At 47.0% G+C, this 261,829-nt stretch overlaps 5 protein-coding genes and 3 long non-coding RNA genes across 12 annotated transcripts; 4 read left to right on the top strand and 4 right to left on the bottom strand.

The window, feature by feature from the left end:
* Window positions 1-31,108: 31,108 nt before the first annotated feature.
* Window positions 31,109-102,810, top strand: LOC149353209 (guanine nucleotide-releasing factor 2-like). Of its 2 annotated transcripts, XM_089582418.1 has the most exons (21): window positions 31,109-31,353; window positions 40,433-40,638; window positions 41,747-41,919; window positions 45,613-45,757; window positions 50,045-50,145; window positions 58,771-58,989; window positions 68,351-68,603; window positions 69,502-69,621; window positions 70,587-70,745; window positions 73,110-73,296; window positions 74,609-74,838; window positions 78,666-78,748; window positions 80,588-80,693; window positions 82,986-83,064; window positions 89,663-89,840; window positions 90,588-90,903; window positions 94,419-94,513; window positions 96,263-96,443; window positions 96,541-96,638; window positions 98,061-98,192; window positions 98,633-102,810. In XM_089582418.1, the coding sequence occupies exons 1-21, from the start codon at window positions 31,329-31,331 to the stop codon at window positions 98,769-98,771; spliced, it is 3,225 nt and encodes a 1,074-aa protein (XP_089438544.1). In that variant the 5' UTR covers window positions 31,109-31,328; the 3' UTR covers window positions 98,772-102,810. The 2 variants fall into 2 exon arrangements, with proteins under 2 accessions (XP_089438544.1, XP_089438545.1); XM_089582419.1 differs by lacking the exon at window positions 58,771-58,989.
* A 2,973-nt stretch (window positions 102,811-105,783) lies between these two features.
* Window positions 105,784-115,603, bottom strand: LOC149353208 (dolichyldiphosphatase 1-like). Its single transcript, XM_089582417.1, has 8 exons — window positions 115,443-115,603; window positions 114,697-114,797; window positions 112,162-112,246; window positions 111,974-112,067; window positions 111,785-111,883; window positions 109,962-110,090; window positions 107,828-107,917; window positions 105,784-106,255 (listed from the first exon to the last, which is right to left on the bottom strand). Exons 1-8 carry the CDS (start codon window positions 115,543-115,545, stop codon window positions 106,216-106,218), a joined length of 741 nt encoding a protein of 246 aa, XP_089438543.1. The 5' UTR covers window positions 115,546-115,603; the 3' UTR covers window positions 105,784-106,215.
* Window positions 115,604-115,847: 244 nt separating this feature from the next.
* On the top strand, window positions 115,848-133,403 carry Tgt (tRNA-guanine transglycosylase). Of its 2 annotated transcripts, none has more exons than XM_089582415.1 (8): window positions 115,848-116,080; window positions 116,267-116,335; window positions 116,450-116,667; window positions 123,559-123,674; window positions 123,789-123,927; window positions 127,065-127,140; window positions 131,134-131,328; window positions 133,131-133,403. In XM_089582415.1, exons 1-8 carry the CDS (start codon window positions 115,856-115,858, stop codon window positions 133,281-133,283), a joined length of 1,191 nt encoding a protein of 396 aa, XP_089438541.1. In that variant the 5' UTR covers window positions 115,848-115,855; the 3' UTR covers window positions 133,284-133,403. The 2 variants fall into 2 exon arrangements, with proteins under 2 accessions (XP_089438541.1, XP_089438542.1); XM_089582416.1 differs by lacking the exon at window positions 133,131-133,403 and adding an exon at window positions 131,735-133,028.
* Window positions 133,404-135,909: 2,506 nt separating this feature from the next.
* Window positions 135,910-137,677, bottom strand: LOC149353206 (uncharacterized). Of its 2 annotated transcripts, none has more exons than XR_016290935.1 (5): window positions 136,602-137,677; window positions 136,398-136,459; window positions 136,259-136,333; window positions 136,143-136,197; window positions 135,910-136,030 (listed from the first exon to the last, which is right to left on the bottom strand). It is a non-coding gene; the product is annotated as an uncharacterized LOC149353206 (long non-coding RNA). The 2 variants fall into 2 exon arrangements; XR_016290934.1 differs by having other exon boundaries at window positions 137,051-137,677.
* Window positions 137,678-138,005: 328 nt separating this feature from the next.
* On the bottom strand, window positions 138,006-145,601 carry LOC149353205 (uncharacterized). Of its 2 annotated transcripts, none has more exons than XM_089582412.1 (11): window positions 145,438-145,601; window positions 141,902-142,091; window positions 141,565-141,741; window positions 140,945-141,064; window positions 140,829-140,882; window positions 140,377-140,439; window positions 140,202-140,258; window positions 140,028-140,063; window positions 139,267-139,466; window positions 138,531-138,690; window positions 138,006-138,135 (listed from the first exon to the last, which is right to left on the bottom strand). In XM_089582412.1, exons 2-11 carry the CDS (start codon window positions 142,089-142,091, stop codon window positions 138,020-138,022), a joined length of 1,173 nt encoding a protein of 390 aa, XP_089438538.1. In that variant the 5' UTR covers window positions 145,438-145,601; the 3' UTR covers window positions 138,006-138,019. The 2 variants fall into 2 exon arrangements, with proteins under 2 accessions (XP_089438538.1, XP_089438540.1); XM_089582414.1 differs by having other exon boundaries at window positions 140,945-141,061.
* A 1,084-nt stretch (window positions 145,602-146,685) lies between these two features.
* LOC149353204 (uncharacterized) lies at window positions 146,686-153,238 on the top strand. Its single transcript, XR_016290933.1, has 2 exons — window positions 146,686-146,977; window positions 153,111-153,238. It is a non-coding gene; the product is annotated as an uncharacterized LOC149353204 (long non-coding RNA).
* Window positions 153,239-153,423: 185 nt separating this feature from the next.
* N (neurogenic locus Notch protein) lies at window positions 153,424-226,658 on the bottom strand. Its single transcript, XM_089582411.1, has 20 exons — window positions 226,277-226,658; window positions 201,710-201,791; window positions 175,809-176,083; window positions 175,497-175,692; window positions 175,254-175,387; window positions 174,489-175,184; window positions 168,269-168,496; window positions 167,137-167,484; window positions 166,120-166,851; window positions 165,711-165,939; window positions 164,186-164,387; window positions 163,464-163,617; window positions 162,235-163,329; window positions 161,973-162,111; window positions 161,666-161,825; window positions 161,197-161,360; window positions 159,614-159,997; window positions 158,858-159,120; window positions 157,311-157,612; window positions 153,424-156,796 (listed from the first exon to the last, which is right to left on the bottom strand). Exons 1-20 carry the CDS (start codon window positions 226,353-226,355, stop codon window positions 155,483-155,485), a joined length of 7,176 nt encoding a protein of 2,391 aa, XP_089438537.1. The 5' UTR covers window positions 226,356-226,658; the 3' UTR covers window positions 153,424-155,482.
* On the top strand, window positions 159,348-174,037 carry LOC149353203 (uncharacterized). The gene is made up of 2 exons (XR_016290932.1): window positions 159,348-160,427; window positions 173,746-174,037. It is a non-coding gene; the product is annotated as an uncharacterized LOC149353203 (long non-coding RNA).
* Window positions 226,659-261,829: the final 35,171 nt, after the last annotated feature.

Below are 261,829 nucleotides of genomic sequence, written 5' to 3'. Positions count from 1 at the left end.
GGGCGATCGGCCTCTGCCATTGGCACCTGCCAGTAACCAGAGTGCAAGTCCAAATAAGAGAACTCAGCGTCCTGCAGGCAGTCTAGGGCGTCGTCGATACGAGGGAAAGGGTAAACGTCCTTGCGTGTAATCTTGTTCAGGCGACGGTAGTCAACGCAGAACCGGATGGAACCGTCTTTTTTCTTGACAAGGACCACCGGCGATGCCCATGGGCTTTGCAACGGCTGTATCACGTGGCGCTTGAGCATGTCGGTCACCTGGTCCTCTATGGTGCGGCGCTCAGCGGCTGGCACGCGGTATGGACGTTTGCGCAAAGGGGCATGTGCCAGTGTCAATACAGTGGGTAACGGTGGTTGCGCGGCCCAGTGAAGTTTTCTGGTAGTTAAACGAAGCTGCAAAACGGTGCAGGACGGCGACAAGTTGGGCCAGTTGGGTAGGCGTCAGGGCGGCGTCTACGGAACGGTGAAAAACATCGAGAGAAGTCGGATTGGTGATGGGAACAGTGCGCTGACGTGGAAGCCGGCCGTGCTATCGACGAGGGGGTATGCTGAGGCGGGATCGCGCACGGCAACACTACCAAGCGATTGGCCACGGAGCAAAGTGGTAGGGCAGGAGAACGGATTGGACACATAAATAGCGCTGGAGCCACGAATAATTATCAGCACGGCATGAGGCGGCAAAACAGATTTCTGGTCAGTGCATCGTAAAGTGGGCGTATACGTGACAGTTGCGTCGGAAACAGCAGCACAAGAAAGAGGCACGAGCACTGAAGAAAAAAGCGGAACGTCAGTGTCCTCTGGGACGACCACAGTAGCGGCAGAAACGTCGGGTGCGTCCAAGGGAGCGTCACTGAAGGGCGACAACTCAAGCTGAGCACGGGCGCAGTCAATAACAGCGTGGTGTGCGGAAAGGAAGTCCCAACCAAGGATGACGCCGTGAGATGAGCGGGCGAGGACGATGAACTCTATTGTGTAGGGGACGTTCTCGATAAGCAGGCGGGCGGTGCAGGCGGCTAATGGTCGAATGTCCTGAGCGCTGGCGGTGCGTAGAGAAACGGCAGGAAGAGGCGTCGTCACTTTTTTGAGTCTGCGACAGAGGGTGTGACTAAGAACGGGAACGGCTCCGCCAGTGTCAACAAGTGCTTCGACGGCGACTCCCTCAACGAACACAGTGATAATGTTGGCGGGCACGGAAACAGATCTTGAGCGAGTCGCTAGCGGCGCAGTTCTTGCCTCCGGAACTGCGGCCGTTAGTTTTCCGCTTGCGGGGCGGGTGGGCGGCGGAGCATCGGAGAACGGGAACGTCGGCCAGGAGACGGCGAGCGGTGGGAGCGGAAACGGTAACTAGGAGAAGAGGGATCCGGAGGCGGCTCATGTGACACAGACGAGGAGGACGGCGGAAGATCGTAGGTCAGCTCACGCCTATAAATGTACGGACGATGGTCGCGACTGCCGCACAAACGAGCCACGTGGCCAGCGACTGCGCAGGCGTAGCAAATAGGGCGATTGTCTTGCGTGCGCCAGGGGTTGAGAGGCTGCGGCTGCGATCGTGTGCGGGCAACCGGACGATAAGTGGTAGGTGCAAGTCGCTGGGGTTCTAACAGGTGGTGGGGAGGCCTGTAGACAGGAGCATCAGGTGAAGGCCGCGGTCGCGATCAGTGACCGCTGAGGAGGTGGAGGAGGAGAGGGCAGCACCTCGGAGTCCTGCTCCTGTACGACACTCTGGAGGTTGGGAGTGAGCGGCGGCGCAGGCGTATGTGGGCAGGTAGTCAAGCACAGCTTGCTGGCGACTTCCTCACGGACAAACTGCTGAATGTGCTGGAGGAGCGACGGGTGGTCGGGAGCACCGTCCCCGGAAAGAGCCAAGCTGGATATTATTGCGTTTTGAAAGCCGGCGCGCCGGGTGGAAAGGCGCTGCTTTCGCAGCTCATCGAAGCTCTGGCAGTAGCTGATGACATCGGACATAGATTGTGGATTTTTGGCGACGAGCATCTGGAAGGCGTCATCATCAATGCCTTTCATGATATTTCTTATCCTGTCAGCCTCACTCATGAAAGCGTTGGTGCGCTTGCAAAGGTCGACGACATCTTCTATGTAACTGGTAAAGTTTTCATCGCTTTGTTGTGCCCGGCTGCGCAAGCGTTGCTCGGCAAGAAGCTTACGCACAGCGGGACGGCCAAAGACCTCCGTGAGGCTGGTTTTAAGATCCGCCCAGCTGGAGATGTCCGCCTCGTGGATTCGGAACCATAGATTGGCAACGTCGCTTAGATAAAATACAACATTGATGAGCTTGACGGTGTCGTCCCATTTGTTATGCGCACTTACGCGTTCACAGGAGGCCAACCAATCCTCCCCACCCGTGTCATCCATGCCGCTGAAGAAAATCCAACCCAACAAAAATATCTTATTGAAAGTTAGGGAGAAGCCGTCGCATGAATGTCACACACCAGCCGAACACCGGTGACCAGCCTTAGGAGAAGGTGAGAATTGCAAGCTGTGCTAGTTGGTTCGACTTTGCTTATTTGTGACGGAACAGCGCAAAACACCGGGACAAGAGACAAGCGCTGACTTACAACTCTGACTAAGAGTTGTGAGTCAGCGCTTGTCTCTTGTCCCTGTGTTTTGCGCTGTTCCGTCACAAATGAATAACCAACATGCCCAAGCTGCTGTCCTGACTTTGCTTAGGGCGGCGAATATAGCGAAAACACACGGACAATGGGAGGCAGCGCATGTCGTGTGTTGTCTACCTTTGCTCTAGTGTTTTTTTTCGCTCTCTTCACCATCCAAATCAGGAGAGGCGTAGTTGTCGCCATACTGTAGCGGGGCTTTTTTCTCACAGTAGAATTTCGTCGTGATTGGTTCTTCAGACCTGCGGACAGAAGAGATCTTTGTTCAAGGAAACGAAAAGGTGAACCCATCACATCTCTTATTTTTCTCTTTGCTACACCAATTTCTTCGAGCGTTTTGCCAATTTGAGCGCCTTTTCCAGCCCGTTTTTACTTGTGTTGTATGCGCCTGCTTGCATGCAGTCAGCAGTTCACCTCTCGGGCTGCAGTCGGGAACGAGCCCGGGGCCGGGCGTCAGTTGGGCTTGGCGGTTCGGGCCTGAGCTCAGTAAAACAATTTTTTAGCGGGCCGGGGCTGGGCCCGGGTTTGAAGCCGCAGGCCAGGTCCAGGCTCGAGCTTTGAGCCTCAAGCCCGCGCCATGCCTAGGACTCCGAGTGTGGCCCGCGCAGTGCTCTATAGCTCGAAGGCATGGCGCGCAATGATTTCAAGCCGAAGCAATTGTGCAGGTCGTACAGAGGAGTACAGAGCACGCCCGACTGCTCATGGCTGCATGCTTATAGACTGCCAGGAAATTGAGCTTTTTCGAGATTTTCATGTGCCGATAAATTTTCTAGTCTCTTGTGCCTGCACCTCTTTTTTTTTTCGTCGTCAGGAACACATTCTGAAAAGCACGATGTAGCCAGGAGCATAAGCCCTTCGCCGCCTGGCTCTCCGTAGAACTGACTAACCCGCATGTTATCTTGGCTTTATTTCATCAATACGGATAAGAGTGAAAGCAATAGTGCCTGCCAGAGATAAATATGAGAGTATCGGTGGCAAATCACTTCACACGACGCTAGCATCTTTCTTCGGCGGCCGCCTTTGTCCACTACCACCTAGAGGTCAATACAGGTGGCACTGCTTCGCCATGATCGATGCCCCCAAGGGCAAAATAGCGACAGGCGTCCACATTCATGGTGGCCAACAGCTGTCGCTTGGCAGCAGTGACGCTGCCATTCATTCCCTAATACCGTCTTCAGTTTCCCTGTACTCGATTGCAAGCAGGGTGGGCGGCTGAACGGTGTAGGGTGGCTAGATGGTGACAAACAAGTGCCGCTGTTGCCGATCGATTTTCAGCGGGCCACAGCGAACGGAGCTATGGCAGCCGCGGTCGCACGCGCCGGTACGTTAATGGTAGGTGCCTCACTTCCTGCAGATCAAACACAACTGCCCTGGTCCATATATGTTTCTGTGCATTTTAGTGGCACCGTTCATTTTCACGCACTCACGCATAAACAGGCTTGTTAGTTTTCTGAAGGCTATAGAGGATGCTAAGATGAGGAAAGAAAGAAATTCTTGGTGTTGAAGCCTTCCTGAACATTATCCAATGACTCAAATGTTTTTCCGCCCTTTTGTAAAGCCAGCACAACGGTTTTCGAAGCAAAGCAGTAAGCGGGCATGCCTGATTTCTGTGGAGATAACCATCATTTGAATTTTTTATGTGCAAAATGATGTCGAAAGCAAGACTGGGAATTTTTACTAAGCTCAACTGGTATTTTAAGAATAGTAAGGCAAAGCAAAAAAAGTACCGCCTTTCTTAAAAGTTGAGCCCAGGGGAGTTTGCTTCTAAGCCTTGTAGGGGGGTTCGTTATGCATCCACAGCATTCCAAATCTCTGGAAGGTGAGAAGAACTTCCGTTCTTACCCCTTTAAAGGTTAGGACTTCCATGGATGCTACAAGAGCCCTACCACGCAGCTTAGAAGCGAATACCCCTGGATTCTTATATTTTGCAAAAGCTGTACATGGTATGTCCTTGAACGCTGGCACATTTAGTTCTGTGTGGCCTTCTTACCTCTGATTTCTTCGCTCCTGTGTGGTCACTTTAAAAGTTTTTGTTTGCTTTTGGCCCGGGGCTTAGAAAACATGCGTAAGGCTGTTTAGGACGTACTTTGACATGTCGGCTATACCGACAGCGACCCCTGTCATGCACGGCGTTCGAAACATCCCGACACTTGGTGCGCACACATGCAAGAGCCAGGTGATGAAAAAGCATTCTGTGCACCAAAATTCGCCCCCATCAGTTCTTTTTTGCCATGAAGTAAGTTTTCCAGTAACTAGCTCAGCGAGAGCTTCTTGAGGAGTACCTCCATGAGCAGACCCAAAATGCTAACTAGTTCTTTTACCTCGTCGTCTGGGAGCGCGCACCAAAGAATGCCTTCTTTAGAATGCGTATCTCTGAAATACCTCTTTAGACGCAGCTCTCACTTTCAGTGGCGGCACCATGGTCAGAGTTAACGTCCTGAAAGCATTTAGGATATCACAGGCGTGATGTGGGCCGTCGTCGAAAGTATACTTTCCTGGAACAGATGGTGAAGAGATCACAAAGGAAGCCACAGAAGCAAAGTGACAAGCAAAGAAGCGTAAAAGTTACACTGGTGCTGACAACATGGCTGGTTGCTACTAAATATGTGTTTCAGTTGCTGATTAATAGTGGGGAGAAACTACTGCCCACTGCCCAGGAACTGCTGCTGCTGTCCTTTCCCCCCTGAACACTCTTGCCTCTAAAGGTGAAGCAGTTTATTTCCTATGTGAATGCAAAGAGCCGCATGCCACAGGCAGCGCTTCTGCAAGGTACTCTCTAGCCTAGTTTACCGAGGAATATACGCAGCACACCCACATCTTCACTGAGGGTTGAACTACTCAAGAAACCTCTTCCTGTGGCCTTTATGTGCCCTCAACAAGTCATGTCCTTTCTTACCGGCTGCAGCGGAATACATCTTCTACGACAGCTGAGCTTCACGGCATTAAGGAGGCTGTTTCTTATATCCTGCACCGCACCCCCCACAGATGGGTTACGTTTACCGACTCCAAAGCCTCTCTGCAGATCATGTCCAGCCTGCTGAAGAACACCAGTCATCAGCCCATTTCCCTTGACATTGGGTATCTACATCATTTGGCTACTGCCGCAGGCCACTGCATAACATTTAAGTGGATACCAGCACACTGTGGCATTCCGACCAATGAAAAAACAGATCAAGCAGCCCGTGAAGATCGCCAACAGCGGAGACATATTCGGACTCTCTTCCCGAAACCTGATACGCCCCAAATGGCTAAAAGATTTGCTTTCGAATAATTATGTCAGCTCTGGAGCTTGCCGATATATCACTACCCATTTCTGTATACTCAGTCGACCCACATCTCATATCAAGACTCCCATCGAGAATTCCTGGCCATCTGGAACCACTTTATCACCTACTTCACCTGAACGATGCATTTTCAAACGGCCGGCGTTACCGTTTCGGTCAAATGAACAGTCCGCTTTGTGACAACTGCGGCTCGATCGAAACCGTGGAACCTACCCTGCTTGAGTGCCCTGCACATGCTGACGAGCGTGCGTACTGTGAATATTGCATGGAGAAGCTCTCCCCAGTGCCTCTAAAAATGGACAGTGTTTTAGGTCCCTTAGCCAGCCCTAGGCAACAGAGACGTGCAATGATGAACTTTTTGTTTGCTCATTTAAAGGACACTGGACATCTTGACAAGCTCTAATTTCACCTTGCATGTTCTCCTCAACCATTCTTCACGCAGTGAACTTTGTCAGCCCATTTGTCGGACTATGCACTTCATCATTTCATATGTAACATTACTGCTCGCCAATGCACCTTAGTACGCATTTAATCGCAGCATTTTATCTTCTCCCCTTTTTGTTCTATTTTATCTTTTCGCACCACTCTCCTTCCACTTTCTCTCCCAAATTTCCTTCCCCAAGCAGAGTAGCATGCCAGCGATTTTTAGACGCCAGCTAAATTTCCTGTTTTTTTTATAAGAGAGCTTCTCTCCCTATGCGTGCGTGCGTGCGTGCGTGTGCGTGTGCGTGCGTGCGTGTGTGTGTGTGTGTGTGTGTGTGTGTGTGTGTGTGTGTGTGTGCGCGTGTGCGTGTACGTGTGCGTGTGTGTGTGTGTGTGTGTGTGTGTGTGTGTGTGCGCGTGTGCGTGTGCGTGCGTGCGTGTGTGTGTGTGTGTGTGCGCGTGTGCGCGCGTGTGTGTGTGTGTGTGTGTGTGTGTGTGTGTGTGTGTGTGTGTGTGTGTGTGTGTGTGTGTGTGTGTGTGTGTGTGTGTGTGTGTGTGTGTGTGTGTGTGTGTGTGTGTGTGTGTGTGTGTGTGTGTGTGTGTGTGTGCGTGTGTGTGTGTGTGTGTGTGTGTGTGTGTGTGTTTCAGTTGCACTTTGTTTTCGAAACTTCAATTTGAAATTGCACCTTGTTTTCGAAACAAATTGAAGCAGACACGTTTTTGTTTTTGAGCTTGAAAGTCCAGAAATGTATTTTTTGTTACATTCGTCTTTATAGAAAAACAAGAAAAGATAGCAGGATGATTTTTTTGGAGCCTTATGTAAACAAAGACACAAAGCTACTGAACTGATTAGTGCATATTTATTCAGTAGTTACCGTTCTAAATAGTTTTATTCTGAAATAAAATAGCAAAAACAACTTGTTCGCGGAAAAAATGCCAAAACGGTGAACATTTGCTGCTTTGCCTTAGGCTTCTATGGAGTGGCCGCATTGTGCTTGTTTATTTGTAAGCATTTCATGCTTAAATGGCGGTACTTAAACCTGACGCCGTATTTTATTTTTTTTTCCCCTGCCGGAAAGCCAATGTCAAATTCTACTCCCATTCCTAAGTATACTAAAAAAAATCGAACTGTTTCGTCTGCAGTAGTTAGGGTATGTGGTTTTCGCGCTGATATTAATGCAATAGAAGAAAAAAGAAGTCAGCCGCAGACCAAAGGTTCGCGCATTCCATAGTTTAGTAGTCACCAAACGCACGGCTCTGGGAATGCCGCGAGAGCCACGTACGCTATATGAAACTCCCAAATACGTACAAAAGCATGCGCCGGAGCTCCGTCGCTGGGAGGTATACGGGTTGCGTCGTGCAGAGGCAGATCGTTTAACAGCGGCGCTACTTTCATAGGTGTACCCGCAGCTTTACAAACAAGAAAAAAGCGTTCGGTCCCGCAGTCAGCGCTCGCGTGTGCTCTATCCCTGATTATAGCATTGGTCGTTGAGGACGCCAGAATTTGCCTAAAGCAAACAATTCACGAGCATTATTGGGCACGTCACGACTATTCAGGGTGAGCCTAAAAGAAATGCACAGTTTCAGAGTTTTACAGAAAGAAGACTTTTGACAGCATGGCTGAAAGGCTACAGGGTTTGAAGAGTACGTCTTGGAGTTTACGTGGGTGCCATGTCTAGTTAAGTTATTCCTCCACACTGTTCTTTCCTGGAAAAAATAATAGTCCATACACTTACTCTAACTGTATACAACGCCAAAAAATAAAAAAAAAAACGTTGGGTTGAGGCGAGTCTCTCATATGCTCCATTACAGCTCTCGGGTTTTCTGCTCCGCATATACGAACGCTGTGTTTGTTCACTGTACCACTGATGTGAGAAGTTGATTCGTCACGAAAGAATAGCGGGTGAAAGAAATCATTTCTTTCTCCACTCCGTTGGTGCATGTGCATACAGAATACAGCTCAGGAGAGCATGCTGCCGGGCTGCAAAGAGTTGTTGAGCTGCGACTCAGCACGCTCCAAGGTGGTGAAAAGGGCTATAGCGTCCCTTTTCTTGGAATATGCACATCAAAAATGAGGCCGTCATAAAATGCAAGATAGTTTGAACAATAAGGTTTCCCGTCTCCTGAAAGCAGGCTTCCCTGGGCCGATCATATCAGCCTGCAAAAAAGTGGCTGGCATGCACCATGTGCCATTGGTGTTTTCAGCCCCCAGCCAGCTGTTAAAGCTTTTTCCTCGCATTTCTGGTTGCTGCGACGGAGGGTGTAAAAAGAAACACGGAAACGCCTACGCGAACTGCTCCTCAGAAGCAATGTTGACTATCGTCCTTACATGCGAGACAACATATACCGTATAGGCCAAACTGACCGCCGCATTAATGACCGGCTACAGGAGCACGGTAAAAATGTAGAAAACATGAACAAAAAAATCGGCAGAGACACTTAAGACTGCTTACGTGTGGGAATGCGAAAGCACTGCTATATCCCTGGGTGCATTGTTTACGCGTAATGTTTGTATAAAGTTCTTTTCTACGAGTTTACGTGTATGACACCACCTGGAACGCTGTACGACGAACGGTTGCATCGCAGTTTTGATATGAAAGTCTGGGAAGGCATACAATTGAAGGTGCATATGTCGTCGGTTCGAATCCCTATCGCAAGCTAGTCTTCAACTTAAGAAGCACATGAAAGCTGTATGCAACGAGAAATCGCATGACGCCACCCGGATCTCTGTACGACAAACGGTTTCATCAGAATTTTGATACGAAAGTCTGGGAAGGCATACAATTGAAGGTGCATATGTCGTCGGTTCGAATCCCTGCCGCAAGCTAGCATCCAACTTGACTAGCACATGTAAGCTACACGCAACGAGAAATCGTATGACACCCCCTGGAACGCTATACGACAGACGGTTGCGTCACAATTTTGTCACCACAATGGCTCCACATCGAAGTCGGCCCGTGAAGTATATTGTCACGTAGTGTTGACTGCAGTCCGGAAAGCAGGAAGACAGCGAAAATGGCTTCTAAACGAAACTGTTTATTTGGGCTGACCTGTGCCCGTAAAGAACTGAATGACTCGGCGGCGGCGTAGCAACAAGCGTGCTCGGCGGTCGTCGAACCGAATGCCCGCTGCTCTCGGCCGTGCTCAGTTTAAAGCTGATAGCGAACTTTCGAGATAAAGCGTGCCCCATTCTGGAACAACGTAGAACTGGCTCCGCCTGGATGCGATCAGTCGAGATAAATCTGGTCGCGTCTTGCATCGCAAACAAAGCGATAAAGTGGCGTGCCGGCAGCTTTGAAGAAAGACAAAACTCACACTACAAAGATTCGCGGCAATATAATCGAGCGGAATGTATAAGATTGTCTGAAGTGGCGGTGCTCGGCTTGCTGTGTGCGTCATGCGGCCGTTCGATGACTTCACCCTATTTGTCTTGCCACCGCTGGTATTTTCTTCACTACCGTCTGCGAGTAAACACACGCACACCGCCCCGACTTTTCTCGTAATGAGATTCGTAATGCTGTCGTATTAAAGAGCAAATATTGTGCTGCATTTGCTTCGTTCGTCGGCCCGTGTAGGGCAATATTTGAGAATACCAAGGGTCTGAGCAGGAGAGGGAATGATAAGGCTGGGCTTCTGCTAGAGGCTTATCAAATCAAAAATTTGGCTCATCGCTGCGTGAGTGATGCTCCTTTAAGCCTGTTTGGTTTATTGGGGTTTAACGTCCCAAAGCGACTGAGGCTCTGAGGGACACCGTAGTGAAGGGCTCCGGAAATTTCGACCACCTGGGGCTCTTTAACATGCACTGACATCGCACAGTACATGGGCCTCTGGAATTTCGCCTTCATCGAAATTCAGCCGCTGCGGCCGGGATCGAACCCGCGTCTTTCGGGTCAGCAGCCGAGCGCCGCCTTTAAGCCTGTGTTCTACTTAATGGGCATTTTTAATTTTTTTTTTGTTAAAAAACGCGGTTGCATGATACGTATGGCTCAACCGCTCCTCTCCGCATATGCTCGCCGCTCCGTATTACAACCTTTGCCCACGACTGTGCGTGGCTAGCATGTCAGCGATGCGTTAGCCCGTTGCCCAGATAGCACAAAAACATTACAATGTTGTATTTTTGTTTAGATCGAACATTAATTCAATGTTTTTAACGTCATTTTTTCTAACATTCTTGTATTGTTATTAATAAACGTTCGAATAATCTTCCCTAACACTAATTAAACATTTAAATAACATATGGGTAAAATTCTCGAAAATAGTGAAGCAGTCTTGCACGAGTGCGCGGACCCATCAGTTGTGACGGTACAAAACTTAACGCTTTGCAAGTACTAACACGGGTGCTACACTTGTGCTTCACAATACAGCACAACATGAGAGCTCATATTATACACTTACCTCTGAACCAAGCTTATATGCACCCGTTCTGAAAGTGTCCCATGAGTTATAGTGGCGATTGGGCAATAAGCAAAGTAACAAAATAATGGGAATGCAATCTATGGCTTGGATAAGCGAAGAGATTTGGTATCAATAAAGTACTGCTAAATGAAAAACATCTTTACTGTAAGAACAGTGGGAAGAGTTGGGGGTCACAGTGCTTGAAATATATCGGTAATGTCATTTTATAGTTAAGATTCAAACATTACAATAACGCTTAGGAGGCTATATTAAAACAGCGTTTATTTGGAACGTTACACTTATATATTTATGATGCAACGTATAACGTTACATGTGAACTTTTAACATTATAATAAGAATTAAAAGTCAGCATTGCAGTAAAGTTCACTTTTAATATGAGACTAATGTTTTCGATATAACATACAATGTTACATGCCAATTCTTAACGTTATTGTAACGTTTTAATGCAGCATATAACGCTACTGCAACTTACATAATATTTTATAACATTATTTTAATGTTAGATGCTGGCTGAGTAGTTTATGTGGATGGTACGCAGTCGCCTTCCGGTGGCTGGTTGCCCACCGTGATTAGAACTTCCGGTGCTGAATGCGCATCTGAAGCGCCAGTATGGCTCTTTCTCTGCGGAGACTGTTTCAGCAGTTTTTTTTTTTTAAGTTGGCAGGTATTTCTCGTGATTCTTGAACCATGTTCGTGCTGTGCCATCAAGACAGAAGCCGTATCGCAGTTTTATATGGTCACTCCACCTGTTGAGCATTGCCACACGATCAGATTGGTCCAACCATTCTTCCACGTCTCCATAGGGTAGACCGTGAAAAGTATAGGCGGCTCCCGGGGCTGTTGGAAGACAAGCAACAAGGTCTGTGCGGCAAGTTCCACCATCGAGAGCACGGCGAGATAAGGCGCAGAAAGCACTCACCGCAATCTCGACCTACGTAAAATCCGGTGCAGGGCTACAGTGATACCAGATAAGCCTGGTCGCATCTCGTGTCACAAAGCGGCAAAAGCCCCGTGCTTCGCGGCAATACTCCGCAGTCTTTTGTGGAACTTTATGTTCTAAACTTGCAGGTGTTGCTGACTTCTTCGGGCTGCGCGTGTAAATCCCATGAACACGAGTCACTGTTTAATCGGATGCAGGTGGTCTCCGAGGGCTTTTTCCTTGCAGAGACAACCAGCTTCCTTGAACTTCTGGCTCTAATTGTATATATACCCTTTTGGATGGTTGTTTACCATAAAGTGTTTTAAAAAGACGCTGCACCAAAATAACATAATTTGTTTAGAAAAACCACGCAGATAGCCTTGTCTGCTTGGCTGGCGGCCATACTACTATACTTACGTCGAAGGCACTCACGTGATGCTTACATCACAAAGACAAACAAAAAGCGGAGGTCGAACACACGAGGACTTACTGTACTCTACAGTTCCGACGAACTAAACGAAATTTTCATGACCTGTATCATCGCGGCTGCGCGCGTAGCTATTCCGCCATCCAATCATCAGGAGTATATAGTACGTCCAAATAACAAGGTCTTGTACACAAAATAATCTAGACAAGAAAAAAAAGAAAGAAAATAAAGCCTGGGGAGTTTCCAGAAGATGCTCAACACACGAAAATCTCCTAGATTTTAAAAACGCGGGAGCAGAAGCATGTCACATCCATCACAATGCTAAGAAAACTTTCTGGCAAAACTATGTATCATCCATAGACAGTTCAGTTACGTCCAGACAAATGTGGGAACAAGTTCGTAAACTTAATGGCAGCTTTTCTCCTTTCACAATTCATTTTGTGACACTTGTCTGGTACACAAACAAGTATTAGCGGACAGACATATTAGGGGAACATTTCTCCACTGTTTCTAGTTCCTCACGATATACAGTCATTTTTGAAGTACAAGAACGCAACTGAAACACAACGACTGCCGATAAGTGGCAGTACAAACGAACCTTACAACAATAATTACACTACAAGGAATCCATACAGTGCTGCCCACCGGCAAACCGATAGCACCCGGTCCTGATGAAATATATAATTAAATGCTTGCCCACCTTTCCGAAGCTGCTGTAGAGGCTCTTCTAAAATTCTTGAACAAAATCTGGTTTCTGGAAAAATGGAAGTGGCTTGGAAAAAGGCCGTGATAGCGCTATTCATGAAATCTGAAAAACCGCCAACCTCGGATGGTAGTTACAGGCCAATCTCTCTCACGAGTTGTCTTTCCAAATCTTTATAAAGTGGGCTTAATACTAAATTTACGTTTATTTTTGAACGCGTGAACTCCTTGATGCCCACCAATTTAGATTTTAAAAAAGCACGTTCTACAAATCACCACCTCGTCCTACTTTGAAAACACAGTCCATGAAGCGTTCGTACGCAAACACTGTCTGGCAGTATTTTTTTACATGGAAAAGAAGATTTGGGATTATTCGTGACCTGGCGTACCTGAGTATCCGTGGCCGGATGTTTACCTGCTTGAAATATATTCTGTCGGACCATTCATCTAAAGTAATTCCACAGGCCATTGTGTATTCCGTCGATGTCAATGACCGTCAAACTGCATGCACATCCTCCACCTTATCAACATGTTAGAGAGAGATACAACATACTTTAAACAAACTAGCGATCTGGGCAGACAGAAATGGATTCAAGTTTTCCCCACGAAAATCGGTCGCTTTTCTTTTCTCGCTCAAAAGGGGCTTGCAGATTGATCCCATTCTGCACCTAAATGGAACCGTACTTCCGGTAAAAGAACAAATTTTTAGGCGTTACTTTTGACAGAAAGCTCACATTCCTTCCTCACGTAAACACCCTCAAAAAGAAAGCTCCCAGATCCCTGGATATCGTCAGAGTACTCTCACGAAAGCTCTGGGGGTCCGACAAAATGTGCCTTTTGCATATCTACCACTCCGTAGTACTCTCTTCTTTTTCTTAGACTATGGATGCGTAGTGTATGGGTCTGCGAAATTATCACACCTTAAAAAACCAGATCCAGTACACAACCTAGGTTTGTGTCTCTCAACTGGCGCATACAGAACATCCCCAATAAATAGTTTTTCGTTTGAATGAACATTCCCTTCATGATAGGAGAACCATGCTTACGTGCACATATGTCCTGCAAATACGGTGCTCACCTTAACACCTGTGTTATCCCACAGTTACAAAGTGCAGCTCCAGAACACTGTTCAATAGTAAACCCCAGTGGGTCATAACTCTATTTCTCCGCTTCAAGGATAGTTGCCAAAACTTAAAAATATTGGACAGCGTTCCTGATGTCGCCTCAAGGCACGGCCCACTGCAGCCATGGTACAGCCTTCCCACTGAATATGACTTCACAGTGGCACACTTTCGTAAAAAAAACAAACGCCACATGACCGCATATTACAGGAATACCTTGCACTACAAGAAAAATATGGGAACCTCACAGAATTTTGCACTGTCGGCTCAAAAACAGCAGATTATGTCGGAAGAGCGGTAGTGCAAGGAAATTGACAAAAAATAGTAAGGCTGGCAAACTGTGCATCCATTTTTAGGGACGAATGTTATGCTGTCTCTCTAGTTGTAGGCAGAATGATAAATGACAGCACTGAAAACAGCATAATCTACACGGATTCACTTAGCCTGCTCACAGCACTACGTTCCAGAAATACAGGCGAACCCTTAGTAGGAAGCACAATACAGAACATAGAAAAAGTTCAGACACAGAGACATATGATAAAATTTTGTTGGGTGCCGAGCCATCTTGCAATAGATGGAAATGAAAGAGCCGACTTAGGTGCTGCACAAGCTTGCAGTCGTGAAATCAAAAAAGTCAACATGCCCCATACAAACTGCATGAAATTAATACATAGTTATTTTAACGCTAAATGGAAGACAACTTGGAATAACAAATTAAACAAGCTTCACTTTGTAAAGCCCCGTTCTGGGTGAATGGAAGACCTGTAGGCACCAGAGACATTTTATAGAGTAATTTTATGTCGTGCTCGCATTGGGCACACACACCTTACACACAGTTTCCTACCAACAAAACAAGACAAACCTGTTTATGAAAAATGTGGAGATTAACTCACAGTAAATTACATTTTATTCTCATGCGCGAAACTAAAAAAAAAATAAGAAAAAGTATTTTACTCAGTTTTATAATCAATGGATTCCTTTCCGGCCAACGCTGCTCTTAGGTAATGTTGACACGCCTTGCGTTTTTGCTTTTTAAGAGGAGCAGGTTTTTTTTTAGAAACTAAATTCTGACGCAGTGTTTCCCTTGATTTCATGATACGCCTCAGCCACTTTCTCATTCCTGAGGAGAAGGCTGAGGTCTTTAGTTGATTCGTTGGGAGCTTAGAGATCATTGCCTAGCCAAGGATGGTCGCTGATGTTATCCGACCTTCTTTAAAGCTTGTACAATTAGCCATTTCTAAAATTTCGTTTTATATGTCATCAATAGGTAGTACGAACTAATTTTTAGGCCCACTACACCACTGTTGTTTCTGTTCCATTCTTAAAAAATTCTGCAGAAAACAATTTTTATATACACCTTAAGCTTGGCGCACGATAGCCTTCAATGCTTATGTGCCCCTAAAGTCAACACAACACAAAAAATATAAATTCTTTCTGATGTAATCAGTAAGTTTTTATTCATAAAAATTCTAAACAGTCTATTTCATTTAGGCTAACCCCACATATTTGCTCTGGTTCTGCCGCCGTATGCATGTGCACGGAAAGAATTTATGTCGCATGTAACACTGTCAGGTTTGAGCTCGTGTACAATCTCAGACTCTCCAGCTTGCTGTTATAGGGCACTGAAGTGTTTTTCAAAACGATAGTGATAAAATTGCCATTTGATGTGTTTTGTGCCCAATAACACCAATATCATGCACCTACAAGCCGAAACTACGCGCAACAACCTTTAATTCTAGAGAAATTTGTGCCCTCAGCCTCGCCCACACAGTGGCCCGGGCTGACGCCTGCGATTGGCCACGTCTGTCTGTCTGTCTGTCTGTCTGTCTGTCTGTCTGTCTGTCCGTCCGTCCGTCCGTCCGTCCGTCCGTCCGTCCGTCCGTCCGTCCGTCCGTCCGAAGGAAGCAGCAATAGCTCTCACAATAGCTTCGACTGATGCCGACCTCGTCCTCGGCGATTCTAAAACAACCGTAAGCAACTTTCCGAAACGCCGAGTCTATCCCACTATATATGCATATAACCTCTCTATTCTCCGCACCATCCCTACCCCCATTCGCCCCATCACCCTGGATGAGTTCTGGTCACTCTTCCAACCCAGGCAATGAGGCCGCCCACAATTATGCCCGAGGATTCGTCAGCCAGGCTGTGGGCGACTCTAACTGTTGTCTGCGATGGATCGGTTGGTCTCATTCCATGATACCGCCCTATGCTGCAGCCTCGAGCGACAGCTCAAGCCCTGAGCCCACAAATCCCTAAGGCCCAGGCGACCGCCAGGCGCTGCCTTCAAACTCATTCGTTTCCTTCCCCTCTCATTTCCTCTCTCGCCTACCCTGGTCAATATTCCCCGAAATGTGCTCAAGGTCGCCGAGGACCCAGGGCTCCGGTCCACCCGCACGGACTCAATACCACTCGCACGTAACGGCTCCACAGAATGACGAAATATCAGTGTTGTCGGTAACGCGTTACAAGTAACGGCGTTACCGGTAATGCGTTACTTTTTTCGGTAACTTAGTAACGTACTCGTTACCATTACGGAACTGTAACGGGTAACGTACTTACGTTAACATTTTTCGGTAACTTGAGGTGTCACGTTACTAGTTACTTTTTTATTGCAATTGTCTCCCTCCGCCTCTTTTTCAAAAAAAAATGCCGAAAATGATGTAGCAAATAAACAAAATCTACCGGTGCTCTCGACGACCCTTGTTGCGGCTCGCATGCACACCAAAAAACACCTGCCTTTGACGACGCACTCAACTAAAAAAAAACACGAACACGCATTCACACACTTGTCTTCACCCCCAAACCACTCACACACACAACTCTCTAAAGAGTGGACGCGTGCCGAGCCACCAATGGACCATTTGTAGAAATCTGTAAGTCAGTTTCTGCGTAAGCTTGTTTTCCAACCAAAAGATCCCGTTCCCAGGCGGCACTCTCGCATTCATGGTGGAAGCAGTTCCCTCTTCTGAGCAAACTCAGGAACGTCTCCAGTTTACTCCAAGATGGCCCCAAGAGAGCCGTCGAAGGAGTACATTGGTACAGCACAGAAAAGGGGATTGCAGTCAACTGGCTGCTTCTATCTGCAACTGCGGCTACGTTTCTGGTTATTGAGTTCCTAAGCGAGCGAAGCTGACCTTGAACACCTTGACGTAAACACTCGCATTTTTGCGATAATTATGCAGGTTCAAGTAAAAAAAATTGTTTATGCGCGCAAATATATTTTTTTCAGAACTATGACATTTAAGCATTTCTTTATTGCCACACAATTTCCGCGTAATTTCGTAAGCAGAAGCACACCAAAATTACTGTAAATTTGTTGAGTTCAGCTATGTTTTCTTTGTGAAGTTGGAATTATATGAAGTATGAGCTTTATAAAATTGATATCTTGAGTTCTTACAACGAAGACGCACTGATTAAAATTTATGGCCATGGAGTAACGGCAAAGTAAGGTGCGATACTTTTTTTCGGTAACGGTAACGGTAAAGCGTTACCTTTTTTTGTCGGTAACGTAGGGCGGTAACGCGTTTTTTTTTTAAGTGTAACGAGTAACGTATTTAGTTACTTTTTTTCGGTAACGCCTACAACACTGCGAAATACATATGTTGTAGAGGAGCCGCGATGAAGAGAAAGAGGACATGTAGGAGAGAAGGACGAAGAAGACAAAGGTGATTAAAGTGGGAGCGTTCTTAGGAACGGCTGCTTATCCCCTTTGATCCGTTTATCTTCCTCGCCCTCCTTCATTTATCTTTTCCCCTTAGGAGCTCTACGTGAAGCAATAGTAATGATTATTGCCATCTTACACAGAATACATGACCCGCCGCCGTGGATCAGTAGCTGCAGCATATTCTGTTGCTCAGCATGAGTTATGGGCTCGATACCGGCAGCAGCGACCGTATATTTCTATAGAGATTAGATGTAAAAACTTCCCTTAACTGACACTTCGTGTTCTCTTTTCCGTGTTCTCTTCGCGACACTGCCTAATGGAGGCGGTTACGAGTTCATTTTTTGAGTGAAGCCTGATGGAATTGTAACCCTTGACACACGGGCAAGTCTAGTGTCAGAGACACTTGCTTTCAGTGTCATTCGCGCAGTGTCACACGAACACCAATGACATTCGCTGCAGAACGCACTCAGCCGAAGTAAGTTCGGCGAACTCACTACACGCGGCTTAAACATACTTAAAGGACTATAGACACCAAATTTTTTGTTATGTATTTACTTCTTTGTAATGATGCGTAAGACATATAGGTTCTTCGTTTTCGGGTTTTATATTTTTTTCAAATTCGGGGGTAAAAATCTTGCGCGATTTTTCAACTTGACAATAGGTAAGAAATCGGGTTTTTCATGTTAACATTCCGAATTTCGGGGGGTTTTTTCGGGTTAATTTTACTAACTGTAACAATTTATTCGATTTTTTTTAATCGGAGGGTAACAGTTAGGGCTAACAGTTAGGGTTCTAGGTTGGCAAGCGGGAAAAAATTAGAGTTCCCAAGAAAATATTCCGGAATTTGACATTTATTTGGTAATTACTAATTAGTGGCGGTAAAGACTGAATTAGTTTTGGGACATGAAACATTTTATTTGCGCAAGCTAGTCATCGACTTTTTACACGCCCTTGTTAACATACTAAAGCGCTCAGTATGAGCTACACCGCGCGAGCGCGTGTCCAAGCGCTTGGAAAATTTGTACAGTACGGCGCCGACCATGACGCGTTTCCGAGTCATCGGGAGAGAGTTTGGCTGTTCCGGCAAGCGCGCTGGAACCCCTCGGCCCCGTTTATCTCTAGGGCATTGCTGTCATTTCTTCTTGTTAATTTTGTTTTCGCTGAAGAAGAAACTGCAAGATGACACAGCATTTTTGCCACCGACCCGACATGGCGTGCGAAACGTATCAAGGAATGAGCGCTTCTTTCGTGCAAGAAAGGAAGCGCAAATGGATATACTAAATATCACCGATTGGGTGAATCGATACGGGCGCGAGCACGGAATTTGGCGTCATTCTATGGCTACCGTTATGAAGCTGGGAGATGCATCAAGGAAGGCGTGGATTCCCTGCCCCAGGAGGTGAAGAAAGGTAGCACGCGCCGTCTCTGTGCTGCAGTATCGGCCCTCAAAGACGCTGGCGTCAAGCTCCTTCAGTCGGACAAAAAGGGTGGTTTTGTCTTCGCGGCAAACGACCTCTAAAAGGACAAGGCTCAAGCTGCGGTCGCAGCCAACTTCAGAGAAGTGAAAACTGTCAAACCATCGAAAGTGCAAGAGTAGGAAGTACAGCTTTGTGAGCGTGATGGCCTTTCAAGACTGGCCTTTTCTGTCAAGGCGTCGAAGGCATCTAGCCTAACCATCTTCAGCGCCAAGACGCATAATGTAAGCTGCCCCTTCCGTGTCATTGTCTCCGAACGAGGAACGTGGCAGCGCGAGGTAGCGGGGTTCCTGCAGAAGTGCCTGTAGCACCTTGAGGTTGAAGATCCTTTCCTCATCAGAAAGCCTGAGACCGTGTCGGAATTCCTTCAAAGCGAGTGTCGTATACCCACGCTAGCGCATTTTCGGTAGATGTCAAGGACTTGTACTACCTCCTGCCGCAAAACGCGGTGATCGCAGAAATCAACAGTTGCATTGACCGTCACGGAGTCACGAAGTTCCAGAACTCTAGTGGTATGAATGTTAGCATGTTCCTAGAAATGCTCCGCTTTTATTTACAGTCCACGTTTGCTAGAGTTTAGGATAGTTTTTTCATCCAAAAACAAGGTGTTTGTATTGGATCCAGCCTCGCTCCCGTTCTCAGTGACCTGTTCTCAGCTTCGTGCGATAGATGACTTCAAGCCAAGCTTGACGGCACCGTGGTTAATATGCGTTGTGTAGATGACTTTTTAGTTTTTTATCGCAAAGGTGACGCCCAACAAACTGTTGCTCAGATTTTTGACGGGTTCAGTACTGAAGTTAACAACCTACACTCTGCCACTGAGCTACCTACTAACAACAAATTAAGGTTTTTAGACCTGCAACTTGTGCTATCGGACGAGCATGTATGTTGGATGCATTCCCCGCGCTCCCGGAGGAATCTTCTCCCCTTCCGGTCGGCCCACTTTAAGTTAATTAAGTGCGGAATAGGAAAAACATGCATGAAAGCCGCTCTGTTTAGATCATGTGTACATAAAACCCAAACCAGCTTTGACGCGCAGGTTACCTCTGCAGGCCACCCGACGAAGATCTTATCTAGCTTAGCAGAGTCGATACTAGCAGAATGCAGAATTCAGAAGGTCACGCACAAACTAGACATTAGGCACATCACGTGTATTCCGTATGTTCACCAAGCATCGCACAACCTGATGAAGGTTATTAACAAAGCCGGCGTGAAGCTCCTTTTCTCTGCCAGGAACAAGTTGGGAGGCCTGTGCAAGAGATTGAACCAGGAAAGTGGAAAGAAAGCTTGTCAGAAGAAACACCGAAACAAATTTGTCAACTGTTGCTGTGGTGTAGTCTACAAGGTCCTAGTGTCATGCGGCCGTTTTTACATCGGGGAGACCGGATGGTGCGTCAATGAACGGCTACGCGAACACACGAAAGATATTAAAAACCTTGCAGTCACGCCTAAATAACATTGTCGTTCATTCCGCAGATTGCAATGACTGTGAGGCGTTTCTGAACCAGACCACTATCATCGCCAAGTATAGAGATCACACCTCGCGCCTGATATCGGAGGCTTTTCACATTCACGTATTGGGAAACTCATGTGTTAGCCAACCATCGGTGGCTCTATTCCCGCAGGAGCTCACCTTTCTTAAGTGATGATTTCCCGTGTGTATGTCATGTCATGTTGGTCCCGCATTTGCTTCCCTTCTGTGTTTTATATTGCCCCCCTCTTTCGCAATAAACCATTTGGTTGTTAGTTCAGCGCATGAGGCTGTCTCTTCTTCCTCCGTCCCGTCCGTCAGAGCTGTTTCGTCGTACCATTCAGCATGACCAACCAGCCCGACTCAGCCCTTTCCTTGTACTTCTCTACCTTACATTTCTTTACTTAAAACTGCCTTGCCGTTCACGAAACTGGGAAATTATAGTGTCATCTTTCAATGCTTTTGACTGAGTCCACTAAGCTCTAAATATTCATTTCCTGTTTATTGTGCAGCTTTGGTTCACAACCGAAAGGCACCGAAGGAAAGAAGCACACCTGTTTTACCATCTGCACCCATCACAGAGGTGCCACAAGCAGCGCTGGATTAAGGGGGGGTCTAAGGGGGCTGCAGCCCAGGGCCTCACCTCCGACAGCAGGAGAAGGGGCCCATTTATTCTAACTTGCTTAGTATATGGAACCGCGGGCAGTGGAACTTTGAGCGACACGTATGAAGCGAGAAAACCAGAACGAGGAGAGCCCCCACCTTATGTAACTTCGTTTAGCCGGATCAGTTGGGGAGAGCTTGTCGAGCTGCAAAAACAGGAATCCCCTGCCACCCCGGAGGGGGCCCCCTTACTTACGAAGCGATATATGCGTTTGCTTACGGACTGTAGAAAGGTTTTCGTGGTTTTCTGTCAATCCCCCCGTCCAGTGGCGTCTGAAGGTGTAGTGTTGAAGGTGTATCGTATTTGAGAATCCTGGCGTCGGCATAACATCCGTTTTTAGAGAGCGGCGAGGCGGGCCTCCCGCCTCACTAATATGCAGTGCGGTGCTAAATATAAAAAATACTTGCTTTGCGCCCTCTGCATGGCTTACAAATATAAGGAAATGCAACGCTTTAGTGTCACAAGTGTGATTAGAGCAGGGTAGGCAAAAACGAAACAAAATTGCGCAGCGGAATTTGAAGCGGCGTCTACTTGTGCGAGTATCAATACAGACTGTTGAGGAAATAAACGCGCGCAGTAGAATGCTTCTCTGAGCTACACCAGTCAATTATTCGAGTTCGAATTTCGCACAGATATGACATTTTGTCGTGAGAATTGTTTTATTCAACACCGGGTTTTCTTCTTTAGCTTTACGAAACTGAAAAACAAATCAGGCTGTGCTCGCTTTTTGGAAGTCCCACAGTTTCACCTTGTGCTCCGGCGGCCACCAGGAAAGCGAAACACTCGTTTATCGCTTTATGTTTAGGTTTATAGGCTTCGATGTCCGAAATCAAGTCCGGCTATGCGGGATGCCATAGTGGCTCCGGATAATTTAGACCACCTCGGGTTCTTTAAAGTGCACTGACATCACATAGTGCACGGGCCTCCTAGCATTTCGCCTCCAGTGAAATGCGTCTGCCGCGGCCGTTCTTTTTTCTCGGGATTGGTTTTGTAGAGCCAGGGGAATTTTAATTTTTGAGGAAATAAAAGTCACAGTAACTGCCTAGCTCACTTCTAGGTGGACACCTCAACCACATGTTGAGGGGAGGGAGGAAGGTGTGAATGAAAGGAGAGAAAGAGCAGCTGTTGTGGAGGAATCGGCAATCATTTCGACCACCTGCGGATCTTTAACGTGCTCTGATATTGCAGAGCACACGGCCGCCTTTTTGCATTTCGCCTCCATCAAAACGCGGCCGCCGTGTGGCTGGGTTTGAAACCAAGTACTTGGCTCAGCGCTGAGCATGGTAACCACTTAACCAGGATTTAAATTCTGCTATTCAGATGTGCCCACGAGGGCAGTAGTAAACGTTCATCGTGTAATGAAATTAATTTTAATAACTTTTAATACTATCCTCTCGGGTCACTAATTAACGAGTGTTTCTATTTCCTAGTCGCTGCCGGAGTACCCAGCTCAACTGTAGGAAGCTAGCTCAGCCTGCTTTTATTTAACGCGTTAGCATTAGAACAATGCTGCGAAAGAAAAAAACCCGTCTGTCGGCTCGTGTACGGCGTCATTGAAGAGTAGAAGAGGTGGCGGGCGCTGCAATACAGCCCCGCAAGCTGTCAGTCGGCCCACGTGGCTCTTCCGTGGTTTTAGGAAAGGGAGAGGGGGGCCTACATGCGCATTAGCCCAGGGCCCCCATTTTTCTTAATCCGGCCTTGGCCACAAGGAGAACCGGATGTTTCTGCAGCTTTCGAGGTGTCTTCAGCACCGCACCTAAATTCTTTGTCAGTCCACTCTGTCAGAGGCACTCTGCAATGAGTCGCAAACGCAACAAGAACAAGTATGCAATCTGCATTCTTCCTCCAGTTCTTGTGCAGAGCTAAAAAAGCAACTAGACGATGCAAGACAAAGCTACATGCACCTCAATAAGTTCACAAGAAGGCTAGCGTGACTATTCAGTCCCTACGAAAGAAGGTGCGAACACTAGGAAGTAAAATAGAAACCTTCGAAAAGCTCCGAAACTTTAAGGCGCTCGTTTTAAGGCGGCCACGTTTCGATGGAAGCAAAACGCAAAATGCGGCTGTGTGCATGTGCGTTGACAACGAAAAATCCCCAGGTGGTCGAAATTATTCAGAAGCCCTTCACTACGGCACTTCTCTCTTTCCCTACTCTACTGCTTAACCACTGAGCCACTGCAGCGGGACGACTTTGAACAGCATTTTCATAACCAGCCAAAAAAAAAAGTTTGCTGGAAGCGCAGCAGTTAAAAACTCCCACTCGAACTAACAATTCCAGCCTATTGAGCTTACTTTGGCAAAAAGTTCGCGTCGCGTTAACTGAATATTTATTTTTCGTTATAGCAAACCACTTATGTAGAAATCACAGAAAGAATCCACAAAAAATATGGTGTAGTGATAAAAAGCTTTGCGACACCACTCCACAAATTTATTACAACAATATACGAAAAATAGGAAAATGCTATAGAAAAAAGTTATAAAAAGTACACACAAACTCTATGCACACAACCAAAATTGTGATGTCACTGTAAGTTGACTCCAGCACACGTTTTGCTTCTGCGGCCGTTGACTTCTTTCTTTTTTTTTTTTTTCAAGCTGACGCAGGTGAATGCGTAACCTCATTCGGGCATAGGTGGGGACGAGAGACGAGAGCCCTCACGTTGAACTTTACCATTTTGCTCAAGTACGTCCCAACAGCCTGTAAAGGAGATTGTACAGTAAGAAGGCTTTCGGTGCATTCCGTGATCCCCTTGATTAGTTCCTCGCCCGACTTTAGCATACTCATTACTTGAGCACTGGGGGCAATGTAGGTTGTCGCCGTTCCGGATGTATTCCTTTAGAAGAATGGCCTGAGGGGCGAGTTGGTGCATGATGAAATGAACGGCGGCGCAACAAGAAGAACACAACAAGAGAGGGGACACCACATGCGCACACTACCAACTGTTTATTGCATGGAAAGGTGGCGTATTTAAACACAGCTCAGGCATGACACTCATCGCATTATCGCAAAGACCCAACACGTGGAAAAGAAACAGCAACATCAGGATAAAAGACTAGAACCCTTAACCTCTGCAGAAAAACACTAAAATATTTTGATAACAGAACTTTGAGCAGGCCATCTCGTAGCAAAAGCAGAGTCAACAATCGTAGCAAAAGCAGAGTCAAACAAGAGAAGCAAAAGCAGTCAAAAAAAAAAAAAAAATACAATCGTAGCAAAGGCAGCGTCAAACGTATAAAGCAAAAGCAGTCAGAACCCGAGAAACAACAAAACGAGAAAAAAAAAAAAAAAAAAAAAAAAAAAAACCAGTAACAAAGTTAACAACCCGCCTAAAACAAACAACAGACGCCCGCTAGAAATGCAGGGCTGAAAAGATGCACAGCACATGGCGTTACAAAAAACTGTCAAGAAAGGACACTTCATTTCTACGGAGGGATACTGAGGAATCGCTAACACAAGTGCTTCCCTTCTTATTGATCATAAAGGCCTCAAGAATTTCGCGTGCCACCTGATCGCGACTCCTGCCGAGAATCCTTATTCCGTTAAGCACTGGCTCACACTTGCAATCTTTACAATGTAGGGGCAAATTCGACCCTCCTCCGTTTTCTAACGACTTTTCGTGTTCCCGTGTTCTGTCGTTAATGCAGCGACCTGTCTGGCCTATATAGACCCCCCCGCAGGACAGTGGGATTTCGTACACCACTCCGACGGCACAAGAAACGAAATGCTTGCCGTGCCTCTTTCCGCACATGGCTTTCTTCTCTTCGCTGATCCGCGAGCATAACCCGCTCAGCTTTCTTGGCGCAGAGAAAACGACAGGAACGTCGTACCGGCCAGCAACTTTCTTCAAGTTGTGCGCCACACGGTGTATATAAGGGACCACTTGTGGTCGCTTTGATCCCGGCTTAGCATGGAATTTCATTTCATCATGCACCAACTCGCCCCTCAGGCCATTCTTCTGAAGTACCTTTCTTGTACAGTGGGCCCTTTTATGTGTTCAAGTCCTTCCTATGCTCAAGTACATGCGCTTGTCGCTCACATCGCTGCTTCAACCTGCCGTGCAAGATTCATCTCATTTTGTCTCCGTAAGGGACTTGTTCCCTCCGAAGTGAATGCCTTTTTTGGTGTGATTAAGCCTTCCCTTGGGCACGTCAAACGGCTTTGCCGAATTCTGAAATCCGAACTGTGGAGACAAGTTCGATTGTTTTATGACTGGCTGCGCGTTTTGTGCTTCAATCTTAACCCTGTCTGGCTCGCTGAAAAGGAACTGGCTGCTCTAAGACTTCTCGCAGCGCAATCCACAGAGTTTTTATGGCAACGCTACCTTACTGTTCTTCCGCGGAAGCCTGAAAATAAGACGGTGAAGCCTAGGAGCCTGGTCCTCCTTGGGAATGCCTCCGTTCCAGAAGAAGTAGCCGCTACCCTAACGAAAGGGCCGAAGTACAGTTGTCCTCCAAGAATCCCAGCCTTCGAGCTACTGTCCCTGAACAGGAAGGTGGCAGATAAAGCCGGTGAGGACCGGGAAAGGTGCCTTTTGGATGGTGTTGACGGGATACTGAGGACAGCCCGGAAAAAGGACCTCTACCCAAAGGAGCGGACGCGACACGTCGTGTCGTTCTTCAAGGACAACGACCTAAGACTTCTTCAAGCAGACAAAGAAGGCGGTTTCGCGGTGGTTCCGGCTGGCGTATTCAAAGAAAAGGCGACGCAGGCCATTTTGAAGAACTTTGTTCAGGTGAAGAAGAGTGCCTGTAGAGTGAAAACGAAAGCCATCTCGTTGTGCAACCAGTTGCAGCTTTCCGGGCTGGCCAAGGGAATCAGCGACTGCAAGAAAGGGTCTCTTGATGTCTTTTTTACGGTGAAAACCCATAAGCCAGACATGCCTTTCAGATCTATTGTTAGTGAGCGGGATTCTTGGCAGCAAAAGGTGAGCAAATTTCTCCTGAAGCATTTGAAAGGACTGGAAGTAGACGATCCCTTCGCTACCAAGAATTCTGCAGATGTGACAGCTTTTTTAAAAGACCAGTCTTCTATTGGATACTTGTTTTCTGTTGATGTGGAAGATTTATTTTACTCAGTTCCTCATAGTGACCTTTTCAAATCCGTACGGGAGTGCATTGAATCTAATGGGGCCATCGCATTTCAGAACTCAGCTGGACTAAGTGTTGACAATTTTTTATCACTTCTAGAATTTTACCTAAGGTCTACGTTTGTTTCCTTTGAAACTGAAATGTACTTGCAGAGAAGAGGCATCTGCATCGGTTCCTGTGTCGCCCCTGCATTGTGTAATATATTTTTATCAACTATTGACCGTGCTTTAGCTTCTTCCCTTGACAGTGGCCCAGTCCTGCGAATTTTTAGATACGTGGACGACTTCTTGGTAATACTAAAAAGTACTAACTCTGCATTGACGCTCCCCAGCACAGTGGAAAGAATCTTATCTGTTTTCAGACAACAGGGAAAAGGGCTGGCTTTTACTCACGAACTTCCTGACAACAACAGCTTGCAGTTTTTAGATATTAATATCAAGTTTTTAGAAGGACGTGTTTGTTGGATGTATTCCCCACGAGCAAAAAAGGAGCTTCTTCCGTACGGATCAGCGCACTCTAAGACAGTAAAAAGGGCGATCGCTTCACTTTGCCTCGAGTCCGCATTGCTTAAGTCCTGTGCTCACATGGCTGAGGCTAGCTTTAACAATCAGATCGAAAGGCTTCAAATGGCTGGCTTCCCGTGTTCTGTTGTTTGTAGCGTAGCGGAGACCCTCCTTCAAAAAATGAAAGGAAAGAAGAAAAAATTCCATGCTAAGCCGGGATCAAAGCGACCACAAGTGGTCCCTTATATACACCGTGTGGCGCACAACTTGAAGAAAGTTGCTGGCCGGTACGACGTTCCTGTCGTTTTCTCTGCGCCAAGAAAGCTGAGCGGGTTATGCTCGCGGATCAGCGAAGAGAAGAAAGCCATGTGCGGAAAGAGGCACGGCAAGCATTTCGTTTCTTGTGCCGTCGGAGTGGTGTACGAAATCCCACTGTCCTGCGGGGGGGTCTATATAGGCCAGACAGGTCGCTGCATTAACGACAGAACACGGGAACACGAAAAGTCGTTAGAAAACGGAGGAGGGTCGAATTTGCCCCTACATTGTAAAGATTGCAAGTGTGAGCCAGTGCTTAACGGAATAAGGATTCTCGGCAGGAGTCGCGATCAGGTGGCACGCGAAATTCTTGAGGCCTTTATGATCAATAAGAAGGGAAGCACTTGTGTTAGCGATTCCTCAGTATCCCTCCGTAGAAATGAAGTGTCCTTTCTTGACAGTTTTTTGTAACGCCATGTGCTGTGCATCTTTTCAGCCCTGCATTTCTAGCGGCCGTCTGTTGTTTGTTTTAGGCGGGTTGTTAACTTTGTTACTGGTTTTTGTTTTTTTTTTTTTTTTTCTCGTTTTGTTGTTTCTCGGGTTCTGACTGCTTTTGCTTTATACGTTTGACGCTGCCTTTGCTACGATTGTATTTTTTTTTTTGACTGCTTTTGCTTCTCTTGTTTGACTCTGCTTTTGCTACGATTGTTGACTCTGCTTTTGCTACGAGATGGCCTGCTCAAAGTTCTGTTATCAAAATATTTTAGTGTTTTTCTGCAGAGGTTAAGGGTTCTAGTCTTTTATCCTGATGTTGCTGTTTCTTTTCCACGTGTTGGGTCTTTGCGATAATGCGATGAGTGTCATGCCTGAGCTGTGTTTAAATACGCCACCTTTCCATGCAATAAACAGTTGGTAGTGTGCGCATGTGGTGTCCCCTCTCTTGTTGTGTTCTTCTTGTTGCGCCGCCGTTCATTTCATCGTATTCCTTTAGCCTTGTCAGGTACGAATGCTGTCTGTCGAACCTAGCAGAGCAGCTTTGCACTGCTCGCAACTGCTTATCTCTTTGATAATGCCTTTCACGAAGAATCCGGCAATATGAAAGAGGGTGGTACATTCTGTAGATGTCAGCTCTTCAATGAAGAGATATCTCAGTCATCGATTTCAGATGGGTCTGGCTCAGCTAGCTCACGCTTGCCATGTGTCAGTAGACCGACCATCTGGAACCGGCTTCTTCAGGCGAACAACAGAGAAAAGGTTTTCCAAGCATTCTTGTAGTATTCTGCCAGTGAGAAAGAGAGTGTAACCTTCAGACCTCAAAAGAATGTCCTGGAGTTGAAGTACAGCAGTAGTGGTGATTAGAAGCCCTGCCTGTGATGGCTTCCACTGCCAGGTGCTGCCCATATTCATGCTTTTAAAAGAATTGATGGCCAGCTTGAGACAGACAGCTGCATAATGCTTCTTCATGTCTTGAAGACTAAGAGAAACGGGGAGATGACGCGATGACATCAGAGTATGCCACTTCGATACAAGTTCTAAAAACCATGCTGTGGTTTCGGCTTCTTGCTCCAGTATTTTTTCTTTCGCCAAGTACCGGATTGCAGCGGGCGTAGCCTTGGAGTTCCGATGGCTGGAAAACCCGAGATCGTGCCACATCGCCCGGTTTGATGCCCCCATATCCTACGTTACAACTCGGACTCTGAGCGAAATATCCGCACACAGGCGGACAAGGCATGCAAGGGTAAGGAATGCAGCCACAAGCCCCCTTTACACTCTCCTTGCATGTCTTTGTTCAATGATGCTTCAGCTTTATACAAGCACAGAGAAAAATTAACTACAGAATTAAAAGAAGCCTACCTCATTCACAAGAATTCTGGTACCTGCGTAAGCCCCCTTCGGCCACCGTTCATCCCCGTGAAATCGCATATCTGGACAAAGCTGCCTGATGTCAGTGATCTGATCTGCGAACATGCGCACTTCGTTGTCAGATTGTTATTTTATACATATGCATGTTACTCCAATAAATCATTCAGTTGATAGTCAGCGCTCGTGTCTTGTCACTTCTTTCCTGCCGCGGTGGCTCAGTGGTTACGGCGCTCGGCTGCTGGCCCGAAAGACACGGGTTTGATCCCGACCGCGGCGGCCGAATTTCGATGGAGGCGAAATTCTAGAGGCCCGTGTACTGTGCGATGTCAGCGCACCCCAGTCAAAAAAAAACCATTGGAACCAATTGGACATTCCCATTGCTTCCAATTGGACTTCCCAATTGGTTCCAGTTGTGTTTTTAGCCCCCGACCAGTTGGATCCAACTGGACTAGCCAATTGGACCCATTAGGCCAGGCAGTTATTTGACCCAGAAAATATTCACAAAATATGCTACGTTCATTGAAAAAGGTAGCTAAATGTTTGAATAATATGCGCTAGGATCTTGGATGAATATTTCTACAACTTAACATATTAAAATGTGCAAAAGGAAAACTGATATATGAGGACTGCAAGGAGACACTGTGCCTAGTACCAATCAACATTTTTCTACGGAATTGAAATTAACATGCTTTTATGGAAATCAAAGCCAACAGACACACATGCATCACACACAAGCAACACTGCACATTCAGGCACTAGTAGCATACATTAGCTCAATATGTACATCCAGAGAACACACTTCTGCTCCAACTTATATACCCAATTTATTAGGCTCTCATGCTGGGGCCGGTGGTGCTTGCCCACTGAGCGCAGATATTTAATTTAATTTCAGCTCCAGTGGTGGTATAGGTGATGAGTACAATTTATTAGGCTAAGCTGCTGATAGCTCTTATTGTAAGTACCATATTAGTTCTACCTTTTTCGTCAAACATGCAAACATTCATTGGATAAATTGGGTGCAGTTCGGCGGACCAATTGCATGCAATGGGTAAGACCAATTAGGCTCACCAATTGGAAACCCAAATGGTTCAATTGGTTAGTCCATTTGGACCACCCAATTGGAACGGTGTTCCAATTGGAAACCCAAATGGTTCAATTGGTTAGTCCATTTGGACCATCCAATTGGAACACCATTCCAATTGGAACCAATTGGAAACCCAAATGGTTCAATTGGAACCCATTGGAAATCCAATTGGTTCCAATGGTTTTTTTTGACTGGGACGTTAAAGAACCCCAGGTGGTCGAAATTTCCAGAGCCCTTCCCTACGGCGTCCCCATAGCCTTAGTCGCTTTGGGACGTTAAGCCCCATAAACCAAACCAAACCATCTTTTCTCTGTCCTCGTCCTGTGTGCGCTGTTCAATCCCACCTGGGGATCTTCAACGTGCGCTGACATCGCACAGCACACGGGTGCCTTTTACGTTCCGCCTCCATCGAAACGCGGCCGTCGCGGTCGGGTTTGAACCTGGGTACTCTGCAATTATGAAAAACTCGGACATTTGTGCTTTGCAAGGACGGCATTATGCGGAAGTATGTACGGAGCAAGTATTTGACCTCTTACGATCGCAACACCCCACAAAAACCACCCAAGGTAACTTTTGATTGCTCCACTGGGCGATTTCGTCCCTGCTTTCAAGATAATCCGCCACGTTGTGAAATTGGCTCCAGTGGCTTCAAGTGCCACTGGTCGCCTGAACGGGCACGCTCTTCCAGGTTTGTTGTGGTGCTGTGCCTGAACATAGAGGAGGCAATGGTCTGAACGACAACGTTCCCATGCAGCGAGGTTTGAGGCGGGAATCAAAAAATCAAAAATAGATTGGAAGAGTTCATAAATTAATCACGCCCTCAATTAATTTATATCTAAACCGAGCACTAAACACCTCAGATGAAAGCTGTCACGCTGCGACTACGCCAGCCGGCGGCCAATGGGTAGCAGAAAATAATGAGTGAACAATCTGTAGTTTACTCGCTTCGCAAGACAGCTGTAGCGCTGGTTTCTTAAACAAAATGAGCTGACACGCCCTAGAGGACCAATATTTTTATATCTTTATTAGGCAGCTAGCGGCAACTACGGCTATTCTAGCCTCTCTACTACGGCTACCGAGTGACCGAAAGCACGGAGCCGTCAGCCGCCGCTCGCGGATTGCGCCTCACAACAATGGGTTCTTTCGTCTGTGCGAGGAGGCGCTGGCGTGAGCCGAGGCTGTAGTAGCTGTAGTGTTGAAGTTGTTAAGGGCCGATAGTGGACGACGGAGAGTATGCTTATAGTTTTTAACACGATGGAAATTCTTGTTAGAAGAGGTTTTGTTATAGCTCTCCAAAGACTTTCATTGTGTTAAAATGCCGGTGAAGATTGGACTGGTGAGCCATGTCAAAGAAACCAGACAAGCATGGTGAGCATTACTGTTAGCGATATTCTTGTGAAACTAAAAGCTAGAGTGCATTTTACTGTACAAGTATTTTCTCCTGCTTTTGTGCTACTTGCTGTCGTATTTTGAAGCTACCAACGCGCGCGAAAGGTGGTATGCTGGCTTTAAGTGAAGTCTTGTGTGAACTTGGCTTCAGAGGACTTCGTCGATCGGATGCCTGTTACACCTTGTGTTTACATATTCGATCACACTGCGCGTTTCGTGATCATTTGTTGTGCGTATGCTTGATTACTTTTTGTAAAGCGTTCACGTTTTTCTCCCATTTTCGTACGTCTTGAACGTCGCGTAGCTCCACCCGTTTTTTTACATGCAACTCGAGAGCGTTCAGAGCGGATCTAACCCACGCAAAATTCACGTTCTACGGGAAGGTGAATCACAGCAAGAATGCTACCGAAGTGGCTGTGGTATTCATCTTGACGCTGCCGACGGGCGCCAGTTTCTGGTTTCATCTGCACGGGTAGCAAATTAAACGGTCTCGGCGATCTCATCTGCGTGCATGCCCTCGTTTTTCCGCATCTTGACGCCTGTAAGGCTATCACTGGCGAAAGCGGAAACTCGAGCAAGCTCTTGGCGCGAATTACTCATATTCGTGACAAGAACTTCCCGACGCTGTCAGCGCCTACCGAAGTCATCCTTTGTCGTTTCATGCATCTGCGTAAATAGTCGCACATACGTCAGCCTGCGAGCTAGCGACCTGATTAACTTAATTATAGTCCCGAGTCGGCGTGTGGCGACCGGTTGTTTCTTGACAGTTTAATTCGCGAAAGTGATCATAGAGATGCAGTTCACTGGATTTTGCCGCAAATAAATGCCAGTGCCGTGAATGTTTCACTCATCAGGCTACATGCCCATGCAGTGCTTCAAGTATTCGCAAGCCTATGTCGTTTGCGTCGGCCAACGGGACATGTATTAATGCTTCTCACGGCGGAATCACAGGCTTGTTCGCTTTCAGATTTTGCTTTGGTTTAGTTGGCGCAATGTAATATTAGTGAAAAGCATTCGCAGGTATCTGGCAGTGGTTCTTGAGTATGTGTTCTGGCTTAACGTCCTCACAAACACTTATCAGGTTGTTTTGTGGGAAAGATTAGGAGGAGAAAAAGAGAGTAGACACACCCTCATGATGTAAGAAGAGTATTGCAAAGGGTTAGATTTGCTATCATGCATCAAACGGAGGGCTAGAAATATCTTTTTATTTTTCTGAAGTACTAGATGTTTGAATAAAGTTGTAATTTCTTTGAGACATTTCCTGTTATGTGCCTAAAGACTTGTGGCAAATCTCCTAAGAGTAAGCTAAGGTGGAAAAGGAATGTGGTTGTCATAAATTGCTGTGAAAAGCAGGTTTACTATGACTATGACTCCACATTGTTTACAAGCAGTATAAAATTGAAACGAAGCACATTTTTCTGCTTTGTCAGCGATTCTCTGGGAACTGCTTTCGCTGTGAAATATCTTAAACATTGATTTGCTACGGCAGCCATGGATGTTGCTTTAAGCATTTTTCTTCACTGGATGTGTTGCAGATTTTGGCGAAGGTAGAATGTTCTGGGATGCTGCAGCAGGTGTTACCAGCATATTTATTTTGTTACATGAGTGCTAAGCTGCAGTTGCAAATTTTCGTGATAAAATTTTGCCTGTTGTCCCCATTACTACTTTTTAAGTTTAATCTGCATTTGTGATGTACAAAAGAGTCAGTTAAATTAGCTTCAGAAATTTGAATCAATAACATGTTTAAGTCAGGTGCTGCATGTAAGCTAGTAGATTGGTGCAAGAGGAGAGTTGCTTAGGCCAGTTGGTTTGGATCCATGGTATCGAGCAGTTGCAGTACAAAGAGACAAACACAAGAACAAAAGGAGCAAACAAGGCAACACCTCTCCTATCTTGTTTGTTCGTCCCGTTTTTATGTTTATCTTTCTTGCGTTGGGATGGCTTGATGCCACAAATAAAAAGATACACCTGGGCCATAGCTCTATACACTATATATTCAGCTCGTTTCATGCTACTTGAAGTTAAAGCATAGAGCAGTTAAGATTCAATGCAAGAGCCTGTCCTCAGAGTTTCATTCTGACCTCAAAAGTAGAAAACAAGAAAATCAGTTTTATTGAAGTGCTTGTGGTGCACACAGCTCGCATGTCTCGAACTGTCTGTGAATGTGATTTTCAAAGTGTGCTCATGGCGCTCAACAAGAACTCACAGGGGTATGGATCCATCACTTCTTGCTCTTTTCAATGCATGTGAGCACTGCTGCTGCAGAGAGTATAATAAAATGTACAAAAAAAGCAGATTTTGAATTACTGAAATTTGAGTGAAATTTTACTTTTGAAGCCAATTTTGGAGATTTTTGAACATGTAATTTCTGAAAATGTACTTCAGTTCAGTTTATGGGGTTTAATGTCCCAAAGCGACTCAGCTATGAGGGACGCCGTAATGGAGGGCTCCGGATAATTTCGGCCACCTGGGATTTTTTAACTTGCACTTACATCGCACACTACACGGGCCTCTACATTTCGCCACCATGGAAAATGCGTCTTTAAGGTCAGCAGCTGAGCGCTATAACCACTGAGTCACCACCGCAGCTGAAAAAAAAAAAAAAGATGTATTTCACGTTCCTGAAAATTGAAGTCAGTTTTTTTCAGTTTGTGTTTCTTCACTAAAATGCTTATCTAGGAAGACTATAATTTTAATTAGGGCAGTGAGGAAATTATTTTAATTAGAGCAGTGAAGAAATTCTTTGAGTCCACCTTCTTGACCAAAGTTATGCGAGAAATGTAGCTGTTTTATGTAATTTTTACTACATTTATCCTCAGAAACTCTAGCGTTTCTAACGTGCAGTCATGCAGCAGGAACTGACATCCTTTAAGGGAAAATTTACATAACCATGAACCAGCAAGTTCTTTTCACAGTTGAATAATAGAGGCCTTTCTAGAGATCTCTGTTACCTGAAATTGAAAAAATGAGTATTATTTTCAGAATCATGGTTTTCTTAAGCACACTAATTTTCCCATGCCAGCATTCATAACTTCCTTTAAAAAAGAAAAACAAGGCTTTGCTAAAGTGAATGTAGTGTTAATATACATCAACTCTGAAAATGTAATTCAAATTGAGCAAGTAGTTGAAATTTTTGTTCTAGCCTTGCATCATTCTCACTTTCAGTTAATTTTCAGAGTAAGCAAGAAAGGCCAAAGTGAAATCAGTTTTAGGTTTTCTTGAAAGGGTGAACCTGAAGTTGCGTTATATGCAAGTTGTTTATGTTAAAGAACCCTAGATCATCTAAATTAACTCTGAGCCCTCCACGTGGCGCCCATTTTGTCTCCTTTCACTAGTTCCTTCATCCCTACCCTTATAGCGTTATTCAAGTTGCCCACTGTGAGTGTAATAGTTACTGCACCTTTCCTTTCTTCTTAATTTGTATTTAAAGTTGGCTTGATAACAGTTCTTTACGAAAGTAACCGAGATCTTCATTCTAGCTTTATAGAGATTGCTTTGGGTGAGTGTAGCTGATGTGTGGTGTTTTTTGTTTTTTTTTAACAGGTTGTTAGTGTTACACACCAGGTGATCAATGCAGTCATTTTTGGTGATGGCAGAAAAGGAAGTCCCTGTCAAATTGCAACTGCTTTGAGCCGTTTATAAATTCTTGCCATGTAGGGCACAGTACTAATGACATCCTCGTTTCTACGCTGAGTTTTTGTATTCATTTCTTGAAAATGGTGTGCTGAACATCTTTGACGTATTAAATGAGTTTTTGTATTCATTTCTTGAAAATGGTGTGCTGAACATCTTTGACGTATTAAATAATATACTTCTTAATGTTTTTGCTATGCTTTATACATTCTCAGATTTCATTTCTGGGATAGAAAACCAATATGTCGTCAGAAATCACAAAAATGAAGCACTCGAGGGCAAAAAGTTACTTGTTCAAGAAGGCTTGCAGTTAGCAAATGTTTGAAATTTCTGTGAAAATCTTATCATTGCAGCTACTAAGCCTTGCTAATGTTGAATAATCTTGCTCGTAATAAACGTGGTACTGTAAATAACATTGATTAATGAAGGAAACAAGGCAAATTGGTGCAGGTTGATCACATAACAAGGGCTTGAAAAAATGCTGATGAAAAAACTGTGCTAGTTACACAAGAACAATGCTTGTCCTATCATCTGTGCTTTTGTTTACCATGCTGTTGTTGCATGATGAATAATGGTGTGTTAAATGCTAGTGTAAATTGCTGGCTGTTGTCATTTCATGCCTTGTTGGACAGCACATATTGACATATGAAAGATGTATGCAAATATAGCTTATTTTGGCTCACTCTAGTGTCTTGATTGAAGGGTTATGTCCAGAGCTTAAGAATGTGAGCAGTTTAAGGGCAGCTCGTGTAAATTGCTGTCTGTTGTCATTTCGTGCATTGTTGGACAGCGCCTATTGACATCTGAAAGATGTATGCAGATATAGCTTATTTTGGCCCACTCTAGTGTCTTGATTGAAGGGTTATGTTCCAGAGGTTAAGAACTGACTATGTGAGCAGTTTAGGTGGCAGTCCTTGCTATGCATTATTTGTAAAATGTTCTGCAGGTGCTACCAATAAAGTAGTAATTGTTCATTAGCTTCCACCCGAGTGCAGCCATGCCTTATGGCTACAGCAGAAAGCTAACAGGTTTCTCAGAAACTGAAGTGTTGAAGAGAAATTCATCCTCTCCTGAGGCCATTGAACACATTGGATTAAGTATTGAATATCTTAAGCCTTGAATTTCGCTTTTGCAATGGAGTTTGGTAGAGGGTTACTCGATTAAATGGTTTTATGTACCTGAGTATTATCTCAGCTTTGTTGCTATATTAAGTTACTTGATGCATCCCAGATGTACATCCTTTGTCAGAAATATATATCCCAATGGGTTTGCCTCTGCGCCATGAAGTGTGGCTTGTTTTTGCACCGCCAGAATCATGTATGTGTCAAGAGTGGGAGGAAGTCGGCCTCCAGAGCTTGGCACATCCAGGTGCACTAGAAAAAGCCCCATTACATGGTTTATAAGCAAACCCCACGGACTGTATATTTTCGGCAAAGGCTGGTTTATATTTGAGTAGTCTAAATGAGAGTCATGAGAAGAACTCTTTAAACTTAGTGAACGTAGTGAAATTTTGAGCATGCATTTTTGTAGTAAGGTGGGTTTATATGTTTTTGTTGTTGCAGGTTTGTATGTTTTTGTTATTGCATAGACATTGATAGTAACAGTAATAAGTTCTTTTCCTTGCTTTAATGTGGAAATTTTGTATGCTTTCACCAATGAATACACTTAAAAGCCTATTTCCTATTTCATTTTGAGGTTCGATAATAGGGCATTTTGGCAGCACACAATGCATGATGTACTGTCTCTAGACAGTAGTTGGCAGGTGTGCACTCGTCACAGTGCAGGCATTGGTAGCACCCCATGCAAATAGACCGCGTTATGGCCAAAGAGGCTGTTTCTTTCTCATGGAACAGCTCGAAATTAATTTAATAATTGCATGTGATGTCAAAATGAAGCAGATGTACAGGATAAACATCAGAGATGTCCATGTCAAGAGCAGAACATTAATTTCATGAGTTTAAACTTGTGAACATTAAGCTCATGAGTTCTTTTGTCATTTCAAATCACTTTGGTGTTAGCTTTTACAGCTTGTGAAAATGTTCCTTTGGTTTAAAACGTAAGACTGAAGGTCTTTAGTTTTAAGTTTTAGAGCGCAGCTCTTAGGCGCCTGTTCCTGCGTTCCGCGTAATCGTTGGTGTTGTCGGCATAGTCGGCAAAAACTGGTTGTCCAAGTAGCAGAGCTAAACGCCACCTGGTAGGTGGCTTCCACGGGGACATCGCGGAGTGTGGCTAGCAACGTAACTGCCACCTGCCAATATGCATCTTGTGTATTCAACGTAGTTGGCGTAACACGCCACCTGACAGGTCACAGGTCACCCTGTCACTTGTCACTTGAGGTGACAGGTGGCAGGTAGTAGCAGAGCAAAACACCACCTGCTAAGGCGAAAGCGGAGGAATAGACAGCTGGAAGGTGGTTGTCACAGGAAGGTCCCGAAGGGCGGCTAGCAGCATAACATGCCACCTGCCAACGGTGGCAGGTGGAGGTCTGTGCTCAAACTTCACATTACCAACTGCAATAATCGTCTGTCAATTTTTTTAACCATCTTTGGTCTATAGTGGGCTGCTGACCTAAATCTGTGAATTGCAAAGGTGCGGTTGCCTGGCACACATGTAGTGATAGATGCATTATGAGGAAATTTTATGTTTGTGAAGATGCTTGCAGCAGTTGGGCAACTCAGCTCAATGTTTTAGGTTTTCGCAGTCCATGTGGAATATATTGCACCGCAAGCTTCAAGCTTTTCTATCTCCCCATCTCCACCTGCATTATTTGCTTGACACTTGTGCTCCTTAAACTTTTCAGCTTAGGAATAACTTTTTGTTTGGTACACTTTTAAGTGTTTACATTACTGCAAGATTATCCTGGCCATGGATGTCCTTACAGAAAAGTACCATCATTCATATGTCAGCATTGATATGCACATAGTCACTGCTGTTTTAAATGTGTTTGTGGAGAATGTAAAGAAAGGAAGTGAAACTGTGACTAAAACCTTCACTGCATAGATAAGGTGTCTGGTGGAAAGAATTGCTAAATTGCATACGCTATTCTTCAAAATGACATGGTACGGTTTAAAATTGTTTTCTGTATTCAAGAACTGAATGTTGCGAACAGGTTGAAATGATTACGTCTAAGATTGGTTTTTTGATTGTTTGAGGGTTGGCATGGTACCATAAATAGTAATGGGGATTGCTACCTGATGATGAAGTGAGAAAACGGAGATGAAAGAAATAGCAACTGGCAAGGGCATGCCCTAGGTGATCAAAATTCCGGCATAAAGCCATGTTTTATTTATTGTTTTGTGAAATAAGGCATGCGTTATTTCTTTTGTGTTTTATTTTTTACACCAAACTGCATCCTCGATATGGCTATGCCTTATGGTTCGACTGATATCTCTGCTGTTGTTTTTATTCATGCTTGCTGTGAGCGTGCTGAGACAATCTCCATAAGCACCTAACGTAGCACAGTGATTCTAAATAAAAAGCCAAAATTTTGGGTGACAGGCACTGTGTCATTGGCTTAAGTAGGGGTGGGTGCTAGATAATGACAGTTTTTGAAAAACGGACAAGCTATTTCCGAATGAAACTACGCCTTGATGCTGGTGTGATGGGGTGCTGTAAAATGTCATTTTTTAGAATTCTATTTTGTTTTCTGGAGATGGAGATAGTCAGGCATCGTCCACTAACACACTAAATTCATTCCACTTGTTCCACGTACATCCTAGTAAACTGTGGCAATGTGCATTCCTTCCCACTCCAACTTACTCTTGGGAGAGGATGCAATAATAGACTTATCGTGAGTTGTTAGATTCCTAAAAGAAGGAAATGTTCTGTAACGCCTTAAAAACTAGTAGTCCATCAGCACAACAGTGCAGTCTTTCCAACTCTGTTTGGCGCATGATAGTCTCAGCTGCTTACGTGCTATAAAACCCAACACGCCAACCAACCAACTTTTGCTACACAAATAGGTTTTCTGTTTGTTGATATCTGTATGTTTTCATATTCAGATTTTCTTATCTTTTTATGCTTCTCACTGGCTCTCACTTAACCGTAACAATTGGCAGTGGCAACCTCATTTGAATGAAGTCTAAGGGACTTGCATTGCTGTGCTAAAGATCTCTCTATAACTTATCTGACTTCGGATGTGTGACTTTTGCTCATACGAAGTAAAATTAGTGGAATCAACCACCTCTCAAATAAGTTGTCCCACTTGGGATTGCTAAAAAATGTTGCAGTGAAATACCGTGCGCTTGAACAAACTTTTCACATGAACAAATTTTTGCAAAATCTTGTGCCAAAACAATGTTATGTCCAGTGCAAATGCGGTTCACTTGAATGAAGTTTATCGTGCTGCAACTTCTAGTTCACCGGACATGTTTGAAAGCACTTATCCAGGTCAGAATGCATCGTTTTGTCAAATGTGCAGTAATTTTCATCTATGAATCTGAGGATACTGTAGTTTCAAAACTATGCAGTTTGCGAATTTTTGTGGTGCCATGTTTTTGCTTGAGAAAGTGCAGGATTCCATATCATTTTTAAGATGATCTGGCTACGCAGCTGGCTTATAGCTGAGCAGTAGTCGTATGTATTGGCTTGCACACTTGCCTTAGTCATTTGTAGCTGTAGCCAGATAGCATTAGCATTTCATGGAGCAGCACAGCAGCTTTTGTATTTAGATTGGCATACTGTTTTAACTTTTTAATGCCTATATAGTATACCAAAGTTCAAGTGAAAATTTCTGTGTTTTATCCAAAGGGCTCACTACACAATAAATGAATGGGTTTTCAGTAGTGTGAAATAAATGCCTTTAGGAGCCATTTAAACGCTTGATGTTTGCTTCATTTGATCAAAATTAGCCGCTATATGCTCATTTCAGGTGAGCAATATTTCCCTTGAGTGAACATTTCTTTAAGGTCCCCTGAAGTTAGTTCACATAGTATTTCATTCTATATAACACTGCCAGAACCCTGTATGCTTTGTGTTCTCCAGTACTAGTTTGTGCATGCAACAGTTTCAGTGTGTATTGGAGACCCTTATGGGGTAACGCTACGGGCCTGTATTGTCTCACAGTACAGTTAGTGCATTTTTTGGTTTGGTCTGGTTTATGGGGTTTAACGTCCCAAAGCGATTCAGGCTATGAGGGATGCCATAGTCCCCTCCATTGAAATTCTAGAGGCCCGTGCATTGCAATTCAACTCCCTCAGCCGGGATCGAACCGTCTTTTGGGTCAGCAGCCAAGCGCCATAACGACTGAGCCATCGCAGTGGTCATAGTGCTTTTTTTTTTTTTGTGATATACCAACGTTTTGCCTCTTACCTTTTGATGAGCCATACCTTGCCAAGTCTCCTTCCTGCTCTGGAGATAGGTGTTTTTCTTTATTTTTCTGCTGTGGGGATATGAAAGCTTAAGCAGGACTGACTTTTGTATGCAGAGGTGGGCCGTGCCAAAGGGAGCCGGCTGGCACGCCGAGCACGCTCCTTCAAGGAAGACATCCTGGGGAAGATCCACCAAATGCGGACACCCAGTCGAGCCGCCTCCCCACAGCAGGCACATAAAGCCAGGCCTCGAGCACGGGATGCAGAGCAGCTGGATGCTCCAGCCACTGGCCCAGCAAGTCCTGCTGGCAGCCCAAGCAAGGCAAGCCTTGTCAAGAAAGCACTTGCCTTGTTCGCTTACGCAAAGATGGCAGTGCTGAACCACAGTGAAATCACAGTGGACCAATGCATTAGCTGAAGGGTCTGAATGCATGCAAGCTTTTAAATATGCTAACCGGAGTGATACTGTAAAACCATGGCATTAGCAATTCTTTAGTCTTCGAAGGAAAATAGAGCTGGCCCTCCTTAGGACTGCGATGCTGTCTCAGTATGAAATAAGAACATTGTTAGATCTTTCCTGTTGAGTTGTTCAGAATTGTTTCATTGAGCGTTTTACTGGCCGTTTTGTCGAAAGTTGGAAAGTAGTTTGATTATGAAGTAAGCTATGTAAATTGAACACTGCCATGCAGTTAGTGAAGTCAGTCAGTGCACACTTATTTATATGTCGCCCACAACTGACGTTTCTGTTATCTGCTTGGTTCCATCACAAATTAGTTTACAGCCGTTAAAGATGCTGTGGCTTTAAACCACAGATCAACACATGGTCTTCCATGAAATGGAAGTTCTTGTGTAGCTGCGTAGCAGCAGTCCAGCATGCTTAGGTCTCCAGTTTTAATATGCAGCAAGGTTAGGCCCACGCCAGAATAAGGCAGAGGTTCTTACAGTAGTCCTTGAGTTGAAGCTCAAATCATGCTTCACACGTAAGCTGAAAGTTGCTACTGCTGCTTGCTGCTGTCCAGTTGCTGCTTCGTCATCTTTAGATGTTTTCTCTAACTGTAAATTCTGTAATGTTTTGAGGATAGTTTGAAAGCACCCTGTCAACTATTATGCTCCCTAAAAAACAATGCATGTGTGTTAAAAAAAAAATAGAAGAGTCTGTGAAGGAATATTGACTATTTTCAACTTTACTGCTCTTTAAATTTTCTTTTTAGCTTGAACTATATTGCCTCATAATTCTTGAGTGCAGCCTAATTCCAGATGGAGATTTGATCACAGATGCGTGCTTTGGCAACTGTGGTAACATAGGTGCTGATAACACTTGAGAGTTGAAAATTAAGTGATTTGCAGATAAAGATTCTTTGCCATCTTTTAAAGGTTAAGGAAGTATTGCCTAACCCTGTGCTTTATTATATACATTCGTACTCCTACAGGGGGATTCACAAGTGAACAACGACATGAAGCAGATCTCAAATGCTTTGCGATACTTTCAAGATTCTGTTGAAAAGGACACTTTGGGGCATTTGCCTGGTTCAGCCAGCATTGTACTTGAGTATGTCTTGCACCTTATATCACTTCTCAAGAAAGACCTCATCAATGACCAGAGGTAAGCATCATTGTATGCAAGTTAGCTACAATGCTGTATTGTTATCTAATGTCATTTGAATCTGGGTGCAGGAGTTTGATTGTTTTTGGTTTTATAGGATTTAACGTCCCAAAGCAACTCCTGCTATGAGGGACATATTGCACGGGCCTCTAGCATTTCGCATCTGCTGAAATGTGACCGCCACTACCGGAATCAAACCTGCGTCTTTTGGGCTAGCAGCCTAGCATCATAATGACTGAGCCACTACGGCGGGTAGATGGCTAGAATTAGTCTTGCGGTCATTTTCACTCTTGCTGACCTAATTTCATGGGACTAAGCACCCTAATTCAGGTTTTCTATTTGTTTTTATTTTATTTTATTTTTGGGCACGTGGGTGTGCTGTGGACAGCATGAGGGCCACAGCAGTATAGACCTTTGTACGCCATGTTCAAATGTCAAGGCCTCTCAGGCTCTGGGTCGGGAGCTGTGGGGTCTCTTCTGTTCTTATCATATAAGTTCATTATACCTAGTGTCTCATTTGGGAGCCCTTTCTTTTATATTTGGCCCCAACATATTTGTCCATGTCATGAGGTAAAATAAGAAAAATAAAATGCCAGCGAGCTAGGGGCAAAAAGCTAGGGGCATAATATTTTATCGTGGGCGCAGTGTTCACCCGCAACACGTTAAGTGGCAGAAGTGTGGCATTCGACAGGTACTGCATTTTGGCAGCATTTGAACGCATATTGCATTATTATATTAAGACACAAAGTATAAATTAAGAAACCTTTCCTCAATAACTTTAGAAAGAAACTCCTGGACATGTTCATGGCAGTTGAGCCTACTGAATAAGGGCTGTCGGTCATTTATAAATAATGCTTATGTTTTGAATCGCCAAAATCATTTTTTCCAGGGCGTGGAATTCATGAACGGTTCCTCAAGCCATGTTTGCTTGCTTTTTTTGAGCAGACTGCTCTACCTAAAATTTCCTGCTGAAGTAATCACAGTGGATGGTATCAGTCTTGATAAACTATGCGAAGTGCCTTAGTTGAAAGCCAGAATGCTTACTGTGCTGGACAAGTTTCCCGATTACCAAGGCAAAATGTTAAAGCGCTCATTAGACATTGTCAGGTGCTGAGTTCACAGGCCAAAAAAAGTAATTATGCATCCATTATTACGACAGCCATTACGCTGAATTATGCTTGATTGAAAAAAAAAGAAAGGATGGAGCAGTTTCTCAAGCTTATAAGTTTGCACTTATGTTCACTTATATTTCTGTAGCTGTTTAGCACAAGATTAGTGATTATGTTTATGACATCGGTAATTCATCATCCTTGATAAATCATCACTGTATAGGAACAGAAAGATGTTTGCCGATGAAAATACGTAAAAATTAGGGGGACACGTAAGCTCCTTAAGTGTATGACGTGATAGCATTAATGAGTCCTATCAGCGGCGCCTCATGCCCACACAAACACGCGCACTGTTTCCTCTTTCACATTCACAATCATTATGTGAAAGACCATAGGACATGCATATAAAGCCCCGCTTCAGCCAAGCCGGTACAGACGTGCCTGCGTGGCCAAGGGCTAGCGTGTCTGACTCACAAACCAAGGGTCAGAGGTTCGACTCCCAGCTGATTACCCCAATTTTCATTTCAGAACAATTCATTTACTTTGTATACTTACATATCCTAATGTTGTTTGAGTCAGGTTGCAACCTTCTAGTCACCAGTTTTCCAATTTCTTAATCACTTTTCAATTTCACCGCTACAAATGTGACGTAGCCACCTTTTCAGCCAATCTGGAGTTTTTCGATACAGTACCGACAGTTTTGACCGAGTTTTCCACTGACTTGGACCCTAAATGCTGTGGCTTTAAAACCTCTATTACTCACTGCATTACTTGACCTGCTGGCAAAGTTTAAAGGTACCCTGAAACAATGCGTGAAGTTCTTAAAAGGCGTCTTTTTTTGGGGGCATAAAATCAAGTTCAAGTGCTGTGCGTAAGGCTTGTGTTTAATAACTTTTCAAGATTGCAACTCTTTGCTGACTAGGGCAACACTACTGCACGCATTTTGACCGATATCTGCCCCACTGACATCACTCGAAGGAACGCTGTGATAATGAGTGCAGTATAGTATGTGCCTTGATATTTTGCCCTCCTATTGAAACATAACTAGACTAAAAGAACCTAACTTTATTCTTCAATCAACGCAGTGCACTTCCAGTTGGAAGAAAAGTGTTTGCTCTCATTAAAATTATATTGGGATTAAAATGCTGAGGTATAAATTTTGTAGTTTATATTTGAACAAGAACATCTTTGACGGAAGTCAGTCTGGTTGGATTTGAAATAAAAGTTCAGACATACTCAAACCAACCAGTTGTTTTTTTTAAGCCCAGCGTTTCGAGACCAGCTCGGTCCCTTCTTCAGGGGTGACTGATCTCACTCCTGATTAGTCACCGCTTAAGAAGGGACCGAGTTGGTCTCGAAACGCTGGGCTTAAAAAAAATTATTGGTTGGTGTGAATACTTCTCAACTTTTGAGTTTATATTTAATTGTGAAGGGTGTATTGACCGTATCTGCTTTCCTGTGTTCACTGTAGTAGGAGGTGAACGTAATCTTTCTGTGCAGCAATGACTGGCACACTGCACTTGCTGTCTAAAAGCAGCACTGTTACGTAAGGCCCGTGAGCGCACTTTTTGTGAAGACCGCGATTTTTATTTGTAGCACTTTGTAATTTACTGTTTATAATGCAGCTGTCCTTTGATCCTCTAAAAACCAAAAACTTTTGAAGCATGAAATCAATCTGCACGTAGTGGTGTATTGTATGCTTTGCACATTTGAACTGCAAGAAGAACGTATGATTTTATGTGCGTTTTAAGGCTAAGCTTTGCTTTCGAATACTGGAGGAAAAGTTGTTTTGAGAAGAAAGTGAGAAAATGGCAAATACCTAACTCGCTCACTTGTAATTGATATAGTGCTCAAACATTGATAGTAAAGATGAGGAATGTGGAAGACTCTAAATTTTCACTTTGAGCTTTGAAAGTGCAATTTAAAAAAAATTAATTCTTTGCCAGAATATGCATTTCTTATGTAAAAGAGCTTGTTTACCACATGTTTTGTAATGTTGATGCATGTAACAGGATTACTGTGTACAGGGTTGGTCAAAAGTTCCCAGGCCACACAGGGTCTGCTTTTCAGTGACATATCCTGTCACTTATGATAGCAATAAAAGTATGAATATTCTCAGAGCTGAGAATGATTCTTCTCCTATCCCTATAGAGATTTTGGCCTTCAGGGGTGTCATTAACTGCCCGACTATAGCGCTCAAAAGCAGACCCTGTGGCCTGGGAACTTTTGACCGACCCTGTACATGTTACTGTGCAAGCTTCAATGCTTCTGAAGTTTTTAAATATTTATGCTGTCTCATTGAATTACAACTAGTGCTTGCAATCCTTTTTTGGGGGGAGGGTACAGTATAAATGTTAAGTACCTACATATCATGAGTGACGAGTTGTCAGCTATGTGAAAAATCATGTGGTTGGTGTTTAACTTTTGTTTATTACATAACATTCATATTGCCACTAAATTGTAATAATGCATTCCCATCTGGCAGCACTGGGTTATTGGTTTCAATTTTTATTTGTCTCTTGCTGAAGTGCAGAAAGCACTCAGTTCTCATTGCTGCTTTGCTGCTCTGTGCCCTCTTCTTTAGTTCTGTGCTCATCTCTACAACCAATCAAGTCTACCAGAGCTTATCAAGGTTCATCGAATGGGCAGATGATGTGATGCTGAACAGAGAAAGGGCAACCATGGAAGGGGTTAACCAGGTTGTCCAGTCCCTTCAGGATTCCCTCAAGGTAAGCTGGATACATACACACTGTTCTGTTTCTGTTCTCATAATTTATTTGCCTAGTGTGTTGTATGCATACAGTGTTTTATTGTGTCCTTTTCATGCTAAGCTTTTGTTGACTTCACAAACTCAGTTTTAGGAAACGTTAGGGAACAAAATTGTGGAGATGGGTTTTTAAAAAATGCATAGTGTAGTTTAGCATTTTTTTTTTTTTTCTGATTAGTCCTTTGGGCTGCAACTCTCAAAACAAGTGTGCATCTGAACTACTTTACAGCAAGCGCTCCTTCTCCACTTTTTCTTCATGTGATGCAAGAACTCTCTGACTTAGCTGAGTGTGAGTTCCATACTGAAAGTAAGTAGAAGCATCTCTGCTGTGATGTTGTCATGTTGCCATAGTGGAAATTTTTTTCTGTCACAGGCTTGACAGTTGTTATCCTCACATGGTTGCTGAAAAATACACGAATTTACACGATTGTAGGTCGACCTGTTTTTTTTTTTAATTTGAAAATCCTAAGTGTGGGGGGGGGGGGGTCGACTTAAGCGCTAACCGCATGAGGCGATAATTCGCGGCGACACGCCGCGCAATGGCATCGCGCGATGAGCTGAGGGCCGCCGCACCACTGTCGCTCATCGCGTCGCCCGGTTACTGGGTTTGCAGAAAATTTCGCCCATCGCCCGGAAGTGCCGCGCGAGACTAGCCAATGACGGTAGATCTTGCGGGTGCGCAACTTCCGAGCCGTTTTGCGCGCGAAAGTCGTTTCTTTTTTTTTTTTCACCGGAGCAGCAGCCAACGTACCCCTCACCACGGCCGGTCTCGACGCGCTCGCTGCTGAGCGCGCGCGTCGAGACGTCGAGACCGGCCAGGGGCTTTAGACCGGCCGTGCCCTCACCATGACAGGTTGTTGTGTACTGGTTTTTTTTTTTTGCATTGAATATGGAAGGTAAAAGAATTTTTCTACGCCGGCATCTGCTATCGCTGCTGGAAGCACCTGAGCTGGGGCAGCGGAAATAAAGGATAGCAGGCAGTGTGCAGGAGTGAAAAGAAAGAGGGGAGGGGATAATAGAAAGGACAGGCATTGCAAGTTTCCGTCGGCATTCCATGGCGGACAAAGACGCTGGGGAGGCCGGCAGCAGACGGAAAGAGCGCGCGCTCATGGAGGAAGGAAAAAATGCGTGCGCTATTCTATGTCTCGTGACTTTGCGTATTGGACAAAAATAAAATTATTGCCCGCATATATTTTTTTCAATGTTTTTATTGTGTTCTATCTTGTGTAGAGCCTTAGGAACGTTGTTCTACGCGTTAATTAACGCAAAATGACCGAACGCTGAAGTGGCAGCAGTCGAGCAACAGTGAAAACGCGCCGCTCCGACGCTGAGTCCTGTCGCTTCGTGCGGTTTGCGACAGCGGTGGGCGACGGCGTCGTCATCGCGCGACGCATCGCAAAAGAATATCGCCTCATGCGGTTACCGCTTTACAGTCGAACCACAGCATCATCATCATCATCAGCCTGACTCTGCCCACTGCAGGACAAAGGCCTCTCCCATGTCTCTCCAATTAACCCTGTCCTTTGCAAGCAGTGGCCACCGTATCCCCGCAAACTTCTTAATCTTATCCGCCCACCCAACTTCCTGCCGCCGCCTGCTACGCTTGCCTTCTCTTGGAATCCACTCTGTTATCAAAAAAGGCTTGCAGATTAATCTCACTGTGCACCTAAATGAAATTATACTTCCAGAAACAAGAACATAAATTTTTAGGTATAATATTTGACAAAAAACTCACATTCCTTCCACACGTAAACGCGCTAAAAAAGAAAGCCTCGCAATCTCTGAACATACTCACAGTGCTCTCAAGGAAGCATTGGGGTCTGATAGAACGTGCCAGCTGCATATTTATCACTTTTTGGTACGTTCATCCTTAGATTATGGGTGCTTTATGTATGGTTCAGCAAAACCGTCGTACCGAATAAAATTGGATCCAGTGAATAACTCAGGCCTTTGCCCCTCTTGTGTGGCACGTACAGAAGATCTCTTATAGTCAGCCTCTACCTAGAAATGAATGAAGCCCTGCTTGAAGTTTTAAGAACCGCTCTGACTTGTGCGTATACCCTTAAAATAAAATCTCTACCAAAACATATCTGCTATCTAGTTGTAATGAAGTGTCCTTCTGGAGTAATATTAAACAACAAACCTCAAGCTACCAGGCCACTGCTCTTGCGATTTGACGAGATGTGTCAGGATCTCGGCGTACTGGACATGTTATTTGGCGTTGCACAAAGAGGAGATTCACTACCTCCATGGTACAATTTTCTTGCAATATGTGATTTCACTCTTACACGTTCCATAAAAAACAAACTCCACAACAGCTCATCATACAAGGATTCCTTGCACTCGAGGAAAAATACAGTGGCTTCACGGATTTTTGTACTGATGGTTTGAAGACTGATGTTTTTGTTGGAAGCGTACTAGTACGAGGGAATTGGGAGAGAATAGTACAACTTCCACAGTGTGCATCCATCTTCACTGCCAAGTATTGGGCCGCTGTGTAGTCATAGACGAAATAGTTAACGAGAGCCTTACAAACAGTATCATTTACACAGACTCACTAAGCTTACTCACAACTCTTCATCCTAAAAATGCAATCACTCCGCTACATGGTGACATCATACACAACATAGCAGCAGCAACAGCTCAAGGGCAAAACGTAAAACTCTGCTGGGTCCCATGTCATGTGGGAATAAATGGCAACGAGAGAGCAGATTTGTGCACTCCTCAAACTCATGGCAAGCAAATTTAGAAAGTAAATATGTCCTTTAAAGTTTCTATGAACTTAGCACATTGTAAATTAAGAAAGTAATGGCAGTCCGCTTGGAACAACGAAGTGAAACTACTCTTGGTAAGCCAGTTTTAGGTTAATGGAAGTCTTGCACCTGCCAGGAACATTTCAAGGAAGTGATTATCTGCTGTCTTCATATAGGACACACACACCTCATACATAACTTCATACTGATGAAATTAGACAAGCCCCTATGTGAGTTATGCAGCGATGAGCTAACAGTAAAACATGTTATATTTTCATGCAGAAAACTGGAAACACTAAGAAAAAGGAATTTTGAAGTGTTTTACAATGATCACATGCCATTTCATCCAACACTGCTCTTAGGTAAAAATGGTCTTGTTGATTTTTCCTGTATTTTTTCAGGCTTTGAAAAAATTTGAAAAACAGTGGTCAAATAAATAAACAAACTGACTTTTACCCTCGTGTATGGCGCATGTTAGCCTTAGTTGCTTGTGCGCCATAAAACCCAACACAGCACAACACAATATTATTAGGAGGATTATAATCTAACCTCTAGTTGTTCATAACAGCCACAGCCAAGCACCCCCCCCCCCCCCCCCCCAAAGAAAAAAAAGAAACGCAGACTTATGGAAGCAGTGAAAACATTGAAGTTAAATTTAAGAGGCAGCGCTTCAAATGTGTACTACACCACTATTGAGCAAAGCCAAGCCTCCGATACTTTAAAGAGACCCTGAAATGATTTCGATGGGCATATTCAAGTGCAACAGATCTGTAGAGGTGATCTTTGCGAGTATTCGAGTCAAATTTGAAAGCTCTGCGTGGACCCTATATTTTATAAATAATTTTTAAAAATCGCTGCTCGCAATATCTCGCAACTGATTAGGGCAAAACGTCACCTCCGCGTCCCCCACCCTGATGACGTCAGTGGGCAGTCTGGGCAAGCCTTTAAAAATTATTTATAAATTATAGGTTTACACAGCTTTCAAATTTAGCTCGAATACCCACAAAGACCATCTCTACAGATCTGTTGCATTAGAATAGAATATGCCCATCGAAATGATTCCAGGGTCCCTTTAATGCATGCAGCCTCCTGCACCCATTTGCCTTTGTTTGCTTTCTGTACTCCATTCAACTCTTTCAGTGCCTTCTTTCTCAATGACCTGCACTGCCTTTTTTCTGTATCCATAGTCACAATCTCCTTTGAACTCGCTCACCTTGGTCCCAAATATTCTGGTGTATTCTGAAGTATTATTAGATGCCTCCCACAGAATATCAGTGATTCTTTCTCCTCATTTTGAGGAATTTAGTATTTTCCGCCGCAGAAAGTTAGGGAGGGGCCTTAGGCATTACCACTTCTAAATAGGCCAAATGGTCTCTGCGGGATGGCAAGGCCTAGCTGCATGCAGACGGAGAAGAGGGCCAAAAGATTTCCATGCACCACATTCACCAGGTGACATGCGTAATAAGTATTGATATTTTCTGCCTTTCTTTTTCCAGGCCTTGATTGAAGTTAGCCAGAAGCAGTCGCAAGGCAAAGATAAGAGCAAGCATGTGGGTACCACCACACCCAATGGCATCTACAGTTCTAAAGCAGACAAGTGAGTTTATAAACACCTTCCTGCAGGGCTCATGTGCAGTGTCAAGAACTTTATGTGCATTTGCAGCCAGAATATTACAGAGTATGCTTCGGTGTTCTAACTGTTGCCATGTGTTACATAGAGGAGGCAGGAAGGTTTCTTCCGTTTGTGCACAAGCGTAGCCATTTGCCAGCATATGTGTTAAGTGCCACCGAAATTTTTTGTAGATGCGTCATGAGAGGACTTGATCACAGAAGCATGCTCGATATTATTATGGCTGCGGCTAGACCTTTGTTGATGGTCGCTAATGATAATGATTCTATATCATAATATTTTCCGGTTAACCCACTTTCTCATGTCCTTGTAAGGGCACCGTTTTAAGTGTCCTCACATGCTGGTTGCCCTCACGTGCTATGACTCGAGGTCATTTTAAGGCTTATAATTATGCTTGCTTAATCCTCTTTTGCCATTCATGAAATGAAATGCCTCATGCAAAACAGCTGGAAATTATGGTTATAGTACTTCTCTCTTTCAACTCATTTTCGGGTCTCAAACTTTATGCAACTTTGATTGACACAAGTGCACAAAAAACACACAGACGAGGGAAGGCGACAGACAAGTGCTTCTCTATTGTCTTCACTTGTCCATATGTTTTGTGCGCCTTTATGTCAATCATGCTTTACCAACTAGCCCAGACCCACACCTTACTAAGCCTTATGTAGCTCTGCACAAGATCCTTATTTGCTTTTCTGTCGGCATTCCTTCTGTTTTTCAAGGGTGGTCATGCAGAAAGCTTCATGTAGAAACAGAAGTGAAGCTTATTCACTGACAATGTATAATGTTCATGTAAATCCTATGGTGTTGGTGTTCAGTAATACAGTTGAACCCCTTTAGAACAGACAGTAGAGAGCAGATTTTGTCTGTCATATAAGAGGTCTCTTGTCAGCAAGACTCTGTGCTTTTATCATTTGCAGATTTGTCGCTACTGTGATGTTGCCGCCTTATGAAAGACTTTCACAAAAAAGGCTACAAGCATGTTGAACTAGTTTATTACCTACAAAAGCAGCAGAGTAATTATATCTGCTTGACTTATGCTGTTCCTGAGAGCAGTTCATGACTTCCACTGCTCTGCAGCTGCAGATATGTTGCCAAACTTACTTATGTCAATTTTCTGGAAAGTACAGTTTGCCCACAGTTAAAAGTTGCAAAACCTGAGAAATATTTTGATAAAGGGTGTTTCAAGATAAGCGAAGTATCAAAAATTTCAGTGTACTGAGCATGATTTGTAAAAATTTAAGCCTTTTTTGTGGAGTTATTTTGCAGAGCAGACTTCGTTGCACAAATTAGGCACTTAATTATAACATAATAAACTGCACGGTAGCTTATTATACAGGGGATTATGAAGAGGCCCGTGCTGTGGGTGCGCAGTCACGTTGATAAGGTGTCCGCGGCCGCTGCTATCTGAAAAGGAGAGAGATGGTGGGGGCCCATGTCTTCTAAGTTTGCCCATGTTGCCTCGGGAAACAGACTCGCCACGTCTCCTGCCATAAATTAGCCGAGCTGCTAAGCCAGCTGCAGAGGCACCGCTCATCAGCTAAGAACGCAGTGCCGAAATCATACGCTACAGAGCGATGGCAAGGATGGCATTGCAAGCAAGGCAGCAATGGGGGCGCTTGTGCTGTGTGCCTCGTTTTGTTTTGTCATCTCTTTCCTAGTGTAGTGCATTTATTCCATCAAAATGGCATTGCACCAGGCTAGGAGATGTTTGCTTGTTAATTGCAGCACAACATGCAAGCTGCGCAGGCCGCAGGCTGGCAGTCCTTTTCTTTTAGTTTCTTGGTTGCAGGAGCGACACGGACAGGAAAACCTGCCGTGCAAGGCGCAACATGTTAACTCCTTACGCTACATGCTACTGCCACTCGTCCCCATACCCCCGTTAGTAGGTTGGAAGCTCTTTACACAGCACTTGCATTTTAAAAGACCCTCTCCGATGTTTTGCTGTTATCCGGCCTACTGTGTACTAGTTGCAGCTTTAATATCATGTGACTGATCATGTCTTGCCGTCTTTCTCAAGCACAGATGCCAGTGCGGTTGGCAAGTGATGGCAGCGCATCTGCGGAGTTGGGAGGAACTCCCACAATTTAATATGTCTGTTTGTTATAAGCAAGACTGTAGACAAAATTCGGAGGTAATTTGTCCTTTACAGTTGAGCCCACTTATAACGGCCGCAGTTATAACGAACGCTCGCTTATTACGAACGAGGGTGGGACTACTGTCAGAATGTGCGTACGAGCAATGCTACTTTGTCTCAGATACAACGACAACCATGACAGCACAACTCAGTTGGCGCGAGCGAGGAGGCGCCATAAATTTGGACCCACAGTCGAGATATGTGCGCTTCCCACCAGCATGTAGACCGAAAAGCATTTCCTTGCTTCTGCGACACCCCACCCTCCTTCCAAAACAGCGGAGTGACCCTCCCAAAAAGCAATAAAAAGTCGGTATTGAAACTGGGTGCCAAGTGCGCACCGGCGGGATTTAGTGTCAGTTGGGACTTGCACGTGTGCCTTTTGGTCTAAAGTGGAAGCAGAAGCATCCTGCACAGCAAACAGGAGCGGCGTTGAAAATGAAACAACTACTGGTAACCGTTGATCAACCGATGGCAGCTATCCAAGAATTTTGACTGCCAGTCACAAAGTATGCCTTCTGTCTCAGCTGGTTCTCCAACTTCCGTACTGTTGCCGGAGGAAGCAGCGCGCTTACCACAGGCAGCGGTACTGATACTTTCTGCTTGAAAATGCGCTACACAAGCTTCTTTGCTGCTTCTGTAGAAATTTGTCAATGGTTCGAGACGCAGAGGCTGACCCCACCACCAGTTGCCAGTTACGCTCATACTACAATCAGTAATATTGGGTCCCTAAAGCAGTTTGTTGGCAGCAATGATTTCGGTGAGAAGCACATGACCACTCCGAAGAGCTTGGAAGCACTGTTATAGGGCCTGCACGAAGACAGAGACCTGCATAACAGACCTTTGCGTGAAAGTCGTGCCACTTTTGCCTGACTTCACATTTGCCTGACTTCACATTTTTCGTGGCAGTTTAGCAAAGTCCACTTACTACAAACCTCGGATACAACAAACGAGATTCCAGGGACTGTCAGGTTCGTTATAAGTGGGCTCGACTGTATTACCGTATGTCTTCTATATGTGATGTCTGGCAGAAGAGAGGTTCACTGATGGGAGAAATAGGGCGGCCAACCAAGTAGGTGAAAAATGTCTCTTAGTCCCGATTGTCCGTTACAGTTGTGTGTCTTATAATGGGGTTCAACTGTAGAACCCACCTTCACAAGTTTTCAATGAGAGGCAAGCATTGCGGTCGTCACCATTGCAATGCGCATACTGCTATGCACTGTGATGGCTGTTACTTGCCCCATGGCTTTGAGGTCACTGCTTAAATCTACTTCCAGTATTTTTTTTTTACATGTTCAGTATTCCCAATTCTGTGTCTAGTTTTTCGTTTCTGTTTCAGTATTTTCACTTAATTGCTGTCATTTCATTTTGTTTCCAAAGCCCTCAAGTAACAGTCAGTTATGCAGTGTTCACAGCAAGCTTATGTTTTCGTTATGCTTTCATTCATGTTTTGCACATACTGACATTGTTGTATTAGCTGACTTACCGTGTTCATTCGCACACAGTGTGTTTATATCACATGCATGCATTGTGTTGGAAAACAAAAGTGCAGTTTGCAAGATGAGACAATATCACCATCAGTAAGGGGTGTGCCAAGGCTATGTGTGCCAGTAGCCATGCTGACGTGTGCCACAATGTACGAGCAGTTTAGGGGACAGGTAAAGTATACATTGTGGAAGCCTTTCATGTGCCTTGATTAAAGTTACTTTTCTACCACATAATGACCGACAATTTATGGCTAGGCATACTGCTGCAGCTGACAGCTTATGCCCTGTCATTAGTGTAATTTGGTGCTAATTAAAAAAAAAGAATATTGAAATATAACGGCAAAATGTTTTCCGCTCATAGTCGTGAAGGTAGGTTGTGTTGTTATAAACAGTCTGCACAGGGCTGAGTTTTGAAAGTTTATGCTTTGCCGATAACTAAAGCGGGTCTTTAGTTTTTAGTTACCATAGATATGCTGCTTGCGGGGCATAAATATTGTTTGTACTAGGAAAGTCTTCCATTTGTTAGCTATCGTTGTTATCTGTCATCTTTTTTTTTATTTGCCGTCCACACCATTCTGCACTGTTAAACTAGTGTTAAACCCTCTTGTGGCCAATCTTTATTTTTTTATTTTCTTTTGTATTGATAGTTCTTTTTGTTTATTTTATTTTACTAATAGTAATAATGATTATATTCTATTATTTTGTAGGGTAGCAAACCGATTATTCTTTCGGTTAACCTCCCTGCCTTTCCTCTTCTACCTCCTCTATTATTTTATTTTTTTGCTTAAGTCTGCATTAATAATGAAAAGTTCAGCTTAGAACTGCTTCTGGATTGCATCTTTTTTGAAGAAGTCAGAATTGTTTAAGTGCTTTTGAATTGCGGATGACAGTAAATTTGTGCACCTCACTCTCTGCGTTTCCCTCCACCTGTTGCTTTCTTGTCTTGGGCTTGTCCCCTCCCCCTTTCCACCTGCCACCTGATGTTCAGGGGCATGCGTTAAAGGTGCACTGAAGAGGAATCTGAACTCGTCTTTTTGCCGCGGGAACTCTATCCACACGTTCCCAGCATGCTTAGAAACTTCGATTTATTGCCCTGTGCGGCCAATTTCCCTAATTAAATCGGATGAACGTCCGGCTCCCGCCTTTTTTTTTTTAATTCCCCCATACAGTGGGAGGAGTCGACCAACGCATGGAGTGCCTTTCAAGCATTCGCGTGGTGACTTTGCTTTTGCTTTTATTTTGTTTTTTTTAGGTTTCCGTGAAAAAATAGGTCTAGTCAGAGACTACATAGCTGCAAATTAGGCCCACGGAAATAAAAATACGCTTGGACTCTTTGCTTTCGCCTATCACAACGTATCACTCCGCCGATGGCAAAGCAGCAAGCCGCCACGGTACTGGGTGAAAGGTTGGGCAACTCCTCCCACCGTTTGCGGGGAGTTCAAAAAAAAAAAAGGGCGGGAGCCCGATGTTAATCCGATTTAAATTAGGGAACTCGGCCACACAGGGCAATGATTCTAAGTTTCCAAGAATGCTCGGAACGCGTAGATCGAGTTCCAGCGGTAAAAATATGAGTTTCGATTCCTCTTCAGTGCACCTTTAAGCTAAGCATTTATGGTGTGGCTGGCATTCTTCTTTTTCTGATTTTTTTTTTTTGAGGAGGTGCGCTGTAAGGATGGAAGATTAATAACCAGGCCACACAGGCATCTGTTGTAAGTGCATAATGCCTCAAACTCACTAATGCCATCATTTTTTGAGCCAGTACCACACACACATTTAATGTTAAATGTCATGATAATGACAACACAGAGAAACCAGTTTGATAGCTTTATCGAAATGTGTAACATATAGAAACATGGTATAACAGCTATAAACAAGTTCATTACAAATACAGTGTAATGTAAAAGACATTTTGTGCCTGATAACATGAACATAAGTAAGCAAACAACTCAAGGTTGCTAACTCTGGAGGGATTGTCCTGGTTTTAGAAAGCATTCTTCGATCTATGCGGTGGATGTCATTAAAAATGCGTTCGTCCTTCCTTCTTGTCAAAGTTTTGCACCACTTGATGGCTTGCAGGAAAGACAGGAGCTTGACTGTCATTGATCAGGTATTTACAAACGACCGTGTACAGCAATACGTTAGTAACAGCATTGGACTTCTCTGGACACCCTGTAAACCCACTTCATGGCTGCTCAAGGACACCAAACGGATGTCATCGTTTTTCTCTCTTCCTCATGCACTTTGCATGGGGATTACATAACAGTATGTATGCCACGTGCAAATGGTGACTTTAGCGTGATGCCCCTCCTGGGCCAGATGCATGCCGCCAGTTCGAGGTATTCAGCACCTTCGATGTGCAGCACAGCTCTCATAGCTAAAAGTGGCTAAGAGCTAATAACAAACTCACTGAACCTTACCTGGAAATTTCCTTATTTTCACTGCCTGTTATGGGTCTGTTAATTGGCAGAAGTATGTCTCATGGAAAATAAATGCACCATCTCACAAGAGCACTGCAGCCAAGATTGTGCATTCTGTGCAACGGCGAGTTGCAGCAAACTCAGTAGCTGGCAAATGGCATTAAGGATAACTCTTTTAAATTTGTGTCTGTAGCAGAGCGTAAACATTATTGAAATGTGTCTAAGAGGGGCATAAAGGCTGTTTGACCTGGTATAACTGCACCGACAAAAATCTGGAGCTGTTGCATGAGCCGCATAACTATTGCTGTCAAGTACTATCAGCGTCAAATGAAACGCGAACAAAACACCTGAAACGCGAGCACAAAAAGTCAAGCATATTAGAGGCTGGAGATGAAATACAGCCGTGGCCTATTAACATTTCAGAAGAGCGGTCTTTCCGGCTTGGATGCGAAAATCAGCCGCTCATGTATTTTGCCTCCCTAGTATAATATCTTCGAGTTGTGCTGTTCACGTTTCAATTGGCTTGTTCGCGTTTCAATTGACGCTGATAGTACTTTCTCATGCCTGAGTGATTGTACCGATTTCGGGCTGTAAGGCACTCACTGGACACTTGAGCCGTGATAAATGTACAGTTGCGGCCAATTCACTGAAAATGGTTTAATAGGTGAAATGACTTGCTTTTATTAAAATAAAATGATCAGTTATGCGGGCTATGCACTACCTGAATAGCCTTTTTAATACTGGAAGTATGAAGGTCCACAAAACGCATGCTGCAGCAGCACCCACCAGTAAAGCCACAGCCTGTGGTGCACCCTGTGTTGATAGCTCTTGCCCTTCCCGAATTTGTTATGTGATGCACCACAATCGATTTCTCATTGGAGGCTGAAGCGATTGCAATGATTGCAACAACTGCAAGACGCTGCGACCAGCTTGTTGGAATCTTGTCATAAGGCGGTTGTGACTATAGCGGGGGCTGTTCTACTTGCAGTGCAACAGAAATTCAATAAGTGCTGCTGAAAATCGCGTCATGTGAAACAGCCTGTATAACACTCATTCTCACTGCACACAGATTGCTCAAAGTAATTTTTCCATCTTGTAAAAATTTGTTCTACCTTGCATGAAATGGGTGTTATAACAAATTGGAAGCAAAGCGTCTGCAACTTCTTTTATAAGCTTCTGAGTGCAGGAGCAAGGAAAGAAGCCAGTAATTTTTAAACTCTGGAATGTCCGTTTTTGTAAATGTCACTTGCAGTGTGCAGTGATTGGCACAGGGAGCAGGACCTGATGTATTTAAAGAAATTCGGGTTTGGGCATACTTTCTGTCGGGGCTGCTGTGGTGTTGTTACTTTTGAGTGCACTGAAAAGTGTCAGAGATTGGAGCAAGCATGTCTCTTTCGGGTTTCATTCACAGTAGTTGAATGACTACCTTTCTGTGAGTAATTTATGACTCCTGGTTAGCTTTCGATGGAAATTAATTGATGCTGTTATTGCTAGGAGTGTGGGATAGTACTATTTCCAAACTGAATTGGATACAAATCCAATTACGATTATTTGCGATCATTTGCTACTTGTGCAAATATTCGTAGAAAATGAGCTGTCATGCAAAATAGCAAAGCACTAGCAGTGGTGACTCAAAATTGATCTCCTTTAGGGGCGACACATAAATTAGTGTGGGCAGAGAAAAAGAAAGGAAAATAATGCTGCCCAGCCCGCAAGGGGGCAACACAGTCAGTATATAACTCTGTGACTGGCTAGTTATACGTATAGGAAATGTGACTGACTGGTTATACGTATAGTAAAATAACCTTTTGCTATTGATGGCAAGAAAGAAATAAACTAGCGCCATATCTCAGTACATGAGACTGGTGAGAGCTACATGTAAGCCATGGCCTCCGAGATGGGCACCAAGGCAGGATTTGCTGAACCGTCTGGAACCCTGCTGTTGCCTCAAGTCTTGGAGGCCATGTATAAGTATCATCGCCACATGAATGGACTGCTTCGCAACACTAGACCCTGCAGTAGGCCTTATTCGAACTTTGTGCCAGTTATTCAAAAAGTATTTGAGTGCTTTGTAACATATTCGATCCATTTCAAATAATTTTGAACTGCAGTGTTTGAATCAAAAAGGATGATATTCAACTCGCTGTTCTAAATTTTCAAGTAATCACAGAGCCCTGGTTATCGGCTTCAAGTGGAACTTGATGTATTTATATGAGTGCTTTGAGTATGTGGCGTTGGAGAGAACATGGTATCGGAAAGTTGGGAGCAGCAATGAGTGATATTTCACATTTCACTCCAGTGAAGCACTGCGTTGAATGTTGCATCACACAAAAGCAAAAGTATCACCTTAGACTAAATTTTCAAATATAGCCTATGGCCCAAGGTTCTTGCATAAGAAACAGGTAATAAGGTGGTGAAGAGCTGAAGTGGAGGATTTGAGTAGCGCAGGGATCAAGGATTGCACTAAGCGAAATGGGAGTGATAGTGGATGGCCTTAAAGTAACCTCAGTGAACAACACACGTGTGTGTGTGTGTGTCACGTGCTGGTTGACAGCAACAGCCACCGCAACTCCCTGCCGGAGCTGCCCCTGACCCCTCGTGAGCGGCAGATCCTGGAGTCCACGCGAATACCTGACAACGGGACCCCAGTGGTGGCAGCCCCTGCCAAAGGCCCTCTCTGCCACTCGGCTTCCTCCGACAGCATTCTGAGCTCGGCCCTGCGGCCAGACTTTCCACCCCCCAAGCCGCCCCTCCCGCACTTAACACCACCCAGGTAGGGGGCCCTGCATGCCGGCTGCTTGCTCTCATGCACCACTTTTTCTCTCTGCTTGGGGCCAACAGCTGGGCTTTTTGCAGCTTTCATTTTTTTTTTCCTTTTCTCAACTAGCTCACCTGTGTCCATTCAACTGTGTGGCAATCTCAGAATAGTAACCTGGGAGACTTGGGAAAAATGAAATACGTAATTTCAGTTAGATTATTTGGTTTAAAGTATGACAGCAGGGAGGCATGGAACTGTTGTTACGCAGCTGTCACCTTTCCCTTCAGCTATGCCTCTCTGTGTGTGCAGATATCGAGAGACAAACTTTGCTGCTTGAGATAGTTTTCGGCAGTATTTACCTTTGATTGTTAATTGCAGTGAGACAGTTCCCTTTGCAGTTTTAATTCTGGAAGCAGTATATCTTTCCTTGTTCTAGACTGAGGTGTCATGTCAAATTTTTAAGGCTGGCCTTCCACTCTTCTGCACATTCAGTGGACATTTAACTTCAGTGCATTGTGTGCAGCGAATTTTTATAATTTTGTACATTCCTAAAAATTTCAATGGTTGCACTATTTTGACATTGCTTTGTATGCAGTGGAGATTAAATTAAGCAACAGCGCTTGGATTAATAGTTGACCTGAAGTTAGTGGACTGGTGGACTGAACTTTTTTAAAGTCAAGGTTAATCAATAGGTGTAACAGTAACCATGAAGCTCCAGTGTTTTTTTTATGATTGGAGACAATGCAATTAAGCTTATCAGTCCCAAAAACATTAATAATGGTCATGTTTTTTGTATTCATGCCTCAAAGAGGAGTTTGCCAGCAGTGCAAGGCATTGTAGCATTCATCATATTCATATTACATCTGATTTAGTTTTTTTTTTTTTTTTGTGTGTGTGTGTGTGAGACAGTTGTGTTGTCGAATATACGAAGTCTGCAAGAAAAGGGTGCAGAGCGTGGGCTGTGTGCAAAACCAAAATTTTTTTCACACCCTTGTCTTTTTGCAAACTGCCTTGGTGTACTGCTTGCAACAGGCATACACACAATATATGTTGCAGAAAAATGCACACTACATAGTTCAGTGGATGCTACAGGGGTATTCACATTTGTCTTGGCTCCCAGGTTTCATAAATTGATGCAGTTAACAATGCACTAGTCAGAGATTTTAAATACACATCAAGGAGCATATTGTCCACATTTTGTGCTCTTGTGCATGCCACCTACAAATGGTGCATGGGTTTCTTAACAATGCTTGTGTATTGGTTCGCATATTTTCACTTGCTCTCGTTTTTTTATTTATTTTTTTTTTACGGCCATTTCAACAGCTGCTATGCATGCATTATATAATGTGAGCATGTGTTAATCCAAAATCGCGCTTTCACATTTTCTCTTTACATTTGCACTTGCTTGGCATTTTGTTTCTGAATCTATTGCTTGCTTTTTTACTAATTGTGTTCCCTACTAAAACCTACCTCAGGCTTCTTGTAGTTGAGTGCACTGATGGTGCTATCACTACTGAATTTTTAGGTAGTAAGCGACATATATTTTTAAAATTTTGTATTGTATTTTAGTTTTTTCCTGGCTGCTCATACAGATTAATCTTTATGTCCCGTTATCCAGTGACACAAACATGTGGCTACTTCATATATAATAGTGTTCTAAGCTGCCACTTTTTTATAGGTGCAACTGAACTTCAGGTGCTTTAGTGCATTTTGAGGAGAGCTGCAGATGCAAAGCCAGGGATCACATGGTTACCGAGTCCTCACTATGCTATCCACTTCAACTGCATGTAATTTGGACCTTAAGGAACAGACAGTATTGTTACAGTCTTGTGATATTGGCCATTTCTTACATTTGGATTAAAGTTCTGCAGTTGCCAAAGGTACCAGCATGCTTGAGAGCATGTGTAGTGTATGAGCAGTGTCATCAGCAAATAATGTTTCATTTTACTGAAAGCATGTGTAACTCATGCCATATGCCCGTATCATTTTAGAAGGCAGTACAGGGTTTGCCCAGCACTAATGCTTTCTGTTACTAGAGGAGCTAAACACTGTTTGGATATTGGAACATTGGGCAGATTATGCACTTCTTGACCTAATTTGTCTGTGCAGGAAATCATACTACATTATATATTACTTTCTAATGAAGTAGAATGGTGTAAATGCTGTGTTATCAATATGCATTAATATTCAAACCTTATATGCCCACTGGACTCCTGTTTGGTAAGATTTTGGGTACATGCTGTATTCTAAGTTGTTTGCAAACCAGCTATAATATCTTTAAACCCATTAAGTACTTTTTTCTTTTTATATTTATGTTCTCAGTTCTATACTTTGTACAGTCTATTTACTTTCTGTTGCATTCGTGTGGATATGGCTCAGCGCACACAGTGCTAATTATGGTGTTGCTGAGTTCATTAGACAAGGAGTTTATGTATTGGTACTGGAGCAGGCACTATAAGACCAGGACGTCATCTTTAGCTCAAAAGTCACTTAGTCTACAATAATGGAAACATGGTTTGGTGGCTTTCCATGCTGAACTACAAGGAAAGTGCATAAGGTGGAGGAACTAGTAACTTTGGCATGTGTTTTTAATCTCTAATTGTCTTCACAGCTGTAAAAAATTGCTCGCAAAAGTTGCCACAATTTGAGAATGTTCTTTCATTTTCTAAACTGGACAGCTGAGGACCTACTGGTGCGTCAGGTAGCCTTCTAATACTCTAAAATTGCTCTAATATGTACTCCCTGAAACCACTGTACTTGTTTCCTTAGCTATGGCCCCGTTTACTTGATGTTTTTTTGTTTGTTTTTTACACGACTTTAGCATAGAAGGCTGCATCTTTTAAAAACTTATTCTCCCTGAAATCATCCTTTGAGATCACATACACTTGCCGCAATGCACCCTTAAAAGTGATGGCCTTAAAGCTCCCGTTGAGCGGAAAAGGCAGCATCGGCGTTGTGTCGAGAAACCCATATCATATCCTCTTTGCTTGATGTGGCATGGTGGCGCCGCCATGTGGCGGCCACTGGAAAACCCCCAGAGTCTAACGTACGCTGCTGCCTGAATGCATGGCGTGCAAGCAGTATGAAGTTCTCTCAGTGCAGAATCTGCACCCGGGTGAAACGCTCCTTTGTGACCATGTGATTGTGTGTGTTGTGAAGCGAGTACTGATCAGTATATGTGTATAAAGCATCATGTATGTAAACAGCAGTGTGGAAGAGTTCAAAGACAAGAAGTGAGAACTCTGTTGTGATAAATGTTTGTATGCGAACAAGGAACAGTGACTTTGTGTGAAGAGAAACCGCTAATGGGAGCCGTAAACGCTATCGCTTGATACCCTTCAGGGCAGAGCCTGAGTGTCCCCCTAATTTTTAATGTCATGCAAGATGAGTTGTACAATACTAACACTATTGAATTTAGAATTAGGAGAGGGGGATGGGGCACCTGATGTCCAGGGATGGGGGCGGCGTTAGGTTAGCACCAAAAAGGAACTAGTGCATAAATGGCGTGCACCATGTGCACCATGGGCGTCCTTCCGGACGCCCATGGTGAGTTCAAAAAAAAAAAAGGTGGGAGCCGGGATGTGGAATTCGATTTAATAGGGAAATTGGCCGCACAGCACAATAATTCGAAGTTTCAAAGAATGGTGGGCGAGTTTAGATCGAATTCCCATGGTAAAAAGACAATTTCAGATTCCTCTTTAGTGCACCTTTAAGGCGTGAAAAATATTTTCACTAAGTAGCCTGCTTGGGCTTTTCTCTTTGATATGACCTTAACGCATGAACATTTTAAATTGTGCATGGTGCACAAAATGCATGGTGATGAGCTCGTTCTAATGCTTTATGAGCTGTTGTATCTGTCATTTTTTGTTCAGTGCTTTAGTCGCAGTTTTGCCTTTATGGTGGGTTATGCAGCCATTCTTTTTGTTTATTTTTGGCCTTTTTGGAATGTTTAGGACTGTGATGAAGTGTAAAGTGTGCATGTGTAGGAAAGCAGGTGTTTTGTCACTGCACTTTACACTCTAGTTTGTTTTCTTGTATGACACATGGAGGTTCTCAAATTCGCTAAACTGTGCAAGAACCAGCATTGCACATGCCTTACACACACTGCTTTCAAACATGTGAAGTATAGCTTCTCAGCTAAAATACCGTGACATCTGTGATGGCATTTTTCTGAAAGCCGCTTACATAAAAGGTAGCTGCTGTGGTCACACTGTTTTGACAAAAAAAAAGTGATTTGAGCTTAGTAAAAAGGCGAGGCTTTTGACTGAAGCGTGTGGGGTGCGTCAGTTGTGCATGAGTGGCTACGTCCGCCATGCATCACATATAAATATGAAATGTGCACACTCCTATATGTAGTAGTGTTTAACTTTTCAAACTGAATTTTAGGGGTGCTGAACTATGCAATAAATTTAACACTGTCAATGCAAGTTGTTAAACTGCAGGGTGTTTTATTTTGCTCCATACAGATTTTACCTTTAAAAGCCTGCAAATTCGATCAGTGCAATCTGTGCATGTGGATTGTGCAGCAAAGTGGACGTTTTGTCTATGACTGAGTGCGATTGAAAGGCAGCTAAATAACAGAAGATTCAGTAGCTTAATTTCTACATTTCACTTTTACTTTTTGTGACCAGACTATCTTGTGGATTTCAAAGGGATACTGAATAAAAATGAGGGAATATTAAGAAAGTGCCAGATTTTTTTTTCGTAATATACAATTAGCCAAGTATACACTCATCATTCCAGTTCTTTTTGAGTGGATGGCTGTATTTATGTTTTGTGAGTGACTGCTGGGCTGCACATAGCGCACGCCTGCCTATGAGCTAGCAGGCATGACGTCAAGCTTGCCCTTAGCAGGGCCGTAGACAAGCTGGCTTGGCAGTGAGCAGTTCAGGAAATCCCGTGCGTTCGTTTTTGTAGTGGGCACGAGATGGCACTACCAGTTCCGTCTCTGCCAAATGTTGCTTTTTTGGTTCGCCATCACTGCAGATGATGGGTATTTCTGATTAATTCTGACCAAATCAGGCAAGTAGTCACCCAAAGTATACAGCCTTGCGACAGGTAGGGTTGGCGTCACATCCCGTATTGTGGGAGCTTTCACAGGTGGCCGCTAGGTGTAGTGGTTTGAAAATTATTCATTAAAATAATTGCTTTCTGCTCATTTCGCATTCAAAACTGTGTTGTTTTGGTCATTCTCGGTGCCACAGCCATCATTTCGACCAGAAATCTTGCCTGCAGATTTTTTGTTCACTATCTCTTTATGGCTGTCGGCATTTAAGTCGAGCACATTTTTAATCTGAATCGGCATCATGGTTTGAGAGATCTATGGGAAAATTATGCTTATGAAACAACCTGATACCAAAGCTAAATGCGTGACATATGCTGGAAGCATAGCCCAGTCTTCCTTCCCTTACTCGTCCATGTTGCCGTTTTGCGCTCTGATGTCTTCTGTGTTGGTACATGTGTAATAGGGTTACTACCAACCAGAAAAGATGCACACACAATAGGGAATAGCGCAGGAGAACAGCTTTGGCTGATAGTAACCCTTTTGAATATGCATTACCAACAGGCCCACCATTCAGCCTTGCTTGTTGGTACATGTGCCACAAGAGTCTATTATGTGACTTGATCGGATTTACCATTTTCAGTGTGTTGTTCACTTTAACAAAATCACAGTTGCAAGTATAGCCTTTGTATGTCTGTTGCCTGTTTTTTCTGTGCCCATAATTGGTTGCTGTTGTCTTCAACATCAAGCTTGACCATTACCAACTTGGAAAGTCGATAACTGTTTATGCTGCATGTGGAGCGTCTGTGTCCATTCAAAGGCTGCCATCATTTTGAGCTAACCTTCTGGTCGCCACCATGTAGCTAACTGGGTATTCTTATTAGTGCTTCTAGCCTCCGTTCAGTATTGTTTCTGTAGCTGACCTGATAGCTGACAAAGATGATTAGTATTATAGTTTCGCAGGGATGAGAGTGGTGGCTATAAAGCATGAGTGGTAACACAAATGAGGAATAACGCTACAATTTAGGACCTGTCCTTTGTCTGCACTCCAGGGGTGTGCGAATATTTGATAGTTTTGAATATTCAGTCGATAAGTAAACTTTGGCATTTGAAATATCGAAGTATTCGTCTCAAGCAAATAACATTCCTGGAACGCTTGTTTTATGTAGTTTCGGTTCAGTATACCTTCTCCGGGATGGCACCACAGCATACATGCAGCCAAAGCCCCGACGTCACGGACACTTTCTAGGTGTACACGCCGCAAGCAGGCGCAAGTATGGCACCCAGATCTGTACCTGCTGACGTCTGTGCTCGTGCTTCCACTTGACGAGTCTGAGCTGACTGCCGCAGCCGCTCTTCTCACGTGAAATTTGCTAATGAAGCGCAGCGGCACAAGCACAAAGGGGAGCTAGAACGAGAATCATGGAAATGGGCGCCTCTTGGCGCATGGTGTGTTCGCCTAGCTGGTGTGATGGAGTCGCCACTTAAAAGCTACAGCTGCATAATGATGCAGCCGCATTTAAGAGCTGCTGTCGGAGGCCCCCACACGTAGGTCTCACACCACGCAAATGTGGCGGCACCACGTGTAGATCGACTACCCAATTTCCGATAGCAGTTTTTGCAGAAAGTCCACACAGCTTCAATGAGTTTAACAAAGCTTCAATGCACTCTCCTTTTTTTCATGTAATGGCCTTGCGCATTAAAACAATACGTGATTTTGAAAGCACTGGTTGTGCTGTTCAACCTTTTGTTGTGTGCTAGTATTCGAAATATTCGCTTCGAGATCATTCAAAGATAATTACTGTTGTTCAATTCAAATTCGCTTCAAACGAAAAAACCACTATGCATACACCCCCATTTCATTGCCTTGTTTGGCTTAGGCAGCCATGACAAATTCTTCAGTCAGATGTGCCTGACGAATACTCTACTTGTAAACCATTTGTACTAAAAGAATAGTTTTTATTCAGGACAAATGAAATGAGTAGAAAAAGGGCTGTTTTTCTGCTTGGTGGCTTCTAAGTCTGATTTTGACTGATCTTTTCATTCATGGCACTTTATATGTAAACTCTACCAGCCCCCAGCTGCATTGCTTCATTATACAGGGTTCTGATGTAAATGCAGGCTGAGGGCTTAAATAACATTTGTGCACATTGTGGGAATACATCTTAAACAGGATTGTTGGCAAGCACCTTGGGTAACAAAGAAGTATTTTTAATCCTTGCTAAATTAATCTGTTAGTTAACTAATGAATCAACTTAGAAACAATTAACAGATAGCAGAAAATTTCAACTACAAAGCTGTAGAGCATTAAAAGAAGCCACACGGGGAATTCTTTTCATGGTGGCTGTTTTATTGTTAGTGTTTTCTGTGCTTTGACTAACATGCGCTATACTGGGCGTCCCAGCTAAAAGTAACCCAGGTTTTTTTTTAAAAAGAGCATCCGGGGCAACTGGAATCAACTGAGTGCTTTTGAGAGTCGTGTAACCTAGCCTGCAGTAATTCTTTTGCTCAGCAAGGTTAATTAATTAGTAAATATCAAGTAGGTAACTTTTAAATATTGGGTTCAGGAGTAAAGTGTCAATTGGGAAGTTGTACATCACATTGAAAAACAGCCAGCTGAAAGGTTAGCAGCATGGTGCCATTTATGTAGCTTTTTTTGGTCTTGAAAGAAGTTTCGCGAAATAAGAAGAAACCTTCTACTTGACAGCTGTGCAGTTTGAGCATCTCAGGATGCGCTCTCAGGGAACAAAACCTGCTGATCTCTGGAGCTGTCCTTAACAGCGTTTTACATTTACGCTAGGCACAAGATATACAGCAGCGGCTGCTGACGCATCGACAAAAAGTATTAGTCTCCGTAAGGGTTGTTAGTAGTTATAAGGAAAGGAAAGATGCAGTAGCAATCTTACAGTGAGTGGACTAGTGGACTGTGCCACGAAGGAATTAAAGAAGGGTTGAAAGGGATAAAAAATTTTTAAAATGTACATATGCACACCACACACGGTGTAAAGCATGCCTAGGAGCTCCGTGTCTGTGTGGCTGGTGCTGATGCTGAACCACGCCATGAATCGGACGTCTGTATAGCTTGCGCACACCGCGATACAGGACGACACTATAATCAGGCATGCGTCTCTCACGCAGAAGTGTCTGATTGCACAGATGACTGATGGTGATGCTGTGCAACAAGTCGTTGTTATTGCTGAATTTTGCAGTTTACGCAACAAGACCATTGCAAACACAAAATCCCTTCGGGGACAGCACTCTGGAGATAAGTGGATTTCTTTATCTGAGAATGGCTTTTGGGATGCTCAAGCGGTACCGCTGTCACGTGGTAGGTTATGTATGTCACAGGCTTTCTTTTAGGCTGGCAGAAAAAAGTTGTGTAAATGGTATCTTGTTGCTAACATTTCACCCGGCTGTTTTTCAATGCGAAGTACAGCTTCCAAATCAATGCTTTATTCCGGAAGCTGATATTGAAAAAGTTAGCTAACTAATATTTCCCAATTAATTGCCTTTGTGGAATGAAAGAATTACTCCAGACTAGGACACGTGACTCTCGACAGTACTCAGTTGGTTTCACTTGCCTACAAAGACCTTCTTTTTTAAAAAAAAAAAATCTTGTTTAGCCTTGGCTTGGACACCTGGTGTATGGAATGTTCATGTTAGGAGCGCATGCTGTAAACATCTTGTTACTGGCATTGCTCTCCTACTGACCATTGCATGGCGCATCCAAGCTTGCCCAGTCGCAGCCATTAGTTAGCAGCACAAAGGATCACAGTCTGCTGCTTCTGTAGCTTCATGTACTTCATTCAAAGCATGAAAATTTTTCGAGGGTAACAATGTCTTTTCAGATATTGTGCCATTTGTGGTTTCTTTTGACACTCTACAACTCACTGATTGAAACCTTTTATGCACCTTGTAAAGTGTAAAAGTTCATTAACATATCAAGTACAAGTAGGTGTAAAGTTAGGGAATGGGTTTCAAGGGGAGAAAATGTTGCAGGGGACAACAGAGAGTCAGGTGGATAGACGAGATCAAGAAGTGTGAAGGGGTAGGGTGGCCGTAGCTAGAGCAGAACACGGTGGACACATTTATGCTGATGATGGTAATGATGGATAAGGTTAGTATGAATAACTAGATGCTGCCTCCATTGTAGCACTACTGTCTCGATTTCACTTCCACAACATATACCAATTTATCTGTTAACCTTTGACTCATGTGATGTGATACGTTCTACATTGCAGTAAGTCTGGCAGTACTAAACATTACAGTTCCATCATTGTGCTGTTCTAAAGCGTGTGAAGTGCCTCAGAAACGTTAAGCTGCTGGCATGTTCTGAAAAGGGCTTCTGATTAGTGCGATACTGTTACGATGCAGAAGCCAGATTGGAGGTCCCAGTTTGGATGCGGTGGCCCCTCCACTACCCCCGAAGAAGAAGTCTGGGGCTCTAAGCTCAAACTCCAATCTCCTGGAGCCTTTGTCAGCAGCGCTGCAGTCGCCTCTGTTTGGAGACTGGCAAGGGAGCAGCCCCCTCAGTGGGGCCAGTAGCTTTGAATCCTGCCTGCACCATTCAGCCGATGACCTCTTGGGCATATCTTCCCCAACCCCCTGGACTACCACTACACACAAGGTTTGCCACTTGACTGGTGCTTAGTGTTAACGGTCGTTATTAATATTGGTGTTGTCACTCCTAGTTCATGGCGAGCAGAAGTAGTCAACTTATCAGCCACATTTTGACTTTTATCAGCTTTGAATTTTTCTGCATTCTTTCTGCTCTCTGTATGGTTTTTGGACAAGATTAAAGGTGCACTGAAGAGGATTCTGAACTTGTATTTTTGCCGCGGGAACTCGATCTACACGTTCCTAGCATTCTTAGAAACTGCAACTTATTGCCCTGTATGGCCGATTTCCCTAATTAAATCGAATTAACGTCCGGCTCCCGCCCTTTTTTTTTTTAATTCTGCCTCGTACGATGGGCGGAGTCGGCCAACGCGTGAAGTTCCTTTCAGCCAGCTCCGTGAAGGCTTTGCTTTCGCTTTATTTTGTTTTTTAGGTTTCCATGAATAAATAGTTTCATTCGCAGATAATATAGCCGCAAAATAAGCCCACAGAAATAAAAATACGCGCGGACTATTTGCTACTACAGACTACTACGTATTACTCCGCCGATGGCAGAGCGGCAAGCCGCCACGGGACTGGGTGAAAGGCACTCCACGCGTTGGTCGACTCCGCCCACCGTACGAGGCAGAATTAAAAAAAAAGGGCGGGAGCCGGGCGTTAATTCGATTTAATTAGGGAAATTGGCCACACAGGGCAATAAGTCGCAGTTTCTAAGAATGCTAGGAACGTGTAGATCGAGTTCCCGCGGCAAGAAGACAAGTTCAGATTCCTCTTCAGTGCACCTTTAACCTTCGAGATCTGCTTTCTCTGTACAGTGGCTGGTACAATTATAGTTTCAGTGTAGCCTTTATTAGTGCCTTTTCACATATGTTTTGTGTTGGTACATAATGGTTTTTTTTATTTTTCAGACGAGCTATCAGAGTTTCAGCTACAACACTTGCACCACCACAGTCAGCAGCCGAAGTGACAGCGTGGACCAACTGCTCAGTCACTCTTCATCGTCAACACATATATCAGCTATGAAGCAGGTGTGCATGAGGACTCATGTATTGTTTGGTGTAGCTTTTGCCTCTGTGTCCTCAAGCTAGCAAGACAAAATGTTATTAGCTGGAGCTTTATAGATTTTTTGAATAATTAAATATTTGAGTATAACTTGTGAGCCACAATTTCAGATGGACAGAAAAAGTAATGAGTGTTCTCCCACAGTATGAATGTAAAACAGTGCAAAAGATTAAGACAGGTGGACACATAAGAGACATTAGAGCACTGTTACTTTATGTATCCTTTGTGTGCCTTTGTCTTTTGTGCCATTTTATATTCTTGTCCTAATGGACCAGCAAACACAGACCAGCGATCTCATCCCACGGAATATTAGTTTCCTTGACTGTGCTATGGTTGGTTTTCTTTGATTATTTTATGCAGCAGTTAAAGTTATCGAACCTCAGCAAGCTGTTAAAATTGCATGTGAACTGTCAGTACTGTTATGGCATATTTGTAAAACAGCAAGTGCTCCGGTAGACCTACGAATCGCTTATGCACGTCTTGTAAGCGGTTATATTGCGTGTCAAGTATGTCGGATTATATTAAGTATAGTCATTAGTGCCCACATAAAATGTGCAGAATTTATTGTCTATAATTTATTTACGAAAAATTCAAAAGTAAAATTTAATGTTTCGACACTTAGTATTCCAATTTCAACTGAGCCATTTACTGCAGTGGGCGTCACAGTTGAGATTGGCTTGTGAAAGCAATGTACATTACACTGAAATACCAGACCTACTTGCTTTAAAGCTCTTGTGTATTACCTTACCGTGCTTAAACCTTTAGTGAACTTGAATTCATGGTGGCATTTTTCTGAGTTATTTGCAACTTTTGGATTCACAGCTCAGTCATGCAATCGTGCACTTAATGTGCATGATTGGGCTCATTATACATTCAGTGTGCGCCACATTCTTTTAATGCATATCAAGTTTTTGCTTGTTCCCTCTTGCAGATGGACAAGACACTTGCATCTGTGAGCCATCAGTCATTCGAACTAAAAGGGTCTGCTTTTGGAACAAGCAATGATGACGTTAAACCGGCCCTTCCCATCAAGCAGCGTTCTGCCAGAACAAGGACTCCGTCTCAGTATGACAACGTTTCAGATGCTGAGGTGTGGCATTCATACATGTTGCATTTTTCTCCTTTTTTTTTCTTGTGTTTGTGCTTATACACTTCAGCATTTGTTCTGTGTGCACATATTACAGTAATACCCTTTTGACATAGTGGAGTATTCGTTGAAATTTGCAAGTTGGCACACATCCGTGTTCAAAATAATTCGGCACAAAGCAAAGCACATAACAGAAAGGAAGTGTATAAGGCTGACAGTAATGCAGACCTTCACTTGTATTAGTGAAAGTACTACTGATACATTGCAGGTAATATAATCACAAGTTACGAACCATGATATCAATTGCTGTCATATCATGGCATTGTTTATTGTCAGAAAACTTTGCGCTTAAACACAAGACGTTAGGAAAGCATAGCTCCCATTCAGAGATGAGCTGTCACATTTTAGCTAAAGCTGAAATTTCTGTTTAAAAGAAGCAGCGACATATGTGGCGACACATACTACATTAACACAACGGGGGAGGGCTTAAATAATTGTCATCGTCACCTTCTTCGGTCACCCTTCAAGTGCGATCATCCCACGTGTTCATGTGTTCGATGGTGGGGCTTGATTGAAAAGCCAGCAAGCATGCCCAAAACCTGGAACGCAACATGGTTTTAACTTTGGAGCATAGAGGCGAATGACTGTTTGGCAATGACTGCATCATGAAGCCACACACGAATGCAAGAAGGCAGTGAACGTGCCTCTAATGTCAAAGAAGAAAAAATGTGGATGTTGCCATGCCAGATATGCGTACAAGCTGACTGATTCAAAGATATTGGCTAGCAGCATCTATGACCTGTTTTGTGGGAAAAAAGAAAACTACATTGGAAACGAAACTTCGGTTCTCTGAGTACAAGCCAGACATGCCTGCCTGTTAGCAACATGGAAGGCTCTTGAGTCAAGCGGCGAAGTCGTCGTTAGGGGGCAACATGGTGGGCAATGAGTGCAGTACTGCGTCTCCACATCTTCACAGCACGTTAAAAAAGTGCCACCTCGCCGGGTAAAAGAAAACTACATCAGAAACGAAACTTTGGCTCTATGACTACAAGCCGAACGCATAGCGTGCCCGTGAGCAACACGGAAGGTTCCGAAATCAGTGATCGAAGTCGTCATTAGCGGACTAACGATGCGCAATGGGCGCAGTATACAGAAAAAGTCAAGCCCCACATTTTAATTTAATTTCTATGGGCCAACTTTATTTTGTTCTCAGTGTCCTTTTGTCTCAGTCTCCTTTTAAGATGAAGGCCGTCAGAACACAGGTTGTCATCATTGCATAAAGCAATGCCCCATGCTAGCTTTTGCTGCTTTAAAGCTATTGAGCATTTCGAATTGCAGCTGTGATGCTTGGTTTTCATAGTTAGGCCACGCCTGTCAGGTCTAGAGGGAGCACAACAGTGTTACGAATGCAAATGAATATTAAGTGGTGAAAAATTTGTTGATACAGGGTTAAATAGAAACTTGAATTTGTGAACATTTTCTGTTTGTAACCTAGGTTTTGTAGCTTGTTTGCTGAGATAATGGATTTTATTCCACAACAGAACAAGTGCTCGGGGTCACTTCTCTTTTCTCTGAAAAGAACCTGGAAAAAAAAATTTTTTTTTATATATAAGATTTCTACCTGACTTCTGACTCAAAATATAAAGCCTGATTTTTTACCCTTGGACTTTTAAGAAATGTAAAACCCAGAAATGAAGTGGTCTGTGTGTACCAAAGTGCATGCGGAAGTATGTTTTTTGTTAGAGCTGTGGCCAGCAGTAGCCCATGGAATGGTCGAGCTTTCAGTGCAGAGTGATGGAAAGTGCGTGCACTGCCTGTTGTAGTTTACAGAGATGATAACCCTGAAGAACCACTCAGGGCAGCTGGGCCTGTGCATGTACAGGTGCCCACAAAAATTTTCGGAACACGAAAATTACTACAAAATTTAATTTCTGTGCAATTTCAGCATGCAACCACTAACTGACGGATGAAATCCGTACTTTCCTCCACTAGCAGCATGATGCGCTTCTTGATGACTGGCTATGGCTCTATGTAGCGAGAAAATTCAGGCTTTTTGTGATGTCGGCATTCCGAAAACTTTTGTGTGCGCTTGTACATGATGGACCACGCTTAGCAGGAACGTGTGGGTGCGTGGCTCTGTGCTTTGAGCACTCTGCATACACAGCGGGGCATGGTGTAGACAGCGTCACGGGCACCTGTGGTATAAGATGTCTGCAGCTGGTGCTGTGTGAAGCACGGAGTCACATTCGCGCATATTCCCAGCAAGTGTGGTGCATCCCCCACGTAGGCTTGGCACCCTCCAGAATTTATCAGCACTTAGTAGGAAAGCTTGGTTTCAACAAGAGCTGTGGATATTGGTGCTTCCAGGATGTGGTAGATGGTGAGAGGTGGAAAACTGAGCATTGGCGTACCACAGACATGATGGGCTGCAAAGTAGTCAGCCACGAGCCATCGTGCCCACAATACGGCCAGCAGACGAGTGCTCCTTCGACAAACACCTCCTCTGCAGCTGAAGATGGCCGGCCTCCTCCCCTGCCTCCTAAGAAGAAAATGAGTATGTATCACTCTGCAGTGCCTCTCCTAACACGCGGTTCCATTCAGCTTAAGCAGGTACTCATTCCAAGAATTCTGAATCGCACAACACATTTGTTTTAATGGCATAGCTTGCATAGTCTACTCTGCATTTTGGTTTGAATTATGGCTGTTCCAGTGAAGTTGAATAAATTTAATACACATTACTTCATGTGTCATTGTTTGTACAGTTGCAAAAAAAAAATAGATCTGCTGCAACTTATTGAGGGCAAACTTAACATAGCAGTGTTACCAAAAGGTATCCTCCAGTCACCCTGAATGTTGTTCTGAGTAATTTTTTTGCATTGAAGAGTTTTTAATTGATCATGCATGGATAACAGGTATTTAATTTCACGTCACTGTTTCTGAGACTGGCTTGCTGCTTTATTGCGTTTGCTTTTTCCTCTGCTGTGAGGCTGTAAATAGTGGTTTCCATTCTTGGTAGCCCTTCTATGACATTTGTGCACATGCATGCAGTGTAAGAAAATTGCATTATAAATTCGAGTTTCTCATGCACTCATCTTGTCATGTAGTTGTGCTGATCGTGCAACACGTGTCACCATGATTACTCCATAATTATGTGACAAGCACAGTTTTTTCTATTCTCAAGCTATTTTTCTCTGCATGTATTATATTCAAAATTCATTTGCAGCTTTAGGGGACAAAATAACCAGAACATTTGCACTTTTGTGCAAATTGGCTGTTTTCCTTTCGTATTCAAAACACAGTTAATGCAGCAGAGCTGCCTTGTTGCCTGCCGAGCAGGCTTATCACATCCCTTAACTTGCAGGGTGCACAGTCACAGTCAGTATGAAAGGGATTGCATTTATATGAGCTGAAGGAGGTTAATAAACCTTTTCTTTTCTGATGGTCACTTTCTCTCCCTTGAAAGTGGCAGGGAAGGACAGATGACCCAAAGGGCCAGCCAGCTATGGTCATGAATCTTGTTTGGCCTTCATGCGGAGTAAACCTTGGTAGTGCACTTCATTCTATTAGTTTAAGTGATCACCTTCGTATTAATTCCGACTCTGTATTCATTTACACTCACCGAGTGAACAAGGGAGGAGAAAGCCTCATGGTGCTTGTCAGCATTGCTACAAGAGGACTTTACAATGTTCCCGTTTGCTTGCCGACGTTTTGACAAGAGGACTTGTCTTCTTGTCGAAACATTGTCAAGCACCCCGAGGCTTTTCCCTCCCTTGTTCACTTTGTGAGTGTCAAGAAACCATCTGCCTGCCCTCTCTCTACCATGGACTGTGTAATTATTGAGTTTTCTTTCCACATTTGTGCTGCAGTCCAGGAGTACATCCAGACATTTGGCAGCTACTCTCAACCTACAGAGCAGCAGGATTTCTTCAACAGTGGCCGTTTGTTCACGTACCAAGTGGCACACTATAAGCAAGTGCAGATGTCCTTTGCCAGCCTGGGGAGTGATGAATTCCTCGGCAGTTCCCTGCAAGATGCAACTTTGGCAGCGCCTTTTGAACTGAGTTCTCCGCCTGCTCTGCCGCCCAAGAAGAACCGGGTAAGCCTGCCATGTGGAGCGCCACGTAGTAGTAGTAGCTTTGGGAATGAGATGCACCTCATGTGTGGCCATGATAGCATTGTGCTGTCACCTGCCACATTGCCAGTGCAATGTTCAGGCTAATTTTGATTAAAACTGTGCACCATCCGTTTAAGTTGCACAGCTTGCTTTTAGCTTGGCATGCTAGCTTTAAGCAGGCATGGAAAATAAAAAAAGAAAGGAATGATTTTATACTACAGCCTCAGTTAAACTGAACCAAAAGCAAAAAGCTCTCTTTTGTACTTTCTATTTATTTCTCTAAAATTGAACTTTTTCAGTGAATTTCAATGGCATACTTTCCTCATAGTAATTTAACAACACACGCAATGGGAAAACCTGTTGGCTTACAGTGTACCATGCAAGCTTTACTCGCTTCTATCTTCTCACCTTATCCAAAATATCATTAACTGTAAATGTTTTTGTGAGCCACAGCAGGCATGAAGAGACAGCAGCAACTTTATCCTTTTCTAGTGTTTGCTGCTGCTTAACATATTAACTGCAGCAGCAATTTTTGGGGCCCTAACCGCTGTACATCATAGCTGACCGGTGGGCCACCCTTAGATTTTCTTGGGTGCGGCGTGACCCACCAGTGAGCCTCCGTCGAAGTCAGCTTATTGTAATTGACAACAGATTGCAGTAGCAACATGGCATGTGTGTGTTTTTTCCAAGCTCTTAAAAAAATCTGAGCTGTCGTATGGCTTCATACCGCCACTCAGTATTCTTGCTGCCCAGCGGGAATGCACAACGTGACCCACCTGTGATCCACAATGCAGTGAATGTGTTAATCTGTTAACTGCATTGTGGGTGGGTCACTGGTGGGTCACGTCACGGCAATGAAGAGATTTTTCAAAGAACCTACAAAAGGCATACATGCCAGGCCGCTATTATCTTCTGTTGGCAGTACCAACAAGCTAGCTTCATGTGTGGCTCACTGAGTGATCACACCACACCAAAGAAAATTTAATGGTGGCCCACTGGTGGGCCATGATGCACAGGGATTAGGGCTCCAAAAATCACTTTCGTAGTGAACATGTTAATTACAGTGTCTAATGGGAGCGTGCGAATGTTCTAAATTTTCAAATGGTGAATCGAACATCCTCCTGTACGATTGACTAAACAAATGATGTAGTGCAGGTTCTAAGTTATTCGGAACTTTTTGGTTCTCAAACAGTTTTTGAATACCGGTGTAAAGAAACGCAGCTGTTTTCCTCGACAAGTGATTCGAAAATAGTACCCATTCTGATGCCACACAGATGCTGCTGCGATAGATCTGCTCGGGAAGGAGTGTTCAGCACCGCAGCAGGGTCCATTTGTGCTGTGCTGATCAATGCATGGCCTCCATGGCTGAGCAGTGTTGCAGGATTTGGCCAGGTTTAGCAAACTTTGCCACAATGCCAGGTCTCGAAGGCCTGGAACACAACTCACACGTCTCGCATCTACCGAGATGTGTATTTGCTGTCATCATCAGTAGGAAAAGTTAATGCTATGATATACGATATTGTGTCTCCCTTGTGGAGATCAGTCTTGCATCTTTTCATAGTCATACCTATAGCTCCATCAGTTGTAGTGCCATACTACGGCACCAACACTAGCATTTTACTGTTTTCGTTAGTTAGCACACCACAAATAGCGAAAATTCAACTTGGTAGTAAAGCTATGCTATTCATTTTTTATTTGTTTTTTGAAAAAGTACTATTCGCACATCCCTGGTGTTTATGAATCACTACACATTCCCTTCTGTTTATCTTCAGCTTTTCCTATCTTTGTGTGTGGTAAATGTATAAACGCTGCTATTAGTCATATTCACTTTGATGTTAGCTACATGCATTAAAATTTTAATATATGTTGCATGTCAACAATATCCCCTAAATGCCGAGTGCCTAACTCAATGTTGTACTACTACAATACAATGGAATGTCACTTTCCTTTTAAATGCTGTAAATGTAAACTTATATTAGTGGAGCAGTCGCCCCTCTTTTTTCCAGAAACTTTCTCTGAAGAAATTTGTAGTGAGCTTCTGAATGCTGCATCTCTGAGAACTAGCTGTTACATTGCTTATATCACTGTTAATCTCAATGGACCCCTTTCATAACTGTTAAGCCAGCTTCCCCGCAGTATGAATTGTTGGGCCAGTTGGTACTTCATGCTTATTATATTCACAGAGTGCAACAATGAACACGAACAGGGAGACACCACAAAGCGCTGTGGTGTCTCCCTGTTCATGTCTCCCTGTTGTCCATGTTCGTTGTCGTGCTATACAAATGTTCACTTCAATGCAGCAGTTTCTACTAAATGTAGAACAGCAAATTCCTAAAATGGGCTATTGTAGCCTAGTTTGTGTGTTTTAGGTATTGGAATATGTCCATGTGGTTTCTGTGACAGCAGTGTGTGCACCTGTGAAGCAGCAACTTGCAAGTTTAGCACTTCATCCTTGTTTTACTGATGGCTAGCGATACCACGATTAGGGCAGTTGCCACGTGGGGAAGCCAACTCAACAAATTATGAAAGGGGTTCACACTTAGATAATGGTGCTGCATAGAAAATGGTACGGTAGAAGTTTTGTACCTACTAAGTCAGGTGCAGATGGACTACATATAAATATTGTACAGGTGCATCATGTACATACATAACTTCTAACTCTATTTTTTTTTAAGCTAGTATTGTAAACTTCAGATTCAGTGTATACAATAATGTAACCATTAAAAAAAAAAACATTTTTATATGTTTAAGGCTGAAATCAAAAGGTTACTTTCACCGTGCATTAAGTTTCCAAGTTCCCTCTTGAATGGAATAAATTTAATTCAGGTAAGTGCTGCAGTTGCCTAAAAAGAAAATGTTTGTGTTCCTATGCATTCAGATAGGCATGCTTGTCCAACTTGAGGCACTCACAGCTCTGTCATTAACAGTTCACAAAACTGTATTACCGTATTTACTCGCGTAATTTGCACCGTGCATAATTTGCGCACCACCAACTTTTTATCCGGATTTTAAAAAAAACTTTTACTTACATATTTCTCACTCCCTGCTGCGCAAGCACACAAGCATGCACGCGGGTGCGCGCAGGGCAGGCGTGGGGAGATTGGTGTGGCCGCGTGCGGCTGCAAAAGGTGAGCGAATGGTGTCAAAAATGTCGGGAATTCGTTTGTAAATTGGTTCCGGTGAGCAAAAGTCAACTGCACGCTGTTTACCTGGCCCGCTCGCGCCAGTGGTCACTTTCCTGTACGAACGGCTGTATAAGTCGCACCAGAATCCAAAACTACCGAACCATTGGCTATTGTTTGCCGTTACTCGGCCGGGCCGCATGCAAGGGCGCCATTTTATCACCCATGTATCTCCATTTGCCTCTTACTGCTGGCTTTGCGACTGTATCATTCCATGTTTATTGCTTTGAGCTACGCACTCACCGTCATGCCATCACGTGGGGGACTACATAACATGGACCTGGGTTGGAGGTGGGTAGGGTGGTATGTGTCGACTTATATTCGGAGTCAACTTTTTTTTGGCCAGCGAGGAGCGTGAGTTGCAGGGTCGACTATACATGGTAGTATACCGTATACATTGCACGTTATGACCTTTGTAGAGTTATTGAGGACATGTTCACGAAATCTCCGCATAATCTGCGCACCCCCTTTTTGAAGCCTTAATTTTAGGAAAAAAAGTGCTCAAATTACGCGAGTAAGTACGGTAAGTTGTGAGTTTGGTGAAATACAGCATATCTGTCTTGTTAACAGAATTCTTTGTGGCTGCTGAACCAAATTTTAAGTTGCATTTTGCTTTGGTGGTTATAGAGTAGTTCCCTGGGTATCCAAGATGGTCTCATGTTGCCTACACGCCAGTCCTATGCGTCTCTTGGCTCTGGGACCTGCTTAGAGTAAGTGTGTGTTTTAATCCCTTATCATCGGGCTTAGTTGTGAAGTGTATTGCTATAGCTGTTATCATATTTAGGCCAATGTTGTCTTGGGTGTACATAATATTTGACCCTGGACCACAGTATATGAGCCTGTCTAGTGTCAGCTGTGAATCCATGATTGTTACCACAGTAGTTTACCAGTTGTCAATGTTCAGAATGCCCAACATGTTTAGTGCTATAAACACGCGTGGTAGGATAGTGTATTGCTTATTTATGGTCATTTAATGATGGTTAAAGTGCATACTGGTAGTTAACAATCAAAAATGATGTTGCTTATTTGAAACTTTATACATACTCTAATAACTTATTTATTGCAAATGTACCAAATTTCATGAAGCAGAGATGATAGGCCCCTTCGCCCAAATTATTCGGTGGACTGATTTTTCGGGAGTCCTCGATGATTTGTGAAAAATGGGAAGTGAAAGTGAGGTGTTTGTGAAAATTAAGCTGTTTGCAGTATTTTATGCTTTACGAAGGGTATTATTCCTCGACAAAGTTGTTATTTCAGCATCAGACACCTGAGCAGATTTTTTTATTTCAAATTAGACTGATATCAAACATTCTATTTGAAGTTCTCCCACAGTGGTGCGTGTGAAGCTTATTTTATGCCTGCATTCTGTTGTCACTCAAGAACTGTGGGAAAGCCAGACCTTAGTCTTGTTTTTTACAATACCAGTGCACTGTTCGTGAGTTGTGCTCAGGGTCATTAACGTACCAGGCTGGTAGGAAAGCCCACCTGGTGAATATGATTTGTGCAGACCTTATGTAACAGAGCAGCTGTGCCTAGTTTGTATTTGTGCATCCTGAAAGAAAATGGTCCATTAAGACAAGTGAACAACAAAAGCAGAAAAATCACAGGACGAGTTTCAGCCTGTGATTCTCCTGCTCTTGTGGTTCATCTGTTTTTTAGCACCATTTTCTTTGAGGATATGCAGACCTCGCAACTGTTAGTAATAACACGTGAAGCACGTGGTCTTATTTTGGTACCAAAAAGAAGAATTAAAAATAAAGGAAATAAAAATTCTCCTATTTTTACAATATGATGTCTAACACCAAGTTAATCTCATATTTGCGCGATACTCTTTTTCCTCTCACTAATTTTTGCTCTATTAAGGGGTAAGAGGGTCTTAAAAATAAATTTTTAATAATGAAGTCACAACTACTAGGGAACATGCATTTTTGCGTGCCGATTCCAAACATGTAATTTAATTTTATATTTAACAAGACCTTGTGCACTTATGCAATATGTTACGTAACTTTTGCCGAGAGTTTGAAAGAAATTCTACTGCAGGGAACTTGTTAGATTGCATACAGTTGGTTTCTCTTGACATCAAGCTATGCAATAAGGGTAAAATTATCATCCTGTGTGTTATAGAAGGTCAGTTATGGGATTTTGAAATCATCAGTTTCTTGTCGTTCGTGAAGTTGCAAATTCAAAACCCTGTAACTCAACTTCTATGATAGGCAGGATAATCATTTTGCCCTTATTGCATAGTGTGATGTCAAGACAAGCCTATCGCATGCGTCCTAGCAAGTTTCCTGCAGCAAAATTTATTGAAAGCTCTCGGCAAGAAGTTGCATAACATATTATATAAGTGCACAAGGACTTGTTTTACATAAAATTAGATTACATGTTTGGAATCAGCATGCAAAAATACATGTTTCTTGAAAAATCCATTATTGTGACTTCATTAACAAAATTTTTTTTTCTAAGACCAGCTTCCCCCTTATTAAGTAAAATGTGACATGCTGTATGATGAAAGAACCTCATTGTAACAGTCCTGTGTTGTGTTTCTTTAGCACCCCTCAGCCATTAAAAGCAATTGAAGATGCCCTGCCTGATGAGAATGGTGAAAGCTTGATTGACCTGCAAGACGTCAGTGATCACTTGATCTTTGGGGATAATGTAAGCATTTTTTTTTTATCCTGATGTGTTTAATATATGCTATGTAGGTGCATTTTACCGTAATGATTAATTTGATTTGCGTTTGACCACATCAAAGATGAACTTTGGTCAAACAAGGTTTATGTACACTTTAATTGGAAACTCTCTTAATTTGCAAATTTTGTTGGATCAAGGTACTTTTGCTTCCGTAATGCACTATGCACCAGAGTTCATGTCCCATGTTTGAGAGGCACTTTCTTCGGTTAAGGCCTTGTAAATTACTTTTAGTAAATAAACTTCCAGTAGTAATTTTGATTGTGGTTATCCAACTAAAGTTCTCAGTTTTGTCATGCTACTAATTCCTAGTAATGTTTATTGTATCTTGGCTACCTCAGAGCATGTGAAACCTAAGAACACAGAGAATGAAATTGCGATTGAAACTTATAGGAGGGCCATGCATACTTGAAGCACATTGAGAACAGGAATTTGGGAAAGTTGGTTAGGATTCACTGCAGGGTCATGTCTTATCTTTATTTTTATCATTTGTTTTTAATGGTCTCTATATACAGTGAATTCAGCTGGAAATTTTAGTCTCAGTAATACAGAGTACATGCTTACTAAAAAGCCAATGAACTAAAATCACCATGCGCCGCCGCGGTGGCTCAGTGGTGCTCGGCTGCTGACCCGAAAGACGCGGGTTCGACCGCGGCAGTTGAATTTCTTTGGAGGAGAAATTCTAGAGGCCCGTGTACTGTGCGATGTCAGTGCACGTTAAAGAACCCCAGGTGGTCGAAATTTCCGGAGCCCTCCACTACGGCGTCTCTCATAGCCTTAGTCGCTTTGGGACGTTAAACCCCATAAACCAAACCAAACCAAACCTAAAACCACCGTGCAGCTGTGGTACATAGCCTCTGAGATTTACTCTGTAAGCAATGCACAGTGGATGCACTGGCAGCAGCTACTTGGTGCGTGTAGCTGCTGTCAATACTTTGTGTGGAGTAGGCATTGCTATTATAACCATTGCCTGCAAGTGCATCAAAGCTATGGTTGGTTTGTTTTCAGCTGTCGTGAGTCTATGGCTACTGTTCTGTTGGCTGTGGAGGTTGATCACATAAACACGCTTACTGTTAGCTGTTAATTTCTTAGAAGCATGCTTGTGCTGGATAATGCACCTCAGGATGTTTCTGCAGCCACGAAAGCTTGTGCTTTGACCAGCTGTAGTGCTACCAGCTAGATCACTAGTGCATTATAGCACAACTACCATATCTTGCTACTACCATATCTTGCAACTACCATATCTTGTGCCCAAAAATGTGCACGGATGAAAAAAACTAAGCCTGTCTTTCTCCTTTGTGTACTTTTGTTTATCAAGGATACTGCCAATGATTCCTTGAATCAGTGTATGTTTGTATAAAGGCTTCTTAAAATGAAAGCATCTGCAAGAGTTGCTTTGCTGTGTTGGCAGCTAAATAAAAAAATTCCTCTGCGCTGTATATTTTGCTAATCTGGAGTTTTGTTGTACTGCAATTCAACTGTGCAGCTTATGAAATAGGAGAATGTTCTTTGGATGCTTTGGATGCTTGTTGATGAAGCTTCAGTAACAAAAAGCATTTATGTGCAAAGCTGAAAATAATACATACCATGTGTATGTAAATTGAAATACTCTTGTAAGAACTTTCTAATGGGCTGCAGAAAGTACTTTCCTGGTTTTGCGACCTAGGCTTATGATACTGCTAGATGTGAGATTAAATGCACATGCAAATTATTGCGTTATTATCAGCAGCAAATGAAACGCGAACAAGATAGCTGAAACAGGAACCACAAGATAAGATCTTAGCCATGGGAAACTCAATGCTAGGGTACGTTAATTTCACTTCAAAGGTGCAAAGACTGTTCTTTAGAAGTGTTAATCTACCTTGCTTGTACTTCCTCTCCAGGAGCTAATATGCTTGTGTTTTTCTGTTGGCATTTCAGTTCTTTTGTCCACATTTCATTTGTCGCTGATAGTACATATTGTTGAAAAGGTGAAACTCGCATTATGATAAGTCCAGAGCAGCTGACAAACTGCAGTGCAGTAAGGATAACGTCTTCAACATTTTATAATTTGGCGTTATTGTGCTGTGACCTACTTTTGCCTTTTGCTAGCTTTATACGTATCTTCATAAAAGCTTAGCTTAGATGGCATCAAAGCACATTAAATTTGTTTTGGAAGAAATACTCGGTGAATGTTAGATATGCCCCAATGGGAGTAAATTTTGCATGTTGCTGTGCTTTGTGCACATATATGACTCTCTTACCCTTTCCTCCCAACAGCCAAACGATGTAAGAGGACTGAAAGGAGGGCCAGCCGATGCCCTCATAATTCATGCAACTGCAGTACCGGAAAACAGTGGCAAGTTTTGTTTTTACTTCTTTAAAATGTGCTGACTAAGGCATTCGTGCAAAAATTTTCTCCCCTTTTTTTCTGTTCTTCTGGTTCTTGTTCTCTGTCTTTAGTTTGCTCAGGTGTTTTTAGTGTTGTTGCACTGCTAAGGTACTGCCATGTGCCTAATATTTGTTTTCTTTTGCTGTAATTGCAAAGTTACATTTGGTATGCTTTTGGCACACTTGCACAATCCACTTGCTTTATCACGGTGATGGTTGCAGCATTTTCTTAAACTGTCACAGTTAGAGGTAAGGCAACCTAAGTGTGCGGTGACACCCTGTAAACATCATCTCAATGTTAGCAGTGGAATTCTGTTGACTGTTGCCCGCCTTATCTGCTAGCTGATTTACTACTTACCTTATTTTCCGGTGTATAAGACGCATCCTTGTATAAGACGCAGCCGCCATATATGCAGGCTGTCATCGAAAAAGTTGTTATATAAGACGCACCCTAATTTACCCAGTTAGGCTAGCGAGGCTTAATTAAACACGCTTGCGCGACCATCGCGAAATCCACCGTACCTGAGAAGTTCTTAAGCAACGCTAAGTGATCGAAAAGGCAACACTCGCGCCATACCCGCCCACATTTTAGCAGAAAAGAAAGAAAAACAAAAGAACTCGCCTTATGTCCATAACAACATTTTATGTTTACTTAAAACCTTCGAAGTCTTCATCTTCGGATGCGCTATCAAAAAGTTCGCCCATTTCTGGAGGCAACGCGGCAAACAAAGTTGCGAAGCGTGACTAAAAAAGAACGCTGGCCTGTCTTGGCTTGTGTTGACTATGGCGAGAAGCACGATTGTCGCCATCTTTTGGCATTTCAGGGCCGCCGCGGTGGCTCAGTGGCTATGGTGCTCGGCTGCTGGCCCAAAAGACGCGGGTTCGATCCCGGCCGCGGCGGCTAGAATTTCTTTGGAGGAGAAATTCTAGAGGCCCGTGTACTGTGCGATGTCAGTGCACGTTAAAGAACCCCAGGTGGTCGAAATTTCCGGAGCCCTCCACTACGGCGTCTCTCATAGCCTTAGTCGCTTTGGGACGTTAAACCCCATAAACCAACCATAAACCAACCTTTTGGCATTTCACATTACTTTTGCTTGAGGCCTCCGAAACGGCCGCGTGTTTGTGATCCTGGAAGTCATCATCCCCGCTGTTTCATGATAAAGTTAACCTAAAATGTTGCGCATGGCGGTCCCGGTATTGAAGTGTTAACTGTGTCACAACCGCATTATTGGTAGTGATATTTTTTCTGTGAAAAAACCTTGAACATATGCCCGAGTAATATCTGAACTCGCAAAAAAAAAAAACGAAACATTTACGTATAAGACGCACCCTTGTATAGGACGCATCAGCAAGATTTTTCGAAAAAAGCCGCGTCTTATACAGCGGAAAATACGGTAGATCCTTTGTTCCTTTTGTGAGTGCATATTTACCACAGAAACAGTGTGCTGTTTGTGTTCTTTTAGTATCTACAATCTGTATGTAGTCAACATAATAGGATGCTGTTTTTAGAAGTGATGGTATATCAAAAGTGGTCTGATGAAGTTTACTTTTGGCAGTGGTAGCTGTCCGAGGGACTTTCTTCAGAATGAAACGATTTCATAGTGTGTTTTTACTGAAAACTACCTAGTGCATTCACCTGCTACCCAAACAACAGTGTCTTCCCAACTGTTCCTCGGCCATAAGGGACAGGTGGTCCAGGGAGTGGGCACTGTCAGGAACATGCCTCCTGTAGCCGTGTGGTTCAGGTGGGACCTGCTGGCAGTAGGTGCACTCATGGGAGAAGGGTTTGGACAATACAGCTCTCACTGTGAGCTCTTTGCCCCAAGGGAGGGCAGTATGCCCAGAGTTTTTTTTTTTTAATGAACCTTGTAAATGTCAACTGTTCATCACTTTAGCTATAGTTTAACCTTGGTACAACCTATTTCTGTATAAAAATAATATTTCCATTCAAGGAAAATTTCAGCTTTCCTTCTGCCTTTCATTGAGGACAATGTATTTTTCTCTTTGGTCTAGTGGAGTATGCAGTTTGCATTTAACAGACATTTATATGTACAAGGGGTGTCCTTTAAGTTCACTGAGGGCCTCCTGGCCTGCAGCAATAAAATAAAATGATGTAATTTTGAAAGAAGTTACATTCAGATCAAGTTTTTGGACTGTCCTTTTCCGGAAGTACATCATTTTTCAGTGTGGTTTCCACTAGCAGCAAGTGCACCTCCATCACTCATGCTCGAGTCTCTGCATGCCATTGTACAGCTGCCATGCCCCACGCACGTTACAGTCAGGACATAGTGCTATCAGTTTGCTCACTGTTTCTCAAGACGAAGCAGCATCTGAAGGGTGTGCTGTTCACGCCCAGAGAGGTCACCAGTGTAGTGTCCCATTGGTGTCATCAATTGGTGCCCTCATTCTTTGACAACATGCACCGGTGACTGGTGCACTGGTACATTGCTGCTTGTAGGAACTCTGTCAACAAGTCATGTGCTACTAGAAAAGAAGATATCCTAAATTTTTATTTTAATTCCACATCTTTAAATTCTGTTCTTTTATATAAGGAGGTAAAACTTGTTGAGCACACCTCAAACCAGCAGCCTCTGAAAAGCCACAAAGTATCTTTGGCTATTGCAGGTAATTGTTTATCTGTAAATTATAGTTGAAAAAGACCTGTAGGTCATGGGAGCCGCAAGGTAAGTGCATCACCATGCTGTTGATAGCATCCTCTTGAGGCTCACACCAGATTTGTTCTGTGCTGACAAGAATACCCAAGAATGTGCTAGCTAGAACAGACATAGGCTTCTGTGACTTGGTGACAGCAGCCAAGCTGAACTGTGTTTGTCTGGCTGCTTTTATAGTCAACAGTGATCAGAGTCTAAGGTGTCTTCGTGTATATCTTCGTGTGGCTCTAAGAATTGCTATTCACACTATCACAATCACAAAAGCTTATAAGCTGTTGTGGTTATGATAGTGTGAACAGCAATTCTCAAAGCCAGGGCATCTGCATTACAGCAGTGCTGAGGTTTTGCTCTACAAGCTTACCTGCCTGCATCCTTGCAGTTTTGATCAGGCACGGCTCTCATAACTTTTTGCTAGCAATGTCAGAGAAACTCAGTCATGCTGTTATTATATCTGAAATCTCAGCTTATGTAGTATAAGTCTTCAGTCACAGAATTTCACTCAGAGAGGTGTTTGGGAAATTTTGAGGGTTTTTTTTCACTGCTTGAAGTGTCAAAACAGTCGTGATGAAAATCTTGATGTAGTAAACTTGGGTTGAAAGCATGACTGCTATATCAAGGCTCATACGTGGCATCAATAAATTGTTCAATCATATAATTTTTTCTGAAGACAAGAATGGGGCAATCACAGAAAGCTGCTCTGAATCCGCTTGTTACAGCGGCTACTCGTACACGCGACAATCGTAAGCATGACATCTTAATCGGCAGTGGTACAGTTGTATAGTGGAACACAGTTCTACTACAAAATGCTTTTATCGTCAACCTTGTGGAATTTAGCAGACATTCTGTGCCAGTGGTCTAAGCACCACATGAGTTCGCTAACAATACCATACCTCTGAATTTTCAATGCTTCAGATACCATCGATCAATTTGTTTATTCATGTAAAAATGTTAGACTACAGAGCCATGTTTTGGTTACTTTTGAGATGACTGGTACATGCAGTACAAAAATGCAATTTGTGTATAACTACACAGATAATTGTTTTGCTGAGTGTGCAATAGAAACAATAGGGAAGAATAAAATTTTCATGCTTGTTAATGCAGCCGGAAACATATCTGTGGAAAACAGTAACGACAAAAATACACAGTAGTGTCCAAAAATGTTGATTCAATAAAGTTTCTTTAACAATGTGTACAACCAAAAAGTAAATGATTGTTATTCGAACATCTTATGCTAACAAAGTAACATAACCGAGACCTGGCATAAAAGAATGCAAGCTTTTTCTGAATGGGCAGCATAAACCTGTTCCAGCATTTCACAGTTAGTTTCACAGCTTGTTAGAAGGTTACAAGCATGTGATTGTAAGGCGTTATTATGTCAAGGATGAGGAGTACACCTCTTGTCTGTGAAAGGAAAGATATAATGGTGTTGTTTCTTAATGTCAGGCTTATTTCTCTGATATTGCTTTGCAAAGCAGGCATTATCTTTCATAGCAGACAAGAGTGCACAAGTTGCACCCTTGTGAAATGCTTGCTGCACTATCATTATCATGTGGCTTGAAGAGCGCGGAGCTTCACTCAGTCCTTGTTGCTGTAGCCCGCAGCTGAATATAGAAGGGATAAAAAGTTAAGAGGGGAAGGTTTGTTTTTCTTCTGCCGTAGATGGTGGAGCTTGCTTATGATTCGCGTCTCCAGTGTCGCATCTTTTCCTGTGCTCTCGGAGCTTGAAAGTGTGAAGTTGGACGTGCTCACCAGGGGATGTGATCAGATTTTAGTGCTGCCCTTGAAGCTTATTGAGACCCACTCCTTCCAACATGCCACACCCCCTTTATCAAGAACTTGCATCACTGGCCTTTCCTTTCATATTGCTGCTTTCATTCCTTAAGGGGGGACCCTGGTCTTTAAAAGGAAATTTTATTAAACTAGGTATAGTAATGAAATTTTCAGGCCACATGTATTTTTGTGCACTGATTCTAGATATGTCATTTAATTTTGTGTAAAACAATTCCTTGAGCACTTGTGCAATTTTTATGCAAGTATTTTGGGAGAAGTTTTGCAGAAAATTTGCTGCAGGAAACTCGCTGAAATGCATGCCATTGGGTTCTCTTGACACCAAGGAATGCAATAAGGGTAAAATTATTATCCTGGCTCTCATAGAACTGGAGTTATAGGGTACTGAAGCTGCCACTTCAGAAACAGGAATACACACTTTCCTTCTCATTTCTGAAGTGACAACTTCAAAACTATAACTCAAGTTCTATGATAGCCAGGATGATAATTTTACCCTTATTGCATTCCTTGGTGTCAAGAGAACCCAATGGCATGCATTTCAGCGAGTTTCCTGGAGCAAATTTTCTGCAAAACTTTTCCCAAAATACTTGCATAAAAATTTCACAAGTGCTCAAGGAATTGTTTTACACGAAATTAAATGATATATCTAGAACCAGCGCACAAAAATACATGTGGCCTGAAAATTTCATTACTGTGACTTCATTAATAAAAATTTTTTTTTCAAGACCAGGGTCGCCCCTTAAAAAACAAAAACAAATACAAGGGATGACAGGAAGCAGAAAGACTTGAAAACACCTGTTTAGCAAAACAAGTGCAGTAAGGCAGAGGATAAACAGGAGATGTTGACTGACCCTCTAGTCCTTACAGACGGCCATCATTTATGTTCTTTCTTTTTGTTTCAGTCATGGCCATTTTAACTGATGATTGGTTTAAAAACTCAAAAGGTTGAAAATCACATAGGCATAGAATCAGCCTTTACATGCGGCTTTGTGGCTTGTGACATCTTTCGGCTGCTGTAGTTAAGGATGCCGCAACACTCTGCATGACAGCATTTATTTCAGCCCTTTTGTTTTTGCTTATTGCATTACACATAATTTCTTATGAGAAAACGTATAGCAGTTGTAAGTCCTGAAAAGCAGATCCCGAAAACTACCTTCTTTACTTCTAAGTCGTTATTTATTCTGTAGCTACGTTCTGGTCACTGTTGGAAAGCATTTAAGTTACTTTTTTTTGTGTGTGTGTTTTAAAAACAGTGTCTGGTAATAGAGCAAAAGAAAAGCTTTTAATGACAATTACTACCAGCCACAGTTGCTGTGCAATGCACATATAACCCACTAGGGTCTTTCTACCAAGTTGCATTTAATGGCAGAAATATCAGTGCAAAGAAAAATTTGGGAGAGATGATTTCTTATCGCAACTAAACCACTGTTGCTGCCATTCTCAGAGCGGCAGGGAAAGTAGTGATCCATGGTGCACATGTTGGCTTACTTAATTGGGCTCAGAGCTCAGTGTTTGGTGCTTTTTCCACCAGTGTTGCTCATTAGTGGAGAGCTGTGTGTATGAACTGCATGCTTGCTTCATCCACAACAGATATGTGAATAATTTCACTAATGAAAATGCTACTTCGTTATAGTTGTAGGTTATAATTTATAAAAAAGACAATGGTGCACAAAAGAGCACTTGAAACACAGCTGATCATTGGCTATCTTAGTGCCAATAGTAGTATTAAGTGTGAAGTGCCTATATGTATGCGATGGCACAGTTTTACAGTGTAATGAAACCACTGACTAAACGTTATTATAGTACACTTTACAAAGTTTATTGCAATGATGATCATCTTAGTACCACTAGATTCTGCGAGAAATCCTGTGAGATCCACATCCCCTAAACCACATACCTAGTTCTATTTAGGACACCGTACACCCATGGTGGTACCCTCCTCCTTGAAGGGTAATTCAGTAGCATTTGCTGAGAGGAATGGTACATGTTAAGGCTGTTTTTAGGTGCAGCCAATCGCAGCTAGCTTTTTCGTTTCAACCTAATCAGTATTTCGATTCCAGCTTCATGTTTAAAAGATGGGTGCATATTTGGTTTTTCTTTCCTCAGAAAAAGAGTACTATTACCAGGAAGCCTTCCTGACAACCTACAAGACGTTTGTGAGCCCCATGGATCTAGTGAACAAGCTCATCTACCGCTACAACAAGTTTATCCAGTTCTCTGACACACGGCAAAAGTATGCTCGCTGGGCTTTCTCGCTCCTGGTTCGTGTTGTGGATGACCTTGGGTAAGTACCATCGGAAAAATGGTTGCTGCTGCTCAGTGTGTATAATTCTGGGGTTTTAGAAATTAATTAGGTGTTCTTTCTTGAGTTTGTATCTAGAATGGAAATTTTCAGTTCTCTTTGTAGACATGGATTCATTTGATGATTTTTCTTATTGTGGTTTTATCGGCTGTATCCTGCTTTTTTTTTCTGGGTGGTTACCTGTAGTTACAAAAATAAGTGCTGGTAACAACTATGCTGCCACGAGGAATATAGAATAAACATGTGAAGATATAATGACTGCATTATTGCTGGAAGTGTGCAGATATTTCAAGAAATTTTACCCAGGTTTTGAACGTCTAATATTTTAACTTACAAATAATTAAAACTGAAAAGGTATTGGAACATAAACATCAATTACATCATCTTTAACATGGTCATTGATGCGTATCTTCATCATTATGATACCTGCCCAGGCAAAGTTTCGTCAAACTCTTGATTACATCACAGAATAGTTCAGTTAGCAGTTTTGGCTCAAGGTCATATTTGAAGCTTGTGCCTAATATGCAGTGCATAAAGGCTGCACGTTACGAGGTATGTTAGATGCATTCTGCAAAAAAGGCAGGGTCTCAAAAACGCGTGCAAATTTTGCGGGTTTTAAGAAACTTTAACCGCAGAGTCCTGCCACCAGTGGATGCAGGCTAGCTCTTCTAGCCTGATTGGGTAGTTCTAGTAATATGCGTTGTGGGTGTGCATCGTGATGGTGCGTAGGCTGAGTGATGCGGGTCCAGACATGGTACGAGTCCTGACATCATTCTCGCACCAACTGGTGGGCCGGGGAGACCTGAGCCTGGCAAGGGCTCTGCGGGCCAAGGTGGTGGAAAAGTGGGAGGCACACGCGCAGCTACAGACTGCCCTGGGGGGCCCCTGGGGATCCACTGGTGCTATGGGAGCCCCACCTGGCTGCGGTGGTAGCCTGGCCAACTTGCGCGTCACCACCCAGCCAGCCACCTTGCTCCACTTCAAGTCAGAGCTCCTGGCCGAGCAGATGACTCTGCTCGACGCTCACCTCTTCCAGCGCATTGACGTAAGTATGGAGAGCCCCCTGCAGACTGAGCGCTGAGCAGTTTTTCGATAGGTGCTAGTAAAACCTGCTTGTAGAAACCACCTTTGCCTACGAGCAGCTGATGCTCCTAAACTAAGGCAGTTGAGGTGCATCATTTGTGCACTTGCTGCTGCACCCTTGCCTGCCAACCTTGGTGGCTCATTAGCTTTGGCGTTCGACTGCTGATCTCAGGGTCACAGGATTGAATCGTGGCCGCTGCGGCCACATTTTGGTGGAGACAAAATGCAAAAACGCCCTTGTGGTGTGCGATGTCAGTGCATGCTGAAGAACCACAGATGGTTTAAATTAAATCCAGAGGTCTAAATCAATCCAGAACCCTCGACTACGATTTCCCTCATAGTCCATGTATCACTTTGGGACGTTAAACCCCGCATACCAAGTACCACACCCTTGCCTACAGTGCAAAAAATTAGAGATATTTGAACTGGCCTTCAGATGGGAGAAAGTCTTTGCATGTATTTCACGCCAGTGTCTCACCAAATGGTGCAAGAAATAGGGACAAACCTGTGAGCATGACCGACATCACTATGATGGAATAGACCAAAAATATTTGTATGCCTAGGTGTAAGTGTTTGCATGTGCTTTGAGGTACTGATTTCTACGAGTGTGCGAACAGTACTTTTTCAAAACTGTATCAGTTATGAATAGAATAGCTTGGCTACCATACTGAAAGGTGCACTGAAGAGGAATCTGAACTTGTATTTTTACTGCTGGAACTCGATCTACACGTTCCGAGCGTTTTTGGAAACTTCAAATTATTGCCCTGTGCGGCCGATTTCCCTAATTTAAATCGGAATAACGTCGGGCTCCCACCTTTTCTTTTTTTTTTCAATTCCCCGCAAACGGTGGGAGGAGTCGACCAACCTCTCACCCAGTCCCGTGGCGGCTTGCCGCTCTGCCATCGGCGGAGTGATACATAGTGATCGATGAAAGCAAAGAGTCCACGCATATTTTTATTTCCGTGGGCCTAATTTGCAGCTATGTAGACTCTGGCTAGACATATTTATTCATGAAAACCTAAAAGAAACAAAATAAAAGCGAAAGCAAAGTTGCCACGCGACTGCCTGAAAGGCACTCCATGTGTTGGTTGTCTCCTCCCACCGTCTGCGGGGAATTAAAAAAAAAAGACGGGAGCCGAACGTTAATCCGGATTGATTAGGGAAATCAGCTGCACAGGGCAATAAATCGAAGTTTCTAAGAATGCTGGGAACGTGTAGCTCGAGTTCCCACGGCAAAAAGACAAGTTCAGATTCCTCTTCAGTGCACCATACTAAATACACATCAGACGGCAAAGCAGCCAAACAAATTTAAGTGTGAACCAAATACTTTATAAGTGGCATTGTAATTTCATGCCTACTGTTCTAAAGGATGGCAAAGAATCTTGAAAGCTTTTTTTTTTTTTTCTTTTTATAAACAGCTTCTTAGAAGTGATTACTGTGTCAATTTTATTAAAAGTGATTGTTAAAAAGAATTAAACACATGACTAAGTTGATACACTGAGATACACTGAGACAAACACAACACCAAGCGACAGTTGAGTAGAATGGAAAGGGCATCAAGAACTGTTGGAGAAGACATGCACCTTGATAAGCAGGTTGGGATATTGGCACCACATAGAAAACATATTGGGCACGTGGCTTACTGAGAGTACCGGTCAAAAAGAAGTGCTTAGCTAGATTTAGGTGCTGGTCACATTAAAGGGCACCAGTATAAAGACGGTGCTTCAAACACTCCTGTGCTTGTTCTTTACTCATCACAAGTTGCAGTGTAATATCAGAGCCATCTGCTGTCATAGAAAACTTCATAGGTAAACCAGAGGACTCATTTCCACTTGGTATAGTTGCACAGCTACCATAGTCCTCCAGATCAGCAGTAAAATTCCAATAAGAAAGAGTGTCAGGTAGGGAGACACAATCTCTCCAATGCTATTCACCGCCTTTTTACATGAGGTGGTCCGAGGCCTGGGCAGGGAACAGTTGGGGGTAAGAGTTAATGGAGAACACCTAATTAGTCTGCAATTCGCTGATGATATTGTCTTGCTAAGTCACTCAGGTGATGAACTGCAAAGCACGATCATTGAGTTAGACAGGCAGAGCAGAACGGTGGGTCTAAAAATTAACATGCAGAAAACCAAAGTAATGTTCAACAGTCTCGCAAAGGAACAGCAGTTCACAGTTGGAGCGGGGTGCTGGAAGTGGTAAGGGAATACATCTACTTGGGGCAGATAGTAACCGCCGATCCGTATCATGAGAGGCAAATAGCTAGAAGAATAAGAATGGGTTGGAGCTCATGTGGCAGGTTCTCTCAGATCATGAATGGCAGTTTACCAATATCCTTCAAGAGAAAAGTATGCAACAGCTGTATCTTACTGGTACTCATCTAGGGGGCAGAAACGTGAAGGCTAACAAAAAGGGTTGAGTTTAAGTTAGGGACAATGCAGTGAGCTATGGAAAGAAAAATGATAGGTGTAAGGTTAAGAGACTGGAAGCGGGCAGAGTGGGTGACGGAACAAATGCGGGCTAATGACATCCTAGTTGAAATCAAGAGGAAGAAATGGGTTTGGGCAGGGCATTTAATGTGAAGGCAAGATAACCGCTAGTCCTTAAGGGTGGAGGAGTGTATTCCAAGAGAAGGCAAGCATAGCAGGGGGCGACAGAAAGTTAAGTGGGCGGATGGGATTAAGAAGTTTTCGCGGATATGTTGGCCACAGCTGGCAAAGGACAGGGTTAATTGGAAAGACATGGAGAGGCCTTTGCCGTGCAGTGAGCATAGTCAGGCTGATGATGATAGCAGCACGCACATGAAGAAAATAGAAGTGGTAGCGTTACGGTAATTCTTGTGCACAGGATGATAACAAAACCACCTCACGAATGTTGAGTGTGAGCTTTTACCACTAATGATGATGGTGAACAAATTGGTAGCACCGTGCCACAGTGGAACAAATGGGCGCATGTTCAGGCTTTGGGCACCACCAGGCAAACAAAATGCAACATGCAGTAGGCACAGAACGATGCCTGATTGGCTGCCACATCACATATATGGCTCAAGAGCCTGCAATATATGACAGAGCTGGCTGGCATGAAGCTCCGATGTTACGCCGCACCTCCGAGACAGACATCTAATATGAGTGCCAGCATTAAACACTTTGCACCTAGTAGAAGTGATTGAACAAATGTATGTTTGCAAGAATTGTGGCTGTAAAATGATGGATGTGTGTGCAGTGCAATTTGCAGCAGTACTTGTATGTCACTAAATGACACAGTGATGCATATCAATCAATTCTCGCACACCATGTAAGCTTCCAGTGCTGAATAATGTGCTATCTTCACAAAATATGCTCATGTTCTCATAGTTTTAAATAATTCTGAAGCATTTATGCCTTGGGCCTTTGTGACAGCCTTGATATGTCAGAAAATGTTCTGTCCGTGCCTGTTTCTTGATAGAAAACATGTGCTTACCACATTATGTTTATTTAGATCTCCGAGATTCTTATCTGGGCAAAAGAGCAAAATGAAGATTCAAGTCCAAACCTGACAAAGTTCACTGAACACTTCAACAAGATGTCCTACTGGTAAGGTTTCATTTCCAAACCGGTTGGCACACTTCGTTTAGTGATTAGCCACAACCATGTTCTAGCTACCCAGGCAGCTTTGTTGGGTGGGAGCCTTCAATAATTATAATTAAGTCAAAGTGAAACATCTATCAAATGGTCACCTTTTGAGCAGTCTTAGAGAATCGTGTTCAGAGTTACATTATTGTTGAATCGTGTTCAGAGTTACAGTATTGTTGTGGACTTCCTTGTTTGTTTCACTTTTGGAATGGAACATTAAATGCCTGCATAGTTCAGAAAGGAGCCGCCACGTTGGCTCAGTGGTTATGGGGCTCGGCTGCTGACCCGAAAGACGCGGGTTTGATCCCGGCTGCGGCAGGCGCATTTTGATGGAGGCAATATGCTGGAGGCCGATGTACAGTCGCCGTCAAAAGTAAATGGAAGGCGACTTTGTCAAAAAATTTAATTTCTTTAAATCTAAAGCATAATGGTCCATGTATGTTGGTGCACAGTGCAATTCGCACAATCACAATTAGGCTGCACATATGTATTCAAGGATGCATGAATTTAGGGGGCAATGATTAAATTTTTTCGTTAATATTGCCTTCCATTTACTTTTGATGGCACCTGTACCATGCGATGTTAGTGCACGCTAAAGAACCCCAGGTGGTCGGAATTATCAGGAGCCCTCCACTATGGCATCTCTCATAGCCTCAGTCACTTTGGGATGTTAAACCCCATAAAACCAAACCAATGTCACATAGTTTATGTAAAAACTAAATAGTGAGGATGCTCCTTTGTGGTATGCTGGCATTTGCAGGTTTATGGGTGGATAAATGATTACGTCTTGCCACTCATTCTTTCCATTATTGCAGGTATGAGGTTAGTAGTACTAATGGTACTCCTTTTATGTCTCACAATTCTTATTTGTTAGGCTGTGTTTGAGGACTTGTAAGATTGGCTCTTTTTGCACCAAAAGTGCAAAAGTGATAACTCTACTGACCTGTCTTTATGGAATCTGAATTGAGCGGGACTGATCGGATTAAAAGTGTTTGCAAACTTTGTTATATGTAAGTGTATTTGTTTTTCTAACCTCTGAAAAAAACGAGCATCAGAGAAATCAGACTAACTTTTGTCATTGTTCTTAAGAACTGTGAGAATTTTCTATACTGTATTTGCATGTTTTTTTTTCTTAAGAGGTACTTATTGAGAGGCTAAGATATGTATAGTTATGTATATGCATGCGCTGTGGTAGAATGTAGGAGAGGACATGTTTGACGGGCATTATTTTACTATTCTCATTATCGCTTCTTTTGCTCACACAGTTTTCATTTAAATGAAAGGTATTTCAATTCCTTTTCATACCATTCTGCACTTCACGGTATGAAGGATTTGAAACTGTATAAATAGAAGAATTGTTGAATGTTTTTGCGAATTCTTTACCACGCACTACATAATTGTTCAGTATTACCTCATTAGTGCATCTGCTTGCAAGGAGATGGCTTGAATGTCTTGGTGTTATTCTAAATTATTTTGGGTTTCCTGTTGCACCCAATTTTGAAAATATTATTCTGTTTAATGCATTTGCCCTTTTCCAGTGTTTGTTAAATTTTTTTTCAGCTGTATGAGTCGCATGCTGCTAGGAACCTTATAAACAGCAGCTGTGTTGTAGTACACTGCATTTTTCTGATGGTGTCATGTACACTGTATACTTGCTTATATCTTTAGGATTGTGTCACTGTTTTACATGTTGCCTGGTTTTCTTTCCAGGGCACGCTCTTGCATCTTGAAGCAGGGCGACGCGAAAGAGCGCGAGCGGGTAGTAGTGAAGTTCATCAAGATCATGAAGCACCTGCGCAAAATCAACAACTTCAATTCTTACCTGGCCATCCTGTCAGCATTGGATTCTGCACCAATTCGCCGTCTTGAGTGGCAGAAGAATATCACTGAGGTGAATGCAGTGCCTGGCTGCCCCTTTTTACCACTGGCAGGTTGCTCTGATGTGTTTAGATCTCGTTTCATGCTCACTTTTTATGTTTCTTTCTTAGGGCCTCAAGGAGTACTGCGCCTTGATAGATAGCTCATCGTCTTTCCGTGCGTACCGACAAGCTTTGGCAGAAACAACACCACCATGTATTCCTTACATGTGAGTACATTCAAGTGGTGTCACTGCTTTATCAGGTGGCAGAAAGCAGGAGCACCCACTGATGAGGAGGAAATAGTGCATTGCTCGGGTGCCCAATTCTTAGTGCCTTCTTGGCATGTGTTGCTACTCTGAAGTCACACTAATGACCATTTCATCGTCATAATACTAAGTGCTGGCTAGTTGCACCAGCTTAAAGGTGCACTGAAGACGAATCTGAACTCGTCTTTTTGCCGCGGGAACTCGATCTACACATTTCGAGCATTCTTAGAAACTTCGATTTATTGCCCTGTGTGGCCGATTTCCCTAATTAAATCGAATTAACGCCCGGCTCCCGTAATTCTCCCTCGTACGGTGGGCGGAGTCGACCAACGCGGGGAGTGCCTTTCACCCAGTCCCGTGGCGGCTTGCCGCTCTGCCATCGGCAGAGTAATACATAGTAGTCCGTAGAAGCAAATAGTCCGCGCGTATTTTTATTTCTGCGGGCTTATTTTGCGGCTATATTATCTGCGAATGAAACTATTTATTCACGGAAACCTAAAAAACAAAATGAAGCGAAAGCAAAGCCTCCACGGAGCTGGCTGGAAGGCACTCCCCGCATTGGTCGACTCCGCCCACCATACGAGGGAGAATGCAAAAAAAACGGCGGGAGCCGGGCGGTAATTCGATTTAATTAGAGAAATCGGCCACACAGGGCAATAAATCGAAGTTTCTAAGAATGCTCGGAACGTGTAGATTGAGTTCCCGTGGCAAAAATACGAGTTCAGATTCCTCTTCAGTGCACCTTTAATGCCTGCATGTTGGCTCACATCATTCTGTCTTTTTTTTTTGCGTGCGTGCGTGCGTGCTTTTAAACCCTTACGGGCACAAGTCAGAGAACAGTTTCAGCAAGATGGCATGCAGCAACTGCCAAGCACCATTGCACAAGTAGCCCGTAGGGCACGTTCATGTTCAGCCTAAAACAAGAGAAGGCCCTCCACATACTTTTGTGTGAAAGAGAGATTGGGTGGAAGGCTACACACAAAATGCTGAGGGAAGCAACAGAGTTGCTCTGTTTGCAGTGAACGAAAAAACAAATAGAGGCCAAAGAGAGAAAGTGCTTTACTGCTAGACCTGCAGCAAGCATATTGGCCTTGACCCTGGAGAATTCTTCTGAGTGATGTCACACACTTCAAAAACATCAATAAGCAGCCCAGAATTGCAGGATAGCAGCAGAAATAAATCATTAACAAAGTGTGTTTACAGAGGAATGTGTGTCCTTCACAATACGGCGAACATTGCTGACCACAAAGGGCTAGGAAAGTTTACACGCCAAAAAAGCTTCGCTTCAGTAAATTGCAGCTATGTGGAGGTGCTTTTAATGGCTTTACTTCAGCGTTTTGACTGAATTGCGGGCATTCTCAAAAGCCAGATGTTTCTTTTCAGTGGACTGATTCTGCAAGACTTGACTTTTGTTCATGTGGGAAACACAGATTACATCACGGACTCCATAGTGAACTTTACCAAATGCTGGCAGCAATTTCACATCCTTGAGCCCATGAGGTGCTTCAAGAAAAAGTAAGCAATTGGTTGGCAATTTGCCACAGTTTTCTTCATGTGCTTCTCTGCCTTTTGTCTATAAATTTTTCCTCGTGATGTGCTGTTTCCATGTGACAGTTCAGACTAGTGTTAGCTTGGTGGATTGTACATTAGGTTTTCTCTCACAAAATAAAAATTGGGCCTAAGTTGGCATTTACAGCTGGTTCCTTACACAGTTCCTTCTAGTTCATTTGAAATTTCAGACCCTATATTATTATAGGGCACAGGCCGTTTCAACCAGGAAAACAGTATTTTGTTAAAACCAGGAAGGTAAATAGCACCGTTTATTATTTTTGTGAGTAGAGTTTCTTAATGGAAATAAGATTATGGGTGAGAGTGGGGAAGCATTATGTGCTAAATTGTTCTCGTTGCTGTGTGGTGCCTCTCTGCTAACTGTTCTGTGTTGCATCACTGTGCAGGCCATTTACATTTAAGCGCAATGAGCAGATCATCGACTTCTTCAACAACTTTGAAGACTACCTCTCAGAGGATGCAATGTGGGGGATCTCTGAGAACATCAAGCCACGTGCAGGCCAAAAGAAGAAAGACTACAGCTGAAGCAGTTATTATTTACACCTGGCATTTTATCATGTGCATCCCTTCATGGTGCCTGCTTGCTTTTAGTTCATTTACCAGGCCAGCCATTTTTGAAGGCGACAAATACTTAGTGCTGTTTCATACTAGGCTTTTTTTTTTCGTTTCACTTTGTTTACTCATGCTTGTTTTATTATGTACTTTTAATTTTATGCCTTTATGATCTTAGTTTAAAAATTGATGTGAAATCTATGTAGTGTATAGCTGTGACAGCTGTGGACCATGTAGAATGTTTTCCTTGTTGAGTCATTTTAAGGCGAGGCAATCACTGACGCATTTTGCAGCCACGATCTAGCAGCAGTGTAGTGTCAACCTTCAGAGTGCAATTATTTTATTAGATTTTTGTTACTGTATAGGTGTGTTAGTATTGCCAATAATTTATTCTTGTCACTTAGCTATGTAAACTTTAGCTTAGGGGTTCGCTTGCCCTTCCAAATGTGAAAAGTATGCAAGCTTCAAAGTGTTTTTTGACTTATGATTAATATAGTACTATATATATTTATTGACTGGCAACCGTGCATTTTTTTTTTTTTTGACAACTTACCATACATGGGACTACTGTTTATGCAACGTTGCCAAAAACTGAACCCTCCTTAACTAAGCCTTGCTGTCAAAGCTGTTCCACTTGTATTGTAGACCCCCATCAACTCAGTCTCTGTTAGCTGTCAGTATATTTGCATGTGCAGCGCTGTAAAACTTGGGCTACCATTTTGAGCTAGGACCACATTCTAGAGTGCAGAATTACATGTGCAGGGGCCTGGAAATGATTTGCTTCATGTAGCAAACTTTTTGAATTTTTTAAGGACAAGAGTCATTGATAGAGTACTTCAGTCAAGTTACGTAAACGCTTGTTTATGGCTGCTTTATCAGTTCAAAAGAAAAAAAAGGCAGTGTTTTTGTTGGAAAATTTGAGCCCGTAAGTGTCTCTCGCACTTCGGTCAACAGCCCTATGGTACAGTCTGCATTCATTGTGGTTAGCATGCCTTCCTGCTATAAACAGTGCTCTCACATTTCAAATTTGCTGCCTAATTTTAGGGTGCACAATGCGTGCAGCAAAATACAACCGGTGTGACAAGTGATGGGGCGTCCCTTTTTTTTTTTCCTTTTTGCATACCTGGTGCTCTCAGGTGGTTGCCTAGACAGCTGGGCTTCAGATCTCAGGAGCTATACAATGTGCTGAATCTTAAGATACAGTAACGTAGATGAGGCAGTATGGCTCAAAGCCATTCTGCCATTATTCAGCCAAAAAAAATTAATGCACAGAAAATGGATTTCTGGGACACTTCATTATATTTTTTGCTGCATGTGTGGAAGATGCGGCAGCTGTTCATCCTCTTTTTAACAGCTGTCACATCATATTTGCAAAAAATGGTCCAGTGAAATGTGCTGAAACATTTGGTGCAAGCTTTAGCAGTTAGAAGTTTCGGAAACTGCTTGGTCTCTTTCATCACCAACTGGCATACTGCAAAACAGGTATTCATTTGGTGCTGTGCAGTGCTGGCATGTTGCTATCAAGTTTACAAGCCATGCTTAGCGTGTGCAAGGAGGCGGTTCTTAATCATATTTTACAGTGTTAAGTCTTGCAACATGTGCTTTTATTGAGAAAACAGTACCATTACTGTAGCTCATATTAATGCATTTTAATAGCCCCTGTCATTAAACAATCACCGCAGCTATATGTTGCTTATTATGATTTGTTCAGCATTGAAGAAGCAGGGCCCAATCTTTTCCCAGGGCTCTTCTGCTTATTCAGATAGGCGGTGATTTAGCCCTATGCCTTGGCACCAGACTCACTCTGTGTACACAGTAACCTTTGTTTGTTTTTACAGAAAGCATTGGCAGGAATTTTTTTGCTTATTCCCTGCTTTAGTGACTAGATTTTAGTCCAGTAATCATCATACTGTGGGGAAATTTTACATGTGAGCGCATGACAAAGAATTAATTTGTCGCTATTTATTGTGACTGTTTCTAGTTTTGATTGTGAAGGACTACTGAACAGACTGTGACATCCAATACCGCCCTGCAAACACAACTGGTGAATTTATACAACTCCAATGCGCCAGCTACACGCCATTGCCCGAGAGGAGCTACCGTAAATGCAGGCCAATTTCTTCATGGTGGTTTTTAAGTCTCGAGGTGCTAAACCTTCATGCACACAGTCTTTAAAAATCAAATATGTTGTACACTGTGTTCACTAATACTTTCTGGAGAGTGTCTACGAATGCACAGAAACCTGCCTCCATGATTTTGTATCAGTATTTTTTAATGCAGTTAATCATGACTGAAGCAGAATAAGGCATAACAATGTTTCTGAGGGGGCAGTCGGAACTGTTTGCAAAACTAGAGCTTTTTTATTTACCACAGAATTAACAGAGAATTTTTAAGAAAAGGGTGATTTTATTTCACTCAAAACCTTTCATATGCCTTTAACTGGTGAAAAAGGTACCATGATTACCCTCTTAATGTCTCTTCACCTATGTTATTCCTTTCACATCCAACAAATTGCTTACATTTTGCAAGGCTTGCTAAAGCTACTATGAGACTCACCACCATGTAGGTGCAATGAAAAAATATACAGATTGAGTGAGAAAACATCTTTAACGAAACACAAAGTCCAATGTTACGAAGCCAGGATAGCTCTGACGTGCTTCAGTAAAGTTTCCTTCATGAAAAGGTGTCTAAGCTGCCTAGATGTATGGACAGGTTTCAAGAAAGACGTAAAAATGCTTTTACACATGTTGCAATGTTTTTAAAGTTTCTGCCTGTGGCATTGCACTGGCAATATTCAAGTCAGCAGGTCCATCTTCATCAACTGAGCTTGAACATTATGTGCATAAGGCTACATTTCCTACATTGTTTCTTTGTGGTGTGAAGCTTGTTTGTGTGTGTGAAAGCATGTTCTGAACATTTATGTTATATCATGGCAGGCAGCAAACTAACAGATTTGATCGCAAAATCTGCTACAGATTTTTAATTATCGCCTCTTTTGAAACACTGGCAAGTAGAAAACCAAGCTGGCCATTTTAATTTAAATATTGGCATGTGAACATACTCCTTCTGACATGTTGCATGGCCACTGAGGTGTTCAAAATGAGGGTGCTATTCGTAGTGTGACCAGCTGCATCTTTTAAAATGTTATCAAGTGCTCGTTAGTACACATATGGGAGGCTCAACTTTACAGCCATTTCAGTGAAGTCTTAGAGGTGCCTGACAATTTGTTGCAGAGCGCACCTTATAAGGTCTGTTAGAGGCTCAGTAAAATGCTGTGCACATCTTCACTGGATACTTCCTCTAAGGTGGTGTACAGTATTCTAAATTAGCTACTCTGACAGTATCTAAATAATGCGGGTACCATGCATGGTACATGTAAGATTTTATATTACTTTTGTTGCATTTTATTTTTGCACTTTGCAGATGTTTGGAGGAGCTCTGTACATATTATAAAAGCCAGTGTGAAATTGTAAAATGTCTTGCACATGCCTGTGTAAATATATTAAAAGAATGAAGACTTATTGGAGGCATTTCAGCAGCCTTTAAGTGAAGTATGTCCCTAAATCATAGCTTTATACTTCCAGGTGTCCTGGAGGCAGTAGTTGTGATAAAAAAACACTTATATGGCACTAACACCCACATGCAGCAAAACATTACAGAATAGTACTATATACTGCTTGCCAGTATGTGTATGTGATAAAAAATTTTAATATGCCCAAGAATGAACTGTCAGTGGAGTTTGTTGTTCATGTCATCTAGTGCATGTCTTTTGCATGGTTCTTGGGGGCACATTTTTGCTTTTTGTGTGCGTGTGTGTATAGCCCCATTGTTGCTGGCACATGCATGTCCTTGGTAGGTGCTTATAGGAAGGTGAACTGCATAGCAAGCCATAACATAACTGTTTACTGCCGTAATGATGTGGGCCTGTGCCCATCTTCAATTATTGTTCATCACCTGAAGTCACAACAGTGTACAATTTGTTCTTCAGTGCATCATTAAAGCTGTATCTTGAGTTCTACATAACTTGTCTTCATCAGCATCTCAAGCAGTCTGTCCTTAATTACAAGTGTGATTAAAATGTCAATTTAAAAACACCAAATATGCCAAATTACAAGTGCTTTGATGTGCATTAAAACCAGTATTTTGTAGAATATGTAAATTTGCATGATCTTTTATTTGGGCAGCTCAAAACATACGTTTATTTGTTTTCAGGTTACCTTTTCATTTAAGCACTAGATCTACTTGTCCTCTGTTCTCATGTGAACATAGTGCAATTAATTTCACTGAACATTAGGAACATGGCTTTCCCGGTACGGTGTTACAAGTTTGCACTGCCTGTTATTCTTCGAGAAAGCACTTAGCAACAGTAACTGCAAAATTTACTGCATTCATTATTCCTCACTGTACAGTCGTCTGTAACAGTCTCCAAAAATTTTCATTTCAATGCAAATTTTTAATGAATCAACAGCATTTTCAAGAGCACAATAAATCCATTGAATTTATCAAGCTTTCATTGAATTAGACGCTTTTTGTAAACTGGTAGGTTCAAATGCAGTCATCTCGAAGGTTAAAGCTGCCTGGATTGCAATTATTCTTCCTTTATAGTGCAACTCTGGAGTTTTTTTTTTACCTCCACACATTTGCTGACACTTTCACGGTAGGGTCTCCAGACTCTTCGAAACAGCGCTAAACGTCTCAGCCAGGCAGAAGTTTGTCCACGGCACAGCTTCCCTTCAACATGGTAATTTCGATAAGGAGCTAATTCAGACAGATTGAGAGGGAGGGACTATCGCCGGACGCCGAAGGTGGTAGCACATATTAAAGCTGTCGACGCATGAGTGTGCTGCCGTAGAACCAGCACGAAATTTCAGGGAGCAGGCGGCGCCGCCGAGAAAGGGAGCAGGTGCTGCAGCTCGTGTGAAGCTGCGTCTCCCTCCCTGACTTCTTGAGAGGGCTCGAAGCATCTCAAACCGCAAGTCGGCACGCGCGCTTCGCCAAGTTGCGGGGAGAGGAGGACCAGGGCTGTGAGCTGAGACGTGCTAGCAGGAGCCTCAGCCTTCGAGCGTGCTCCAGCACACTCTTTTGCTTCATTTTCTTTTGACCCAGCTCACCACCGTGTGACCTGCCTTCACGCTACCGCTTTCGTCCTCGCGCTCTCTTTGCTATCACCGTCTTCTGTCTTCCTCGCCGCTTTGCGTTCGCTCGGTTACGCAGAGGCACACCGCTCAATGCAGGAACGGGTGCCTAAGAGCTGCGCTCTTAAATATTCATCAGAACTAAGTCAGGGAGGTCCAAGAATTATAGTAATCCAATAGTCAACTCAAAAGTCCGGTTAATCGACTGTGCATGCGCTGCAGTCGTGGCCGCTGGAGCCCTAGACTAAGGGACCCGCCCGCTGGACTCTGTGTCAGATACTCTCAAGATCAAATAGTTTTTCACTCACTCAGAAATCCTCCAGAGTTGCCCTTTAATGCATAGTCGTGCCTTGTTAGTATGAACAGTTTGGTTCCCGAGCAGAACTGTCCATAAAACGAGTAGTCCGCAGTAATGAATCTCAAAGAAGAAAAATCATGCTATAATTAAGGTCTGCTACTATGCATACTGGTGGCCAGTGAAGTTTTACTAAAACATAATGTGGGGAGCTACAGGCACATTAGGCCTGGATCGCCATTGAGCTTGAAATTGTAGCGCCCGGCGACGCTATAAAGCGCAGGCGCTGCGATCGGCGTTCCCGCGACAGAAGAAATTAAAGAACGACAGCGCGTGCTCGGAGCGCACGCCCGGCACGCGCAGTCCGGAACTAGAAGCCTGCCACGCTGGTCGTCTCTGTCTGGTGCTCCGCTGCGACCCCGCTAATACCTCAACAAAATAATATGTGGTGCACCCACTTTGGGTGCAAGAATCTACTCTGCTGATGGGCAGGCGGCGAGGCGAAGTCTATGCCTAACGACGTGACCCTGCCAGTTGTCAACAGGCCTGCCGTTGCACATGCAGAGGGGCACGCAAAACAATGGAATATGCAGTTCAGTTCTCGGGACGAATATCTGGAAAACCGTTTGTCGAGCAGGTCGAAGCTCGCTGTGGCACCACTTCAAGAGCCCATCGAAATTAACCAGTGCCAGCCACAGGGCGTCCAGACAAACGAGCTTCTTGGTGGGACTATGGTGACAGTTTGAATTATCTGAATTAACGACTTTTACTGTAGCAAAGCAATGAGTCTCACAAAGCAAAGTGTACTTGCACACTTTTACAAGTTACTAACACTGTCCCACCATGAACTCTTCAAGATCACTGCAGCTATTGCGGTTTAGCAAACGAGGGACCAGAGAAAGAAAGACCCAAGACAAGTGCTGACTTGCAACGGTTTTCCCAAATAAAGCCTTTAGTTGTGAGTCAGTGATTGTCCTGTGTCTTTCTTTCTCTGGTCCCTCGTTTTTTGTGCTGTTTCCCAATACAGCTATTGCAGATGGAACAGGTTACAGAACCAAGGTGGCTTTGGCAAAGATTGAAAAGCTTAGCCAAGCAGGCATGTTTTACCATGACTGCTGGAAAATGACGCAAGTTATTACATACAAATCTGTAGCTAGAAAAAAAAAAAAAAAACGTTGACACTTAAACATATTACACTTCATCAATAACTCTGTTTTTGTTGTCATCAAATCTTTAAGCAACAATACAGATATAGCAAGGGGAAGTGTGTACCATATGTTGCAAAACGTCCCAGGCCACCACTCCAATTTCCAGCAACACACCAGCCACTTGCAGTAAAAGGTGGCAAGGGAGAATACTGCTGTTACTTTTGATATTTCACAAATTAATGCTGCTATTCCACCACAAAACGCATGCACTTCCACCCTGGCCGCATGGCCCGAGAAGTTTTGTGACAAGCAATAAGTATTGTATACAACCTTTGAAGCTTAAGGATTACAATTGAGACAAGTAAAAATAGTGAAAATGCAAGAATCAAGCTGGTACGACACACAGGTGATGGATGAAAAGGCATGGCTTTTATTTTTTGCCACAACCAGTCCCAAAATATGTGGAGATCATTACTGGCTTTGAAGATGTGTTACACCACGTTAAGGACAAGGGCAGAACCATATATATGCAAAAGCTGAGGGAGCACATGCAGGCATCAAAACATCTAAATTAAGTTATCAAGCCTGCACTCTTTGCACACACTCACACGCTCTTGATATAAAGTGGACATATAACTGCTGCCCATCCACCCATTTATTTTTTTTCTTTACAAGCACGACACCTGCAACGAAAGTCACGTGCTTGTCTCTGTTGACAGATATCCTCATTGCACCTTTCTTATCCGCCCCAGTCCACCCAGAAAAAGACTTAGTCGTGTTGTCATCCCTTCATGCCGATGACTTGTGTAGGAGTGCCTGCGCAGGCGGGTGTCCCAATGTCACTGAGACTTCATGGACACGAGTTTCCGTTGCCTTGTCCTGAACAAAAAGCAACAACGCATACAGTGACACAACCTCCTCAAAAGAACTGACTGATCTTCAACACAACCACCATGTACACTGCGAGAAATGTAACTGACATTACAAACGTCGCACACTGTTATCTTTTTTTTTTAGAAAGGCATACTTGCTGCTCTAAACAATATGATTACAATCCAGAAGTGCTCAACCTAAAGCAGCATTCATTCAACCACAAAGTCTGAACGCTCCATTTCATTCATTAATGCCATATTGTTTTACAATAACAATAAGATTTGCTTTTGCAGCTCTAGAAAAGCACTACCTCCATCAAGTACAAATTTACACTGGGCCTCCCCAACTAATTAAATGTATAGGAAACAGTCCTGCACTGGTTCACTAAATATTTGTTTCACTTAAAATTCTAGAGGCCCGTGTACTGTGCGATGTCAGTGCACGTTAAAGAACCCCAGGTGGTCGAAATTTCCGGAGCCCTTCACTACGGCGTCTCTCATAGCCTTAGTCGCTTTGGGACGTTAAACCCCAATAAACCAAACCAACCACTTGAAATACGGTTGACCAAACAGGCTGAACCATTTCACCACAAGCTTCGAACTTCCTTACAGAAATGTTGATTTCATAGTGCCAAGTTTACATCTTAGATCTGCCAAAATATCAAGACTAATACTGCACAGTCAGCACAATCAAAGCAGACAAAACTGACACCCTACAAGTCATTCCGTGTCAAATCTCCACCTCACATAAACAATAACAAACATGTAAATGATGCAGCACAGTTACTAGAAAACTAAAAAGCTACAATGTTATAAAAATGACCAACTCTTTGAATTTTGTCATTTTTGGCTACTGCATTCGAGAGCTGTATATGCTTCTGCGAGCTGGTGGGAATTAACTTTTCCTTCTATAAATCTAAAGATATTAGCTAACTCAGAGAAATTACATTATTATTTTTATTATTACAGACACAGGGAGCTGAAAAGTTGGTTCACTCTGCATGCAAATGCTTATACAGGACATAGCACACCCAAGGCTACCATTCTCGTACAGAAATTCCACAAGCACTTCAATCAAAGCTTGCCTGTTTAAGTAGTAGTTATTAACATTAGTTAGGAGCAATGTAAAAAGCTCACTCAGGCAGTAAACCACATTAAGTTGAATAATGGCCATTCAAATGCCATCACCTATGGCAGTTTAAGGTGAAGATCAATATCTTGCAAGAACTGTTGAACAGTTGAAAAAAGAGCTGAACTAAAGGTTTGGTTTAGATTATGGGGGTTTAGCATCCCATGGGGGTTTAGCTTTAAGGGACGCCGTAGTGAAGGGAAATTTCGACCACCTGTGGTTCTTTTAACGTGCACTGACATCACACAGCACATGGGCCTCTAGAATTTCACCTCCATCGAAATTCGACCACCACGGCCGGGGTCGAACCCGCGTCTTTCGGGTCAGCAGCCAAGCGCCATAACCACTGAGCCACCGCGGCTGGAATGAATTCGTCACGACATTCTCTGCAGACTGCATTTTCTCACTTAAAATGTCTAAAACTGTTCAGAAACTTTAAAAAGGACATACCTTGACTCGGCTCTGTAGGAGGTGTATTCAAACCACATCACATTAGGAATCAGAGTGGTGTCTCTCAGCATCAGTAATTCACTGAGGTGCCTAGAATGGTAACACAAGAGTGTACAAGTCCGCAGTAAACACAGTCATAGCCAAAAAAATGGCAAGCAGACTTAGCATCATCCTTCAGCTAAAGCACGTAAATGACATTTTACATTTTAAGGCATCTTGCTCGAACATTTTCTACATTACAATGCATTACGAGTAGCCCTGACACAACAGGGACCTGACCTTTAATAATATTAAGGTTTTGCTAGCATCACAAACACCAAGCACTGCAACAAAACACCAAATTATACAAACACTTATTGAAACATTTATTTTTGCCATACTCCTGTGCGCTAATATAGCAACAGTCTTTCAGTAATATGTCTTCGCATGGATGTACTGAAAGCACTGGAGATAAAAGCATGGTATTTGCGACTTGCTTTGCAGTTACACCAGCTCTATTCTTCCCCCTTCAGTTTCAGTGGAATCATCAGATGAGCTCCCTCTGTCATCTGCTGGAAGAAATGGCCTCCTAACAAGTCCCTCCCACAAAATATGAGCCTTAAGAACGTCTCCATGATTGGCAATGGCAGCACATCTAGCAAGAGATAGTCAGCAGTTCTAAGCTGAATGGATGAAAAAATGCTTGCCCGACATGTGAATAGGACGGCCATCTTTGACGTCAGGTGGCACCTGACTAATGACAACCATGGCATTATACCTTCTCAGCAAGTTTACTTAATCTTAACCTTTTTTTTTGTTGTTGTTGTTCCACTGGCTGGCAAACCATGGAAAGTCTTTTGCTGTTGCTAAGATAAAGAGCAATCACCAAGAGCAGCCACAAAAGCACAACAATTAATTTCTTCACAAAGAAAAGGTGGCGTTACCGTTGGGTACAATATGTAGCAGCACTCACTTACCCTCAACTAGTCGTTACAACATAAAACTTTGCCACTGCCAGGCGACCACATTCAAAATAAGTTCAAGCATGAAAAGACAGACAACTACAACTTACGCAACAGTACAAGTATACATAATACACTTCCCAAAGAAAACAAAAGCTGGACACAAATTTCTCAAATGCGATATTAGGTGTCAGTTAATTTCTGGACACTGCGGCTAGACAGAAATGAGCTCACTGACAAGGAGGCAAAGCTGACCATTAGGACAATAATATTCCAACACCATCGCCATTTAGACTTCCCCACCAGAAGCTCCAGTTTTCCAATATTATGTGCATGGCTACACTGAGCAACTAGTGTCAGCAGGACAGTCACAATATTCACCTGCATAAAACAGACCCCAGACCGGCATTTCAGTTTGCCATCCATTATTCCAAGAAGCCACACAAGTCTGCCCCAAAAACTGCGACAAGGGTGACTCACTACTATCAGCACCTTACTGGCTATGCAGAGAGACCCAACTGTGACAAGTGCTGCCATCAAGAAACAACAGACAGCCGCTGCATACATCCGTGTTACAAGCAACAACAACAGTGGCTCAGCTTTATCCTGGCACACTTGGATAACTGGCATCTACTAGAACTGGGCCCCCTAGAGCCACAACATTTGGGCAGGCAACAAGGGCTGTTGTGAACATTCTATACACAAGCCATCTGGACTGCTGACTCTGAAGAGAGCCTCCATTCTCCTTATTTTCCCTAATTTTTGTTTCCATTAAGTCTGTGCCACTTTGCTTTCCAATGTCACCATCATCCATCCACCTTTTTCTTTTATTCCCCCTCCTGTTCCACTTTTGCTTAGTAGGCCAAACCTTTTGCAGGCATACCAAATGGGTATGCCTGCAGAAATCAAGAAGTGCAGTTTTTGCCAAATTAATCAGCTTCTTTAAGTTAGTGCAAACCATCTAAACTGATTATCCACCTCTATCATGTCAAGGAATTAACGAACGTACATGCCACAAAGAGGAAATTAGGAATTTTTTGAAAACTCTGACCAATACTCTGCATGGAGAGCAGAGGCCAGGAGTAAAGAGAGGGGCCAAAGCATGACTGTGAAACTTAAATGCACACATGCAAAACAAAGCATCGCACATCTCTGCACAATGAGCCGAAGTCGCAGTGAAAAGACAAGCTCACCAGGAAACAATTCGAGGGTAGAGCGGTGTGAGTATGAACTGGGTTATGCAGAACCAGAGGCAGGCCAGCACAGAGCCTATCAAAGCTCCCCAGCACACCTGCGCCCATGTGTGGTATTCCAGGTACACTCTGTGAAAGGCAAAAAAAAAAAGAGGGATCATATGTCACCACTTGAAGCAGCAGTTAGATACAGCCTACCACGATGATGCACCAACCTACATGAAACACAAAATACTAATGAGCCACGCATAGCAATGCCAAGTTGTTCAGCACCTCTGTCACTAAGACCAACACTAACATTCAATTCACAGAGACTTTCACAAATCAAATTTTAAAGTGACCGAGAATACTCTTTCAACATTGCTCACAAACAGAACCAGCACTTGATTTTTACTATAGCCATGTGCCCGACTGTCCAACTCCACAAGAACCTTCATGGTTTTGTTAGAAAAGCTTAAGCAAAGTTTTTCAAAGGCAGCACCACTTTGAGACTGTTTTTTTCATTTCACCACCTCATCAAGCCCAACAGCGTGTATGTAAACAACTCTCAGTGTTGCATTCTGGGAATTTCCATTTTTCATGGCTTCTGAGAGGCAAAATTTACCAAAAGGTAATTTTTACGGAGTTTCAGGGAACATTAAGAACCAAAACTGTCTTGAGTTTTTCAAATTAACAGAGTTTTCAAGCTTCTGCGGAGGAAAGGGCCTGAAACAGGGCCTGAAATAAAGAAATAGCATGAAGCATCTCTGGCACCTATTTCTACCTTTAATGGTTTACAAAACTATTTGACAAATGCCTTCACACTAAGTGTATGGCACCCATATTGCTTAGAATTGTACTCCACGAATACAGACAGAACACTTAGAGCAACTTTCATTTCATTTATTTACCCTAAGGGCCCATAAGAGGACATAACATAGAGGGGGGAGAAAAACATCAAAATGCAAGTAAAAATAATATTAGTCAAACTTCATTATAACGACACGGTTCAACTGTACAAAGTACAAGAGCAACCACACCTAAGTGTAGGCATATCAACGGAAACAATGCACACTTCTGTTTTTTCATGTACCAGCTGCTACAAAATCCTCAAATTGTGTTACGAACTTTTGTAGTCTCAGCCATCTCTTTCAGTAGGCAATTCCATTGATTGATGGCCAAGAGTAAAAATGAAAAACTATTTAAAATAAGTCAGTGCCTGAGAACGATGATTCAACTACAAAGTTATGATAAATACGAGGGAAAATGTGCAAAGAAGGTGTGATAAACGCTGCAGTGTATGTAGTCACAATACGATAGACCTTGTGAAAGAACATAAGATGATGTTTTTCGGCTGCTATCTAAAGAAAGACGGTTCAGGTCACTTTTAATCTGAGAGATGCTGGAGCCAGGTGAATATCACCGGGAGACTGGGCAGCCTTATTTTGTAGGGATTCTAGCTTGTTAATAAGATATATCTGATGGGGGACTTCGTATGAATGAAGTATAATCTAATTTGGAGCGGACTAACGCAGTAAAATCAAGAAGCTTTGTGTTCCTGTTTGCTTGATTAAGTGTGCAGGGAATGAATCCGTGCTTTCTGTAGATGGTGGCTAGTATGCTTTTAATGTGAACAGTGCACAATAAGTCGGGAATTAGGTAGACACCTAAGTACTTAAAGGAATCTACAGATCCTATTGCTTTGTTGTTAACTGTGTAGTTAAAGATCAATACTTTGATGCGTTTAGTAAATCTGATGAGCTTAGTTTTTTTTTTCTTTGGTGTTAAAAAGTCACCTCCCAAGTTCAATACCATTCCTGCTGTATGAAACAGAAAAGCCATACCTGCTGTATGAAACAGTTCCTGCCAGCAGGAACCAGCAGACTATCACAGTATACTTCCAGAGGTTCTCCCAAGGACAACTGCTATTGCCGTGGTGCAACCTGCAGTAGCAGAATGTTTATTAGGCTAAACACACCTAAAATGAAAAAGGAGGCCTTATAAATGCAAATTATTAAAAACCACAGACTCACCGAACAATAACAAAGAAAGCCAGGTATGTTGCCACAAACCACATGAGCTGAGAATGACTGGATGGCATGCCAAACTCGGTGAAGTTATCACGAGCTACAAACATACGAAAGGAAACATCAATAACGTGCATGAAAAAGAGCTCACATTAATCTTCTCTAAGTAAAAACTTTCCAGCTGACAAAGTTACCTTTATATGGCCTGGCTTCCTTAATTACATGCTTAAGTACAAAATTTATGGCCTCGCTGAGTAGAGTGCCGCACAGGAATGTGATCTGAAACAGGTGCCATGGAACTCTGTAAAACAGCCTTAACTCAAACACTGCATTCCAAGCCATTCAGTAATACATGCAATGAGGTGAAGGCTCACACTAACAAGCACTAAGCTCCTGTATAATCAGACAGGACTTCATTCTTGATGTTAGAATGTAGTCACATTTCAGTTCAAAACGACACTAAAGGAAAAATTAACAGAAAAAAAATGACAGACTAGATTAGATTAGACTGACAGATTAGATTTAAGAACACTACCAGCATTATTTCTGTGCAAAAAGGTGACTGCACTGCAAAAATATTGCAAATAAGTCCACGACTTGTTCTCCCATTTACACCCCAAATGTTATGCACTTTTATGTCATTTTTAACACATTATCCCCTAGTGAATCATGAAAAATGGCGAATATCCCAACCCTATCCCAATGAATGAAGACAAAACTGCTTTTTCTACCTAACACGGAAGGCTCTGTCACAATACTTACCTAGAGATGGTGCCACCACACTGTTGGCATGAAACTCGGTTATCACCTTTCATGCTATGTCAGCCTCACCATTCACAAAAAGAGTACTAACGACTAGGGGTGTGTGAATATTCGAAAGTTTCAAATAGCAAATCGAATATCTTCCTATTCGGCTCGCTTAAAAATCCAACAGTGCCAGTTCAAAATCATTCGCAACGGATCGAATATGACCTCAAGGTATTGAATACTTTTCAAATAATATGCATGAAGCTCAAACAGGGCATGCAGTAGGTTTCTTCCCAGTACCAGAGGCCATAGATCATGTCTCAACCCTCTCATATACTAAAATGTGGCACTAGTTTGTTCACTGTCATCGTCAGTGGCAAAATTATTTTTCTCAGGCACATGACATGGCATTCACGAAGTTAATATTAGGGGCATGCAAATATTCAAAATTTTCGAACAGCGAATCAAATATCCTGTTATAAGATTCGCTGAGCAAATCAAATAGTGCTTGTTCAAGGTTATTTAAAATGAAACAAATACATTCTCAAGTTTTCGAATAATTGGCACGACGTTCAAATAGGACACGCCATAGTTTTTTTGTTGTTTTTTTTTAAGTCTGTACATCTGCTTCAAAAACAGCCTACTTTGAGGCCGCACAGCATGCTGCCACGACCAGTCTGTGCTGGAAGTAGACTTCAGCAGGAAGGAGGGTTCAGCGCCGTGGAGCAGTCCATTCGCGAAGCATCATTCATAAAGCTCGTACGTATATCCTTTGAAATTGGGTGCTGCGACAGGGCTCACCCAGTTTTAGCAAGCCCTCATTTTCCAGTGCATACAACATATGGTCATAGAGTTAATATACTAACTTCGTGCTGCGTGCCTCCTAGTGGAGATCAACGTTGCTTCCTCAGCTACAGCTCTAACTCCAATATATATAGCACTGCTGCTGGTGCTTTACTGCTTCACACAAAAATTCGTTTTGTATGAATATTTGCATAAGTAGCAAATAATAAAAAGCATTCTATTCTTATTCAATTCAGTTCTTTAACTATTTGATTCACATTCAATTCAATTTTTAACTACACTATCCATATTTGATTGGGCAGCAAAGCTAGCCTATTCTTCTTCAATTCAATTCCGAAAAAGTACTATTTGCACGCTCCTAGTTAATGTACTGACTTCGTGTTACGTGCCCCCTAGTGGTGATCAGTGCTGCGTCATGCAAAAGTGCAGCATGCAAAGTAAGAGACGCTTTGCACTCTCGTATCTCGTCAGCAGTCACCATGCTGCATACTGCTTTCCTATTTTACGGAGTTGAACATAAAAGCGATCAGCCAATCACAGCCAGTTGTAGTTCTGCAAATCTTGTGAGGCATCACTACAGTCGATCGCTTTTACACAATTTTCTGGCTTATACAAGCTATGATCTCGGCAAAAATGACATATTTGCAACCTTGGGACACAAATCTCTCAATCCAGCTGGACTTATTATTCCCCCTTAGAGTTTCTTTAGCTAAAATATTGCAGTCATTGTTATTTAAATAGGAACACAGTTCAGTGCCGTTGGGGAGGTCACTGCATATGTCGGTATATGATAAAGACTGCCAGAAATGCACACTACTGTTACAATAACATCAAGAACTAGCCCGATAGTTCCAAGTTTGTTGCTCCACTACAAAAATGTTTACTTCTTTGCCTTGGCATATCTTTTGCTCCTCGCTTAAAAAGGGTAAAAGACAAATTAAAGCAATAAGACCACCAGAAGCCACCACAATAGAACAATGCAGGTTCCACTATTGTTATAAAATGTTTACAGAAATGCACATCTAAATTTTATACTGCAAGAACGCCTTTCTGGGTTGTATTCTGTACATCAGGCTCTGACCATCAACCAGAAAGGGCAAAAAACCATGCTATATGTCAGCCTAAAAATACATACTTCAGTTCACAAAGTAAAGATATGCATTTCAACAACAGCTTACCGTGTGCAAATCTCTTCTAAAAATGACTAGCGTCCCAAATGACACCAAGATCACCAACGGTGACAGGGAAATATAAGCTAGAGTCTTTCCCAGCCAGTCACCTGAAATAAGAAACCGCCAATGAATTGCTCCACAATTACCGGCAAAAGAGTACCCACGATATCTGCGAAACTTAAGCGCCTCTTCCCGAAGTACAAAGCACCAAAATCACCTGCCATGATGCCGAACCAAACACGAAGAAAGCAAACACAGTAAAGTACTAAAAGTTCTGCGCAAATGTACACAGTACAGCGTTACGACAATGCAAACATAACGGTTGCTTATGTTTACATCATCGTACACATATCATTCACAGTACTTCCGTAACCAGCTGATGGCGTTCTTGCTGCCCCGACAGAAAAGTTAATACGTTTGAAGCTCTGCTGTAGTCGCTTAGGTGTGCCTCGATGCGACGCTAACCTCGTCAACGTGGATCAGTACTGGAAGCAAACACTGCCATGTCAAATATATCTGGCCGAAGGTAGTTAGTACGTTTCTTAGCAAATGAACAAAACTGTTCTGTGCCCTCTGCACCGGACAGAGAATACATGGAACAATAACCTGTTTTCTGAAATCTCTCGGTTGTGAACGGTCGGATCACTTGCCAATGAATCGTCGCTGGAGTTGCCGACGCAACAAAAGTTCGGCTGAATTTTTTGTCGCGCCTCGAGAACTAAGGGCTCACAGAAATGCCCCACGCAACTCACCTGCAGGGTATTCGACGTGGGTCAGGGAGAGTGGTACCCATGATCGAATTTCGTTGTCAAAATCACCAGGTACCGGACCATTCCCAGGTCGACCACCGGCCATGTTGTGTTGGCGATTTTCCCGCAGAGGCAGTGTTATGAACACAAATGCCACTCACGGGATGTTCCCTCAAGATAAGATATAAACAAAAAGGAAATTTTTATGCATGTTTAATTACTTTTGATCACGTACCTCTAGTCGTATAACACTAAATGTAAATATAGGTGAAAGAACATGTACCAGAAGCTGATTGAACACCTGTAACAAATATTTTTGTTCCGACGACACGCTCAACAAGCCAAGATGGAAGCCATAATGAAAGCCAAGCTAGGATGGCTAGCCAAGCCAGCTAAGCACAAGTCTGAATGACAATATGGCGGCGCCCTTAAAACATGCTTTGAAGTTTGAAATTGTCGCGGAGTGCAACGTTACGAAAGCAAGAGCCTCGATTTTAACGCTTCCTCATGCAGTTGTTGAGACACCGGTATTCATGCCAGTGGGCACACAGGGCACACTCAAAGGTCTTGTGCCCGAGCAGATTGAGGAGCAGAAGTGCAATATGATCCTTGCAAACACTTACCATCTCGGCATGCGACCCGTAAGTTGTCAATAAAGCAAATGTGCAGCCAGCACAGAAATGCGCTTAACGAATATCTATCCGAGTCTTTGTTCTGTGTAAATTTTCGTTATTTACTGGCGTAATGTACGGCAAAAGTGTATTGAATGCATGACTATGCATACTGAATTTATTTTCACCATAGATGTGTGTGTGCTCGTTCTGCAGGGAACAGACATTTTGCAAAAGGCTGGTGGTCTTCACAAATTCATGAATTGGAAAAATGGTCTGCTTACTGTAAGTTATGCTATATACTTGCTGTCTACATTGCTGATTTGTGCAGGACTGGCGAGCAAACATATTCATTTGCATTGTTCTAACGTGCCACTGCCACGCACTTCCATATTCAAGGACAGCGGCGGTTTCCAAATGGTCTCCCTTGTCAAGCTGAGCGAAGTTACAGAGGAGGGCGTGAGGTTTGTGTCGCCGTACGACCAGCGCGAGATCATGCTCAGCCCTGAAAAGTCGACCGAAATACAGAACACAATTCACGCGGACATTATGATGCAACTGGACGACGTCGTCAGCAGCACGATATCCGGGCCGCGGGTTGAAGAAGCCATGCACAGGTTCTTTTCAATTTTATTTTCCAATTATTGCCTTAGAAGAGACTGCTATTCTGCTGTAGTGGTACTACAGAATTTTATTGGGCCAGATTTTATGGCTGCAGAATTGAGAATTTGCTGCATTGTAAAATGTATCCAACTGCTTGCTTGCCAAAGTTCATTTTGTTGCAGCACATAGACTTTCCATATCTACAAATGTTTGTTGTAGGTGCGGTGTTATGAGATACTTCAAGTAGTTTCCTGCAAATGTCTGGTATTTTCAGTGCTGACTAATCATTGCGCCCTTTACTGAAAGCAAGCCGCACAATATATTTTGCTACATTTCAGTAGGGGAAAACAATGACTTTGACGAAATGCATGCAAAGAGCTTGCAGCTTGGATGATTACTTGCATCTGCCATATTGAAAACTGTGAACGTCTGCTATTGCAAATGTTTATGCTGGTGTAATTTTTGTGAGATTCCGGAAATCTCTCATAAAATGAGCATTGCGAAAATTCTGGCATAAAGCCTCTCTTGTGTACAGCACACTGATATGTCTTTTCTGTGTACCTTTTCATTATAGTTAGGGGTTGGACTTTTCGGTTCAAAGTGAAATATGTATGCCCAGTTCAATTTTCGAAATTTGGTTTTAACCATAAAAGTTCAGTATTCATGGCATGGAAGCCACAGATAGCTTGGTACTAAGTAGGAATTACCCTCAAAGGAGGAAATTAATCATGTACACCAGCCAGGGGCTTGGTGAGATGGTAGTACCTTTGGACTAAGCAGCGCAGTCGTGCATTTTGAGGCGTTGCTCTGCAACCGTGCATGTCTCTTCATACTGAGAGGCTCCACTTACCTCCTTACCAAGCACCGTATGCTAGCGCAGTGCTGTTCACTGCATATGAGGATACTGACGCGAAATCACGCATAAATGTCATAAAAAAGTGTCATTTTGTGGCTACCGTGACTACCAAGCAACAGTTCCATCACTGCAATCAACACGTAGACCATGCCATGCCCCATTGGCCTCTTGCTTGACCTAGTGTGACAGTTGACTCATTTCATTACCTTTATGTTAGATAAAGGCGATAATATATCCTTGAACAAACATAGCTTTTAATGCGACCGTTCATGCACTAAATATTTCTAAATCAAATGCTCGAGCTGGCAAAGAGGCTGAGATAAACAAATTAATGAGTTTTTACCATACTGAGATGCCTCACTGTATCAGGGAAAAGAAGTGAATAATTCATATGCCAAAAAAAAAAAAAACGAATACTTGGTTCTGAAATAAAAACCGAAAAAAGTCTGCCGAGTTTTCCAGAAATAAAGACCAAAAAATCCAGCCCCTAATTATAGTCATGTATTTGTGTTCCATATTACTTGCTACCAGGAGGATTTTCTGGCCTGAACCAACAGTCTGTTTACTTAAGTTTAGGTAATAATATTGTCAAGTAGTAATGGGAGTTTCATGCCCGACCTAATCCACTGCCATGAGAATAAATTAAATTACAGTAGGCAGTTTGCTATTGGTAATTTAACCTATTAAAGTGAAGTGTCTGATTTGAAGAGAAATATAGAAAAAAAATGTTTTCAGGCTTTCTTCTTATACTTTGGCTGAATAGAACGCGAAGTGTACTAATATTTCAAAATTTTCGGTATCAGATTAGATACTCTTCTCTTTAAATCATGAAATGAAATAGTCATTATTTGAAATTACAAGTGCTTATTGAGTCAATTTCAGATATTTGAACTGTGTGGCAATGAGACTTGAAAGGCAAAACTGAAAGGAGCCGTTAAAAGCCTATGAACTCCCCACTTCAGCCCGCCCCCCAATTCTCAGTTCTAAATTTTCCCCTCCTTTTTTCTTCAGCCTTTTTCCTTTCCTTAATTTCTCCCGGCTAGCTCGGGCGCAATCCTGTGCTCACCCAATACAAAGGGTACAGCCATATATCATCATCATCATCACCATCAGAGAGAGTGTGTAACCACCCATGGATAGCATTCAATTCTTCATTGCTCACAGAAATTGGTTGAAGAATTTTCATCGTGATCACAGTTGTCTAATATACCTATTATAAATTGTTTTTATGTGGATGTGCACATCATTATGGACAGATTAAACACAAATGGGACAGTACAAATGAAAATAGGCATATTTTGGTTGATTGAGGATAAACCAGGTTTGCTTCTTGTTTGTACTATTATTTGACTTCTCTTAATCAAAACTTGCATGTTTTTATGTGTTCCCACACATGCTTCATTTTCTTGCGATAGTTCATTTCAGTCCAACCTAATCCATACTCTGTACCGATAGCTACAAAGGCTAGTGGCCGCTCCAATACAAAAATTACTTGCAGTTCAGCCTCAAAGCGCAGAAGACTTAAATGCAGATTTACAAAAAACAAGCAGCAAAAAACCAAGAATAAGATAGGAGACTGCAAGAAGAATACAAAAAAAATACAAAAATAAGAAAAGAATACATAGAATACAAAGAAAAACATGCCAAAACTAAACACCAAGGAGGTGTCAGGAATTCACAAAACAAGAGTTTTAGGCAAAATTTGATTAGACTTGTAATGCAGTTTACAAGTCATTTTAAAATTTCTGGCTACTTTTACCTCGATCAGCAATCCGTTCCATATTTTTGCTCCATTGAACTCTATCCGGCGTTCACCTGATACATTGCTACATTTTGGAAGGTTAAATTTACAAGTGGATGCTTGTCTTGTATTACGGGTAGGTAGAGCAAAAAGGGCTTAACGGAAGGGGAAAGCTAGTGTTTATTGTGTTGTTTATCAAGAGCGAGATTTTATAGTTGTGCAAGGATGGGAACGATAGTACATGATTAGCATAAAAAATGTTGCTCCTAGGGTTATCTGAATCATATCTTATCGTGTTCAGTGCCTCTTTTTGGAGACGAAATAAACGTGACAAGTAGTTTGTATATGTTTGGCCCGAAGATTCACAACAGTAACTGATATGTTAATGACAGAAAGTGTAGTATAGGGAGCGTAATACATCGTACGGAAAATAATATCTTGCCTTAGTGAGCATGTGGCATCCAAAAGCTAATTTTTTGCATATGTTGTTAATTTGTTCTTTTCAATGTAAATTGCAATCAAAAATAACTGCCAAGTATTTGAAAGACAAGACTAGTTGTATTAACGAGCTGCCTAGAGTAAGTGTAATTGAATTGTTAGTTGTCTTGTACCTAGAATGAAAAATCACATACTTATACGTACTAGTGCATAATAGCAGACAATTGGCAGAACAGTTATCTTGGTGCCCTAGAATCCATTGATTGTCTCGATGTGTTGAATGAGTTCATGCAAGATCTCTTTAACAAAAGCAAATATTTTGTAACAAAACTTAATGAAAGTAAATTTATCACTTCAAAAAAACTGGGTGATGATGTTCTGCGACATGTGACCTGCAGATGGCACTGCGGTCTTCTAAGCTGGAGATACATAGAAAGAGATAAGAAGTGTGACAGCTGACGAGGTACGCAAAGGATTAAGGCAAGGTTGTCCTCTATCACCGCTGCTGTTCATGCTTTATAGGATAAATAAGGAAAGACGGCTACAAGGTAGTAATCTTGGTTATAGTCTGTCCTACAGATTAGGCAAAAAGGTTGTAGGGCAGCCGCTCCTTGGTTTTCTGCATACGGACAATATTGTACTGTTAGCAGATAGCCAGGAAGATTTGCAGACTCTGGTTAACTCTTGTGGAGACAAAGGAGATGCTCTAGGCTTCACTTTTAGTACAGTTAAGTCTGGTCTGATGATTTTCAACGATTCATCTGATCAGTTTCTTACAATACAAGACCATCAGATACAGAGTGGCAGTACAGATGTCTTCGGGGTATGGGTAAATGAAGGATAGGTGTACATGGAAAAGCACGAACAGACTGTTAGGACAAAAGGGCGAAGAGATGCCATGAGGACATTATAGGGGTACAACAAATACGAACTGCTGAGAGGTATTTGGAAAGGAATAATGGTGCCTGGGCTTACTTTCGGGAACACGGTTTTATGCCTAAGGGCAGAAGTTCAGTCGAGATTAAAAATAAATCAGGGATCTGTTCGAAGATTAGCACTGGGTGCCCACAGCAAAACCACAAACAAGGCAGTACTGTAGGATAAGGGCTGGGCATCGTTCGATACACAGAAAGCTCAAATCATATGAAGAATGCCTGAGAAAATTAGACAATAACAGGTGGGCAGCTAAGCTTTTTAAACACTTCCACAGAAGGAGCGTTGGCTCACAGTGACGGAATAGGACTTTAGGAAACTAACCAGCAAGTCACAAGGACAGAGAAATAAGGAGCATTAAACGACAGGTAAAAAACGCAGGAGGTAAAAACTGGATGTATTCTGTGGAAAAGAAACAGAGTAGAACTATATTGAAATTGGAAAAGGCAGATCAGGAAGGAATCGTTCTGTGATAACTCAAGAAGCAGTGCCCTGCTCTTTGAAACTAGATCAGGGTGTCTTAGAACGCAGAACTACAAAACGAAATTTGACCAAAAAGATGACACATGTGCAGTGTGTGGTAAATCTGTAGAAACAATGGAACATCTTATACTCGAATGTGGTGGTATCCATCCGGATGTCAATGCAGGCACAGTCACTCTGCCTGAGGCCCTAGTGTTTAGAGTCATGTGGAAGTTAGCAAAAAGTGATTGGAATATTGGTGGCTTAAAAGCAGAGGGGTGACATAAGGTTAGAAGTGTATGATTAAAAGCGTATTTAGAGAAACTGGCGAAATTATAGACTGATTTATAATACCGTTAAAGAAAAAATAGAGCATGGTGGCAACTGCCACCACCCCGTTTAAAAGGGGACGCTCCTATCTTCCATCCATCCGTCTGTCCATCCATCCGTCCATCTCTTTAGTTTTCGCTTTTCATTCTAAGTTATCCCTAGGGTGCCTGAAGGCCAGCGCTGGCATCGGAGCAGCCTAGTTTTCGTCAGTTTTCTTGCAAGTTGGTGGTGTAGGCCATAATTGCTCCCGACAGCCTTGTATGAATGACAGTTGTAAATAAGTGTTTATTGTTACATTGTGGGAGATGACTAGTGTTGATTTCGATTAACCTCTGTCCGCCAGTCACGCTCAGCTAATGTGCAGGTGTCAGAGCCGAGAGTGGCAGGATTAGGAAACACTTCATTTCCCTACTATGGAAGGTGGCGAACTCAAGCACTTTGATGGCAGAATTCACAACACTGGTGGTCTTGATTATTGGGGCTCCTAGAGCGACAGGGAAGAGGGTATAACTGTGAAGTATTGTCTGGTGATGAGTTGGGACCGAACACAAATGTCCGTTAAAAAAAATGTTCTGTACCAAATTTCACCATAATTTAGTCCAACCTAATCAATCGTCTGTTGTAACTTGGTCCGTTAAAACTGAAACTTGTAGGATTTAAAATGTGTGATAACCAAACAAAATTACTCGTAATGTTCGTAACATCCACTTGTCCATTTTACCCAGATCCGTTGTAACGAGCATCAGCTGTATTGTGCATGAGGCAGTCCGTGCTTTTTTGAACAATAACTGTGTTATTGAAATTTGGAGCACGGCCACAATAGTACTGTACATCAACACAAGTTTGCTGCATTTTACTGACATTTTTTCCTTCATGTCTTGTGTGTTGGTAGTTTTTTGTCCCACTGGAAAGCCTCTATATCATTGTCATAGAGAAAGGCATTGCAAAAGATATTCAGCCTTCATATATTGTTTGCACTGATTCAGAAACAAGTTTCTTTTTTCTTTTCAAGGATTGCAGGATTTCAATCAAGTGTTTCAGTTACAGTGCACATTTTGCTCTGTAATTACACAAAACTACACTAACAATGCAGACTTAATGTGAAGTCATGATAGAGCCTGCCCATGGTTCAGAAAGTCGCTGCATGAATTCTGCAGGGTGTTGATCATTTTCACAAAACAGCATGTGTAATCTTCTCTGGTGGCAGCATGTGAGAGCAGTGGCTGATACGAGTGTAGGAGCCAGCCTAACTGAAGCCATCGCTTCATTGGGGGCATAAGACTGGGCCATAACCCAGCATTGACATGACATTTTTTAAGGCTTTGCATATTTCCTTTTAACAAAGAAAAAGAATCACTTGCAATGCAACATAGTGTGAGCAGATGAAACAGATATTTTCGAAGGGGATGTAGAACGTGCTAATTTAGACTTACCCTAGATAATCAGTATTTAAGAGAGTGATAACTACACAAAGCATTGATGCAAAATAATAATAACAACAACAACTTTATTTCTTCCTCCAAAACTACAGTGACAAAGGAGCTGCAGAAAAAGCTGTCGTGAACAGCTTTACTAGGCTGCAGCCCCTATATACCAGGCAGCAATGACAGGAGTCAAAAGCGAAATATCACATGCATGGATGTTTCATTTCTCCAGTGAATGAATTGAAAAAAAAGGGGCAGAATTTATAGCAAAACAAAATAATAAGACCAAACGAAATCTTATCTGTAGTTCTGGACACACAGCGTAATTTTCATATTCCTTGAAGCAGGATCACACATGTTCAAGACATTCATGTATCAGATAACAGCGCAAATTACAAGCACAATGAAATGAACAATTCAAAATAGGGAAAGCAAAACACACTTACTGCAGTTTCAAATATCAAATCTGTTCCCCCTTACCTACGTAAACTTCTTGGTCAGTGACATTTCTTTCATCATAAAAATATATATATATAAAAAATACCTTTGCAAGATGGCTGTAAACAACATCGGTTGGGTTTTTTGTGAAGGCTCTACATTTTTTTAAGCTTTAAACTTTAAGGAAACGCTTACACTTTGCAATGCTGAAAAGTTGTTGCTCCATGTTGTATTCTCATTATGTTGTGGATGATGTAGGTTCCTATTTACATTCCCTTTGCAGGACAATCAGATGGCTTGATCGATGCTTGGCAGCACACAAGAATTCAGCAACCCAAAACATTTTTCCAATTGTTCAGGGCGGCTTGGATGCTGCTTTGCGTGAACGGTGTGCTCTGGGTGAGGCTTAATTTTTCAAACACGATTTAGCTTTCTGTTGTGCTGGAAGTGAAGAGCTTTTTTTTTTTATGGCCAGGCATCCGTGCTAATGCATATTTTGGTTTCCTCTTGTAGAACTGCTAAAAAGGGACGTTGCAGGCTATGCCATTGGGGGCCTTAGTGGAGGAGAGAGCAAAGATGATTTTTGGCCAATGGTGGACATTAGCACAAACTTGCTTCCAAAGAACAAACCACGATATCTTATGGGTGTTGGGTAAGTCTCTGGACTGCTTTTGTAGGAAGAAAGTGTGAGCGTTGATTGAAATATAGGCAGTTTTTAATTTATCCATTTTATTGAGGATGAAATGAATTTTTTGCTAGCTTGGTAATACCATCTTCATCCATGCTATACCGTTGAAGCATGTGACAGCACTTTGGACAGTTGCATTCGTAGTCTTATCACTGTTTAGGTTAGCATTGCATACTGCCATGATTTTAAATTGCAGGCAAGTGTAGTAGGTTACTAGTGAAAGCTAAGTGAACAAATGTTTGTGACCGCATGGATATGTTATTGAGGCAGCCGTGCAAAAGGCACCCTGTTAACTTTACAGTGTCATAATTTAATAGGTGACACCTTAGTCCTGTAGTTGCAGGAGATATTTTATGTACTTGTGGTGGTGGTGGTGTGTGGAGCTCAGTGTCCTAAAGCTGCACGTGGGCTATGGGAAACGCCGTAGTGAAGGGCTGCAGATTAGTTTCGACCACCTGGGGTTTTTTAACATACACTGAAATCGCATCGCACACTGGCATTTTCACGTTTCACCTCAATGCAGCCACTGAGCCACCGTGGTGGGTTTAGGGGAGCATATACCACTGCGTAATTGTAAACATGGGGATCATAGGCCATGCTTGAACATAGAAGAAATAGTGCCCACTCAAGTGGCATTTATTAGACTTGTTTACAGTATGCCAGCTAGGAGACAGTACAGTTTCCTCTTAAGAGCCTCAACTAAAGAATCGGGGACCCATCCACTCTGCACAGAGGCATCAAAGGGTAGGGGGTTCACAGGCACACTAAATATTTGTTCCATATAGTTGCCATGTTGCTACGCATGTGCACACTTGCTTGTACACATACATTGCAGCAGGTTGCAGATGCAGACTTGTGCACAGTTAGGATTACTATTATATTGAATTAATAGAAAAGGACATCATTGACTGCAGAATATGTGTCACAACAGTCATGGAAAGAGAGGATAGGTGGGGAGGTCGGTTAGAAGAGTGTTTTGGTTAGCTACCCTGCACCGGGGGAAAAAGAACAGGGGATGTAAGAGGGAAAGAGATAGTATAGTTTAATGGGGCGGTTAGTCTTGAAAAAGTGTGCAAGGAGGCTACCAGCTATTGGCTGTGATATTTAATCTGTAGCTTACAAGAATGAACCACGGAGGCTTTGATTGCAGTAGTGCCACATTTTATGGTTAGAAGGATAGGAAGCTAGAAGTTTGAGCAACTTAACTGTTATGTTCTCATAACCAGGGCATTGTGTCTGTTAGTGTTTTTTTTTTTTTTTTTTATGGAATCCTTCAAGGTTCGCTTTATATCCCATTGCTGTTGACTGTAATCTTTCAGAGTTATTGCTGGAGAATTCACAAATTTCCATTTAGGACATCGGCATATGCTCAGAAAGCTGGTCAAGTGTAGGATGACGTGAGCTCTCATAAAATGCAGCGGTGCATTTTAGGTGCTGGAAGGAGAGTGGCCTTCCAGCCTTCCACTTATTTAACTTGTCTCAAGTTCTTGCTAGTGAAATACAAAGAAAAAGTTGCCAGTGCTTTTCAACTTCCCCCACGGAAAAAAACAACCCCTTCAGCTCTACTGGCCCCCTGAAGGGGCCCACTCAGACACTCAGGCCCATAGATCACAGACTGCATATCACTTCACATGGGAATCACATGGCCGCATATGGTGCATTCCTGTTGGCAAGCAGGTGAACATGGCAATGCTGCATTCTCACGTGTAAGAAAGTGATCGTGTGATACTGGAGTGATGGCATTGTTAGGTTTTCTTTTGCAACATGTATACTACCACTACTGTAAAACTACTATTACCGCAACACTATAAGCCCTGGAAAACTATTATCAGGGCAAAATGATTTATTACAATGATCATCTGTTCATTTTGATTTGGTAAAAATATGAGTTTATGAAGTTGGCGACGAGTGTATGAAGCATTATTATAGGCACAATCGCTGAGACTATTTTATGCTTTAAGAGCCCTCATGGGGATTGGCTCATACAACTATACAGTGTCATAATGCTTTTCGTTCTCCAACATCTTATCTTTGGTATTTTCACACTATATTTCAAATTTTCAACTTTCTAGACCAACTGCATCATTGTATTTATTTCTAGCAGTCATATAATGAGAGTACATAACACCATAACTGGCCATTTATATCATGCCTTGTCATTCATCGGAATGGATAGCGTCTCGTATGAACTTCTTACTCAAGGAACTGTACGTGATATAAATGTTTTAGTGGCTTGTGTGCAAGTAAAAATTGCTTACCGTTTGTGCATGACAATGGGGACACAAAATTTTTGCTCCAGAGTTGCACCAATTTTTTAAACCTTGTTACTAGCCAGCCTTCATTGTCTAGCATGTACAGTACAATACAAAGCTTCGTACTTGTAAAGAACTGTCAAACAGTATTTATTCATGAAGAACTTGGGTTTTTCAGGGGGAGATTGATGAAAGGGAATCATATTCTGCATTTTGGTCTTAACTTCTATGACTAGTTTTGATTACAGGTAGACCCTTTGCCAAAAATATGCAACTGTGTAGCAGGGCCCTTGTAGCACACATGGAAGTCGTAAGCTCCAGAAAAGTGACAAGAATTATTATTACTTTCAAGAGATTTGAAACACTGCTAAACAAGAAACATGCAACAGAAGCATGCTCGATGGGCTTTGCATTTCTGACTAAGTCTGTCAATTATTTTTGATAGAGGACACATAACACTTATATTGTGACATTATACTGCTGGATGCACTGTTGTGTCATGAAGGTGAGAAGTACATAGAAATCTGGCAGCTGATTTTATACACCTGTGAGAGCAACTGTATATACTGTAGCCCAAAATAGGTACTTGCATCCATAAGAGTGCATTGTAAAAATTCTTAAGGAAAACCACTCATGGTAGCTCTAGAAGGGCACTGTTTTAACTCTTCGTGCAAAATTTGAGCACTGTTTAGCTCATGACAAGTACAAAACAATTTTTTGGGCTTGCTGCACAAATTATAAAGGTTGTGGTAGTGGGCTGGATGGTTGTGGTTTTCTCTAATCTTTAGCTCTACTTAGCACTTGTGTAGAGTTTGCTTTCTGAAGGACTTTTTTTCTCTCCCTGCTTAGCTTTGCTGTTGACCTCGTTGTCTGCAGTGCACTGGGGTGTGACATGTTTGACTGTGTTTTTCCTACGAGGACAGCGGTACGTGGCATTTTATCATTACTATTTCTGTGAAAAATTTTATGCTGATTCTTTATTACTTGACATGTATTACCATATTTGCTCACATAATGAACCCACTTTTTTTCCTTTTTTCCATATAAGTTGACATGAAATTGGGGGGGGGGGGGGGACTCATTATGTGGGGGGAAAAAAAATTGGCTGTGGTTTGACCAATGGCCATCCTGAGTAGAATTGTGGAAGCAACGGCACGGCGATCGCAGCGGCGGTGGCATCTTAGGGGGCACTTTGTCTAAAGTGCGTAGAGGCGAAAGCGTTTCCGCACCACTTTGACTGCCTCTGCTGCACTGATGACGTCACACATAATTTAAGTTTAGTTTAGTTTAGTTTATGGGGTTTAACGTCCCAAAGCGACTAAGGCTATGAGAGACGCCGTAGTGGAGGGCTCCAGAAATTTCGACCACCTGGGGTTCTTTAACGTGCACTGACATCGCACAGTACACGGGCCTCTAGAATTTCTCCTCCAAAGAAATTCCAGCCGCCACGGCCGGGATCGAACCCGCGTCTTTCGGGTCAGCAGCCGAGCACCATAACCGCTGAGCCACCGCGGCGGCTCACACATAATTTAATGCAAATTACTAAGTAATGATGAATTACTGATAATGGCTAATTATTTATTAATGACCAAACACTAATTAACTGGTAACTAATGATGCTTAAGCTTTGCCTTTAGGAGTGGAATGCGACAGCGTGTTGTTGCGCTGCCAGGGAGTCCACGGAACGCCACCACCCGTTCGGCGCAATGCCTTGCCCTTTGAACGCAATGCTTTTTGAGGAAAGGAAATGGCGCAGTAATTCTCTGTCATCTCGGTGGAAACTTCAACCACACCGTACAGGGAGGGAGGAAGTGGGAGTGAAAGAAGAAAGAGAAAGAGGGGCCGCAATGAAGAAAATGAAAATTGTATTTGAGGAAAGGAAATTACTCAGTAACTGTCTCACACTCGCTCCTCGCGCATGCGCAGTTGGGGCTCTCCGGGGCTCCGCAAAATCGCTCACACCTAGCGTAGTGTTGCTTCCGCAACAAAAGTTTTGACAGATTTTGTTGTAAGGGTCAAATTTTTATATCATTTGTCTGTACGCCCATCCATCTGTCCACCGTCATCAACAAAAGCACGCGGTCATCAAGTTGCATCTTTACATCACCCACATTTGTGTCACCGGTGTTCAGCATCATTCGCTTCAAAAGGTGTTTGCTGTATCACTGCGTGATCTTGTGATTTTTTGATAACCGATGGCACCAGCTCATGGTGGCAAGGTAAAGCAAACATGCTGAACACCGGCCCTGATTGTCAAGTGCCCATTTTTATTCAAGGTTAAAAAAAAAGTATATTCTCAATGGCAGAATTTGGGGTGGGTTCATTGCGTGAGTAAATTACAGTGTTTACTTTACACTTGATATTGGTGATAATTATTTATGAACTTTTTATGTTTAGCAGTTGTTAATAACGAGACAATGCATTTACATTTACATGCTGCAGAAGTTTTGTCACATAAGATGTCAGGTTTCATTGTGGTGTTATTTGCACCCAGCACAGATTACGTCTTGTATGCAGAGCAGATCAAGAAGAGGAACTTGGAGTGCAGGGTAGTTCCGATGTCTTTGCTCTGCTTCAACTCTACCGTATATGTAATCGTTGTGCAGCTCTTAGACAGCATACTATACTGTCCCACTGGGGCTTTGAACTTGGTCTTCATGTGTTCAGCCTCTTGCACAGATTTTACACTAACGTGCTAGCTCAAAGCATGTTGCTGGAAGCCCTAGCAATTGAGTTCTTGTTTAAGCATATACCGTATAAACGCGTGTAAGGGCCGCACCCGTGTATGGGCCGCACCCCGTTTGCCCGAAGGCAATGTTTAAAAAAAAATAAATCCGTGTAAGGGCCGCACCCGAACTTTCCATGACCCAGGCGGGAATAGCCTTCTAAATGCACGCGCCGTGGCCTCCGCGATCGGCTCCGGCTGCGAACTACGGTGCGCACGATCGCGGAGCGCTTGATCGCGGAGGCCAAGCACGCGCACAAGAGCTTCCAAAAACCGTCCATGGATGGCGCCCGAGGCCGCAGCCATCATCATTGTCAATTTTTTTTCTCCCCCCCCCCCCCCCTTCCCCGCGACTTCCCGCTATCTAATCAGCATCAGTATCGCCAGGGCTGTGGCATGTTGCAAGTTGCGCGTCCGCGCCGAGGGTGGCGCCCCGGTCGAAACGATTGCAGCTATCCTGGTATCGGCGGTAAACGGGGCTGCAGTTAAGCCTAATAAAAGTGAAATTTTTCGACCACTATCAATAATAAAAACATGCTTATGAACTAAATTATAACCAGCCATAGGTATTAAAAATAAGACATCAAAGAAATTAGTTGCGAAGATGACGACGCGGGTAACGCGGCAGCAGACGACAAGCAGACGACGCACGGTCAGCCGCGCAAGCGAAAACGGCGACGTCGGCGACATTCGCACTGCAGCAGCGTCATTGGCGTCATGTCGAGTCACACAGTGAGCTTTTCTTGGAGTCTTTATACTAAGAACTAGCACTGCAGCATATTATGTTGTCCCTAGCCCAACGCACTGTGATTTCTTTTACACGAGTCAAAGGTTGAAAATTTTTTCTGCCTTTCTCTGCGTGTGTTTATTCATAGCCACATACTGATGCGTTTCAATACAGGTCAGATGTTTTACTTCTCTGCTATTTACCTAAATCTCTTACAAAGTCGCGTACAAACGTATATTCAGTCATGTAGCATTTTATTATGTATACTGTACCTTGATACCTTTTTTTATCCCCTATATATTCTCTGTGCGCTCATGTCTTCTAGGTTTACATAATGGCGTTTTTTTTATTTTGATTTTTAGGATGCCTGTTACTGATACTGCAATGTCACTCATACTTAAAATCATTTTTTGGACATCGATTGTCACTGCTGATGTTCTTTTAATAAATTGTTCTTTGTACAAAAACCATTTACGCTTTTCGTTCTCGATCGAGCGCAGCTGCTAAGCAGTCGCGCCGCTCGCAACCATACACCATGCTACATCAACAGACACATCGAAATACAAAAGCGAGTGAGCAGATTCCGTAAGTACTTAGGAAATCAAGCGTGAATGCAGCGCGGGATCAGTTAATCACCACTATTTACAAAGCTTGGATCGAGCTAGCGGCCGCCAGCACCAGGTACAGTGCAATGTAGCGCGAGCAACCGGCCACAACCAGCCGCCTAAACGCGCGCCGCCATATTGGATTTTTGATGCGTTTACCGCCTCTCCCAGGTGCCGCCACCATCGCCTTCGAAAAAAACGTCCCCATTGGCTCTATGAGAGTGTCACTCCCTTGGTATCGCCAGCTCCAGCCTTTTATGGCGGATTAGCGCGTTCGCCGTAGTTGTGGCTTTCGCGTGCTGCCGCTTAGTAAGCACCTTATCAGCTACACGGCTGGGAGTTAGCTCTCGAACGCGGCAAGCGTGCGGCGGGCAGGGAACTCGACGTGGCCGAGAAGTGCGTCCGATGACCGTGCAATCAAAAGGGTGCATTGAGAAACACAAGCTGCAAAAAACGCGCTTTCCGAGGCGAGCCGTGTGTTTCCCCGAACTGCTCTGCTAGTGATGGAAATGCGAACAACGGCTACGCGTTGACAGCGGACATGCTGCGCGGCTTTTTTGGGATGAGCGTGCACCAGAATAAATGCCGTTCATTCCCTGATTGCTGTGTTTTTGCTTTAAATTTTTTTTTTTTTTCTAAATCGCGTGTATGGGCCGCACCCCGAAAATTGGCTCCCGAATCTGGAAAAAAAAGTGCGGCCCTTACACGCGTTTATACGGTACATTGAAAACACATAACTGCTCCAGGGTTCAAATAGATGCAGTGGGTTGAAAAACTGGCATGTTAGAGGAGAGCAAAATGTTATTTAGCACTTTAAAATGAGAAGCTTCCTTATTATGTCTTTTTAACCTGTGTTTTCAGAGATTTGGCTGTGCTTTGGTGATGGGGGGCCAGTTAAACCTGAAGAACACTGAATTTTGCAATGACTTTAGCCCTATCGAAGATGATTGTCCATGTTCCACTTGCCGCCAGTACACACGAGCTTACCTGCACCACATTGTCAAGCAAGAGACAGTTGCCTGTCATTTGGTGTCTATCCACAATGTCAACTTCCAGGTAGCACCCTTTTCATTATTTTATTTTGCTTTATTACTTTGCGTGCATTTCAAGGTGTTCTGCAAAAGGCTAAGTTTTGTGTTTTCAGCTACCATATAAGCAACATAACTTCCTTACCAATGAGTCAGCTTCTTTCACATTTAGGAACCTGTTTCTTACACTAGTTACTTGTGTCTTGAGCCCATGCAGTATCCATTTGTGTTTGTGCTCTCATTTACTTGTGCTTCACTCAGGGGAACTAGAGAGTGATCATTACAACAGCTTACATTGCACTACTGCCTGTAGCATCATGTGGGTGCAGCTATGCATGGTTAAGATTCAGTTGTGAAGAATGACTTTATTGCACAGCTTTGAAGCATCTGCATTGTTAAATGAGTAGAGGCCACAAATTTTTGTTGTGTTGTAGTGTTCTTTTCTTGGAACAATGCACAAGACAGTGAAGATGGATTGCCCCGTGGAATTCACCTAAGCCAAGTAAATAATTTGTAATTGTTTTTCTCTCAGGTTATTTCGTTTTTGGTTTCAACAGCTGAATGGCGGCTATGCTGTCGCAGATAAGTTGAGAGTACATTAAGGTCATGTGAGGCATATCAGAATCATGTTGTATTAGGTCTTTGTTCATTTCTTGTCATTATGGCTCTTGGAGAAGGCTGGAGTAATAGTTGGAGTAAATTAAAGCCACAAAGCAGCAATATTATGGTAGTTATTATACACCTCATAGCATCTCAACACTGTCTCAGCTTGTCTGTGACATCATGGGGATCATTTGGCTGTTGAAATCGATACCGAAACAACTTGAGGAAAAAATTAATTTATAAATTATTAGCAGGCAAAGGCAGATTCAAGATGTATACCAATGTCTAACGCACTATTCCAAAAAACAAAACACCACAAAACATTTGGTGTCCCAACTTCTTTAAATGCAAGAATAAGCAAAGTGCCAAGTCCAAAATTAGTAATTATTAGTAATTAGATGTTTGATAGCCGTGAGTAGTAAAAGTTTAAACTTCAGGTTTCAGGTGTTTAACTTGTGGCCTTGTATTTTATCAGTGACAATTACAAAATGTGAACAGACCTTAAAGGGTGCCTGCAGCGGTTTGTAAGTGGCTATAAAAGTATATGCATTATGTAGAGTAAAGGCTATTGAGCGTTCATGCTGTATACAAGACAGTGAGCTAATAATTTGCAAATAATTTTTAATAATTTCCATTCCCATGCCTCGCGACAAAGTCTGGCGCTGGTCACACAAAATCCTGCCTCGCGGCGTCATAGAAGCTTGCGTGACATCAGCTGCGAGAATCTCTCACTGTCTTGCCTAAAACCGCAGCGACATTAGTAGATGAAGGAAGCAGAGTGCACGACTGGCTGGAGACCGTGGTGCATGACTCTTTTCCACTCTCGACTCTAATGTTTGCCATGGCGGGAGAGCGAGCAACAAAAAAAAAAAAGTGAACAGCAGCTGTGTGATGCATTCGTGGGTGGAGCGTGGTCCCGGCCTGTTATCTGTATTTTTGTCTGGCTCACTTCAGTGTATGAGTTGAGAGGGAAAAGGCAGAGGATCATTCTTAATCGCTGATAACTCTGGTGCTTCTTAAGCTAAGTTGTAAATTTTAGCAGGAGGATGATGGGCGATTCAATATCTGTCAGTCTTTTGCTTACCCCTGGTACACATCACTGCGGGAACTTTTTAGTGCAGAAATTCATTCTTGGCCTACACCCTGCAATTTTTGTCACCTCAAAAAAGTGTCCACACCTGATGCATTATGGAGTGAGCTGAGAAAACTCTTTTTTTTCTTTTTAAGATGAGGCTTATGAAGAGCATCCGAGACAACATCAAGGCTGGAACCTTTGTCAGCTTTGTGAAGGCCTTTATGAAGACATTTTATCCAAAAAGTGACTACCCCGGTTGGGTGGTTGATGCTCTTGCAGCTGTAAATATTCACTTGGATCTGTGATCATTTTGCCATTCTTAGTAGTAACAAATGATCTTGCCTTTGGGTCCAAATGCTGGTTTCAGCAGCTTCAGTGCAAGTGAAATAAAATGCTTTTCAGTAAGACAACTTCTCATTTCTTCACATTTAAAAAAAAAAGCTTGTCTGATTCCATTTACTTGCATTGTGTGTGCAAAATCTGCTTCTGGTCAGTGTTAGCAAGCAGTTAACATAGAGGGTTTTGATTCTTAAATAAATTTGATTCTTATAAATGTGCTTTTAACCTTTTTTGTTCAAGATGAACTACTGCACATTGCATCCACATTGCAGGTAATGTTGTCTAAGGGTAGTGAAAAGCGTTTACTTTTTTTTGGAGCTGTAAACATTGTTACGAATATGCAAATTGTGGAGGCCAGTGTTGAGGTCGCCCAGGAGGCGACCACGGCCACGTTTATTTGAGGCTGCCTTAGAAGAGATAGCGACAGAGCAGCAGCGGCAGCGTCCGGCGAGGCCGAAGTCCAGAGCGTTCTCTGCTGCGCGAGCCGGCGTTCTCCTGCGCGTGCCCACCGCTTCGTCGTCTTCCGCGTGCCGAAGCGGTGGCGCTACAGAGGCCCCCACCCAGCACGAACGTCCGGTTTGTGCGAAAGGGACATAAAACACGAGAGGAGAGGGTGGAACAAAAGAAAAAAATGTAAACTGGAAACGAAAGGCCGGTGAGTTCAGGTCGGTAGTCCGGGAAGGCAGTCAGGCTGGAGAACAAAGCTCAGGCGGTCGAGCCTGGCTGCTTCGCAACGGGCGAGGGAGGCAGAAAGGGGAAGGCGAGGACAGGGGCAGCAGACATGAAAAGTCACCCAGTAAGCGTCGACGAGATGGTCGTAAAGCAGTCTTCAGATAAACTAGTAGTGGTGGCAGTGGGCTCGAGGATGGCCTGAACATCAACCAACGTACAGATGTCCGAGCGTGTGAAGCGCGTCGCCCCAGCCGGCGGGGTAGTAGGTGCCGCCTGATACAGCCCTGTAGTTTGGTAACCCGACCTGCGCCGCAGCCCAGGTCGGGTTACTTTCCGAAGAGGTGGGGCACGTGGCGAGAGATACCTCTTCTGGTGGTGGTCCCAAGGCAGGCACCACAGCTGGCAAGCAGGGCTGAGCAGGAGCCGTCGGACGGGTGCTCGCACGTGGATCGTCGTCTAGAGCCGAAGCTTGTTGTACCGTGTGGGATGCAGGGCGGAGAAGGTTTGCGCCGAAAAACTTGAAGAAGGCGTCCTTCAAGTCATCGTAAGGGTGTTCACCCGGCGGCGGAAGGTCGAGCTGGGAAATGAGATCGGCGGGCAACTCCCTTTTCACGAGGAGGTACCGCCAGATCTGTGATCGGACGCCGTTGACGTATAGCTGAGCGTCCACTTGCAGAAACCAAACTACAGGGCTGTGCAGGCGGAACGGCCACAGCTGCAGACGTGAAGGGTCGAGAAGCTCGGGTGGCTGCCACTCGTCTTGAGCCAGGTCCTCGGCGAGAGGGCAGGAATTCGAGGGTGCGGTCGTTGTTAAAGCAACCGGGCCGGAGACGCTGGACTGTGGCGGAAGAGTACTGGCCAGTGACGGTTGCGGCGTGCTGTTTCTGGAGGATGCAGCCGAAGACGAGTGCGATGCTGGTGCGGGCGCAGGCGCAGGCGCTGGCGGTGGCGAAAGCGAGTCCGCCTCATCATGGAGCGGCAGCGGGTGGTATGATGCGCCGTAGTAGACGAGGACGGCAGCGCGCAACTCGTCGTAGGGCCGGCATCCCGAGGCAGGGCAGGCGAGTCGGCAGAGGAGGTCAGGCGGGAGAATGTCACAGAGGACTGCGTGTTTAAACGGCTGGATGGTAATGCCGTTCAAGTACATCGCAGCCTCCAGTTGGGCGAACCACCCGCCGACGCCTGCAGGCCGGAACGCTGGGAGCGGGGGGTTGAAATCCAGGTCTTGCCAGCCTGCCATGCTGGGACGCCGCTGGGATAGAAGGCGCGGCTCTCCGGGTCACCACGATGTGGAGGCCAGTGTTGAGGTCGCCCAGGAGGCGACCACGGCCACGTTTATTTGAGGCTGCCTTAGAAGAGATAGCGACAGAGCAGCAGCGGCAGCGTCCGGCGAGGCCGAAGTCCAGAGCGTTCTCTGCTGCGCGAGCCGGCGTTCTCCTGCGCGTGCCCACCGCTTCGTCGTCTTCCGCGTGCCGAAGCGGTGGCGCTACAAAATCATCTTATTTTAAATAATAAGCTTGAACAATCTCTACAGAAAGAAAAATTCAATTATGTCATGATGACGTCCCCAATCAACCACTGTACGTCCAGCGGACGTACGATGTACGTCCCTTAACGGATGTGCGGATATCCGTGGGAGATCCGCCGACCTCCGACAGATCTCCGAGGGACGTCCGACGGAGGTACATTTGTAACTGGAAAGATCTCCCACGGACATCCGATACGGATATCCGCGGATATCCGCCGCGGACCTAAAGAGGACATTGGCATGTTGCAGGCCTTTGTGACTGTAGCCACTAATATAACTGTCATATACTAAATGAGTTTATATACAAGCCCACAAAGTGTTTTATATCAGGCACAGGTCTCATCGTACATCAAATGCATATGCCTATAGGAAGCAACCAAACACAACGCAAGTTGTCTTAAAATCAAACAATTTTATTAAAGGCATTAATGCATGCTTTCAACCTTCAAGAGGCATTCTTCACGCTTGACGCTGGAAGAGGTCCCATGCAATAGGACGGGTTACTGTTTTTCCCTAGAAAACAAACAAAAATGCAAAAATACTGTCACTGAAAGGGTACATGATTTTTGCAATTCAAGATACTGCCACTGAAGATCATAATAAAAAATACCATAGCAAAACATACCTGCTGACTGTCACACATTCGCAGCCATCAATTGCACGAAATGTCCACACACGTGCTGCAAAGGAAAAGATGAGTGCATGAGGGGAGCTGATAATTTCAACACACTTCGAACTTACATGTAGACCAATGCTCTGCAGCGCAAGCTACAACACGGTTGCTCTGAATGGGCTGGCGACGTCCGTGCAGCAACCCTGAGGGAACAAGTGGACAGGTTGTGAGTGGGCAACATGGACTTACACTGCAACTAATACATACCTGTTGACACTACGATGTGGCACATTTGCAACAATCAATTGCACGAGCTGTCCACATACACGCTGCAAGGAAAAAGATGAAAAATTAATTTCAGCGCAAATTACTGTGCTGTAGATGGCTGGAAACATCCATTTGACAAGCCTAATGTTGAAACAAGTTGATAAGCTGTGAAGGTAGACGAATTTTACATTATTTTCAACCTACCTGCACTTTCCATGGCATGACATAATTTAGGCACCAATACACTCCGCAGGCGGGCCACATACACACCGCAAAGACAGTAAGAAAATAAGAAATCAGTCGCGAATCACTGCAAAACACACACAGCCCCGACATTATCCTTTTCGTGCGTTCTGTTTTATCGCTATTAAGAACTTACGTACAACTGCCTTAAGATTCACACCATGCATGTGTACACCTCGTCTCAATTTTTTTCGTAGTGTAGAACGAGAGAGGCGCGATGCACTGGCTTACGGAGCTTCGCGACAGGCTCGCGTACGCGGGCAAACACGTTTGCGGCAGCTACCGCATCGTACTTGTAACTTCCACTCCAGTGCAAACAATTAAGTTGTGCAAGTGAGTATAATATGCTACAGCATTTTGCTCATCCCACGGCAACATCATCAAGGTAATCTTCAAGCACAGTTACTTACTTGCAAGTTATAACACGCCGCTTCTTTCATCCGAGGCAACAAAGAGTCGGGTGCAGTACGACGTCCGGGCTATTTCACGAAAGCTTCTGGTGCAGAAGAAGGTCTTGTCGAACGCATAGGTGATTGATCACATTTATAGCACAGCCAAGCAACCGCAGAACAAACAAACCGCATACTGTAGCAAAAATAAAGGTCGAAAGAAACATGATGCCACGAAAAACTACGCAAAGATCGCGCTGTTGTGCACCGTGCCGCCCACGCCGGAACTGGTGGCTGACGGATTGGATTGGATCGACTTTAAGGACTGTTGTCCTGCCGCGGCTTCTGGTAGGAGTTTAGTTTTCATGGAAGGCAGCATGCCTCGGTTACCTCGGCGGAATGCTGGAAGAATTCAGGTTCTTTCATATCAGCACCATATTCGAGCGATTTAATTGATTAATCCGAATATGCAACTAATTGTCGGTATAAAAATTTGATCGGCTGAATTTGTCGTTTGCAAAATAGAATTTCTTTTCATTTTTTTTTTATGTGAGGAAAAACAAAATATGTATGTGACGTCGTAAGTTCACATCCCTACAGGCATATTCACGGATACCCGTCGGACATCCGTCCGCGGATATCCGCCAGCCATCCGATAGCGAACGTCCTTCGGACATACCCACACGGCATTTGACATCCGACGGTTGTCCGTCGGTCCGCCTGATTCGGACGTTCGGACCTCCGTCGGTCATCCGGTTTTTAGCCCGAAGTCGCCCCTCGGACGTCCGACGGACCATCCGATGCAAGACCGCAGAACATCCACAGTTCACCCGGCGGACGTCCGAGAACGGATATACGGACAGTTCTCGGACATTTCACAGCAGCATGCATACCTGGCCAATCCGCGCGGTTTTTGCATGCTTTTCACCGCAGGGCCTCGGCAGGCCACTGTTTTTTATCAAGCAATGACAGGAAGTGAAATGAAACCATTTATTCAATTCGTGCACATGCACTCTTTGTTGTCCTCTCGGGAGCATGCCTTAGCCAGGATTTTGCTGCTGCCTCAACAGCGTCCCTCGAATCCGGGAAGCGCCTCCTTACGGCAGCTGAAAGAAAAGAAAAAGTGCAGAGGATGGCATTAACCACACTAAAGAAATGAAGTATTTTGTCACGTGTCTGAATGCCTATCAAAAGGTATTTTGCTAAATGAACACTATATATGCTGCCCGTGCATTACAAAGTAGTTGCCATCAACTGTAACATATGTTACAGTTACTGGGCGACAGCAGTAGCCGTCCATTTTTAACCAATATCATGACGAATGGGATTAAGAGTATTTTGCAATATAGAATGAATGTGATGCAACACTGCCATCTAAAAGTAAAGATCTTAGAAACATTGGACTGAACTCAAAAGTGCATGATTATCTACAATAATGCAAACTGAATACACATTGCAAAATTAGAAACTGCACAATCTGTGTATCATAATGCAAACTCACTGCACATCAGCTCGCAGATCCGTAGGTCACTAAACTTTCTTTTCCCCTTCATTCCCAACCACGAGTATTCGGATGCTAGCGTGTCCGTCATAAGGTTTGCTAGCATACGCTTCGTGGCGGTGCCTGGATCCCTCCCTCCAAGCTGCCCCAGTTCTGCAACCTGCAGTATACCACATCATTGCATTCGTTATTACAGGAGACATATATAAAGCACAAAGTTGCAAGGCAAGCACAACAGCACCGAAAGCTTAGATAATATCACGCTTAATGAGTTGCAGCACACAATGTGCTGCAGCCAAGTTGCACAGTGATAGAAATTGTGTATATTTATACCAACAAAAAGAACAGGCTGCCCTAAACGTCCATGCGAACTACATGCTCTGTATGAAGGCAGATCAATTTATTATCAGCTGGGAGGGGAAATTAGTTCGTTTAGTCATGACACGGTATGGGTTATACTGATTACGATAACAGATCCTCAAAGGCCAATAGGGCCAGGTACTGCATATCAAGCGATCGTGCTCACTTCCAGGGTGGCAGTATTAAAATAAAAACTGCAACAGGAAATGCAAAAATAAAACTTTAGCATTAATATCCCCTGCAATATCTAACCCGAAGACTGTAATGCCAGCCAACTTTATAAACTAGCATATTTAAAAGCTGCCTGAAAATCTATCTGCTTTTTAAACATTGTGCACAGCTGTAAACACCAAAAAGCTTCACGAAGACGACACACCAAAGCGTCTGCACTGGATGCAGTCAGCGAATCTTCAAAGTGGTTAAGTGCAACCACAGTGTCCAGCGGCTGTTGCAGAACTGGAGCTGCCACGGCACGAACAGGCTCACGGGAGGCCACCAAGGCATCTATTGCTGTCACAAGATGCTGTACCCCCAGCCGTATAACATTCAGCAGTCTCAGCACCTGAGCCTGAAATTCTGAATCAAAATTCCACAAACACATTAAGAATGATGTTATTTATCTCTATATTCCAAGCACACAGCCTGGCTATGCTCCTCTGCCATTCTGCACTTTGTAAGCCCAAACAGCAGCCCAAAGATGGTGGCATCTCATCAACTGTAGAACCATGTTTATGCTCTATTGCATCACGGCAAAAACACAGAGTAATACCTACTTACCAAAACTGGCAACTGCCCTAGATTTATAACAGAACAGAAAGAAAAGATGAAGGCTGGCTGCAGCAACCCCTATCCACTCATAGGCCGTGTGAATCATATTGTACACAAATGACCCATGTCATTTGTTTATATACCTCACCTTCCTCACACATACCAACTGCTAATTTATGCTTTCTTTAAAATAAGCTTCTGCTGGTGTTCTTTGTGAGATGAGCAAAAATTCAACTGATGCTTAAGACTACATCAGAAACACTGCCTAAAAAAACAGCACAAAACAGTGGTAAGGCTGCACTATTACCTGTACTATTAATTTAGTTTACCTGTGGAGCCATTTTACATGAACGAAAGCATTCAGCTTACCACTGTCTTGCAAAACAGGACTGGGGCGACTTGGTGCTGAAATATCAATTGCTGAAATCAATATGCAGCTTAACATTTATGAAGTAACACCATTTTCTTTTCTGTAACTCAGTGCAAGCCCTGAGCAGCAGTACCTTGTAGATATGCGAAAGAGGGAAGAGAGCAGGTAATTACCAGGGTGTTCCGTTGGATTATCTTCCCATGCAGGCGGGGGAGTATGATGTGGCTGGCCTGCTTGACATGACATGTGATTATTAGTAAACAACACAATAATCCTGAATTTTTACATGTCTGAAACAGTTTCTTCAGCACATGCAAAAGTTAGGACACAGGAAAGGCTGACAATTACCTGAGTGTTCCTCTGGCACGCTTTGATATGGCCGTAGCCTATCTGCTGGCTGCCCTGCATTGCCTGCAAAAGTTTTTACAGTATTAAACACATGTTACAAAAGTAACTTAGCAGAAATCAAGAGAGTGAACTTGGCCAGGACATGTAATGCAGAAATCAGATAATTGACAGTCCCCTAGCTAGGGTAGGTTTCAAAGATTTCAACCCTTTTCTCCATAGCAGTGTTGAACAAGGTGAGGTGTGCACATTACAATAAGAAATTCACAGGAAAAGAGTGAAAGCAACTGTCACAGGAGAAGGCAAAGTGGAGACCAATGGAAGAGGTGTTTGTCCTGCAGCGGATGGAGCTGTGCAAGAGCTGCAGAAGTCATAGAAAAATTCATTAGCCAACAACACAACAGTTACTTGCACATACATGCGAAAGTTGCGAGAACATCAAGAATGACAATTACCTGAGTGCTGCACAGGTCTCTCCCCCCATGGAGACAGTGAACTCGATGGCTGCCCTGCATTATATAAGATAGCATACTGCAAGCTGAAATTCTGAAAAAAGTTGTCAGAACCTCACCTGTAGCAATGCCACCATCTTGTGTGGGCCTACTGAGACGGTCCTCATCATGGGAGTTTTGCCTGGTACAGTTTTCGTCAAATACCTGCCTGCTTTTCTTCCTCGGCCGATGTTCCGCTGCTTAGAACAGACATGATATGATGCATATTTGAGCTCTTTGAATTAACTGATTAGAAAGGGCATTGCTAAGGAAACTTGGTCTTTACACTGCTATGCTGCAGGTACTCATATGGTTGAATACATTTACTGTGCTCTTTTCTCCTGTCAATTAGCCATTATGAGAGCAAAGAAAACCTGCATTTCACAACATTAGGTGCACTGAACTCGGGCATGCATTTGGAATGCCATTTAAAATTTGCATGTTAGCAAGTAAACTTAGTAAATATATATGAGCTCTAATTTGTCCAAAATAGCTAAATTCACTAGACTGGCTTCCAGCCAACTTTTCTTGAGCAGTTCCACCAGGAGTAGCAAGAGCTGCACATCAGTAGAGACCAAAAGCAAGGCTTTCTGTATAAACTAGCACTATGGTTTAAATTAGTTTACATGAAAATATATAGGCCTAATTTTTATTCATCTGATTAGTGTGCAACAAAACCAAGTTCTACTTGCAGCCTTACCCTGAGGAAAGTCCGGTGGCACGTCGGGAAAGCAAGCATCAGAACTGTCTTCTGAGCTGCTGCCGACCCACCTGGCCGTTGGCACCCTCTTCCTCTTTTGGGAGGGCTCTGCCTCGCTTGCCAGATCTGATGTGTACTGACACCTGTTCAGTTTTTTTCTTGCTTCGGCGTACGAATCTATACACACAGGAAAAATGAGTTACTGCTCCTAGGAGGATCGAAGTCCAGCTTATTACACCAAGCACTACAAAAATAACAAAAAGCTTGCAAGTTAATACGCCACAATAGTACCCAGGACAGAGAACTACACAAAATGGATGATACAGTAGATACTCACCGAAGAGTCCTTTTACTTCCACTTCATATTGCTTCCATGGTGGCGAAGACGAGCATGGTGTCTTCTTCAAAAGCATGGCTTTCACCTTTTGTGCCGGAACTTTTGGCCACATACATATGCTTCCTCTCACCCATGAGGCTAATACGACCTCTATCTCATTGGAGCTCGTAAATTCGACAATTGCATACATCTGCGAACAATTGAAATGGTCTTTTATCAATGTTTACAAAATATAATTAGTTGTATAGAACACAGAACTTGAGCAGTTTTCTGAGAGCACAAACTTCATGGAGCACTGAAAGGACTACAGGGGCCACTTGTGTACCCGCCGCAGTGGCTCAGTAGCTTTGGCATGCGGCTGTTGATCCCGAGGTCATGGATTCAGTCCTGGCCACAGCGACCATATTTCGAAGAAGGCAGAATACAGAAATGATGGTTGATTTGCGCAGTTAGGCCAAATGCGAGTTAGGTGCGCTAGCACTTTGGTTTTCACTTAGGTTCTGGTGTTCAGATCCAGTGTTCACTAATAGCAGCTGTTCAGATAGCAACAATGGATTAATGTCCACATTGGAGATTTTCTTCTCTACATTCATAGATCTCCGGCAGTCTTCATGCCACTCCTGGCGCAGTGGTGTCGCAGTGAAGCGATGTCCTTCAGCGGCAGGTGATGCTATCGGTAGGACTTGGTTTGCTTCAGTTGGATTGCGACCCAGGTTGCCTTTCACAAGTAGACTCTTGCAATTAATTGAGCTGCCACCTTACACGGTGGGCAGGTTGCTATAGCTATATATACATATATATATACACCTTAGCCGCCGTGGTGCCGCAGTGGTTATGGCACTTGGCTGCTGACTCGAAAGACTCGGGTTCGATCCCGGCCGCGGCGGTGGAATTTTGATGGAGGCGAAATTCAGAGGCTCGTATGCTGTGCGATGTCAGTGCACGCTAAAGAATCCCAGGTGGTCGAAATTTTCGGAGCCCTCCACTACGGCGTCTCTCATAGCCTGAGTCGCTTTGGAACATTAAACCCCAATAAACCAAACCAAACCATATATATACTCCTAGGCTGGTTGCCCACCACCCGGTGAACAAAAGAGCAGTATGCCACAAAACAGACCTCAGACAAACACACAATGACTAAATGCTGGGAATGGCCACTAAAGTGCTAGCGTAAAAACTCCCATATGGTGACTGATATCAGCGCATGTTAAGGAACACCGGCAATCTACTACAGTGCCTTCCAATTCACCCCTTTGCAAGGAGCCACGCCTGCACAAAAGTGGTTTAGGACGTGTGAATTTCTGGAAGAACCAGAAATTTTCCAGCATGAGGAAGCATTACCATCTTGCGGGGGTTCTGCAGGGTCCACAGACTCGTTCTTGAAAGTCCTGAGACAACAAATATCCCAATCCTTGATGACTCAAAAGGAACGGTGTAGAAATCTTCCTTATGCTGAAATTCTCGCCCTACGACACAGACTTCGCTGGATGCCTTGAGATGGGCAAAGGCCTGTGCAACAACAATGTGACCATTCACCATAATGCAGTTGTCACCTGTTGATGTTGCAAGAATGAAATCCTTGCATTTTGCCATGCAATACCCAGGCAGTCTGCACTGTGCTGGCAACAACCCAGAATTTTGTGCTTGTGTGAGCTCAATTACTTTTGGCTCTTCTTGAATGCATTTTGGCAGCTGTATCCTTTCAACAAACCTGTTTCGCAACTGCTGAAGTGGCCTCTCATGCTTTCTAATGTCTTTTTTGATATGGCGCATGTTGTTCTCGAATGCAAACGCGCTGAATGCATCAACTGCCCCATGTGCTTTCACATCTGCTGCCATATGGATGAGGCAATGCACATTGAAGGACATTTCAGTTTCTCCATACAGCTTTACAAAAGTAGACACAAAGTTCCTGAGGAGGGCATCAGCATATTGAACATGTGGGCCACACAGTTCACTATTTGCCAGTATAGAAAGTCCAGCATGCAAGGTTAGGAAGTGTTGGTAGAGCTTGGGTTTCAAAGCATCACGCAACACAAGTTGCCCAGTATAAAACAAAAACAAGCGAAACTCGGCTGCCTTCCACCGGTGAATTTCACTCAGTGACCGTGGTGACCTGGCAAACTCTCGGGGAATGTGGTCTTTTAACCCTTCGCTAGCTTCATTAATCAGCCTCCGTTCTTGTGGACCAGCACGAACCTCTAGAGGCCCTGAAACCCAGAGCAACAGCAACTTCTTAACAACCCCAAGAAGCACAACGTGCATGTAGTCGAGTGGGAAGTCGCCCACCATGTCAATTGGGAGCTCAGTGAGGACAGATGTGCCCCTGTGGTGATCGAAGTCCTCTTGTGCACGAAAACTGGTGTCTGTTCGTGCTGCACAATTTCCATCCAATAGGACTACCTTCCCTGCTCTGTATGAACCCTCACAAGTACATTTTGGACAACAACTGTACCCACTGTGCCCTTTGGAGTACAAAATAAATGAACGGGCTGGTGCATCACAAATGATAGCCTTCAGACAAACAGAAACATTGTGGCCTTTGATACAGAGACCACTTTCAAGAAGCCCCTTCAGCTCTGTAACAAATGGCTCCAGAAATTCATTCGCAGATTCTGGCTTGCTGGGGCCAGAAAAAGCACTCACAACAAATGGCAGCTGCTTGCCACAATTTGCAATCATGCACTGCAGTAGCCAAAGCTGGAGATTAGAACTTTTTGTTAATGGCAATCCATCAATGTTGAATGACAGAACCAACGCTTCTGGCAACTCACGAAGGCAACCGACTGCATGCAACAGATTCCTCTCAAGACCAAAGTGGCAAAACTGACCAGGCGAAAGATCTGTAACCGATATTTCCGAACACAGTCCTTCGGATCGAGTTTTCAGAAGCGTGCGCGCATCGGCTGGGAGGGAAGAATAGCAAGCATGCTGCCTCAAAATCTTCAGCAGATCGCCCAAGGCCTCCCTATGAATCCTGTGGGTCACTGCCCAGGTTCGCAGCTGTTGTGAAAAGTCCTCTTGCGACCACGCTATCGGCTCAGCAGAACAGATGCTGTCAGAAGCCGGTTCAGTCACTGGCGAACTGCCGCGAACGTCCTCCGCCAGGTTCGGCACTGTCCGCCACGTGTCAGTCAAACTCTCGCCGAGTATAAAACTTGCATCAGCACGCACTTCCGTCACCACGGGAAACTCGTCTGCACATGTGGATTTGCACTGCCGTTTGTGAGAGGAGCTGTCAACGACGTCTGACATTGGTGCCACATTTTCGACGCTAGCCAAGCTGCCTTCTTGTTCTCCAAGGAGGTTCATAATCTCTTTCGTTTGTCTCGTTGCCGTTTCCAAAATATGCAAACGCTTTCGATCGCTGGCCATGTTGGATAAATACAACCAGCCTATCTAATTACTGTTTCCTTTGTGTACTGGCGCAAGAACCATACAAACTGCACACAAAAGACTAACGAAAAATCAGCGGCTGCAAATTACAAGACAACCCTCATAGTATCAGAGAATAACTAAAAAAACACACAACTCACTGCCACGCCGTTGGATGCTTTGGATTGAGAAGGTAGCCAAAGAATTCAATCAGCCAAAAAATTCAATCGCTTCGGTCAGCAGTCAGCAAAGCAAGTGGGCAAAGGACGGTCCAGACTCGAGTCACCCGCCAGGCCAGGCGCCATAAGCTACGGCTATGGCTAGATAGTGGCTAAATGTATGGCTTTTTGTTGTCGTCATTATTTGTTTAGCACTTGAAGTTTACAAAATTGTAATATTGCGTTTTAAATTCTTGACAACATTTTTTTATCTAAATCTTTTATTTTTATGCTGTTTATTGCTTGTCTTGCTTTGTTAGCCAAGACAAGATTCAAGCCAAGCAAGGCTGGCTGATAAATGAAAACAAACATGGCAGAGACAGAGCCGGTGGCGTTGATGCGTTGGGTGTTCGCTACAGGAACAGAAGGAATCTGCTTGACCAACAATTGCTTCGCGAACACACCGATTATATAAAAATGTACTCAATAACTGTGCCCAAACACCTCTGAGGAAGAATCCCATATAGGCATCACGTACGTCAGCCGGCCACAGCTGGCCATGTACAGTCTTTGTCAAAAGTAACCAGGCTGCATGGTTTGCTTCTCATTCGTATAATAGACCCCTCGCGTCTTCTCTAAAGATCAAAAACTTCTTTGAAGGTGGGGGCAGGGGTTCTCCTCACCATACAGAGATTTGGAGCTCGAGGGCTGGCATAATAGCTTTACTATACGACTGAGAAGTAAACCGTGCAGCCTGGTTACTTTTGACAAAAGCTGTACGTGATGCTGATCGAGATCGCAGTAGTTCAGTTTCACAACTGAGCTTTGACTATTGCAAAACATAGGCGGTAGAATAATGTTCTTTATTCAATCGTGCACTGGTTTTCGTCATGCGATATGATATCAATACAAATGAGTTCGCAGAACTCATTCGCTCCCTGATAACATTTGTTCCCGCTGTGAAGCTGTTATCTCACAGTAACCTTCTCCGGCGGCCACTTACAAACTGTAGCGCTTTTTAATGCCGGGAAAAGTTAATTTTCAATTTTGTACGGATCTGAAAATTGATCCGAACCAGGAAGGCCGTAGTAAGTCCAACGGATGTCCTAAATCGGGTGTCCGTTCTCGGACGCGCTTCGATCTTCCTTCGGATGTCCGGATCCGGATTCGGACGTACGGATCTTAGCCGGACGTCCGTCGGACATTGTTGGCCGTGTGGGTACTCCGAATCTCCGATGCGTATGTCCGGATATGGACGTCCGTAGGCATGCCCTACGGACATCCCCACCTGGCACTGGAGATTCGGATCTTAATCGTACGTACTACGGATATCCGTGGTTGACTGGGTCTGTTGAAATCCTGTCAAATTGAACTTGACAAAAAAAATCCAGTGGCGATTGTACAATGTGATGCAACAAATCTACGTTAGCAATATTGGTTGTACATTATGCTTTTGCATTCGTCTCCTTCCCATTTCGTCTTTGAATTTGATTACGCCGTTGCCTTTTTGTTCCGCTGCTGTGTGAACTTCTGGAGGGTGGAGGTGAGTGGGTGGGTGATGGGTGGAGGCCTCTCTGAGGGGTGGAGGTGGGTGAAAGTTTCTAGGTGGGAGATTCATACTGTTAACATACTAAAAGCTACTAGATGTCACGTGTCCTTAGTGTATTATGTATAAGAGCACTGGGCTGCAATTGAAGTCTGTTGTAGCAAAATGGTAATTTTTTGCTTGTGGCTCACATATTTATACTAACTCACTAAAAAATTAAATGGCTGTGTACGGAGTGAATGTACCTTAAGAAACCAGTGGTGATAGAGAACAGCTCAGGTTCTTCCCCTGCTATACCTTTCACAGCTCCTTCAGCTTTGGGACAGAAGTATATGCAGGGTGTTTCACATATAATTTGAACCCGCTGTTTAAAAAAGCAGTAGTTAGTTTTGCAGTAGTGAAACAGCCTGTGTAGTGGGTGGCCACTAGAGGCATGTGTTTGCTTGGTTAAGTAACTGAGCAATTAAGGTTAAGTTCTTAGCTGTTAGAGTTATGTAAAAGGTTTCAGAACCTTCTAGAGTACCAAAAAAGGACCCCAGTGGTATCTTTCTTGTGACGCCCACCACGGTGGCTCAGTGGCTTTGGCGTTTGGCTGCTAAATCCACGGCTGTAGGATCAAATCCAGCTACAGGAGCCACATTTGTATGGAGGCGAAATGCGAAAATGCTCGTATGCTTTGTGATGTTTGTGCACATTAAGAAACCCCAAGGGGTCAAAATTAATCTGTCTTTCTTCATTACAATGTCCCTCATAACGCATGTGTAGTTTCAGGACAGTATGCCGTACATACAGTACTATTCTTCTGATGGCAGCTTCTTTCAAAATGCAGAAACAAAAAACGTAGTAAAGAAAAAATTTGAAAATTTTGGTGGCATGTGCATCTACTTTAAAAAGTTCACGCCTTTGGTACAGGTTTATCCAGTGCTATAACTTCATCCTGAATATTTTCAAATGAGCTGCGCCATGCATGCAAAAAGGCTGAGGTGCTCGGGACTGGCCGCTTGTCTGTGATGATGGCAGTTTCAGATGCACTCACTTGGGTGCACTGCTGCAGCAGTTTGGTTTTATGGGGTTTAACTTCCCAAAGTGACTCAGGCTATGAGGGACGCCATAATGGAGGGCTCCGGATAATTTCTACCACCTGGGGTTCTTTGACAAGCACAGATATCGCACAGTACACGGGCTTCCAGCATTTCGCCTCCATCGAAATGCAGCCGTGGCAGTCGTATTTCGATGGAGACGAAATGCTAGAGGCCCTTTAGGCCCAAGTATGCAAAAATGGTCAGGCCACCCCGGTTCTGAATTTACCTGGCAAAAGTTGCAATAAGACCTCGAGTGATGTTTCCATAAGATTGCTCCCACAACAATAGTGAAAACAGCCATTCTTGATGATGGTGGGCCATTGCTTATCAAGAGGTAACAGAAAAACTGGCTTATTATCACCTCTGTGCTTAGTACTGAATCTTCAGACACCATTGCTGAAACTTTGTTTCCTTGAACTCCCTTTTATCATCTGCAGTTTTCATTCTGTTGCATGAGTGAACCTCAGTTGTTCTCAGCACTTTGTCTGAAAGCATATTAGTAAGAAAGCCGCCGCGGTGGCTCGGTAGTTGTGGTGCTCGGCTGCTGACCCGAAAGACGCGGGTTCGATCCCGGCCGCGGCAGTCGAATTTCGATGGAGGCAAAATTCTAGAGGCCCATGTACTGTGCAATGTCAGTGCACGGTAAAGAACCCCAGGCGGTCGAAATTTCCGGAGCCTTCTCATAGTCTGAGTCGCTTTGGGACGTTAAACCCCATAAACCAAACCATATTAGTAAGAAAATCGTAAAAAACAAGTTCAGAGGTGATCAGTTGGATTTGTGCAGAAGAAACGCAGCATTTTTCTTTTTCTCACCAATCTATTCCAATTCTGATTCTGTTCTTATTCCATTTGCATTTGTAATCGACTCTTTTATTCATTTTTTCTGAATCATTCTTAGTCGTTTTCATTTTTGCTGAATCGTTCTTAGTCCCACATCTTCCTCCTCTCCCCTACAAGTAGAAAGAGGGAAGGAGTGGGGTCTGTTGGCAGGTGGCAGGTGAAGGCTTCACACAGGTGCCATGGTTGGCATGGCAACCTGCCATGGTTCACAGGTGAAGGCTTCACACAGACGCCGCCATCAGCACCAGGCAGTTTTCGCCTTCATGGCCCTCCAAATGCTACCGCATTAAAAAATTAATGGCAATCAATTGGGCTGGTGCAGAGGAAATGCAGTAGAAACCTTCTTTCACTTGCCGATCTATTCCAGTTCCAACTACGCAAAATGTGTCACATTGTTAGATCGCCGTGACTTCTCATACCAGGGCTAAGCAGTGGCTAAGCAGTTAGGTGATGCGCCATTGCACTGACAGGTGATGTTTGAAACACAGCCACCGGTGGGGCTTGTGATACCCGGGTTGCTCATCTCGAGCAATGCGAAAAGGAATAGCTCCTGCAAGCCTTATTTTTGCACTGATAGTTCATCAGGGAGCTGTATATTTTGCACAAAGGCCTGCTGTTGTCCGAGTCATTTTCATTTTTACTGAGTCATTCTTCATCCAGCGTCTCCCTTCTCTCCCCTACAAGTGGAGAAAGAGGGGAAGAGGAGCAAGGTAAAGGGGGATGGGTGACAAAGAGTATGGTGGGACTGTAAAAAAGATTGAAAAATAAAGTGTCCTGACCCGTGCCATTGGGTGTAATGGGCTTAATCCAATGTAATAAAAATTATGCTGGATTGTTCCAGTTGAGAATTTTCTATTGCAGAAAAGAAAAAAAAGACCCTCCTAATGACATCGCATTAAAATGATAGGAAATGTAAACATGGTAATTTGTGACCTACCAAACACCACGTGGACTGCACAGTAGTGTACCTGCTTCTATAACTAAGTATGAGTTTCACTGAGAGAAGATACTACTCCGAGGCAAAAAAAGACAGCTTCGATGCATGTTGTGCTAGGACTCCTTTAGAAATTTCTAAGTTGTGGACTGCGATCCTCGCACTATTTTGTTCCTAACTGGCAAAAAACATGGAAGGAATACTGGAGCAGTCTACAAGGAAGATAATAACCGTCTAAGCCTTTAAGCATGGACATTTAAACCACACCTTCCAACAAGGTGATGACAATGCCGAGCAGTTTCCAGTGGGTAGAACTGTTGATGGTTCGTTGTCTGCAACAGTTTCCATGGCAAGTCTTTCAAATCTTGAAATGGACGCTGTGGAGGAATTCAAGTGTAGCACAGTGTGGCTGGAAGCTGCTGCAAATATGGTAATTCAAAACAAAATGAAGGTTGCCCTCAGTAGCGCTGCTACTAATAGAAAGAAGCTTCTTAAGTAGAACTCTTGCAAAGCTGTAGTAATTTGTCTGCACTATACCAGCTGTTTCAGGGAAGACTTTTAAGTAATTTTCAAAAATAGGATTTTTTAACTAAAAATATGGCTTTTGTGGCATGGTATTTCCAGGGCTGTGGGCACCAGAAAACCGGTGAATCACCTTAACTCTTAGGCTGGTTAATTAATTTCTAATGATTAACATTTTAACTATTATAGTCAGGCACCTGGTTGCAATCAAAGATTTGTGGCCGGTTGTTAGTAACTGCCATATCAGTTTTTAGAATTTCAAAAACACAATTAATTGCCCTTGGCGCTTTGGCCCAACAAATTTTGGCTACATCGTGCCACTGTACATGCGGATTCAAAGAGCATGCAGGCAAAGCAACCCCTCCAGAGCACGCAACTAGTCGAAATAGCCAAATGTTCTCGAGCCACAATGCCAAAGGTAATCGCATTTTCAAAATTCTAGAAACTGATATGGCTATTACTAATGACCGGCTACAGATCTCTAATTGCAACCAGGCACCTAACTTTAATAGTTAAAAAGTTAATCATTGGAAATTAGTTAACCAGCTTACATGTTAAGATGATTCACCGGTTTTCTGGTGTCCGCAGGGGAGGATCAGCAGGGCAGCCGAAAAGGATGTAGGAGTGTGTAGCGTGAGGGTCACCGTATAGCGAGCATGCAGGGGACGTACCACAATAGTGGGATAACAGCTCAAGGGATGACAGTGAGCTGATCTGGAGGCGTCCGAAGAGGATCTGTTGGGAGTGCGTAAGAGAGGGGTAAGTCCGACGGTCCAAACGGGGTGTTTGCATGAGCTCTGCAAAGGTGTGCACCCACTCCCTTGAGAATCCCAGATAGAGACTATCCTGAGCCTGGAAAATCAAACCTCGGGCCAATTCATGGGCAGCCTCATTTCCAGGGTTCCCAGAGTGAGCCGGCACCCATTGGAGCTCTACCCTGCGTGGTAAATTTTGGGTACGGGTGTTCAACAAGTACCAGGCAGGGGTGTGAATCCTGCCCCTATGCTCTACCTCTACGTTATTGCTAAACTATGAATTTTAAGAAGATAATCTGGTACTTCAATCGTTGCTCTGGTGATTACCCTTTGATAGCACTTACATGAGATGAAAGTGTACAAAAGTGGCCAGACACAACTCCACCACAACTCGACGCTCACCTTGTGTTCTATTTGAGAAAATCTGAAAATTTGTACAGCACCAGACAGGTTTTTGTGCATCTGTCAGTCGCCATCTGTGTCTTGGCCAATCCCCCGCAGTGCATACGTGCCATTAACTCCTCGAGGACAATGCCAAGAACACCTCTTAGGCACACTGTAGAACTTCACAATGTTCATCTTTATTTCTTGTTTTTGAAAACTGATCCTTTTTTTTTCAGGCGTGAAATGGCCTTACCATTCTGTACGGTAGGAATTTGGTTTGGTTTGGTTTGGTTTACGGGGTTTAGCATCCCAAAGCGACTCAGACTATGAGAGACGCCGTAGTGAAGGGCTCCGGAAATTTGGACCACCTGGGGTTCTTTAACGTGCACTGACATCGCACAGTACACGGGTGATGTGCTTTCAAGCCCTAGGTTACTTACAGAATGATGCCAGTGTACTTCCCAGTGCTCCATTCAGGCACTCTGTGTGAGCATCTGTACAAGAATGCGCTGCCCGACATTAGCCTTCCTGGAACAACGTTCCCTCTCTGGTTTCCCATAGCATGCATTTAAATCAGCAAGCCTAGATGTTTAGTGTTTTGCTGTGTTAGCAGCCACATTGTTTTTTGATGCTATTGTTGTTATGGACATCAGTAGGAACTACAGTATGATATAAGAATGACTCTCACCTTACTTGAATGAATATAACGTGAGGGGGAGCTTGAGAACTCAGGAGAAGTTTAAATGAAACATTATTATGATTATAATGCAATCTCAAACTGTTTAGGCCAGCCACAGCCCAGGGCCCACAAAAAAATGCAGAGAGCACACTAAAACACCGAAACAGCGGATACGGCTATGTTACTTGAGAGGCAACGCTTCAGATGCTATGCCACAATCGAGTGAAGCCAAGCGTCCACTATTTTAATGCAGACAGCCTCCCACACAGCAGCAGGTGCCATCACCGCCATGCTCTCACTACTCGGCATTTCGTGCTGTCCAGTCCTGCGCCCATTGCTTTTGCTGTTCCACTAAACTCTGTCCGTGCCTTCCCTTTCTCAACGACCCACGCTGCCTCCTTTCTGTACCCATAGTAACCTTCTCCTTTGCACACTTGCACAGTTTACCCCAGGGACATTAAAGAGCTGTCTTCTCTTAGCAGCTCTTAAGCCACCAGGCTTAAGAGCCAGTTGCCAGGTTGCTTCAACTACCTTGAAAACCTCGGAAAATAATATGCACTCTATATTCATACCTTGGTTCCGAATATTGCGCTATCTGCATTCTACACAATTATTTGATGTCTCCCGCAGAATTTCACGGAACCTTTGTCCTCAGTTCGCTGCATTTAAAATTTTCTGCCACAGAAAGCGAGGTGCCTTACTTGCGACTAATGTAACCAGTGTTAATGAAATTTGATATGCATTGTGCAGGTGTAAATAACTGGTCTCTTTTACTGTGAAATACTCGTCTGCTCCACCCTGTAGAGTTTACAGAGCCTTTGACTAGCCATACACCCGAGTTTCAATCCTCGTGGCATAAACGCTGTGTATGCAAGACTTCATCTTCACGCTGAAAGACTTGCTGGCCATCATTATTCACAAATTATTCACGCAGGGAAAGTTTGCAAGAAATACAAGGCAAGGAGACTGGGCAGGAGAAAGGAATGGGCAGCCAAGGTTTCTGCCTTACCGGCCTGTGTAATTACTTCCTATGAAATCTAGCATTTAAATTCGTAATTACTCTTTCATTCTCTTACTACTGTAACAATCAACATTTATACATTTTTAACGTGCCTCTCCGACTCATTGCATGTATGTGCATTACACAAGCTAAAAAAGAAACTTTTAGGTTAAGTTCAGCTTATTCGAACTTGGGCAAAAATAAACTGTCTACTGTTGCATTGCCAGACATTGATATAGTAACACACTTTATTCAAAGAACTGTCTTTATTGTGCATGCTTCCATTGAACAGCATGAAAATGACCAACCAGGCATCTCTTATGAACACGGTTTTTCTTCTGGCATTGGCAATGAAAGGAATCATGCACATGCAGTGCATTTTGGCAGGATTGCATGTGCATGCACTGCTAAGTTTTCATCTTGTTCTAAATGCCGTTTCACTCTTGGACTTTGTACATATGTATACATACACATATATATATATATATTTGCATAGTCCCACATCACATATTGTACAATGCATACAGTGTTCCTCATGCAGTCTGTTTTTCGCACTGCAACAAAACACGTCAGCATATTCAATGAGTGGTAACAGACTCTCTGTGTAGGATGCCCAAGATGAGCCTTGATCAAAATGAGTCAAATGGTTACACAAAGCAGAGGTACGGCAAAAAACCTATTTACAGCTAAACAAAAAACAATCATTTACTGAGTATCCATCTGCACGCTAAATCAATGTAGCATTTCACGAGTCTACAAGGCAATGGGCATTGCCAGTCAGTACCAAGGGTTGCTGCTGCAAAAATACGCAAGCATTACTTTGGCCCCTTCTTGTGAAATAAATATGCTGCAATGACAAAACAAAATTGGAGCACATCATCCGAAAAAAAGTGTACCTCACTGCCACTTCTCCAGGCTTGAGCAAGATCCAGTAAATATGGAAGCTATAGTTGAAAAAATTTCGAAGCAGTGTTAGCTCTTCATTATTTCCTGCACTAATATTTGCAAGCCTTCTTATGCTTGGAATGTGCAGTTTGGTAAGCTGTGCTAAAGAATTTGAATACTGATTCATGGCTGAATTTAAGTCAGGAAAACAGCAGACACACTGTTTTAATCGATTATCACATGCTTATTTACAAATTACAGTACGAAAAAAAAACAAATGCACAGTGCTCAGCCTTAGGCTAGCTTGCAGCAATGCAAACACAATCTTCAATAACTGTGAGCAACTTTACGTGTTTACTACAACAAATACACAAAGGCTGACTATGGAAGTGTTTAGTTCCATTTGTGTTTATCAGTGATCATGGTAAAGAAGATAAGAATCCAGGTCTTGGGTGTGGCAGGTGTGTGTTATGTTTTAATTTTTTACTTGAAAACTGGCAGGGTAAATGGCTTTTTCAGCCTATATTTGCCATAGTGTAAAAATTTAATAAAAGCTGTGCACTTTGCTTATTCACTTCAAGAAGTAAAGTGAAGCTTTTCTCAAGCAACAAGAGAGAAGCAGAAGAAAGAGCTCAAGAAAATAAGAAGCTAACTTCCACCTTACATTCTGATGTGCGTTAATTTTCTGTGCAACAGCTGGTGGATGTACTAACGTCATCTTACCATGGTCCCTTAGCCGAAAATAAAATTACAGTCACAGCGCTGACTTTAGCACCGACTACAAAGTAACCAGACAAGAAAAGTACCAAGCCTTGACAGACATGTTTGACAGGCAAGCTTATGAGGCCTCTGGAATATAAACTGTTGGGCAAAGCTGCAGAAGAGGTGTGTTATAAATAATGCTCTTTGCCACTAGATATGCCCATTAGCATGCCTCTTAAACATGTTGCAAGCCACAAGTATAAAAATAACACTAGTCTCAAATTTAGTTGTGGCATAGGGGACAGAATGGCTCTGCATGATTGCAACACATGATGTAGGAAGCTGACTCTAGAAAATGTACTGGGACAGAACTACTTTTGTCCATGGCACTCACCGCCAGAAGTGTGCTTTTGACCTCTAGGAAAACATATTCAGCAAGAAAGGGCATTTCTAACTTGAAAATGCTGTGACACGACTGGGCATTACAGGTTACAGCAAGAAATCTCTAAACCTACAGCTTTAAAAAAAATAAAACTTGTATACATGGCATCTATATGAGCATCTTTGAATAGTCCATCACAAAGACGTTCAGTCCTGCAGTCTTTCACTGAAGAGCACAACACACACTGCCATCCTTGGGAAGTTTTAGTTCAGTAGTCCACCTCCCACAGTCTTCGTTCATTATTATTTTTTTTTTTCAGTCCACACTGCACAGTAACTCAGATAAATACAGGGTCAGGGTGAGGGAGTCCAGGCTGTTGCATTGCCTGCTGTTTGGAGTCAGCTGATCCACCCAGTGCTTGTCCCAAAGGACTGGAAATGCCTTCTGACCAGTCAGACTGTGCCGAGTGGGGAGAAGAACTGGACCACTGGCCCGGCGACTCAGGCGACGGTGTCGGGTATGTCTCACCCGGGTGGAGGTAGTGCTGGGGTGTGGCTTCAGCTCCACTGCCATGGCTGTGCTGGGATGGTGGTGTGGGGTAGTGGTAGTAGGCTGGCTGCACTGGGTAGTCATAGGTGGGACCTCCTTGCTGCAGCTTGTGCTGGTGTGCAGCACGCATGGCAGCCATGTGTGTGGGTGACGTTGGCAACGAGGGCCGCTGCTTGGCAGGTGATGATGCTATACCATAGCCACCCATGCTGGAAGGCACCGAAGTCTGGCGCTGATGTTGTTGCTGCTGCTGCTGTTGCTGCTGTGACATGGCAGTAGAGCCTGTGTTTGCATAGGCTTGCAGATCATATACTCCGGCATAGACGGGCCCCACACAATCTTCGTAGCATGGGGGCTGCTTCGTAAAAGTGGCCACGGCCTCCTGAGGCAAAAAGAGGGGGCCTCCCGGTGACTCATGAGGAGAGTCGAGTGAGTGAGCAACATCAGGTAGTGCTGGTGGATCCCTGCACTTTTTGATCGATGGCGTCCTCCTTTTTTGGATGGTGGCTGCTGCTTCAGTTTTTGGCGACGTGGCTGGCATGTCAAGCTGCTGCAGAGCACTACTGGCGCCATTCTTCACATGCGGCTGCCGCCGCTTGCCCTTAGCAGATTTGGTGGAACCAATGACTGTTGGACTTGAAAGTAACATTGGTGGGCTGGACAGTCCTGATATGTGAGGGCTTGGCACATACTTGTCCAGCAACTCAACTATATCAAGGTGCATGCGGTCACGAGCAACATCACGTGGCCGTCTATCCATGTGGTTGGTGATGTCACGGTTGGCTGCATGGTCAAGAAGTGCCCGAACAGCTTCCAAGCTTCCCTCACGTGCAGCAAGGAACAGGGGAGTTTCTTCATGCACATCTTGGGCATCACGGTTGGCCCCATGAGCCAAAAGAATTCGCACTGACGCAACATCATTGACAGCAGCTGCCCAGTGAAGTGGCGTACGTGAGTCAGCGTCAGCTGCACTAACATCTGCTTCGGCGTTGATCAAGTCTTCTGCCATGCCTTCCATAGCAAGGCGAATGGAAAGGATGAGAGGAGTCATCCCGTTGTTCATCTTGGCATTGAGATTAGTGGCACGGTTCCGCAGCAGGATCTGGGGATATATGACACAAATTTTAGAACAGATCAAATGATGCATCAAGTGAGTGCTTAGCTTGCTAGCATGCCTCAAGTTTGCCTAGGGCTTAAAGTCAAAGAAAGCTCAGGGCCCCGAGGCCCACAACCAATGCATAGTACCGAAGGTGGGAGAGTATGTTCTCTCAGTAGTCTTCATAACTGAGGCCTTATACAAGAGCAAGCTAGTACCACACAGACTACTGAAGTTTACTACTGCATTGACTACTGGTACTGCACTATTTGTACTACGCTGACAACATTCCAATTTCAGCGGGCTTGCTTTGATTGTAAACAGTCGCCAGCATTTTTTTAGTGAGAGGAAAGATGATGCATACGAGGGCCCCAGAGGGGGACTAAGCTCCAGGTCTGCCTGGTATCAAGTGTAAAATGCAACAAGAGAGAACAAGAGAATATATGCCCTGCTTACACGGGATACACCATGTTTGACAAAGTACAAGTAAAATTTGTGGTAACAATGCAAGGAAGGTTACCTGGAACACTCCCACAGCATCAGCTGCAATAGCTGCATGAAGTGGTGTCCTGCCAGAACTGTCCTGGGCATTGGCATCAGCTCCAGCATCCAGGAGGCGTTTGGCAGCATCAGCACGAGCATAGCGGGCAGCAAGATGCAAGGACGTCTCTCCAGTCTTTTCAGTGGTGCTGCCAAGCTGAGCACCTTGCATGAGCAAGTCTTGGATCATGCTGGCAGAGCCGGTGTCCTCTTCTCCTGGCTCCTCCCCAGTATCCACACCGCCACCACGAAAAGAAGCGAGCATCAAAGGTGTCAGGCCTCCTGCAGAAGGAACAAGTTGCATTAGCCCAACAAAGCAGTCAATATCTGCGAGTCTCGGCACAGTGCAAACAGTATGAGTCTTCAAAACTGCAATACTACAGTGTATCAAACTGGTGAAAACTGTGACAGCCCTTGAATAAACAAAACAGCTCAGCACACAACAGCCACTCCAAGTCGTAAGCTCCTCCAACCTGATTCGTGCACAGGTTTCATAACAGCTGTCAAGTTCTTGAATTCCTTAACCTTTTAGCATTAAAAACCATTCAAGTAAAGCATGCTTGCGAGGCTTCCTTTTCTTTCTTTTTTTCTTCGAAGCATCCTTAAATCACAAAACTAGACTCTACTGCAATAGTTGTACAGAAAAATTGAGAAAGGGCCCAGAAATAAACTTTAGCACTGCCATTTCTTTTAACTCTGAGGCCTTCAATGGGCTCCTGGTATGCTTGAAGACACAGAGGCAAGAGCACATGCAGTTCACTCAAACCTCAGCCAGTCTGGCCCTCAGCATTGCTACTGTAGTAGATGGTACAACAGCAGAGCCAGCATAGCACATGCAATTCCAGTTTGTCATGTCACCACAATGTATCTTCTTTAGCTTCATTTTTGATAAAGTGCTAGTGAAATACCCTTCTCTCCTTCTGCACTAAAAAATGGGCCATTGGTGGAATTTCAGTGTCTGCGGCAAGGTCCAAATATGACTGTGACATGAAGAACAGTGATGCAAAGAAGCACAACAAAGGGCCAACTAGAATATTTAAGAAGCCTGGCCAATTTACAAATTTCATAAACGTTGACTGAAAGACACCTTTCCACATGGAAGTCAGAGCCATAGCATTTCCAAACAGGATTCAGAAAACACCAAATTTTCTAGCATATTATTCGGTTTTCTGAGGTCGTAACGATTTCCATAACACTGTTATGTTCATTTCCCATGTCCATATTCAAGAATTATAGAACAATGATTCCACATGATGTTTCATAACAGTGCTACTGTAATGAAACTTTGATGTGTTTGTTGTACAGACTAATGCCTAGTAATGTCCAAATTTCTGAAGCCATCTCCCTCCATGCACTCTCATTTCACAAGATTCACCTGTAAGCAGGCAAGATCAACTGCTGTAACAAATGACTCAGTGCTTTTTTTCTGCATGTAGTGAGCCTTTTCCAAGAATTTTTTGGAGTTCAATTAAAGCGCAACCTCACAGACAGTAAAAGACCCTGACAGCTATTAAGTGACGTACGCACCAGGTCCTCTGACGTCAACATTATGGTCGAGATCACTGCCTTGTGGGGGAGTGAGTGCCTGCAGCACTTCAGGGAGACGAACGTCAGCAGCATCCAAGTGTTGCTGTGTCCATGGCCGAGGGTCCCGCTCATCCTCGTAGTCCGACACAACTGTGTCCCCACAACCGGAGTCTGGTGAGCCCCGTGCACGCTTTGCTGGAGGCCTCTCTCCTTCGTCATCACTCCAGGCCTCTGGGGGTCCATCACCATTTGCTTGTGCCACCCTGCCAGGCAGATTACATGAGTATTGAATTTATAAGCAGCAGCACTTGTGCAAAGAAAGTTCTGTCCCAGCAAAGCATAGTATAATCAACCCGAGCCCTTGTTTCTAAACAGCCTGCCGTCGTGTTCTTAAACAGCCCAATAAATAACACATAAGTAGGTGAGCATTTTCTGTGATGCCTATCATTAAAACCATTTTCATTTCTCTAACCGGTTTCTGAACCAGTGAGACCTGTGGCAGCGATGTATAACAGTAGTATCACCAGCTATACTTCAGCTTCTTTGCATAAGTTGATGAAAAATCAACTCAAGCTGTAAAGACCTTTTGTATCTGTCTAAGCCATGGAAGCTCATTTATATGAATAATAGTTGGGAAGCACAAAGGAAATAAAAACTAAAATATAGTACACCTCATTGGTTAAAAGAAGCTGCAGTTACCTCACAATTCACAGCAAAAAGAACACAATGGCTGTCAAGTCCAAGCTGGCTACTTGCCTCATCTCTTGGCCATCTGGACCCCTGCGCCTTGACCGTCGCCTCTGGCCACTGCTGGTGCTGAGAAAACCCTCAGGAAACCATGTGATGCCCCGAGCACGCTTCTTCTGGGTAGTGAAGAGTACACCAATAAGTAGAACAGCCAGGAGCACAGCAATGAGGCCGATGACCACTTCCAGTGCGCTGGCCCGGCTACCTTCACCCCCACTGCCACCCTTCTCACGGCCAGAGCCCAGCACTTCTTGGATGTGGAAAGGTGTTTCCAGGGCATGTCTGGCTTGAGCTGCTGCCAAGAACTCAGCTGCCTTGGCTGCAGACTGGAAGCACTCACTGCCCTGGGATTTCAGGCAGCGACGATTGTCGATTTCAAGGTGCACAAGGGTCCTGGAAAAAATAGCACAAACTTTGTTGAGCACTCAGGCACGCAACAGCCTGCAAGCAGGAAAAAAAATCTGCAGGATGTCCATGATGTTGGACCAGACCACTGCATAAATGCATGCACCTTTCCTCTTGCCATCGCCTTCTCCTCACAGCACTAAACACAACTGTGCGAGGAGAGGCAGAGGGCTTCAAATAAAAGTTGTTGCTGTAGTTTTCCAGGCGTCTAATGGCACATATCCACACTGGAAGATCAGCCAAGAATCAGGTGGCATAGGAACGCTAATGAGCTAATCAGGACGTGATTAAGTGACAGTTACCATGCCTTTCCTCTCTTCTTCTCACAGGAGCTCCCATAGAAGCCTGTGTATTCTATCATGGCTACGTTCTTCGTCTACTCCGTCGCTTCACCTTCTTTCAAGCTCGTGTGAAAAAGGTATTCTATATTCTTTTTCTTCCAGTGTGCTCGGACAGAAAACCACGCTCATGACAGATTACCAGGCCTTTCTTCCACTAGTACTTTTCTTTCCGAAGCTCCCATAGAAGGCCATGCATTCTACTGAGGCTGGCTTCTTCCTTTTTTTTTTATTAATGCGAGAGCATTATGTTGCTCCGTCACATCAGCAAAAAGTGTCCGCAATTTTGTCTGCACGATTACGCTGTTCTCTGAAGATAAATATGTGGAAGTGTGATTGTGACAGATAGTGTGTGATAAAAATGTTGCCGTGGAACAAATTTGATTGATGAGGTGGAATTAATTAATTAAACGCGAAAAAATAGACTTAGACGTCAAAATAGCCTTGGACGTCGATATAGTACATGGACGTGAGAACAGCCACGGACGTCGATATAGCATGTGGACGTTTTGCTCTCACATCGCTCCAATGCGGGTTGCCGCGGTAATCTCAAAGTTTTTTACTACTCCTTCTTCCTCTTCTTTGTCTCTTTTCTCAAGCCCTACTTGATAATATGGATAATCCATTCTCCCACCTATGAGGCAGTGCATGCAGTGTACCCTATACATGGCCATACATACAGTGTATGCATCAACCCACACTTACACTCAATTCACTCCAAGTGCTCACAGACCCACTTTCGGTCTGTGAAAACTGTTGTGCTCGGAGAACAGAAAACCAAGCATGTGAAAGAAGCAAGCATTGTGAATGTAGAGCATTCCTGCATTAATACAACCTATCAGTTCTTACCCTGTGCGAGACACTGGAAGGACTGAGTGGTTGGGAAGCTGGCCTTCTGTTGCTTTCCATGGGTAGATCATGGCCTGACCATTGGAATCTCTCTTGAAGAGCACATTGGTGCGCAACGCATGGCCAATGTCACGAAGGAAAGGCACAGTGTTGTTCTTGAAAACCTGTGGCACAGAACACAAGTGGTAAAATGTCACTACAGTGCATGCAGAATTTCGAGGACAGTTGGCCTGTGTATTTTACCCCATAACTACAACTCTAAGCTGGCCAATCATTATAGCTGACATTTTGTCCTTTGCTCAAACAGTTGATCACAGGTGTTGCACTTGTAAGGTAGTCACTGCAGACAGCACCCATGTTTTCCTTCCGTTTTGCTTTAGTTTTGTTATAATAAAAAGGCACTACTGCTACTATTGCACTGTTGCATTGTTAAATAGCTTGAAATTTAACACAATATGAAAGAACAAACCTCTGGCTCAATGGAGAGCATGATCACAATGGAGCCTTCAGCAAGGTAGGGTGGATCCATCTCACAATCTAAGCCATCCCAGTTGCACTCTTCGTTGTTGCAGCCTTGATCACAGTAGCCATTCCCATAGTTCCTCATGCAGTAAGTATCATAGTGTTCACTGTAAAAAAAGAAAAATAGAAATGTCAGTTACATGTAATTCAACACATGGTTCACTTCGGTAGAGTTACAAACTGCTACCAGAAATTCTGCATGCCCTCCTAGCATGCTGCTCTTAGTACTTTTGCTTGTGAAGAATCATGCTTACTTGCAAGGCTGAAGGTTTTTTTGACAGTCAAAGCCATCAAAGAGGCAGTCAATGTTGTTGCATTCCATGTTGCATTTATGATCCCTAAAGACATCCCAACATTTGATGGCAGCAGTACAGTTCATCCATGGATTGATACCTGGAAAGGATACAAAAATTTTCACGTCAGTGCTGAGGTAGATATGCATTGCTGATAGATAAGAAAAGGCTTCTCCTTGACTATTTGCTACTGCAGTAGATAATCCATGCAACTTAGAATTACCTAATGAACAGTCTCCACCATCGAAGTCACAGGCATACGTGTTACATTCTTCATCGCAGTAACGATTTCCTGCTTTCTTCTCACACCGACGCATGGCACACTGCTTCTTCTCCTCTTCTAGAGATTTCAGGAACAGATCATAAATTCCTTCCACCGGTGGTGCCCTGAAACTGGCATCATACTCTTCACATCGCGGGCCTTTCCACTTGGCAAGACAGTCACATTCTATTCTTCCACCTGGCAATTCCCGGCAGACTCCACCATTTCGGCACGGCCCCAGTGAGCAAGCACTCTTGCTGAGTTCCTCTTCAATGACTTCACACAGGCTGCCGGTGGTCCTGTGGGGGCAGATGCAAGAGTGGCCCCGGCACTGACCCCCATTGCGGCATGGCCATTTTTCCCCACAGCTCTGGTTGGCACAGGTCTCGCCCCGAAATCCCTCCTGGCAGATGCACATAGGCCCACGGGGTCTAGGATGACAGACACCACCATTCAAGCATGGGTTTGATGAACAGGGGTCCACTTTATGCTCACAATGCCTTCCAGCATGACCTGGACGACAGTCGCAACGGTAGTCATCAATCAGTTGAACACAGTCCAGCGTGCCCACTGAATCACAAGGCTTGGAGAGACACTCGTTGACATCTCCTTCACAACGGGGTCCTACATATCCTGGCCTACACTCACATTCATAGCCATTTACTCGATCAAGGCAAGTTCCTCCATGGTGGCAGGCACCTTCAAAGCACTCGTTTACATTGTGTTCGCATAAGATGCCCACGGTCCCATGACGACAAGAGCACGCAAACTTGTTCACAAGATCATGGCAGGTGCCTCCATTATGGCATGGGTTGGGGTCACAGTCGTTGATGTTATATTCACAGTTGAGTCCCTGGAACCCTTCTGGACAGTCACATGTGTACTGGCCAATTAAGTTATGGCAGGTTGCTCCATTCTGACAAGGATTGCTCAGGCATTCATTGACTTCAAGCTGGCAATAGCTGCCTTCATAGCCTTCAGGACAGAGGCACCTGTGACTGTTTCCAATGTCCTCGCAAACACCACCATGTTGGCACAAGTCTGCTACCTTGACACCTGCGTGGAAATATGAACATCGTTCATACAGGTCACAGATTTGCAGTAAAGCAAAGTAGAAACAACAGCATGATGCAAAGCTTTCCTATGGTGTGTCTTCTTTAAGCACAGTTACAATACAAGATATGGCTAACCTTTCTGAAGTGCAGCATCCTCACATGAGACCATGGACACGTCACAGAGCAACCCAGTCCAACCAGGTTTGCAAAGACATCGGTATGTATTGTTTGACTGCTTGCAAGTGGCTCCATTCAGGCATGGTGTTGTAGCGCACCAATCAACAAGAGTCTGTAAGAAATAATTGAACTTTATGCAGTCAAACTGCAAATATAATGAACGGAAACATGCAAGATATACCAACTTTTCATAAAACAGCAGGTTCAACCAAGTGCATAAATAATACAACCATCAAAGTGCACAGCGAAGTTCTGGTTCTCTGGCTCAGTTATTGCATGCAATATACTGAGATCAAAAGCTGTGGCTGATTCAGTCAAGATGGAGACCACAAGTGAAGGTCTGCATCTCAGTGCACTACTTTGTATAGCCCTTACATAAGCTGTCTACAACATTGTTGTTCCTGAACAGGCATGACAATAAATGTTTTCAAGTTATGCTTGCCCAGGTGGGGTAGTAAGGTGAACATAAAACCGCTGCAGGAATATTTAATTGCACGATTGCCTTACCTAGCAGTGCAGCAGGTGTGCCTGTTAACACCGCACACATCTTAGTGAGACATTGCAATGTGCACGTTTTTACTGTAATGTGTCTAAACTGTGCTACCAACTACAGTTTTTGGCATTGGAAGTTCTGGAATGAAAAGTTTGCGACTCAGCAAAATTAATGTTCAGCTGCTCACCTCGCAACGAGGACCTGTGTAGCCGAAGGGACAGTGGCAAGTATGGTAGCCAATATGATTGACACAGGTGGCCCCATGGGCACAGGGCTGAGAGTCACATTCGTTGATGTGGTACTGGCAGTTGGAGCCCGTGTAGCCAGGACTGCACTGGCAGGTATAGTTGTTCACACCATCCACACATGTTCCGCCATTCATGCAGGAGCTGCACAAGGAGAGAAACAGCATATGAATGCATTCTGCTAACTTTAGTTTCAAAGCTGTAGCAGCCTTGACTTAATTTACGTTCCTATATTGGTTTCAATTACTTTATTTACTAGATAATGACTAATTTTAGCAGACAAAATTGCTGTCTACTAACTAGGAGCTACATTGACAAAGAATATTTACAAGAATATCCTACTCGAAGCACGGGAACTACTTAAAGCACAGGTGGCAAATTTGCCCAGTCAGCAGCCTGCAAGTTGTAATTTGTTTAAAATGGTGTGCAAAAGCATTTTTGTTTTCCCCAAGAATGCCTCAAGTACCTCTTTCAATTCTGCAGTACTTTCTAAATATTTACATTTACTAGCAGAAATGAGCTTTCGTTTGAGAGTAGCAGTATGCAAGGAAGCAATAACGCTGAATAAGTAATCCCCTTAGAATTTTGACAAATACCGCACTGAAAACCTCTATCAAAGTTTTGAAATGTCTTTGAATTAAACAGGACAGTAAAATATACTTTACTTCAAATACTCGTTAATCAGCTATGTAAACATCTATGCTATTAAAATTATCTTAAAATTATATGCATTTCCTTACAGCTGATTGAAGGCAAGAATTTCTACAAGCTTATGAGAACTAATAGCGAATGCTGCTCTCTTAACCTTCTCTGACATTTTAATTTGTGCTTTAATAAGGGAAGAATACTACTCTGCCTTATACTGCTTATGGCAGAGTAAGCAATCAATGAAGGCAGCAAGTATGAATCTCTTCAAATGGTTGATCTTCACCGCAGCAGAAGTGGCACGTATACATATGAGAAAAGCACCTAATTCACGGCAGTTTGAATTAGGTCAAGTAGGTGTTAAGTAGACCATGTAATTAAACACAATGACCTGTATATTGACAAAAATGCTATAGTAGTATACACCTTAAAAAAACAGCACTAGGTAACAATGGCCTTTGGTCTGCAGCATTCGGTATTACTCTGCTGACCATGCCAACCGTAAACGAAATCAGCATTTTAATTTTCGACAATATCAAACAAGCCACAGGCATAAAATTTTTTGAGCTTATAATTTTGCTTCGTGGTTAGCTTCTTGTTTAGGTAACAAGAAAAGCTTTAACCACAGACCACTTTTTTTTTTGCGGATGATTTAAATATGAACTTATGTAGAACTTACAGATAAGCCAGCTTGTTTTGAACACAATCCTCCATTTATGCATTAACCAGCTTTTCCAGCAGTTGTTAACATGCCACGGTTGGTAAGAAATCATGCTGTAGAATCTGTTTTGTTGTCTACAGAGGAGTCTCAAGGGAGCATACCTTGAAGTGCAGTCTTCGTCATTTGTCTGGCAGTTTGTGCCACTGAAGCCAGGAAGGCATGCACAAGCATAGCTGTTGACGTAGTCATTGCATGTAGCACCATTGAGGCAGGGGTTGCTGGCACATTCGTCAATATCAATGGAACAGTGCTCGCCACCAAAGCCATCCACGCAGAGACAGGTGTATTCTCCAATTCCATCTAGGCAAGTACCTCCATTCTGGCATGGATCTGTTGAAAGTACAGGAAGCAGTGGTTAAAACGGTGCTGTCAGACAAGCTCAATACAATGCAACAACAGCCTTGGATGTTGTCTCAGGTCAAGCTCAGGACTGATAATGCGGCTCATTTGCATCAACACAACCTATACCTTATTAATAAACTAAAAAAGCAATGCCAAAATGGTACTTACAGGATGCGCAATCATCAGTGTTGATGAGGCAGTCCCGGCCCTCATACCCTTTAGTGCAAGCACATTCATAGGAGCCATTTGTGTTGATGCATGTGGCTTCGTTGCGGCACGGTGATGACACAGCACACTCATCGATGTCCTCATCACACAGCCTGCCAGTAAACCCAAGCTTGCAAGAGCAGGCGAAATCTAGGTAGTTCGAAGAAGGTGAGCACTGTGCACCATTTCGACATTTGTTTGGTGAACAGGGATCCAATTCAACATCACAAGTGGGCCCAGTGAAAGGCACTTCGCACACACAACGAAATGTGCCTACTAAGTCTATGCAACTCCCACCATTCAGACAAGGATTAGGACTACAGTCATCCAGGTTAGTTTCGCAGTTGCGCCCAGCATAGCCCTCAATGCAAGCGCATGAGTAGGCATTTAGTGCATCACGGCAGCTCCCACCATGCTGGCAAGGGTTGGACTGGCATTCATCTATGTCTTGCTCACAGCGATGACCACCATAGCCAGGGGGGCAGTGGCACACAAAGTGGTTCACTTCATCTTCACAGGTACCACCATGCTGGCATGGGTTGCTGGCACACTCATTCACATCAGACAGGCATCGGGCATCATAGTAACCACGGGGACAGTCACACTTGAAGCTGTTGACGAGGTCAATGCAAGCACCTCCATTGGCACAGGGGTTGCTGGCGCATTCATTGATGTCAGTTTCACAATGAATACCTGGAAGCAGAGAAAACCCTATTATAGCCTTGCACATTTTATTATTGCCTTCTTTGTCATGATACAACCTGCGGCATAATCCCCATGAAACAAAAATGAGTTTAGGTTGTGAATTCTTTTTTAGTGTAACTGCATTATCTCCTAATTAATGTGTTTTAACTCGTTAAGCACATTTCAACTGTTATCCTTATATGCATGCCAATTCTTATACAAGTGTCTACAGGCATTTGAAATCATGGGCAAGATTCCTAAAGCCCAACAATACTGCACATTTGTGATGCATACCTGTGTATCCAGGAAGACACTCGCAAGTGTAAGAGTCAATACCATCCACGCATGCAGCACCATTTCGACATGGATTGGAGAAGCATTCGTTGACGTTGAACTGGCAATCTGTACCAGATGTACCACGACGACAGCGACACTGGTAGCCATTGACAAGGTCTTCACATGTGCCACCATGTTGACATGGGCTGCTCAAGCACTCGTTGATCTGGTTCTGGCAAAGAAGGCCCGTGTATCCAGGGTGGCAGTTACATGTAAAGGCATTTGTCCCATCTATGCATGTTCCATGATGGCATGGTGAGGACTGGCAATCATCCATATTCGTTTCACAAGTGCTTCCAGTAAAACCTGCACATTGAAAGTCCAAACACAGAGTCAAACTGTTACCATTCAAGCTGTTATGCAGCTTTTCACTTTACACCTGCTGAAGACACAATGATGTGTGACGCATTTTTAAATGCTCCTAATGCTTACAATGATATGCTTCTCTCAAGTTACTTCCCTACTTGCTGTACTGCATAACATCTTGCATATGAACATTTTGCAAAGAATCCACACTTTGTTGCAACAAAATCAGTGCATGCATGTAAGCCTACAGGTGGATCCGAGCCCTTGCGCAGCTGTTTAAGCACATCCAACAGAACTGAACACTTTGCTTAAGGTGCACATTTCTTCACTCATCATCTCCACCTATTTCTCCGAGCTCACAAATGATTGGCCACTTTGCCACTTGCTAGACAAGCAAATGCAATATCATATGAGTGAGCATCCAGCAGTTATCTGGCCACGTTCCACATTAACAATCATTAAATCCAACACTTTAAAGTCTATTTTACATGATTGTAACAGCAAGTTCTTGTATAGAGGATGGATGGATATAGTCTTGTTTGCCGAAATGGATGATTACATAAGCTCCCAAGCTGAAAACGATGCCACAATATTGCTTGTGGCTTTCTATTTTATTCAGCATAAGCCAGCTGAGATATGCCAGTGTGTTGAATAGTGTGTGCATTAGAGTCATTAAACAAGCAATCATAAACGTTTTACTTTCTGGTTTAAACCTGATGACAAAGCAGAAAATTATAGCTAAAAACAAAAACCAGAAAAGTGCTTTGCAAAGGTGCTAACAGACCTGGTGGGCAGTGGCAGGTGTAGCTGGCAATTCCATCATGGCAAGATCCCCCATTACGACATGGAAAGGAAGAACAGTCATCTTCATTGGTTTCGCATTTTTTGCCTGAGAATCCCACAGGGCAAAGGCACTGGAAGCCGTTGATGCGATCACTGCATATGCCTCCATTTAGACATGGGTTGGGCAGGCATTCATCAATGTCCACTTCACAGTGCACTCCTCGGTAGCCTGCAGTCAAAGATAAAAGGTATTGTCATAAGTAAATAAATAGAAAGCACCATGTGCACTTTCAAAGTTCACGCTTTGTTTACCTCAAAATTTTAACACATTTTTGGTGCAGATTCAGCTAAATACCTTCACTGCTGCGTAGTCATGGTACGACAGCCTTTACAATGGATCTCGGTTCATGCTAAGTAATGTTTATGGGATAATATTTTTGTATCTTTTATTGGCCCAAAAGGTGTAGACCTAGTAATGCATTACAGTGGGACTGGTGATGGTTGGTACAAGAGCTCTTAATGATTAATAAAATAATAGCAGATATACATTTGCAACTCATGAAACAACCCAGAAGAAAACGTTTACTTCATTCATGGCTTTTATATTCCGATGAGACTGTCTTACCAGGTCAATGTTTGAATGCCCCCTTTGGCCAGCTATTGCATGCATTTGCTTCCCACTAAATATGAACCGGTCGCGCGTGTAACAAATCGCGGCATGCGGGGTCTCCGGCGATCGTGTTATGAATGAAGTGACTACCATGGGAAAACAGGAAATGAGCGCCAGTGTTAAAACGTAGTCCAGCAGCGTTCCCGGTCCCCGTGTTTTTCAGTGAACGTAAGCTGCACTGAGCGTCTCACGCCGGGTCGCGTACGCAAGTGCCCGTATCAACATCATCTCCATTCTCACGAAAACGCCTTGCAGGCAGCCGAGGCCCTTTCCTCCTTGTCTTGCGCGCGACTTTCTCACTCGCTCCTGGGAGGGAAACGCATGGCGGTACCCACTCGTTCGCTCGATACCTCCCCCCCCCCCCCCCCCCCCTACTCCCTGCAGCAGCCCCACTGCACTGGCTCCAAGCAGGCGTCTACCGCCGCAGTTGTTAGTACACGTTGGTAGGCGCGCTCTAATCCACCTCAATCGGGAAATTATCGAGCCGGACTTGTTTGTTTTGCGCTTCTTTTCTCTCTGAGCGGTGCCCTCTCCACACTCGGAGAGGAGCAGACACGGCAGCCGCCGCCAAGGGTCATGGGAGTGGTCTCCCCCCGGCGGGCCTTGCTCGCTCAGCCCCACTTGGGGGCTGGGAACGCCGCAGCCCAGTTGCTGCCGCTGCTCGGAGGCACTGCCGCCGCATCCATCTTCAGCGTTGCGCCACACTCTCCTCCTCCGCCTATTTTCCCCTCGTTCGCCCACGTGATCAGCATCTGGCCCTCGCCCTCTTCTTTTTCACACAGCCGCCGCGCAACACGACCGAGGAAGCGGTGGAGAGTGTGCCGCTGCCAGCAGAAGAAAAGGGAGAGGGCGGCCTCAGGTAGGACGGCGCCAAGCGACCACCGCACCGTGGCCGTCCAAAAACGAAAAACCAGTTCCGTGCCTCTTTCTTGGGCATCTCGCGCGTGCGATTTTTCTTCGAAGTTACAGCGGCGGTATTGAGTAGCTGGTCTTGGCACGCAACATTTTTACTGGCTGCCGTGCTCCTGTTGGAGCGTTCACTTTTCTTGGCGGCTAAAGTAGGCCGAACGCGAGTGCGCCGTACAACAGGCGAAAAATTCAATTGAGTCGAAGGTCTCCTGCCGGGAGCCTTGCATACTGGTGAAAAAGCTTTCGCGGCAAGTTTTTTTTTTTAGTGCACGGGATCATCCGCACTGAGAACGGAGGCGAGAACGCCCAGTTCATCATGATGCGCGCAGGGCACTTGCATTCGTTTTGATTTCAGGTTTCTCTAATGCGCCTTCTTACTTAGGCCGTCTAGTTCAGACCGCGGACACGAAACTGCATGTAATGAACACCTTTGGAGAACTACAGTCCCTCAATACCTGACTCCAGAACAGAAAACGATATTAATAAGATATTAATAAGAGCACTGCCTTGCATCCGCTGGGATGCACAGCGTTATCAGTCCAATTGAAGGAGTCAACTTGGATGCAAGCCATCTACATCGCGCTCACTGTTTAAGCCGCCGGGAATGGGTTCAGTTTTCACACATAAGCTAGCAATTTCACGTTAATGACACAACCTAGAAAACCGTTCCGCAGTGCATCTCCCGTCTCTGGCGTCCGACTGTCGATAGGCGGCGTAAAACAGTGCCGTGTCTACATTAATGTTTCGCGAATTTGCACTCAATCTCGAGGTTTTCCAAGGCCTGTGCACGAGGAAACACTGCCTGAATTCTGCACCGATGACCGTTCACCTCGACCAACTCACGGCAATCGTCGCCTGTGCAAATATACATCACGCACACGTTGCCGGTCGCGTACTAGCGCGAGGAAGCCCCGGGTCATGAATTACATGATGGAGCGCGAAAACATCTGCACTGCAGCGCGGGGCCCCAGCGAGAAGACATCTGCGCCGGTCGAAGGAGGCGGCTGCCGACACTTCCGGTCGGATAGGGCGGGAATGAAAGGCCGCTCGGCGAGGAGGAGCGGTCCCTCGTCTTTTTCCCATGCCCGCGGGGCCTCCTCCTCGGCGACCAGGTGCGCCTTTTGAGAGGCGCCGCGAAAGAGACGCCCGATCGGCTCCCTCCTCGCTTTCTGCCGACTCACGATTGCGCCCGCTTTCTTCGGCTTTCCGCCTTGAGGAAACAGCCCGCACCAACAGCTACCCTCATCCCCTTCCGCGACATGTACAACTTTTTTTTTTCATTACTTGCAACCATCATAGGCTAATGCATCCGAACTAACGCGCTTGTCAACCGGATCCACGTGTCAGAAATGTAGTCACTTGCGCTAATGTGTGGTAGACAGTTATGCGTTACATTTCACTCCGCCTTAAAGGACTATATACACCTAATTATAGTTGCATGTTTTCTTCTCTCAAATTATGCGTTAGAGATTAGAATACGTGGATCATCGCGTGGTATTCGCATATGACAGCTAAATAATTTATAACTGAATTTCCTCTCTCATGCTGTTTCGGTTTCATCGACCGAACGATGGCTGTGACATGTAGTTGGAATTTATGTCACGTGAGGCAAGAAAAAAAAACTGCAATATAAGCGCTGATACGTACTTTCAATTCGCTACAACATTTAACGCCGGCTTCAAGAGCTGGAATGACAGCAAACGATGTATGACGCAAAGACCAACTACATGTCACGGCCATCGTTTAGTCGATAAAGCCCCAACAGCGTCAAGAAAAAAAAATTAGTCCTAAATTATTTAGCGGTCGTAGGCGAACATCACAGGGTGGTCCATGTATATATTAATGTGTAACGTATCATTCTGAAAGAAGAAAATACGCAAGCAAAAATTTGGTGCTATGTCCTTTAAATCGCTCTTAGCTGATCTAGAAGTGGCAATCCGGCCCGTGTCCTCAGGCCAACACATCGCAAACGCGCGCACGGTGTCCAGTGATGTTCCATACCGCAATAGACCATTCGCTCAGTTTAGACCCGGAAATCCCAACTCAATGCTCTTATCCCCTCCAGGTGCTGAAACCTTCGGCTAATGTGAGACAATATTGGTTCTTAAAATTCCCCGAATGGAACGTCACTGACGATGTCTTGCCTCTTACTGTTTCGCGCGGGACGACTACCGAGCTACCTTTGGCCAGCCGCGAAACACCCCACTACGCTTGCCACGCTCCCCCACGGCGGCACGCCTACCACGCACGGTAACGATTGCGCGCACGAGCTTACGACTGAGCCGGCCGGCGTGCAACTCTTCGGGGCGCGGTAGTTGAGTGCCGGCGTACTCCGGTACTCTCGAGAACGGAGCCCCTCGGCCGTACCTTTCTCACGTCTTTCCTTGCTCGCCTTTCGTTCTTCCCAGCAGAGCATCTTCTCGTTTTCCCGATGCTCCGAGTTTTTTTCACACCGTGCGCACTCGACTTGAGAGAACAGCCTTTGCAGTCGTGTTTCGTTCTCTTTTTCTTAACCACCATGTTTCTCTCGCTCAGCGAGTATGCCTCGGCGCGCTGTAATCGCATTGGCGCTAGCGCGAGTGACGCGGTAGGGAAACGAACGATTATTTCTTCGCGTGCTCTCGACGTGGGAAGATTGCTCTGGGAAGAGAGCTTGGCTGTCAGCGATTTTCGTTTTCTTTTTTTGATTTTACCGCATGTGCAACGCGCGCTTGCACATTTGTGCAGTGCAGGAATCGGCTTTTTTCTTCTTTCCCCTGATCTGAGCAGAGTTACCTCAGCTACAGTCCCTTCGCTTTCTGTTTCCCCGCTGGCTGCATCTCCAACGCGTCTGCAGCTACAAGTCCCAAATTCGTACCACTCGTGCACGAAAGAGCACAGCGGGAATTATTTACTGGCGCGTTGCAGCGTACCCTTTCCACATGCTTCGGCTAACACTTGCGTATTTTCGACCAGATGGATTGCAAACCATTATCAGCAGCAGCAGCCCAACTACGTCCACTCCGCGACAAAGGGCATCTCTCTTTGATCTCAAATTTATCACTTCTTGCGTCAGCCGCGGCCATCTTGCTCCCGCGCCCACCTGACGCTCGTCGCTCCCTGTACTACGTTTGTCTTCCCTTCGAATCCACGCCGTAGCCTGCTCTCCGCATTGCATGCCAGTTTGCTTTTCTTGATCTGTGCTAACATATACCTTCCACTCGCGTTTGTCTCTAACCCACTCTCCTTTTCCTGCCTCTTAGTTACTACCGCCATTTTCCTTTCTATAGCTCGCTGAGCTGTTCTCACTTTAATGCGCAATGGTTGCACGATGGGATACAAACTCTGTTTCTCATGTGCCCTTGTATGCGAACAAAAACATCCTGAAGAAATACGGTAGCCGTTTTCTAGAAGATCGTACCCGAAATTTTTTTTTTGTGGTAAAACCACAGGGACATTACTTTGTCTTTTTTGAGCTGGCGGATTAAGTTCTAACTTCCAACGCGCTGGAAGTAAGTCTTGCGCACTGTCTACATACCCTCAAACAGAACAATTAGTCTTCAAGTACTTGCACTTTATTGGACAAGCGGACTCCCCGGGCTGTTCCCCATGTTTCCCATGCTAGAGACTGTAGAGCATATTTTAGTAGCGTGCCCAGCATAAAGACTAATGCTAGCATCTATTTTGCAGTCTTTTGATAGCAGGCCCCTCTCGGAGGAGTTGATCCTCGTCGCTTGGCCACATAGTTCGAAAACTTTGCAGGCAACGCGAGCGCTCTCACGCTTTCTAAGCGATACGGGCCTTGACTCGCGTTTGTAATGTTAGCAAGTGTGCCTTGTTTTTTATCATCTGCCTCCTCCCATCATCATCATCATCCCCCTTCGTGACCCTCTTTTTTTTTTCCTCTTCCCGTTCCCCAGTGCAGAGTGGCCATATATTTATGTTTGAGCCTGTAGCGGCAGAGTTGACTTCCGTGGCTGGCCTGACTGACAACAGGTCACCGGGGCAAGACCTCCTCAATGCGCGGGGCCACAGGCGGCAGCGGCAACAACGGCGGCGGCTTCCAGCGGCCTCCCCGAGCAGCACCCAAACTTCCGCGGCCTCGCGTTTATGCAAACATCGAACGCATTTGTGCGCTTACTTGCCGTCCTATTTGAATGTCTCTAGTCAAATACTAAAATAAAAATATGCCTCCACGGTGGAGCACTGTGACCGAGTTTTGTCGTTCTGGCCTCATGACGCCGCAATTACGAAGGAATGCGTTTTCGTTCAGTAAGCACTATCGTGCCGACTAGCCGTACGCCATGTTAAAGGTTTCTTGCAGTGAAGTCTACCACGGTAAAGAACAACAACGCTTGAAAGCGTGCTCCGAAACTCATTGGCACGTTAGGCTTCATGCAGGGATAGATCCATTTTCCACGCTGACGACACGTTATGCCTTGCAGTCAGCAGCAACCCACCCAGTGTGTATTAAATTACGATTTCTCGTACTCACAAGTGGCCAACAGCCTTTAAGCACAGTGAAGCCAATGTGAAAACAGTAGGGATTTTCCAACGGCAAAAGGGCGCACACCCTTCCAACCTCGCAACGAGCTTCCTTTCGTGGATGGCTCCACGAAAGCAGGCTCATAGGCTGCCACGCTTTGATGCAAGAGCCACGTACCGGGCATGCAGACGCATCGGAAGCCTCCGCGCTCGTCCAGGCAGGTGCCCTCGTTCTGGCAGGGGTTGGAGTCGCACTCGTTGATGTTCACCTCGCACCGGGGCCCGGCGAAGCCGCGGGTGCAGTTGCAGCGGAACGAGCCGGGCGTGTTGACGCAGAGGCCCTGGTGCTCGCAGGGGAAGCCCTGGGCGCACTCATCCACGTCCTCGGTACAGTCGACTCCCTGGAAGCCGTTGGGACAAGAGCAGAGGTAGGTGCCGTCGATAGGGCTGGTGTCGCAGATGGCGCCCGCGTGGCACGGGTTGCTGGCGCACGCGTCGTCCAGATGACAGAGCAGACCCGTCTTGCCCGGCGCGCACTGGCAGTAGAATGAGCCGACCCGGTCGTGGCACGTGGCACCGTTGAAGCAGGCAGCCACGGCGCAGTCGTCGATGTTCTCCGAGCAGTCGGCGCCTGTCCAGCCGTTGACGCAGATGCACGAGTAGCCGCCTACCGTGTTGGTGCACGTAGCGCCGTTCTTGCACACGCTAGGCCGCAGCGCGCACTCGTCCACGTCCTTGGTGCAGTAGGGCCCCGTGTACGTGGCCGGGCAGTGGCACGTGTACGAGTTGACGCCATCCAGACAGGTGGCGCCGTTCTGGCACAAGTTGCCCGGGCAGTCGTCCACGTTCGTCTCGCAGTTGGTGCCCGTGAAGCCTGCGGCAACAAGGGGCGTCAGCGCCACCGCCCCCGCGACCAGAGAAAACCGCGCGCTCCGAGCCTTACCTGGAGGGCAGGAGCACTGGTAGTTGAGCGAGTCGATGGGCCGACACGTTCCGCCATTCATGCAAGGGCTGGGCTCGCACGGTATGTACTGCGACTCGCACCGCTGGCCAGTGTAGCCGGCTTCACAGACGCAGCTGCAAGGCGGGTGGCACATGTGGCATTGCAGTGGACGATTCCCCAAGAGCTCGCACATACCCCACCCAAAACGTTAGTGAGCGAAACCCGTCATTCGGGTTAACATACCTGAACGAACCCTGGGTGTTGAGGCACGTTCCATGCATGCAGGGCCTCGCTTGACACTCGTCCACGTCGACCGCGCACGAGGCTCCGCTGAACCCCGGCGCGCATGTGCACGAGAACGAGTCTTCCTTGGGCTGACAGCTGCCGTAATTCAGGCACGGCTGTGACGCGCAGTGGTCCACCTGGTCGCAGTACTTCCCTGCATCGGCACGCGTACTCATCTCAGCATGACTAATTACGACGCAATGCACTAGTGAACGCGCTCTCAGTGAAACGCAGCTTGGCTGCCCAATCTTTTGGCCCGAGCACACTTACCTCGGAATCCGTTAGCGCACACGCATGTGTAGTTCTGTAGCGTGAGCAGCTGACAGGTTGCTCCGTTGTGGCAGGGCTGGGAGTCACAAGCATTGGGCACCTTGATCTCGCACATGGTGGCCGTGTATCCCACGGGACAGGTGCACGAGAACTTGGGCCCATTGGTGACGCTCATTTCAACGTTGCACGTGCCGCCGTTCTGACAGCGGAAGCCCGGGCCCGTATGGCACGGATTCTGGTGCTGGCAGTACTCGCCCACGTACAGCGGAGGACAACTGCAAAGACGGAGAGAGGCACATGCCTTTGAAACCACAGTAAACCAGAGCGGAACACTGCGCTTACGGAGAATATGAAAGAGCCAGACGACCTTGGAGGACGACGCAGCACATCACAACAAACGCGGTTACTACATACGTCGTTGTCATTTCCATCCTCTACAGGAACAAAATATGTCCTATATTCTTGCTGGTGTCTGCCACGCCTCCTCTCCAGCGGTTTTACGACTGCACTCATGGAAATTCTGCTTGCTACCTGACAGTGATGACGCGTCCGTCAGGTTCGACTGGAGCCGTCCTCGTTCGGAATATTACAGCTGTCGCGCTTGCCAGTCACCTTAGTACCAACGCGCCCCTGAAAGGGCTCCCTTCACGGCCGGACATTGAAAACTGCGCCTTTCTTGCACTGATGGCACACGAATGTAGACCGTGCGAGCAATGCCCATTCCGGACGCGTTCATCGAAAAGAAGGATCGGCGAGCGCTCATCGACAAGCCAGCGCTCGCTACAGCGCATGCTTTTCGCCTAGAGTCGCAAGCAGGCCGAAAACCATGAACAGCCAGCCCTAGCTTTTATGTTGACGCGACGGCCGCGAGCGACCGAGGAAGGGATCGACCCTGAACGAGCACAATAGGCTTGTGGAGAGAATGTGCGGGACCCCCGACAACTTGTTGAAAAAGGAACTCGGCGGGGTCGCTCGCTCTTGGATTGGACCCGAGTTCGAGGCTGTCGCAGCGACGCCGTCATTGATGTATGGCTCATCGCGCCGAAGCTCCGCCTTTGCGTTTTTTCTCTCGATTATTCGAACGTGACTTCCACGCGTTACGGAGGCACAGACCCACTCTGAAAGGACCCACAGTGAGCTCCATTCGAGGACATGAATGTTTTTTTTTTCTTTTATTCAGTTATCTCTTGAATCACGTTTTTTTTTTTTTTTTTTGCATTTGCTCGCGTGCCTGCGAAGCTTCAGCAGTAACTGACCTGAACACACGCGACTCCTTGTCTCCCCTTCGGGATTCTCGGGGCGGGAATAATCTTCGACTTCATGGTCAGCGCATGTTCGCTCGTCGTAGTCTCGCAAAGACCAAAGCAGGCGAGTAAAGGAACGTTGCTCTTCATTTTAAGCTGATGCTCATGTACCGTGTTAATGTAGTACCGCAGCAGCGAGAATAAAGCCGGATGCCGCGTAGAAGCCGATTGACTAATCAGCGTCTGTCTGGCGGCCAAGATGTCTGGCGGCTCCAAGAGATCCGCATGCACGTCGTCCGAGAAGAAGCGGCTGAGGCGCTCGTTTCGCTGACCGAGCAGGCATTAAATCGCCCCGGACGGGGGGCCTCAGCCGCGCCGCTTCGAGAGGAAGAAGAATGGGGCAGCGCGTCTGGCGTCGCGCGCAGGGGATTTCGCATCCCCCTCTCCTCGCGGGGACGGGGCTCCCGCTTGCCTAATCCGGCCAGGAATCCTCAGCCAGCCCCGAAATAAATGGATATCCGCCAGGGGATTAGACTGGTCCACGACCGAATGCTTGTTACGTGCCGGCGCACGGTAGACGGTAGCCGCAGCGGCCTGTCTGAGGCGGCGGTCAATCGAGCGTACGTCTCTCGCTCGGCGTGCGGTCTGGTGCGTGGGCTGGGCCGCTGCCACTGGCCGTCATGTGAGCGCCATGCGGCGAGGCCTTTGCAGCTGCCGCTCGGCCGGCACACGGGAGAACTGCCGCCCGGGAGCCGCGCCTCACGACTCCCTCGCCAAGCAGTGCGTCAGCGTCACCTTTCGGATCACTTCACGCAGCGGTCGCAAAGGGAAAGCTGTTCGAGCCCCGAATTTTGAGACGAAATGAAGAAAGTTTGTCAGACCGCGTGGTCGCTGTGCGAAGAAACCATGCGCTGTAATTATTCCCACCACCCCACCCTCTCTCTCCTCTTGCACAGACACGTTCTTGCGCACAAAACACAATAACCCATGAATGATTAGACGGTCTCTAGCCGCCAAAAGGCCAGCCAGCAGGTCTGCGTGCAGGTTGTCTTTTTTTTTTTTTTTTGCTTTGATAAGTCACAACCGCTCTTATAGCGCGCAGACACAGCGGAAAGCTCCAGGTTTCGTTGAATATCGACGCTCGCCTCATATTCAATGCATACGCATAGCATGTAGTCACATGCATCGCACTTGGAAGCAAAAGACACGTGTCCCTTTTCCTGGTGAACCAACGCCGCCGCTTGTCCACAACAGTTCTTCCTAGTAGGCGTGAAGGCTAGAGGAGCCCACAGGCCCACGCAATAACCACTCGGATTGCCCGTCTCTGCAAGAACGATTCCAGGCGGATCACTTGTCCATGAGAAATGCACTGCGTGTCACAGCGCTCCAACAGACTTTCGCTTTTTTGCTGGCGCTTTCCTCTTGAGCGTGTGCGGAGGAGCAGGTGTGCCCCGAGGATCACCGCTTCTCCCAGACCGAAGCGGGAATCTTGATTGTTCGTTTTGTTTTCTTTCGTAGGGCTGTTGTGTGAATTCTTTTATTTTTTTCGCGGGGAGGGGGGGGGGGGGGGGGACGCGTCTGGTTCACGTCTGGGCGTGTTTCAACGGCTGTCGCACCGCAAGTTGTCGCCATGCATCTTGACGTGGGCTCGCTGTCTTTCCAGCGAAGGCGACGCTGTGGGAGAGGGGACAGGCCGCCGCTACTAATAGAGGTACCGTCTTTGTCAAAAGTAACCAGGCTGCATGGTTTGCTTCTAGCTTGTATAGTGGAGCCCTTGTGACTTTCCTAAAGACCAAAAGTTTTTGGAAGGTAAGAAGAGCCCACGTCCTTACCTTCAACGACCATTTCAGCTTCAGGGAAGCTGTAAAGGCTCCTCTGTACGAGCTAGAATCAATCCATGCAGCCTGGTTACTTTTGACAAAGAGTGTACGTAGCTGGTTAACTTAGCAGGACGCGAAAGAATGCTTAAATAGCATCACTGTCTACCAGAACGCTGCTCGAAGAGCGTATGCTGCGCGCCAGCTGAACAGAAAAGAAAAAAAAAACGATGATGACGGTGAATTTTAAAGGCGCACGAGCAGCTTTGACCAAAGAGCGCCAATGGCACAAGGTGTGTTCCGTCTACACACAGTGGAGTGAAAGATCAAGAAAGACACAAGTATACCACATGTGGAGGGAATGCTAGCCATCCGTTCCACTACAAAGCCTTTATTTTCCCCGTGAGTTTTGAACAAGAACAGTGCCCAGGTAGCACCGAACATTGAAATAATGCAATAAAGTTGTTATGTAAGAGGCTGTAACGTTACATGTTGCATTGGAATTTTGTATAAATGGTAAAAATGAACAAATAAAGTTATATGCTGTATCATAAACATTACTTTAACATTCAAACTAAACATTGTTCCCGTATTGTGTTCTAGATGTTATTATAATGTTTATATCATAACTATATCGCAACATTACAAATATATTTCAAGCTCTGAATCCCACCACTTTCCCCACTGTTGTTACAGTAAAGACGTTCAACTAGCAGTAATTTGCAGCAAATCTCTTAAATTCTGACTGCCATAGATCGCATTCACAGCCCAATTATTTCACTAGAAAACTTTGCTTATATTACCCATTCTACCACTCATGGGACACCCTTGAATAATGGATATACAAGCTTGTTTCCACGGTATCTGGTCTGAGGAGAGTAAGTTGCATGCATTGGTTGTGGTGTATTGTAGAACTCGTGTCACTCATCGCTGTTGGCACTAGCAAAGCGTAGGTAAAGTTGTGTACCTTCATAGCTGGCGGGTCTGCATGCTCTTGCAAGGTGCTACTGTACTTTTTAGATAAAGTGGCGTGTATGTTGTTTAAATGGTTATTCAGGCTAGAGTAAGGTTATTCCAATGTGTAGTTGTAACGTTTCGCAAACATTAGAAAAAATACATTACGAACAATATTCGTGTATTGCTACTTAATACAGTGCATACGCATGTGTCATGCGCATGAACTGTATTAATACACCTTTTTTTATGAACAAACCACAGCTGTCAGTGCGCGCTTGTCTTGTGGTCTTCATTTTTGTCGTGTGTGGCAGCACATTAAATCCTTCAGAATATATTAACGCTCGGCCAAACCAATAAAGTAACACTGATGTAACGTTTCGATGCTACCTCAGTGCTTCTCTCTTTCCGAGCGCCTTGGGGCGCACCGCACAATAACTTCTGTATCGAATCACTCCGTTGGCTGACTTATGCATCAGCCAAACATTCCTCTCGAAGTGTTTGCAAAAAGCCCAATAATACGAATCTGGCTTCTACAAATTGATAATCCGGCGACAAGCGAAGAAAACGCAGTTAAAGCGTCCAAGCATGTTCGCTTAATTAATACGGCTTTCTGTCGAGTTGGAAGGAAAATGGGCGAGCCTGTGGCAAGTGGCTCCTCAGTTTTAGTGTTTTTTCTCTCTTTCTTTTTACACTTCGAGGCAACAGCAATAATGAGCTCCTATGCATTTTCGAAAGCATGCACACGAGCTAGCTAACTTCGCAAAAAAAAATACGGACGCACAACACAACAGAGACAGAGACCTGGCCTTTCGCGTTTAGAAAAGCGTGCCCGCCATAACGACACGGTGATCCGCGCTTGGAGAAAGCTCTCTACTGCGAGATCTAACGGAACAGACCACGATCGTCCGCTGCGTGCAATGTGAAAACTCCGGAACACTTGAATGGGGTGCCAGACACCGCGTCGGCAGCAAAGAACCGGCCTCCCGGCAGGGCCAACGCGCACAGTGAAACGAGGCGCAGTGCCCCTACCGCCGGGAAGTAGCGCTCCCTCGTCGTAGACCTTATCTCCCTTCCCGCGGGCATCGGCCGAGGGGAGCGTCCGGAAAGCGAACCTTTCTTCCCGGCTGTGCACGGTGAACGGAACACAGCCCGCTAGACTTGCTCGCCTCGAGCGGCTGGAGGAAGCCAAGCGACCATCACGAACCTTCAAGTGGCTCTGAAGAAGATGAGAAAACAAGCTGTTTTCGCCCTTACGACGATCCACACGACTGCCCGATAAGAAGGCGCAGAAAACCGACCCGGCACACCGGAGGACGGCGCTGCCAAGGACTTGGCCCTAACTTCGTCCATGGGTCACCCCTCTAACGAAGGCGGTAGCCTCCCGATGTTTGACGTAGCCGTTAATCCAGCGCTAGGCATAACCGGTATCTAGGCTGCGTCGCGTGCACGCAACTTTCGCAAACTTTCCTTCACGGACTAGCTCCATGCGGCAACTTCGAGAGCAAAAGGTGACAAGTTCGTGTGTCTTTTGTTTGCATCCGATCCGGCAGAGCACGTCTAGAAACCAAAAACACAAAATGTACAGCACTGATGCCAATGATCAGGCTGCGTGCTTCTGCAATAACAGCGTCGAGAGGAAGGCAGCAAGGTTCAGGTGGGAACTGAGACTGACAGCCAGTACTTTCTCGCTAGTGCACAAGGCTTCCTGTGAAACGCTACGCCTGGACAATGTCAGCGCAAGACAGTCATGACCCACAGCCGCGCATTTGCACATGTGTGAGCATGCTTTCTGCACTGCTACGAAATCGCACCATATATTCTTTTGAAGACACCGACTGCCCGGAGCTTCCTTCAGTCTTTCCGTTGCTTCGTCGCGGCGCACTTATGTCCACATCGCTCCCATTCGGCCATATGCATCGACAACGACGACCCTTGCTACCCTCTCATCTACATGTCAAGCCGACGCTGTTCCCACGCATTAGGAATAATCGTTCACCGCGCGAGGCCCGGATGCGAGCGTCCGCGTCAGCTCGCGTGACGTATGGTCACCTGGTCGCAATGTGCCCTCGTGACCCGCCTTGAGCGTCCGCCGATTCTCTCACGCACAGCGCGTCCTCGGCCGAGATGCGACCAGACGCCCGGGCCATACGACCAGGCTCCCAGCCTTGAAGCGGGCGAAGAAGCGGCCAGTCGTCCTTGCCGGCCAACGGCACTGCCGTCCAGGATTGCGTTCATGCAACGCCATCCGCGACCCCCTCCGTTCTTGACCCCGGCAGTATCGGTGGCGCCACAATGGAGGCTGTTTTCTAGCGAGCTTGCGATGCTGATCAAGCACCAGTCAGGTGGCAGCTGGTTTCTCGAGGGCAGCCACAGGCTGACGTAACAGCAGGGCCCAGAGAAGGCCCTACGCTCAGGGCAGGCAGCGCCACCAGTCCGTCAGGCAGTCGCTTGCAAAGGGAGCCGCCGAGAAGGCCTCCTGGCGTGCGGGCCGCGAGCGGCAGACGGATGGCGGTCGTTAAAGAGTGCCCGGGCCCGGTTGCCGCGCCCGCTGGGCGTGCGCGGGCCTACACGCATGCCCCACCCGAGCAGCAGCCGCTCGAGGGCGCGGCCGTGCGCTACCCGACCCGCGGGGGTTGCCTGCGAATGCGCTCGAGCTGATGGCTCACTCCTAGAGTCCTCCTGCAACGACGACACAGCCAGTGTCCCCGCGCACGCAAATCGCACAAGCGCGGGGACCGGTTTATTTCTGAGCCCTTCGCCACGAGTAGCGTGCGGCCGCGTTCAAGCGCAGGCCCAGTTGGATAGCGAGCGGCCGGAGATTTCCAAGCGCGATGCTCCCTCGGCGCCGACGGATTCGCGCAGGACAGACCCGAGTTATGGCTGCCCAGGGCGTGCGCAAGGCGAGTGTGGTCTACCGGTCGGACGGGTTCTTCGCCGCAGAAGAGGAGCGACGCCCATCCCGGCATGTTTGCCGCTCGCCGAGGTCGACGAATCCACGGCGGCGCTGCTTGCTCGTTCGATTGCCTCCACAGTGGCACCGTTTATTCCGGCCTGCCTTCGTCTGGCGAGGCGCGCCCAGCGATGGCCGCGTCCCTTTTCATTTTGCTCATCCCCCTCCTCCTCTTCGCGGGGCCGGTGCCTCATCTCGAGGGGCGCGCATAATAAAGCCCCTCGTCATCGTCTGCAAAAAGATTCCTCGTCTCTTGGCCGCCCTTTCTTCTGCGCCATCTGTCAGCCCTGACGGAAGGAATGCCCGCTTCCTCCCTTTTCTTTGCTCCGTTACTGCGCGCACTTCGGATCCCCATTACTGCCCGCGTGGATGCTGTTGCGTGCGTCGCGCCGTTGCAATTTCGCAGGCGGACACCGCTGTGGCCGCAATTTTTCAGCGCCAATTCAGTGCGCACGCGCACCCCGCGGCTTTTTCTTGTCCTCGTTATCTTCAGCCGAAAGGCAGCGCGCCCGTTTCTGCACCGCGAAACGTTCTATATCGCGCAGCCCCTCTCAGCGTGGGTCGAGCCCGGAGTTGGGTTTTCTGTCGCAGCTGGCCTGGACCAACGGGGTGATGACAGAACGCAACGACAAGGCGCGGAGACAAAAGCAGACACGTCACTCAAGCTTCGAACGTCAACGCTGTACCGGCCACAGGCGCTTGTTTCCCGTGGCTTGACCTCTTTGTGACCGCATTGACCGAGGTCTGCTTCGGCGTTCAGGTCGACGGCAAACGAAGAGAAAAGCTGCGCAGGGGCTGACATTTAGCAGCCGACCTTCTGCGTGAGACAGCTGCGCGTTTGGCTTTTTTTCAGTGCACGTACACGCGGCAGGGGACAATCGGGCGGCAGCGCGAAAGACGACAGCGGACAAAAACAAGCTGCGCCAACCCAAAAGTCGAGGCTCGCCAACTGTGAGAACCGCGGCGGAGGAGAGTCAAGAACCGTGCGCGAAACGTTCCGCAAGAAGCGCACGATAACCGTGAGAAGTTTTGCGCCCTGGCGGCCAAATGGCGCATCCGCGGCGGTGGCTTTAGCCTGCCGCCACTGCTCGCTGCTCTCACTGATAGCGAAAAATTCCCCGGGGGACCATTCGGGGGGTGCTAAGCAGCCTTGAAAAACACAGCCCCGAGCCAACGAAATGCACGACTACTGAGATTGCTCGAACAATGAGGTGAAAAGAGCGCAGCGCAAATAGCCGGTAGGCAAACAAACAGCATCCTCTCAGCAACCCTACCGATGAATTTCAAAGCTGGAGCCGACAATTTTAGCAAGAAACGAGTCGCAGATGGGAGGAGGGCGACAAGAGACAATCAGGAAGGCGCTTCCTTTGTGTCGATAGTGTTTTCCTTCTCCTGTGCGGGGGTAGAAAGCGAACAACAAGCGCGCGTGGGGGGGACGGCACTCAAAAGGTCGTTTGTGGGCCCCGCACGCTCGACGCTCTTGTGCCGGCATCACACAAAGGAGCGCTGAGATGGGTCCGTCGCCACTAAAACCCAAGTGTCGCCGGAGGAGGGGGGATGCAATTCTGTCAAACGTAATGACGCACTGCCCTCCCCTGTGTCCGAAGTCGACAGCAGTCGCGCGGCGGCTCTCTCTCAGACCACGAAAGCAGGGTGCGGCAACTACAGCGGAGGGCGCCAGCTCGGCTTTCCGGCCACGAAGCCTGTTCCCTGCCACCGTGCACCCAGGCTCTTTGTGGAGACGGGGGGGGAAAAGGCGAAGCTACCAAGCACCGCGAGCAGAGCAGCGCACTGGAGAACAATGTAAATGGACGGAGACGCAAGTATACAGGTTGTAGCATGAAAAACAGCCACGTGGGCCACCTTATCTAACCATCACCTTATTAGGCTCCCATCGACGACTGGCGCTGGGAGAGCGCCGAATCGGCTCTAGTCGTGCGGCCCCGATCAGGCAGTGCAATTTCGCCGAGCAGCATGCAAAGCCGTCCAGCGCCATCTTTCCGCTGCCGCGCTCCAGTGAGCACTCATCCCCGGCAGGAGCGGTATAGGTCAGCGAGGAAGAACGGCCCGAGGGGAGGCTGGCATGCGTATACCCGGCCGCATAGGGGCAGGGCCCGGAGAAGGCACATTCCAGCAGCGCTCTAGTGCCCGCCGGCTAACTAACCGGGAGCCGTAAAGATGCCAGCAAATGAACAAGACCGGGAGGCCTCTGCGGGCGAAGCTAATGACAGGCCTCGGGGCGGGCGCTGCCCACCGGGCGGCGAGAGAGGGACGGCCTTGGCGAGGCTGCCATGATCGCTCGCGTTCCGCACGCTACAGTCCACGTCATGATGCTAGACTCTGCGCATGCCTAGCTCAGAACGGGCAGCGGCGTTTCGTGCTTCACCATCCCCGGGGCGCATCCCAGGTGCACTCGTCGTGCACGGACTCTCGCACGATCGGTTTCCGATCGCTATCTCCGAGGGCGCACGCAAGTCATATGCAGGAGGACCCTGCCCGGACGCGATAGGTGCCTGCGCTTTCGGCTCCGGCTCGCCCTTGCCACGGCCAGCGCATCGAAATTGTATGCTGCGGCATGGTCTGCAACAAAGCCCCACCGAGGAAGTCTGCATGCAGAGCGTGAACGAAGGGGACGAGCGGACTGGAATCTCCGCAACGCTTTCACTTCGTTGCTCGTCGTGAACACTGTGGGACGACCACAAAGCACTGAATAGAACTGCTTCAGCATCCATCCACTGCATTACGTCCGGATGATAGCGACATTCAATACATGCGGCAAGCGAAAAAAACAATACCGCTTAAAGATGGTTCAAGAGCTATATTTCCACAAGTACAATACAATCATTATTGAACGCTATACTCCGAGCCTCTAAGAAAATTTTACGCTCTGGTGTTTTTTAGCTTACCATGTTTCTCGCGATAGCTAAGGTAGCGAACTAAGAACACAATTCTTCTCGGTCCTTTTTGTTTCTTTCCTTCAAGGCTGAACAGCTGTACACTTAGCATCATTTCTTGCAGACAAGCAACCTGGAAGACGCGACAGACGAGAGCCCAACAGCACGGTCAGCCTACTCTAACCGTTCTTCGGTTTAAAGCGACCCTCCAGGGTACAGTTAGAAGACTCTCACCCGCATGCACGCGCTGATGCGCCTACAGACTACCACCAGTCGAGTATAAAATACGCGCGCCTACTGCAGCTTTCCGACGCTGGTCTAGCAGCTTTCGAGCTGCTGCAACAGGCAGGGGCCTCCACTGCCTCCGCAAGATCCCTGCACCGCTGGACGTGGGCCCACGGTGGCAACAAGCACCGCGGTCAAGAGCAGCACGACGCCATAGGCGTGCCCCGAGAGTGGGACGGCCGACCTCGCATCGCGAGCCAGCCAGAGGCGCCAGCGCGCGGGAAACGCGCACTCTGGCATGCCGCACTGCTACGCGAAATTAGGGGCGGTGTTTCCGCTCTCGGAGGCCGAGCGTGCCAATTCGCTCCCGAGATGATTCCGCGCGCGTGTGGCGAAACGTTTCGCGCCTGGCGCGCCGTGCAATGCAGCCGGCGCGAGGCCGTCGTCTGGACGCGACAGGGCGGCTGGCTCTAATCCGCAGTCCCTGGCGGACACGCCAAAATCCCAATGCAGGGCGGAATCCGGGTGCCGCCGGAGATATTCGTCGGTCCTCAGATCGGAGACGTTGAACCCACAATGCGCGTGTGCCGTGGTTTCGGACGGCTTAATGCAACTGGCGGTCGTTCCTCTGCAAAATGACCGCGCAGAAGCGCGGCCGCCTCGGCGGTTCCGCAAACAAAGCGACTTCCCAGGGACGCTGCAGGGGCGGCGCACCGCTGAGCCGCCGGGTTTCTTTTAGCCCCATTGTCCTGGAATCCTCCGTGGGCAGCCACAGGGACGCATTAGGCCCTCCTGGGACCGCGCCTAACACGACGATCGACCGGAGCGGCGGAGCCCGCGGGAGCAGATCATGCCGAGCAGCGGGGACCATTTGGCCGGCCCCCGATGTAACGACCCGATTCCGACTGTGGCGGCCACTCATTGTTTCCCATGCGCGGACTCGCGCGCATGACCCCAGCCGCGAGCATGGCTCGGCCGCCAAAGGCGGAAAGCACAAGTGCCGCTTCGCACGCGACCAAAGTCTCCGGGCGGCGGAGAGAAGGCGCGGCCGTTTGCTCGATTTGCTTTGTTGTCCGCGGCAGAGGATCGCATCGAATCCGAGAGGCCGCTGTTCGTCAACGTTTGCTGCCGCCCATCGGAAGGGGTCCACCAAAGCGGGGCAGACGCCCCTCGGCGGCAGCGGACTTGGTTGGAAGGCGAGGACAAGGCGACGGCGGAAGACGGCCGGTCGGGAAACAGCGGGCCGCCGCGAGGACAGCGATCCCGGTGCCGCGTGCGAAATAATCCGCGCGCGCCCCAAATAGGCGTCGCCGCCGCCTCGATTGGGATGCGGCGCACGTCGGCGGCGGCACCCCCGGCCGCCGAAGGGCGCGACTGCTGCTGCTGCAGCCACGAACCGCGGCGGCGATAAGCGCGCTCTCCCAGGCCGACGCGAAAACAGGCTGGCTCTCGAGAGAAGAAACTCGCCGGGGGAGACGACCGGCGTCCATCCCGGCCCAGGGCGCGCGTGATCTCCATGCAGAGACCGCTCGGCGGTCAGCGGGAGCGCTCCGCCAACCGGTCCGTGCGGCTCCGCTGGAATGCCGCCGATGCATCTGTCTTCGGCGCCAGATAGAGAGGTCGCCGGCACATCCCGCGCGACTGGCTGGTCTCGCTACGGCCGCCGACCCGAACCGCGTGTCCGCGCTCTCAGGCCTCGCAAGAGCTCGTGCGGACACTCGCGCGCAAAGGCCGCCGTTGTAATCGCCAAGCTGTGGAAGCGCCCTCTCCGTTCCATCTTCTCACGATTCGCTTTGTCCTCGATGCTAACAAATCTCTGGAATCCCTCGCTTCTAAACATTTCCACCACCATTGATGTTTTGTGCTTCATGCACTAGGGGCACGTCTACGCAAGAATTAGACACCTGGAAGAGTTATTACGCGACTGCTTTCATCAGTTACCTAGCAAGGGCAAAAGGAAACCTGTGCAAATGGCAAGCAGAAAAACGACGCTTGCGCTATTTTCATCACTGCTTCGCTGTAGTCAGATCTCCGATATAACGAAGACGTGACTACGTCTGGCCAGTGGACAGCGAACGCACGATGTAGCGCAGCAGGCCGCGCGAGATAGGCACCGGCAGCCTACGGACTGTGCGAACGAGCGCCGCCGAGCGCCTCCCGTTGAGCGCCTCGCTTCGGCCCCGCGTCTTTCTCACGGCCGCTGTTCCTCGCTGACGACGCCAGTAGAGGTGAACGGCGTTCCCGCTCCAGTGTGTGCCGGCAGACGGCTAGCCGATCACGCACTGTTCTGCGCATCAAATGATCCAAAACAGTGGTGCCCGGAAGGCCTTGCTTTCGAAGCGCGTTTAACCACGCAGAAGTACATCCGAGTATGTACGTAAGTCACTTGCAATCGCAAAATCTACGCGCACAAAACCTCTAGTAGAGTCATTCTGAATGATACAAAAGATTACATTTCATGCTAGTCAAAGTATTTTATTCAGCAACGGCTACTTAAGGGGCAGACATCAAAGTAATAAGTGCATGGATCAGAGTCAATACCCCCCCCCCCCCCCCTCTCCCCTCAATCCCGAGTTCACAACGCTCAACTCCAGTGCACTGATATTTTACACATCTCATCTCTCATCGAGCGTTTTTAAAAGATAACCGTCATCGAATGTTCGCATAATAGATAATAATACATACGAAGAACTGAGTTTTTAATCGACCGTATTCTTTAAACTATAGATACGCTACACGTCGACGTCTGGGAGGGTCTAGCTGACTGAGCTTGTTTGATAGCATTCAGATCTCCAAGTCAAGTGAAACTCGCCCCTACGTGCAGGCTTCTCGACGGTACTCTTGCTTTCGCGCATGTCGCCCTGAGAAGCTGGGCAGTTGCAGTCGTCGTTCCACGAGCGGTGGCGTCGGCGGCCAGGGGACTGACCAGACGTGCCCGAAGGCTGGCCTCACTTTCTCGGCTCTGCCTTGTCGCCGCCGATCGGCAGAGGGCTTCGCCGACGTCGGCCGCGAGCCTCCTTTCCCGGAATGCCGTCCATCGGCCGGGCCACGTGACCCCCGTTGCTACACTCCTGTCGCTGGCCGTATAATTTCGTTCTCCGCGTGCGGTGCGTGGCCCCTCCTCGGCCCGTCTCGCGGGGGCCGCACCGAATCCGGTTCGTGACCCACCCCGGTGAACCGCGGAGCACTGCGTCGTCCGGACGCTCACGCGCTGGCCGATTACCACACGACGCGCGTGCGGTCGGCGGCGTCTTCGGAGGGGCCTTCACGTGACCGGAAGAAAGTAACCCGCCAGCCCGGAAGTGCGGGGCTCACAGCCGTGCCTTATTGCACGCGCAGAGTTTTCGCGAGTCACGACGCCGTAACGAGTTTTCAGCGGACGCCGGTCACGTAACGAACTTATCAAGAAGTATCTGACGCGTTTCTTTTTTTTCCTCTCCCGATTTAATTGAGGATGCGCAGGAAAAGGACTCCGCACGACGCCACGGCGCCGACTCTGTCAGCTGCACGAGAGCCTCGGGCCAGACGCGCCACCCGTCCAGCTGAGGAAAGAGGGAGCGCCCGGACATTCACCGTTGCGCCTACGTTGTGAAGTAAAAACCCTACCGAACGCCAAAAAAAGCACATCGACGTAAAAATCTGGTGCAAGTTCGTCCCTACCCCACCGTTGCGCTTGAAAGGGGCACAAGAAGTATTCGAGGCGCGCCAAGCTAAACCGACTCGCCCCCCGTCCGATGCGCATCCGCAGCGGGGGGCGACTCGGCGAGGTCGGCCGCCCCTCTCGACGCCAGGGAGCCGCGGGGCCCGGCGCCCGCGGTAGCCGGAGAGCGGAACGACCTCGCGGACTGCATGCAAATGGCCGACGCCGGGGAGCGCATCGGCCGCCGTTCCCACCGGCGGCGGCGACGATCGGCGCCGATAGCTTCCCGCCGCTGCTAATGAGACGGCTCCGCGAGGAAAAAGGGCTGCCCATGAGAAGAGCCAACTTGCTCCAGTTTCCAAGCCTTCCTCCTGGTGCCGCATCTGCCCCGCAGGCAGGCAGACGTAACAGCGCCGAGGAACGCCGTCCTCACTGGGCCGCCTCAGTGCGCGCAATGAGCGCCTTAACGAGATGCAGAGAGGCAAATCTGTAATAAGGCTGTTTTATTTTTATCTACATATATGCGAAAGAAGCGAACAGTCAACGAAACCATGAAGCATGAGGAATGCTTGTTTTTTATTGATGGTGTTGATATATTCGAAATTATTAGTGCAATTATTTATCGCTGATGTGTGTGTGTGTGTGTGTGTGTGTGTGTGTGTGTGTGTGTGTGTGTGTGTGTGTGTGTGTGTGTGTGTGTGTGTGTGTGTGTGTGTGTGTGTGTGTGTGTGTGTGTGTGTGTTGCTCCGCCGTTCATTCTCTGCTTGACGGTAGTAGAAACTTTTCTCTTCACGCAGTTCATTTATCCCGCACACGACTTAGACACGCGTAGCCCGACGACTTGCCCGCGAACCAGGCGTAGCAGGCGTTTTGCAGGCGTTTTGTTTCCTTGTGGGCAGCGTTCCTGCAGCTGCCATTTCGCGGACCCCATAGTGATTGCCCATTCTGGGTTCTTGCCGGCAGTCCACTGAACATTTCTCCTTGCCGAGAAAATCGGCTGGCACGACCCTCGCAGGCAATCGTGACGCCCAGCAAATGGCGCTGGCACCGCAGACAGCGGACGCGAGAGCGAAGACATTTCAGATTGTTCTTTTCTCTAAGTTCGTGCGACCTGCCTCTCGCTATTACATCACTGAGTCATCCTCTCTCTCTCTCTCTCTCTCTCTATATATATATATATATATATATATATATATATATTGTTAAGATCGGCGTTAGCAAGGAGTCAGCACCCACGTTTCTCCTGGATGGTTCCGAGAAACCCCTGTCTAACCAACGACGTGTTTGCCTCAAGGCGTGCCGAATGGACCTTAGAGGCAAGGCCAATGTATCTTCGAAAAACGTAGCGCGAAAAACAAGACACAGGTAAGGTGAAGACAGGACACGAGCGCTCGTGTCCTGTCTTCACCTTACCTGTGTCTTGTTTTTCGCGCTACGTTTTTCGAAGATGCAATTGCTCCGACTAGCCCAGTTTAGCTTACTTGTGCAGGCCAATGTACGTTGCTGCGTCTCAGTGCGGGACCCCACAGGTAGGGACCCTACCACAGGAACAAGAGGACACAAGCGACTATGGCGGATGTCAAGGGCCGTCGTCTTTGGTGGCTCTTCTGTGTATCAAGCATCGCGGCGGGCTGGCGGGGGACTTCCGCAACCTTCAAGAACGTCCCCAAAGGACAAAGGCCCACTTCCGCCCTTTTGACGGTCTCGCATTCCGACCCTTCATGACTAATGTCTTCTGACGGACAGGTGTCGGCGGCCCAGGGGAACCTTCGGCACGTCCGAGAATCTTGCATCCCGGAATCAGCTTTACCTCGAAGGCATCCTTGTCTCCCCGGCTCAACGCGTAACGTGTCCACAAGTGCGGTGGTGGAAGTTTGTGCGCGCGAGTGAAAGTTTCCGGCCACTCCTAGCCTGGAGTTGACGTCATCATCCTAGGGAAGCTAGGGAAGAAGAATGGTATAAAACTCGGCGACGAATGCGGTCGCAGGAGACACACTTCCTGTTCCGGACTCTTGTAAATAGGTAGTCACAGTCGCATTTTCTGTTCCTGACTGTTGTAAAAATGTAAATAAATTCAAGTCTTCTTTCGCCACCTTCTAACTCCGTCGCTCAGCGGCATTCCTGTCCTTGGCCTGGAGGTGGGAACGAGCGTCGTGCTGACCGTGGATCCGTCGAGCCGCTACCCCGAACCTCGTCCTCAACAATATATATATATATATATATATATATATATATATATATATATATATATATATATATATATATATATATATATATATAGGTTCGCCCGGACAGGTTCGAATCCTGTCGGCTGCCCCATTATAGAGGACTCATTGATTGTAAAACATTTTATTCGCCGTGAAGAGCTTGGCAAGAGGTCGCGTTAAGTGGTCGAGAGTACATAGTTCAAGAAGAACAGCGCGAAAAGACAAGGACCACAGGAAGATACACAAAGACAAGCGCTTGTCTTTGTGTATCTTCCTGTGGTCCTTGTCTTTTCGCGCTGTTCTTCTTGAACATGGCATACCAACTCGCCCAAGCATCAGTCCTAGAGAGTACATAGCCCTCGACGACTTTGTCAGCCCACTCCACCGCCAAAACTTGCGTTCTAGGGTCAGAGCTAGCCAGCACGGTCTCCCACCGCTCGAGAGAAGGAGCTGTAACTAGATCACCCGGAGGTGGCTCTATTTTGCAGTCCCACAGGATGTGATCGTAGGTAGCACGTTGGCCACAGTGTTTGCAGTTTGGGTTGTAAAGATCTGGATAAATGTGCGCGAGGAGTGATGGGGTGCGTATCGATCTCGTCTGTAGACGACGCCACGTAACCTCTTGTTCTTTAGTAAGTCTTTTGTCTGGAGGGGGGGAAAGGACTCAAGTTAAAACGCGGCCGTTCGTTCGAACGCCTAGACTTTTTTCTCTTCTTCTCCCGCTGCATTCCTCCCTTCCTCCTCGTCTTCGTTACCACTTGACTGTTATTAGGATCGGGTGAGCGTGGTCGGGCCGGAGAAGGGACGAGGAAGGACGGGAGACGGGGTTACGAGGAGAAAACAAGGAAGGAAGACTTTATGTGTGAATATTTACATTATTCACAAAAAGAGAGCAACTGAGAATGAACCTCAGTGAAAGAGAACGTCTTCAGGAGTCAACAGGAGTGCTCTCGAGTCTCAAAACAACACCCCGTTAAATAGCGCACAGATTCCCCAGATCCCTGTCTGGGGAATATAGTTCGAAGGATGATGTCCAATAGCATGAGCAGACGTGGACTCCGGAGGTACCACCCACGGCTGGGGCGGCGTCGGGCTGTGGGGTCTCTCGCAGCCCGGTTGATGGGAGAGGGTAGAGGCTCAGTAATCAAACACTGCTGTCTTTCACTAAGCACACCACCACTCTGTTCGTTGACCCGAGGGTCGACTCGGCCACGGAACGCCGCCATCGTCGCCGCATCTTCGGCCTTCGGCGATCTTTGACCTTCGCCGCTGCGACCATGGTCCCACGGTCCTGGAAGGTCGCTGCCTAATCCACTTAGGCAGCAGGGGAACCGCGAGCTGCCTTAATCCACGAGGCAGGGGGGGGGGGGGGGGGGGGGCATCCCAAACCCAACACTGTTTGGTGTTTCACCCAAGAGTTTACACAATTCTTAAAAATAGTGTTTTTGAGTTAGAAGGGAGCTTTTTTCGGCATGGCAATGTCAGCGGTGTAATAACGAATCGGGAAAAATAAAATAAAAAAAGTAATTTTGTTATTAAGGTCTCCTTCTGTGCTATTGGAAGGCAGTGAAGGCGAAACTATACGACCTTGCAAGCTCCAAGTGCATTTATGCTGCTCGTCATTATCCCTTAAAGATTAATGTGGTATAGCTTGAAGCTCCTACAGGTCCACAAGGCGCGTGATGGCGTCTCAAGAGTGATGAAGTGTTTCTTAGTATGACTGTTCACACCATACTAACCTGCATCCGCCTTTCAAGGTCTCGGAGGCTGCCGAGAGATCTTTCAAAGCCACTCATGAAATATGGCAAATGGAAAGGCTGTGCGCATTACCGCTGAAATACCTAAAACCGCAAAACTTTTAAAATAGGCCCTCACTAAGGCAATTTCATTTTCGCTATGCCTTCAGCTGGTGCATTTGGATGGGGTAGTCGAGCTTTTGTTCTGATCACTGTCCATACATATAAACGCAGCAATAATACACGGGCTCCAGTGGGTTCCGTGCGCTTTCACCCTGTCCATTATATCCGCACAGCGAGTTCCCATATTAACGAGGCGAAAACACATTCGAAAAGTTGACCATAATTCTGCTATAAAAAGGGCGCATAATTCCAGTCGTCCATATTAACAGGGCGAGACTGTGTTATTTTTGCACAAGAACAGCACGGATAAAGAGGACGTTTGCACAAGACCACTGAAAGGCGCCGGCAGCTTCAGAGGCGCTGGTTAGCGCACATCTTCGGGGCTGCTCCGAGCTCCCCAGTTTGAAATGGAGTTTGAAAACATGCAGCCTCTCCGAAGCGATCCGATCCTTCTCCATTCCACTGTGGGCACCCTCACCCACCCAGCCCCGCTGGCCAGGGCTGTGGAGTCAATCCTCGTTTTAATTCCCACCGGCGGCGCGATCTATGCGCGACAAGATGAAACGACCGATAAAGAGGCCGCACAACACAAAGGCGCTGGTCGCACGCAGGACGACGACGCTGGTCGGGCGGATCGGCTGAAGACGTCGTTGCGGACAAATTAGCAGCTCGATCACGTCGTCTTCCTGCTTTCAAGTGCGCCCTCCCGCGCGGCTACGGAGCGGATCCGGTTGGCTTCTTCGGAAGGCGCATGCGTCGCCAGCCGACGGCGCGGCCAATGGTGGCCGACCTGCGCCTTCCCCGGCTTTCTCACGGTGCCGCTGGCTTCGCTTCTTCCATTCGCGCCGACTGCTCGGATTGGCTGGCGGCGCCCGCTCCATTTCCGCTTTCCCATATTACGGCCCCCGTATCTCCGGACGCCGCGACGCTAATCTGTCTTTCGCCCATCGGAGACGCCGCCGCCGCCGATGAGCGCTCTGCGACGGATCCGACGGATCCCCCTTTCCCTCTCTCTCTCTCTCCACACACACACACAGGTATATATACACACACACACACACACACACACACACACACACACACACACACACACACACAGCAAACAAGTGAAGGGAAAACAGGTGCTCGTTATGACACACATGACGAAAGCCAACAGCCACTGAAACCAAGGAGCATAGGAGATGTTCTTCCAATTTGTGGTGTAATTAATGGTGTAAATATTCAATCACTGAAAGAAAATTGATAAGAAAGCAGAAGAAAAAACAACCACATGTCGCCGGTGGGATCCGAGGGTGGCGCTGGTGAACACTGAAGTTTCGGTTGCACGCAGATATAAATACCCCAGAAAGAACAAGACTGGACAGCCGTCGCCGTATCTCAGTTGGTAGAGCACCGGACGCGAAATTAGGAGGTTGTGGGTTCGGATCCCACCGGCGGCATGTCGCTGTTTTTTCTGCGTTATCTATTATTTTTGAGTGTTTGAATATTTACACTATTAATCTCCAATGAATTAACCATCAGAAATTGAAAAAAAAAAACATCCTTTATGCCCCTTGGTTTCGGTGGCTGTTGGCTTCCGTCACGCACAAACACATTTGTGTGAAGGAAAATAATGTCATGTTCCTTGGTTTCGGTCACTGTCAATTGGCTTCCTACATATTTACGTCATAACGAGCGCGTTTCTCTTCCCTTGTCTGATTTTATATATATATATATATATATATATATATATATATATATATATATATATATATATATATATATATATATATATATATATATATGCACACACGCACAACGCCTGTCTGATATATGGTAAGTGGCTTTACGCGGGTGGCAACTCTTGCTTTTGGCTTTCATAGGACGCTTCGCGTGTTTCTACTGTCCAAAAAAAAAATTATAGTAGAGCGAGTTTATTATGCTGAGTCGTGTATAGGGACGCACCACAGTGCGGCGAAGGGAGAAGGGGGGGATGGTGCGGAAAAGGAATAAAATGCAGGCGGGGAGGCGCGCCGAATGGCCGTCCGTCCTTGTTTGAGCTAATTGGCGCCTTCCTGCGTCGGCCGGAACACGACCGACGGCCGCGCTCTTCCTCCCTTTCATTGGCGTCGCCGTGTCACGCCGCAACCCCCCCTCCCTCGCGCCCTTCCTCTTTTCACCCTGTCCGCGCTACTCGGGTGGGCCAGCCCGGTCCAGTTTGTTCATTTCGCTCATCCGCCACCCCGTCCGCTCATCCTCTAGACCTTGTTTTCTGTCTTCCGCCTGCTCCTCTGGCCCTTCTGCCGCCTTAATCAACGCGGCACTTCCAGACTCTCGCCTGGCTCGGGCCGCCGCTCCACGGCGAAACGTTGTCATTTCCGTTATACACACCCCCGACGCATAAGACGGAAGGAAAAAAGGGGGAAAAAAAATAACGCTCACGCCATTAAAAAACGCAAAAGTTCCAAGGCGCGAAGCGACGCTGTCCCAATGAGATGGACGATCGGCACGCGCTGATAAATCGGAAAATAGCACCTCGCCAAGGTTAACAGCTGGTCCCCTGATCAGACAAGAAGGAAGACTCAAGCCCTCAGTGTGCGGAACGGAACGTACGCGAATTTCGGAGCGGAACTCTCACGCGTTGCAGTAATGGTTTGCCTAGAACTGTGCGAAATGCAGTAAAGTTTGCCGGGCTTGCTAGCAAACGCTCGCAGGTGAACTGAAAGTTGAGCAGACGCCCGGCGCCACAGCTTGTCGAAGAATCTGGGTGACGTTTAGCTCCGCCCGCAAACGTAAACGTCCCCGAAAGCACCGCCTGGACAGGACTGAGCAGTCCGCAGTTGCGGTGCCTTCCCTAATCGCGAAGCGTCACGGATGGCCTTAGACCCGGCTGTTGCGGCCAACTTTCGAGCGCGTGCTTTGCCTCGTGCCGCTTCCTGGAGATGCTCGAACAATGGACGCCCAAGCGAAGAGCGCGCCGTAGAAGAGGGCGACCGCGGTCGGGCCTCCTCTTCGTAGGCCGGGCGGCGCCGCTCACGCGCTCGTCGGCGAGATCGGTAATGTGTCTCCGGCGACCAGCCCAAGGCAGGAAAGCAGCCCAGTGCGACGGGGTGGGGGTGAGGGCATGCTTGCGACAGTATAAGGAACATGGCGAGTTCGTTAAGGAAATCGCTTTCGCGGAGCGTCGTTTCACAAAAATCACTGCTGCCAAAACGTAAACTCACAGAGTTTTACAGCGCCCGCCTTTTGGTCGAATCTGAGCTGACGTCCGACTGTTCTTGCGTCTGTTCACTGCGACAGCGCAGGCCCGTTGTCAGGACTACGGCGCCTTCATTATAGTATGTCCACTTTATCCAACTCCCCGAGACCGGGATGGAGAATAAAAAGGCAGGAGGGAGGAGAAAGCCGGCGTGCGAATCCAAACAACCTGAATGCGCTCTGCCGAGCCAAGGCCGAACACTGAAGTCAGTCGTGCAGATCGCTCGTGAGTGCGAACCCCGGCTGGTGCCCGCCCCGCGCCCGGTCGCACAATCGAGCTGTGCCCATTCGACTCCCAAGGCCGCCGCGAACTCCCTAGTGAGAAGCCACCGAGGGAAGCGGGGAGTTCCGCTCAGAACCGGGCCGCGAGATCGTTACCTCGCAAAACGCACCGTTCGGGATTCGTTCTTGACAGTCCCTTCGCTCATGATCGCTGTGGTAGGTGATCGGAGCGATCGCGAGCACTTGGGGTCCCTACGTCCCACATTCATACCCGGAATGTGACTCCACAAAAAAAAAAGGCGCTCGTGGAACTTGATACCACGGTTCCCAGGGATTAGATAGACTCCGAGAGGGGCGGACTGGTAAAAGGGACTCTGAAAGCCACAAAGGCTGTCACCGGTTTACCTTTCGATACGTGCACTGCGGAGCCACCAGAGCCTGTCGTGGAACGCCACGCACGGGCAAGGACGAAACCTGCACCAACGCGGCTTGCTGCTCGTTCTTTTATTCCAACGTGCATGATGCATGCAACGCGAGGCGAGAGCGGCCGTCGAAGCGACGGCGATCTGCTGCTGCCTCGAAGCCGTCGACTGGCGGCCTCGGTCGGCTCCCGCAGACCCTCGCTCTCCGCGCGCCCGGTTCGCGGCGGCACTAATTGGGTCAGCGCGGCGGCATGTCCTTGCGAGGCTGGCTCCGGGAACGCCGACCGGAACATCGCAGCACCTTCCCGCGCACTGGCCGACGACGCTCGGCGTCTTTGGTTTTTCGCTCATCGGTGGTCGTGCCCGCTCCGAAGCATCGACCAGGCGGCCAGCTGAATCGTTCCACTCCGTACCTCTCCTTCCGACCACGGGGTCGCCGGTTCAAGCAACAACGCGCGGGATGCAGAGTACCTGGCCACCAACCAGTCTCTCACTGGGACGAATGACGCAACCATGCGCAGGCCTCACGCGCCGCAGTTTTGCCTTCCACTGGCGAACGTCTTCACGCACGTTACTACCTGCATCGAACAATCTTCACTGCAACGCGAGAAGGTGACTGGCGGGCGTTTAAAACGAGAAGCTAGCATGCGCTTCCTACCCTATTCAAGATTACAAGTGCATAATCGATGCTAACCGAAAATAACTTAAGCTCTTGATGCAAAATTTGAGCGAGGGGAGGGGGGGGGGGGGGGCATTGAGCATCGTATCTGATACTGACGTCATTTAAAGAAAATTTGTGCTTCTGCGCGATAGAAACTGTTCTTTTTTTAAACACGCAAACTTGTGATTTGTCACTGTCATCCAGACGAAGAGCACAGGACTCTCATCGAGCACTCGCACAACTACGCCAGCTACGTATGAACCCGCAATGGACGCACGCGAAGTGCGGACGTTAGCTTCATGGTTGCAATGTGTACATTCGCTACAGGCGCCGAGGTTAACGTTAGGTCGTGTTGCTACTGACGGGACTTTTCGCTTTACTATTCTATAGGGTCCCAACACAGCCTCACGATTAAACGGCAGCAAACTTGCACAAAGCGCCTTGTCACAAAGAGACGCCTGCTTCCCAGGAGCTTTATCTTTTCGTCCCCTGCCGATAGATTTCTCCGTTTCTACGCTCATTTGCAATGTGCCTGTTCCTCTGTGTTCGCCCACGCAGTGTACACAACGTCTGGTACAAATAAATGACGAGCAAAGACCCGAGGGTGGTTTCTGACGGGGAAAACAGCAGATTATCAGGTGAACACAGTGCATCGAAAAAGACATGCATATAGCTGATGTCATAACACTTCCAAGATTACTTCAAAAAATGCTTCTGCTGCCTTTCAAGTGCGCACGCGCTTTGTTCTGAAATGGCCGGCGCGTCGCTCCTCTTTCTACCCCTCGAAGACACGTCCCGCAGACGAGCAGCAATTTTCGGAACCCGCACGTCGGGGCAGTCGCGGATTTCAGCCATTTTGTCAGACAAAGAAAGGAAGAAAACAAACCGAAGACCTGCCGGCGTCTTCCAGTTTATGCACCGTGGCTATCCTCGCGCCCCGATTGGGCCCAAATCGCTAAGCGAGTGCCTCGACAAATTTTGCACGCTTCTCTGTGCTGTGCGAAGACGACGGTAATTTGAAGTGCACAAGGCGGTATTTACGTCTTCGGCGTCGCCGTCCGAGGGGCCCCGATACTCGTCGGAGGCCCATTTCGCCGCCGTCGCCCCTCTCTCGTCGCGAAAGCCGGTGAAGCGACGGCCGCACACTGAGAACCGGAATCGTGGCTCGGTCGCGTGATACGAAAGCGACCGCAACGGCGCGGACCGCGTTCGTCTGACCCGAAGGCGAGCAACGGAGCCAAGATGCCAAGCCGCACCATTCAGCAAGCAGAGCGAAGATTTTCTTAAAGAGAGTGTTACTCGAACAGCCGGGCTCTCAGAAAGTGCTCAAGGAAGCAAGCACCGACAGTGCGTCGAGGTGCGTCGCACGGCGTCGCAATTTGTGCAGCGCAGAAGACTGACGTCCACAAGAACGACTTTTGTTATCCAATGCTGATCAGTGGCGAGGTAGAGCACCCGAGCCAGGCACCATAACCCGAGTTTCAATCGGTTCGCAGCGGCCCGTCACGGCGGTGACAGAAATCTGCGGGGTGCCCCGATACAGCTCCCAAAGGAGGCTGTATCGAGGCGCCATCAAATCTACTCTTAGCTAGCGCCACACAGCGGTGGAGTTTATGCCCTAAGCCTAACGCTCGTTGCCGACTGTCGCGCGACGGCGCGGCGCGTTGCACAACGCACGCGGGGCGGGACAACCGACACATTCGCGGCGAGCCGAATCGTGGTGGGGAGCAGCGTGAGGGAAGTGAGGGGAGAGACGCAGTCGAGGGAAAAGGGTCGGAGCTCCCCACCAACGGTTCAGGCCCGCCATGAAAGGCAAGGGGCCCCTCTGCAACGCGGCGCTTGGCAGCCGGCGAGCGCCAACCGCCTCGCAGCACACCTGCCCTGTCACGTGACCGCTAACGGCAATGCGCCCCGAGCGGGCGACAGATGTTCAACGAGCGCGATGCGAGCAGCGCCTCTTTAACCATTAAATGGCCCAGCTCTTCCTCCAGCGATCGCTTCCCCCTCCGCCCTCATGAGGCGCCCGCGGCGGTTGCGTCGTACCAGGTGCCGGAGGGGGGGTCGCCAGCGCGGCTCGATCTCACCACGACGCCGGTGGTGTTCGGTTTATGACTCGGCGCGCGGCTTTGGAAGCGTCGCCCGGCGCGCCGGTGCACCGCGCGACTCGCTAGACTCTCGGGAGACGCTTACTGAGCGCGGCAAGAAAGCAGCTGTCGACGAATTCCCTACACTTACGCAAGCCGCCGTGTCTGCGGACACGTGGTCGCGAATCTATATCATCGCAATGACTCGTCTTCTCGCTGCCGTGCGATGGCGAAACAGCCTCGGTCTCGGAGCTTCGCATTTCACGCGCTGGTACGTTTTCGCCGATAAAAAGCCTATTTTTGATCGCGCTCGCTGTAACTCGCTCAGGCGCGACAGAAGTCATCTGCTGAGTACCGGAACACAGCGTCGATTTCCTGGCAACCCTCGACTGGCGTGGGCTCTTCTCTCGAAGACCGAGCGGCCCCTTTGACGCACACGACGGCGACACCCTCGCGACAAGGACGTTCAGGAAGTGGAGACACCGCGGGCGGCCGAGCGCGGAACCGCGAAGCGGGAAGTGGTGCAACCGTCGCCTCACCCGCTGCCGGGGTCAGCTCTGCAACGTGCTCGCGGGGGCGGAAGACGCGTCTTGCTCAGCCGGCTCCGCCGTTTGGGATCCCGTCTAGCACTCAATGTGGCTCCTCAGACGCGGCGCTCCACAAGTCGGCGCTTGCACGGGGCTAATGAGAGCTACACGGTACATCAAACGTGATGCAGCAGGCGTCGAGGCCGGACGCCTACAGGCTGGGCCTCACAGGGAAGAATTCAAGGCCTAACATTTCCGAGCAAACTTTAGGACCAAACAGGTGCCCGAATTAGCAAATTAAAACAAAAAAAAAACAACAACAGCATCGCAAATTTAGGCTGCAGGAAGGAAAGGTAATTAGGGAAATGAAAAAAAAAGAAAACCGCATATAAGCTCCAGTACATTCTGAACTGCCAGCGCCCGCAGCCTCCTCACTCCTGCCAAAGCTCTTTCTAGCTTTCTACTTATACGTGCTTCTTTTTTTTTTTTTTTTTTGATGCCGGGAAGGCACTTCGTATCTGAACCTCACTGTCAGGTTGAGCCTAAGACACCAAAGTGCGATCCCCAAGAAAACCTTCACGAACTTGCCTGGCATGCAGGCAAAAATCAAAGGGGAAAGCAATAACCAAATCTCAACGCGCTGTCTCGACGCATTAGACGCGTTCAGACTTCGTTACTGCTTCCCGCAAGAGCCGACCGCTGCAGAAAGCTAAGCGCTTTGGGCACGATTGCGCCTTGAATACAACTGCGCTCTTTTCCCCAGAAATTTTCAAGCTCTGCATACGTCACGAGCAGATAACTATTAGGCATTGTTCTCCTTCTTCAAACTCCCGCGGAACACTAGCCTGACAAGGGCGTGTACGCTAGCTCCCATCCGCTCGTGGCGCACTGGAAAACCATGAGTAGAGGGCGCGCAAAGCACTAAGTGCGCAAATGGCACGCTGCGTGTACTCACTTGCAGTGCGACTCTCCGCTCGGGTTGGACGACACACAGGAGGCTCCATTCTTGCACGGGTTTGGCGAGCAGGACACGAAAGCTGCGGCAGAGGAAGATAAAAAAAAAAAGCGTCACGAATGCTCATCCAGAGCGCTGTTCTTAGACTCTCTTATATGTATGTAATGCGCTCCGTTGATTATTATTTGTGACTACTTCATTACAAATATAATTGGTTAGAATGGAATATCAATAAATTAGGTTATATTACACAATCTGACAAAATGCGCAGATACTCCGAGACTGCCCATCCTTCATTTCACAGCGCATTTTCAAACTCGACTTTGTCGAGCGGTAAGCAATGAGCAAAATCTTTATCCCGCATCGACTGAGCGATATGACACGGCGGAAGCCTCTTCCGACAGAAGCGCGCATCCTCAGAGCGTCTGCAGTCACGCTGCCTGTTTGCAACGCTCACTCTTCAATGAAATGCAACAGTCAGCTCGTGTTACGACGTATCATGTCAGCAGGCGGCGTAACCGTGGTTATCTATCTGTCCAAAGGCGTAAGAGAGCCGCAAGCCGCATTAATTAATGCCAAGCATTGCCAAAGTCGTCTCTCCGCCCACGAAAGCAAGCCGTTGTGCTATTCATTGTGCTAAGCGTCGTGCAGGTGGGACCCCAGCATGTGCAGCCTCGTTGGACTTGACTTATTGAACAATATTACAAAAAAAAGTAACTTCTGACGTACGACACTTCCACTGTACATTAGAACTTACAGCGCAGCTTCTAAGACATCACACTTCACAGGAGGAAGCTGCATTCAATCATGTTCAAGCCGACAAAGAATAGGCAAAGAAAAGAGTGGCCAGTACGAGTCTTCTAGTGGAAAGTCTTCTAAGGCGCTTATTTTCGGCATTGTGCTTAGAGAGAGGACTGACGCAGGAGGCGGCAGACTTGAAGATGTGCTACGCTTCTTGTGCTTAGATGTGCTTCATGTGCTACGTCGTTGCAAAGTTTGTTGCAAGCCTACTAGAACAGACACCGCTACGCGCGAGATGTTGGTTCCTTGAATCGGACGCCTCAATAGCGGTGCCTGTGCTATCTTGAATATGTTGAAGAGCTATCCTGAAGCGCTGTCAAGGTGCGGCTGCTTTCACTCCCCGGATGAATGAAAAGCCGTTACTGAAAGAAGCTAAAGGAAAGAGGTGGAGAAAGTGAGATGTGGTTTCCGTCAAGGCATGCGAAAAGCGGCCGAGCTTCGACTTCATTTCAGACCCCCCTGCCTTCGCTTCTCCATTCCCTCCCACACGCCACAGCATTGCCGCCCCTGTACAGCGACCCGCAGGCCACTAAAATTCTCTACTTTATGTCAGCGTCCTTCAGTCTACCTCCTGGTCGCTTGCGTGGTACTCTCGCATAAGCATGCTCCGCGTTTAAAGTGTGTAGTCGCATTCGCCTTCTTCTCTCTTCCTCGTCCGCATGCGAGTCACTCTGCCGCGGGGAGACGACGCGCCGTGAGAGCGGCGCATTGTTTTTGCATTCCCTCGCTGTCAGGCACGCTCCCTGTTTCTTGTTTCCACGAAGCTGCTTCCCGCGCTTGAAACAAAGTGCCAGTCGCCAGAGAGACGCATCTCACGGCCTCCCTGCGCGCAGGACGAAAAAAAAAGAAGGGAGCGAAGACGTCGGGCTGACAGAAAGCAGGCCGCGTAGAAGATGACGAACAGCGAAAAAAAAAAAAAAAAGACGGCGCCAGGAGGGCGCAGCAGTCACCGCCGGTGGGGCGACGGGAGCGAGCCACAGCGCCACCCGCTTGCCGGGCCTCGCACATGTTCCCCACCCGTCGGACCGTTTCTCTCATCCGAGTGCTTCCGCCCGCTTCCTCCAAAATGGGCACTGTTCATCGCTGAGCAATGCGACAAAGGTGGTGCCGACCTCGATTCTTTTCACCTTGCTTCTCTTCACGCGAGCGGACGCTGCGTGAGTCGACGGAAGGTTGCGTGCGCGGCGTTGGCGTCGACAGCGCAACTCTCCATCTCTGGTCAGCCCGCATTCCAGCGAACGAGTCTAATTAACGTCGCTGGCACCGTTTGTCCATCCGATTGACCGTTCTTGTCCAGCCGTCCCGTAGCAGCCGCCGTGCACGAGCGGGGAGCGCGCTCTTCCTTTGTTCGCTCTTCCGATCGCCGCCGGTTGAGGGGCCACCGCTGGGGCTCGTCGGGGCACAGCGCGAGCTGTCGCCGCCCTCACCCTCGATTCCGGTTCCTAGGCCCCTCTCTCTCCCCAACGCCGCCGGCCTCCGCAGGGTCTGTGTGCTAGGTAGGCACTGCCTGTAAAACCGACGAGCCACCTAGCCTGGCCGCGATGGCCACTAGCAGTCCTGGGCGCCGATGGCTACCGATAGCTGCATCTGCGCGCTCCGCGTCGATGTGGCTCAGTGGCATCCAGCTTGCACCGCCGTCTCTGACAAAGACGAAAACACTCGCGAGAAAGAAGCCGAGCAGAGAGACAGAAGACGGCCCATTATGGCAGCCCCGCAAAAAAGCAGGCCTGTCTCACCCGTCGCAGCAAGAGCATGAGCCAGCAACAGCGCCGTCGTGGGTCGTACTGCTTCATGTGCACGCGCATCAATTCGGCAGCGATTGAATGCCTTCTCGTTACAGGCAGTGGGTCATGCGAGGCCACTCTCGGCTGGCGCCGCCAGAATGCAGCTGCGCATTCTGAACGCTAAACAACGTAGGGAACATGGAGGAAGGAAAGGAAAACTCGTTGTAGGGAATAATCCTGCGATGCAAACGGACGGCCATGGCTACACATCCCCTTGCGTCTACCAAAAGACTACTCCTGAAAGGGCAACTCCGAGGTTTTTTTGAAAAAGTTTGAGTTGATAGGCACACCACATTCCTTAGTCCCCCTTTCTGCCACAACAAACTAGTCTCCAAAATGCCGAGTGGAATTATTTTAAAACAGTGAAAATAGTAAACCGAAACTCAGTCCATGGCAAGTCACGATGCTTCGCGTGATGCAGTGATAACGCCTGATAACGTAACATACATGAGCACAAACGCATTCGTACGCGCGTTGAATGGCTGAGGTAGCGACTGGAAAGGATGTCTCCTTTCATAAAATGTCTGAGACAACCTAACACAAGCGTCAAAATTTTGTTAGTGCGGGTAGTGTATGTGACGTCGCATATGCAGGGTTGTCCGTAGAAATAATCTGAACTGAGGCCTCGGAAACAGAAAACTTAAAATCAATTTGCGCCGGAATGGAACGTCGCACGGCTGCCAAACTTGGTGGAAGAAACCAGGAACGTGGGAGAAACCTACAGTACAAGTTTCATTAGAATGAAGTAACCTCGAAAACTTCCCTGAGATGCCGTTTAAAAGAGAAAGCGGACTCCGCGAAAAGGAGTCGTGTGTGCACGAGGTCAACAACTTGATGAGCTTGACCGGAGCTCCGAGTATGTGGTTGCACGTTTCCCACGAAAGAGGACGTTCTTCTCTTTTTTTTCTACCCCGAGCCCACAGAGTTCATTCATAGCGTTCGCACGAAATAAGACGCCGGTCCAACCACGCACGTGTTGCGAAACCCCTGCCTAGGGAAGGAGTGTGAATGCCTCGCAGCAAAGTGCTCGGGATGGTAAACATAACGCGCGCGAAGCCCAGATGCAAGCCGGGTATCGGAGAGCCGCCGACCTCTCCGCGCCAGGCGAGCGACTACGCGGCTTCCAGTATCGCGATGACTTCCGAGCCCGCAGTAGGCGGCACGGCCACTATGAAAATAAAGCGAAGTAACCGCCATGTAGAAACCACGCTGAAGAGTGAATATAGACGCACATCTCGGCGAATGTGGACGCCCCCTCTCTCAGCTGGCCGCCCCGAAGCTGTTCGTTGTCTCTCTTGCATGTAGCACACGTTGAGCTCAGCGAGTGCGTTAGCTACGGTTGCGTTACAGGCGCCGAGATCAACTCTGTAGGCGTTTTCGATAACAAGCACAAGTGTTTGCCAATAGCTTTTTTTTTTCGCTCTCTCTTTCCCTCAATTTGTACGCCTCCCGCGATTTGCGTAAATAGGGACATTTAGAATAGGGTGACGCTGGCGGTTAGGGGCGTAGGGGAGTTGCGGGGGGACAGTGCGCAGTGTTACTGTCTTGTGTCTGCGCACTGACTGCCCGCTGTTCCCCTATGCCCCTAACCGACAGCACCACCCTATTCTAAAAGCCTCTAATGATGCGCGTACTTGGTACACTCGCTTGCGCAAGTGAGCAGCACTGACAGCACTTAAGCGAAGACCGGCCACACCAGTAACCAAAGCGCGACACCGCGAATTTCCGGACAAAAGAGCAGAGTCAGCCACGCCGAACGGAGAATAAAGGGCGCGCGAGTTCTTCGGCTCATTACTGAGCGCTCAGGAACGTCCGCCAAAGCAGCGCACGGAGGCGGTCGTCTCTGCTCGCTTACAGCGACGCTCCTAATCGGCCGGCTCACCGCACCGCCGACTCTCGTCGCGAGACAGCGGAGCCGAAGACGTGGCTCGACCGGGACGACCGTGGGAGCACGGCGCGACAGTCCCGAGCAGGGCCTTTCGCGCAATCACCGACTCGACCGGCGCTGACCTCGATCGGCAACCGACGTGGCTACCTGCGGGTTACTCCTCACCAAATTGGCCCAAGAACTGCGGACGGCCCGAATTTACCGCGCGCGCGTGCATGAGCTCCTTCCTTGTCCACGAATCTGCAACTCTGCTCGGCTGCCTTCGGTCAGCCTCCAGGCGTCTTGCCTTGGTCGATGACGAACCGATGATCTAGGGCAACCCTAGTAATGTGCGCCGACCCGCAGTGCCGCTGGTGCGCATTGCGCGTGAGTCGAGTGGGCGGTCATTTGAGCTGCCGTTGGATGAGCAGTTAGCAAGTTCCAGGGTCAGGCCTTTCGATGCGCCGTTTCGGCTCCGACGGTCGCCGAGGGTTCTCCTTATCAGCCCTATTCGGGCGTGAGAAGTGGACCCGACAGAGGCGACGTTCTCCCCATCGCTGCGCCAGCTTCCGCAAGGAAACCTATATGTTAATATGTTTACAGAATTACCGAGTTGGAGCTAGCGCTGCTGAGCGATTCTGGACGTGTCATCTACTTTCGTAATGGCGCAATTCCTTCGCTTGATACTTGCCGGTAGCACTAGCAGCGCTTCCAGAGAGCTGCGTCGGAGGGAGAGGGCCAATATTCCTTTTATTTTTTTCGATCAGGAATACTACGTGCTTTCACCACCGCGTGGCGGTTTTGGAGCTTTGGAGTTGCTCCAGAGACAGCCACTGGCGCGCGCTCAACGATAGCAACGATAGCACCGGCTCCCGCTGATGCCCGCGCAGAGCCGCGCCCTCAGAGCGGACCCCGGTCGGCGGGTAGCGACCGGCCGCGCAATGAGGGCAGCGGCGCGCCGCTGGTTGCGTCGGCCGGCTCCAGTGCATCGCGGGCAGCCATTATTTCGCTCGCCGTAATGACGGGCGCCAGGAGGGGCGAGGAGGCGGCCATGTCTCGCTTCCTTCCCCGCCGGCTAATTTCTCACGCGGTGGCGCACAGGTGGCGAGGGAAGAGCGCATCCTGTGTGTCCTTCTGCGCGTGACATGGTTCCCATGACTGCCCTCCGCGGTGGCTCTTTCTATTTCGTCGGCGCTCCACGACCACCGGTCGGCCGCCCCTTTTCGCGGGGGTTCGCGCCGCGTACGCCACGCCTTGTAGTCGGTGGAACATTGGGCCGCAGTATGTTCCTCTATGATTGGGCAGCGAGGAAAGTGAGGCTGCGAAACCTCCGGGGGGCATTGCTCACGCTATGAAAGCCGTAACGCCAGCCCCGCAGCGTTTGTGCCAGGAACGGTAGTAGCCTGCGATCTGGTCATTCCTCACCTCGCAGGTCGCAACGCGTTCGTGACCTGCTAGTGAAGAAAAATGGGATCTCTGCCGCGTCCCGCTGCTCTCCGCGGTGCTCGGATACGTAGGGCAAGTTTGTAACTGCCCTGACCCGTGAAAAAGCCGTACTTGCGGGGGTAATGAGAGAATCACGGTCCCGACATTCGCAAGCTCTCTCTAGAGACTCAACCTGCCGCTACTGATTTCTGTGTTCTTAGAAACAAGGTCATCAAGTGCATCAGCGATGTTCACAGTTTGGCGAATCCAAACTGGCTCACTTCAATGTCTTCCTTTTCGCCATGGGTGGGGAAAAATGTTTTCTCGTGGTTTTCCATGAACGTGCTACGTGAGTGATTCGCTCCTCGCAGTGCAACCAAGACGCGCCAGTCAAGTGATCAGCGCAGGAGCTGTCTTTCGTGATATTTGTTTAAATGTAGTACGTGCGAGTACGTACTTCTTTTTTTTTTTTCCAGCAGGTGTTCGCAAGCCTCTCCCGAATGTTTGCTTTTTATTTTAGCCGCTCCACCAGGCACGTAGCTAGGAATTTTTCAATGGAGGGGCCCAAGATAATTTCCTCTAGCTGGGGAGGGGGGTGTAAAGTCGAAAATGACCAATTCCGCATATATGGGCGTCAACTCACTAAAGCTATCGCGTCATACCCTTAAGGCTGAGCTCAATTGGCCCCTCCGATTTTTTATTTCTTCTTTCACAAAGAGCGGATATCGGATTGCGGCTATGATCAGGCACGTAGCTGCGTATGTTTACACTTCATCTCTCTTCACCCACTGTAAGGCCCCTTGCTCTTTGCTGGGTGCAGACCACAAGAGGATCACGGCTCCGGCCAACATATCTGCCTTGCCTTGTAAATAAACCCTTTCCTCTCAGTAAATGAGAGGTACTAAGTGCCCGGCATCCCGTGAAAGTGAGGACGGACCTCGGGGCTGCACTGAGTTTGCTCGGCGGCTTCCTCAGGAATACAAGACTTGGCCACACCGTGTGAGTAACGCGGAGCGTGTGTGTTTTCGGGGATTAAGCATGAAGCGACACAAAGTAACCTGTCGGGCACATGACTGAACAGGTCATCTCCAGTCAGCACAGACGCGGGTCTGTCTCATCAGAGTGTGACTTCCCGCCGGCGATCCCTTGCCGACGTACCGATGCGGACGCATTCGGAAAGACCGCTCCTGACGGCAGTGTACCGCCACCCTTTCACCAGCTCCCTCGAACGGAATGCTTTCTCCTTCACCAGCAGGAGAGCAACAAGAGGACGCAGTGCAGCCAGACGAATCTGGGGCAGTAATAGGAGTCTCGGCTTACGTAAACAAAGACGTCATTTCATGCCTGGCAGCAGAGCGGCTGAACTCTCTCCTCCGTCGTGCTCTGGAGAAAAAGCGTCCCCGGCCAGGGAAGCGCACGCTTTTCGGCCGGCCGTGCGAAGTAAAAGGCGGGCAGCAAGCGGAGAAGACAAGCGCGCCCGGTCAAGAGCCCCTCTTCGCGCGGTCCACAAAGGGGCGCGCACTCGAAGAACCCGTTCCCCGGCCGGCCGGCCAGCGCGCCTCACGGGGGTGGACCGCGGGGCTAAATAACTGCGAGAAAGCTCGGCGCCCGGGCGCAGCCCGGGCGCATGCAAATGGCTCCGCATTGTGTTCCGGTGATATGACGAGCGGCGGCGACATGCGGACGAGCACGGCGCGGCGTCTTCTTCCCACCCTGTCGGCGCAACCTGCCGACAAAGATCGCCGCGGCCCCCGGAGAGCTAAGACAAAGGGAGACAGCTCCGCGCCGGCAGCTCAAAAGAGACGCCAAGCGGTTCCCACGCGACAAATGAGAGAAAGAAACTATTTGCGCTTTCGTGCCTTATTGTTCCTTTATTCTTGCTTTTTTTTCCTCCCCTCTGCGGTGTGTCTCGTTCTTCTTCCTTAGCGCTTAACGCCTCGCCGCACTCGCCGAATTCCACCGGTCTTGACAAAAGATCCAGTGAAGCGACGAAAAACGCGAGCTTAGAGGCAAATGTGTCGTTGCGCACCCTCTTTCATAAAATGCGAGAACATTTGACAAGAGAGTGGCTCTCGCAGAGCTCACCAAGCTATGTTTTGGAGCGATTCATTTCGCCAGCCCTTACCTCTCACAAAATGCGATCGTCGTCGCAGTTTCCAAAATGTCAGTATCTAGCTTTATTTCGAAGGTGCCCGATAAGACGAGTACAATGCCGGTTCTAAACCAACGCTGGCATATTGCTTGATTCGACACACCTTATAACGCAAACTGCAGAGAAGCCGGAACAACAAGGATTCCTCACGCTAAAATATGAGGTGGTGGGGTCCTTGTTAGTGAGACGAAGGAGGCGCTAGAGGCGCTTGCCTCGCCATACTGTTCGGTGGTATAGTGTGTCCATCTGGCGGTACCACTATATGAACTGTTGCTACGCTCACACGTGATGTATTAACGATTTTTTTTTGTATGATTTGGTGCTCCAAGACCCGATTCAAGAAGCTGAGCTTAGCTGCACTCCTCCACCGTAAAAACCAGGGAGTGGTATATTGCCAGGAATTCGGGGACAAGCGCTTCTAGTTCCTCTGGTAGCTATCACGTGGCGCATGGCTTTGATCATTCAAAAAAAGCGCGTTGACATCATCCGTGACGTAAAAAAGAAAGCGGATGGCCGAGTGGCTGCAAAATAAGACCTGTAGGGAGGCCGCTAGGCTTAGCGGCGCTGGCTGGGTGCTGTCCTGAATTCGTGGTAATTAAGGAACGTATGTACCACCATACTTAGGCCCGACATTCGTGTAAAATTTGTGGGCCACTCGTTTGCCGCAGAACGTTCCGGATGGTGTCGTACGATTCAGCGTTTCGTGCAGAATAAACTTGCTCGGTAAGTTAGAGTCTAGCTCGCGGCAGGGATTCGAACCGGCGACCTATGTTAGGTGTCTTAACGCTCGATTTCGATCGTTGTCTCAGCGTGGGCTCATTTTTTTGTGGCGCGGATCTCAGAGGATAGGCAGCACCGCCATTCAGTCTAATGGTGATCACGGAGTTATTTCAGTGTAGATGCCAAGAGTTTGAATCGAGTGGTGGCGAAAATTTTTGAAATGCATTTTTCTCGGCTATAAATGTGCGTGTTCTTTTTTTTACCTAGAAATAAAATTAGATGAGCCGGTCCTCGTCGTGCCTTTAATTTCAAATGAACGCTAGGTTACCGATGCAATCGTCCTCTGGGAGACAAAAAAAAAAAACAAGAGAGGAAGCCTGTAATGATTCAATGATTCGGTTTGCTTTCCACGGCTACCTTCTACCCGTGCAGCCAGTCGGCGAAGCTGGCTAATTATGCTTATCCGTTCACCTTCCTCAGAGTCTACCCGGGAACGGTACAAGATCGGACAGGCATCACTGCCCACCTCGTTCGCAGGGTACGTCAAAGTCTGAGATAACTGCACCTTTCCGCAATCTCCCGATGGATGCTTGTGGACAGAAAAAGATATGCGTAACAACCACGATATCCGTCGTTGGAAGCCGGACGCATACACCTATATATTGAATACCGCTGGAGGTGAACGAATGTGTGCGCGCCATTACTGCACAGTTGCGGCATCTCAGGCCTCGCCTCCTTACCCAGTGCATGCCCGCTCGGCGGCATGGCAGAGGTGGTGTGACATGCTTCTCTGGTCGGTATTAATGTCAATCCTACAGTATCCCTTCACGATGCTGCTTCCAGCGTGAATGCTAAGCATATACGCTATAGGCAGCCAGTTTTCTTTTTACTTTTTCTAGAGAGCTCTTCCATCCCCTGTTTCTGGCGTGTAATCCGATCTTTCACCGATTTAATCTATTTCGGCTAGTAAAAATTTCCATTACCGGCGCAACTATGGTGCAGTTTGCAGGAAAAAATAAATAGTGAAGTAATTCTGAGCGCTGAAATGACTGGTAAGGTTTTTTGTTGTTTTTTTTTTAACTGCCACTGACGCTTTTTATTAAGCAGCAAAAGAGCTGTGAAATGGCCTCGGCAGATGACTCAAATCAACTATTGCAGCTTCGGAAGGAGGATCGGAAGGGAAGGGAAGCTCCGTACGGAGTAGTCAGAATCCACCTGGAGTCAGATTCAACCAAGATTTCGCTTACGATGAGGCCACGGGCCTTATCCTGGCCTCGAAGGGGGGGGGGGGGGGGGGGGCAGATTTCACAGCTGCACAAGTTAGCTCCTTTAGATGCCACTCTGGGCCGACGTAACGAAATGCATAGCTTTTGCAATGAGAGCATTCCACTGCGAATAACCGTGTTTAACACGACAGCGGTCACACCTTATCCCTTGCGACTAAAGTTTCTGTATCATTAACTACACTAGTATTTGAGACAGAAAAATAATAGCGCTAAGCGGAGACAGACACAAGGAATACCGACGCAGTGTTTGTCTCCATTTAGCGCTATTATTTTGTGTCACGTAATATGCACCATCCAGCCCAAATTGACGTTCTTTTAAACCATTAACTACACTATCGCGCTATTCAAAATCCTGGGTCTTGCGTTGGATCCATATTCTCGCATCCGTACCAGCCGTATAGGTAGCATCCAGCCTCGTGTGACAAAATCAGTCTGCCTATAAGACGCGGTAGCTAACGTGCGTCATGCTCAAAATCTGGCTTGCGCAAGGACTCCTGTCCTGGTAGTTAACGAGGGTTCCCACGCCGCCGAAGCCAGCCGTTTTCCTCATGGAGGCCTAGGCATGTGATGATTATTTTCAAGCCGCTCCTGTCCCACTGCCCAACGTAGAATCGAGAGTGTTTCTTTTTTTTTTCTTTGCTCTCCCTCTCCTCCGTTCCATTCCTTTTCCTTAAAACAGGAGCGAAGAAATTACGCCAGAGCGTCTGACGCGGCTGCGCGCAACATCATCGGCGACGCGCACCAAGAGCCGAGGCACGGCGCGGGCACCGCGCTGTTCTCGCGAGCGGCGCGCATACCCAATCGATAGAACGTGGGAACCGCTTTCTTGGCAGCGCGTTCGGCTCCCGATCGGGCGCTCTCCTCCTCTGGGCGTTCGAGCGACGTAAGCGCGCTGCGGAGACTTTCATTTCCCAGGATTGGATTTCAGCGTCCTTGGTACTCGACAGCTTCCACCGTGCTCGACAGTGTGTGTGCGTGCGCGCGCAAGCACGCACTCAGTGACGGCTGTACGCGGCGTGTGTATAAAGTTTGCTCACTGGCGTCAACCGATTCCTTCCCACGCCGCAGCAGAAGCGACTCCTCCGAGATCCTAATTACGCTTCCCCCCCTCATCTGGGCGGGCGTGCACGCGCGCATGGCTCGGGTACCGCTTCTCCGGCACGGGCATGAAAAAAAGAACTAGAAAAAACGAGTCGCGGTCTCGAACGGCTCGATGACACAAACCCCAAGCACCGCCGCGTCATTCTCGAGCCGCGCGTATGCGCGCTCTAATGCAAGTGGTAGACGGAAGGAACTCGTAACCGCGCGCATTCTGTAGCTCCCACGGCGGTTTATGTCTGTTTTTTTTTTTTTTATCTGCGCCCAGCCCAGGGTTCCCCTCGTTTCGTGCCACCGCCGAGGAAGCGAGGAGAGCTCGCACAGCCGCTGCGAAGGAGAGACCACTGGCAGGCGCTTAGACGGGAGCGACGCAAGATGTTCCCGCGCGACGCGGTGTCACCTTTCAGGACGCCCAGCGAGCGGCCCGGGGCTCGGCCGACGAGCTCGCGCGCTCTTCTCGCCGACTGGCGACCACATGTGCGCCTCGCGTGGAACACCAGCGGGCGACTTGCCGCCGGCTGCTGGCGCTCTCCCTCAGCCAGGCCTCAACACTGGGACTGGGACTCCTCCCTGCCTTTCGGTGGGGGAGATGCACTACGCGCTTCTTTTTGTTTCTGCCGCGGTTGCGCTTCCGTATTCGAGGCATGCGCGGGCCAAATCACGACTGCGTAATTACAGAAAAAAAAAAAAAAGAAACAACAGATGGGGGCGCGGGAGGAGCAGCTCGTGTTCGCCAAAACCCTCTGCGACAGAACAAAGTTAAGACAGAAGGAACGTCTTGGGTTGAGAGAGCGAAGAAAAAAAAAGAGGAACTGGAACGAGCAAATGCGCCGAAGAGGCGGGAGGAGCGAGCTTCCCGCGCGCAGGCACCAGCGGAGAAGGCACACCGAGGTTACGTGGGAAAATCGGGCCCGAACGGCGCATCTGGCGACGGCCAGGAGAACGCAAGATGCGCAGCGGCGTCCGGGGAAATCCGGGCTCGCTTTCGACGCCGCTGCTGTTGCTGCACGAAGAATCGACGATTACGCAACGCGCCTGCTCCGTTCGGCGCGATCGCCGTCCAATTCACTCACTCACTCATTCGCCACACACAACCTTCCCTGCGCCGAGGAAAACGGTGTCCGGCCTTCACTCGACGCGGCTGCGCCGGAAATTCGTTGTAGTGCTCGCGCCACGCTCATCAGCTGGCACGGAGAGCCGCATAGGCGGCTAAGACAAACGCCAGGAACGCCGCCCGGGTGATGTGGCCAAATAGCGCGGGCGCGGCAAGACCGGAACGCTAGAGTTGCGCACACTCAGGGTCCACCTATTCACAACCGACCGATTGAAGCGTATATATCCGAACTGTAAGACCGAGCGGATGATGTGTCCTGCAGCACTAGACAACTTCGATATGACGCACGCCTGTGAGCAGTGGCCGCGAGGAGGTTACCTGTTCGTATGGTCGACACGTTTATTTACCTCTTACGCTAGCTTGCCTACGTCATCATCATCATCAGCCTGACTACGCCCACTGCAGGGCAAAGGCCTCTCCCATGTCTCTCCAATTAACCCTGTCCTTTGCCAGTTGCGGCCACTCTATCCCCGCAAACTTCTTAATCTCATTCGCCCACCTAACTTTCTGCCGGCCCCTGCTACGCTTGCCTTTTCTTGGAATCCACTCCGTTACCCTTAAGGACGAGCGGTTATCTTGCCTTCGCATTACATGCCCTGCCCAAGCCCCTTTCTTCCTCTCGATTTCGCGTAGCCTACGTAGCGACGAGAAATTACGAGCGAGTGCGGAGAGCTTCACTAGCCGCTTAATGCGAACGAAAGTAGCTCTGGATTGCCTACGAATCATCGCCTGTTACAGTATGCGCAAAAGCGACCGTGCGCACTTGCGGGTTACGCATCTGGAGAAGCGGCACCCCGGAAGAGACCGATCCGCTCCCAGCGAGGCGGGCGGGTTGCTCCGATTGACGAGCTGCATGCAGCTTCCCTCTTTTAGCCGACGTGGCTGCTGCTTGGTGGCGCCACGTCTATTCCAGCACAACGCTTCCTCGCAAGCAACGCGCTGCCTTGTCGGGTCGCCATGCAGTTGCGCTCCGAGGTTTCAATCGCGCCGCGGTATCAGTCGCAGCTGCCACGGGACACCGCGCTCCTCTCGAGGAGTACGCCGTAACGCTCTCGCGACCCTGGGAGGCTCTCGGTTAGTGAATGGTGGCGGAAGCCCGGGTCAGCGTGCAGCCTGCCACAGCTCACATTACTGTCAAGGCGCGCGCCATATGAACGCGCCGAGATTGGGGACGACATACGATCAACCTAGCACCCCCTGCCTCATAGTCAGGCTAAATCACTTTGAAGATCGCGTGGAGTTCGAGCCAGTGCAGACCCGGCTTTTCATGACCAGCTTCTCTAAAGGCTTGCAAAGCTGCTTCCGTCGCCTAAAATATGCAGTAGTGCAAAACGTTCCTCATTTTTATTTGGCGAGGCTCATCTTCTGCAAACTAATTTGTGCGTTCTTTATGCGCACCAGGCACATTGTCCAGCAGAAACGTGCGCATCGTGCAGGGAACACAAGCTGTCGCTTACGGGGAGTCACGTGTCAAGTGCGCGCTCACATTCAGCTTTGCGCAGTCGGCGCGCTCACATTCAGCTTTGCGCAGTCGTTCAGATGGTCAGCTTGAACAACGGTGGGACACGGGAACCATGCCATTTTACTTACTCACATGGTGTCACCAAATACTTTTTCCTCTACTTCTCGTGGCTGTGCTCAAAAGCAGGCGCATCCTACTGCCCGCCGTAGCAATAGTAATTTCTGCGCATGTGCTTCGCCTGGTTGCTTACGCTAAAAACCCTCTTGCTTGTCTGAAATACTTGCTGCGTAAAGCTAGATTTTTTTCCAGAAGTCTGCCTTAAGCCTTCTTTTCAGTCGGGCGTGTACTGCCTGCCAATAACTCGTCAGAGGGTTCCACTCCTCGGATCGCATTCCTTTTTAAACGAGACAGCTTGCAGGTGACAGCACGAGTGCCACGTAGAACCCTATGCATAGCACTCACCAAGCTTCCACGATGCAGGTGACTATAACCGGATTGGACAAGTGCGCGGATTTTCGCCGTACTGCCTGGCGCCGCTGTTCCTACATAGTGGCAGTTGTGACGTCAGTGTGACCCATATTCGCATCGTGCACAGGTCCAGTGCCACGCACCCACTCTAAAATTTAATGGCTCGAGAAGGCAGGGGTTGGGGTGGGGGATACCTCGCTTACACCGCATTCAACATAACGGCGCGCTGCGCACGTTTGTGACATGCGTCAACGACTGCAGCGGCTGACAGGTGCAGCTACCAAGCTCGGTGCACCGCGTCGAAATTATCCGAAGCACGGCCGTGAAAGAGCGGAAGCGCGTGCGTAGACGGTGAGGAAGGACCTGGAGCGTGGCTCCGGGTGAGCCGCAGAAAGCGAGCGCCAAGCTCGGCCCAGAGGCGGCCTCCATTGAAGAAAATGTCCGCTCGACCGGGAGAGGCGGCGGCCCTCCCCTCAGCTACGAGAGGCGCGTCGATGCGCGACCGCGGAGTAGCGATTCGGGCCGCCCAGGTGCGGTCGCCGTGGCACACACACTGCACGCCCCGAAGGCTCCGTGTGCGTTGTGTACAACGGGCGCCGCTGGTCGTCGGCCGGTGCCGACACGCTACAGCGATGTTCGCGGCTCGCCACTTTTTGTTTAACCTAAGCGCTCACTCCCGGATTTTCGCAATATGAAGCTCGCGAGGCACGGTCCACTTAGCTGCGCCACTGCCCAGAGAAGAAAAGGCGCGGACGTTTGCGCAGGCACGCATTTGAATTTGCCGAGACCCGATTTGGAAATCAATTCTGTTTGCCTTCTGCGTTCTGTGGTGGGCAAATAGCTGCGCAAACGTAACGACGATCACGGTGCTGCCAACGCGCGCCAGACGTGCACGCAACGTCCGTGGCCTCGACAAACTTACAGCCGCCCACCTTACGCCCCAAGCAAACGGGCACCTCGGTGACTTTTCGGCAGCCGGTGGTCTGCCCGCCCGCGCGGACAAAGGAGTGAAACGCGGTTTCCGGGAAACCGCCGCGAGGGAGTGCCCCGGTTGTGCGGAAGGCAGACAGAGAAGGGCTTCCTGTCCGGCACGGTTTCGACGCGACCTCCCTTCTCGGTGCGCTAGAGGGGACTCGCGCATGGCACTGCGGCCGCCACCTCGCCAGCTGTGACGGGTTCTCCTTGACGCTGCACGAATGTGAATATATGGCAGGGCGATTGCCGAAAGGATGCTCCCACGACCCCGACAGGGAGCTGATCAGCTTGAGTAATACCGGTGTCAGACGGGCACTTCGACCCGTGAAGGGTCACTTCGGCGGCACGGTGCTGCAGGAGAAAGAAAAGTGCCGTTCGGAATGGACCTTTTTCCATGAACATACTGCGCATGCGCTTTGCCTCCTCCTTCGCAACCGTTCTCGCAGGGCGAAGCCGCCCAACCTGTTTGCCCTCTAGAGGCGTTTCCCCGGGTAACGACACGACAAGCTGCGGCCCGATATATCAGGTAGAGTTGGCATCTTTTAGGCCCACGTAGATGCGCACACAGTCCCCGCACCGACCTGAATCGAGGGAAGAGAAGCGGTCTGGTTTGCCAGCCTCCTTGAGTCGCCCCGACAGCGTAGTGCGTGACAGACGCGACCACAGACGGCCAGAGCGCATCGTGCTACACGACTCCGGCGCTGCTCCGAACTAGCTTCACGAAGTAAGGCCAAGCCGGCATTGCACAGGTCTTTTCACCGTACGGGGAAGCTAACTGTGCACGCGGACGGTGTTAGGTGCGTCTAAGTGGCACTAGGTGTCTTCGCCGAACTCACTTTGTGCCAGGTGCGTTCAGCAGCAAATGCCACTAAAGTTCACCGCGTGACACTGCGCGGATAACACTAAAAGCCAGTGTAACTCGTTGAAAGTGATTCGAAACTTGTCCATGTGACAAGGAAATAAGACTGCTCGCTGGAATTATTTACCGGCCCGCTGCAAGCTCATATCATACGCATGTGCGCAATTGGGTGTTAGTCGTATTGGCTGCCCTTCGTTTCATACGGCAGCTTGGGAACCCCAGTAAACGGCCCGGCTATTACTAGCGTCATTGCCGCCACGTGTTGTCCACTGATTCCTCGTCGCCCTGTCACTTCTGCTAGCTTAGCGACTGCACTCACATGGAAGTGCCCCATAGTTCTATCTGCGTTATGCGGACAATTTCTGATTAGCCACAAATATTTCATTCAAATATCTACGCAGTTCAATTTTGCGACTACGCCAAGGTTTGGACGCTACTTTGCAGTATTCTCCCATCGAAGTCAAGTTCACATCCCGAGTTTCACATAAAGCTCGCTGCATTGCTTGTCAAGTGTTGGAGAGCGAGGACAAGGGAAGAAAGAGCAGGGAATTCAACCAGGAAGGGATTCCGGAAGAGCGGGAGTGCTGTTGGGGGGGAGGGGAGGGATTTACATATTTCAGTTAACGCAATGAGATGGGCCCCACATAAAGCAAGTGGTTCCCAACTCCGCGGGTTCGCATCCCACTTTCAGCGTGTGTTCTACTTTGTCGAATTTTCTTGCAGTGTGTTTACGGACGGACAGAAATCTGCGGAGAAAGAGGGGGCAAAAATGCAGCCATTCGGCGCAAGAATATTTTGAGAAATAATTCGGGCGGGCGGCAGGACAACAGGGCCGCAACCCTGGACAGGGCCAAGTCGCTGCGCGGGCTGGCACGCACGCGCACCGGGGCTCGATCCCCGCTGCCGCATGTGTTTGCGCCGCCTGTCGACGCAGCCCCAATTTGCCCCCGTCACGCTCGCCGACGGCGCACAGGTTTCCCACGGGGTTGCTTGCCGCCGAGCGGCGCCCATCGGCAGTGACGTCATGAATTTCATCACGTGACTCCATTCTGGAGAAGTACGAAGCGTCGAAGGGAAGAGCTTGTCTTTTTTTCCCTCTTTGTTCCCAGCTGCACGATTTCCGCCTATCGCAGCCAAGGTGGTTTCGCGGTGATGTGAAACCAAAGAAATTTTGTGTTGATGCCTGCAGTCGATAGAATTCCGGCATACGAAAGGAAGAAGTGCCGGGAAGAGGCGAGGCTCGCTTCGTTGGAAAAACTGTTCACAGCAGGACGGTAAAAAAAAAAAAAAAATGAAGGTCGGAGACATCGCCGCGCTTCTCTCAGGATGGGTGAAAGCACCGCCGAGCCTGTCTGCTTAGACCAGCGCCGAAGCTCTAGTTCTGGCTCAAGGCGTTTTTGGCGCTCGCACGGAACCGCTTATTTCGGCCACTTGATTGAAACGACTATAGGCGTCACTCCCCTTGCCCCGTGACAGCTTTAGCACGCTTGATTTCCCCACTAATGCCGCTCAACTTTCTATTCTGATCTTAGACGCGTTTATGCTCATAGCTTACATTCAATCCATCAGAAGTTGTTTCTTTGAGATATTAAAAGGTACCGTGGCTAGGCCACAAGGCATCACTCGTTTTTTTTTTTTTTTTTTCGCCGCGTCTCCTAATTATTCCTTCTCAGAGACAGCGCGGAACAACACAACATAAGCCGCCCGTTAGCAGACAAACTCCGCAGCTGCTTCCCGCGCCAGCGCTGTCCACTGCGGTCCCTTTCATTTCATTTAAGTGTGAGAGAATGACACAGAGTTCTACCCTTCCAAAATACAGTACGCCACGTGTGGATGAGGCACGTGGCGGTGGCAGCAGCGGACTCCGATCCAGACGCCGGCGAACCGAACGCGCTCCAGCGAAGTCCGCTTCCGAGTAGGCTTAAGAACAAAGCCGCGTCTGCGGATAAGCGCGACAGAGACGAAGCGCAGTCTCGGAGAAAGCGCTTGTGGCGGGAAGCGCATTAGCGGGCCCTTGCGAGACGTCTAATAAAAGAGCCGGCGCCGAGACAAAAGGGGCGAGATGCTTTTGTAGCCGCCGCAGTGTGTCCAGGCTGCGCTCCGCTGCGCCACTGTGTCACTCCGCGCGCCGCCGAGCACGTGTCTCTTGTGTGCGTGCTTTCGACCGCTATACTTGGACGCCGCCGTGGGTGCAACTTAAGCCTAACTCTGGCCCGGGTGTGAATGACCAACGGGTGCCCCCCCGCGCGAAGGCGGACGTGCGACGGCCCTTTCTGTCCGAGTGGTGGCGGGCAGAGTGACGCAAGCGGCTCTGCTGGCTCGGGCGCTCAGACGTCGCGGCTGTTTCGTGCAACGTTGACTGCGAGCTCAGTATGCGACTAATTCAGTGAATGAACACATTTATCCACGGGAAGTATGAACTGTGTCCGATATGGGGACGGGTGCGACTAAATGAAAACAACGCTGGCAGCAAAAAAGCCGATGCTCGCTTTACTCGGGGGCTCGTGTTCAGGTCAGAAAGAACGCGAGACAGCGAGCAGCAAACGATCGATCTAGGGTTTAAACACGCGACAGCGTATTCTTCACTCACGGCTCTGGGTGAAGTGTTGCGCCGCACTTTGCCAGCTACCCGGGGCTTGTTTAGGCGCGGCAGAATAACATTAGGCTTTATTTTCAAGCTTAAAGGTGCCCTGCGACGTAGACAAAGCATGGGGTCTTTATTCTTTGTATGCAGAGTAAGGGACATTGTGAGTCCCGAACGCGCAATGAGATCACCGAAATCATAATATTTTATATTTTAATCTTCGCTAGAAATGCTTGGTTCGAGCCGATGGTGTCGCAACGCGGCGGCCATTTGCGGCAGCGGAAATGAGGTGGCATCCAGATAGGGCGCTGCCTTTCTCATTGGTTGGGCGTCCAGTTTGCATATTGTTCCTTTATACTTGCGAAATGAATCCAAAATATGTCTCTGAACACTGAAGGTTTTTTCGCATGCCACAAAAACTGGAAAGAAGCAGGGAAAGCGAAGGAAAACTAACAAGAATACAGCTAGGGGCGACACTTTCCATTCCGCTTCAAACCTTGGTGGCGGCCAGCGCTGTTCAAAAAACGTTGGCTCAAACCAGAAAGCGCGCGCGTCGAGACCGGCCGTGACCATACCAAGACGGCAGCGAAAAAAAAAGCCAGTCGACAAACCTTGCCCAGAATTGGGAAGAGAAAGGCCGGACAGGAGACGGGAGTCGAGTTTGGGGGGGAGGGGGGCTACTGCCCACAGCCTTCCAGTCCAACTAAAAAAGAAACTTCGGGGAGCTTCCTTTGTGGTTAGTCACCCCTGCCCTGACTACGGCGTCGCGTACACGGGGGGAAGACGCCGTCAAAATGCGCGGCTGTCTACAGCCCCAACAAAGCAACAACTGCATGCACGCTTCCGCTGCGTGTGCGCTAGGCGCGGTTCTGATTGGTAGCGCCCAATCTCGGTACTGGGTGAGTGAAATGGGCGAGTGAAGTGAGTTTTCGTCTGAGCTTTTCATTTCGAATTTTCAGAGTGGAATAACTTTCGTTTGCATGCTCCGATTTCAATAATTCTTTTTGCTCTGGTCTCTGGAAAGCATGACGAATCTATTTAATGATATCAACTGGTACTGAGAAAATCATCGCGGTGCCCCTTTAAGGCGATTTATTGCCGTTTATCGTCGCAACCGGGTGAAACGAATATAGTAGCTGGGCTACTTGGCTCTTCTGTTTTAAACAGGCTCTTTTATGCAGAAGAAACACCTTCACGCCGGAAACAAATTTACTGGCCTTGTTCCGCCGATGTTGACGTGATCATATTTATGTTGATTCTGAATGTACGTGCGGACTACCTCGTTGTGCTGACGGCGGTGCGGGCAAGACACTCATTTTTTTTCTTTTATTTCTAGGAAGCCCAACCTAACATGAACGTGCGTGCAACTCTTGGCTTAATTACAAATGCTTCAGGCATGGCACACTCCAACCACGCCCTCACTCAAAGTTCGTTACTTTTTAGGGATACTTACGCTATTGGCGAAATGGGATTTTCGACCTCAATTAAATGAACTTACTCTTAAATGAAGAACACATGTTGACGCGAGTTTTGCACGGTTGTTAGAGCATTTGCGCATGTCCTATAGAACACCACGGAGAACGTAGCTGAAGGCTGTCGGATACAGCATCAGGAAACTGCAGGCCCCCAAGCGGTTATATGCCGCAGCCCAGAGCTATCTTCCCAGAATGCTATCCCGAACATACGGATGTAAAAAGAGCATCGGAATTACATTGAATTTCTTCATTATATGGCAACTTCTGCATTGCATGGACGAAATGGAATCCGTTACTACCGACTGGAAATGGATGGCGGCGTGTGCTAGTGATACGTGTATTTAGTTTCTTTTGTGTTTTTCTAGCTTACAACAAACTCTGTTTTCAGTGAAAGGAACCTCTTCGGTCATGAGAACGCGGTAATCAATCGACACAGGCCGCCGTGAATGCGTCCTGTGTCCGCACAGAAAGCACTAGCAAGGGCGCCTGCAGCGCGTATCTGTACGTTGGGTTTCAACATCGTGGCACCAAACCCAAGCGGGTTGGGCCCAAACGCGCACGCCTGAGATCGAGCGTCGTATGCAGCGCCTGCACTTCTTCCTCGCTTACCCCTTTTCACTGCCTTCCCTCATGGCGTAGTTGAGACGCCCATCAAGTAAGCGCCCTAAAACGCATACTTGGCGAGCAGTCGCGCACTTCGCCCTCGCGTACCGGCTTCGTCCAAGTCCTGTGAGCCCGCAAGCGACATCTCATTTCAATGAGCATCAGCGCAATAATTTCGGCAGCCATTTTCTTTTCACAAAAACCCGCCGCGGTGGCTCAGTGGTTACGGCGCTCGGCTGCTGACCCGAAAGACGCGGGTTCCATCCGGGCCGCGGCGGCTGAATTTCGATGAAGGCGAAATTCTAGAGGCCCGTGTACTGTGCGATGTCAGTGCACGTTAAAGAACCCCAGGTGGTCGAAATTTCCGGAGCCCTTCACTACGGCGTCGCTCATAGCCTAAGTTGCTTTGGGACGTTAAACCCCAATAAACCAAACCAAACTTTTCACGAAATTTATTTTGTACAGAACGGTACGGTGAGACAAAGAAACGCTAGCGCACATCGGAACCGCAGAAGCGGCTGCAGGGCTGAATGAATGATAAAGAAAGCAGCTCTGGTACTGTCACTTGTCGCTTCGAGCCAACTGCTATCAGGAGGATGTCAGTCAGTGCGGAATGAGTGACGTCACGTTCTGTCTGGAGGGTCTTTCACCAGATCTGAGGCGCGAAGACGGGGCGGGATGGTGCGTAGCCAGCGTGAGTGTTCTGTCCGAGCAGCGGAGAGGGGGGGAAGCGAGGCTGGCTCGCGCGCGCGCATAGTTCACACGGTCGCGGCCATCTGCCGCGCGGGGGACTCCTCCTCCTCCCCCAGCGGAGCAGCAGCTGCTCGGGGCCCCTCTCGGGGGTGCGGGAAGTGGCGAGCACCTGCGCGCCATCCCGGCCTCCGCCTGGCCCCGCGGCCAGAACTCCCCGCAACTTCCTCCTGCGGGAAACACCGAGCTCCCCCCTATTTCCACATGTTTTTTTCTTTCTCCGCAATTGGGGCAGGAATGGGGACCGACTCGGCTGATGGAGCTAGCTACAGCTTTGCGACGGAGACCATCCGGAAGGCGCCGACAAGCGACGCTGTGTTTCCGCTTTTTTCCCCCCCTTTTCAGCAAACATCAAGAAACGGCGAAGACGAAATTCTGAAGTTTCTGATCAGTGTGCTTGACCAATTGCGAACTACGGGAAAGGTGACACCAAGAAAGAACATAAAAAAAAAACTCGTTCACAGGCTGCATTTTAACCAGTTCTCACAAGGAGAAGAGCGCGAGGAGCGATGCGCCAGCTGTTCATGGCATTCTTCGAAAAGGTGAGGAGCCCCTTAATATCGCGCGTAGTGGGAAGTTGTCGAAAGGGTAGAAAGGTGCCTTCCTCACACCTGCCCCTAGCTTATCACCAATGAATAAAGAAGGAGTAAACAGCAAACGATTCTTGCAACACGAGTTTCAAAAAGACTGCAATGGAGAGCGACTAGCTCCTCGCGCTCTCGGGTCTTGTGTGCACAGCAGGGAGTCAAAACTCAGCCTGTGAACTAGAGTTCTTGTGTGTGTGTGTGTGGGGGGGGGGGGGGGGGGAATGTTTCTGTAAGTCAGCATTCCCGCAATTCACCAAGCTCTCCCTTTGCACAAGAACACAGAAGATCATTCGGCGCGAAGACTGCGCGGACGACACGCCCGCAGTTTAGATCGGTTAGTCAGGCAGAGCAAAAACGATAGCTGGGCGAGCTGGTGTCGTAGCATCTTGGAAAAACAGCACTGAACAGAAATACACAGTAAGAATGTACAGGAGACGCTCCGAGCCTAAACGGAAGTTTCATTGGAAACGCACACATACACAGAAATCAAGAAAGACCGTTTATGCACCCGCGCCAGAGGTCACAGCCCAAAGTCTATATCTTGGCTTCATTAAATATGGCTGCTGACTAACGTACAATGCAGAAACTGTTTTGGGTTGTAGTTAACATCTTACACGTGTGCAAGAATGGGCTTTCTTGACTTCTGTTTGCATTTGTGCATATTACGGAGCGCGCTTAGGTGTTTGAAGTATTCTCACGCATTCCGTAGGGAAGATATGAGAGCTAATTGGGTTCGTACACGAGCGCACCAGCGGCATGCGCTAACTACTGTAAAAACTACTTCCTAATTTTAGCTAGGTAAGGCGTGAAGAGTTTGACACCAAAACGAGCTCCGTATTATTATGACTGTACGTTTCCAATGAAACCTGGAACAGTGACACCCCCCCCCCCCCCCCCACCTCCCCCCGTCTTGCCTTTAGGAGCAATAGCCCAACGTGAACACCTGCTCCTCGCCACAATGGCACATTTTCGCGGAGAAACGCTCGGGGGCATTCCCCACACGTGCACAGTAAGCAAGTCTCTCGCGACTCGTACACCAACCGCAGACATGGAATATTCACAAACCTATTTTAAATGCTCTCGTGCCTACTGAGTCTGACAGCTTGTGACCGCTTTTTGCTGTTCAAAAGGTTTTCCAAGGATTTTATTCACTCCTCAACAAATTTCCACAGCATGGACTAGACTTTGCCCTGAACTAGTAATAGGCGAAACCAGCGTACAAGCGTAGCGCTCATGCGCCTAGTAAGAAACATTACAATGAACCACGGCGATTCCAAACGGGCTGCAAGCTATTAGCTCTACGACGTTTATTAGAGCGAATATGTAAAGTCAACGCCGGAGAAGAAGCCTGAGCTTTCTCATGCAGAGAAACTTCGCGGCCGCGAAGGTGCATCTTTTGTCAACGAACCACTGTCCACTGAACGCAGCTAGGCCTAGTCACCGCAGGCCCCCGCAAGCAGTGTCACAGTGAAAGCGCGATGCCCGCCAGGTAAACAGTTTCCTGCGCGGCCAGATGATCGCCATCAAGCGCCATCAGCCATTTTGCGGCGGCACTTAGCCTGTAGCGAGGTGACTCTGCGAGCTCATTTTCAACGCGCGCTCGAACAATGCCCCGCGCTGCTTAGACCGCGCAACGGAGCAGACGACGACTAGGCCTAATCACCTCAGTGGCGACCCTCGTGGGTCTGATTTGGAAGGCGCGGACAAAAATAAACACGACCACAAGGAAGAGACGGAGAGCGGCGGCGTCAGCGGTTAGCGCTGCGAGCACTTTGTTCCTTTTCCCTTTCGATGAACTCGGCGTAACCGCGGGATAGGAAGAACGAGCTGGCCTCCGCGGAGCGCTGCACCGCACGGCTCGCCAGATGGTGGAGCGGACTTGTAGGAATACGGGGCTGCCGCATGGTCTCGCCAAATGCCTGCATGTTGCGCGTACCCTTGGCGATAGGCGTAATCTTTCGAGTAGTGAGCCGTATCAGGTCAGCCTAGCGGGAGAAGGTCCCAAGAGCCGCAGATAGTTGGCGTGCGTGCGCAACGCGCGGAATATAATCGACTTTTTGCGGTGCCTCTCGAGAAGGGCGACAACTAAGGGGCCGACACTTTGCACTATTGTGCCGCGTTACTACACCCAGTGAAATCGAGGCGTTTTGAAAACCACGAGAGACTCGCGCAGTCCAAGTTGGCACGCGTTGCGCGGGCACCCGCGGAGACTGACATTCTTAGCTACTCGTTAGGAAAGCGTCCAACAGCTCGCCCGCAGAGCCGTGAGCACAGACTGCGGTGAGATCATACTTGGAGCTTACGCGCGGCATCGCGCTCCTTGGCAGCTCTTGCGGCCATTTCCGACTACCAGGTAGTGGGAAATGACCACAGTGCAGGCCGAAGTATTGCAGCGGAATGTACACTAGAGGAGAGAGACCCACTCAGGACCTGCTTCAGCAAAGCTTTGTTAGGCTCCGAGTGGTTCTCAACCCGGGGGAAAGCAGCGCCGTCGTGACGCTCCTGCTACTCGCAGGCGAGCATCACAACAGGCTGCTGGAAAACGGCGGCTGCTCACCTTGCACCGTGAGTGGTATCGTAGCTGCAACCAGTGCGAGCCACAGGCCGACGGCCACCCCGGTTTTCCGAGGCTTCATTGTTGGTAGCGTCGTCTGTCAATTAATCCAGATCGCGCTTGCTGTCACCGCCAGCGGCCTGTCATTGTCTGCCGTGTGCTCGCTGCCACAGTAATCCAGCAGCACGTAATCCAGAGCGCGCCGGCACGCATCAAAGCGAAACACTTCTGACTCGCGCACAGTCTCAGCGGTCCACACTTTCCGTTCACTCAAGAAAACATCGTCCGCGAGCACTCGGACGCGTTCACATTCATGCCGACTCTCAGCACCGTCAACACTGCACTGAGAGAGGACGCGGACCTGTTCGAAGACCCCTCGGCAAGCCGTCCCCCTCACCCGCCTCTCTTCTGTTCCGCGCCCCGTCCGCGCCCAGGCAAACGTCCCATGCGCGGAACCACCTCCGCAAGAGGGTTTTTGAACTCCTCCCTTTGTGCTCCAAACTTTCCACACCACTGCTGAGTTACCCTGATTTGCAAAGATGGCAGCGAATATCGTTCCTGAGGAACGTTCGTGCTCGCTTTACTCGCTTCTCGGCTGCAAAACAACTTTTAAAAGCTTCAATATCGCGCACTACTTTATTGCGCGCACACTGCGCTGGGAAAGCGTGCGAGTGGTTGTCACGTGACCTCGCGGAGGAATGTTGTCTGCCAGGTGGTTCTCTCTGCACTCCTCCTCACCACCGTCCTGCGTCCGGCCGCCCGGCGGCTCGGCGCTGCTGCTGCTGCTGGCGCTGGGTGACAGAGAGGAGAGGAGGTTGCAGCGAGAGCGTCCTTCTCTCCTACCCACTGCGGGCGCGCTCTCTTGCTTTGGAGTTCGGGTTTTGCTTTTAGACCCCCCTCCCATTCTGCGCCCCGTCTTTACTTTTCAGCGCTCGAAGGCCTTTTCTCCGACTCCGCGAAGCCTCCTCCGGTTCTTTGATTATGCTTTTGACGCTCTTGTCCCGACGGGGATTGACTTCCTTTTGTTGATTTTTGTTTTCACTCCGTGAAGAAGGGAGCGACTCGCGTCCCCGCGTTGTCATTAGCGAAAAGCAGTCTTTCTATAATCGACGGAGCGTCTCAAAGCCGCCTTTCGCGAAGACCTCAGAGAACGTAGGCTGCGGCGTTGCTGCCATGTGCCTTGAGAATTATCTGCCCCGACGGTTGCGTGTCTCCGAGCGCACTCCCTGCAGGCCTTCGCTGCCCACTCTTTATAAATTGTTTGGGATTACTTTTTGCAGGTTGCCTTCCCTTACGTTTGCTCATGCTTTGGTATTTGTCGAGAGGGACGGAGAATTCTTGCACGTCTCGTGTCAAGCGAGGTGCACTGCGGAGCTAACTCATCGCTGTCAATGTTCAAGGCGCTTATAACATGCCGAATATTTCCGCATCGTACATGTTCGTTCCTTAATTTTTTTGCTGCATTACTTCGGTTTTCAGTTATTTTGCCGAGACCGAATGTACCATAGCTAACACAACTACACAGCCACATGGTCTTAAGTGGTGCGCTGTACATAAGGCTCGCTACCCATGGTGCTTTCTTTACTGTAGATTGCAAGTTTTTTTGATATGCAAAAAAGTTACCGGAGCCACTTAAGGGATTTCCGAGCGAGTAATGCGAAAGCACGGCAATTCTATTACAATTACAATCCAATTCTGTTCTAATTCTATTATTCTCATTCTATTCTAATTTTATTCTATTCGTTTGCAGTTGGTGCAGTTGTAAGTACCGGTACTGACTATTACTGGTCAACATTTCGCATTTTCCCCGCTTTGTTGACGTCACACCATTTGGACCAATCGCAACTAAACGCCGCCACTTTTTGGGCGATGCCGGGTGTGCGTGTCGATGAGCCAATTAATGATTTAGAAGTACTTCTATTACACTCGCATTAATGATTTCACGGCTCCGTAACTAATGCGTATTGACATTACTTCATGAGCTACGTGTTTCAAATTTCAAAGTTCTCTCTGAGCGCTAACGAAGTGCATTGATCCCGCGTGATTTGTCGTTCAGCACAGTTTTCGGGGCAAATTTTCCAAGCGTAGCTTATATACACAGTTACCGTTTTATGCAAACAAGGGAAGGGGAATGAGGGGCTCGTTATAAATATGAGAGAAGCCAACAGCCACAGAAACCAGGGAGCACAGGGATTTTTTAATTAATTAATTTTTTTGTGGTGTTGATCAAGTAAGAATATTACTGAATATGTTGTCGCTTAAAGCTAATTGATTAGAAAAGCAGAAGAAAAAACAACCACATGCCGCCGGTGGGATCCGAACCCACGACCTCCGAATTACGCGTCCGGTGCTCTACCTCTGAGCTACGGCGACGGCTGTCAAACCTTCTGCTTTCGGGGGTATTTGTGTTTACAAGTAACCTAACCTTCAGAGTGTTCATCAGCGCCACCCACGTTCGTAAGCGGCGGACGTGGAACGTCCTGAGTTACCGCTGGTATGATAGTTTGTACGTGACGTCACGGGCGCCATCTTTTGGCGCACATACTAGCTTCCGCTGTGTACGCGGGGAGCGGTTGGCGAAAAGCGGATTAGAAAGAGGTGGCTGCTATGACGCCAGTAAAGCTATGTATGTTATTAGTACGCGCTGCTCGCATTTCAACTAACGAGTCATTACTGAACCGTTAGCGAAAAAGAGGGAGCTACTCCCTCCTACGATTATTATTTTGATGCGAGACCATCTCTCGCATTACTTGGCTGGTTGTGCGAAAACCCCGCCGTCATCAGAAACCCGTGGCAGAAACGCGGCACGCGAATGACGTCATCACCCCTCCTGGAAGTGTCACCGCCGCCGCCCAGGCAACATAAGCCGCGTTTACATGAATGCGACAGCAGCGCATCGCATTTTGCTAGCGTATCCGCGGAGCCGATGCGCTACTGTTTACAAGTACCGCCTCAAGTCTGGCAGGACATTGACACTTCGCCCATTGCACGCTGCAGAGAGGTCCAGTCACCCCCATCTTGAGCGAAGTCTGCTTTGTTATCCGCCTTAAGAGGGGGGGGGGGGGGGGGGGGGGGGGGGGAGTATTACATAGCTACGGCAGGGAGGAGGAGGGTCACCTCCAAACCTGTGTCCATTCGCGACGTGTTTCCCTAGCGCATTATCACCGTTTCCATGAATTCAATGCGCTCATGGGAAACACTTCTCCTGGCACCGAAGATTGCGACTCTCCCCCTTCAAGAAGGGCAAGTCGACTTCCGCGATGTAATGGAACAGGCACGACCCGCTTTATTAATAAAGCCGGTCGTGGGAACAGGTATCGGAATCAGAATCATGTTCATTTAACATCATGTCAATGTTGGGTGCGTCGACAAAAAGCCAGTGAAAGGCTTGACGAGGCCGACGCACCCCACAGAGGCATTGCAGTGGTACACAAACTTCAGAGCACTTTCGAAGAACAAACGAGCATACAAACAAACAAAATAAATAACAGATTTGGCATTAGCTATGCATCAATTCGGACTCCTTCCTCCTCCCTGGGGTGGCTATACAATATCCCCTAAGTCCGATATCAAAGCAGACTACACTCAAGATGGGAACGAATCCCCTGCGCCGCATGCACTGGGCGAGAGGCCACCGTCCCGCCTGACGTGATGCGGTACATGTAATCAGTGGCGTGTCGCCTCCATGAGATACGGTAAGAAATAGGATGCGCCTCTGTCTGTCGTATGCATGTGAACGCGGGTCTAGAGATTACACAAAAGGGAAAGTCCCCGCCTCCAAAGTGAGTTGGCCTTCAGCTTTCGTAAGAGTGCGGGAAGTTGCATCGCTCGCGAGTACCTCATCAGGCGAAACGGCACAGCGTGGCTGGAGGCGGCAGTTCACTGCCGACGAAGTACGAGAACAGCGTTCGTGCACAGGACTCTGCCTTCGGCTCTACGCTGCGGCTCGTCCATTCTCGTCGTCAGAGACTTGGACGCACGTTCAACGCCAACGTTCATCGAAGCGATGCGTGCCGACCTCAACTTAAGACTCGCCTCTCCAATAGATGTAGTCATCACTACGCGAGGCACAGGAACCGACTTGTCATTCGAGAACATGCAACGCACAGTGCACGAAGTAAGGTACGCATCGACGTACTACTCCGTTCACAAGGCCATGCTACTGTCGATCAACTTGGACCCGCAGACGTCGTCGCCGGAGTCCATGAATTGACGACGACGAAGAAGAAGATGCAACACGCTCCAGGCACCCGTCGGACGATGACTACGACATCCCCCCAGATTATGAGATGGAGTTCGCCTACGAACCCAATGAAGAAATGTAGTGGTGTCATAGAGAAAGAACACTCGACGCAATGTGGGTGAAACACTACTTTACAGAGAACTCCTCAAATAAAACTCAGCTGAGAGACCGCAATGATGGCCGCTTTGTCGTATTGCGTTGATCGCAACCTCATAAGCAGCAACATTGCACTCGGAAACATAACGCAGCGACACTAAACTCAGCTATAAGTAATGCTCTCGCATTTACGCATCGTAAGAACTGCTTGTTTTTTGTTGTTGTTTTTTTTTTTGCACAACGTAATCAAATTTCCATCAAGCGCCCATCGCACGTGTCAGCGAACTTGTCTGCAATTTTTTTGCCAAAGTATTTTTATTATCATTTTCTTTTTGTCCTTCGTGTCGGCGTCTTCCAGCGTCGGGAGGAAAGACCTTCTCAATTTTAACTCCTTGAAGCAGTGCTATAGAAACCCGCTCGACAAACCAGACAGTTCTCAACATGCGCCGCATGCATACGTTGCCCTAACGGCCTGAAATGTCACTCATTAAATGCCGTTTCCCATGACCGCCCGTTGGTCTCTCACCTCTGGCACCTGTTTCTCGTCTTCATACAGGAGGGCGAGAGCGATGATTTCGTCCTTGAGCGCGATGAAGTGCAAAGGAACATTCCCACGGCCCGGCCGTTCAGAGTTGGTATGGCAGGTCTGCGTTGCTCTCCACTTCCTCCAGATACAGGCGCTAGACCTTGCACCAGTGCGACGATCGGCCGAGCTTACGAGCTTCTTTATGCATTCCGGCTTCATCACTTCGGCACCGAACGTTTCCACACAGGAGCAGTGCTCAGTAGTCTACCTTGATTTCTGCCCCTAAATGTTTGGTGCAAGGCAATAAACGGCTGCCTTGAAAGATGCTACACTCGAAGCTACGAGCGTGCACTCGTCTCAGTTGCCCCACTGGATTCCCACCGCCAGACCAATTAGAATTCGTGTCCTTTCTGCAAACAAGTGGCATTTTTTTTTTTTCCAGTGGAGGTCTTCAGAATGGAGTATAGGGTACATCAGAGCACATGCACCCGCGCGAGGAGCAAAACATTCGGCTGTTGACAGCGTAGTGGCACTTGTACTCTAACCGCAGGGAGGAGGCAGGGGCTTACCGGATGAAAGTAGGCTTATCAGTGCATGGATAATGTCCGCGCAAGTGCGCAAGCCAAACCAATCGTTGCTGTCTTACATAAGCACGCATCACAGCGTCACGTTTTTCGTAAACATGGAGAGGACTATTGAGCCTAAACAAGTTTACTTCTGGTTCATTTGTTTTATAATTGCTTTCACAGTTTACATGTCGTAGTGTTGTGATGAAGCCCTATAGGCCAAGGGGATTCACGAGGCATTGTCGTGCACCCCGTGGTAAAGCAACGGCAATTGAAATGGATCTAAACTAACGTCACTCGAAGGCAGTATTGATATTCCTTCAGCATACTTGGCCATTTACTTATATAAAAACAATACAGGCGCTTTATATGCGTTTTAGCGCGTTCGTTGCTGTTCTGGAGTCGCGCTACGTACAGCCGTTGCCACTTTTTAAAAATAAAATGAAAGCTAAAAAAAATGCGCTCTGTCTTTGTGCGTGGCTGCGAACATAAAATTAAAGCCGCAGGCGTGTATTCAGTGCCTCGCGGTGATTCTGATTAAATTTTCAACGCAGAAACTCTCAAAACGCCCCGAAATCCCGCGTGGCGCGATTACTGTTCCGCATCGTCAAAAGCAAGCATGAACGTGGTTTATCGACCATTGGCGAATTCTTGGCGTGTTTGTGCGCTCCTTCCGCACAAGGCTCGTCCAACGCTTGCTATGCGCAAACAAGCGCGCACTGCACAGATGGTGTGCTCGCGAAATCCTTATCCTGCGCTCCAAGACAAGGAGGTCCGTCACGCAAACAAGATCGACCCCCCCAAGCAGGAAGAGAACAAAAGAAGCCCATCACGGGACGCCAGTGCCATTCACCTTCTCTTCGCTTTTCTTTTGTTTCAAAAATTTTTTGACAGCCTTCGCGCTTGATAAGCGGCGACGCCCCTTAACTTATCCTCGGTGTCCTCGGTGTGTGTTTCTTTAGTGTCTCAGTTGTGCCAATAATTAGCTATCATATACGCCTCGGGTGAAGCGGCGTGGACGTACCCATCCGCTATCTTTAGGCGCCTCGATGAGAGCTCGCTTAGTTTATTACCTTAAAGGGACAATGAAATGGTATGTAGTATGGTTAGGAAACGCGCATGAGCGAATCTGTATTCCATCACTCTATACACCACACCGCAAACAAAAATTGAGCTAGCTTCATTAGCACCGAAGATATCGGCGAGTTTTCTTTTTGGATGAAACATGCCGTTTCATTGCGCCTATGATGCTGTCAAGTGTATAGGGGGGCCTCTGGCTTTGTCAAGCTGTCGCTTGTGACAGCTTTTACTGCGGGTCTCCCGCGCCATGTATTCATTTGGCGCAAATAAAACCATTATTATATTATTATATTATATTAAACAGGATTCTCCTTTTCGCCCCCATCAACTCATAAACGCCGACGCGGCAGAAAAAAAATAAAGAAAACAGGTTGGAACCGCACCCTCCCCTCCGCATTGCATAGGCATAGGATACAACCCCTTACAAAAATGCCTCTTGAGACAGTGTTGAAGTTCTCATGAGCAGACTCAATTTTTGTTGTGACTAGGATGGGCTTGTTGGTGAATTATTGAGGCCGAGTTGAAACTCATTGGAAAAGTGGCCACTGTGCTAGAGTAGATTCTCAATGATCATGTTGGAATTACGGGAGTGAATCAACTTGGCTGGGGTAAAAAAGCAAATAATCCTGGGAATACATTCGTATTGCGCCAGATGGACCGACTACCAATGCAATTTTCGGCGGTATATCCATATTTATTGCTGCAATTTCTCGTTAACGTGAGGCCGTCATCCCCTGTGACGTACTACTACTCCACACATACGCGTATGTATATAAATATATACATACATACATAAATACATCCATCCTAGCCCTACAAATCCATCAGATAGAGTGCATGGGACAGTATTGCACACGAGGTTATAGGCAGAGTTCATCTTACAATCTGAAGTGCAACCTCGGTTGGTTGGTTGGTTGCGATTGAGAGATGGACGAAAAGAGCACGGGCCTGCCAGTTGGCTCCTGCCGAGCCACAACCGCTGCCACGTGCAGATAGAAGAGAGTTGAGGACGCGCGTCGCAGCAACCGCGTCCGCCGGAACGGACGCAGGCTGAAAAATACAGATACACGGCCGCAGCCCAAAGGCTGCAAACCGGATGCCACAGATATACACCTTCCTAGCGCAAGCTCGGCTTCGCCCTTATATAGTCCTACTCAAGGGTCCATACGTGCGCACGTTGGGGCCTGCCGATCAGCAAAGTTATGTCAGTTATTACTATTAATATTTATTTATTTTATGTGTAGTAGAAGTAATCAAGTTCATATGCAACGGTCTATTATTTGACGACATCGATTCAGTCATAAGCAACTTAAATAAAGCATTAATTAAGCGCCATTTTTTATGAGAGCACATACAAAACCTACAAAGTAGGTATGCCTGAATGAGCATATTGCACTTTTTTCTATGCAAGAAAATGACTTTGAGCTATTTATGAGAGATTTAACGGGTGCTGCATGCGTTCTTAATATGTGTAATGTTATCAGGTTCTGTTTACACGATGCATGTCGAAATGATTTCATTTAGTTAGGCTTAGAAACGGCTGCCTTGAGATGATTCAACTTCTTAATATGTGTAATGTGATCAGGTTCTGTTTACACGATGCATGTCGAAATGATTTCATTTAGTTAGGCTTAGAAACGGCTGCCTTGAGATGATTCAACTTAAATTAATCAGAAATTGCTCAACAGTAAATCTCTTGACTACGCTCAACAAAAATTCTGTGTAGCAGGTGTTGAGTAGGCTCAACATACATTGAGTTCATGTTGGTTTCCAGTTGATTCAACAGGAGCTCAACAAGGCGTCAACTGAAGCTCAAAAGTCCTTTTTGTAGGCTGGACTTTTCGGATTTTTTGAAGGCGGACTTTTTTCTCGGTTTTTATTTCAGAATCTTAGTTGCGGTTATTTTTTCGCCGGATATTAATTCAGACGAATGTTATATTGACTTCTTTCGGTGATTGAATGCAGCAATCCTATGTGTTCAAAAGTAAATTGAAGTCTACCTCGATGTTTTTGTCATCATGAACAATTTACTTGCCAGTAATTAGCGTGGAAGTGGCGGTATTTGGAGCTGTGCTTGTAGAAGAAATTGCTATCGTCCCTAAAAGACTAACTCAAGTTAAATGAGATGGCCGGCAGACAAAAACGCAAGTGGAAGTTTACTTCTAAGAACTAGGTTGTGGGTTGCCGCGCTGCGCGTTGGTGGTGATGGTCTGTGTGTCGATGGAAGCGATGAAACAGCCGCCCAACTGTCGCGGTAGCTAGAACGTACATACTTTTTCGTGACGCCCATGCACGGTTTCGTGTCAGTGTCCTGCTTGCAGTTGATTAACCTACTTAACCGACTAAATGCTCTAAGCAGGTGATGATAGTTAACAAACAGTGCTTAGCTGGCAGGCGGCGAGGATGTGGTCCTTCCACGTCGTCAGAAGCGTGGCGGGGCATTACCCAAATCCCACAACTGCGCTGCTTATTCAACAACACCATCGTCGCATCCTGGCTTCCTGCTAGCTTAATTTCAGCTCTCACCGAGTGCAATTCGCATTCAAAAACAAGCTACCTATGCCTTGCATGCCAAGAATACTGACGTTTTTCGGTTAAAACCGAATTTCTAAAACTGAATTCGGCATACTTTTACCTTTATTTTTTTTTGTTTAAGCCGAAATGCCCAACCTCTGGATGCGAAGGAAAAAAAGTAACAGCAGTCGTCAACAATGGGCCATGGCCCGCCAGGTCCTGTATTACTCCGCTTACCAGTCACGAGAGCAATCGAAATCAACAGTTTTATGTTTGTCTTATATCAAACAAGCCATTGGAATAAAAATTTTTCAGCTCATAATTTCGGTTTTTGAGACGCTTCTCGTTAAGGAGGCGAGAAAGACTTTTAACAACGGACAAGGTTTGTGTCTTGAAGGAATTCTGTGCGGCGGACGCGAATGTAGGCGGAGCTTCACATCAGACTTTTTGGCACGCCCAACGAGAAGGCTCGCCCAGTCTGCCCACTGACGTCATCGGGGTAGGGGCGGCTAATAATGCGTGGTGAGGCGTCACCCTAATCGGTTGTGAGGTACTGCAAGCACAGATTTTTAAAAATATGTTCTAAATTATAGGGTACAGGCGCAGCTTATAAATTTGACTCGAATACTCATAAAGACCACCTCTTCAGATATGTTGCACTAGAATATGACCATAAAAATCATTTCATGGTTTCTTTAAGGTCTTCCCGTAAGGGGGCATTGCATAAGGGGTGAATTTTTATACAAAGAACAAAACATATCGCAATTAGTAGTCATTGAACAAAAGTGCATATTAAAAGCTGTAAAAATAAAGATGTGCACGTTGTAGCAGTTTATGTCTCTCTATTCTTGGTCGATCTCCCAGCGTGGGTATGCGCCATCCGTTGTTAGGTCAACGACAACGGCGGTGTCACGGGGAAGTAAGTGTAGTGTAGTGTAGTGTAGTGTAGTGTAGTGTAGTGTAGTGTAGTGTAGTGTAGTGTAGTGTAGTGTAGTGTAGTGTTGTAAGTTCGACGTCTCGAATCAGCACGTGGGCTGTGCATGACTGACGCCGTTGTGGACGGATTCGCATTAATTTCTACGTTCCGGCGTTCATTCAAGGGGCTCTGAAAAGAACTCTCAATGAAGGTGTGGTATTCGTGGGATGCTAAAGGACGCCGCTTCACGAATATCCTCAAGCAAGAACTTTTTAACGCGTTTTGTAGAAGCCGAGTTATCTGTACTCAACATTCGAATTTCAGCGTCTTTCCCTCTCCTTTCATCACTTTTTGCACGCTCAAAGGTCGGCGCTTATCCGCCAGCCCCACCGCCGATGAGCTTCCCGACTCGCCGGAGCTACGCAGCTGACTGGCCGCGGCCATGATAGCTGCGTGACAACTGAAACAATCTTGCAGATGCCCATCTCTGGACGTAATCACGCAGGACCGTGCGACAGAGGAGGGCACGAGCATCAAAAAGACACCGGAAAGGACTCGCCAACTTTCGCGCGCGATTGTGGGTTCTCTGCTGCGTGTAGAATTGTGTTATTTGACTCAGGTGTTCATGACGAGGGAATAAAGTGGTTGAGAGAGTTTATGTTTATGTTTATGCTTATGTACTCTCCTATCAAGGTGTTTCAGAGACCCTTTAACGTGCACTGACATCGCAGAAAACTCTGGTGTTTTAAGGCGAAAGCCTTAGACCCATTACGAGAAAAGCCAGCGGCGGGTGTTAGTGTGTGTGCTCGAAGATGGTACAGGAAATCCCAACGATGGCAAGAAAAATAAGCTGACGTCATCCAAGTGGTCGTAGGATGCACACATGTTCGTTCGTCTATATACACCCCCCACTGGCAGTCCTCAGTGTGGCGCCAGATTTCCCCACTACATTCGTACCATAATTGTGAGCAACCGTTTGTCGTGGTGTCATACGATTTCTCGTTGCATATGGCTCACATGTGCTAGTCAAGTTGGAGTATAGATTTGCGACAGTGATTCGAACCAGCGGAATATGCACCTTCAATTGTATGCCTTTCCAGACTCTACCTCTTCTCTTAAGGCGCGGTTGAGGTGTCCACCGAGATGTGAGGCAGTTACTGCGCATTTCCTTTCCTGAAAGACCAATCAAAGTTATGACGCAACCATTCGTCGTACACTGTTGCGGGTGGTGTCACACGATTTCTCGCTGCATATAGCATACGTCTCTTAGTCACGTTGGAGGCTAGCTCGCGACAGGTATTCGAACCGAGCGTCCGAGTGTTTCACTCAGACCTTCATGGATTAATCGTTTGTGGAATCAGCGTTCGGAGGCGCGTCTGCGTTTCATTTCTCAGTGCGCAGCCTGCGTTGAAGTCGAACGCTCACGATGACACAGTAATGCTTTCGCCTTCAATGTAGGTAAGCAACCTCAAGTGCCCTCTGTTTTTTTGTTGTTTTTTTTTGCGTCCGCCGCGGCTGGAATTCGATCTTACGATCTTGGGCTCAGCATCCGAACGCTATATCCACTAAGTCAACGCGGCAGGTTCGACCAGCAAAAGGGGAAAAATGAAAACGTGCTTAGAACTGAAGTCAGACAATCGGAGCAGATCACGAATCCGGTCAAAGCCCGCACAATGCGTGGTCGTGCCTATCTCTCCGCTATCACACAGAGTTCGCACCGAGTGGGGTCTCCGTCAACATCTGCCAGTTGTTCGAGTTAGGTTGAATAACCTTGGTTCCACTGGGAACAAAACTTGCAAGCGATGCGGGACCTTGGTTCTTTTTGGTCGTCTAGAAGGCCGAAGTCCAGCGGTCAAAGGCCGCTGCTGTGGTGTGACGAGGAGGGACGAGCTCCGAGGCAAAGACTCCTAAGATGCTTTGTTCGAGGAGAGGAGTATACTAAGGGTTTATTTTGCATACTTACAGGAGTACGAGAGAGGTAAAAGCAAAAAGTCAGAAAGTATACGCTTCTGGCACAAACGCAGTACGATTGCTTAAAAACAGTCCGATATGCCGAGATCCCTGGCCAGGGAATCTGTGCTTGATCACTGTCCAGTCAAGGGGTCACTCCAGATGTCTTGAGGAGCTGCCCACCGCATCAGGTTGCATGATGATGATGATATTGCCACCTGGTGTTCTCAGGTGGCGCTGAAGTGTCTTCGAAGACGTTGAAGTGTCTCGCGCTGGCTGGCTGGCTGCTGTATTCTGCTGGTTAGCGACCTGTCGCCCTATTTTCCGTTACATATTTTGGTGGAGGTGCGGGGTGAAGATCCCCGTATATGTCTCATACTCCTCCGGATACCCTGGGCTCCAGTCCTTCGCTAGTGGACACCCCTGTGCACCGTGCTAGCAGGAGAAACCAAGGCCTACCTCCCGAACACGGGCCTTTGGAGTCTGCCAGAGCACCCACCCATCGACCTGTCATGCAAGCTGCACCTATACTACACCTTGCAGAATCCGCGACTGCCCAAACCATTCCACGGCAGTCAGCTTGAAGACGTAGAAGACTGGCTTCTCGAGTTTGAACGCGTGGCCTCATTCAACCAGTGGGACGACGCCGCCAAGCTTCGAAACGTCTTCTTTAGTCTCGAGGATGGTGCACGTACCTGGTACGAAAACCGAGAAGACGCCCTAACATCACGGCACGAGTTCCGCCGTCGCCTGCTGGAGACCTACACCAGCACGGATCGTCGAGAACGGGCTGAACGGGCTTTGCAGTCTCGCATTCAGATGCCGAATGAGGCTGTAAGCATTGTTAATGCTCGTGTAGCGTGGCCAGTTGTTGCAACACCAAGGGGGCTCGTCCGGGATGAGGAAACGGTCTGAGCTTCGAAGATTGGGGATATCAAAAACAAGCAGAGTTAAGATCGCGGGTTGCGGCTCAGGGACCCATCACGCACGCACCCTGAAGCCGGTAGCTTGGCCCGTTTTGTTTTGTGTGTGTTGGCTGTTTGTCGGGGCTCCTCGAGCAGCCGCCATCCCGGCGCCGTTCGAATGGGTTTGCTTAAAACTAATGTGGTAAAGTGCATGAAAGAACGGCGGTTAGCGGACTGCACCGTGGCCGGCTGCGAGAGGACGAGGCCCTGCAAGGTTGCGTTCGAGCCGCAAAGCGAAGCCGACGCGCGGACCCCTGGGGCCTCGAGAGGTGGTCGCGTGCAAATTTATTGCTTTCGACGGCAGACCGCGTGACGGACGGGATGCCCCAAAGACGAGCAGCGAAGGGGGAGAGCGCGACCGGGGCAGTGCGCGCGGTTCGGGCTGAGTGTTCGCTTTCTCTGTGCCGCCGGTGGTGTTTTTGTGTTTGTGTGTGTCGGTGCTGTAACCAAGGGGAAATGCGTAACGTCTTCGTGGAATTCGCGCGGTGCTCGCGTAAACAACAACCCCGTGAGCACTCGCGTGCTATTGGCTCCTTCAGTTTGAACAAAATTCTCCTGATTGGCTCTGACAAGCGCATTCCCTATTGGTTACAAAAATGGGCCCCAGAATGCTGGGAAAGTGTATATAAGGGCGAGTTTTTGGCGCGAAAAGGGGGGAGATCAGATATTGGACCGGGGGAGACCGGCGGAGATCGGACCGGGGGGGGGGGGGGGGGATTGGAGGACAGAGACGGAGAGAGACCGGCTGGGGGTAGATCGGACCGGGGGGGCGACTGGGAGATAGGTGCTCGAGAGAGTCCGGAGGGGCCGGCCGGCACCGCAGTGGAGACCGGGCGAGGTCTGAGAGGGGGTTCGGAGAGAAGTCGCTGATGAGCGCTCGTGAATAAACTACATAGTCCAGAAGAAGTGTCCTGTCTGTTCCGCAACGTGTCGCCGGATCACCGAACCATTAGAAGACTTCGAGATCAACACCATCGATCTTCAAGACATCATCAAAATTAACTAGCAGGTTTAATGGCAAGAAACTAAGACACTCATTTACATAAATTTACAAAAGAAGAGCAAGGAATAAAAAATTAAGAGTTCATGACGTCGAGCGACTCGATGAGCCTTTTACCCAGGGCCCAGAGCCAATGGATGAACCTATTACCCAAGGTTCAGAGCCAATGGATGAACCTATTACCCAAGGTTCAGAGCGTTCGTGCTCACTTTGGTCGCAGGTTAAATAGCCCAAGGCTCCGCCCTTTCACCAGGCGGCAATTCATCGCGACACAAAAGATCGGCACTACACAGCACAGCCAACGAAGACACCTGTGGTAGAGCCCACCCGTGGGTCGGGCTAACCAGCCCGACCCACGGGCTGGTTAGCCCGTGGGCTAACAAACCCCACCGCGGTGGGCTAACAAACCCCACCGCGTTTACATGAACCGGTTTTCGGTCGGGCAGAGATCGTCGCTACCCCTAGCGTCGAGCAAGCAAACCACACGCGTGCTAGAGGAGGAGGAACGCGCGGACGAAAAGTTCCCTTTCCCGACTGCTGCTCTTTCCGGTCGATTGGTTCGCCCGTTCGCGTGCGCGCTCTCTTCGAAGCCGGCAGCGGCTCGGTTTGATTTACAATGGGTGTCTCCGCTGCTGCGTTGAGCTTCATGTTATGTTTGAATCAGCTCTATTTCATGGAGATTTTAGTTTCATGGATGAATGTGCACAACATGGTGCTTGCCGTGGCGATGTAACGTCAAAACGTTCGCTTCCGAAGCCTCACGTCAAAATGGTCTCGTTCAAGACTGAGCGACGACTGGTCCGTTCCGAACAGCTCCTAAAATCCGCGAATAAATTACCCGGGAGGTCACACAAGGTCGACTTTTTCAATATTTACAAGCGTAAACCTTTTCTTCATGTTCTTCCAGCAGGTGCGCAGCTGTTCCCATGTAAAATTATTACCCATACCGCGCATCTCCCGCTCCAATTCTTTATCTACGTCTTGATTTCGCGGTCGCTTGCTGTCGAGTGCTTCGCTCAGGTGCGCGCTCCATCTTTCGACAGCAGCGCCATCTTGCGTCTGGCCGATTTCTCCGCCATGTTGGCTTGGGTGGCTACCGCTGCAATACAGGCAGCGAGTACTCACCGCGCTATTCAGCCTTATCCGAGTGTTGATTTTTGCATGATTTTGACCTGCAAAGTGTTGCACTGTATGCACTCAGCAACTGTGAACAAAATGGCCCGTGCTTCGGCGAGCGGCAACGCGGATGTTTCCCTGCAAGTTGTGCCGAAAATCGACAATGGAGGTGTGCTTCTACGCAAGTGTGCGAAATTCATTTAACGGCTTTCTGGTATCTATAAAGGAGACATTTATCAATGCGAGCACGAAACTTGCTGAGCGCTTCTATCTGGGCGTTTACATGAGCGCGACAAAAGTCGGGTTAAGGGGGCTGTCGGGCCGAGAACCGGTTGTCGGGCTCATGTATACGCTAGGGGGTCGAGCTAAGGGACCGTCGAGTCGAGCTGCGCCAGCCCGACTGCAGGGGGTGGGTTGACTCTGCCCGACCCGGCTGGAAGGAGCATGTATACGCTGCCGCATCGGCTTAGCGCCTCCTCTCCTGCCTCCTCTCTTTCCTTCTCTCTTGTCTGGCTGGCGCTGATCAGGAACTCGGAGATATTTTTTCCAGATGCGCGCCGAACACCGCCATGTTGCTTTCCTCCTCTCTAGCTGGTTCGGAAAGGCGGTATCCGTGCGTTCTCTGCGGTTCTCCGTGTTTATTGTATTTTGGGTGTATGTGCGATTTAAGCTGGAACGAGGTCTTCGGGAAACCACCGCGCAGTCGTCTGCTGTTCAAACAACTACAGGAAGCGAAGGCGGCTTGAAGCGGAGCAGTGTGAAGAACACAGAGCCACGGCGGCAGTGCGGTTGCGGGCTGTTTCAGCTACACATACCTTACACGCGAGCACCTACTGCTGATGTCGCTAAGATATGTGTCGTCTCTGAACCTTGCAAAATCAAAACATAAGTAATAATTCGGGGAAATGATGCAGCAGCACTGCGGGTTGCGTGAAACATTTCTGTTATAGCTCTTCTGTAAAATAGCTCTTCTGTAAAAATTTTTGTGCACGCTTGTTTCTTTTTCATCCGCCCCCCCCTATGTAATGCCCTGCTGGGCCCTTAGGGTGTTCTGAATAAATAAATAACTGCCGACACTGGCGACTGATAGCGACAACGGCACTGTAAACATAGCTATTTGACAGTACCTGAAAGCCATGATGCATTGCGCAAATGCCACAGCTGTTTGCTTGCAGTAAATATTCGATAAACCAGCAGGACTTAAAAAACTCAAGGCCGCAGCTTTGACGTGTCCGCCTTGCATCGTGACACCTCATGCTTCGACCAAATACTATTTTCAACTGACGCCATAATGCAAAGTGCCGATTGTTTAAAAAAAAAATGTGCCTATTAGGGACGTGCAATCAACAGGCACGCAGTGCCCACCCGACCACACGCACGCACTTTTTCGCTCTTTCGGCATTAATCAGAGGCCGCACCCGAGACGGACCAAACAGATACACCCCTCAGGAACTGTCACAACATGTGCACCAGTTTCAAGTGTATACATTACATCGCGTTCGAAGGCCAGGTGCCTCTCTACTACATCCTTTTCCGAGTTTAGCGAAATGTCAGACGACGCGAAGCTCCACATCCAGTTTCCTCTGTTCCTGCGACACTTTGCTTCGACGCGCGGCGCCGACGGATGCACTGGCGCTCTGAAGAGCGCTGCCACACACTCGCATGTTCACGCTAAGAGTGGACCACCCTAAATTTGCAAGCTTCACCAGTTATTTTACCGTTAGTACGAAGTAATAAAGAAATTTATGCAAAGCCAAAAGCCGCAACAGAATTCTGTTCGCTTATGCGCTCCAGCGGTGCCTTCTCCATGTAGCACTACAGAAAGTACCGTTTTTTAGGACAGTGCAGAGGGAAAATGCAGTGAAAGACGCGGTCGAACGCAGTTTCAATCTGTTCGTGTCACCGGCGCAACGCAGGGCAGACCGCTTGAGCGCTTGACAGCAACACTGCTGTTAGCCCGGAACGGAGCGGTTTTTCTTTTATAATTATAACTACAACATAGAAGCGCTCAGCAAGTTTCGTGCTCGCATTGATAAATGTCTCCTTTATAGATACCAGAAAGCCGTTAAATGAATTTCGCACACTTGCGTAGAAGCGCACCTCCATTGTCGATTTTTGGCACAACTTGCAGGGAAACATCCGCGTTGCTGCTCGCCGAAGTACGGGCCATTTTGTTCACAGTTGCAAAGTGCATACAGTGCAACACTTTGCAGGTTAAAATCATGCAAAAATCAACACTCGGATAAGGCTGAACAGCGCGGTGAGTATTCGCTGCCTGTACTGCAGCGGTGGCCACCCAAGCCAACATGGCGGAGAAATCGGCCAGACGCAAGATGGCGCTGCTGTCGAAAGATGGAGCGCGCACCTGAGCGAAGCACTCGACAGCAAGCGACAGCGAAATCAAGACGTATATAAAGAATTGGAGCGGGAGATGCGCGGTATGGGTAATAATTTTACATGGGAACAGCTGCGCACCTGCTGGAAGAACATGAAGAAAAGGTTTACGCTTGTAAATATTGAAAAAGTCGTCCTTGTGTGACCTCCCGGGTAATTCGCGGATTTTAGGAGCTGTTCGGATCGGACCAGTCGTCGCTCAGTCTTGAACGAGACCATTCTGACGTGAGGCTTCGGAAGCGAACGTTTTGACGGTACATCGCCACGGCAAGTACCATGTTGTGCCCATTCATCCATGAAACTAAAATCTCCATGAAATAGAGCTGATTCAAACATAACATGAAGCTCAACGCAGCAGCGGAGACACCCATTGTAAATCAAACCGGGCCGCTGCCGGCTTCGAAGAGAGCGCGCACGCGAACGGGCGAACCAACCGACCGGAAAGAGCAGCAGTCGGGAAAGGGAACTTTTCGTCCGCGCGTTCCTCCTCTAGCATGCGTGTGGTTTGCTTGCTCGACGCTAGGGGTGGCGACGATCTCTGCCCGACAGAAAACCCGTTCATGTAAACGCGGTGGGGTCGGGCTGGTTAGCCCGACATCTGGCGCACCCCGACCCGACCCGCAACGTCGGGCTCCATGTATACGAGGCTTATGTTGTAGTTATAATTATAAAAGAAAAACCGCTCCGTTCCGGGCTAACAGCAGTGTTGCTGTCAAGCGCTCAAGCGGTCTGCCCTGCGTTGCGCCGGTGACACGAACAGATTGAAACTGCGTTCGACCGCGTCTTTCACTACATTTTCCCTCTGCACTGTCCTAAAAAACGGTACTTTCTGTAGTGCTACATGGAGAAGGCACCGCTGGAGCGCATAAGCGCACAGAATTCTGTTGCGGCTTTTGGCTTTGCATAAATTTCTTGATTACTTCGTACTAACGGTAAAATAACTGGTGAAGCTTGCAAATTTAGGGTGGTCCACTCTTAGCGTGAACATGCGAGTGTGTGGCAGCGCTCTTCGGAGCGCCAGTGCATCCGTCGGCGCCGCGCGTCGAAGCAAAGTGTCGCAGGAACAGAGGAAACTGGATGTGGAGCTTCGCGTCGTCTGACATTTCGCTAAACTCGGAAAAGGATGTAGTAGAGAGGCATCTGGCCTTCGAACGCGATGTAATTTATACACTCGAAACTGGTGCATATGTTGTGACAGTTCCTGAGGGGTGTATCTGTTTGGTCCGTCTCGGGTGCGGCCTCTGATTAATGCCGAAAGAGCGAAAAAGTGCGTGCGTGGGGTCGGGTGGGCACTGCGTGCCTGTTGATTCCACGTCCCTAATAGGCACATTTTTTTTTTAAAACAATCGGCACTTTGCATTATGGCGTAAGTTGAAAATAGTATTTGGTCGAAGCATGAGGTGTCACGATGCAAGGCGGACACGTCAAAGCTGCTGCCTTGAGTTTTTTAAGTCCTGCTGGTTTATCGGATATTTACTGCAAGCAAACAGCCGTGGCATTTGCGCAATGCATCATGGCTTTCAAGTACTGTCAAATAGCTATGTTTACAGTGCCGTTGTCGCTAATAATCAGTCGCCAGTGTCGGCAGTTATTTATTTATTCAGAATACCCTAAGGATCCAGCAGGGCATTACATAGGGGGGGGGGGGGGGGGGGGGGGGACTGATGAAAAACAAACAAGCGTGCACAAAAATTTTTACAGAAGAGATATTTTACAGAAGAGCTATAACAGAAATGTTTCACGCAACCCGCAGTGCTGCTGCATCATTTCCCCGAATTATTACTTATGTTTTGATTTTGCAAGGTTCACAGACGACACATATCTTAGAGACATAAGCAGTAGGTGCTCGCGTGTAAGGTATGTGTAGCTGAAACAGCCCGCAAACGCACTGCCGCCGTGGCTCTCTGTGTTCTTCACAAGTCACACTGCTCCGCTTTAAGCCGCCTTCGCTTCCTGTAGTTTTTTGAACAGCAGACGACTGCGCGGTGGTTTCCTGAAGGCCTCGTTTCAGCTTAAATCGCGCATACACCCAAATCGGGCTACTACAGCTAAGCAACCGCATACAATAAACACGGAGAACCGCAGAGAACGCACGGGACGCACGGATACCACCTTTCCGAACCAGCTAGAGAGGAGGAAACAACATGGCGGTGTTCGGCGCGCATCTGGAAAAAATATCTCCGAGTTCCTGATCAGCGCCAGCCAGACCAGAGAGGAGGAAAGAGGAGGCAGGAGAGGAGGCGCTAAGCCGATGCGGCAGCGTATACATGCTCCTTCCAGCTGGGTCGGGCAGAGTCAACCCACCCCCTGCAGTCGGGCTGGCCCAGCTCGACTCGACGGTCCCTTAGCTCGACCCCCTAGCGTATACATGAGCCCGACAACCGGTTCTCGGCCCGACAGCCCCCTTAACCCGACTTTTGTCGGGCTAATGTAAACGCCCAGTGTGTTGGCAGCTCGCGTCCATCGAACACAGGTGTGGCATGATGACGTCGCAGCCGCAGCTGCGCTGGCTTCCTCTGATTCGTTCCGTTTTTTTTTTAGACGAGGGGCACCCTTTTTTCCCCGGTCGTCGGTCCTTCTAGAAGGTCGTTGGCACCGAGCCGTGGGGTCATCTTGGGGGTCAACGACCCGTCGAAATTGCCGCTACTGTTGAATCCACCACCGTTTCATCGCGGGTCTCAAGATGGGTCGTAACAGCATGTACGTGGAGGATATGACTCGGCTCTTCCGGCGAGCTGACCCGGCTATGCCCGAAGATAAAAATGTGCGCCAACTCATGCGCGGCGTTAAGGAGCAACTTTTCGCTGGCCTCGTGCGCAGTCCACCTGGGACTGTTGCTGAGTTTCTCACGGAAGCGGTCATGGTGGAGAAGATGCTCCTGCGGCGGTCTACCACCTACGACCGGCCGGTACTCGCCGCTTCACTTACAGAGCCGCTTCCTGCCTTCGGGGCTAACCCTGATCTTCTCCGCGACCTGATCCGCTCCGTTGTGCGCGAAGAGCTCCAGGCGCTCTTCGGTGCTCCCCTGCCGACGGCCGGCTCTCTCGCTAGCCTCGTACGCGAAGAGGTTCAAGCCTTGAGACCTTCGTTCCCGTCCGTTGACCCGCCGCTTTTACCCACGGGAGTGCCGTCGTCCCACGTATGCTGAAGCCTTGCAACGTCCTGCGCCCTCTTCGGCGCAGTTTCCTCCGTCCAATCAAGGCTCGCTGTTTTCCGCACACCCCAACACGTACTACATCGACAATCGACGATCGCCCCAGCGGAAGACGGACCTGTGGCGTGCTCCAGATCGGCGGCGTCTCTGCTTTCACTGCGGGGAACCCGGTCATCTGTATCGTCAGTGCCCGTATCGACAGCTTGGGCTGCAGGGGTTCCCTATCGACATGTCCCGTCCACCAAGAGGTCAACGACCCCGGGAGATCGAGGACTACGTAGCCCAGCAGCGCATGGCGACAATTCCCCAGCGGCAGTCTCGGTCTCCATCACCACGCCGACCTTCGCCACAGCCCCAAAGTTCCTCCTGGATGGCGCAGAGAGCGACCTCAGGGGGCGCGGCCGCTGGCAATCGATGCGAACAAGACCCCCCGACAACGCGAACAGCGACCGACCGCGATTTAAAGGCAACGACTGCAGTACCTGAACTCGGAGATCGATTCTCGTTGGATATACCTGTGCTTCTCGATGGCTATAAGGTTAGTGCTTTGGTGGACACTGGCGCTGATTTCTCGATTTTAAGCGGAAAGCTAGCAGCGCTTCTTAAAAAAGTAATGACGCCATGGTCCGGCACGCAGATTCGCACGTCTGGCGGACATGTCGTAACTCCGCTTGGCCTATGCACAGCAAGAGTCCAAATTCGCAGCTCCACATTTGTTGTCACCTGCCTAGTTCTACCTGACTGCTCCCGTGACTGTATCCTTGGCGTTGATTTTCTCCGGGAGTATGGAGCTATTATTGACCTCCGAAAGCGCACTGTCACATTTTCTACCGAGAAAGCTGATGTTTACTCCGAGGACTGTCAACGCCGCGCCGCCCTTCGAATATCATCCGAGAGCGTTTGGATTCCGCCACGCGCCAGTGTTTTTGTGAGTGTTCACTGCGACGGACTACGTGAAGGGACAGCGGTCGCAGAAGGCAACCTGTCCCTTTTGCTCACCCACGGCATCTGCTCAGCGCGAAGTCTCATCCATCTCCGCGACGGCTGGTCTGAGCTCCTGGTGACTAATTTCTCTAACGAGCCCCGGCACCTTTTTCGTGCTACTGCCGTCGCATTCGCCGATCCCTTAGCGGAGATTTCTGAATGTTTCGCGTTCGAAGCTGTTAGATCTGTGCGCCCATCCCTTGACATCAGCCCGGACCTTTCGGTGACTCAACAGCGAGAACTACGTGCCCTCCTACTCGAATACGTTACCTGTTTCGCTTCTTCGTCGAAAGTCCGGCAAACGGCTCTTCTGAAGCACCGCATCATTACGCCCGACGATGCCCGCCCTATCCATCAGCAGCCGTACCGTATCTCACCGAAGGAGCGTGAGGCGATCCAAACGCAGGTGAAGGAGGTGCTTTCTGATGGAATAATTCAACCTTCCAGCAGCCCCTGGTCTTCACCTGCCGTGCTGGTGAAGAAAAAGGATGGGACACTCAGCTTCTGCGTGGATTATCGAAAACTGAACAACATCACTAAAAAAGACGTCTACCCGCTGCCTCGTATCGTCGACTCGCTCGACAGACTTCGTCGCGCCCAGTACTTCTCCTCCATTGATTTAAAGAGTGGGTACTGGCAGATAGAGGTCGACGAGCGGGACCGCGAAAAAACGGCGTTCGTGACACCCGACGGACTGTACGAATTTAAAGTGCTACCTTTTGGGCTATGTTCAGCGCCGGCAACTTTCCAGCGGATGATGGATACCGTTCTCGCTGGACTAAAATGGCAAACTTGTTTGGTTTATCTCGATGATGTCTTCGTATTTTCCGAAACCTTTGCCGAACACCTTGAACGCCTGAGGACAGTATTAGATGCCCTCCGATCGGCCGACTTAACGCTAAAGCCAGAGAAGTGCCACTTTGGGTACAAAGAGTTGAAGTTTCTCGGTCACCTCGTGAGTGCCGATGGCGTTAAGCCCGACCCCGAGAAAACTGCTGCCGTCGCCAGCTTTCCTGTTCCTGCAACAAAGAAAAGTGTGCAACGTTTTTTGGGTCTGTGCGCATATTACCGCCGCTTGATCGCCGACTTTTCAAAGATTGCCGCACCCCTGTACCACCTCACGCGCAATGATACACAGTTCGTGTGGGCCGCCGAGCAGCAGGAGGCTTTTGCCGAGCTGCGCAGACGACTGCTAACAACCCCTGCTCTTGCGCACTTTGATGGAGAGGCTGAAACCGAAGTCCACACCGACGCGAGCAACGTCAGCCTCGGCGCCGTACTCGTCCAACACCAAGGTGGCGTGGAAAGGGTCATCGCGTATGCAAGCCGCACGCTTTCTCACGCTGAAACAAACTATTCGACCACAGAAAAAGAATGCCTTGCAGTTGTGTGGGCAACCATGAAATTTCGTCCGTACCTCTACGGCCGCCCGTTCAAAGTAGTTACCGACCACCATTCGTTGTGCTGGCTTGCCAATCTTCGCGACCCATCGGGGCGCCTAGCCCTATGGAGCCTCCGCCTCCAAGAATTCGACTACACCATTGTGCACAAATCTGGCCAGACGCACGAAGACGCTGACGCACTCTCTCGCACACCCGTCGGGTTAGCGGATGATAGCATAGAGGACGAGAGTGGTTTTATTGGAGTTGTCAGCGACTTAGACTTAATGACCCGACAGCGAGCTGACCCAGACCTGCGACCTATCATTGATTATCTGGAGGGCCGAGTTTCTGTCGTACCCCGACAATTTTCTAGGAACCTGCCGGCCTACTGTCTCCGGAACGGCATTTTGTTTAAGAAAAACTCCAGCACTGTTGACCGAGCGCACCTCCTCGTCGTTCTGGCAGATCTCCGCGCCGATATCCTTCTTGCTTGTCACGATGAGTCGACCTCCGGCCACTTGGGCTTTGCCCGCACACTTGCACGCGTGCGCCAGGCGTATTATTGGCCCAAACTTTCTCACGCCGTCCAGCGTTACGACAGAGGCTGCCGCGATTGCCAACGTCGTAAGGCGCCTCCTCTCAAGCCAGCGGGTTTGCTCCAACCTATTGAACCGCCTCGGACGCCGTTTGATCAAGTCGGCATCGATCTTCTGGGCCCATTCCCTGTGTCATCGGCCGGTCATAAATGGATCATAGTCGCGACCGACTATTTAACCAGGTATGCGGAAACTAAGGTGGTGCAGCGCGGTACGTCATCTGAGATCGCGCAGTTTTTTATGCAACAAATCGTGCTGCATCATGGCGCACCGTCCCACGTAATCACTGATCGAGGTACGGCGTTTACGGCACAGCTCATGCGCGACTTGTTCGAGCTCAGTCACACGAACCATCGCAAAACCACTGCCTATCACCCACAGACGAACGGGCTCACGGAGAGACTCAACAGAACGATCGCCGACATGATCGCAATGTACATAGACTCGCAGCACAAAACCTGGGACGAGATTCTCCCGTACGTCACATACGCTTACAACACGGCCACCCTGGAGACGACCCGATTTACACCATTTCGTCTGGTCTACGGACGTGACGTTCAGACGATGCTGGATGCAATGCTTCCATGCTGCACTGATGACCACCCACTCACGCCAGACGCCGAGCAGTTCGCTCAGCGCGCCGAGGAAGCACGTCAACTTGCCCGTATTCACATTCAGCGACAGCAGAGCACGGATGCGCGCCCAACCTCCGTCATCGGCACGTCGAATATCATCCGGGTGACCATGTTTGGGTGTGGACCCCGGTACGCCGCCCAGGCTTGTCTGAAAAACTGATGTGCCGTTACTTTGGACCGTACAGAGTTTTGCGCCGCGTCACAGAAGTGACCTACGAAGTTCTTCCTGACGGGACTGTGCAGCCTCAGCGTCGCCCACCCCGCTCTGAAGTTGTGCACGTTGTCCGCATGAAACCGTACTTCACGCGGTAATGGATAGTACGCTCAGTGTTCCGCTAGTTTTCGCGTGGGACACCTTCGCCCACCTCCCTTGTACATTTTTGTGTGCTTGTGCTGTTTTGTTTTTTCTCTTTCCACTGCTCGTACTGCAACCCCGCTTTTATGTTTTTCTTTTTTTGGGAGGGGGAGTAATGCCACCTGGTGTTCTCAGGTGGCGCTGAAGTGTCTTCGAAGACGTTGAAGTGTCTCGCGCTGGCTGGCTGGCTGCTGTATTCTGCTGGTTAGCGACCTGTCGCCCTATTTTCCCTTACAATATTGCGGCATAGCCCTTTGTAGCGGGCGGGCACAAAATTTGTGTCCTAGACGAAGAAAAGAAAAAAGGCAAAAAAGGACGAAGCACACGAAAAAAGGACGAAGCATACACATCGATGCCCTTTTGCAGCGGTTCAGGTGGCGAGGGCCCAAACTTCAAACCTCGCTAACTTCAAACCTCGCGCTTCCTGGGGGTGGAATGAGGCTGCCGCCGTTGTTAGTCACTTAATGGGAAAAGGAAGGGTTGGTTTCCAGATAGGTCGACTACCATGGCCCGTGGGAAAGTTACGACACCTTCCTTTCGCTGCCGCCTTTCCAAGGTTTCTTTCCTCAGTGACGCCATTAGCCCCGAGTGGTCACGCAACGCAATGCCCGCCTCGCCAAAGCTGCCGGTCGGCGAACCCTTCCTCCCGCAAGCGAAAGGGAGACGCTTCTTCCGTTGACGCCGCCGCGTGGCGGCGCTCAGGATGCTGGCTTCATGCTGACGCCTCTTTGAAGACGCGTCAGTTGACATCAGGCGAGGTTTCCGGGAGACGGCTACGCGTGAAGGCAGCTAATCCGTCTGCGAGAAGGGAGAAAGCGCGGGTCAAGCTTCCACATTTGAGGACCCCGCGTAATTTCTCGAAATTGCCACCGCGGCGCTCAAGAGTTCGTTGCAAGCGTTGCAGAAAAAATCAGGCGCAACTAATCATGCGCCCTCTGGATGTAAACCACCTGCTCCATCGAGAGACCGTAGAGGGGATTACAAGGCATGTGACGCGGGCGGCGTGCTAGGGAGAAAGGTTCAAGGCCGCCATACAAAAGGGCGTCGCAGAGCGCGCGCAGGTCAGAGGGGGAGTCAACATGCGAGGTGCCGAGAGAAGAGAAAGCGCCTCTCTCGCGTCCCAGCGCTACACAGGCTTTGCATGCCTGTCGCAGAGAGACGGAACGAATGGGCCACTCAGCATTTGTGAAACCTTAGCTTGTAGACCGGCCGTTCGACCGCGTCCCCGCAATGCGCGGCTGAAGAACAGGAAGCAGTGGATTCCTTGAATCACAAGCCGGTTTCCAGGTGCATTCCAGCACTAAGTACGTTTTGTAACTCAACTGTACAAAGAAAGGTCGAGGCAAACCAAGTTTTAGCTTTGCCTGAGTGAATTTTGTACTTTTCGTTAGCTTTCATTGTTGTAATGTAGCCTTGACGACGCTTACTTTTAAGTAACTTTTGTATGCACAGTTCTTTGTAGCGCGAACGATTTCATTTGTGAGGTTTGGTCGCACCCCCGATTATCTTGTCATGTTTGTTCTTTGAAGGCATCACTTAGTTGGCATTTGATGCGAATTGCCGTGCAACAGGCACTTGTATATAGTGTTAGGGACGGCATCAGCGGGAAGCAACCAACATGCACGTGTCGCCTGGATGGTTCCGAGAAACGCCTGTCGAGTCAACGACGCTTGCCTCAAGTCGTTCCGGATTCAGCACGAGGCTAGGGTAGCCTCCTTTGTTACGTCTCAGTGCGGGACCCCGCCGGAACAAGAGGACACAAGCGACTATGGCGGATGTCAAGGGCCGTCGTCTTTGGTGGCTCTTCTGAGAATCGAGCATCGCGGCGGGCTGGCGGGGGACTTCCACAACATTCAAGAACGTCCCCAAGAGACAAAGGCCCACTTCCGCCCTTTTCATGGTCTCGCATTCCGACCCTTCGTGAGTGATGTCTTCTGACGGACAGGTGTTGGCAGCCCGGGGAAACTTCGGCGCGTCCGAGAACCTTGCATCCGGGAATCAACTTTACCTCGAAGGCATCCTTGTCTCCCCGGCTCAACGCGTGACGTGACGTGCGTGACGTGTGTCCACAGGTGCGGGGGCGGAGGTTTGTGCGCGCGAGTGAGAGTTTCCGGCCTCTCCTAGCCTGGAGTTGACGTCATCATCCTGGGGAAGCTAGGGAAGACGGATCGCATAAAACTCGGCGACGAAAGCAGTCGCAGACACTTCCTGTTCCGGACTCTTGTCAATATGTAGTCACAGTCGCATTTTCTGTTGTAAAGATGTAAATAAATTCAAGTCTTCTTTCGCCACCTTCTAACTCCGTCGCTCAGCGGCATTCCTGTCCTTGGCCTGGAGGTGGGAACGGGCGTCGTGCTGACCGTGGATCCGTCGAGCCGCGACCCCGAACCTCGTCCTCTACAATAGGTTTAGCTGCGCTGCGAATTGGGAGAGTGCCCGCTGAGCTGCGGATGTACAGCGAAGTAACTCACGGGCGAATGTGGCGTAGTCCCTCGCGTGGGTGCTGCGAGATTACTTCGAGCTGTAATTTTGTTCGGTCCGTTTCGTGGTTTGGCACGTGAACTTAAACTGCTCCGATTATTGCGTGCTAGTGTCCGCTGACACTCAAGCACGAGCGAGGCCACTTTTGGCCTTCATAGCTTAGGTAGCTCATGTAAGCTCCCAGAGATGCTCAATTTTCTGCCGCATTGACTTTTGCACAACGTTATTACTTCGGCAGCGTTTGTTGTGCGGTTTTGCAAGTAGGCTTGCTTGCAGTATATGTTAGGCGCTAGCGTACGCAGAAGCACGAGCGAAGCCTGTCTTGGCCATTGTAGCTTAGGATGCTCGCGTGAGCTCCTAGAGGTGCTACTTTGTTTGGCGCTATGAAGTTGCGCAGTACGTTTCTTCTGCGAGGATTGTTGTGCAAGTTTTGCACATTTACGTCTTATCTGCTGCCATGCAGAACGCAAGGAAGACGACACGGGCAGCTGTAGTAGTTGCGAACAGGAAGTAGCTTTGGGGCAAAATTGAAAGCCTCTGTCTGAACTCTCGGTTGGTTCCTCCCTGCCCGGGTGACATCAAGAATCGCTTGCATTTCTCCCACCGATTCGCAGACCAATTGTAATCTTCCTTCTGTATCTTGAAGTGTAATGCATTATGACAAAACTTTGAAGAGGTCCCAACACCTGAACCGTGCATCGGCTGCGCACTTCGTGTTCGTTCAGGAAAATTTTGTTTCTTTAAGATTTTACTTAGAGGGAAGTCTGAGTAATCAGTTTTCTTTGGTTTTGGTCTGGCGGGGCGAGTGGGCTACAGACGGCACTTGCTTTTGTTGTGTGCGGCTTGGCGTTTGTGGTTCCGTTTGGCTCGCCTTCCAGAGAAATTCCGAGAGCTGGACATCGACAGCCGATGAAGAGAGGCCTGGAGAAGAGTGGAACGAGAGCCCCTTCTTGCACGTCCTGTCAGCCGAGCTGCGTAGGAGCGGCTCATCTTCCGGACGCATTGTCTGGTGGCGGGGATGCTGTTGTGTTTGGGATGCCCCCCCCCCTGACTGGGTGGATTAAAGCAGCTCGCTCTCCCCTCCTGCCTAAGTGGATTAAAGCAGCGGACCCTGACTGGCGAAGGCCGAAGATGCGGCGGGGGCTGGCAAAGACGGCAGCAGCGGCAGAAACAGCGGCGACGTGGTGGCGGCGTGAGGTGGCCGAGTCGACCCTCGGGTCGACGGACAGAGTGGTGATGTGCTAATTGAAAGACGGCTGTGTCCTCGGCATCTCGTGTTTTGGACATCCGGCAGGGAAGCGTCAAACGTGTGCACGAGGAAGGTTGTTCACCTGTGGCAGACTGCGGGAGGTTCATTTCCAGATTCTGCCCTTTCCCATCGACCGAGCTGCGAGGGAGCGGGACAGCCAGCACCGCCCTTGCCGTGGGTGGTATCAACAGTATCCACAACTGTGCATCTGATTGGACGTCATTCTTCGAACTATATTCCCCAGGCAGGGATCTGAGGAATCCGTGCGCTATTTAACGGGGTGTTGTTTTGAGACTCCAGTGCACTCCCGTTGACTCCTGAAGAAGTTCCCTTTCACTGAGAGCCCCTCTCAGTTACCCTTTTTGTAAATAATGCAAATATTCCTGTATAAAGTTCTCCTTCCTTGTTTAATCTCCTCGTAACCCCGTCTCCCGCCTTCCTCGTCCCTTCTCCGGCCCGACCACGCTCACTCGATCCTAATAACGCCAGCCGAGTTCGGCGCCGCACGACATATCGTTGAATATGCGATGCAGTGAAGTGACGTAGAAAATGCCGAATTACGTCGTCAGTGCAGGTTTTTTATCGAAAAAAAAAAAAGCGTCGCACCGTTAAACGATGTGCCCATAAGTTAAAGCTACGCTCTCATTCCGAAGACAGTCTGAAACAGTCCTTGACAGTGGTCAGGGCTGACCAATATAGGAGCGGTGTTTTGAGACTGCTTTGAGACTATTTTAATACTTACAGCGTTCCGTAATTCAGCTACTGGTGGGAAAATTGTTTGAAGTTCAATGAGGCAAGCTATTCAAAGCGTCATTTCTTGTATTTTTGCTCTTTAACATTTCTAGCATAAAACTTAAGCTTAAATATGCGCGGTGACGCAATTTTTTCCAACATTTTAGCTTTTAGACGTTTTTAGTTGCGCTATAGTCTTCGAACATTTTTTGTAAATCAAATATTACAACATGAAGAAAGTCCGTCAAACCATTAAATGCTCGCGAAATCAAGTCTGCCTCTTTTTACTTTCTTCTTTCGATCCAATAAAACAACACATTTGCATCTTGTATTTTTTTCGCTTCGAGACGAAGCAAAATATCCAACATAAGAAAAAAAAAGCCGTTTAACGCCACTACTAATGTTTCCAAGCAAACTGAACGGTGTTGTGGCCCGTGTTGCCTGTCGTGCCTTAGGTTGCGCGTACGAGTTTATTTTACATATTTACAGTTCGCCCGCATAGGCGGTGGTGGTAGTGGTTTATTTAAAAATACAAAATGCAGCAAAAGAGTGTTGCCGGCCGCGGCAATTGCTATCTAATATCTTAAGCACCCGAACTGCAGCCGGCGGAAATGAAAGGGAAAGGGAGAGTATAGTGAGGAGAAGTATAGAGGGGAGCGACAGCACGAAATGACAGGGGAGCGCTTTGTACACTATTTACAAAATACAAATGTAATCAAGTTCGCGCCGCTCGCGCGCTAATGCCCAAGCATTGTCCGAAAATCAGTGCGCGCGAGCGGCCACTGCGCACAATCACTTACAAAAGAAGTAAACTGTATGTACAGTCTGTGTCAAAAATAACCAGGCTGCACGTTTTTCTTCTCAGTCGTATATTAAAGCTATTATGCCAGCCCTCAAGCTCTAAATCTCTGTATAGTAAGAGGAACCCCTGTTCTCACCTTCAAAGAACTTTTTTATCTTTAGGAAAGCCGTGAAGGTTCTACTTTACGAATGAGAAGCAAACCATGGAGCCTGGTTACTTTTGACAAAGACTGTACATAGCCGCGTGCACGTAGCGTCCTGTCCCCATGTCCCTGTAGCTCCCTACGTACGTGAGGCCTGGCACGTCCGCCACTGCCGGAGGCGGCTCCGGAGTCCTCTTGCAGCAGTTCCGGTGGCGATGGAGCTGAGGCAAAGCCACTGAGGCCATCGTGACGCAGCACTTAGATCCGTAACGGAGATTCACAGGCGGGTATATCCGGCGCACTGCAGCGAGTCGCAGGCGCCACGCGACCGATTTCTGGCAATTAGTTACGGTTTCCGAAGCACTAGGAAAGCGGGGAGGGAGCGTAGCAAATCGATTTAAACCTGTCGAGCGACTTCCACGACTAGCCAGTGTGAACGCCCCTTAACCAGGCGTGACCAGTCACCTTGAGGCCTCCTGTCAAGAAAGGTCTCTGCTTCCGAAGGGGTCATCGGCTTCCATCCGCAGCGAACTTTGGAACAGTCTGTTTCATCCCCTTGCCGCCGCTGTTCTCGGTACCAGGAGGTCTGGGACCTTTGTTACCTTTGTTTCCCCCGCCGCAGTCCGGATGTCCGGCTGACGCCATCTAGCGCTATTGTCAGCGTCCCGTCGAAGTGGCTCGCAAGAGAGGTGGAGACGGGCCCTCCTTTCCCGAGACAAACCGGGTCCGGAACCTAGCCATCGCGAGGATGACGGCTTTGTTGACAGTTCACGGATCCCGCGTGATCTGGCCCGCGTTGCTAGTAGCATGATCACAACAACGGTCACAGCGACTCAATTAATGTATCACCTTGTGTTGGAAGTGTGGCTGAGGGGATAAAATAATGACTGCGGTCATTAGCACATTTTTTTTTTTTTTTTTTGCACAGTAGAGGCTCCCATGTCTTCAAGCGGCCAGGAAGCAGTCTCAAACGATTGAACTACTGCCATTGCACCCTCCGCGGTGGTGCAGTGGCTGTGGCGTTCGGCTGCTGATCCCAAGCGAGCGAGCGAGTCGAGACCGGCCGTGTCCCAAGGTCGCGGGTTCGATTCCCACCCACTACAGCCGCATTTTCTCCAGCCGGTAGGTTTTAACCCGAAGCTCTCTACACGAGTTCATGGAGTGCCTGAAAGTAATGTTGGTTTGCTAAATACTCCTCCACCAATTTTGATCTTACACGGCATGCGGTGCGGTCGTTTCCTCTAAGGTGGGTGCGACTGTTGCGAATATATACTGGCACAGCAAGGATGCTTTCTTCGCACGCGCCTCTGTGACGTCTCTCATCTGCCGAGCTCTACGCCGTCTTTTATCTCGCCTTTGTCTTTCGCTATCGCGTTATCAAGGGTTCAACCAGGGAAGAAGAAGGCTCGTTCGAGATCTCCGAAGGCCAGCGATGATCTCCATGCTGAGAGCGTGTGACGATCGCGTTCCTCGGCGAACTCACAGAGCGTCCACAAACAGGACACACGCATACTTCAAAACAGCACAGTATCGTGACATGTTTTTCGCTTCCCTTATCGGCAAACTCAGGCGGACAAAAATAGACACTGGCCTGAAACAAAAATAGACATTTTTCGCGACGTTGCCAAATTTTTTCTCGAGCAGTATCCAGAAGATAATAAAAAAAGATTTTCCTTCACAGTGGCCGAGCAGAATTCGGGCAGAAGCAGGCACAAATAGAGCTTTGTCGCGTTCCGACTCCCTAGGCCACTCTGCCGTCCCTGTCGACCCTCGCGCGAATGTGTACGAAATTAACAACCTAGACCCCCACTTGTGTTGAATTTCCTTTTCATCAAGTTGCTTTTCCTTATTTTCGTAATTTGTATGCAGACGCGCCCCGTTAATGTGACACCCATTTAATATGAACAGCAAGTATCAGGGACAATTTTTCTGTGGACCAAACTATTTCGGTTTATTTATACGCCTTGTTAATAGGGTAACTCGCTACAATTTACTGACTCCAATCAAGCGCCTAAGCGTTAGAATTAAAAAAAAATACACACAGAACTTACTTAATAATCCTACCAACTGCTACGTCTCACCCGTTTTATGAAGACAGCCACAACCACCACACTGATCGCGAGGAAGCGATCATTTTATCTCAACAAGCCAATTTCTACAAATTACTAAAATAATAGAGGACACTTAAGACTACTTACGTGCTTTGAATGCGAAAGCTTTGTGTTTATTTATTTTTATTCATGTTGAATTTTTTCTCTGCCTTTATAATGGCATACCTCCTCATTAGGATACAGTCATAAGGCAACGCATATACTAGGTTCACCTTTTTTCTGAAAACCTACGGACTGCGTGCTTGGCTCGCAATCTGAAAGTCCTAGGTTCGATTCTCTGCACCTTCGGAAGAAATTAAATGTTTTTTTTTTATATCACGGTGACGTCATCTGTGATTTTTGGCACCACTGCTACTGGTCAGCGCTGACGCCGTGTTTCGTTGCCTTCCAGCGAATATTCTATACGAGAATTCCGTGTAGTAAGTTCGCGTCGCCAGCCGCAAGCGTGAGCTCTCTGCTTTTCGATAAACGGCTGCCTCTTTCTTTACTGTATTTATCGCCAAGACCTCTTCTGGCCTATACGTCATCAGAGCACGTGTTTCTGGCCCGATGGGGCGGTATGAAGACAGGGACACACAAGGCGTTAACGTGCGCTTCTGATAACCGTGCTCTGAACAAACTGCACTCACGAGCTTTCTGACTCACTGCCGTCCTTTCCCTTTGGAAATGGGAGGATGTAAAAACAAATCCTTCCACGTTTTTATCATGTTAGCAGCGAGCTAACCGTACAGAGCACCCTAGCTGATAAAGGCGAAGCAGTGGCAGCCCGAGACCTCGAGCGTGAGCTAAACGACAAAGGTCGTCATGACGCGGTATCTGCATCAGGTAAAACTAAAAGGTGTCATCCACTTTCCGTTGCAAATAAAAAGAAGGTTTGGGTTATGGGGTTTAAGTCCCAAAGCGACTCAGGCTATGAGAGACGCCGTAGGGAAGGGCTCCGGAAATTTCGACCACCTGGGGTTCTTTAACGTGCAATGGCATCACACAGTACACGGACCTTTAGAATTTCGCCTCCATCGGAATTCGACCGCCGAGGCCGGGATCGAACCCGCGCCTTTCGGGCCAGAAGCCGAGCACCATAACCACTGCGCCACCGTGGCGGCCTGCAAGTAAAAAGAGAGTGCGAGCGACGAGAATGCGAGCGACACACACACACACACACACACACACACACACACACACACACACACACACACACACACACACACACACACGCGCGCGCGCGCGCGCGCACACACCCGCACGCACACACACACGCAGAGAAAGGAAATCCGGCAGGACAAATGAATCTGGAGGCCTACACTATGCGGTGTTCACAATACGGTTTTGGGAGGTGCAGAGACACTACATTAGTCTGAATCACGCAACCGACATCCTAATTAGCGTTTTCCAAGCCTTTAACAAAACTCGCCACGGGAGAACCTTGGAAGAAGATACGGAGAGAATGAGCTCGTACGTTGGACCCGGAAGTTCAGCCTGATAGAGCTGGAAGCCGACCGCGAAGACACGTCGGCCGCCCACTGGTCACCACCGGACGGTGCCGCCGCCGTCTCGCCGGCAGAGCTATAGTCGTTCGACCAGCGCGCTCGTGCTATTCTCGCCTCTGGCTTCACGTTTGCAGCTCAGGAGCGAATAACAAACAACTGGATACTGCAGCGTATGCCAGGAAATGTAAAAACGACGTTACTGCGCGCACTGCCCTCTGTCGAGTATTCTTTAAGCAGCGCCCGCGTGAGGCCGGAACTGCGTCGAAAAAGAGATGAAGGAACTGGGCAGCTGCACCCTCTGGGAAACTGAGCCGGTAGTAGACCGCCGCTTCCCCTGACTCTGCTCTGTGACAACGTCATGGCGACAATACCACCGATGACATGTCTTCCAACTTCAGCGACATTTTTTTTTTCTTAATTTCAGCCTGGTAGAGTGCCCTTGGAAATTAGAATTCTGTTTCATTTCACTTATTTACTCACGGGGCTGATGGCGTAACAGGCAAGTTTAGAGAAACCACGAGTACAGGGCCGATTAACGAAGATCAGGTATTGCAGACCAGAAGGCGCCGGGTGCGGTCTGGACCGTTCATTAGTAAAATAAATTTTGTGAAAAAGATATAAACAGAAAAGAAAAGGTCAGGAATATTTAACGTATTCTTCAGAAGTGCCACACCAGCTATTACATTACATGTGGCATTACATGTATGATACATGTAATGCCCACCTGCTAAGGTCTCAACCAGAGACTGGCAGTATTTCAAATAAATTAATAAACTGGCAAAAATGAAGCGAGCAGAAAGATTCTGGATTTGATCAGGGCTAGCATATAAGCGATTTGGCGTATCTCGAACAGAAGAAGCGTACGTTCGTCAGGGGTATACAAGAACCTTATATAGAAGTTATTTTAAAGGAACACTGAAGAGAAATTCAGGTTGGCCGGTATCGATAAATTACCACTTCCCAACCACGAAAAGACCAGGGAAGGAAAAAGAGGGGCTCGTTATGACAACATGACGGTGGCTGTTGGCTTCCGTCAATCCCGAAAAGGCCACTTTTACTGGTAACAGAGCCCTCAGGAGTTAATTAAAAAAAATGAAATACTAGTATCACAGCCGCTGGGCAATTTCGCAAGTGCAGTGCGTTGATGTCCGCACCGACTTTATAAAAATGGAATAATTACGCTTTAGCATCCCCCCAAGCTCGGCCATAAGGCTACAAAGGAAAGTTACGCAGCTTGCATAGAAACTTCGCAGTTGGAACAAAAATTTGTCCTGGTTCAGGGATCGAAACCAGAACCACCGTCTATCCGGGGCAGTCGCAATTATCCCCTCATTACAAATCTACTCCACTTTGGATGTTCCCCTCAACGTTGTACCACGCCGATTTTGCACGGATATCTGAAGGTGCTGAAGATAAGTGAAGGTTACGCGTCTGAACGGGGCAGCAAGGTTTGTTTCGCAATCGTTAGTGGACTTTTATCACACAACGAAGGCGAAAAGAAGAAAAACTAAATGTCGGAAATCAAAGAAAACCCACATGCTTGGCAGTGCCACAGGCGCGGTCAGTTCGGTTTCGGCGCTTCGGCTATGTGCTTGAGCGCCCGAGTATAGTTTCGTTTCTGAAGCACCTCGAGTTTCAACTGCGGAACAAAAGAGGCGCACCAATTACGCCACTCTAAGTGCTCCTCGGACGAAGTTCATGCTTCGGCACGCAGCCGTGAAGCTGTCTTTGCTTTTTTTTTTACCAGTTTGCCCTGCGCTACAGCACTGCGCGCTACTATAGGGTCTCCGTGTCCGCCGCTCGCAGCCACGGTATACGCGTACGTACTGCGTCGTGTGGTTTCCTCTTGACAGACGACAGTCCCGCGCCAACGAAGACGGAGGTTAATGCAAGGAAAAAATGTCGGACAAAGGGACGTCGTTGGCTGTTGAAACACGCGTCCACGTGGTTGAATGCTATGACGCTATACGAGAAGCGAAATGCAGGGCATCACCGTATGCTCAAGTGGGCTCTCTACGTTTTCATGCTGAAGACTGTATACGGTCAGAATACATCGATCCTTGGTCGAGTGTTTCGAAAC

This window comes from Amblyomma mixtum, chromosome 3 (genome assembly GCF_055824585.1).
Source record: "Amblyomma mixtum isolate Tamu chromosome 3, ASM5582458v1, whole genome shotgun sequence".
Taxonomy (NCBI): Eukaryota; Metazoa; Arthropoda; class Arachnida; order Ixodida; family Ixodidae; genus Amblyomma; species Amblyomma mixtum.
The sequence above is the reverse complement of the archived record's forward strand: the minus strand, read 5'-3'. Positions and strand labels throughout refer to the sequence as shown.

Coding starts and splice junctions, on each gene's coding strand:
- LOC149353209 (XM_089582418.1), top strand. CDS start 31,329: ATGTCAAAGAAACCAGACAAGCATG. Junction 83,065..89,662: donor TGCAGTACCGGAAAACAGTG/GCAAGTTTTGTT, acceptor TTCTTTCCTCAG/AAAAAGAGTACTATTACCAG. Junction 96,444..96,540: donor GGCAGAAGAATATCACTGAG/GTGAATGCAGTG, acceptor TTTCTTTCTTAG/GGCCTCAAGGAGTACTGCGC.
- Tgt (XM_089582415.1), top strand. CDS start 115,856: ATGGCGGCGCCCTTAAAACATGCTTTGAAGTTTGAAATTGTCGCGGAG. Junction 116,081..116,266: donor ACCATCTCGGCATGCGACCC/GTAAGTTGTCAA, acceptor CTCGTTCTGCAG/GGAACAGACATTTTGCAAAA. Junction 123,928..127,064: donor CGATATCTTATGGGTGTTGG/GTAAGTCTCTGG, acceptor CTCCCTGCTTAG/CTTTGCTGTTGACCTCGTTG.
- N (XM_089582411.1), bottom strand. CDS start 226,355: ATGAAGCCTCGGAAAACCGGGGTGGCCGTCGGCCTGTGGCTCGCACTG. Junction 159,121..159,613: donor CCAGATGGCCAAGAGATGAG/GCAAGTAGCCAG, acceptor TCTGCCTGGCAG/GGTGGCACAAGCAAATGGTG. Junction 157,613..158,857: donor TGTTGACGTCAGAGGACCTG/GTGCGTACGTCA, acceptor TTCCTTCTGCAG/GAGGCCTGACACCTTTGATG.
- LOC149353205 (XM_089582412.1), bottom strand. CDS start 142,091: ATGTATGCAATTGTCGAATTTACGAGCTCCAATGAGATAGAGGTCGTA. Junction 140,259..140,376: donor CGTGCCAGAGGAACACTCAG/GTAATTGTCAGC, acceptor CATGTCAAGCAG/GCCAGCCACATCATACTCCC. Junction 139,467..140,027: donor TCCTGTTTTGCAAGACAGTG/GTAAGCTGAATG, acceptor ATTTTGATTCAG/AATTTCAGGCTCAGGTGCTG.
- LOC149353208 (XM_089582417.1), bottom strand. CDS start 115,545: ATGGCCGGTGGTCGACCTGGGAATGGTCCGGTACCTGGTGATTTTGAC. Junction 112,247..114,696: donor TTAGAAGAGATTTGCACACG/GTAAGCTGTTGT, acceptor CACCTGTTTCAG/ATCACATTCCTGTGCGGCAC. Junction 111,884..111,973: donor GCTTTCTTTGTTATTGTTCG/GTGAGTCTGTGG, acceptor CTGCTACTGCAG/GTTGCACCACGGCAATAGCA.